This window comes from Drosophila innubila (genome assembly GCF_004354385.1).
Source record: "Drosophila innubila isolate TH190305 chromosome 2R unlocalized genomic scaffold, UK_Dinn_1.0 1_C_2R, whole genome shotgun sequence".
In the NCBI taxonomy this organism is placed as follows: Eukaryota; Metazoa; Arthropoda; class Insecta; order Diptera; family Drosophilidae; genus Drosophila; species Drosophila innubila.
Window position 1 is genome coordinate 16,034,218 of NW_022995374.1, and position 243,793 is coordinate 16,278,010.

Consider the following 243,793-nt stretch of genomic DNA (forward strand, 5'->3'; position numbering starts at 1 on the left):
TTAGCGCAGCGAAAAATATGAATATATTTGTATGAATGTAGATATAAAGTAAATAATATGTAAATGGCAAAAATAGAGAGAAAAAAAAAACAGTTACCGAAATAACCGCAACACACGTTTGGTGTGCCGAAAGAGAATCAGAAATAATTGCCAGACAAACAATTTATGGTCACCTCCATTGGATAATACACACACATACACAATTAGACACATCTATATAAATGCATATATACCCTCGTATTGTCCAAGTCCATGATTTCTGAGCTGAGCTGAGCTGTTGCCTAATTATGCAGACGGACAGGGGACGTTGACTGGGCGGTAATACATAAACTTTTGTACAAATGAAAAGTTATGACTTGACCAAAGCGACGACAGAGGAAAAACTTTTTCAAGACTTTGCAATTTCAATTAGCATTTCAGTGTACCGAAGTGTTGATGCCCTCTCTTCGTGAATCAAGCCTTAAAATTAAAAATATAAAATAAAAGGATCGAGTTGCCGATAGTAAAAATTCTGAATAAGTTTATCGAGACATAGTTATGACAGTTTAAACTTTAAAGTATTTGTTGAAGGATCAAAAAAGTCTCTCTCTCTTCTGGTTACTTCTGACTTAATTATAACACCCTATCTGGTAATACCCTACATAACTGGCGACAAAAGTTCATTTCCTTATAATTCGGCAATTAATATGAGCTAAAATCATACAGTGCAATCATAAATCATGCCTCATCTAGCAGAGCATCTCATTGTATCTGTTACACACGCGCCAAATGTAACTTTTTCTTTTGCGATTATCATTAAAGTTGTTAATCAAGAGTCGAGGAAAAAAAGAAGAAAAACTGAAGCAAACACGCCCACAGATGGCGTTGTTGTGCAGTGTGTGATATGAAATGTTGCCATTTGTTTATTGGTTGGTTCATTTATTTGATTTTTTCCCCTCTGGTATATTTCATAAAGAAATCTCGTATAATTGTATGCTGAAAAATGGAAAAGACTTGTCAACTCTTTAAAATTTAATATTTTTCCAGCAACAGAGATTTATTAAAATCTAGTGTTTAATTAATATTTGCAATTTATTGCATGCTAAAATGTATGCTATACATATTTTTGTGGTTATTGAATGAATGCAATCGATATCTTACATTTTGCACCAAATCAATTCTCTGGAATCCAAACCTAACAAGCTGCACAGTCATAGACATGTTTTCCACTTTAAATTAATAACAAATATACATGTCCTTAAACCACTAAACTTGCTGTTATTTCTAAGGACAAGTGAAAATATTTTATGGTTTATCTTAGTTTGCGTCAACCACATATCGAGCCCAGAGTTAAATGAAGAAAGCAATTCAAATAAAACGGCAAACTCAAGGAAAATTTGTCGTCGTCATCATGTTGACAAAATGTTACACATGTGGCCAAAAAAAAAAAAAGAGGGAAACTCATATCTCTGAACTTTTGTTCCGTGTCATGGTTGACTCGGTATCAATTCTTATTTGGCTGGAATTAGTCTCATAAATAGGTTTAACAATCTCTCTCTCGGTTTATTTCTTATAATCTACGAGTAGTACGTATTAACTATTAATTTAGTTCATTAAACTAACGGCATATTAAATGCACACATTGTACTGTAAGTTTGAGGCGTGGCGATTACGGAAAGGGAGAGTTTACTTTAATTTTTTGGTTGGGTGGCAACGCCCCATTAACGACACGCCATTTGCTTTTTGTTGTATTTCATCGAAAGTAAGTCCCACCTCCCTCCGTTCTCATACTACTCAACTTAACAAAGTCCCCTCTCATATGTTGCTGTAGTTCATATTTATGCCCCGAATTTATTGCCCCTTGTGCGTGAGTATGTGTGTTGACTCTATATTTCCCGAGGGCCGTTAAAGCCGTGTAATGGGACTTTGGGTGCAGATTTGTTGCCGCTTAGTGCATAAAGTGTGACACAAGTGCTGTCAATTTATTTGGCCAGTCAAGGACAACATGCCAGGACACTGGCTACTAAATAGCCAAAGCTTCCATAAAAAAAAAGGTTCTTTAAAGCAAGTTTCTGTGGTAAATCGGTTTGAGAAGTGAAATACCAGTGAAGTTTATTATCTGTATCTCAAAAGATACTTTAAGATTTCAAGGAGAAAGTACAATGTTTTAATCGGGAAAAACAACTCTTATTTTTTAAACTAAATCAAGAATAACTCTAATTTTCAATTCGTATTATTCAAGTTTAGACTAAATATAAGAGTTTAAGTCTTAATACAGTTTTCTGGTTAAAATAGAATATTCAAGTTTATTCTATTTCCCGTGTACCCCACCAAAATAACGCAATTCTATAATTTACGATTCCATGCCGTGTTAGTTTCCACATATCATCTAGTAAGTAAATCCCATACATTTTATGGTCCCTCATTCAATCAATTCTCTGGTCACACATAACTATTTCATAAGGCTGAAAAACTTAGTCACAACTTCAGATACTTGCAGTGAAATCCGCTTAAAGTGACACAATTGTGAGGACCTGTTTCTTTGCTTTGAGCTTAATACAGTGTTTGGCCGTAAGGAATCAAAATCCTTAGAAAAAGCAAAAGTCAAGCTACTTCATTTTCGCACAGCAGCCACAGCTATAACAGTAAACAAAGTTCTACCCCTCTTGCAGCTTTCCTCTAGTCCTTAAAAAAAAAGCTCCCGCTCATTGACTTGACGTTACAACAAAACTTTTGCCAGGCAAGTTTTGAAACTAGTTGAACACGAGCATCGGATTGGAATGGGATGGGAATGGAATAAAGTGGGCGGGGGTGTCGGGATGATAGAATGGGACGCGGAGGTGGGGAAAGGGGCAAGTTGAGCAAAAGTTGCTAAGAAAATATGTCTACACTTGCCAACATCCGTTTCCGTTTTTAGGCGCATTGCGTTACGCTCTGCATGTGGAGTGTAGAAGGCGCCCAGGGACCGTTACAAAGGCTAATAAACACACACACACACACACATGTGTATACTCTCACACACACTGATACACACAGGACACATTCATTGTGTCTCATTTGAGGCGCACATTGAATGCAAATGGCGCAAATTCAAATTACAAACCAACAATTTCCGCAAAATGTGCGACGTCAATTTTATTTCGCACTTTTTTCTTTTCCCCCCTGTTCGCCTCACACTCTTCACCGTGCTCTCCTTTTTGCTTGTACAATTAATTGCGTGTTTTACGTTTCTCTATGTGCTTGTGTGTTGTTGCGTGTCCTTTTTATCCTTGGTGGACTTTCAACATGGCCTTTGGCACTGTTTTCTGCTTATTTAAATTGATATATATTTTCAAGTGGGAAATCGACTAATTTAAAACCAATTAATGCGCTTTGGGGCCAAAAAGCCAACAGAGCATAATTTATAACATTTATTTTGATATTGTATTGTGTAATTCAATATTGTTAACCAATGCATTTTATGGCATGCGATAAAGTTGAACATAACCTTGCCTAACATAACCTCCAATTAAAGGCTTTTTATTAATTATGTATTTAAGTACTTTTCAATGCTTGGAATATATTTAACATAGGTTGTATAGCAAAAAAAAAAAAGAATTCATTGCTTTCTAAATAGTTTAAAAACCATCCTAGACTAAAGAAAAGCCTAACTAAACAAAATATTATATATTTTTTAAAAAATTGTAAATTAGAAATGTATATGCTTAGGTCCTTAGCCAAAAATAAGTTCAATATATATGCAAATACTTAACAATTTATAATTAATTTAGTTGAGATAAAACAAACTTCTATTAATTTCAATCTAGATACAGCTGCTATCTAAGAAATTATTTAATATAAGGGCAAAGCAATATAATCTTCGTCATGTTGAATTCACATTTTTTTTTCATTCTTCCATTATTGTTTATCTAGCTCTAAGAAATCGAAATTGTTCACCTGAGCCAATTTTGTCTCATGCGGAGAATGACGATGGTATTTCATTATCAAATAAACTCTCAACGTTGCCCCATCATCGTAATCAATAACAACACGTTTAGGCTCTCAACCATTCCAGATCCAAGCTCCCCATACTCAAGTGTATGAAAAAATTTACATTAATTTCAATATGCCACCTAAAAAAAAAACCAAAAGGAAATATGAGCAAGAGAGAGAGAGAGAGAGAGAAAACGGAAAAATAAAACGAGAAAAGGAAAACTTCTCATCTCTCATTTCCATACTGCTGAAAAAGTCGACCTCAAATTTTGCATGGGTCGACATTTTCAGATTGTGTCTGGTCTGGTACGGTCCAGCCAGGGTCTGAAGACCTCAAGTACACCTTGTTGTGGCTGTTGTTGGCGTTGTTGGTGTTGTTGTTGTTGTGTCTGTTATACAATATTACGGAGTAGGCCTTTGAACAATGGATGTGCTACATGAATGTAATGCACATCGAAATCGGGCCAATCGAGTGAGTAGTAAATTGTTAGGCGGGGGGATGAATGACTGGGAAGAGGAGCAACTGAGGCAGAGAGACGTCTGTGCCAATTTGGCAGGGTTGTCTTTGTTTTTGTTGTTATTTTATGTTGTCGTATGTAGTTGAAGGGCAGCAGCAGCAGCAGCAGCAGCCGCATAACAAATTTGTATATTTCCTTTTATTTTTCTCAGTTGTTTTTTATTTGGTTGTCTGTTTTGTTTTCGTTGTTATGGAAAATAAATTGGCTTGGCTTATTTGATGCACAGGTTTGTCTGATGTGGTCGAAAGTAACAAGGAAGTAGTCGAGATATGAATGTACGGTATTTATATTAAAGCCGAAAGGGAAAACGCTACTCAGAGTGAAATTTAAGTAACTTCTTATTAGTTTAATATCAATCATAGAAATTTAAATAAAAATTAATATTAAATACCCATAATTTAAAGTATTCGTAACAATAAAATTGAGCTTAAACTAACGTTAAATTCTCTTAGATTAAATTCCTGTTAACTTTATAATTAAGCCTAGACGGGCGACACAAATTCTATTATCTTGACCATCTACAAAGCTTTTATTTTTTTTTTCACTCAGATTGTATGAATACTATATATTTTTCATTTTACTTATTTTTAAGCTTTATTTTTCTTTTGGGCAAAATAATTGTGCGCAACTTTTACATTTGCAAGACTTCGGATAACAATGCCCGACACATTCTCATTTCCATTTGTTTGCCAAGCTCTTGTTGTTTTTGTTGTTGCATCCTCCTATTGTTTGTTATTTCTCTTATATTGTGGAAATTGTCAAATAGTTTGAATTGTGACTTTACATTTCCATTAGCTACACAAAATGTATTGACAGTCGAGTATTTTGAGGCATTCAATTAAACAACTACTATTTGAATATTCGATTTACAGATATATTCATACAGAAAGTTAATTTGAGTTGACTGTACGATAAGTTGTTGGCAATTTAAGGTTTTTGAAACCAAATAAGTGGATAACTTTAAGAATTTGTTAAAGAATACTTTTATACAATCATGTAACAATCGGAAATTTTGACATAAGGAGCTTATTCAAGTTACTGATTAAATTTTATTCAGCATTAATTTTCGTTTAAATATTTATCTAGTGAAAATCAGTTGTGCAATTGATATTTCAATACGCATTGAGTCAACCTCGCATCGTTATACGTTTTTATGTACACATTTATGTTCCACTTATTTTTAAAGGTCTCACATACAGATAAACTGAAGGACAACCCTTTCGATATATTAAAATTTTTCATTGTTTGCATTTTAAGTATTTGCCAAGGGCCTTTCATGTTTTTCCTTTATTGCATTTGACATTTGCTTGGAAATTGCACATATTTGTTGATGTTATTTCAATTTTCTCTTGAATTTCATTATTCATACATTTTTCATACAAATTTCTGATACGAGTATTAAATTTCTTGTTACTTGTGTGTGAGCTTTATTTTGGCTTTCAGTGTAACAATTTTAAATTCCAGTTAAATCGTAGACTTACTGTTGATTTTTGGCTACAGATTGCATGCAACTTTATGCATTTTATTAAATTAAAAAAGCATTTATGAAATAAAGTGATTATAAGAAACGGAAAGGGAAACTGAGAATATTTGTAATTATTAATGGAGATCTCCAAGCCGAAACTCAACTTAAGCTTATCACCATGCTATCTGTTGAAAGGGCTTTAAATAAACGATAAAATATTGAGCTATTATTCAGTTTACATTGTTTTGAGTTAGATTTCATAATAAGATCCATATGGATGTTATGTTAATGTGTTCCACATAATATAAAGTACGCACAGCTGTTTTGCATCGAAAAGTTGCTCCATTGTTGCACTTACTTTATCTGTATATTTTTTTTCTTTCTCTGTTCCCTTTGGCTTTTTCTGCTGCGATGAAGCAGAAAGCAAACTGACAATATTTTCTTCTTCTTCTGCTTCGCCGTGTGCTCCGTTTTGTTGTTATTTTATTTTTTGGTTTGTTTAATTGACTTGAAAACCAGTTTTATTTGTTTGCAAGCAAAAAGCAGCAACAAGCATTAAAAGCAAATATAAATTGTATGCGGCGCTGCAGCAGCGCTGCTTACAGCGCAGCCTTTAACTCTGTTTCTGTTTCGCCGTGTCGTGTTTGTTGTAGTTGTTCTTGTTGCTTTTTTACCTTTTCTACCTCACGTACTGATAGGGAGAGAGACAGAGAGAGAGCTTGTGAGACTGAGAGAGGCAGAGCTAACGAAGGAACGCCGTTTGTGCTTTTTTTCTCTTATCATAATGCGATTATTTTTGGGTTGGCAAAATAAAAGCATAAAAAAAAGTATAGAACTTTTACGCCATGGCATGTGAGAGAGTCTGTCGCTCTGTCGCGTTTGTCTGTCTGCCTGTTTGTCTGTCGCTTCGACTGTTCTATCTGTATGTGTATATGTGTATGTGTAAGTGTGTGTGTGTGTGTAAGTGCGTTGTGTTGAAGCTAGCGGAGCTTTAAACTCGTTATTGTTCGCTGCCGCTAAGCAGCTTCTCAGTCTCTCTCGCTCTCTTACACTCTATCTCGGTCCATTGCGTTGGCTCTCAACTGATGTGTATAAATGTGTGTGTGTGTGTGTTTTGGGGTCTATCTCTCAGTCAGAATTTAGTTGGTTTTAATGTTGCTTTTAATTAGAAATTAGTTCTACTTCATTAAAATTGCTTTTGCTCGGCGATGTGCAAATTGCCGTTGCTCGCCCATTTGTTGTGATTAATTAAAGGCAACCAACTTTACTTAATTTCCCACTTTTTGAATGCCTTTAATTGTTTCTTCTTTTTTTTTAATTTTTCAACATTTTCCTTTTATTTGCTGCACACGCGTGCGTTGAATGCGCTTGACATGTCTAATTTATGCAAATTTAATTGCCAACAGACATTTTACTGAGGCGTAATGACCGAATCAGTGACAGTGACAGTGGCGTCGTTTGCAACATTATCCCAAATTTGCAATTGTATTTAAATTTATATTACAACTGATTTAATTATGCAATAATTAATTATGGAAATGGTTTTGTTGCTTTAGAATTATTACTTAAATAATTGAGCCACGTGACAAAAATAATAAAAGGCATGGATGCACTTCAAAAATTATTTATAGTTTTGTCTAGTTTGTAATTTTCAATTTACAGTTTGCTCCAGTGCAATTTGGCAACGCTGCAACGATAACATCGCATCTCGTATGCATGAGAATTAGCGCCTGGCAATTAGAAAGTGCACAGTGATGCATGGAAATGCTGCACGATACTGCACCCAACACTTGAATAAGTCATGAATTTGTGCACTCGATTTTTAAATGCATCAATTTTAACTGTTACTAAGCAGGCTTTAATTTTAACTATCCACTTAGAAATCACAACTTAGACTAGAAAGTATTTTGAATTAATTAAAACTTTACACATTTCCATTGAACATTCTTAAATAATTTAAAATTCTTGTCTTAAAATATTAAAATAATTTTCAAAGAATTTAAATTACTAGCTAAAAACAAAAATTTGACCTAGCGTGGCAATATTAAAGTAGCAATACTGTAGCGTTAGGAATTTATGAAATAAATTATTAAAACAAATAAAATAGAAACAAATATGCAAATTGTTATTTTGTCAAAATACTTTCATGACCAACTGTATATAAGCACACACACATAAACTATTGGGGCGTTGGGCTGTCAGTTTAATTATAAACATATAAGGATTTAATCAATCAGAATTATGCATTTCATTGAAATTTTCTTTAATCCTCCACCTTAATTATAATTTTTTGTTTCAGACTTTGGGTGTGTGTTGTTGATAAATATACTTCATGCTCTTATTTATAGTATTTTTGTTGTTACAATTTGTTGGTGTTGTTGCTGCTCGTTAACCCGTTCGTTTCATTTCCATACGTTGTATTTTCTCGCACAGTGTCACAAAGGCGCACAATATGACTCGCGTATGGCGCAATACAGAATTGAGCGCATATTTAATAGCAATGGTCACACAGTGCGCTCAGTTCGTCGAATATGCGTGCAAATGTCGTCGTCGTCGTTGTCGTTGCAAAACGAAGAGGAGGAAGACGAAGACGAAGCAACGGCGCATACACTAAATATCGTTAATTGTTGTTGTTGTAAGCTATTTAAGCCCAGACTCGTTGTTGCCATGCTTTTTGACACTTGCACTAAAAAATTCACGTACAAATATACTTACAATCATATATGTATGTATGTATGCCTATTATTTGATGTAAATAACAATGCCAATCTCACTGTTTCTGGCCAGTGGCCAATTGTTGTTTGTTTATTGACTTTTATTAGCCTTTTAGCCTCTGTTTGATATACGCACAGCTAATACATATTTCTAATTTTGTTTTTCTTGTTTGCTCGTTTTTGCCGTCGGTATTTTTACAGCTGCTCACGTTTGCCGCTTACAGATTTCTACAACGCGCACTCTGTCAACTTCAACGTTCCGCACACGTTCACGTTTTGACACCAACTGAAACGTTTCATTGCCAAGGCGTTGCGTTGTAGCGGCTATGGAACGCATGAAAACACAACGAAACGTCGGCGCGCATCGTCTGCCCGACTGACTCACTGACTCGCTAACTCGCCGACAGTGAGACAGTGAGACATTTCGTCGAGACCGAGACCAACGCTCTGAGTCTAAGTGTGGTGAACAAACAGCAGCATGTGAGCGAGCGAGAGAGCGAGCGAATGAGTAAATGAGACGCTATGCGTGTGTGTGCGTGTATTGCGCCATCGCACTTGACTATGTGCATGTAGTTGTGCATATTTCATTTGTTTACAGTTTTGCGTTGTTGTTTTCTGTTATTGTTGTTGCTTTTGCTTTGCTTTTGTTATTGCTGTTGTATTTTTTCTACTCTTTTTCATTGCATTTGATTGTTTTAAATTGAGATTTGTGTGCCAAAAGTATCGCTGTTGTGGTTTTGTTTATATTTGTGTTGTTGTTGTTTTTGCTCCCAGGACACCAGGGACATGATTTGTTGTTGTTTTTGCATTTTTTGCATATGAAAATTTATTATAAATTGTGTGGACACACACATACCTACATGCAATCAAAAACTACAACTCTATGCATAATTTCGATGTTTTTTACGTGTTGCTTTTAATTTTCGGCTATTTGTCTTAGCCGTGTGACAGCTAATTGGATTACTTGCTTGGGGAGAAGCAAACTTTTTTTTGATTAGTTTTCGAGTTCCACAACTCCCTAAAACACATACACACACGCATACACACGCATACAGAAACACGCAGGTCGATTTGCTTGTGCATGCTTAACCCATGGTTGCCGCACACTTTACATGGTCTCGACTAAGCAACGTATTAACTTAATTAGGCTACATTTAATTTCGTTACACGTCGTCCTCACAAAGCGAAAAGTTCTTTGACGAAGTGTGGCAACGTTGCAACACAAGCAAAATTCTATTAAACTTGGACAAAATTTCTTGGAATTAATTCCCTGAGATTACATTATACATTTCCTAAACATTTTACATTGTAGATAATAAAACTGGCTTTTAAAAATACTGTGGTAACACCTACTGAAATTTGACAACGTTGCCTGCAAAGTTTTTATTTTTGGATGATTCCGTTTCTAAATTTAAACAGGTGTTGGATCTCCTCAATTGATGAGATAATTAAACTTTTTTTTAATTATAACAAATATGCAATTTGTTAAAGTTGTTATATCAATAAAAAAAATTAAATAACGGCAAAAACTAAACTTACCGCTATCAATCACTGTTACAACATTGCTTAATATTATATGCTCATCAGGGGTTGGTATTTATTGTAAAAGCTAGAAAAGGGAGAAAACAAAATAGAAAGTTGTAAAGCAGCGTATAATCATTTCCACACAAATTTATGCAGTCACAAAGGAAAATGCCAGTTATTTCAGTTACGACGTCCTTGGCAATGATACATATACATGAACATAGTGTATACACCCAACACCCCCCAGTCGCAATTTTGTGGCTTCCACAGCAATTGTGGCACAAACTGCAACATCAATAAACGATAAATGTAATAGAAACACACACACACACACAGATGTATCCCCATAATGCATGACGAAAATAATAATATTATTATTTCTTTAATCAAACTACACAATTGATTGCATTATTGGCAAGCCAAACTAACGATAAGCGAAAAGTAGCAATAAATGTACAGCACTGTGATCTGATAAACAAAATAATCGATCAAAAATATTACGATAATATTATGCTACCAAATATCTTATATGAAATTAAACTACGAATTTTATATATTTTATTATGAACTTAAGATTTACTTTAACTATTTGCAATGGAATTTGACAATATTATTATTATCAAAAATAATGATCTCAAGTATATAAGATGACAATTTATCGAGTTAATTAAATCGATTTTCAATAAAAAATGGACATTTATGATGAACGAACGTGATAAATGACTTACAAAAATGCAAAAGCTTGAATCAGACATAAAAACGATACAAGAAAAATAAGATTTGTAATAAAAGGACGCCTGTATTTTGAAATTACAATTGCGTTTTCAACAAATATTTCTTTTAGAAAACTCGATACTTTTATGCGACTTTCGCTTTTAAAATAAAATTCGATATAATGTTTTATCTTTTTAAGTATAAGTTTGATTATGAATTCTAAAAAACTTATTTTTTGTGACTAATTTTGTAGAAATATGTAAAACTATGGAAAATACGGAAACTATATAAAGCTCCGTTGCACATGAAACTTGAATCAGTGTGCAAAACTATTGAACAAATCAGAATCACGAAAGAGTTGTCGCAACAATAAAAACAACAACAACAAAGACAACAAAAATAACAACAATGACCGCTGTGCATAGCAAGTGAATGTGTGTGTGTGTGTGTCTGCGTGTGTAAGTGAATGTGTATTATGTTATCATAAAGCGAAAAGTGAAAAAAAAGGAAATATTGCAAGCAAAACCATAAATAGCAAAATAATGTGATAAGCGAACATTGAACGACGCTCAGTCAGTTTAGTTAAGTCAGTCCAGCTATTGCCACATGTAGAGTTTGGTCTAGGTACAACAACAACAATAATAATAATAACCACAAGAACAACAGGGGCAGCAACCGCAGTCGTACTCTCTCTACCGCAGTCGCTACAGTAGGAGCAACAGCAATGTACGACAAGTGCAGTTGAAAAAGGACGAACGACGAACAACGCACATTGCAATGCTAACGAATTTGATGGAAGCAGCGACGAAGAAACGCTTTGACTCTTTCACCTCCCATATCTCTCCTACCTCTCTCTCTCTCTCTTTCCTCCTCTCAATTTGTGGCGCTCAGCCGAACGAACAAACGAACGACGACGACTACGGCAGCCAGCATAACACAATTTATCGTTGTCAAAGTTATCGCACACACACTCGACAACGACGACGACGATGTCGTTTTGTTCACTTTGCAGGCAGTCAAAATTGCGGGGCAGCGACGAGTTTTGGGGGCTCAGTATCGCACAGTGGGCCAACATGCTGAAAATGTTTAAACATGTGCGACTCTTTTTAGGTATAAGTGTTTATTACAGTTAATAATACCGGCAACTAACCGTTTCATTTTCAGTACCAGAACCGGACCCATAACCGAATAAAAATCTTTTTCAAGAACCAAAACCTTTGTACCAGTACAGTTTAGGTATATTTTTCTATGCAAGTAAATAACTTTGCTTTGTAATACAAAATAATGCAAATTTTGAATTGTAAAATTGCTAGGTCAAAAGTCTGACCAACTTTAAGCATCCATAACTTTCTCAAAACTCAATTGATATTCAAGTGAAATTTAATTTTGAACATAGTGCGGCCTCTAAACTCATTCTGCATTCAAGTTAATGCAAAAAGGTCTCCCTTGTAATTTTAGAATTTTCAAGACTTTAAATCTTAAGTTTCAACTCTTATGTTTTAGGTTAATAATTAATATAAAACAAAACCTAAACATTTAAGAAAATTTCTTAATTGATTTCTTGAAGTGCTATAAAAATAACAATAGTAACAACATGACATAGAATACAAATGTAATACAAATTTCAGTTTGTCTCATGTGTTGTGCCCACTGTGCGTAGTTGGACTCCAACTTCACAATCGTCGTCGTCGTCTTCTGTTTTGCGGTTGCTTTTGCCAGCGTATTTCTAGCTCATGTGTGAGTGTGAGTGTCGGTAAGTCTGTGTGTGTGTTTGCTTTTGGTTTTACTTTTATTTTGTTGAAATTGAAAATGCGTGTAACGTGTGTTAATCGACTTGCCTGAATTGCGGCCTGCCCCAACTAGCCCCCCTTCCATTGCCATTAAACCAAAAGTAGGCGTTGTTTTACTTGCGATAATTTCTGCTCATATTTCCCGAACTATTGTCGCTCCCCTCGCTCGCCACTCAATGCAGTTGGCGTCGGTAGTTGAAAATTATCATGACTATTCGCTTGCTTGTTCATAGTTGTCTTAGTTGTTGCATTTGTTGTTGTTTCTGCTTGTTGTTGTCAATTTGTAGAGATAATAAAAACTAACAAGTTGTAGTTTTATTTGCTAACAAAGCAGGTTCGTTGACCAGCCAACAGCTGTGTTGCCAACATGCCGTGTCACGTTCGCTTATTATCATGGTATTATTTATGTAACACGTATAAACTTAACCCATTTCAACTTTATTTATTTTTTCACTTTTACAATATTTGAATATTCTTTTGTATGCCAATTAATTGCGATATTTATTAGCTTTATACACATCTCTAATATGTCTACAATTATTTATTGCAGTTGCTTTATGCTAGTCAAGGTCGTCAATCTGTCTGTCTCTTTTTGGCAATATTTGTTGTGTGAGCAAATTGAAAACAACGAACGCAAAGCAAAAGCTCTTCGCTAATGGGCGCAGCGACGCCGGCAGCGAACAACGAACAGCGGACAGTGGCAGTGACAGATGCACTAACATGGATTAAAAATGTGCAAAAGAAAACGGCACAAAAACAAAAGCAACGAAAGACCAAACTAGACAGACAGCAACAAAAACAATAGCAATAGCACTAAGCTGAACTACCTCTGCTTGCTGCTCTGCTGCTGGTGCTGCCACTCCAACTCTCTTACAATTCACAACATACCTAAGTATGTACATATGTATGTTTGTATGCAGCTCTCTTTCAATTGCGTTGTCTGTGTCTCACAATCAAAATGAAGAGGAAATGGAACAGCGGTAAATTAAGTGCAGTAAGCAATAATGTTGTAAGTAAAATTATGTGCGTACATAGATAGAACGAAATTGTCAAACTTCACTACGAAAGTGCACTCAAACATAGTGTCTGTATGTGTAATGTGCACAACGTAGGTATGCAAAGATATGTATCTTAAAAATGATCATTAAGGTGTTATTCTTTTTCTTATATTTGTACTCCCTGTCATTGAGTTTTGGATTTAAAAAAAAATAAATATAATGAATCTTTACGATCCCTTATTTATATTAGTCTACAATAACTTTAAGAGTTAAAGAAATAAATACTTCATATTAAAGTTCACTACTAAGCAAGTTCTACTGTTATTGACTCTTCTCTTTTTTGATATATGAAATGCATTAAAGTTTTGCTTCGATTTTCAATTAGTCGCTGTCTTGTGCCGATTCCAAAGCATTCCACACATTTTGTTTACTCATAGAACATTTCCATTCCCTTTCCCATTTGGATTTCAATTTCATGTGTAACGTTATTGTTTTTGCCTACCTTTTAAGTTTTAAGCTATTTCAAATTAATTTACCTACAAATAATTATAAAAAAAAATTGTATGCCAGGGTCATTTTGTGCATCTAAGATACTTAATCAAATACACGGGTGTACAACATTAATTGAGTTGCAACAAATGATTTCATAAAAGTACAACAAAAATAATACCACAGTCAAATTCACAAAAAAAAATATGCAAAGTGAATAAAATTCCAACAGCGACGTCAACGCATAAAAATGCAAATGAGTAGAGCACAAAAAAAAAAAAAACAAACAAATAAATGTAAGAAGAAAAAAAAAACTCGCGGCTGTGTGGGAGAGAGAGCGCTAAGTGGGGCGACGACTGCGGTCTGAATGGAACAAAAATAGAAGATGGGAGGCACTGAGAGTGGAGCACACAAACACACACGCATACGCATACATCTGCCGCCGACGCAGTCAAATGTCATTTGTCGTCGTTGCAGGCTCGCTCAGTTGGAGCTTTGAGCTACATATACATACATACATACAAACTTGGTTGACAAACACTCACACGCAGGCACACACACACACATATTAATAGGCATGACACAGGAATGAAGCTGGCGAAAAATGTTTGAAATTCAAGCAAGTTGAAATGTTTTGCATATAAATTCGTATTTTTAGTTTTTGCTCCTCTGCTTTTCATTCATGTTTTTGTTTTCTTTTTATTCTAGTAGATGTAGTTGTTGCTTTGTTTCTTTTTTGTTTTTCTTTTCTATTGGCGCTTTGGTCATTTGACTCACATCTATTGTTGTTCTTGTTCTTCTTATAAAATACATATGTACAAAATGTTGTTGTCATTTGAAAATGAAATGGAAAACTTTGAGCTGCGAAGCAAGGGGAAGGGGGAGATGAGTCAAAATAATTTTGATTTATAAATAAATGTAAAAATATGTATTTATGTGTTTAATTTGTAAATTGCCATCTCTCATTTTAGCCAAAGTTTCAATTTAAAGAGCTTTAAAGTTCAAAGCTTCTCAATTTGTAAACAAAACAAATGCAACCTTAAACTCAACAATATAAACAGTGCAAAAGAGAAAACCAAAAGTTAAATTTGAAAGGGCAAGGATAAAAGGGCCAACGAATAAGCTAACAAGAAAAGGGATGTCATTACTTTTTTTATTGGCATCAAAGCACTATGAAATATTAAGCAATAAAACAAAAAAAAAGTTTTCAGCTTGAAATGTAATACACACACACTCATACACAGAGAGAGAGAGGGAGACAGACAAACATATCAGAAAGAACTCAAGTATGCTCACAGTGGCTCACAGCTTATTTGACCCACTACATTTTTAAGTAAGGTCGGTTTTTATAGCTATTTTTATAAATATGTATAACATATATAACAAATAAAAAAAAACATTTTACTTAAATTAAAACATTTATATACAAAATCAGCGTTTAAATTTTAAGTACATCTTCATCCCGTCAAAAGATAAATTTATTTAACACGTGTAATGTGTTAAAGTAGGAGACACTGTATGTTAAGCATGTGGTAGCTGTTAAAAAAAAGTAGTAGAAAAGGTAGCTAGCAGCGAAATCGACGTTATCGTCCACATTTGTTGTTTGTGCTGTGCCAGCGAATTTTTTTCTCTTTTGCTGCTGTAATGGATGAGATTGAAGAAGAAGAAGCATACGGTACGAGAGGGGTTGGTGATCATAGCAGAGGAAGGTGAAATAGAAGGAGAATGAGAAGAAGAAGATGTAGGTGGTGCTGGCAGAAATATTGGCATAAAGCGTAGTAAGAAGCGTGGCCAAACATAAATTTATATGTTTGCTTTGCTGCTTCTTGATATTATTCGTTCTTCTTCTTTATTTTTCTCTTTTTTTGTTTAGTTTAACTTGATTTATGGGCCTTGAACACACATACACACACACACACACACACACGCAAATCGAACTTTATTGATAGTCGCGTTGTGGCAATAAAAAGCGTAGGAGCAAAAGGCAGTGCTAAGGAGATGGGGAGGGAAAGATGCTGACTTAAATGTGTATGCGTATGTGTGCATGTATTTGTTTATCTATGTATGTTACCCAAATGTATGCCAGCCATGTTTATGTTTGTCACTTGTTTATGGCCAAGAAAACTGACAAAAGCAGACCGACAACAACAACAAGTAGAGGGGGAAAAGTGCTAGAAAATTGCAAGACAAAGTCAGCAGAGAGCATGTGTTATCTCTTGGCATCAAAGTTTTAGTCTTAGCCCTAAAAAGGAGGTCAACTAAGCTAGGACTTACAAAACAAAAAAGTTACTTAAAGAGCAAAAAAAAAAAATGTAACGTAACTAAAGCAGTTTCATTTGCAAAGAGCAAACTTAAAAGAGAGAGAGAGAGAGAGAGAGAGAGGGAGATTGTCAAAGAGATAGATGAGCCTATCAAAATGCCTAAAGAACATGCGACACTCTTATGAATGGGGAGGTGGGGCAGAGAGAGCGTAAATAAAACGGCGCAAAAAATATATAAAAAGAGTTACGTGCCAAAGTCAGAGAGTAGCGAGCGCGTGACTTGAAGGCAAATGCAGGTGAAGAAGGAACACCACAAAAAAAACCGCACTCGATGGTAGGATACCCTGTGCACTGGCACTTAAATGTCATTCGTGCGCTATGTTAAATTTGCGACAAAAAACTAATATACCCTTCTTGAAAATGTTTAATGTGCACAGGGTATAATAAAAGCTCAGTCAAAAGAAGAGGCAGGTCGCACACACACACACACAAAGCTATAATGACGATATGGAGCGGCTTAATGAGTGGCCTTCCAAGGGGAGTGGATAAGTCAGTTTTGTACGTGTGTGCATACATATGTATTTGTGAGGCTGGGCACCTGCCAAAAAAGCAACAAGCAAATAAAGACAAGTAGGCAAAGCAATAGCGTCACATGTAAATAAAAAGCAACAACAAAAGTAAACAAAGAAAAAAATAAACAAAAGTCAGAATGTGCGCACAATAAAAATTCACACAAAAAAAAAAAAACAATAAAATTGTAATAGGAAGAGCTACAACAACAGTCAGTGAGCAGCTTAAGACTGCGAATGTTCGTTTCATATGCCAAAATGTTTCACTGCGAGAGCGACGCAGAGGGAGAGAGAGAGGGAGAGTGGGCGGGCGGCCATGTTTCAATACGCAAACGATTTAGCGCTCTCTGAATGATTGCCTGCCTGCGAAGCACTCCTGCCCCACACCCTGCTCTGCTCCACATATCAGTTAAGTTGAGTTCTTCCACTTTGTCTCGTGTCCCACATCTTCGACATCGGCTGGCTGCGCTTGCAGGCAACGTTTGCTGTTATGTACCGTTGAGCGCAGCATGCATGTTTCGCTGTAATGGCGGCAACACCGACGACGACGACGTCGGCGCCCCTAAGCACCAAACAATTGTATTCTCAATCCCCTCCACCCATCCACACACACACACACACCACAGCCACCTGCTGGTACTGTACACAGCAAGCAACGTCCAAGCTGCATGTTGCACAGTGCAACTAAAATAAATGTTTTTGATTATCTTTATGACTATAGCATGTGTTTACAGTGTCAGTGACTTGTTAATTACATATATTAGTACTATATGCTGTGCACTTGCAATATATATCTTTAAAAACGAAAAAATATATTACTTAGAATACGAAACTTTGAAAATAAGAAATTAGGAAAACACAACTATTAAGCATTAAATTTTAAATTAAAAATTCGGAAACCAAAATTAGGAATTCTGTAATTAAAATTAAAAAAAAATAAGGAAAAAATATTCTAAAGATAAAAACTAGGAAAGGGCAAAATTGTGAATATTGTTATATGGAAATAAAAATTAGGGAAAAAAATGAGAAGACAAAAAATTGAAAAAGTCAAAATAAAAAAAAATGTATTAAAAATCGTTCTATTTTGTGTTCCAAATTATTTTTTCTAAATATTTTATTTAGTTGAATTTCCTTATTTTATTTTTTGTAAGCATTCGGAATTCGTACGATTTACAATTTTAAATATTAGTTAAAATATACAATTTATTAATAGAGATAGATCGATAGGCGTTCGCTTTAGAAATTCTCTGTTGTATATGCAAATTAGTCAGCACTTGGATTTCCTATTTTATTTTTAATGAGTAATATTCACGCTTCATAAATTTTTATGTGTATATTTTTCATCATTTACATACCACTGTACATGCAATCATACTCCCACATACTCTTTCTCTCTCTCTCTCTCTCTCTCTCTCACTCTCTCTCTCTCTCTCTCTCTCTCTCTCTTTCTGACTGACTGCTTGACTTGATAATATTGTCATTACGTCATAAGCATGCAAAACCGCTGCCGACGTTGACGTACCCAAAAAGCTGCGCGCTCTCCCATCTTTCTTTCTTTCTTTCAAGCACATACACACAGACACGCAGCTTTGCGAACCGCTAATGTTTTTTTTTCTTTTTGTTTTGATTTGGCGCGCAGTGCTAAAAATCTTTGACTTTGATGTTGTTGTAGTTGTATTTTATATACGTTTATTTTAATGTGCATTTAAATGTTTGTTTTACGTAATAATTTGTTATTTTTATTGTTAGAACGTGTTATGAATTGCTAATGGGAGGGGGAGGTATGGTGCCCATTTGGCCAATTGACAAGGCACGCGATAAAAACTGACTAGAGTCAAGTAATTTTAGGTACCGCTCAAATGGAGCGTAAAATTGATAGAAACTAAAAAAACATACGAAATAAATGCAATTGAACTTAAATAATTTGTCAGCGAGCGCAAATGCAAATCAAAAGCTTAACTGTGTGTGTGTGTCAATTTCCCAATTAGAACGAGCTTTCGATGAATGTGCACGGGTGTGAGTGAGTGTGGGTGGAATGCAGTGATGCATTTAATGAAATTGATAAACGGCAATAAACACACGCAATTGATTGCATGTCATTTACTCTCACTTTCTCACGAGTGGGACAACTGCATGCATATGTGTGTGTGTGTGTAAGTGTGTGCTCGCTCTAGCGGCGTCCACACCAACAACAACAACAACTAAACAGCTGAGCGTTAGCCAAAACGGCGCTACACACACACTCACATACACGCATATATGGTCACACTACGCTCTGGGGGGCATTTGCGCATGTATTTGTGCTTTTAGCTAAATTACAAAATATAAACAGACACAACAGCTTACCGTTAGTTTAATGACTGCTCCATAATATGTATATATTTACAAGTTTAATTAAATTCAAAAGTATTTTCCATTGCATTTTCTAATAGTTGCAGCTCTTCTTATCACTATTCTTCTATTCGCCTTCATTTTATTAATTTGCAGACAGCAAGTTTTAAAAATGTATTTTTCTTTCACCAAAATGCCGCATTTATATTTATAATATTTTTTGGGAAAAATTTGCGCACAACGCGTGCGTATCGCACAACAACAAAATAAGAACTGAAATCAGTGTGGCTTGCACTGTTGCAAACTTAGCTATTTTATAGCTAATTCTGGCTACAATCAGAGTTTGTTTGATAGAAAAATGTTAAATTTCTATTAGCTGGAAATCTGGCAATTCTAAATATATTTTCAGCATGAATTTGCTATAAATATTTTCAGTAAAACAGTACAGAAGTGCCCACAAAAACCAATTTAGATGCTTTTCCGCCAGAAACAGCTATTGTTCCCCCTAAAAGCTTGGCAGCACTGGTGTGGAAACACTGTTTTGAACCAAAGGCTGCTACCCATTCTAAAGGCTGCCACCCTGCAAAATCTTCCGATCTGGCAGCATGTATCATTTTGATCAAATTGCATTTGCAACTAACAATATTGAATTTTTTTTATTTTAATTTTTTTTGCAGAATTTTTTTTACAATATTGTCGATTTTTGGATATATAGTTTTTTTTCATTAAATTTGTAAATTCTCTTCACTTGAGGTGACGAAATACCAGTTTTGTGTGAAAATTGACTAAAAATGGCTGGTGTTTGCTGATCAGCTGATTGTGCAGTGGCAGCCTTCAGCATGGTCTATTTCGCAAGGTTACACATTGCGCAAGTCATTTTTAGATGAGGGGCTTAGACAGAGCAGCAGTAATTGAAAATAAATGATTAATATAGCAATAAGGCAAAATTAACAAATATACACAATGAAGCAGCTGTATTCAACGAAATGTACGATAGACTATTGTGAACGCGTGACGTCAGAGCTATTGAGACAACCTTGAATTCTGATACGGTGGCAACGCTGCACACTTGGAACACAACTGTTGTTGTGTGTTTGTGTACGTGTGTTGCGAAAATTATAATCGAATTACAAATTAAATTCTAAATAAAACGAAAGGAGCGGCAACAAACGTGCAGTGCAGGTCGTGCCACGTGCCACATTAACATGGCCAATCGTACGCGTAACAATACGACCAAAATCGAGGCTCAGATTGAGAGTTGCCGCAGCGAAGGCAAATGGCAGCGCGTCATCGAATTGACGGACGAGCTGAAAACGGGATCGCCACATAACGGTAAAGGTCACAGCCATATGTTAACAACAAACAAGATGCATGACAACGTTCTCTTTCCTTCCCTCTTCCCTCTCACCCACTCACTCTCTTACTCTCTTTGTAGAATGCCTGGCCAACTTTCTGATGGGCGAGGCGCGCTTGGAAAGTTATCTGGAGGAGCATGCAGTGGCGCCCGAAACGAACTTTGGACGGGCCAAAAGCGGCCTGGTCGATGCGAGACGTTACCTGAATCTGGCCCTGGGCGAAAGCGGCCAAAAGGCGGGCATTGCACTTGACGCCTATCTGCTGTTGGCCAAATTGTGTTACGCCTGTGGAGAGTTCGAGCAGAGTCTGGAGAACTTTGTCAAGGCAGAGCTGAATACACTCGCCGAAAAGGAACTGACATTGTATGTTGAGTATTATCAAAAACTGACAATAATATATTCACTTATACTATAATTGTAAAACAGACGCAGTCTCAAGATTCTGGCCGAGTCGTATGCCATAAAAGGACTCTGTCTGGAGCAGCAGTCAACCAAGCCCACATCCAAGTTCAAAAAGGCCGAAAAGGATACGGAAATGGTAAGTGTGTCTGTAATTAAGTCAGTGAAGAAAAGAAATTGAATTTTAATTTAATAACTTTTTGATGCAAAATCAAAACAGAAACAAAATAATTACAAAATTTATATTTCGCAAGAAAGACGCTTCATATTTGACCAACTTATGACAGTTTAAAGTTTTTGTAAAAGCGTCAAGGGGAAAGTAAAGGCAAATTGGACAGTAATATAAAAAAAATAGAATTATGATAAAATTGATATTTCGGAATGAAATCGATTATGATTTTTAAAAGTTATGTCTGCTTAAAGTTTTCGAATAAGCGACAAGGGGACGCCTTCAGTAAAAAAAACCAAGGCTGCAAATCGGTTCTGAACCGAACCTCGTAGAACCGGTTGAGTGCGGGCTTTTAAGCCACCTGAACCGGATCATGAACCGAACCTTTGAAACAATTTACCTAAACAAAACCGCTTTCTAAAATAAAATGTTTGGTACGAAAAAAAAAATAATTACATAAAATTTATGGTTTTCTAATATAACGCAATTATTTGAGACTTCGGATTAAAGTAAGTCTTATTTAAATCTTCATATAAATTTAAATTATTGTCAAAATTTGATTTCTTAAAAAAAATAAAAATTTATTTAGTTTAAATGAAGAGAAAAATGTATAACAATACAAATATTTTTTGTGTATGAAATTGAACCAAGGTTCGAACCCAAACGAAATTGAATTGAAATTTGAATACAGAGTACACCCTAAACCTCTTTCCTGTTTATTTGCAGATCTGTTGCTTTGAGCGCGCCTCCGATTTGGGTCTGTTGTATCTGCAGGAGTACGACATTGGCTGTGGCAGCAACAACTCGTCAAACAATTCCACCGCCGGCTCCACGTTGAATGTCAATGCAGGCGGCGGTGTTCAGCAATCGTCGAGCAGCTTTGCGATCAGCAGCACAATACCGAGCAGCAGTGTAACGTTGGAGGTGAATCGACGCATGGGCGCCATACTGGAGACGGCGTTGCAACGTGCGCCCATTGTGCTGATCAAGGCAGGCAAGTTGCAGGTGGCTGTGGAGCGTTATCGGATCATGTTGAATGCCATCGAGACGCGGGCAACGCAATCGTTGCGTTTAACTTTGGCTCGCCAGCTGGCAGAGGTTTTGTTGCGCGGTGTGTCGGGAACGATTTATACACCGCCATTTACCACCAAAACCGGTGGCAGCACATTGCGCGGCGGTGGCGCCACCAAGCGTCTGTGGAAGCCACGCAAATATGCGGGACGTCAACAGTTTACGCCACGCAATCAACAGGAGGAAATCATACTCCTGCTCCTCATTGCCGAGGCACACGCCGTGCGCGACACTGTGCTCTCCCAGAGTCCGGACTTTCGGCTGGCCCGTCAACATGCCATGGGCAATGTGACGGCTGTCTATGATCTCCTCACACTCACTACCGTCCGCTGGGGTCTCGTCCAGCTGCTCAACGAGTCCTTTGAGAAGGCCCTCAAGTTCAGTTTCGGTGAGCAGCACATCTGGCGACAGTACGGACTCAGTTTGATGGCCGCCGAGAAGCATTCGCATGCTCTGCGAGTGCTCCAAGAGTCCATGAAGCTAACACCTGGCGATCCGTTGCCCTGTCTGCTGGCGTCACGTCTCTGCTATGAGAGTCTGGAGACGGTTAAGCAGGGTTTAGATTATGCCCAGCAGGCGCTTAAGCGAGAGGTCAAAGGTAAGTTTAAATAACGATTAATTACTGTGATTTGTTGTCAACTGATAATGATTTACGCTTTGATTTGCTCAAATAACACTAGGCAAAAAGACATCCTATTTTTTTTTTAAATATTATTTACTTGAACACGCTCTTAAATAAAAAATTGATTTTTTTTACACTACAAAGCTTATATTCCTTATTTCTTTAAACTTTCAATGTTACAGACCGTTTAATTGTTATAAGATATTTTGGAGGTTAAAAATTTGTACAAATTGAATATCGAAATATTATGATAATAAAGTAACAAATTTTAAATTGTATCTTTCAGGTTTGCGTCCATCTCGCAGTCAACTCTTTGTAGGAATTGGCCATCAACAGTTGGCCATACAGGCGACATTGAAGAGCGAACGTGATGCATATAACAAATTGGCACTGGAGTCTCTGGAGAGGGCGGTGCAACAGGATGGGAATGATCATCTAGCAGAGTATTATTTATCACTACAATATGCACTACTTAATCAACTGGGCGAGGCTTTGAGTCACATACGCTTTGCATTGGCATTACGTATGGAGCATGCACCTTGTTTGCATTTGTTTGCGCTGCTTTTGACAGCATCGCGACGTCCAAGGGAGGCGCTGGGCGTGGTTGAGGATGCACTGCATGAGTTTCCCGATAATCTGCAGTTGTTGCATGTCAAGGCGCATCTGCAACTCAATCTGGAGGATGCAGAGACGGCTCTGGCAACGGTTCAACATATGCTCGCCGTCTGGCGGGAAGTATATGAAGCTCAGCTCGCCGGTGAGGAGGAGAAACATTCCGATACTAAAAGTGGCGTCCACTTGATGCATTCATCGCAAATGTCCGACAAGGACTCGAGTAAGTTGATTTCATATGAGCATCGTTTGCATCTCGACACACTAATGATTCTAATAACGCCTATATATGTTTTGTATAAACAAACACACACACACACCCAAATACACTTATATACATATCTTAACATATATAATACATCTATGTAACTACCAAATCTTCTGCGGAATGTGTCTGTCTATAAACCAATATCATAAAAACCATATAACAAATGATTGTGAGTCTCAACTGCGAATATAAATAAAAAGCTAACTGCAATTTCGGCACACCGAATTTTCTTATGCACTTGCAAAGCATATTAGTAGTCCAGTTAAAGTTACTATATAATGAAAATGACAAGATTGAAGAAAAGTTTGTACGTCAGCTAAAGGTTATTTCGTTAAAACCGAAAAACCAAAGCGTTTATACCGGTATGTTTCGGTAAATTTGCTTTATACTATTAAAAAAAATTTGTATGCTACGGATTTTGAAATTTGAAAACTTTAAGTCTCAAGAACTAAATGGTGGAAAAATTAATGTAGCAGTGGAATTTGCTTAAAGAAGATACGTTTGTGATATCCATTGCCAAATCGACAATGCTATCATCAATATTCAGTTGAATAATGGTTTAAAATTTATTAACGCAAAATTGTATTTTATCGATACTCGAATAAGGTTTTTTGCAAGTGTATAAAATGCCTTCTTTTCAACGCTTTCTACGCTTTTATAACGCTTTTACTCTCTGTTTCACTCTGTTTTTCAATCTTTATTAAACTCTCTTTTTGCCTGCTCTTTAATTTTGCATCTTGTTGCCTGCTCTTAGTTATACTCTAAATTCTCTCACTATCTTTAAATGCATGTCTTCGTATGGTTATTTTCTACACTCTTGAACTATCTCTCATTTGTTTTCATACTTTTTTTAACATTGCATTATTTGTTTGGCATATAATTCTTAGCTTGTTATTACTTCTTCAAGATTCCGTTTATGCTGCTTCCTTGGCTGCAGTTTCCCGCGTGGAGCAGGCATTAAGTGAGGCAGCCAGTTCACTGAGCTCCTTTACCCAACGTCCAGGACCGCGACGTCCCTGGATGCTACAAATTGAGGTAAGTTAAATATAAAAATTTGGATAATTGATTTATTTATTGTTGGCAAAAATCATTCGAGGACAGTTTTGAATCTAAAATAAAATTAACAATTGAATTATATTATATACAATTTAAAAACCATTGAAATTTGTAATTCTTTGAATAGATCTGGCTGCTGCTGGCTGACCTCTATATGCGCATCGATCAGCCCAACGAGTCACTTAATTGCATTCACGAAGCTACACAAATCTATCCGCTATCACATCAGATAATGTTTATGGTAAATATAACAATTGAATTCTATCCAAATATGGTATTTTTAATGACATTTTCTTTGACTTTGACAGCGTGGTCAGGTGCATGTCTATCTGGAGCAATGGCTGGATGCTAAACAATGCTTCCTTAATGCTGTTGCCGCCAATCCGAACCACACGGAAGCATTGCGTGCTTTGGGAGAAACACATTTAATGCTCGGCGAGCCGAGATTGGCTGAGAAAATGCTCAAGGATGCTGCCAAATTGGATCCCAACTGTCCCAAAATATGGCAAGTATCAATGACAACACCTTCTAAACAATATCTAAAGTTATATTTTATTACCAACAGGTTTGCTTTGGGACAAGTTATGCAGACCTTGGGCGATTTTAATTCCTCGGCAGATTGTTTTGCCACATCGTTGCAATTGGAGCCCTCGTGTCCTGTGCTGCCGTTTACCTCGATACCTCTAGTTTTCGAATAGGCATTTTTATTATAATTGTGCATTTGATTTGTTATTTTCTTTATTCCGTTATTACTGTAGTATACCTCAACTAACCTCAACAACAAACAGAGCAATATTACTTACTAGACATTAAATATTATATAACAATTTATTATTTTTACTTATTTTTTTGTTGTTTGTTATTGTCAGTATTAAGACAAGCGTTTAATGGTGTAAATTGAGTGTGTAAATTATTAGCTAGCCCCATAAAAAAATGTTCATTATATATTCAAACTAATCTAAGCTCTCGACTTATTATAAACAATTACTTATATAAACCTATAAAGAAACTTAAACCATCTGAATTAACCCAAGTTAATTATTTTTTAATTTTATTCCTTCAGTCTATGCAATGTATCTAAAGTTTAGGTATTTTGTTATTGGAATTTATGAAAAACTATTGAATTTAATTGTTTATGTACGTTATCTATTGCATAATATTATATACGTAAACTTATACAACTGTATACCAAACTAATTATATGATTATTAAAAAATACAAGTCTTTTATTTAAAAAATATACGCAATTTAATTCATCCTGTGAAAAAAATGTATATACTATTAATAATATTAATAAAAGCGTTTTGTTAATTTATGGGGAATAACAATAAAATGCCAATAATAATTGGGAATTAATTATTTGTTCAAATTATTTTAATCTTAAAATTATGATTTGTATGCAAGTGGGTAAGGAAATGTCTTTTCAATGATTTTTATTCACTGTAAGGTTAAGTAAAGTTTGACTGGCTGATTAAAGTTTTCTGACGTCCTTCGATGAGTTAAGCTTTCATTTTGCCAGTTCTAATTGGCACAGCTAATTTCCGGAATTAATGGATGGCAGAAAAGCCCGACAGAAAACCTCGAATAGTTGTTCTTAAAAAAACCCCAAAGTCAAAACAAAAATAACTCAAACAATTCGCCCAATGTTTTGTTGTCCAGGGCAACAGGGTGAATGCGCAATCAATAAAAAAGTAAACAAAAACTGGGGAATAGAAATAGAAATAGAAAGAATAGGAAATCGTAAGGAAATGTGCTCGCAGGTGCACAGGAATTTGGGTTTACGACTTGTGGAAGCGCCAAAAATATAAATCCTTTTGGAATTGTGCTATGATTGAAGTAAATTTGTGCCAGTTTAAAGTTTGACCCGCATCTTGAGCTGCAATGCAAAGTTGCTAAGACGTCGTCCGCATTATGACGCCAAAGAAGAAGCGACGCGCTTTGGGGCGCCACAAGAGTCGCGCCCAAACGGAGGCAGAGCACCAACAGCTGCTGGAGGCATTGGAGCTGGCGGATAGCTGCTGTGACATTTGCCACTGCGATTGCTACAGTTCGCACAGCAGTAGCAATGTGAGTGGACGCGGTCAAACGCAAGCGGAAACGGAAACGAAAACGGAGCAACTGCAGCAACTAGAGCAGGAGATACACATTCTGGAGCAGCTGCAGCGCAGTGAAAGTGCTCAGAAGAGGTGTCACAGCAGTCAACGGCTACAACAACGACAACGCAGTGCTTCCAAATCGCCCACAGAGGCCAAAACAACGCACAGTCGACGCGGCTCCGCCGAGTGTCAAACGAGAATCTCTACAGCGGGCAGAAGCAAACGCTCCAAGAGCGCCGGCAGCTCTCGCAGTCAGTCCAGGCAAGAGCAGGATCAGAATCAGGAGCAGGAGGAGCCGCCACAGTCAAAGAAACGCTCACGACGTGGAGCGGGCGGACAGCGGGATTGTCAAATGTTGCAGGTGAGCAATGGACGTGGAAAATGCAGGAAGTCGGAAATAAGAATTTCTCTTAAATATGTGCTGAAACACAATTGTGCATGCACAATTGAAATATATTTAAAAACTTCAAAATGCCATAAGTTTGTCAAATCTTGACCGATTTGATAAGGAATTTCTTTTTGGTCATTTTTTGACCCCATAATATATTCTGCATTTATAATACAAAAGGTTAAATTTTTCAATCATATGCTATTTTTGCCATGCATAGTTTTCAAAACTTTAAAGTCACATAACTTTGTCAAATCTTAGCCGATTTTAACAAGTTATGTCTTTTTCATCTTGATTTGACCTCAATATTGATTCTGCATTTAAATTTAAAAATGGTAATTTTTTCTATCACATGCCATTTTTACCATACCTTTGCCTTAATATATTATTCACATCATTGAAATGTCATAACTTTGCTTAAACTTGACCGATTTGATAAGCAATGCCAATTTTATCATGGTTTGAACTCTCAATTGATCTGCATTTACATTTTATTTGTTTAGAAAATTTCAATTGTTCACAGAATTTATTTTCATAAAAATATATTTTGAAAAATTTTAACATTTACTTCTTTAGTACTTCCTTAAGTCAACCTATGCTGAATATTGTATCAATACTGTTATAATTGACATTTGTTTTTCAACATGCATTTTCTACTTTTGCAGGCTGTATTTGGTGCCTTGGGAACAAGCGATGCTTCCAGTTTGGCCATTCAAGGACGGGGCAAGTCGAAGTCACAGGAGAACATGTCGTTGATGCCGCTTAATCAATCCCAGGCCCAGTTGACACGTTCCGGCAACTCGCTGTGCGCCTCGATGGCCAATCTGTGTCTGGCGCCAACGGTGCGTGCTGCCTACGCCCAGGTGCCAAGTCACGATCAGAAGATCCTCAACCGGATGGCAGTGAAGCGTAGTGAACAGGCGGTAGATAAGGAGCATGCTTGGCTGGCGAGAAAGTATTGGGAGAATGAGAGATTGGAGCGTCAGCTGTTGAAGTGCGAACAGCTGGAGGAATATAAGCGGGCTGTGCATGATAAACAGTTCCAGGACTATCTATTGACCAAGGCGCGTCTGCAGGCGTTGGCCGAGCGGGATCTTGCCGAGCTACGGCGACTGCGCGGTGCCCTCGATGCCAAGGATGAGGCAGCCAAGCAACGTTTGAAGGCCATGCGATTGGAACGTGATCTGACTCTGTGTCAACGTCGCTATGAGGAGTCCCGACGCAGTGAGGCCGTCAATTTGCAACAAGAGGAGCAACAATTGGATGCAAGGCTCAGGAAACGTGACATTTGCATGCGACTCACGCAACGTCTGCGTCGAGCCGACGAACTACGTGGCCAAGTACTGGAGGGTTACCTCAAGCGACTGCAACACGATAACCAAGTGGAGCAACTGCAGCACGAGGAGCATTGGCAAGAACGTCAACAATTAGAGCGTCTGAAGCGCGAACAATTGCAGCAGGATATTCAAAGGAAACGTCATAAATCACAGCGATTTCTAGATTGCCGACAACGGCGACATGAAGCCCGGTATCGTACAGCCAAGATCTCAGCCAGCCTAAGGGAACTGGTTCGACAGTCCGTCACACCCGAGGCGGGGTTGGATCAACAAGGAAACAGCTTCTTCGTCCAGCAGCAGTCGCAACTAGGACGACTTCTCTTCAAGAACAAGACAAACTAAACTAATAAATATTGCAAACCTTCAACTGTTGTTGTTATGTAAATAAATGGAGAATTACCCAAAGCTATTTACAAGTAAAGTAAGAAATGGTGAAAAAAAAAATTTTGATCGATGCCAACAACACGCGGTGTTCCCAAGCGGTCCCCCATCTAAGTACTAACCGCGCCCGACGCTGCTTAATTTCGGTGATCGGACGAGAACCGATGTATTCAGCGTGGTATGGTCGTTGGCGAAAGACGCATGCTTAGAGTTTGATTTTGTATCTGAAGTTGATTGCATTTTAAAGGATTTTGTACCAAGAGATATAAAAAACTAGTTATCAGTGGAACAATTTATGAAACAATTTTAAAAGTTAAACTCAGAGCAATCTTAGCAGTATTTTGATTAAATGAAAATTATTATAGGCTCCACAGTGGGTGGGTAATATCAGGAGCTCGTATAGACATAGAAATAAATTTATTAATAGAAGTTCTAGTTGGAAAATTTTACGCAAAGGCAAAGAGACAAAAAAACTTAATAATTTTGTAAAAAAAAGTTATTGAACGATGCCAACAACACGCGGTGTTCCCAAGCGGTCCCCCATCTAAGTACTAACCGCGCCCGACGCTGCTTAATTTCGGTGATCGGACGAGAACCGATGTATTCAGCGTGGTATGGTCGTTGGCGAAAGACGCATGCTTAGAGTTTGATTTTGTATCTGAAGTTGATTGCATTTTAAAGGATTTTGTACCAAGAGATATAAAAAACTAGTTATCAGTGGAACAATTTATGAAACAATTTTAAAAGTTAAACTCAGAGCAATCTAAGCAGTATTTTGATTAAATGAAAATTATTATAGGCTCCACAGTGGGTGGGTAATATCAGGGAGCTCGTATAGACATAGAAATAAATTTATTAATAGAAGTTCTAGTTGGAAAATTTTACGCAAAGGCAAAGAGACAGAAAAACTTAATAATTTTGTAAAAAAAAAGTTATTGAACGATGCCAACAACACGCGGTGTTCCCAAGCGGTCCCCCATCTAAGTACTAACCGCGCCCGACGCTGCTTAATTTCGGTGATCGGACGAGAACCGATGTATTCAGCGTGGTATGGTCGTTGGCGAAAGACGCATGCTTAGAGTTTGATTTTGTATCTGAAGTTGATTGCATTTTAAAGGATTTTGTACCAAGAGATATAAAAAACTAGTTATCAGTGGAACAATTTATGAAACAATTTTAAAAGTTAAACTCAGAGCAATCTTAGCAGTATTTTGATTAAATGAAAATTATTATAGGCTCCACAGTGGTGGGTAATATCAGGGAGCTCGTATAGACATAGAAATAAATTTATTAATAGAAGTTCTAGTTGGAAAATTTTACGCAAAGGCAAAGAGACAGAAAAACTTAATAATTTTGTAAAAAAAAAGTTATTGAACGATGCCAACAACACGCGGTGTTCCCAAGCGGTCCCCCATCTAAGTACTAACCGCGCCCGACGCTGCTTAATTTCGGTGATCGGACGAGAACCGATGTATTCAGCGTGGTATGGTCGTTGGCGAAAGACGCATGCTTAGAGTTTGATTTTGTATCTGAAGTTGATTGCATTTTAAAGGATTTTGTACCAAGAGATATAAAAAACTAGTTATCAGTGGAACAATTTATGAAACAATTTTAAAAGTTAAACTCAGAGCAATCTTAGCAGTATTTTGATTAAATGAAAATTATTATAGGCTCCACAGTGGGTGGGTAATATCAGGAGCTCGTATAGACATAGAAATAAATTTATTAATAGAAGTTCTAGTTGGAAAATTTTACGCAAAGGCAAAGAGACAGAAAAACTTAATAATTTTGTAAAAAAAAGTTATTGAACGATGCCAACAACACGCGGTGTTCCCAAGCGGTCCCCCATCTAAGTACTAACCGCGCCCGACGCTGCTTAATTTCGGTGATCGGACGAGAACCGATGTATTCAGCGTGGTATGGTCGTTGGCGAAAGACGCATGCTTAGAGTTTGATTTTGTATCTGAAGTTGATTGCATTTTAAAGGATTTTGTACCAAGAGAGATAAAAAACTAGTTATCAGTGGAACAATTTATGAAACAATTTTAAAAGTTAAACTCAGAGCAATCTAAGCAGTATTTTGATTAAATGAAAATTATTATAGGCTCCACAGTGGGTGGGTAATATCAGGAGCTCGTATAGACATAGAAATAAATTTATTAATAGAAGTTCTAGTTGGAAAATTTTACGCAAAGGCAAAGAGACAGAAAACTTAATAATTTTGTAAAAAAAGTTATTGAACGATGCCAACAACACGCGGTGTTCCCAAGCGGTCCCCATCTAAGTACTAACCGCGCCCGACGCTGCTTAATTTCGGTGATCGGACGAGAACCGATGTATTCAGCGTGGTATGGTCGTTGGCGAAAGACGCATGCTTAGAGTTTGATTTTGTATCTGAAGTTGATTGCATTTTAAAGGATTTTGTACCAAGAGATATAAAAACTAGTTATCAGTGGAACAATTTATGAAACAATTTTAAAAGTTAAACTCAGAGCAATCTTAGCAGTATTTTGATTAAATGAAAATTATTATAGGCTCCACAGTGGGTGGGTAATATCAGGGAGCTCGTATAGACATAGAAATAAATTTATTAATAGAAGTTCTAGTTGGAAAATTTTACGCAAAGGCAAAGAGACAGAAAACTTAATAATTTTGTAAAAAAAAAGTTATTGAACGATGCCAACAACACGCGGTGTTCCCAAGCGGTCCCCCATCTAAGTACTAACCGCGCCCGACGCTGCTTAATTTCGGTGATCGGACGAGAACCGATGTATTCAGCGTGGTATGGTCGTTGGCGAAAGACGCATGCTTAGAGTTTGATTTTGTATCTGAAGTTGATTGCATTTTAAAGGATTTTGTACCAAGAGATATAAAAAACTAGTTATCAGTGGAACAATTTATGAAACAATTTTAAAAGTTAAACTCAGAGCAATCTTAGCAGTATTTTGATTAAATGAAAATTATTATAGGCTCCACAGTGGGTGGGTAATATCAGGAGCTCGTATAGACATAGAAATAAATTTATTAATAGAAGTTCTAGTTGGAAAATTTTACGCAAAGGCAAAGAGACAAAAACTTAATAATTTTGTAAAAAAAAGTTATTGAACGATGCCAACAACACGCGGTGTTCCCAAGCGGTCCCCCATCTAAGTACTAACCGCGCCCGACGCTGCTTAATTTCGGTGATCGGACGAGAACCGATGTATTCAGCGTGGTATGGTCGTTGGCGAAAGACGCATGCTTAGAGTTTGATTTTGTATCTGAAGTTGATTGCATTTTAAAGGATTTTGTACCAAGAGATATAAAAAACTAGTTATCAGTGGAACAATTTATGAAACAATTTTAAAAGTTAAACTCAGAGCAATCTAAGCAGTATTTTGATTAAATGAAAATTATTATAGGCTCCACAGTGGGTGGGTAATATCAGGGAGCTCGTATAGACATAGAAATAAATTTATTAATAGAAGTTCTAGTTGGAAAATTTTACGCAAAGGCAAAGAGACAGAAAAACTTAATAATTTTGTAAAAAAAAGTTATTGAACGATGCCAACAACACGCGGTGTTCCCAAGCGGTCCCCCATCTAAGTACTAACCGCGCCCGACGCTGCTTAATTTCGGTGATCGGACGAGAACCGATGTATTCAGCGTGGTATGGTCGTTGGCGAAAGACGCATGCTTAGAGTTTGATTTTGTATCTGAAGTTGATTGCATTTTAAAGGATTTTGTACCAAGAGATATAAAAAACTAGTTATCAGTGGAACAATTTATGAAACAATTTTAAAAGTTAAACTCAGAGCAATCTTAGCAGTATTTTGATTAAATGAAAATTATTATAGGCTCCACAGTGGGTGGGTAATATCAGGGAGCTCGTATAGACATAGAAATAAATTTATTAATAGAAGTTCTAGTTGGAAAATTTTACGCAAAGGCAAAGAGACAGAAAAACTTAATAATTTTGTAAAAAAAAAGTTATTGAACGATGCCAACAACACGCGGTGTTCCCAAGCGGTCCCCCATCTAAGTACTAACCGCGCCCGACGCTGCTTAATTTCGGTGATCGGACGAGAACCGATGTATTCAGCGTGGTATGGTCGTTGGCGAAAGACGCATGCTTAGAGTTTGATTTTGTATCTGAAGTTGATTGCATTTTAAAGGATTTTGTACCAAGAGATATAAAAACTAGTTATCAGTGGAACAATTTATGAAACAATTTTAAAAGTTAAACTCAGAGCAATCTTAGCAGTATTTTGATTAAATGAAAATTATTATAGGCTCCACAGTGGGTGGGTAATATCAAAGAGCTCGTATAGACATAGAAATAAATTTATTAATAGAAGTTCTAGTTGGAAAATTTTACGCAAAGGCAAAGAGACAGAAAAACTTAATAATTTTGTAAAAAAAAGTTATTGAACGATGCCAACAACACGCGGTGTTCCCAAGCGGTCCCCATCTAAGTACTAACCGCGCCCGACGCTGCTTAATTTCGGTGATCGGACGAGAACCGATGTATTCAACGTGGTATGGTCGTTGGCGAAAGACGCATGCTTAGAGTTTGATTTTGTATCTGAAGTTGATTGCATTTTAAAGGATTTTGTACCAAGAGATATAAAAACTAGTTATCAGTGGAACAATTTATGAAACAATTTTAAAAGTTAAACTCAGAGCAATCTAGCAGTATTTTGATTAAATGAAAATTATTATAGGCTCCACAGTGGGTGGGTAATATCAGGAGCTCGTATAGACATAGAAATAAATTTATTAATAGAAGTTCTAGTTGGAAAATTTTACGCAAAGGCAAAGAGACAGAAAAACTTAATAATTTTGTAAAAAAAGTTATTGAACGATGCCAACAACACGCGGTGTTCCCAAGCGGTCCCCCATCTAAGTACTAACCGCGCCCGACGCTGCTTAATTTCGGTGATCGGACGAGAACCGATGTATTCAGCGTGGTATGGTCGTTGGCGAAAGACGCATGCTTAGAGTTTGATTTTGTATCTGAAGTTGATTGCATTTTAAAGGATTTTGTACCAAGAGATATAAAAAACTAGTTATCAGTGGAACAATTTATGAAACAATTTTAAAAGTTAAACTCAGAGCAATCTTAGCAGTATTTTGATTAAATGAAAATTATTATAGGCTCCACAGTGGGTGGGTAATATCAAAGAGCTCGTATAGACATAGAAATAAATTTATTAATAGAAGTTCTAGTTGGAAAATTTTACGCAAAGGCAAAGAGACAGAAAAACTTAATAATTTTGTAAAAAAAAAGTTATTGAACGATGCCAACAACACGCGGTGTTCCCAAGCGGTCCCCCATCTAAGTACTAACCGCGCCCGACGCTGCTTAATTTCGGTGATCGGACGAGAACCGATGTATTCAGCGTGGTATGGTCGTTGGCGAAAGACGCATGCTTAGAGTTTGATTTTGTATCTGAAGTTGATTGCATTTTAAAGGATTTTGTACCAAGAGATATAAAAAACTAGTTATCAGTGGAACAATTTATGAAACAATTTTAAAAGTTAAACTCAGAGCAATCTAGCAGTATTTTGATTAAATGAAAATTATTATAGGCTCCACAGTGGGTGGGTAATATCAGGAGCTCGTATAGACATAGAAATAAATTTATTAATAGAAGTTCTAGTTGGAAAATTTTACGCAAAGGCAAAGAGACAGAAAAACTTAATAATTTTGTAAAAAAAAAGTTATTGAACGATGCCAACAACACGCGGTGTTCCCAAGCGGTCCCCCATCTAAGTACTAACCGCGCCCGACGCTGCTTAATTTCGGTGATCGGACGAGAACCGATGTATTCAACGTGGTATGGTCGTTGGCGAAAGACGCATGCTTAGAGTTTGATTTTGTATCTGAAGTTGATTGCATTTTAAAGGATTTTGTACCAAGAGATATAAAAACTAGTTATCAGTGGAACAATTTATGAAACAATTTTAAAAGTTAAACTCAGAGCAATCTTAGCAGTATTTTGATTAAATGAAAATTATTATAGGCTCCACAGTGGGTGGGTAATATCAGAGCTCGTATAGACATAGAAATAAATTTATTAATAGAAGTTCTAGTTGGAAAATTTTACGCAAAGGCAAAGAGACAGAAAAACTTAATAATTTTGTAAAAAAAAAGTTATTGAACGATGCCAACAACACGCGGTGTTCCCAAGCGGTCCCCCATCTAAGTACTAACCGCGCCCGACGCTGCTTAATTTCGGTGATCGGACGAGAACCGATGTATTCAGCGTGGTATGGTCGTTGGCGAAAGACGCATGCTTAGAGTTTGATTTTGTATCTGAAGTTGATTGCATTTTAAAGGATTTTGTACCAAGAGATATAAAAACTAGTTATCAGTGGAACAATTTATGAAACAATTTTAAAAGTTAAACTCAGAGCAATCTAAGCAGTATTTTGATTAAATGAAAATTATTATAGGCTCCACAGTGGGTGGGTAATATCAGGGAGCTCGTATAGACATAGAAATAAATTTATTAATAGAAGTTCTAGTTGGAAAATTTTACGCAAAGGCAAAGAGACAGAAAAACTTAATAATTTTGTAAAAAAAAAGTTATTGAACGATGCCAACAACACGCGGTGTTCCCAAGCGGTCCCCCATCTAAGTACTAACCGCGCCCGACGCTGCTTAATTTCGGTGATCGGACGAGAACCGATGTATTCAGCGTGGTATGGTCGTTGGCGAAAGACGCATGCTTAGAGTTTGATTTTGTATCTGAAGTTGATTGCATTTTAAAGGATTTTGTACCAAGAGATATAAAAACTAGTTATCAGTGGAACAATTTATGAAACAATTTTAAAAGTTAAACTCAGAGCAATCTTAGCAGTATTTTGATTAAATGAAAATTATTATAGGCTCCACAGTGGGTGGGTAATATCAGGAGCTCGTATAGACATAGAAATAAATTTATTAATAGAAGTTCTAGTTGGAAAATTTTACGCAAAGGCAAAGAGACAGAAAAACTTAATAATTTTGTAAAAAAAAGTTATTGAACGATGCCAACAACACGCGGTGTTCCCAAGCGGTCCCCCATCTAAGTACTAACCGCGCCCGACGCTGCTTAATTTCGGTGATCGGACGAGAACCGATGTATTCAGCGTGGTATGGTCGTTGGCGAAAGACGCATGCTTAGAGTTTGATTTTGTATCTGAAGTTGATTGCATTTTAAAGGATTTTGTACCAAGAGATATAAAAACTAGTTATCAGTGGAACAATTTATGAAACAATTTTAAAAGTTAAACTCAGAGCAATCTTAGCAGTATTTTGATTAAATGAAAATTATTATAGGCTCCACAGTGGGTGGGTAATATCAGGAGCTCGTATAGACATAGAAATAAATTTATTAATAGAAGTTCTAGTTGGAAAATTTTACGCAAAGGCAAAGAGACAGAAAAACTTAATAATTTTGTAAAAAAAAAGTTATTGAACGATGCCAACAACACGCGGTGTTCCCAAGCGGTCCCCCATCTAAGTACTAACCGCGCCCGACGCTGCTTAATTTCGGTGATCGGACGAGAACCGATGTATTCAAGCGTGGTATGGTCGTTGGCGAAAGACGCATGCTTAGAGTTTGATTTTGTATCTGAAGTTGATTGCATTTTAAAGGATTTTGTACCAAGAGATATAAAAACTAGTTATCAGTGGAACAATTTATGAAACAATTTTAAAAGTTAAACTCAGAGCAATCTTAGCAGTATTTTGATTAAATGAAAATTATTATAGGCTCCACAGTGGGTGGGTAATATCAAAGAGCTCGTATAGACATAGAAATAAATTTATTAATAGAAGTTCTAGTTGGAAAATTTTACGCAAAGGCAAAGAGACAGAAAAACTTAATAATTTTGTAAAAAAAAGTTATTGAACGATGCCAACAACACGCGGTGTTCCCAAGCGGTCCCCCATCTAAGTACTAACCGCGCCCGACGCTGCTTAATTTCGGTGATCGGACGAGAACCGATGTATTCAGCGTGGTATGGTCGTTGGCGAAAGACGCATGCTTAGAGTTTGATTTTGTATCTGAAGTTGATTGCATTTTAAAGGATTTTGTACCAAGAGATATAAAAAACTAGTTATCAGTGGAACAATTTATGAAACAATTTTAAAAGTTAAACTCAGAGCAATCTTAGCAGTATTTTGATTAAATGAAAATTATTATAGGCTCCACAGTGGGTGGGTAATATCAAAGAGCTCGTATAGACATAGAAATAAATTTATTAATAGAAGTTCTAGTTGGAAAATTTTACGCAAAGGCAAAGAGACAGAAAAACTTAATAATTTTGTAAAAAAAAGTTATTGAACGATGCCAACAACACGCGGTGTTCCCAAGCGGTCCCCCATCTAAGTACTAACCGCGCCCGACGCTGCTTAATTTCGGTGATCGGACGAGAACCGATGTATTCAGCGTGGTATGGTCGTTGGCGAAAGACGCATGCTTAGAGTTTGATTTTGTATCTGAAGTTGATTGCATTTTAAAGGATTTTGTACCAAGAGATATAAAAAACTAGTTATCAGTGGAACAATTTATGAAACAATTTTAAAAGTTAAACTCAGAGCAATCTTAGCAGTATTTTGATTAAATGAAAATTATTATAGGCTCCACAGTGGGTGGGTAATATCAGAGCTCGTATAGACATAGAAATAAATTTATTAATAGAAGTTCTAGTTGGAAAATTTTACGCAAAGGCAAAGAGACAGAAAAACTTAATAATTTTGTAAAAAAAAGTTATTGAACGATGCCAACAACACGCGGTGTTCCCAAGCGGTCCCCCATCTAAGTACTAACCGCGCCCGACGCTGCTTAATTTCGGTGATCGGACGAGAACCGATGTATTCAGCGTGGTATGGTCGTTGGCGAAAGACGCATGCTTAGAGTTTGATTTTGTATCTGAAGTTGATTGCATTTTAAAGGATTTTGTACCAAGAGATATAAAAAACTAGTTATCAGTGGAACAATTTATGAAACAATTTTAAAAGTTAAACTCAGAGCAATCTTAGCAGTATTTTGATTAAATGAAAATTATTATAGGCTCCACAGTGGGTGGGTAATATCAGGAGCTCGTATAGACATAGAAATAAATTTATTAATAGAAGTTCTAGTTGGAAAATTTTACGCAAAGGCAAAGAGACAGAAAAACTTAATAATTTTGTAAAAAAAAGTTATTGAACGATGCCAACAACACGCGGTGTTCCCAAGCGGTCCCCCATCTAAGTACTAACCGCGCCCGACGCTGCTTAATTTCGGTGATCGGACGAGAACCGATGTATTCAGCGTGGTATGGTCGTTGGCGAAAGACGCATGCTTAGAGTTTGATTTTGTATCTGAAGTTGATTGCATTTTAAAGGATTTTGTACCAAGAGATATAAAAAACTAGTTATCAGTGGAACAATTTATGAAACAATTTTAAAAGTTAAACTCAGAGCAATCTTAGCAGTATTTTGATTAAATGAAAATTATTATAGGCTCCACAGTGGGTGGGTAATATCAAAGAGCTCGTATAGACATAGAAATAAATTTATTAATAGAAGTTCTAGTTGGAAAATTTTACGCAAAGGCAAAGAGACAGAAAAACTTAATAATTTTGTAAAAAAAAAGTTATTGAACGATGCCAACAACACGCGGTGTTCCCAAGCGGTCCCCCATCTAAGTACTAACCGCGCCCGACGCTGCTTAATTTCGGTGATCGGACGAGAACCGATGTATTCAGCGTGGTATGGTCGTTGGCGAAAGACGCATGCTTAGAGTTTGATTTTGTATCTGAAGTTGATTGCATTTTAAAGGATTTTGTACCAAGAGATATAAAAAACTAGTTATCAGTGGAACAATTTATGAAACAATTTTAAAAGTTAAACTCAGAGCAATCTAGCAGTATTTTGATTAAATGAAAATTATTATAGGCTCCACAGTGGGTGGGTAATATCAGGAGCTCGTATAGACATAGAAATAAATTTATTAATAGAAGTTCTAGTTGGAAAATTTTACGCAAAGGCAAAGAGACAGAAAAACTTAATAATTTTGTAAAAAAAAGTTATTGAACGATGCCAACAACACGCGGTGTTCCCAAGCGGTCCCCCATCTAAGTACTAACCGCGCCCGACGCTGCTTAATTTCGGTGATCGGACGAGAACCGATGTATTCAGCGTGGTATGGTCGTTGGCGAAAGACGCATGCTTAGAGTTTGATTTTGTATCTGAAGTTGATTGCATTTTAAAGGATTTTGTACCAAGAGATATAAAAACTAGTTATCAGTGGAACAATTTATGAAACAATTTTAAAAGTTAAACTCAGAGCAATCTTAGCAGTATTTTGATTAAATGAAAATTATTATAGGCTCCACAGTGGGTGGGTAATATCAGGAGCTCGTATAGACATAGAAATAAATTTATTAATAGAAGTTCTAGTTGGAAAATTTTACGCAAAGGCAAAGAGACAGAAAAACTTAATAATTTTGTAAAAAAAAGTTATTGAACGATGCCAACAACACGCGGTGTTCCCAAGCGGTCCCCCATCTAAGTACTAACCGCGCCCGACGCTGCTTAATTTCGGTGATCGGACGAGAACCGATGTATTCAGCGTGGTATGGTCGTTGGCGAAAGACGCATGCTTAGAGTTTGATTTTGTATCTGAAGTTGATTGCATTTTAAAGGATTTTGTACCAAGAGATATAAAAAACTAGTTATCAGTGGAACAATTTATGAAACAATTTTAAAAGTTAAACTCAGAGCAATCTTAGCAGTATTTTGATTAAATGAAAATTATTATAGGCTCCACAGTGGGTGGGTAATATCAGGAGCTCGTATAGACATAGAAATAAATTTATTAATAGAAGTTCTAGTTGGAAAATTTTACGCAAAGGCAAAGAGACAGAAAACTTAATAATTTTGTAAAAAAAAGTTATTGAACGATGCCAACAACACGCGGTGTTCCCAAGCGGTCCCCCATCTAAGTACTAACCGCGCCCGACGCTGCTTAATTTCGGTGATCGGACGAGAACCGATGTATTCAGCGTGGTATGGTCGTTGGCGAAAGACGCATGCTTAGAGTTTGATTTTGTATCTGAAGTTGATTGCATTTTAAAGGATTTTGTACCAAGAGATAAATGAAAATTAAAACAGTGGGTGGGTAATATCAGCTTATAGACATAGAAATAAATTTATTAATAGAAGTTCTAGTTGGAAAATTTTCAAAGAGACAGAAAACTTAATAATTTTGTAAAAAAAAGTTATTGAACGATGCCAACAACACGCGGTGTTCCCAAGCGGTCCCCCATCTAAGTACTAACCGCGCCCGACGCTGCTTAATTTCGGTGATCGGACGAGAACCGATGTATTCAGCGTGGTATGGTCGTTGGCGAAAGACGCATGCTTAGAGTTTGATTTTGTATCTGAAGTTGATTGCATTTTAAAGGATTTTGTACCAAGAGATATAAAAACTAGTTATCAGTGGAACAATTTATGAAACAATTTTAAAAGTTAAACTCAGAGCAATCTTAGCAGTATTTTGATTAAATGAAAATTATTATAGGCTCCACAGTGGGTGGGTAATATCAGAGCTCGTATAGACATAGAAATAAATTTATTAATAGAAGTTCTAGTTGGAAAATTTTACGCAAAGGCAAAGAGACAGAAAAACTTAATAATTTTGTAAAAAAAAGTTATTGAACGATGCCAACAACACGCGGTGTTCCCAAGCGGTCCCCCATCTAAGTACTAACCGCGCCCGACGCTGCTTAATTTCGGTGATCGGACGAGAACCGATGTATTCAGCGTGGTATGGTCGTTGGCGAAAGACGCATGCTTAGAGTTTGATTTTGTATCTGAAGTTGATTGCATTTTAAAGGATTTTGTACCAAGAGATATAAAAAACTAGTTATCAGTGGAACAATTTATGAAACAATTTTAAAAGTTAAACTCAGAGCAATCTTAGCAGTATTTTGATTAAATGAAAATTATTATAGGCTCCACAGTGGGTGGGTAATATCAGGAGCTCGTATAGACATAGAAATAAATTTATTAATAGAAGTTCTAGTTGGAAAATTTTACGCAAAGGCAAAGAGACAGAAAAACTTAATAATTTTGTAAAAAAAAAGTTATTGAACGATGCCAACAACACGCGGTGTTCCCAAGCGGTCCCCCATCTAAGTACTAACCGCGCCCGACGCTGCTTAATTTCGGTGATCGGACGAGAACCGATGTATTCAGCGTGGTATGGTCGTTGGCGAAAGACGCATGCTTAGAGTTTGATTTTGTATCTGAAGTTGATTGCATTTTAAAGGATTTTGTACCAAGAGATATAAAAACTAGTTATCAGTGGAACAATTTATGAAACAATTTTAAAAGTTAAACTCAGAGCAATCTTAGCAGTATTTTGATTAAATGAAAATTATTATAGGCTCCACAGTGGGTGGGTAATATCAGGGAGCTCGTATAGACATAGAAATAAATTTATTAATAGAAGTTCTAGTTGGAAAATTTTACGCAAAGGCAAAGAGACAGAAAAACTTAATAATTTTGTAAAAAAAAAGTTATTGAACGATGCCAACAACACGCGGTGTTCCCAAGCGGTCCCCCATCTAAGTACTAACCGCGCCCGACGCTGCTTAATTTCGGTGATCGGACGAGAACCGATGTATTCAGCGTGGTATGGTCGTTGGCGAAAGACGCATGCTTAGAGTTTGATTTTGTATCTGAAGTTGATTGCATTTTAAAGGATTTTGTACCAAGAGATATAAAAAACTAGTTATCAGTGGAACAATTTATGAAACAATTTTAAAAGTTAAACTCAGAGCAATCTTAGCAGTATTTTGATTAAATGAAAATTATTATAGGCTCCACAGTGGGTGGGTAATATCAGGGAGCTCGTATAGACATAGAAATAAATTTATTAATAGAAGTTCTAGTTGGAAAATTTTACGCAAAGGCAAAGAGACAGAAAAACTTAATAATTTTGTAAAAAAAAGTTATTGAACGATGCCAACAACACGCGGTGTTCCCAAGCGGTCCCCCATCTAAGTACTAACCGCGCCCGACGCTGCTTAATTTCGGTGATCGGACGAGAACCGATGTATTCAGCGTGGTATGGTCGTTGGCGAAAGACGCATGCTTAGAGTTTGATTTTGTATCTGAAGTTGATTGCATTTTAAAGGATTTTGTACCAAGAGATATAAAAAACTAGTTATCAGTGGAACAATTTATGAAACAATTTTAAAAGTTAAACTCAGAGCAATCTTAGCAGTATTTTGATTAAATGAAAATTATTATAGGCTCCACAGTGGGTGGGTAATATCAGGAGCTCGTATAGACATAGAAATAAATTTATTAATAGAAGTTCTAGTTGGAAAATTTTACGCAAAGGCAAAGAGACAGAAAAACTTAATAATTTTGTAAAAAAAAAGTTATTGAACGATGCCAACAACACGCGGTGTTCCCAAGCGGTCCCCCATCTAAGTACTAACCGCGCCCGACGCTGCTTAATTTCGGTGATCGGACGAGAACCGATGTATTCAGCGTGGTATGGTCGTTGGCGAAAGACGCATGCTTAGAGTTTGATTTTGTATCTGAAGTTGATTGCATTTTAAAGGATTTTGTACCAAGAGATATAAAAACTAGTTATCAGTGGAACAATTTATGAAACAATTTTAAAAGTTAAACTCAGAGCAATCTTAGCAGTATTTTGATTAAATGAAAATTATTATAGGCTCCACAGTGGGTGGGTAATATCAGGAGCTCGTATAGACATAGAAATAAATTTATTAATAGAAGTTCTAGTTGGAAAATTTTACGCAAAGGCAAAGAGACAGAAAAACTTAATAATTTTGTAAAAAAAAGTTATTGAACGATGCCAACAACACGCGGTGTTCCCAAGCGGTCCCCCATCTAAGTACTAACCGCGCCCGACGCTGCTTAATTTCGGTGATCGGACGAGAACCGATGTATTCAGCGTGGTATGGTCGTTGGCGAAAGACGCATGCTTAGAGTTTGATTTTGTATCTGAAGTTGATTGCATTTTAAAGGATTTTGTACCAAGAGATATAAAAAACTAGTTATCAGTGGAACAATTTATGAAACAATTTTAAAAGTTAAACTCAGAGCAATCTTAGCAGTATTTTGATTAAATGAAAATTATTATAGGCTCCACAGTGGGTGGGTAATATCAGAGCTCGTATAGACATAGAAATAAATTTATTAATAGAAGTTCTAGTTGGAAAATTTTACGCAAAGGCAAAGAGACAGAAAAACTTAATAATTTTGTAAAAAAAAGTTATTGAACGATGCCAACAACACGCGGTGTTCCCAAGCGGTCCCCCATCTAAGTACTAACCGCGCCCGACGCTGCTTAATTTCGGTGATCGGACGAGAACCGATGTATTCAGCGTGGTATGGTCGTTGGCGAAAGACGCATGCTTAGAGTTTGATTTTGTATCTGAAGTTGATTGCATTTTAAAGGATTTTGTACCAAGAGATATAAAAACTAGTTATCAGTGGAACAATTTATGAAACAATTTTAAAAGTTAAACTCAGAGCAATCTTAGCAGTATTTTGATTAAATGAAAATTATTATAGGCTCCACAGTGGGTGGGTAATATCAAAGAGCTCGTATAGACATAGAAATAAATTTATTAATAGAAGTTCTAGTTGGAAAATTTTACGCAAAGGCAAAGAGACAGAAAAACTTAATAATTTTGTAAAAAAAAAGTTATTGAACGATGCCAACAACACGCGGTGTTCCCAAGCGGTCCCCCATCTAAGTACTAACCGCGCCCGACGCTGCTTAATTTCGGTGATCGGACGAGAACCGATGTATTCAGCGTGGTATGGTCGTTGGCGAAAGACGCATGCTTAGAGTTTGATTTTGTATCTGAAGTTGATTGCATTTTAAAGATTTTGTACCAAGAGATATAAAAACTAGTTATCAGTGGAACAATTTATGAAACAATTTAAAAGTTAAACTCAGAGCAATCTTAGCAGTATTTTGATTAAATGAAAATTATTATAGGCTCCACAGTGGGTGGGTAATATCAGGGAGCCTGTATAGACATAGAAATAAATTTATTAATAGAAGTTCTAGTTGGAAAAATTTTACGCAAAGGCAAAGAGACAGAAAAACTTAATAATTTTGTAAAAAAAGTTATTGAACGATGCCAACAACACGCGGTGTTCCCAAGCGGTCCCCCATCTAAGTACTAACCGCGCCCGACGCTGCTTAATTTCGGTGATCGGACGAGAACCGATGTATTCAGCGTGGTATGGTCGTTGGCGAAAGACGCATGCTTAGAGTTTGATTTTGTATCTGAAGTTGATTGCATTTTAAAGGATTTTGTACCAAGAGATATAAAAAACTAGTTATCAGTGGAACAATTTATGAAACAATTTTAAAAGTTAAACTCAGAGCAATCTTAGCAGTATTTTGATTAAATGAAAATTATTATAGGCTCCACAGTGGGTGGGTAATATCAGGAGCTCGTATAGACATAGAAATAAATTTATTAATAGAAGTTCTAGTTGGAAAATTTTACGCAAAGGCAAAGAGACAGAAAACTTAATAATTTTGTAAAAAAAAGTTATTGAACGATGCCAACAACACGCGGTGTTCCCAAGCGGTCCCCATCTAAGTACTAACCGCGCCCGACGCTGCTTAATTTCGGTGATCGGACGAGAACCGATGTATTCAAGCGTGGTATGGTCGTTGGCGAAAGACGCATGCTTAGAGTTTGATTTTGTATCTGAAGTTGATTGCATTTTAAAGATTTTGTACCAAGAGATATAAAACTAGTTATCAGTGGAACAATTTATGAAACAATTTTAAAAGTTAAACTCAGAGCAATCTTAGCAGTATTTTGATTAAATGAAAATTATTATAGGCTCCACAGTGGGTGGGTAATATCAGGAGCTCGTATAGACATAGAAATAAATTTATTAATAGAAGTTCTAGTTGGAAAATTTTACGCAAAGGCAAAGAGACAGAAAAACTTAATAATTTTGTAAAAAAAAAGTTATTGAACGATGCCAACAACACGCGGTGTTCCCAAGCGGTCCCCCATCTAAGTACTAACCGCGCCCGACGCTGCTTAATTTCGGTGATCGGACGAGAACCGATGTATTCAGCGTGGTATGGTCGTTGGCGAAAGACGCATGCTTAGAGTTTGATTTTGTATCTGAAGTTGATTGCATTTTAAAGGATTTTGTACCAAGAGATATAAAAAACTAGTTATCAGTGGAACAATTAATGAAACAATTTTAAAAGTTAAACTCAGAGCAATCTTAGCAGTATTTTGATTAAATGAAAATTATTATAGGCTCCACAGTGGGTGGGTAATATCAAAGAGCCCGTATAGACATAGAAATAAATTTATTAATAGAAGTTCTAGTTGGAAAATTTTACGCAAAGGCAAAGAGACAGAAAACTTAATAATTTTGTAAAAAAAAAGTTATTGAACGATGCCAACAACACGCGGTGTTCCCAAGCGGTCCCCCATCTAAGTACTAACCGCGCCCGACGCTGCTTAATTTCGGTGATCGGACGAGAACCGATGTATTCAGCGTGGTATGGTCGTTGGCGAAAGACGCATGCTTAGAGTTTGATTTTGTATCTGAAGTTGATTGCATTTTAAAGGATTTTGTACCAAGAGATATAAAAAACTAGTTATCAGTGGAACAATTTATGAAACAATTTTAAAAGTTAAACTCAGAGCAATCTTAGCAGTATTTTGATTAAATGAAAATTATTATAGGCTCCACAGTGGGTGGGTAATATCAGGGAGCTCGTATAGACATAGAAATAAATTTATTAATAGAAGTTCTAGTTGGAAAATTTTACGCAAAGGCAAAGAGACAGAAAAACTTAATAATTTTGTAAAAAAAAAGTTATTGAACGATGCCAACAACACGCGGTGTTCCCAAGCGGTCCCCCATCTAAGTACTAACCGCGCCCGACGCTGCTTAATTTCGGTGATCGGACGAGAACCGATGTATTCAGCGTGGTATGGTCGTTGGCGAAAGACGCATGCTTAGAGTTTGATTTTGTATCTGAAGTTGATTGCATTTTAAAGGATTTTGTACCAAGAGATATAAAAACTAGTTATCAGTGGAACAATTTATGAAACAATTTTAAAAGTTAAACTCAGAGCAATCTTAGCAGTATTTTGATTAAATGAAAATTATTATAGGCTCCACAGTGGGTGGGTAATATCAGGAGCTCGTATAGACATAGAAATAAATTTATTAATAGAAGTTCTAGTTGGAAAATTTTACGCAAAGGCAAAGAGACAGAAAAACTTAATAATTTTGTAAAAAAAAAGATTGAACGATGCCAACAACACGCGGTGTTCCCAAGCGGTCCCCCATCTAAGTACTAACCGCGCCCGACGCTGCTTAATTTCGGTGATCGGACGAGAACCGATGTATTCAGCGTGGTATGGTCGTTGGCGAAAGACGCATGCTTAGAGTTTGATTTTGTATCTGAAGTTGATTGCATTTTAAAGGATTTTGTACCAAGAGATATAAAAACTAGTTATCAGTGGAACAATTTATGAAACAATTTTAAAAGTTAAACTCAGAGCAATCTTAGCAGTATTTTGATTAAATGAAAATTATTATAGGCTCCACAGTGGGTGGGTAATATCAGGAGCTCGTATAGACATAGAAATAAATTTATTAATAGAAGTTCTAGTTGGAAAATTTTACGCAAAGGCAAAGAGACAGAAAAACTTAATAATTTTGTAAAAAAAAAGTTATTGAACGATGCCAACAACACGCGGTGTTCCCAAGCGGTCCCCCATCTAAGTACTAACCGCGCCCGACGCTGCTTAATTTCGGTGATCGGACGAGAACCGATGTATTCAGCGTGGTATGGTCGTTGGCGAAAGACGCATGCTTAGAGTTTGATTTTGTATCTGAAGTTGATTGCATTTTAAAGGATTTTGTACCAAGAGATATAAAAACTAGTTATCAGTGGAACAATTTATGAAACAATTTTAAAAGTTAAACTCAGAGCAATCTTAGCAGTATTTTGATTAAATGAAAATTATTATAGGCTCCACAGTGGGTGGGTAATATCAAAGAGCTCGTATAGACATAGAAATAAATTTATTAATAGAAGTTCTAGTTGGAAAATTTTACGCAAAGGCAAAGAGACAGAAAAACTTAATAATTTTGTAAAAAAAAAGTTATTGAACGATGCCAACAACACGCGGTGTTCCCAAGCGGTCCCCCATCTAAGTACTAACCGCGCCCGACGCTGCTTAATTTCGGTGATCGGACGAGAACCGATGTATTCAGCGTGGTATGGTCGTTGGCGAAAGACGCATGCTTAGAGTTTGATTTTGTATCTGAAGTTGATTGCATTTTAAAGGATTTTGTACCAAGAGATATAAAAACTAGTTATCAGTGGAACAATTTATGAAACAATTTTAAAAGTTAAACTCAGAGCAATCTTAGCAGTATTTTGATTAAATGAAAATTATTATAGGCTCCACAGTGGGTGGGTAATATCAAAGAGCTCGTATAGACATAGAAATAAATTTATTAATAGAAGTTCTAGTTGGAAAATTTTACGCAAAGGCAAAGAGACAGAAAAACTTAATAATTTTGTAAAAAAAAGTTATTGAACGATGCCAACACGCGGTGTTCCCAAGCGGTCCCCATCTAAGTACTAACCGCGCCCGACGCTGCTTAATTTCGGTGATCGGACGAGAACCGATGTATTCAGCGTGGTATGGTCGTTGGCGAAAGACGCATGCTTAGAGTTTGATTTTGTATCTGAAGTTGATTGCATTTTAAAGGATTTTGTACCAAGAGATATATAAAAACTAGTTATCAGTGGAACAATTTATGAAACAATTTTAAAAGTTAAACTCAGAGCAATCTTAGCAGTATTTTGATTAAATGAAAATTATTATAGGCTCCACAGTGGGTGGGTAATATCAGGAGCTCGTATAGACATAGAAATAAATTTATTAATAGAAGTTCTAGTTGGAAAATTTTACGCAAAGGCAAAGAGACAGAAAAACTTAATAATTTTGTAAAAAAAAAGTTATTGAACGATGCCAACAACACGCGGTGTTCCCAAGCGGTCCCCCATCTAAGTACTAACCGCGCCCGACGCTGCTTAATTTCGGTGATCGGACGAGAACCGATGTATTCAGCGTGGTATGGTCGTTGGCGAAAGACGCATGCTTAGAGTTTGATTTTGTATCTGAAGTTGATTGCATTTTAAAGGATTTTGTACCAAGAGATATAAAAACTAGTTATCAGTGGAACAATTTATGAAACAATTTTAAAAGTTAAACTCAGAGCAATCTAAGCAGTATTTTGATTAAATGAAAATTATTATAGGCTCCACAGTGGGTGGGTAATATCAGGAGCTCGTATAGACATAGAAATAAATTTATTAATAGAAGTTCTAGTTGGAAAATTTTACGCAAAGGCAAAGAGACAGAAAAACTTAATAATTTTGTAAAAAAAAAGTTATTGAACGATGCCAACAACACGCGGTGTTCCCAAGCGGTCCCCCATCTAAGTACTAACCGCGCCCGACGCTGCTTAATTTCGGTGATCGGACGAGAACCGATGTATTCAGCGTGGTATGGTCGTTGGCGAAAGACGCATGCTTAGAGTTTGATTTTGTATCTGAAGTTGATTGCATTTTAAAGGATTTTGTACCAAGAGATATAAAAACTAGTTATCAGTGGAACAATTTATGAAACAATTTTAAAAGTTAAACTCAGAGCAATCTAAGCAGTATTTTGATTAAATGAAAATTATTATAGGCTCCACAGTGGGTGGGTAATATCAGGAGCTCGTATAGACATAGAAATAAATTTATTAATAGAAGTTCTAGTTGGAAAATTTTACGCAAAGGCAAAGAGACAGAAAAACTTAATAATTTTGTAAAAAAAAAGTTATTGAACGATGCCAACAACACGCGGTGTTCCCAAGCGGTCCCCATCTAAGTACTAACCGCCCGACGCTGCTTAATTTCGGTGATCGGACGAGAACCGATGTATTCAGCGTGGTATGGTCGTTGGCGAAAGACGCATGCTTAGAGTTTGATTTTGTATCTGAAGTTGATTGCATTTTAAAGGATTTTGTACCAAGAGATATAAAAACTAGTTATCAGTGGAACAATTTATGAAACAATTTTAAAAGTTAAACTCAGAGCAATCTTAGCAGTATTTTGATTAAATGAAAATTATTATAGGCTCCACAGTGGGTGGGTAATATCAGGAGCTCGTATAGACATAGAAATAAATTTATTAATAGAAGTTCTAGTTGGAAAATTTTACGCAAAGGCAAAGAGACAGAAAAACTTAATAATTTTGTAAAAAAAAAGTTATTGAACGATGCCAACAACACGCGGTGTTCCCAAGCGGTCCCCCATCTAAGTACTAACCGCGCCCGACGCTGCTTAATTTCGGTGATCGGACGAGAACCGATGTATTCAGCGTGGTATGGTCGTTGGCGAAAGACGCATGCTTAGAGTTTGATTTTGTATCTGAAGTTGATTGCATTTTAAAGGATTTTGTACCAAGAGATATAAAAAACTAGTTATCAGTGGAACAATTTATGAAACAATTTTAAAAGTTAAACTCAGAGCAATCTAAGCAGTATTTTGATTAAATGAAAATTATTATAGGCTCCACAGTGGGTGGGTAATATCAGGGAGCTCGTATAGACATAGAAATAAATTTATTAATAGAAGTTCTAGTTGGAAAATTTTACGCAAAGGCAAAGAGACAGAAAAACTTAATAATTTTGTAAAAAAAAGTTATTGAACGATGCCAACAACACGCGGTGTTCCCAAGCGGTCCCCCATCTAAGTACTAACCGCGCCCGACGCTGCTTAATTTCGGTGATCGGACGAGAACCGATGTATTCAGCGTGGTATGGTCGTTGGCGAAAGACGCATGCTTAGAGTTTGATTTTGTATCTGAAGTTGATTGCATTTTAAAGGATTTTGTACCAAGAGATATAAAAAACTAGTTATCAGTGGAACAATTTATGAAACAATTTTAAAAGTTAAACTCAGAGCAATCTTAGCAGTATTTTGATTAAATGAAAATTATTATAGGCTCCACAGTGGGTGGGTAATATCAGGAGCTCGTATAGACATAGAAATAAATTTATTAATAGAAGTTCTAGTTGGAAAATTTTACGCAAAGGCAAAGAGACAGAAAAACTTAATAATTTTGTAAAAAAAAGTTATTGAACGATGCCAACAACACGCGGTGTTCCCAAGCGGTCCCCATCTAAGTACTAACCGCGCCCGACGCTGCTTAATTTCGGTGATCGGACGAGAACCGATGTATTCAGCGTGGTATGGTCGTTGGCGAAAGACGCATGCTTAGAGTTTGATTTTGTATCTGAAGTTGATTGCATTTTAAAGGATTTTGTACCAAGAGATATAAAAACTAGTTATCAGTGGAACAATTTATGAAACAATTTTAAAAGTTAAACTCAGAGCAATCTAAGCAGTATTTTGATTAAATGAAAATTATTATAGGCTCCACAGTGGGTGGGTAATATCAGGAGCTCGTATAGACATAGAAATAAATTTATTAATAGAAGTTCTAGTTGGAAAATTTTACGCAAAGGCAAAGAGACAGAAAAACTTAATAATTTTGTAAAAAAAAAGTTATTGAACGATGCCAACAACACGCGGTGTTCCCAAGCGGTCCCCCATCTAAGTACTAACCGCGCCCGACGCTGCTTAATTTCGGTGATCGGACGAGAACCGATGTATTCAGCGTGGTATGGTCGTTGGCGAAAGACGCATGCTTAGAGTTTGATTTTGTATCTGAAGTTGATTGCATTTTAAAGGATTTTGTACCAAGAGATATAAAAAACTAGTTATCAGTGGAACAATTTATGAAACAATTTTAAAAGTTAAACTCAGAGCAATCTTAGCAGTATTTTGATTAAATGAAAATTATTATAGGCTCCACAGTGGGTGGGTAATATCAGGAGCTCGTATAGACATAGAAATAAATTTATTAATAGAAGTTCTAGTTGGAAAATTTTACGCAAAGGCAAAGAGACAGAAAAACTTAATAATTTTGTAAAAAAAAAGTTATTGAACGATGCCAACAACACGCGGTGTTCCCAAGCGGTCCCCCATCTAAGTACTAACCGCGCCCGACGCTGCTTAATTTCGGTGATCGGACGAGAACCGATGTATTCAGCGTGGTATGGTCGTTGGCGAAAGACGCATGCTTAGAGTTTGATTTTGTATCTGAAGTTGATTGCATTTTAAAGGATTTTGTACCAAGAGATATAAAAACTAGTTATCAGTGGAACAATTTATGAAACAATTTTAAAAGTTAAACTCAGAGCAATCTTAGCAGTATTTTGATTAAATGAAAATTATTATAGGCTCCACAGTGGGTGGGTAATATCAGGAGCTCGTATAGACATAGAAATAAATTTATTAATAGAAGTTCTAGTTGGAAAATTTTACGCAAAGGCAAAGAGACAGAAAAACTTAATAATTTTGTAAAAAAAAGTTATTGAACGATGCCAACAACACGCGGTGTTCCCAAGCGGTCCCCATCTAAGTACTAACCGCGCCCGACGCTGCTTAATTTCGGTGATCGGACGAGAACCGATGTATTCAGCGTGGTATGGTCGTTGGCGAAAGACGCATGCTTAGAGTTTGATTTTGTATCTGAAGTTGATTGCATTTTAAAGGATTTTGTACCAAGAGATATAAAAACTAGTTATCAGTGGAACAATTTATGAAACAATTTTAAAAGTTAAACTCAGAGCAATCTTAGCAGTATTTTGATTAAATGAAAATTATTATAGGCTCCACAGTGGGTGGGTAATATCAGAGCTCGTATAGACATAGAAATAAATTTATTAATAGAAGTTCTAGTTGGAAAATTTTACGCAAAGGCAAAGAGACAGAAAAACTTAATAATTTTGTAAAAAAAAAGTTATTGAACGATGCCAACAACACGCGGTGTTCCCAAGCGGTCCCCCATCTAAGTACTAACCGCGCCCGACGCTGCTTAATTTCGGTGATCGGACGAGAACCGATGTATTCAAGCGTGGTATGGTCGTTGGCGAAAGACGCATGCTTAGAGTTTGATTTTGTATCTGAAGTTGATTGCATTTTAAAGGATTTTGTACCAAGAGATATAAAAAACTAGTTATCAGTGGAACAATTTATGAAACAATTTTAAAAGTTAAACTCAGAGCAATCTAAGCAGTATTTTGATTAAATGAAAATTATTATAGGCTCCACAGTGGGTGGGTAATATCAGGGAGCTCGTATAGACATAGAAATAAATTTATTAATAGAAGTTCTAGTTGGAAAATTTTACGCAAAGGCAAAGAGACAGAAAAACTTAATAATTTTGTAAAAAAAAAGTTATTGAACGATGCCAACAACACGCGGTGTTCCCAAGCGGTCCCCCATCTAAGTACTAACCGCGCCCGACGCTGCTTAATTTCGGTGATCGGACGAGAACCGATGTATTCAGCGTGGTATGGTCGTTGGCGAAAGACGCATGCTTAGAGTTTGATTTTGTATCTGAAGTTGATTGCATTTTAAAGGATTTTGTACCAAGAGATATAAAAACTAGTTATCAGTGGAACAATTTATGAAACAATTTTAAAAGTTAAACTCAGAGCAATCTTAGCAGTATTTTGATTAAATGAAAATTATTATAGGCTCCACAGTGGGTGGGTAATATCAGGGAGCTCGTATAGACATAGAAATAAATTTATTAATAGAAGTTCTAATTGGAAAATTTTACGCAAAGGCAAAGAGACAGAAAAACTTAATAATTTTGTAAAAAAAAAAGTTATTGAACGATGCCAACAACACGCGGTGTTCCCAAGCGGTCCCCCATCTAAGTACTAACCGCGCCCGACGCTGCTTAATTTCGGTGATCGGACGAGAACCGATGTATTCAGCGTGGTATGGTCGTTGGCGAAAGACGCATGCTTAGAGTTTGATTTTGTATCTGAAATTGATTGCATCTCTTTAGATCGATTACCAAGTTAACTTGAGAGCAATGTTACCTTTTAAAAATCATTTTAGTTTGGAAAATTTATTTGATGTCATGTTAAGAACAATATTGCAAGTCCAAGTACAACGCCCAACAGCATAACGAGACGCATGCGTGACTTGATGATGGTCCAGACACAAAGGCAGATTAATGGGAGTTGGGGTTGGCACAATACCTGGGGTGATGACTTACCCACGTCTTGATGTGACTAATTGGCCAGTGGTATGGACAAAATAAGTAAGGTTTTATGAATATAAAGGTATTTATAAATGGGTACTATAAAGAAATGCTCATCGAGTAATATTTTATATGCTCTGGGACTTTGAGGTGGCAAGGTTATCACGTCTCACTTACAGCGATTGTGACTCAGTTTGAAGAGCACTCTCTACCTTACCCTTACCCTTCTTTCAATATTTATTTTTGTCTGGGTTGCCATCCAATCGGTGACCTAGGCCAGGCGTCAGTCATTTCCCGGTGTTAAATCAAAGTTAATTGGATTAACACTTTTTTGTTGCTCAAGTCAAGTCCATAATTATGACATATCTTTATGTTGTGGTCGTTTTGTAATTGAAGTAAATACTTTCCACAATTTAAATTGTCTTTACTGGCCCTAGTTGGGATTGTGCCGCCTCTTGATTTCATCTGATTTGTTGTTTACGGTCAGACAGACGGGCATTTGCTTGATTAAAGACGCTGATAGTATGTTCCGTTTATACACAAAACAAAAACAGAGAACTATGTCGGGATCAGATGTTATTAGGAATACCCTATAAAAAAATAATTTCCTGAGAATTTTGTATGGTAATAAGTTCTTGGTATTATTTAAGGGCTCTTAATGTTAATGTAATTTTTTTTGAATTATGATATCTTACAGTAAATAAATAAAAAAATACTTGAACATGACAAAGATTTGTAAACTAAATTTTATAATAAAATTAAAATTTAACCAAAATGTTTTATAATTTGCCAATTATTTTTTACAGTGGAATGTTACATACATTTGCTAAAAAATATTATACCCTTATTCGACCATTTGTATTGGACATGCAAAAAAAATATAATGGAATGTGCTAGAAAGAACAATATACTTGCGCTTTTTTCTCAACGCTCTCTCTCGCCTTTTTGTGTTGATATTATTGTTGTCTTGGCTATAGAGAATATAAACTTTTATTTTTTAATAATTAATATATTCATCTGATTTCTGTATACATATGTATATTAGCTGTATATAAGAATATATATAGACGAATGCTTTATAATGTGATAAGCGGTGTTTTATTAAAGCGTAAGCGTGTGCTTTTATAGAAAGTACTTACATATGTTTTTTGTACATATATGTTTATTCAAGGTCTAACTTAAAAACAAAAGTTTAAGGAAGATGTCGACAGCCAAGTCCATTTGATAAAGTTCAAACATTTATTTAGAATATCTTATTTATTTTAAATATTATTAAAATATACAATTTCATATTATAATTTTAGCAAATTATATAAGTTTTTTCCGAAACAAATTTTTGTTATGAGTCGCTTAAGTCGTCTAGCAATATTGTAGTATTTATATATATTTACAGTAATATTATTAATATTTTAAGTCGGCTAAAAATTATGAAATATCTGTTAATAATTCTATTCACACTTTAAGGCATAAACATTTAAAAACATAATTTGTCACATTTTTGATTTTATAGTGACAATTTAGCTTTGATATGATGTCATACCTAATACTTCTAGCTGAAAAATTTTATATACACTTAAATTATATTTCTCGGTTTTCAATTATTCTGAAAATCAAAAGATTTCGAGTGTACCTAATACCTATAGCGGGAATATCCTATATTCTAGCTCTCAATTTTAAAGTTCCAGCTGCTCTTCCAGGATACTTGCATGCTGTCGTGCCATATGATTGTTAAGATTACCAACACTTTGATAAGACTTCACACAGTAATTGCAGGCATAGGGTTTCTCTCCGGTATGAACCAAATGATGTGAGCTTAGATGACCACGGGTGAAGAATGCCTTATCGCATTTATCGCACTTATGTGGTCTCTTAGACATGTCTTTGTCATGGGAGCGCATATGTGTGCGTAGATCCGATTTTGTTGGCCACGTTTTTGAGCATACATTGCAGGCATAAATTCGCGGCTTTGTCTCACCCGTATGCATCCGGGCGTGCGAACACAACTGTGTGCGAAGCACAAAGCGTCGGTCGCAAAGCTCGCAGGCAAATGGACGGACCGTGGAATGCGACGATGTCTCATGATACCGCAGACTGTGACGCGATGCAAAAACTTTGCAGCACACTTCGCATCGATATAGCGGACCATCGCCCAAGCCATGCACCGAATTCATATGCAACTTCAACTGAAAATTACGCGTAAACTTCTTCTCACACTCCGAGCATTGGTTCAACGATTTTGATCGTCTTGGACGAGATGTGGCACCTGTAACGCGCTTACGCTTCGGCTTTTCAACGACGGCAGCATTCAAGCTTGGACTCTTCAGCTTCTCCTCAAGCTGCTCAAGAGTTGCGGGTAAATGTATGGGTGTATTCAAGGTGCCACAATCATAACGGGCAGGCTTTCGCAACGATGTCTCATTACCCTCCAACGTATCCGAGAGATCCAATGGTCCTAGAAATTAAAAAGGTTGTAGTTTGTATTGAGTCTGGATTTAATATTGAGGGACAATCCACGAAATTTTAATATGATACAAAAATCAAAACTTTTTCAGACTACCTTTGATCGTTCTTCAATTTCTACATATCCCAATACTCATTTTTCATTTCAAAGCTAATTTCATTGTCCTTATTATATCCAATACATGTATATTATTTAAAAAAGCAAAAAATATAAGAAATACTGACACTTTCGATCAACTTATTTTCAATATTTTCATAAAAACATTTAACAACGTGATAAAAATAAATGTGCATTTAAAAGTAAAGTATTAAAATGTGACATACAAAAACGTCGTGAAAAGTATCGACACCATGGTTTGAATAACTTACCAAAATCCACAGGCTCTATTAGCGTCAACATTGGTATTGTTTCGACCTTCTCCAGGGAACCGACTTCACGTTCAAGGCATTCGAGAGCATCGTCCAGGGCCTGTTCGTGCCTGGCACGAAGAATGCGTTCCGAATGCTCACAGCGTTGTCGAAATTCGAGAGCATTGTGTAGACGTTGCAGACACTCATCACATATGATATCGTCGGGTAGGATTTGAAGATTGGGTGCCAAAGTAAGCAACTCGTCAATGAGTTGATTATTCTCGCAGATGTTATGGCAAAGTGGCGGCTGTTCCAAGAGGCAGCAGCGGCAGACAATATATACGGAATTTTGCAAAAGCGGGAACATAATACTTGAAGGAGCGTCCGATCAAATGGACCGTTGTTGGACGTCTGAGATGTGATCGAATAATAAAATCAGAAATAGCAGAGACTCAATACGAAATCAACAGCCGGTGACAGAGAACAATCGCGATGCCGATTAATTAATGCCGGCTCAGGGTATATAGAGAGATAGCCCTTGACATAAGTCGGGTAATAGGACTGGAACTGGGGCTGGGCCTGAGCGATAAGATAACCCGTGTCAGTCTATCAACGCTTTGCTAATTTACAGTCTTTACTTACTAATTGTTTACCATTGAGATCTGAATTCGGAATGCATCCAAAAATCTATCTACTTGTATAATACTATTACCGCACTTCTTATCGCATAGCTCTCAGAGCGAGTAAACTCTCATCTGATTATCTCATCTATATATTTGGCACGTTTGATGGTCCCGCCCTCCCAACTCTGGTTCATTCCAAAAATACTCGTATTGAGATTAGGGACCTTATCTCATACCGTTGTTAATGTTCATCTTTGTACTTTACGGAATTCCCCCCTAATATAAAATAGTCTATAAGTTTGTATGACACAATGTAGCTGTTGTAATCCACTTTTAGTTTCTAATGCGAAAAAAGCATAAAAGGACATTACAAGTCGTTTCTTTCATCTTGAACTATTTTGGAATTTTAATAAGCTATACATTGAACTTCGATTTCGGGTTAAATGATAATCGTTAGCTGACTAACGAGGCAAAAATTATAAAATAAAAAATATGTACGTACGTCAGCAGATTTCGAGTTGGAGATATAGTTAAGAGGAACTCATGTAGATGTTTCACTCTAAGTTTAAACACTTGTATAATTCAAATGTATAATTCAATGGAGCTTATTATAAAAACAAAGTATGCAACATTATTTAAAAAAAAAATGAAAGTACCTTTCAGCAAACTCAAAAACTTTCAAGTATACGAGTAATTAATTTCAAAAAATGAAAAATGTAGCAACACCTTTAAATATGTACAGTTTGGTATTATGGTACTTTATACGCAGTAAGCTGATTTATATTATTTATATTATTATTTGTTATAATTGCAATCATTTAATATTGCAACTTGCAGACGTATTTGGACAAACGAATGAATGCGTAAATTGCACGATATATAATGGAGGCTGTCAAATGAAAGTCACGGGTTGGAGTGCCTTTAAAATGTCCTCTCGGGATAAATCATTGGTTGTTAAAATACCGCCGATTAATGATGAAAACGAAGACGAAATCGTATTTGATGACACCTTAGTTAATTGCACTATTAATGGGTTTACCATAACCGGTCAATACAAAATTATCACATTGATTACAACATTAATTGATTGATTGTTCTACAGATACCTTAGAAACATTCGTTTGTTTTTGGTCACCCTTGTTGGGCTGTAGTGCTGTAACAAAAAAGGAAGTTGTTAACAAACATCATATGGATTATGAAGCCTGCAAGATTTGTGCCAGATATTGTAATTGTAAAACGCCAAGTGGATCTTGGACTACTAAAGATGCGAGTTTAGGACGGCTCTTGACATTGTTCATCGCCATTAAGATATTTTATTGAATAAAATTTACTTTAATGAAAACAGAAGATTACATGTTTTTATAGATTTCTTAATTTAAGTTTGGCTTGTAATTCGTATTAAGTTTATTTTACTGTGCAACTCGGGAATATCTATTTCAAATGTCTCTGAAATTTTACTAGTCTTCACTTTCAATTTTCTTGACTTTCAACGTCACATTTGAAATAAATGTCAGTTATTCAAAAATGAATCTCACTTGAAAATTCCGTTTTTTAATTATTTTAACCAAAATTATGAGAATTTTTAGTGCTGTATGTATTTTATTTATTAATATTCTATTCAGTTCAATTAGTTGTAAGTCAATAAATATAAACATTTATTTATCTATATTAATTTTACTTGTTTTTACAGATACAAATGGACTATCGACGAATTTTTGTCCTGACTGCACAAAATGGATTGAACCAAAGTGTCTAACAGATAGAAATGGCATGTCTGTACCCTCAAATGCAGATCTTCCTAAGCTTCAAAAACTTGCGGTGGGCGAAGTTATTGATCCAAGCATAGAGAAATGCGTTGATGATACCTACAAATTAACTGGTAATTAGAGAAATTCTTTGAAATATTACAGATTTTGCAATTATATAAAATATTTATACATTTACTTATTGCAGGTAATTTAGAGAGATACATTTGTTTCATTTCGGTGAAGCGTGGCTGTTTAGTAGTCGCTAATAAGGATTCATTTGATATTCCCAATGCACAGAGTTATGTCTGTAGGACATGTGGCTTGTATTGCGGATGCGAGACAATTACCAGTGGATCAGTGAATTCGAAATATATATTAAACAAATATTCTCAATTGGTGCTATCGTGCTTATTATTTTATTGTATTTATTTTATACATCGAAATCATTTAAATAGATAATTGATTTTTATGAAACATGTTGGATGTACTTTTTCTATTTGGGCAATGGAGATGTGAAAACTCTTCGTGTATTTAGACAACATATCACTTCTTAGGGTTAGGATACCCCAGATATTGCTTTAAATATAAAGAGTTATAAACATGTTTCATCAGGGTAGCTGCGTCAGTTTATTATGAATTTTATTTTAGAATTTTTATTAAAATTTTTACATGCATAGATTGTCAAGTCAAAATTTAAAAATTAATACATATTTTTGGATACCAATCAAGATAATGAAGACTCGTGTATCAATGCTATTATTTTATATTCTATTGTTTTTTATTAGCTGTAAGTGAATTCTGACAAAACTACAATTATCTTATACAAATAACACAAACTATCTTATTATCTAAATATCTTAGGGGGAAAAGCTGAAAATAAGTGCGTCGACTGCAGCTCAATCATTGATGCGAACTGTAAAGTTGACAAAACGGGAATGGGGTATTTAAGGAAATCTGAAAGGGACAGCTTATTAGTTGAGGAACTTGAAGACGATGAGAAACCCGATCTTAAATTAGAGAAATGCATAAATCCAGGATACAAACTTATAGGTAAAATTTGAGCATTTTGTAAAAAATATAATTGTAATCTTAAACTAATTGTGTTTCAGGTACTCTTTCAACTTTTTGTTGTTTTTGGTCTCCAAAATTAAAATGCCAGGCAGTAGCAGCGAAATCATATTTAGATGATCCACGTAGTCAACAAACTATATGTGCAACATGTGCCAGTTATTGTGGATGTGATTATTCAAAGGGATTTTCGTCATTCATATTTAGAGTGCATATATTATCAATTTATTTGTCATTGCTCATAATATGCTATTAAGAAATCATGTGGATTAATCTTTAGTTATGTCTGGATTACTTATATAAAATCTACAGACCTTATTCTATTTAATTACTTATATATATATAAATTTTTGACACGTGAAATTTGAACTTGAACTAAAATTTTGGACGATTAAAGAAATTCCAAAAATGTCTATGGTTAATGATACCCAATGTCTTGTCTCGTTGTCCAAACGACATTAAATGAACATTTATTAAATTAAATTCTGGACTTCAACACTGTTCAAAATTCGTCATTAAACTAAATTTATAAAATCGTCAAACTTGCAAATAATATAAAATCATCAAAAGAAATATCATAATGGAATTAAACCACAAATATTTCTATGGTATATCCGTTCGTAAGGCTTATCTTTTTTTTTTTTTTTTTTAATTATATTTGGTTCAGTGTACTACGGCGTTTATGCTGCTGATGTGATTGCACAGAATTGAATTCAACTATACGATTCGCATCGCAATACTCGCAGATACAGATACACCTACATATGTACCCACACCTCCTCAATTGGATGGGCCGTCAATCCTCGGCCGAGTTGAACGTGCTCATCTGACATTCTGAATACGCTATCACCATCACGCCAAGCGGATCGCTGTCTATATAGTCCACATTCTCATGTGTGTATTGTGTGTATTTTCTCTGTTTGAAATAAATTGTATATAATTTTTATTAAAATTTCCGCTTAAGCATTTCTCTCGGTGTGCGTATGTATGTATGTATGTATATTTATATCGTTTGCTCTTTCTCTATGCAAATAAAAATTTTTAAATTTTTAAATTTCTTAAGTACTTTTCTCACACATATTTGTGTTAAATTTTTTGTTTCTAGAACATTTTCAGTTCCTGACATTTGAAATTTGTGCTATTTTTGGTTATGATCAATGAGGAATATGACTGCTAAGCTTAGATTTTGGTTATTTCACACTAATTTTTAGTAGACTTGTTAATTAATTAACTTATTGTATATCTGAAAATGTGTGCCATTTTTTAGATAATAGTGCACTTGAAGTGATATGTTTCATAAAAGTACTCTGAGGATTTTAAGTTAATTATTTTTAAGTTGATATTGGAAAAGATTAAGAGTTATACACATATTTTTGACCGCTTACACTCCTTGATAAATTTACGTATTATGTTATCCTGAGCTAATAACAACATTTTTTTTCTGGTTAAAGAACCTTGTTAAGAAATTTAAAATTTTGAGTTACTGTCAGCAATATAACCATTAATTTATTTCAATGTAATTTTTACACATTTTTTATGTGAAGAATTTACACACGTATTTTCTTCGCAACTTATTACTGGTTCGCTGAGCGCCCAAAAACACGTTGTAGGTTGAACCGCTCCAGTGCTAGCAGGCGCTCAAAGGTATAGTGTCCTAGTTAAAGTTCCTTGGCTGTCTTAAGAAACCTTTTTGATTCAAGATATTGCCAAGCAAAGGATTATATGTGCGCATACAGGTAAGCAATTAAGGTATTTCCTATATAGAAGTGCTATATGGTTTCAGCGAACTGAGTTCTATAATCATTTATGGTCACACAGACCCAAATTCGCTCGAAACTCGTCGAAAGGTAAACGCACAAACATACACAGAAATATTTACACGCTTACAGACATATACTATACATACAGCATTTCCCACATGACACCGATAATTTGTAAGAGAGCGCAGGCGCAGCATTTGCCGCTAAAGAAAGTGGCGAAGTGGCGATTAATGAGCGAAAATGCGACCTTCAGGCTTGGGAGTATGGCACAAAAGCAACAACAATAAGCACACCTGTAGAGGAAAAACAGGTATAGGAAAATGATATTTCCCAAAAATTGTAAACCGGCGCAAACCGGTGCGCAAATGCAACAGCTGTAAAGACAAAGAGAGCGAACGAGTAAGAGAGAGAGAGAGAAAGCAATGGTGCAACAGGTGAGCTAAAATCAACAAGAGCGCACTGAGCGGCAAAGAGAGCGAACGCGCTTTAGAAATATTGAGAGAGTAAAACTGAGCGCAAACTGAGGCTGTAAGTCTGAGACCCCGAAACAATTTCGACGGTTCAGTTGTTAGTTTGTCAGTCCGCGAGACGGTCTCAAAGCCAACGGTCGCAACACTCGCTCCGTCATCGTCAACGCCAAACGTTCGAATTCGAGTTCGAATTTATAACGGTCATTCAAAGTGCGAATATATATATTTTTATTAAAATGACGAACCAGACAGCGCGTGTGCTTGGTGTTCTTCTATAAGGAATAGCCTCCATAATATTTTGAATCAATAATAATTATAACATATTATTTTTGTCATATGCGAATAAACGAAATAAGTGCAATTTAAATCATTCACAAGAGATTAAAAGGCTTACTGCAAATATTGCAAAACGAATAACTTTTTATAATCATAATCTCAAACCTTTTATTGGATATTAAACGAACGAACTTCGCAACAATTTCAAGGTATGTTTGTAAAATAAGTAAAGTTCCTAACACATTTATTATTTGTGCAAATGCGTAATTTACTTTCTAAGAGGATGTCTATTTAGGGGTTGAATAGCATTCAACTACGTATCGGAATTCGTTGGTTCAGCACATTGAGCAAGGCATAAAGTGCTTAAATTGTATCATCCCCAAAAAATGAAAAAAAAACAAAACATTCTTAAAATTTAACATAAATATTCTTTTATTTGCAAAGGTTTAGGGTGAAAATTTATAATTTAAATTATTTGTTAAATATGTATGTAAATTTTCACAAATAATTCCATTACATAGTTTATTTTACTACAACACTTTCAGAGACACTTTCCTCATAATGAAAGCCTCGCTTCCTACTTCAAAATTATTTTATAAGAAATCGAACAGAATTTATAAGTTTAGACATTTTTACGCTTAGGTCCCAATAACTTTAATACGTTCCCATTGAGGTCTTAAAACTTATATACCGATTTAAAGCCATTCATATACATTTCAAAAATTTCGATAGTAAATTTCATTTTTCGAAATATTTCCTTATTATCACTTATATCAGCAAATTACAACAATTTAATGGCCAATTTAGGGAGTAATTTTTGGTAAATTATTACTAATTTGTTGATTGCGTTTTTTGGCGCATTTCAGCTCAAGATTTTAGAGTGGAATAAACATAAATAAACAAAGATTTATGACAATTTGCACCTTGGCGAATAATTAAATGTGTCTTAAGCAAAATATCTAGCAAATGAAACGAGTTTAATAAAAAAATTACTAAAAGACTTTAAATTACCATCTAAGTGGAGCAAGAGCAACTCTTCCAACGTTTCTCTGGCAACTCAAAACTTTGACAGTTAAATGAATGCTATCAATTTGGAGCAGAGTTACAATTACCGGAGAGGCAGCTGTGTGGACATTGCCAAAGCAACACCTGAGACTCTTGGCAACTTAAATTCAAAACAAATTGGCATTAAAAATGAAGCGGAAAAAGTTTTGACACAACAGCAACAAGTCCAAATATCAATAGCAAATATTGGCCAATAGTCGAACATACATTTTCATAAGTTTGCATTTTGAACATACGACCCGAAGTGATTACATAAAGTTGGCTCCACACCCCGCCAGCGACCCCAAGCCCAATCAGTTATCGGTCCACCAATGAACGTCATTAACTGCACACACACGCGAAACTTTGCTCCACAAAATAACAAAAAAAAAAAAGAAAAAAACAATAATCATTGTGATCCGGTTCGGCTCTTGGACTATGTAATGTGAAAATATTTGTGGCTCCCCTCGGACCGCTCCTATTAAACACATAACACAAAAAGGAGTATGTGGCTCCAGTCAAAGTTAATGAAAGTTCAAGTGAAATTGCCGAAACCGGTTCGTTTGGGTCAAGTTGTATATTAATTTATTTTTTTTTTTGGGAATTCAATTATGTTCAAGGCCGAAAGCAATTTCGAAATCGAAATGGGGAAAGGCCATGTGTACATTTAGTTAGCGTTTAAATCAATTATTTAAGTACAGTTGTGCTTCAAGGAAATCTTAAATAATTTATAGGGAAGATAAAGAAAATTAATTTTAACATTTTGGGACATTATTTAATGTCTTATTAATTTTAAAGTATCTTTAGTACAATTGAGATAAAATTCGGTTTATTAACTTTATTATGTTTCATCTAAATAAAGTTATATTTTCAAAGAAAATATTAAGAAATGTTTCTGAAGTTTAATTACAAATTATAAATTAAATCAAACTTTCCCAGGATTATAATTGATAAATGGAAAATGGAAGTATACATGCAATAACAACATAAATCTTAATGAATCAAAAAAAAATTTAAGAGAATTTCCAAAACTTTACTTACATATTCTTCAAGAGTCTTTCTGTGACTAACGGTAATTATTTAGCTTATGACTGTATTTAGTGGTATGTCAAGCATATTAATCTCCATCTGGGTGGCACCACAAACCATCACCAACTATCACTATCACCGCACAGAGCAACAGCAACAGCAACAACAACAACTTGCACTTTCTTTGGACATGTGGAGCTAATGCTAATTAGGCTTATCACATGACTTTTACTCTTAAGTTCACTTTCCGTTGAAAATGAGCAATTATGACGGCGTTTTCCAGGCATTCCAAGCATCGACTTAATAAATCTTCGAATTGACAGACCAATAGAAAAAGAAAGAAAGAAACATACACGTACCAGCAAATGCTAAAAAGAAAGAAACAAAACATAAAAAAAAGAAGAAAAACGCCAAGCCGAAAGCCAAGTTGAAGCCAAGGCAGAAACCGTCGAGAAATGTTGTAGAAAAAAAGAAAGTGCATGCACACATATGTAACTGAGGAGCATGTATGTATGTGTAGTGTTTTTTTTTTTTTTATATGTACATGTGGTATAATAACTGAGAGTTAACGGCACTTCAGAGCACTCTGCTTTATGGTTATAAAGATTTTCTGGAACGTCTCGCTGGCCACTTTTCCTTTTAAATTGCGTATCACACGATCGTCTCCCTCCCAGACCCCCCCTCTTCCCCAATTGAATCCTCAATTGACAGTACTTGTAACCACTTGGTAGGTACCTTTGTCATTGCAAAAAGTGTCATTTGTTTTAGGCCCACTTGACACTGGAATTGGAACTGGAACTGGACTCGGCTAATTTGTTAACAGCTTTCGTGTTAAACGCTTAAGCAAACAACATTTTTTTTTTTAAACTTATTTGTTCAACAGTTTTCTGCTAATCTCTATGTCAATTTGTTAAGTTTAGCAAATTATTAAAACGTTCAAAGTCGCGTGCTGAAAGTTGTTAATTGATAGCTGTGAATGATGATGGATTCTAGTAAAAGTGAATCTTCAGCAATCACATTCCGTATCCAGTTTCCAGTTGAAACCAGTTCTGAATTTTTACCTGCTGGAAAACATTTTGAGAAAATTCTTCTGCATGAGGAGGGTGGAAATTAAATATCAAAGCAATTAAATAGGAATTTGGACTACCTGCTGTGAGCTAAGACTCTGATTGATGGGAAATTCTTATATTTGAACACAACTGTACTGGGTAGAAACGAAACATGTAGTTATTCATTTTCTTTTGTCTTTAATTATATATATTACTGTAAAATATTTAGAAAAGTTTAAGTCTTAAGAATGCGAGAGTAAATTATTATTTATCAGTGTAATAACTTTTTTTTTGGTTTTTTTGCAGTTTACCAAATTTTTCTAGTGTTTAGTCACTGATTTCCACGCTTATCTATTAATCCTATTATTATACAGCTTTTCAGTGCACTCAACCATCAAATTTTAGATTTATAACTAATGTCAGTATTTATCAATCCATAGTAGTAACATTTTGAAGAACACTACAGTTTAGTTTTAACAAATCTGAAAACAACACAGAAAAATATCTTAAAAGGTGTCAAATCACTCAGTTGAAGCAATTACTTTGATATATATCGGCAATGCAATCACCGGAAATGTTCGGCTTTGTCTCTTATTAAATGAGTTGCTTTAGTGGCTTTTTAACAGCATTTAATGATCTAATCAGTTGTGAGCTTTATTTAGGTTTTCAACACCAATTGACTGTTCCACTGACCCAAAGCGCACAAAGACCAGAAATCGAATGCAAATACAAGAAGAAGAGAAATAAATTCGTCTTATAAAACCGTTTTAAAACTAGTCCGTAAATTGCTAATTAATGCAAAGCCAAAAAATAAAACATCAAAAATCAAACAGATAAAAACTGAATTCAAATTGAAAGCAGTTACAGTGAGCGAGCTACCATATGATGTATGTGTGTATGTGTGTGTGCTGTGTGTGTGTGTGGACAGTGTGAGTGTGCGTAAGCTGGTGTGTGTGACCCAGATACAGGCGGTGGTCGCGCATGCGTCAGACAACAACTTAAACTTGAGGTTCAACTCGCAGAAAAAGTAGAAAGTGATTTCGATTATAGGATTTGTTTTCGATCTTTTTTTAGAGACAGAACCCAAACAAGTGCCGGCTACCAATAACAGTGTTTAGCTATTTATTTAAAGTGCTGCTCAATGTTAATTTTATCAGCCTCGAAACAAACTAATTAAAATTCATTGCAAACAATTGTGTGGCAACAATTGTAAGAAATACGCAAAGGTTATTTGCCCGTTGCCAAAAAGAAAAAACAAACCAAAAATACAAGTAAATCAGCTTTGGGGTTGACAATCACAATTAACAATAAATAAAATTATAAAATTGTTTGTCTTTAAAATGACAAGCCACGCCCACAACTAAGGTCAACAATAAATATCATGTGTTCTACTTCAATGACTTGACCCAAATTTATAGCCACCCACAAGGCAAATGACTTGAGATACACATAAGTGGCTATTTTTTTGCTTTGATGATTATGTTTGGGGAATTTGACATTAGCAAAAAAAATATATTTAAATATTAATTAATATTAATTTTCGTAATTTTTGGCAAATCTGCTTTGTGCGTCGGTATATCTTTGGGCCACAATAAAGTCCGAAAAAAGTGAAAGTTGTTGATTTTGTGATTTGGCAAATGGAAAACTTGTTGATTTAAGTATTTGTGGTTTCGGCGTTGCAATCGATTTGCGCCGCATTTTGTTGCTGCATTTGTGTATATTAATAAATTACTTATATAAAATAAATTGTTTAAGAAGCGAAGAAAAAGAAAACGAGGCTGCGCATACAAAGTAAAGGCGTTCAATTTGCGGTGGGTAAACCAGGATTATGTAATTCATGTAATACGACGATTGATGACGAAAATGTTTTGCAGAAAACATAAACAACAAAAACAGCAAAAGCAGCTGCAACAACCTGTATGCAGTCAGCTGCAAGTGCTGGTAAATTCCAGATTTTACTGGATATGCGAAATGTGTGTTAGCCGAAACTGTTGAAAGTTTAAACACAAATTTACGCGTGCTGCAATTATGCTGTCCACATGTTGCACAACCTTTACTGAAATCACTTTATAAATAAATTTAAATCAATCAAATTATGATAAGCTTTTAAGATTAAAGAGCGTGACATTTTAAATTATATCCTTTTTATTTAAAGTTTTTATTTAAATTGCACAGCTTATGAAATATTTGATGTTTAAGAGGCGAAAGTAAAGTAGTTTTATATTTGTAGCGTAATTGCATTCCATTCTCATTGCCTATAATCATATTTTGTTGCCAGTAATGAAATCTGAACCTATTATACACTTGAAAAATTAACAAGAAACTGAAATTAGCAAAACAATTAAGTTGAGCTAAGGCTGATGTTGAATCTGATCATCAATGACCCAAAAACCAAGAAAAATATATAATGAAATTGTTAGAATGCAGTGGAAGAAATGCATAAGCTAATACTACCATAGTTTCTTTAGAAGATCATGATGATTATATACAGATCAAGGCTAATAACAAACTCTTCTGGTTATTACAGGGTACACAAAATTAATCAGCAAAATGGTCAACAAATAAAGGGTTGCCTCAGCAAAAAGTCAAAACATTCTTTCAAAGAAATCAATATACATATAAAAGACAATAGCAACAATAATAATAACAAGACACTCACATACACTCACATGCATAGCCATAAACAATAAAATGCTGAATTGCTTTTACGCTGACCAAAAACCACAACAACATGGACAAGCGCAAACAAAAGACTTAAGCGACAAACTCTTTTTGGGCAGGCGGCAACTTTCTCATCGTTGTTATTGTTTTTCTTATATTTTTTTGGTTGAGAATTTCTAATGTCTTTTTGAAAAATGTGCGTAAATTCTATTTTATTTGCATTTGGAATCGGTTTAGAAATGCTTTTATATGCCAAAAAGAATTTGCCATCAATCCAGGCAGTGTCAGCTGGCTTTTGACCCAGTTAGACAAATGAGAAGCCCCACAAATTATACAGCAATCACTTTTGATGGTCTCGAAATTTAAATAAGTATATATATACAGTATAAATATATACATCTTTTTTATATATTTTGCTAGCTGTTTTGTTAATTTTCTTGGCACGCATTTATGCTAAGGAGAAATACGGGAAATTCTCAAGGTGTTGTTGGCCTGAACGTGTGTTCGCTGCAAATGGAAAATCTAAATTGTAGTCGTGTTATTGGGGGAGGTGGGGGGAAGCTACAATATTTCGGCTTTAATTGCATAAGCTTAAAAATCGCATTAGTCACAGCAACTACAACAAATGCAACAAATAAACCCGCATTTATTTTGACATCTAATGTCATTTACCAGCTGATTATGAAAACTTTAAAATGAAGCTGGAGTTGAAGTTGACGCTTGCGCCACAATTGTAAGGTTCATTAATGAACTTTGAAGCTCCTCTGTTATAACACTGAAGTTGTAAAATATTTATTTTTAAATAATCTTTGCATAATAATAGCTTGAAATATCTATTTTTAGCTTCAGTTAAGCGCAGAGCATGTGAAATATTAAAGTTAAATTAACATAAGCATTCATTTAGATAGATATTTATCAGCTAATTGAAATGGACAGTTCTGCACATTGCAATAGAAATTGCAAAAGTATACAGTGAAAGTTAGACTATCAAAATTCGATTGCATTCAGTTGCAGATATGATAAGCATAATTAAAGCTAGCAGAGAGAAACTTTATGATAAATCGTTGAAAAGAGAAAAAATGTGCAGTGACAGGTTAAAAAGTGTAATGTGTCTTGGCTTAAGCATCAACAATGTTGATTAGATTAATGCATTCAAACATTTTCAATCACATTAAATGAATTAAAAACATTTTTTGTGAAACTTTTAAAAATATGTAAGTACTCTTTATAAAGCTTGTTTTTAAATTAAAAGATCGTCAGATTGGTTGTCATATTAATGTATCGATTTGTATAAACAATTATTATTAATTCATTTACAATGTGGCTGGATATTTTCTCAACTGATTATCAAGTTTACTTTGTGGGATTGAAATCACCATCAATTGTACTCGAAATAGTAACTGATCGAATTCTATTAAATTCAAACTAGATATAGCCCCCACATGTTGGTAAAGTAACTGTGCCTCTTATTTGCATAACTCTTTACCGCTCGATTCTCCAAATGTTTGCATTATGCCACATAAATGACAACTTGGACTTGAGGTGTTTGGCCCTGCTCTGAACTGAACGAGTTTATGCAGCAACAAAAAAAAAAAAAACACCTCATTTGCTTTGGCCTTTTTAACACAAACATATGCATAAATATTGTTGGGCACACACTCAACACCTCAGACACAACAACAACACGTGCAACATGCGTTGGCAACAGTTGCCACAATACTCCTTTTTGGTTTTTCGACGAGCGGCTTGTTCATTAAATCAGCTTGACATAATGAACCGTTATGCCAACAAAAGCGCTACCAAAAGTCATCACAACAACATAGGTCCAGACTTGAGCCGTAACCTTGACTGAAGCGACTCGAAAAGGCTTTTCTGTGGACATGTTGTAATTTCGGGTTTGTTACAATTTGGTAAAAGTGCAGCGTCAGTTGTCGTTGAACCCATGAAAAAATGGAAAGTTGTTCGTGTTTGTAAATATATACATATATAAAATTCATAAGCCTATGTTCAATATAGTGTGAACTCCGTAAATTGACGCTTAGTTGGCGTTTAGCATGCAAATGCCAAGTCCAAAAGCAAACAACAAATGAACGTCATTTAATGTTACAGCTTAATTAAGACCAGGTGTTAGTTACGGTATGCAGATTGTTAATTAACAGCAGCTTTTTAACAGTATAAGGACTTAACAGTCAGACTTGCTAAGCTTCCCAGTCAGCTGTTTATATAATTTAACAGCATTTGCTTTACAGTCGGGGGCTTTTCGAATTTACAGTCCATTTGAACAGCAGCTGCTAAGCAGTCATCTGCAGCTTAACAGCAACTGCTTGCAGCTCTCTGTACTTTAACAGCAACTGCTTAGCATTCACAGGACTAAATAGCCAGAAGCCCTTCTACTTAACAGTCTGAGCTCTGGCAAGTTGCAGAATAGATTTGAACAGCAGCTTCTTAGCAGTTCTCTGTACTTTAACCGCAAGACACACACACTTTACATTCAATGTCTGTACATTAAATGACACTCAGTCAATTCATATTCGTCATTAATGTATTTTTGAGGTCTATGTCTTCTTCCTTATTCTTATTGTTATTGTTTTTTTTTTTTTTCATTATTTGTCATTAGGCTTAGTCTTGTGCAATTATAATGCTAATGTTCTATTCATGTAGAGTACATAAAGGCATTTTGTTGAACAAATTCATAATGCCGTTGCGAGATTCTGTGTTTGGCATGAATAATTGCTTCAACAAATTGCGCAGCAACCAAAAATATTAGTAAAAATCGTATATAAGTTTTACTTAGTATATCAATCTGAATAATGTTTAAGATAGCATATAAATTGGTTGCCTTGCCAATATTTATTAATATAACAATAGATTTTTTACAAAATGTACACGATTTAAAATTATGAAAGCATTAAATTTGGACAGTTGAATTGCGAAATATAAACTAAATTATCATTTTCGACGATCATATAACTCATTTTCTTTCAGAGGAAACACAAAATGTCTACTAAATTAGTCAAAGCACAAGATTAATTTGCTTCAAGTATTATTGTGATTCAGCTATCTTATAATTACTATAAACGAGAAACGTAATTTGTTATAAGCTCAATGTGTCAATGAAATAATCCAATTTTGTCCGACAAACTTTTATATCTTCATAAAATTAATATTATATGTAATAAATAAATTTGATAATTACAAAAAATAAAAGGTTATGGCCGCCCCCGGGTGGACTCGAACCACCAACCTTTCGGTTAACAGCCGAACGCGCTAACCAATTGCGCCACGGAGGCCATGAGGTTTTTGAGAATTATAGCTCACTTGAACCTGACAACTAACTTTCATAAATGGACAAAGTAAAATTCTAATTGAAACTAAGCACGTGTTGTACCAGAATGGGATTTGACGCCCGGCATACAACAGCCTCCGTGGCGCAATTGGTTAGCGCGTTCGGCTGTTAACCGAAAGGTTGGTGGTTCGAGTCCACCCGGGGGCGCAGCAAAACTTTTTGTCTTTTTTGTATTAAATCCATTTTATTTTAACAACAATTGTTTTTCTAATGTACAACTTTTTGTGAGTTTAGTTAATAGCAGCAAATCATAAATGCCTTTTATATTACCGCCGTACTTGACTTCTATAATCATACTAATAGCCACATTAGCTTATATTTTCAACGTTATTTATTTTATTGCTGTATTTTGTTAGTTGAACAAGGGCATTTTTGTTTCTCGAATTCATTGAGACAAAACATTATTCAGAAAACATCAGAGAAGTTGAGGCAGATCAAAAGCAATGCGTGTGTTAAGTTGAAGTTGAAGGTGTCGATGAACAAAGGCAAATAGACACGAAGCCCCATAGATGTAGGCATTCGTAGACGAGTACTTATTGCCTATAATAATAGCACCAATCTAACTTTGCCTTTTGTCTTTCACCTTCACTAAAAATCATATGTGAATTCGACATGCACGCAATTTGAAGTTGAGCTTTAACGCACGTATATTAAGATCTTAATTTTTGTGTTTTTGTTTAATTTAGTTAACTTTATAAGTGTACCTTATAATAATATATTTTTTTATTATTTGTCTCTTTGCAGATGACTTGCGGCATATCATGTGTCGATAAGACACTAAATAAATCATTTTATCATCTTGGCATTTGTATAGCCAAACATCCGGGCTACTTTGTCATTATACCTGTGATGTTAACTCTGCTATGCATGACAGGGTGAGTTGCAAACATAAAATAACAGTTATAAAACTATAAATAAAATTAACATTTGACCTCTTTTTGAATTATCTTTTGCAGTTATCAACAATTAAAATATCAAATCGATCCTGAATATCTATTTTCGCCTATTAATGGCGAGGGGAAGGCCGAGCGTGCGGTTGTTGAGCAATTTTTTAAAGTGAATTATACGCATCGCTTCAATGTGGGACGCATTACGAGGCCCGGTAAGTCGACAACAGCAACGGCAAAAAAACAATACCGAATACAAAAGCAAATGTTTGTTGGCCATAATGACAAACATTGGGCAAGTGAAATTGCTCGACGACACCCATTTAGTCATCCAATTAAAGATTGCAACATTTTTTGCAACCCGACGCAGCTGCGACGCCTCATCGTCGTTTCCCCGAAATATGTTTTTGAATTTCTAGGGAAAAATGCCGCCATTGCAAAATTACCCGAGATTATTTTTACATTTTTCCGCTCTGACTTTGAGTTCAAGACTACCTTAAAATATGCAACGGGTCTGGGGAAATGTGGGCTTTATTTGTTATTGAGGTCTTGAACCGAGTAGCGTCTGTTTCTTTACACGCAATTAACTACGCTAAATGCTATATTAGCCAGAGTCAACAACAAATGCCGCAAAATTACTGTCATATAAAACAAAACTTGAGACACTTGCAGCTTAGAAGTATTTGAAACAGCTGTCGGTGAATAAAATACTTTTAAAAAATCTTAATAGCGCTTAAAATTATTTTCAAAAAAGTATTTCTAATTTAAAAGTTAAAAAAGATATCTTCCCATACCGGGAATCGAACCCGGGCCTTCTGGGTGAAAGCCAGATATCCTAGCCACTAGACCATATGGGAGGCGTTGAATCTTTGTGCAAAATTCTCAAATTTTAATCATTGTTAACATTTGAATAAGCATTGTATTAAATTCTTGAATAAAATAAGTAGCATTTTTAAACTATTTTTAGTTGGTTTGTAAACAGTTTGAAATATACCCAAGAGCTAAATCTGTGGTAGAGCGTTTTTTACTGGAAATTATGAATTATTTTCCCATAAAATCGCAATATAAGAGCTTTACGATAATATGCGCCCACATAAATCTCTTAGCACACAAATGGAGAAATAATATGTAGTAAGAGTTTTTGGAATTACTAAAAGTTTATATTTTTTGCAAAATAATTAAAAAAAATCACGTAGGAAAATAATATTGCACAAATTAAAAAACGTGTGCACTATGCGAAGTCAAGTGTTCGAAACGATTAAAAGTAACCGCAGTAAGTCGTAAAAAATCATCAAAAATAATGAGCATGGACATTGTTGAACAACTTACTGTATTTACCACAGAAATGTTTAAGCTAGTCCAAAAATGAAAAAAAAAAAAAACCAAAACTATTAAAAGATACGCGCAAATTAACAAATGATTCTTGCGAAATGAAATTTGTTGGCCTCATTCTGAATGAAGCTGCTGCACTCGATGTGCGAATGCGCAACGAGGCTTTAACCATAAAGTAATCTAAAAGCTAGTTTTTTCTAGAGCTTAACTCATTCAACTACTCATCCAACCACTCATTTATTTGAGCTTGATTTATAACATGAATGTAGTGAGTGTATGTGTGTGTGTGTGTGTGTTGTGGCAGCATCATTGAACTTTGTTTTGACAATCACTGATATTGAAGATGAACAAGTCGGACGAGTGGTTGTGGCTGTGACTATGGCTGTGATTGTGGCGTTGTCTTAAGGCTGAACACAAAGAGCAATTTGTGGTGCATTTTAGCTAACTGTTTATGGACATTATCTAGACCGCATTTAGTCGGTTACGACCAGTTGACTGCGCTTCGCTTCGCTTGCACTTTACTTCCAGACACGGAGGCGATTTCAAATGCTTTTTTAAATAAAAACCGCAACGCGCCCGCTTTGTTGCATGTGTGGCAAACTAATCTGTAATGCAACTTTCGCCCCGTCCACTCGGAATCTTATATTTTTTTTTATTTTTATGTAGCGCAACAAATCGTTGCTTCCATTTTTCCATCGATTCGAATGTTATATAAATTGATTGTGACTATCAACTTAACCTTTTTTTTGCAACTTTTTTCCTGCCAAACATAATAATAAATTAATACACTCTTTGTCAAGGAGCCTAGTCGCCATTCAATTGGTATTTCGTCGCTGGTTGCAAGCACCTCCCATATTGTCTAGTGGTTAGGATATCCGGCTCTCACCCGGAAGGCCCGGGTTCAATTCCCGGTATGGGAAATACAATTCGATTGTCAGTTGGTTTCTTTTTTATTATTTAAATTAATTGAAGATTGTCAGGATACGTTTTTGTTAAATACCATTAGGAAAGTATTAAAATTAAGTGTAAGTGATAAATATTTTGGTATCAATAACGATTACGTATTATTATATTAGCATTCGAAGTTTCTATCAGAGCACTTTTTAAAATTAAATTAAAATTTTTAATAGAGCGCTGTTTTTTTTTTAAGTATATATATAAAAGTTCCCTCAGCTATGACTCCATTTAAATTCAGATCATACATTGATAATTTTAAATTTATCAACAGCAAACTGAAACCAATTAAATTGATAAGCAGCTGCCAATCTCTTTATCAACAGCTCTGGCTGTAATTAGAAATCACTTGAAATGTATCTCAAAACTCTTCAATTGTATCTATAATCGCTACAACGTGCACAGTTTTCTTATGTCAAAGTATTATTGGCCTTTACAAGTTCATTCACAAAAAGGCAAGGCAACGTGTGGAGTGGCACGTTCTGCCCCGATGCAAAGCCAAACTTTTCATATATATCTATTGATATACAATATGATAGATACAGATATATTTACAAATGTATAAATATATATTTATGGGTCTGGTATGTGGCTAAGACTGACGCAAGTGGACGGTGCTGCATTTGTTATGGCGCATTAAACACACAAACGATTCGTACAAATATCAAAGTGGAAGTGAATTATACGTACAAAACGGCGCACACACGAAATAAGTAATAAAAAAATAAAAACTTAAATGAAACTCATTCAAATTATTGTCACGTCGCTACACATACATACAATGAAGGCGCTGGCACTGAAGGAGGCCTAGGCATATGCACACTGGTACCAAATAGGGTCAACTTTTGATTAAATCTGACAGATACGAGTAGAAGATTATGCTTCACCACTTAACCATCAAATGATGTTTACAAAAATCAGCAAACAAAATTTATTTATTATTGTATTCCCAGAGTAATCATTTAGTACAGTTTTATTTCTCTAAGACGAACAAATTCGGTCGTTTAACGAATTTATTTTAAAATTTTCAAAGTCTGAAAGATTTTAAAAGGGAGTTGAAAATCTGAAATATAATAAAGTTAAGTTTGCCTTTTATAAAACGAAATTCAAAATGTATGTCTTGATTTGTTAACACCAAAATATTTGGAGTTCAACAAAACGCGACAGCACTGTAGTAAACAAAGAAAGTTGGTAAAGTATTAGACAAGTGGAATCAATGTACCTTGATTCGTAGTGACAACCTTCACGCCAGGCGGCAATAGGAAGTTGACCGTATCTAAGCCTCATTTAATCAATTGTCTTTTGTAAATTGCAGGTCGCTTTGGTCGAGTCATTGTCATACCCAAAGATGGCGATGAGAATATGTTACGTCGCGAGATCTTTATGGAACTGAGACAATTGGATAATCTCATACAGAATGCGACAACAACCTATGATGGTGATACATTCACCTACAAGGATAACTGTGCACGCTGGGAGAATGAATGCTTTGAGAATGATATATTAAACTTGGATGCATTAATGGATGATGTAAGTACAACATTCAACTTTTTATTTATAACTTAACTCACTCATTTTCTCGCTTTTTTACTCTAGATCGAATCGGGTCAACTGAATCTCACATTTCCCATAATGTTTAATCCTGTAACTTGGGATGCCCATGCATTTCCCGTATTCTTTGGAGGCACAAAACTAACCGAGGATAATTATATTATAAGTGTGCCAGCCATACAATTAGTTTACTTTGTCACTGCCGATACAAAACGTCAGGATGCCAAGTAAGTAGAGTATAAAAAAAACACAATATCTAGAACTAGCTCTTATTTTGATGAGATTCCTTATATTTTTTTTTTGGTTTGACTCCCTGATTTAATACTTATTTACTCGTTTAGGGGTGCTGAATGGGAGGAAACCTTTTTGCGTGTGGTGGGCAAGGCGGAAACCACAGGGATGTTTAAGCACATTTCAGTATCGTACTTTGCCTCTCGCACCTTAGACCATGAGCTGGAGAAAAATACAAAGACGGTGGTACCTTATTTCAGTTCCACATTTCTTCTAATGGGTTTATTCAGGTAAGCAATTAACTTAATCTTAATTTAAAGTGCAACTAATAAAGTTCTTTATCAATATTCTTTAGTATCATAACCTGCATGATGGGCGATGCAGTACGCTCGAAACCTTGGCTTGGACTAATGGGTAATGTTTCGGCCATAATGGCCACATTGGCTGCCTTCGGTTTGGCCATGTATTGTGGTATTGAGTTTATTGGCATTAATTTGGCAGCGCCTTTTCTCATGATTGGTAAGCTTAAGTCTTCCCTATTCATATACAAATATTTATTAATTGATTTTCTTTTTAGGTATTGGCATCGATGATACGTTTGTTATGTTAGCTGGTTGGCGTCGCACTCCGGCCAAGATGCCCGTACAGGAGAGAATGGCTCACATGATGTCTGAGGCAGCTGTTTCAATTACCATCACATCGGTCACAGATTTCATATCCTTTCTGATTGGCATCATTAGTCCCTTCCGTTCGGTTAAGATCTTTTGCACCTATTCAGTATTTGCTGTCTGCTTCACCTTCATCTGGCACATCACATTCTTTGCCGCATGCATGGCCATTTCGGGCTACAGGGAACGCAAGAACCTTCATGCCATTTTCGGTTGCAAGGTGAAGCCCATGTCGGTGGCTATTAAAGGTAATTGCTTAACACTGTTAACATCCCAAAAAAAATTAGGTTGTGTCGCTTAGTAGCATTAGAATTGATTTTAAAAAATAAATAACCAAGGTCCTATTAAGACTTAGTGGGTGACCAGAAGTTTAGCTCATTTGTTATATCTGCTTTGATTAAAAAAAAATTTCAATTATTTAAAACATTTTACAAGTTTCCTGTCTTTAAAGTCCTTAAAAAAAGAGACAAACTTCTATATTTACTTTTTATTCTACTACTTATGTCTTACTTTTTACAAGTTTCCTGTCTTTAAAGTCCTTATAAAAAGAGATAAACTCCTATATTTACTATTTATTCTACTACTTATGTCTTACTAAAAAACTTAAGATCTTCTGTGTCAGATTATCTGGCACATCACTTACTTGAATAACTTCTATGGTTTTTACCACGTCAATCAATCATAACTAGATGAAGCTAGAACCCATCAACTCTTCAATTCACTGAGTCTTTTGTCAAGCATAAAATTAAGCAATTTAAACGATCGAGTGAGCGTTATTGATGACAAAACTTCGTTTGAACGTTGGTCGGGTTGGTTTGGTTTGCTGTAGATATGACAAGGTCCACTTGCAACAGTTGCCTGGCCAGAACAACCGGCTTATAGACAAGCTTATTAGTTAGTACGTGTATTTAATTTACTTGGCAGCTGCAACATGAACTTGATCATGATGCAAAAAAAATCAAAACTAGACTAAAGTCAAGAAATGCTGAAACTCTGAGATAAACGTTGATAGCTATCCAAAGAATTGGGGTCAATGGCAACTGTACTTACAATCATTTTCTATTTTTTTCCATTTTGTTTTGCAGAGAAACGCAACTTCCTCTACAAAGCGATCATGGCCGGTGGTATTGATCATAACGATCCGGATAATCCCATTGATAACAAGGATCACATGTTAATGGCATTCTTTAAGGACAAACTGGCTGCGGTGATTAATAACAAATGGTGCAAGATCTTGATCATCTTGGCCTTTGCCAGCTATCTGGCAGGTGCTTGTTATGGCGTCACACAGATCAAAGAGGGTCTGGAACGTCGCAAATTGTCACGGGAGGACTCCTATTCGGTTGAGTTCTTCGATCGTGAAGATGATTATTATCGCGAATTTCCCTACAGAATGCAGGTGAGTTTTCAAACACAATTATCAACGGATCAACTTTTTTAATGTGATAAATTCTTACAGGTTATCATATCGAGTCCTTTGAATTACTCTGACCCATGGGTGCAGGACCAAATGGAGAATCTGACGAGAACGTTGGAACATACCTCGTATGTTACATCTTCATTGTATACGGAATCCTGGTTACGTTCATTCCTCTCGTTCATGGATCGCAATGATGACTATCTAAATATGACAATCGATGACGAACCATCATTTATCGAGGCTGTCAAGGAACACTGGCTCTTCCCCGGCAATCCCTTCTCCCTGGACGTGCGTCTAAATGAGGAAGAAACACAGATTATCGCCTCGAGATTTCTTATACAGGCTGTCAATATTACGGATACAAATCATGAAAAGGAAATGGTTCGAGATCTGCGAAAAATATGCAAGGACTCACCACTGAATGCCTCCATCTTCCATCCCTACTTTGTGTTCTTTGATCAGTTCGAATTGGTTCGTCCTGTTTCACTCCAGGCTATGGTTATTGGTGCCATTATCATGATGATCATCTCGTTTATATTTATACCCAACATACTCTGCTCACTTTGGGTTGCCTTTTCGGTTATATCCATTGAATTGGGCGTGGCAGGCTATATGGCACTGTGGGATGTCAATCTCGACTCTATATCGATGATAAATCTGATTATGTGCATTGGATTCTCAGTGGACTTTACCGCACACATTTGCTACACATATATGTCCTCAAAGAAGCGTAGTCCCAAGGCACGAGTTCGAGAGGCACTACACTCGTTGGGTCTGCCCATTGTACAGGGTTCCAGCTCGACAATATTGGGCATCATTGCCTTGTTGCTGGCACAGAGCTACATATTCTTGGTGTTCTTCAAAATGGTCTTTCTGGTCATCTTCTTTGGCGCCATGCATGGACTCTTCCTATTGCCCGTGTTGCTGTCGCTTTTTGGACCTGGTTCATGGCAAACTTGGACGGGTCGTGATGATGGTAGCGATGCAGAATTTGATGACAGTGTGGACAATATGAAACTGGGCCATGTGATGGAGAAACCCTTTGCTCAGTCGTATTATATGCAGTATCCTAGCATGGGATTAAATGGACCTTATGCCTATGGCTCCAAGGGTTTCCTAGGTGCGCCCTATAAGGCCTATGGTGTCGATGAGAAGGATCAGGGCCTGGGTACCTCGGGTGAGGACTCTTCGGAAAGCAGCTCCAGTCGCTCCCAGCGACGTCAACAGCTCGCAGCCAATGCTCCTGTGCCGGAGGAAGATGCCGCCCAATTGCGACGTCGCTATGAGGATGGCTGGCGTCGTTCTAGCTATCAGAATATCTACGGAAATGGAAATGGCAGTGGCGGTGCACAGTTCCAGGCACAGCCCGATCTCTATGGCCAGCAAGTGTCTGCCGCCGAGTGGCGACAACGTTTGGATGCCCACGAGCAACAGCATCGCAGTGGGAAGCAGCGACGCAGTGAGGTCCACGATAACTATGACAGAGATATGCAGAGAGCACGTCGTAACTCCCATGGCGATATCATTGATATACACACGCCCACGCCCAACTCTTCGCTGGATGAGAGAATGAGAAGGCAATATCAGCAGGCAATAAGTGCGGGCAGTGGCGATGATAGCAGCTATCATCGAGTGCAGCCCGAATCGAGTCCAGCTCCATTGGCCAACAGCTCTGCCAAGCGGTATCATCGTCGCAGATCCTCTGAGGACTCGACGCGTTATCACCAACGTTGGCCGGCGAACATCGAGGAGCGTCGTGCTCGACGAGCTCATTCGCCCAGCCAGCAGCGACACTCGCAATCGCATTCCTATTCAGAGACTGCCGCCGTTGCCGACAACTTCGCCCGTCGCTCCTCCTCGCATCATAATCTCTACCAGCCGAGCGGTAAAGTGACGCATCAGCCGCCCACTTATCAGTATGGAGATTATTAACACCCGGTAACAAGTAAAGAAATGCAATGAGGAAGTCATCAACTAACAGGGACAATCAGGCGACTACTTCCTATTAAATGCAAAAAAAAGCTAATTAAGTCTAGTTTTAATAATTTTGCCTAGGCGATCTATAAATAATTACATATTTATCTAAAGCTCAAGCTTTTTCGACTATATTTAATTTGTAATGCCGTGAAATCTCTTCCACTCTCATTTATTTAAAGTTCCATTCAAGTTTACTACTTTCAGGTCCGTCCAACAGCTTCTTATTTACTATGGTTTCTGTTCAAATTAAGCGATCTGGCAACTCCGCATATATCTTATGTGTGCGTTAAGTTGGCTGCGCCTGACTGTCCGTGTATTAGCTCGTTTCATAAATGATTTCATGGCATAAACTCAAAAATTAACTCTATTTTCGGCTTGCCCCTTTATAAAATGTTTCAGACTTCTGTAGTTTTTATCAGTTATTGCAAATATTTACTTCGATAATAAAGATTCGAATTTTCAATTTTTTAGTGATGCTAATTTAGAAGTTTTTGAAATATTTTTGCATTTTAGTTTGAAGAAAAACCGTTTTCGAGAAGCCTTACACTCGTACACAATGTATGCATTTCATGAAAGGCAAACTCAAGTCACATATCTTAAGTTTTCACATTTAGTTTATATAAATTTCAGTCACACTTTTATCAGTGTTTATTTAAATTAAATTTTAGCTATGTTTAACTAAATGTGTGGGCCTTGTGGTCCATTTAAAAATATTTTGTATAGTGCTAGTAACAAAAATATAAATACTAATAGCTATAAATAAACTGAATAAATATTTAACTACTCATGTTAAGAGCTGCACTCATCCCACATTCTAGACTAAAATTAAGACTAGACTAATGTGCAGTTTTAGCAATGTACACGTAAGTTTAAGGGACACAAGTTTGTAGCGTGTTAACGATTTTTGCTATTGAATAAATATTTTATATTTTCCTAGAAACAACATACTATTTTATTTATCTATGCACTTGCCACTAATTGCTTTTTGAACGACTTTTGATGTGATTTTTATCGCAAGTTTATAAATAGCGACTAAATGCAAAACAATATTTAATTTTAAACTGACTTTCTAACAAAATGTTGTTTCGACATTTGCTGCTTTCATGCAGTTTGCTACTGTGGAATTGCCAAGAATCAGTCTCATCAGCTTCCAATGAGAAATATTACGCAGCTACATTTGCAAAGGTAAGCTTAAATTGGAGAATTCACAGTTATGACGGTGTAAAATTCATTAACTTCAGGTCAATTGGTTTCAAGCTCAATCGGCTTGTCAGCGCTCAAATATGATGCTAGCTTCCGTCACAAGTCTCCAGCGTCATCTTCAAGTGATTCGCAGCATAAGTCTTAATGGTATGAAAACACACTTGATAAAAATCAAAACTATTTTATTATCTTTTGCAAATTTTTTTCTAGGTCATTTGTTGGGCCATGAGAAATTTTGGCTCGGTGGCAACAACTTGGGGGATCTCAGCACTTGGAATTGGATGAGCCGTGGTCTACCCTTTGGTTATAAGAAATGGGCTAAAGACGAGCCACGATCGGCATTGACAGGACAGGAAGGCTGCTTGGCAATGGGATTGGATGAAGACTGGCACAGCGAGGATTGCAACAATGAATATTACTTCGTTTGCGAAAGACAATGCAACTCAAGTGCTACATTCGAGCCACTTTACATTTAAATAAGTCAGGAGAACAGAAATTGAAACAATTTTGAAATTCTTAATAAATCTTATATGCGAGTTCATCTAAAAGTCTAAATTTGCCAATTTATTTTTTATTTGTTCTTAATTTATCTCTGCACAATAAGAATATAATCCATTTTATACAAAATCGAACTTTTAGCATGCGTCTTTTGCCAACGACCACACCACGCTGAATACATCGGTTCTCATCCGATCACCGAAATTAAGCAGCGTCGGGCGCGGTTAGTACTTAGATGGGGGACCGCTTGGGAACACCGCGTGTTGTTGGCATCGTTCAATAACTTTTTTTTTTACAAAATTATTAAGTTTTTCTGTCTCTTTGCTTTTGCGTTAAATTTTCCAACTGGAACTTCTATTAATAAATTTATTTCTATGTCTATACGAGCTCCCTGATATTACCCACCCACTATGGAGCCTATAATAATTTTCATTTAATCAATATACTGCTAAGATTGCTCTGAGTTTTACTTATAAAATTGTTTCAAACATTGTTCCACAAGTAGTTTTTTATATCTCTTGGTACAAAATCCTTTAAAATTCAATCAATTTCAGATACAAAATCAAACTCTAAGCATGCGTCTTTCGCCAACGACCATACCACGCTGAATACATCGGTTCTCGTCCGATCACCGAAATTAAGCAGCGTCGGGCGCGGTTAGTACTTAGATGGGGGACCGCTTGGGAACACCGCGTGTTGTTGGCATCGTTCAATAACTTTTTTATACAAACTAACTTTTAAATATTCTCGTACATTAAATACTTTTTCCTTTCTGTTGCCTTGTGTCATATATTTAAACTGTACCTTCTATTTAAGCTATATTTCTATGCTCATTGGAACTCCCTGCAAATTTTCATTAACCATTTCATGCATTTACTATGTACTTTACAAATTAAATTTTTGGAGAATATGTATTTCACTACTCTCTTTTTAAAACTTTTATCAGAAAAGCTTAAGTTAAATTTTAATTCCATATCTGTTCTTTGCTACCTTAAGAGTCATAATCATCTTGAAATATAATAAAATTAATACAAATTCTTGAGTTCTGATTGCAAATATGAACTTTAATATGATATTTTATACATCGACACCAGAATTATAAGAAGCCATTCCAAATATTTATTCGCATTTTCCAAGAGTAAATTTCTGGCACAAGAAGTAGCGTTGCTCTTTACAATCGTGATTGGACCAGAAATCGGTGGCAATATTATATCCGATGCAACGTGTGGATGTTGGAGGAGTAACTAGGTATCTGTTATAAAGTATGCGTTCTCCACTGCTGTGCCATACGTATTTGGTGTTAACTCCCTGATTTGATCCAGAGGTCCAAATTGGAGAGTCGCCATACTTTTGATAATCGTCCCCGACTGTGGTTTCAAGAAACGATTGAACTCTATTTTGCATCGTTTCCGATGGTATATTGACTAGAGTGAAGCCTACGCCTCTACAAATAAGTTCAGCCTGCAACCAGGTGGCCTAAAAATTCATTTTTAGTAAGTGTATTATTATTGACTGTTTATTAATGCTTTTTACCTTGTGTCGACTCAAACCATAGGTGGTGGTAGCTTCGATTTCATTGATAAAAGGGGTAACAGCGATAGTCAGTGGAGCTGCATCAAGTCCAAGTTGACCTTCATCATCCTGAGCCCATGCCACAGTGCAGAGCAAACAGAAAAGTGCGAAACCAATTGACTTCATTTTGTGAAGAATTGAAGAAACTGCTTTTCTTTTATATAGTTGTCGAAAACTGAAGCTAATGACACAGTTCATATATCAATGTCGGTCAACAAGTCATAAATGTTCATATGTCAAAAGCTTATCAAGACTATAGTCACTAAGTTAGTTAAAGTTAATTATTGTAATGTAATGTAGTAGAGACTTCTAACTAATGAATAGCTATTTATCATTTATTCAAAAGTAACTTAAGAGTATCTGAGCTCTAAGGATGGAAGAGAAAATATAGAACATTGTCACCTCTTCCTCGGACATCTTATCTCTGTATCACCAAAATCACTGAAATATATCAAATTACAGGAATTTAGATAGTTGGGGTGGGATGCTGGATGATTGGCAAGGATTCGTTTGAATATTAAGCGGACAAATCATTTTATAAACTGGAGAGGATGCAGATAGTGCCGGAATTCGTGGTCCATAAGCATAATACTGAATCATGCCAAAAAGATCAATAACATGAGAAAATTTGTTAATTGCGAAAAATTTAAAATGTAACAAAATGTAATAAATTTGGCTTTAAAATGTAAAAATATTGTTATAACTCAGCTTAAACTGTACTAAACGCCGCGTAATTTATATATTTAATTATGTAAGCATAGTTACAAACCATATGTCAGACATTTTCTTAATTTTTCGAAGCATTTAAAAACTAATAGAAATCGTTTCATTCAGAATTCAAAAATTAATAGCGTGCAACAATCAGACTATTTTTAAGGCTTTGTATGAATGAATCACACATATTATAATCAGCTTTTAGAAAACCTTAAGCTTTTGAAAATAGTGTATCTGGAGGCCAAATACTCTCAAGTAGACCATACTTTTAAGATAATTAGTATTTTGTGGCCTAGCAGATGAAAACAAGAATTTGGTTGAACATTCGAATTCTATTTTTGTCGAACAATAACACCAAAAACTTTATTTATTGTCCCAGCAGATGAAAATTAGAATTTGGTTGAACATTCGAATTCTATTTTTGTCGAACAACAACGCCAAAAGCTTTATTAAAGCTTTGTTGGGAATGAACGAAAGCTGTCTGTTATAAGCTATTTATTGCTAAAAAAAAAAAAAGGTTTTAATTTAAAATATAAGCTTTAATTTTGTTGCAATCAGAAAGTTTTTATTATGTTTTTATACACCATCACCAAAGATATATGTTATAAGTATATTTGTGGTTACTATTATTAAGTACATTGACACACAAAATGACGTTTAGTGTTGCAAAGTTCAGCGGTCCAGTAAGCATTGTTTGCATTAAAAGCCAAGCAACGAGATCCACTTGCGGGCTGTGAATTAGCCCAATTGCGATGAACGAGAGTATCCCCAGTTGAAAACCAACTCCATACATTGTTGTTTGCCATATTCGTGCCTGAAGTCCAAACTGGTTCAGTCAATTGACTTTGTAGGCCCGATTTCCTGATTGCATTGTACATAGCATTTGCCGAAGCTTGTGAAGGAAGAGCAGCCAGCGTGAAGCCGTACTGAGCACAAGCTTCATTAGCTTCAAACCAATTCGCCTAGAATAATACAAGTGGATGACGAAATACATTTAACTATAAGAATTATGTGTTGTTTTACCTTTCCAATGGCGGACACCAAATGACCGTCCACAACAGCAAAGGAAGCTATTGGCCAAGGTTGTGAAAAATCGTTTTCATTTGCTTCAGGACTCTCCCCCAATTCGGGAACACTCTCAGATGGCTCATCAGCCCATGCCAATGAGCAGAGCAGACAGAGTAGACCAAGACCTATGAACTTCATTTTGTGAGGTTTCGAACAAGTTAGCTCCCCTTTTATACAATAAACCAAAGCTAAAGCTAATTACCCGGTGCATCCATCAATGTTGATAAGCTCGAAATCAATGTAAATTACAGCTTTCAAATTGCCATACATTTAGATTATTGAGTAAATCCCTTTGCAATTTTAATGCTAATAAGCAACTCGTCATACTGTTATCACTGAAATGAGAAAACTTTCTGAGTAGAAAAATAAATTATACTTACTAAGTGTAATATCCTATTCTCTAAAGTGTATGTATGTAATTTTTTTTGCGTTAACCCTCCTCAAATCTTTTACCTTGTCCTTATCTTTTAATGTGTTCAATAGCTCACTTAAATCTCCTCCTCAATTCTATTTATGTTCGCATCTCGAAGTTTGAGATTTTCATGCTCTTAGTTAACTTAGAAAAATTATGTCTAAGGTCTAATCTTCTAAAAGTATTTAAAAAAAAAAAATGCAATCAATTTTAAATACAAAATCGATCTCTAAGCTTGCATTTTTCGCCAACGACCATACCACGCTGAATACATCGGTTCTCGTCCGATCACCGAAATTAAGCAGCGTCGGGCGCGGTTAGTACTTAGATGGGGGACCGCTTGGGAACACCGCGTGTTGTTGGCATCGTTCAATAACTTTTTTTTACAAACTAACTATTTTCTATTTTTATACATGAACACTTTGAGTAAGATCTTTCTATCTCAGCATCAAATGTTTTAGGTTGATTTTCTCATTCAACTTTATATTTCGTGAGAAATTTCCTTAGTCATCTGCCTTACATTATTACCCTGTCTTATTTTTAGAATTATCTTTTTAAGTAAATTTTTTACTGTTTTATAAAATTGAGTAAATAAACAAACATTGTATTCTGATAGACATTCGGATTTTTAATAAAATATTGTATATACAGAAGTTATACTGCCATGACAACAGTTAAAATAATTAATTTTGTGGAATGGTTTTTATTTCATTAACATGAAGTTTCTTTTGTCACCTTCTCGCACAAAAAGTAACGCTGCTCTCTACAGTCGTGGTCAGACCAGGTTCCGGTTGATCCATTAACTGCGATGCAACGAGGGGTTGTTGTAGGTGTATTTGTCTCAAAGTTTCTATAGGTGAAAGATCTTCCACTACTTTGCCATATATATTGAGTCGTGACTCCCTGGTTTGTGCCTGAGGTCCACAATGGATCATCACCAAGCGAGGGCAAATATTCATTGACGCTGGCATCTATCCAATTCATTATACGGTTTTGTATAACTTCAGAGGGTATGGCAACTAGAGTATAGTCCTGGGAGGCACAAATGAGCTCGGCCTGATACCAGTTAACCTTAAAGATTATAATTAGCAAATTGTGGCTGTTAAGTGGTTTTCTCTCTCTCTATTACCTTGTTGTAGAGGCCCACTGCATACGAAGTGTCATTATAAGTGAAAACTTTAAAAGCAATAGGCTGTGGTGCTGCTTCTTCTTCAGCTTGTGGATTTCCATCCACAACCCATGCCACAGCGCCGAGCAGACAGAAAAGTGCGAAACCTATAGACTTCATATTGTGTAGAATACAATGAAGTGCAGCCCTTTTATATAGATATTGAAAATATTAGTTAATTGCCTAGTTCATCTATCAATGTCAATCAACTAAGTACAAAATTCATTTACGCCAATAACTATCAACAAATTTGCAATACAACGGAATTTTAGTTTGGACAGTTCATTTTAATGAAAAATATTTATTTGTTAGTCATGGAAAGATAAGTTAAACAAAAGTAGATCATATTAAATTAAATATCTTATTTTGTGCCTTTGTTTCGAAAAGTTTAAAGATACACACTTTTAAACATGATTTAAAGTAAAAGGAAATTGCATTTATAGAAATTGAAATATTATTTTGTATAACTTATTATCATTTTTCCACCATATATTAAAAACATTTTTTTTTAAAGAACTCTAGTAACAAAATACAGAATAGTATCTTTTTCTACTCGACTTGAATTTCTTGATGAATTACAATCAATCTGTTAAGAAGGAACGTTAAAAATACTCTTCAATATGCTATAGTAAAGAATTAGGTGAGTAAATTGAATGAATCGCAAAGTAAACTTTAAATGTAACCCATGCAATTTAAAAGAGATTTTTCTGTAGAACAATTTCTGCGTATTTCATTCTTGTTCTACGCCAAACAAATTTACGTATATTTTATATTGGCAACATGCAAACATATTTAATATCATAGTATATCTACGTATATATTTCTATTTGGATCACTAGACAACCACAAAAGCTTTGTGGAACCTGTACAAAAGCTGCCTGCTATAAGTAATTGAAAAACAGACGAATAAATATCGTAATTACAGTGCAATTAGAAAGTCTTTATTACTTTGTAAATACAGCAATGTAAGAAATAAGTAATATGATTGAGGATTGATTAAGGACAACGTTTTTCACACAGGAAATAACGTTTCGCATTGCAATCTTCAGCGCTCCAGTAACCGGTTTTGGCATTAACGCCCATGCAACGATATGTGGAAATTGCAGCAGGATCAAGGAAATTGCGATAGCTGAAAGGTTTACCAGTTGCAAACCAACTCCATTGAAAATTATTTGCTTGATTCGTGCCAGAAGTCCAAACAGGTTCGGTTAGAACGCTTCTGAAACCCGATTTGCCGAATCCGTTATAAATACGATTCTGCACACTTTGGGTAGGAATGGCGGCTAAAGTGTAACCAGCTAAGGCACAAGCTGCCGAAGCTTCAAACCAATTTACCTAAAATGACACAAAATAAAAGATGGATTAAGGAATGATTAAGAATTCCGAAAATTTAGTCACTCTTTTACCTTAAAAGCGACCGACAGTATGTATCTGTTATTAAATTCGTATGAGAGGGATATTGGCAGCGGTTGTAAATCGTTGCTCCCATTCAAATCAGGAATATTCTGTAATACATCGACTTCCTCGATGACCTCATCAGCCCACGTCGCAGCGCAGAGCAGAAATAGAATAACAAGACCTATCAACTTCATTTTTTTAAAGAGTCAAATAAGTTGGAATCCCTTTTATACAATTATTCGAAGCTTAAGCTAATTGCCTGGTGCATTCATCAATGTCATTCGATAAGCTCGAAATCTTTCTAATTCTTTTGCTTTAAATTTGTTGCACTTACAGTGTTTTTTCTTTTTTTTTTTTTTGGTTTTCTAGCGTTTGCCATAAATTTAGCTTACAGTAAATCTCAATTTTAAGCGTTGCGTAAATCCGTTTGCCATTTTTATGGCAAAGTTTTGCGCTAATAATGTTATCCAGTGCAGGGGTGCCACAGAAAATTTATCGAAAAAATGTAAAAGCATATCTCATTTAACTGTGCTGTTAGGATACTCGTACATTCAGTAGCAGCATTGAAGGAGACGTTATGACGGGTCAAGGATTGGCAATTGCCACTGCTGTGCTAGCTAGAATATTATTATTTGGGGTTGTTCCTTGGCACCCTCATCGACTTGGCTGCAACTTTTACACTGCTTCGCAATTTCTTTCTTCATTCCACTTTTTTTCTGGATTTTTTTTGCGTTTTGGCCAAAGTGTTTACGAGTCCCATTGGGATTGGACAACAAGAATGAAATGTGCAAGCACAGATCGTTGCGTTTTTGTTCCGGAGGGTTGTGTGAGATATAAAATCAAAAATTGCTGCCACTGTGTATGGCAAACGGGGCGTATGGATAATATGATTTCTGTTTCGTTGAATGACATGCCATTTGCATTTACCAGTGCAGCAAAAAACTATTTAACTTGTTCTTTTGCTAAGGCAAGGTCATGCTAGTGTCGAGATGGTAGAACATAAACCAAAACACTTAGTAAAAATTGTATAACGGAATTAAATTTTCATTGTTTTATATACATTTAATTTCTGACTTTTAAATGGTTCCTATTTTCAATATTTAATTACAAATGTTTGTGTTATTTCCTTATCAACTTTAAATAATAAGATTCCATGTGGGTCCTGTGGCGCAATGGATAACGCGTCTGACTACGGATCAGAAGATTCCAGGTTCGACTCCTGGCAGGATCGTTTATTTTTTTAGAATAATTTTCTTAATTTTAAAGAATTAAAGCTATATATTAATGAAATTTAAGTGTTAAACATAATTTTATTAACTTTAAAAGTTGTAATCTATTTAACATATATAATTTAATTATTATTAAGTTTTTTATAATTGTTGAACAACAAAAAATTTTGGTTGCGCCCAACGTGGGGCTCGAACCCACGACCCTGAGATTAAGAGTCTCATGCTCTACCGACTGAGCTAGCCGGGCTGTTGAAAATACGATCTCTAATAAATTTTATAGATTGGTTCTTATCATTTTTAAATGATAAAGCTATTTTTAAAAATTTGAAAATTTTCAAAGAAAAATTTTTTGTTTTAGTTTAAGAATTAAATTTGTCAATCAAAATAGTCCCAAATTAAATCTGTCAAATTTATTTTTATTACGTCTTTAAAATTCGAAATGAATGAAGAATATTTCTTATAAAACCAACACAGCTCAAATCCTAAAGTAAATAACGTTCTTTCGTTTGAAGCGCAAATTAAGATGTTGTTGGCTCTTGTTAGATGTGCGCAATTAGATTGTAAAACTTGTTGACAAGATGACATGATCTATTAGCTTTGGTTATTTGTCTTTGGCGCTGGCTGCAGGAAAAATTGCAATTAAATTGGTTACTGCTGCAGGAAGTTGAGTGCAAAGGACGAGGACGAAAACGACAGCAAGGACAATAACACCAGATGAGAGAAGAGGGAAAACTGACAACAAAAGTCACGCAGGATAAATGCACCATGCGACAGGGCTAAGGCTAAGGGCCAATGGCTGCTTCTTTTCCTGCTCCTGTTTCCACTTAATTTATGCGACATGGAAAGGGGCGGCAAGTGTGTGGCTTGAAGGGCTGTGGACAGGGGGTCGGGGGTAGGAAGCTGCCTGTTGGCCATTTTCACAGCACGTTTAACGAAGGTCGTCAATGGCTAAGCCAACGCTTAGCTCTCGTTTTATAGTGTGGAAATTCATCTTATGCTTACAATTCGCAGTCTCCCTTAACAATACAATTTTCCAGCTTTTCAATTTCCCCATTGCCTCTAGTTAGCCTTGATTAACAAGGCTGATAACAAAGATTGCAAAAGGTTATCCCACAAGGTGATAACATTAAATCACATTGAAAATTATGTTACTACTTTTGTTTACAGAATATGGATGTTAATGGGATGTTGAATATTGTACTGAATGTCTTTGATGGATATTTATAATTTAATCTACTATATTAAGTATTTAAAATTTATTACAGGCAATATTTTGACAAAAATATATAATAAGTACGAAAATATTAAAGAGTTAGGGTAAAAAATATATGTAGCTTTCTACAGTAGCAGTATTTTGATTAAATGAAAATTATTATAGGCTCCACAGTGGGTGGGTAATATCAGGGAGCTCGTATAGACATAGAAATAAATTTATTAATAGAAGTTCTAGCTGGAAAATTTTACGCAAAGGCAAAGAGACAGAAAAACTTAATAATTTTGTAAAAAAAAAGTTATTGAACGATGCCAACAACACGCGGTGTTCCCAAGCGGTCCCCCATCTAAGTACTATCCGCGCCCGACGCTGCTTAATTTCGGTGATCGGACGAGAACCGATGTATTCAGCGTGGTATGGTCGTTGGCGAAAGACGCATGCTAAGAGTTTGATTTTGTATCTATGAAATAGAAATTTAGTTTATAAAAAAAAATTATTATTATGGCTGAAATTGAACTACATTTTGACTGAGAAATTCCCTATTCATATATTCTGTGCATTTTCATTGCATAATCATTGACCCTGCGAACTCTAATTTCCCTCTTATTTAACTACTGAGATTTTAGCCAAATCACTGCAACAAAATCCAATGTTTCATTAAGATTTTATCGCTCTTTTGTGTTTTTATTATTAGTTCTCTCTTTTTTGTTCCTTACTCAATGTCCCGTCAAAGCAGAAGACATTAGCGAGGGTCGCTCCGTTTAATTAACAAATTCTTTGATGTAGCACAAGGTTCTCTGGGGTAAAGTTTCCAGCTAATTAGAAGTATAGCTTGTCCCCTGTCCCTTTCACCATCTACTTTACCCCCGCTTATCCCCTAAATGATGCAATTTGCGTGTTTATTAATTTTATGTCAATTTGCATGCAATTTTGGCTCAAGGCGAAGCTTTATCTGAGTCGAAGTCCAAGTCGCCATTGCAGAGTCAGTTTTAGCATTTATGATGGCTAATCTAGTGGAATGAAATGCGTTGCACAGTGGGTTAATTAAAACTAATGACCAACCCAGTTATGTTGCTTGCAGCAGGTGGAGCTGTAACTGCATATCCCCAACGTTTCACCAAAAAGTTCAAATTGTCTCTAGCTGAGTGGATTTTGTTGTTCGATGGCTTTGAAACTGCAATTCAATAAAATACGTCGAATGAAGCTCGAAGGTGGAAAAAGTTTGACACTAACAAGTTTTCTTCTGAATAGCACCCGGACATAGAGATATCCTATACAAAAATCGACTTAGATTTGATAAATTTATATTAGTTGACTGTATAAGTAGAATCGAGAATGAATTTTGTATTTGGTATTTCGCATTTGCTATTTGGGATTTCCTGCTGTTGTGGCCTTTTCTCCCGCAAGGTCATTGCAAAGTCATTGCAAGTTGTTGCGTGCACTGCTGTTGCATCCCCCTAAAACAAGTCAACTGTAAATTGGCTTAAATGCAGTATATCATTTAATTTTATGTCATTTCACATTTTTGCACGTTGATTTTGATGTCGTAATGAAATCTGCGAGAGAATAGAAAAGCATAAGATAACATTTCCCAAGGGAAATTAGAAAGTAAATGTAACTGTTATCTCGTGTTAAAATGTAGAGATAAGTGTTAAAATAAAGAAGTATGATATTTAATATTTACGAAATAAAGCACTTTGTTAAGCTTGGTATGGTCGTTGGCGAATGCTTAGAGTATGATTTTGTATCTAAAATTGATTGTATCTTATACGATTTTTAACTAAGAAATATAAAAATATTGTTTTCAGTAGAAAAATTTCTGAAATACTTTTGTAAGTGCAATCTCAGCAGTATATTGAATAAAAAAATTAAATTACACATCATGTCTGAAATTGAATTGTATTTTACAGATGATTACTTATTTGAATGACAACTTGCTTATTTAAATATTATTTACAGCCCTCATTGTTATTGTCATTATGAATGAGCTAAGCTAAAAATACACAGCAGGAAATACTAGTGTAGCCAGTTGCAGTCAATGCATCTATAATTAACCACGTTATGTGCGCATTACGTGGTTAAGTTAACTAAGAGCTAAGTACCTCCATGTTCCCCCTCTATTCTTATGGCGTTGCATTTAGGACTTTAGCTCATGCGACATTGCACTGAGTAAATTGACAATTGTATTAAGTGCGTTAAGTGCTACAGCATCAACAGTGTGTGTGTGTGTGTGTGTGTGCAACAGCAATAACAACAAGTTAGTACATGGGATATAACAAGGACTCACAGTCGCTGCCGGAAAGCGAAGCTTTTTATCCGTCAAAACTTTTTGCTGTTACAACAATTGTTGCAAGTGTTGTTTGCTGCAGCTGTTGCTGCAGTTGCGGCTTCCCCATTATGACACATTTGTTTCGAGGTTGCCGGCTCTGAAGGATATTTGTCCACGGGGCATCCTTCGCATCTCACGCACGAGTCGCCTCACTTGTGGCAAGGTTAAACGACACAACACGTTTACTTAAACAACATTTGCCCCGTCATTGAATGTATTTGATTGATTAAGTAATCTGCCATTGAGATTGTATTACAAAATCGGAGCTTACAACTTGCTCTACGTATACTTAATAAGCCTTAGAACAACATTTCACATTTAATTGTGATACGCCTAATCAAGCTATAAAACTAGACTGAAAATGTAACTTTAACGGAAATATAATTATAGCTTTTGAATGTTGTTATTGTGTAAATATTCTAGTTTAATAAATTTAATTATTTAATTGCGTATTTTTTATAATCAATTAAAATCATAAACAGTTGTGTGACTTTTCATTTTTGAAACCTTGATAAATCTTGAGTCGTTTTATTGCTTTAGAAATAAAAAACAGTTTAACCTCAAAAAATTCATAAGAAACCAATTTAAATTTCTTTTCAACTTAGTTTAATTACTTTTAAATTATACATTAGTTTCAATAAAATTTATTTCTCTAACACCTAAGTAAAGAGACAGAACATTTTTAAAACTTGACATGCTCAATTTTTAACAGCTTTTTGATACAAAATATTAGTTAATAATAGACTTAATGAGGAGCATAAATCTCACAAAGATTGGAACTGTTTAGACCCTTTCTAGTTTCAGAAAGATTTCATCTTTCGATATGAGTACTATAGACATGGGAGCAAATTGGATAGACTTTACAGTCTTTTCGCAACGATGCACTCGATGATTGCGTAACAAATGAACCAGACCCAATTTACTTTGCAATAAGCCCAGACGCATGCCAATACAGTTACGAGGACCAATGCCAAAAGGCATATAGGCGTCCATGTTCAGATTGTTACGATTCTCTGGTGCAAAACGTTCCGGATCATATTTCTCAGGATCCGGCCAGTACTGCAAATCATAAGTGAATTAATATATAGAGTATTATAAAAGAGATATAATAGACTTACTCGCTCATCACGATGTATAGCGAGGGTGGAAACATAGACGGGAGTGCCAGAGGGTAGCTCCACATTGTAGTAGGGTGCCAATGTGAACCGCTCACCACTTGAGGGTTGTATGCACTCCCGTTCCACATAGCCGGCAATGGGATACTTGCGTAGAGTCTCATTTACCACCTGGGTGAGATATGGCATCTCCTGAATGCGTTCATAATCAATGTGATCCTCGTCTCCAAAGTAATCCTTGATTTCCTGCCGCAAACGATCTTGAATCTCCGTGTTGTGCGACAATTCAAAGAGTGTCAATGTCATGGTGGATGAGCTCGTCTCAAAACCAGCTGACTGGAAAATGGCTGCTTGTGCAACAAGATAGTCCAATTGATTGGCCTTATTATCAGGCTCAGCGACTGCCTCACGCTTCATGGCCAGCAATACATCGACCAGATCCTTGCGTACCAATCCCGACTTTTCTCGCTCCGCTAGAACATAACTAATGCTGCGTCGCACGAAGTTTGAGGTGTTTTTCGAGAAGGCCTTGACACGCGTCAACGTTGCCAGTGCAGGTAACATAAAGATAATCATAAAGTCAAAGCCGCGACTCAAACTAACCTCGAATATACCCATATTATTCTTAAAGAATTCGCTGTTTACATCACTCAGAGAATTCGCGTTTATTCCAAATGCAAGTGTTGCTATAAGATCTGTTGTAAATCGAGCGCAAGTATTTTTGATGGCAATCATGGAATCAACAGGTAATCTTTCCAAATGATTCTCGAGATTTTTGCCTATCTGTAAATAATAAAATATAAAACTTATCAATTGATCCTCTTATTGATTCTTCTTAAACTTACCTCAATCATCAGTGGATACATTTGCTTAATCTTTCCACTGGTGAAGACCGGCGAGATCTTACTACGCAAATCCTTCCAATCGGGATTACGCACAAAGAATAGATTGTTATACCCAAGAGGATCATGATGCGGATCGGTTTGTAGAGCACGATTGGTAAAATAATTGAACTTTTTGATCATAACCGTCTTGATGAGCTCCAGATCCCTTAGAACTACACCAGGACGATGTAATAGATAAACTCCGATAAGCGGCTCCTTTTCAAATCCGGGCGTGTTGTGTAACAATTTGATCTGCTCATAGAACGACACTTTGGCAGTCAGAAATCTGCGCATATTACCGAAAATTGGCGAGGGTTTAATTTGTTTAATTCCTAAACGCTCCCAGAAATTGTATGTACGCCTTTGCCATATATAGAAAATGATCGCCAAAGTGGCGATCAATAGAAGTATCTCCGTAGACATGTTCGTCACTTCAACTGCTGTGATCAACTGTGGGACTCGTTGCTTTAGCGCGCACTTATAATACCCGCAAAGTGGCGTCGCGACGATTCGGTCGACAGAGCCCACTTGATAAGTGATAAGCCCGATAAGGCGCAGGAAAATAACCACATTTCTGTCTATACTCACTGACTTGTTGAATTTCAAGCAGATGTTTGCTATACTACTAAAATGCAAGTAATCATGACTCTTAAGAAATGCCTCGTATATTTTGGTTATGTTTTACTTTAAAAGTAAACAAATGATATGAAGAAGTGGCGATTTTTTTGTATTTTTAGCCACTGTACTAGGTCAACTGGATTTAATCGCCGGATAATGTTTCAATAAGTCACTTGCTAGAGATAAAGCCTAAGACAATTATAAATAAAATGACGCAGAATTTATTATTTATTTACTTAAAAAAATCAGATCCATTTTAAAAATTTCGGAATATTTTTAAATTTATGTTAATTGATTAATTATTAAATATTACATTTCTCGCTAGTCATTGCCGCAACATTATTTTCTTGAGTTAATTGCGACTGGGATCATGATGAGCACAATGGCGGAGACAAACACACGAGACGAAAATCGGCTAATTTTTGATGAAGTTATGAGAGATGGAAGTTTTTGAAAAAATGTCAAGGGGTAGGTATGGAAAATTGGATGACAGATGGCTTAAATTTGAAAAAATATCAAATTTTCTAGATAATAAAAACTTAAATGCAGAATCAGTGAGGAGGCCAAATCATGATCAAAATGACATTCCGCTTGAAAATCGGCTAATTTTTGATGAAGTTATGAGAGATGGAAGTTTTTGAAAAAATGTCAAGGGGTAGGTATGGAAAATTGGATGATAGATGGCTTAAATTTGAAAAAATATCAAATTTTCGAGATAATAAAAACTTAAATGCAGAATCAGTTAAGAGGCCATATCATGATCAAAATGATATTCCGCTTGAAAATCGGTTAATTTTCAATGAAGTTATGAGAGCTCAAAGTTTATGATAAAATGTCAAGAGGTAAGTATGGAAAATTGGATAGCAGATGGCTTAAATTCAAAAAAATATCAAATTTTCTAGATGGTAGAAATTTAAATGCAGAATCAATTTAGAGGCCAAATCATGATCAAAATGACATTCCGCTTGAAAATCAGTTAATTTTTGATGAAGTTATGAGAGATGGAAGTTTTTGAAAAAATGTCAAGGGGTAAGTATGGAAAATTGGATGATAGATGGCTTAGAATCGAAAAAAATTTCAAATTTTCTAGATGATAAAAATTTAAATGCAGAATCAATTTAGAGGCCAAGTCATGATCAAAATGACATTCCGCTTGAAAATCAGTTAATTTTTGATGAAGTTATGAGAGATGGAAGTTTTTGAAAAAATGTCAAGGGGTAAGTATGGAAAAATGGATGATAGATGGCTTAGAATCGAAAAAATTTCAAATTTTCTAGATGATAAAAATTTTAATGCAGAATCAATTTAGAGGCTAAATCATGAAGAAATTGACATTCCGCTTGAAAATCGGTTAATTTTCAATGAAGTTATGAGAGATGGAAGTTTTTGAAAAAATGTCAAGGGGTAAGTATGGAAAATTGGATAGCAGATGGCTTAAATTCGAAAAAATATCAAATTTTCTAGATGGTAGAAATTTAAATGCAGAGTCAATTAAGAGGCTAAATCATGATCAAAATGACATTCCGCTTGAAAATCAGTTAATTTTTGATGAAGTTATCAGAGATGGAAGTTTTTGAAAAAATGTCAAGGGGTAGGTATGGAAAATTGGATGATAGATGGCTTAAATTCGAAAAAATATAAAATTTTCTAGATAATAAAAACTTAAATGCACAATCAATTTAGAGGCCAAGTCATGATCAAAATGACATTCCGCTTGAAAATCAGTTAATTTTTGATGAAGTTATGAGAGATGGAAGTTTTTGAAAAAATGTCAAGGGGTAAGTATGGAAAATTGGATGATAGATGGCTTAGAATCGAAAAAATTTCAAATTTTCTAGATGATAAAAATTTAAATGCAGAATCAATTTAGAGGCCAAGTCATGATCAAAATGACATTCCGCTTGAAAATCAGTTAATTTTTGATGAAGTTATGAGAGATGGAAGTTTTTGAAAAAATGTCAAGAGGTAAGTATGGAAAATTGGATGATAGGTGGCTTAGAATCGAAAAAATTTCAAATTTTCTAGATGATAAAAATTTTAATGCAGAATCAATTTAGAGGCCAAGTCATGATCAAAATGACATTCCGCTTGAAAATCAGTTAATTTTTGATGAAGTTATGAGAGATGGAAGTTTTTGAAAAAATGTCAAGGGGTAAGTATGGAAAATTGGATGATAGATGGCTTAGAATCGAAAAAATTTCAAATTTTCTAGATGATAAAAATTTTAATGCAGAATCAATTTAGAGGCCAAGTCATGATCAAAATGACATTTCGCTTGAAAATCAGTTAATTTTTGATGAAGTTATGAGAGATCAAAGTTTATGATAAAATGTCAAGGGGTAAGTATGGAAAATTGGATAGCAGATGGCTTAAATTCGAAAAAATATCAAATTTTCTAGATGGTAGAAATTTAAATGCAGAGTCAATTAAGAGGCTAAATCATGATCAAAATGGCATTCCGATTGAAAATCGGGTCAGTTTTCTTCAAGTTATGACAGTTGGAAGCTTGTCAGCTCTTTGACCTAGCAACTTTACCAAAACCGTACCGTTACAGTTACGGTACTAAAATTAATAAATTAAGGCTTTCACTACTATGTTTAAAACAAAAATTAAAAAAAAAAAAGAAGATGCAATCGACAAATTGCAACGTGTTTCCCATACCGGGAATTGAACCCGGGCCTTCCGGGTGAGAGCCGGATATCCTAACCACTAGACAATATGGGAGATATGAAATATCGCGGAAAATGTTTCTCCTTAAATAACCGAATATTTGGAAAGCAGTTTAAGCATTTGCGTGAAATTATGCTACCCTGCTTGCACAAGTCGATAATACAGTTCTCAGATAAATGAACCACACTTGTTGTAATTAAAGTGTTTCAGACACGCTCTTAGTATACGGTCCTGTGGCGCAATGGATAACGCGTCTGACTACGGATCAGAAGATTCCAGGTTCGACTCCTGGCAGGATCGACTTTTTTTAATTTTGACTTTGACCTTTTTTGCTTAAATACAACTTAAATTTAAAAGATGTATTAGAAATAATTAATCAATATTACAACAAATTTTGAAAAGGTGTTGACCACAAGCTTATTTCCTAATAGTAAGTAACGATAATCCTAAGTAAAAAGTTAATTCTAAAGATAGTAGTTAGTTTGTAAAAAAAAGTTATTGAACGATGCCAACAACACGCGGTGTTCCCAAGCGGTCCCCCATCTAAGTACTAACCGCGCCCGACGCTGCTTAATTTCGGTGATCGGACGAGAACCGATGTATTCAGCGTGGTATGGTCGTTGGCGAAAGACGCACGCTTAGAGTTTGATTTTGTATCTGAAATTCATCGGATTTAACAGGTGGACCCAATTTATCAAACAGTGGTGGGCATAACTTCATGTTGATTTTGGTATTAATAGAAATGACATTTGAATTCCGTTTGAATGACACAACTATTTTCTTAACCCATTAAGTAGCCATTGAAAACTTTGAATTTATGTAAAAATCTGTTTTTTTTTTCTTATTTCCGAAGGCTTAAACAAAAAAATGTTTTGATGCAAAAAGTTTCTCCAAACAATTCTAATAGTTACCGCTAAAAAAGTTTTACAAAAATCTCTTTGCTTATATATTTTATAATTTTTTTGTATGGGATGATCTCAGAAAAATTTTGTATGAAAAGGAGGAAAATGTAAAAAATAAGGTAAAAAATATAAGCAAAGAGATATTTGAAAAGAATTTTAAGATAAAATTTTAACTTCACTTGCTGTTGAGCAATGCTGGATGTTGCTGTTTAGCAATTTGACATTAATCAACAAATTAAATAAACAAATTTTAATTTACGAAAAAATTAACTATTTCGAAAATTATTTTTGAGTATTTCATTTACAATTTTAAAATGTGATTCCTTCTGAATGGTATAACTGCTTGTGACATAAAATAAGCTTTGGCGGCCGTGAGTCACATGGTCCTGTGGCGCAATGGATAACGCGTCTGACTACGGATCAGAAGATTCCAGGTTCGACTCCTGGCAGGATCGTAGTTTTTTTTTAAAATTTTTTTCATTAGAAAATCAAATTTAGATAATAATATTTTGCCAGAACACACAGGTAGCAATTTTCAAGCTTATAGAACCTTGTTACAACGAGTAATATGAGTGTAAGACGTGCAGAATTTTTTATTAAGTTTACCGTTTCACACGTAATGCACTTGCACAAGTAATAGCTAGTAGGAGGACGATTTCGCCTGGGGCTCAATGACAAAGTTGAGCTGCGGTGGCTAAAAGTAAATAAAGTGGCGTCGTGTGTAGTTGTGTGGATTATGTGTCCTTTTATGCTAAACAGTAGAAACGTTAACAGTTTGCAGCGAGGGGCGAGTATCAAATCGGGAAGCGGCAGCTGCGTAAGCAATTGCACGCCAAGGACATTTAAGGTGACAACGAAATGCGAGTTCCCTTTGAAGGACTGACTGACTGCATGTCGTTTTGTGCGTGTGTGTTTCAAATGACTTTTTATCTACTGTGATTTGCATAATAGCAGAAACTTGTAATCGAAGAATATGCAACGAGCTTGTGCCATTTACAATTGTAAAATTATAGAGATAAGTTTGGAAATTGCACTAATATACAAAAATATATTGAACTTTAATAAACAGTAATAATTATTATACTAGTACTCCCTTAGTTGACAACAAAAAAAAAACAAAAAAGATATCTTCCCATACCGGGAATCGAACCCGGGCCTTCTGGGTGAAAGCCAGATATCCTAGCCACTAGACCATATGGGAGGCATGTGTTACGAAAGCATAAGGTGCATCATATCACCTATGCTGGCCTTCTAATAATAAAGTTCTAATAATTAACTTTGCTTTTTGATTAAAAATAAATGATAACACAAAAAGCAATGAATTAAAAATTAAAAAAAGAACGGATTTATTTATTATATCAAATAACAAAAAGTGGATTTTTCGATCCTGCCAGGAGTCGAACCTGGAATCTTCTGATCCGTAGTCAGACGCGTTATCCATTGCGCCACAGGACCGGTTGATTTGGCTGCATCTAAGATACGCTATCATAATTGTGGTAATTAAATTGACAACAATATACTTAAGAAAATATATGATTGCTTTTCTAATAACCGCAAATTTAGAAAAATATATAATTTAGCTCCAACCAATGGCTGTTATTTATGGGCTCAAAACTAAAAATAATAGTTAAAAAATCGATCCTGCCAGGAGTCGAACCTGGAATCTTCTGATCCGTAGTCAGACGCGTTATCCATTGCGCCACAGGACCACTTGCACGTATTGTCACTGATATGAAATATACAATCAAAGCAGAGCTGAAGCAACTTTTTTCGAAGTATTGAATCAGCGCTACAAGCAGTCCAACAAGCAGTGGTACACAGCTGTGTTTATTAACTGCCAATTAAATTAAGCAAACATGAATAAACAAAATATTTTTGAGTAATGTCAGCTAAGCATCATAAACATTTATGCAAAAATATTAATTAATTAATATATTTTTGCTGTTGAGTTAAAGTCGAAGCTTAGGTAACACTTATGCTCTCTCGCTCTTTGTTGCGTCGAGGTCTGCAGCAGCGATGCTTGGCAGTTGGCGTCACAAACAAAATTCGGTTTAGTCTCTCTTTGGCACTCAAAGTGTGCAGTTCAGTGACAACGCAAACAAGACCGTCGACTCATTGGACGCTAAAAAGTTTAACGTGAGCGCGACGTAAGCAAAAGCGAAGTATACAAAACGAAGAATCTCTGAGCAACAAAAAAATATATCTGTAATTAATACATACATACACCAAATTGTTTATAACAAATAAAAATAATAATAGAAAAGAGTGTGTATAACTGTGTGTGTGTGTCGGTGTAACTGTGAGTGCAATAATAAAAATAGAAAAAAAATATTAATATTAATAAAAAATTAAAGCCAATACAAATAATAAAAGTTTATTTTGGTTGCCGTTTGTTTCGGTAAGTGCAGTCGCAACTCCCCTTTCCGTCTTCCTCTTGTTATTAGCCTACCTCCCGCCAACCTGCCGCTCTCTTTCTTCTGCTTCTTCTACATACTTCTATGCGTTTTGAGTTGAGTTTGCCTATTCTGTTTTTTCACATACTTTTTTGTTTTCATCGTCTGCTTCTGCCTGCCTCAAAACGAAACGGAATGAAATGAAACGAATTTGTACAAGAGCAAGAACAATACAAAGAATGAGAAACAGTACAAGGCAAAGCGTAGAAGCGAAAAGCAAAAAGCTCAAAGATTGGGGCTAGGGCTAAGCAGACGCCGTTCGTTGTTGTTGTTGTTTTTGCTGTTTGTTTAGCTGCCGTTTCTCCATTTACATAAGTGCATAAGTATGTGTAGGATATGATATGTTGATTTCTTCATGTGTGTGTGTGGTTGGAGCTCTCGCTCTCTCTCTCTCTCTCTTTTTACGACTATGAGACGGTGTCCCACTGTTGTTGTTGCATTGGCGCTAGCCATGTGTGTGTGTTTATGTTTGCTTGTATGCGTGTATGCGTGTTTGTAGGCCTCCACACTGGCAGCGAAAAGCGCCAAGCGAGCGACCTGCTGCCCGCCAGCCCGTACTTCTCAGTATCTCCTCATCACATCTCCCGCATTGACTCTCTATCTCTCTTTTAGTCGGCATCTCCATCTTTAACTCGTTTGGCGACTTGTTTTGCCTGCTTTGCCATACAATAAAACGCCGTACCACATAAAAAATAGTCTGGTAGAATTGTTGACTTCCCTTTTGACAAACATACCGGCCCACAAATGTCGGCGTCAGTGTGTACATATCAGAATAATGTAGCCAAGTGCTGTATTACATATAATGTATTCCCTACATAGCCAAGACTTCCAAATTGGCATAGTTTGTGAACCAATTACATTGTCAGTATCTCAAATGTAGTGTACATAGAAAGGGAAAACCTCTTGAATCAAATTAACACTTTTATTTTGGTACCTAGATCTTTCCTACAAAGTAAAGTGCTTATATAGAAACTTATAAGAAACACTTAATTTCCTATAAAGTTTTTTTTTAAGCCGGAAGACTTTCAAATGATTATTTCTAGTATAATATTTATTTTTACTATTGCTTATAATCAAATAAAAGTCTTTGTTACTCCTAAAATTATAAATTACCTGAGAAAGGAATGGAAAATTGTATTTAAAAAAAAACACCTTTTTTTAATGCGATATTAAACATAAATTTTTTTCTATTATGACGCAATCAATTGATTTCAAATTGAACTAAAATTTCTTTGAAATGTATAGAATAAAAGATAAACAACTAAAGTTTAATTATATTGTGGAACAAACTTGAGTATAAATTTGTAGTTACAACTTCTTTAATTGCATTAGCTACACACAAATTATATTATATTCAATTCAGATTTCTACAAAGCAACAGTCTTTTAAAGTTTTCTGTTAATTTTAATGTCTGAAACAATTAACAACAGAACTAAAATAGTTTCGAAAGTTCTTAAATAGTTAAGTTTTACGACAAGTAATAGATGTTTTTGACAACTTTTTGATAAGAATTGTTGCTTACGATATTTTATTTTTGAATGTCTAAAAGTTTACTGAGATTAACGACATTGAAAAAAGGCGCTCAAGTCTTTTAGTTGTTTTGGCGATAGATTCGATAGATAAATATTGAAGTGGAATTCGTTTTTATTCATAGCCTATAGCCCCATTAACCTGCTCAATCGAGAACTAGTCTGGAGCATTAATAGAGTCGACCATTTTGGGTTGCAGCTTCGGTTGAAAGCGAAAATAGCGCAGAAAATAAAGAAAAGAAGAAACAAAAAAAAAAATGGTGTTGGGTGCTTTGCGAATGTAAGAATGGCATCTTGCAGGTGCTTGCTACATAGCATGTAAGAAGTAAGCACACATATACAACACACACAGCATCTGCAAGAATCACTACAACTACTAAACACACTCAATGTGCACACACACACACACACTCACAGACTGCAGATACATACTAGCTCTATGTCTGCCTCTAGGTAGTACCTCACCTCCTTCCCCACCCCACACTCAATGTGCAACGTTGCGCCGCTTGTAATTTCATTTTCATTGCAACTTCATGCCCCTGACATCGGACCATGCCAGCTTGCTTGCCTGTCAGCCTGTTGTCAGTCGTCCGTCCGTCCCTACCTCAACCCTGACGGCCTCCCTTCTGTCCCCCCTTTACTTAACATGCACACGCCTCCAACGACCCTTTTTACACTGCTTTTCACTCTGTCTCTGCACGTTTCTACGCTCATTCTTGTAAAATTGCAAGTTGCTGCGGCCTATTGAAGTTCTCTGCCTCTGCTTCTGCCTGCGCCACACTGCTTGCTAGTGCAGTCGGCCATGCAGCTGTCTGTCTGCCTCTCTTCCGCTTCACCTCTCTCTGACGCTGCTTGCTAGTGTGTGTTTGTGTGAGAGTACGAGTGCGAGCGAGTGAGAACGCTGCCTTGCCCTAACCTACACCACAGAAAATTTATTGCGTCGGTTCTACTTCCACACACACACTTCACTTGATTTTTGGCATTATCTACGTATCTACGATGCATACATTTTTCAGTCTACACGATGATTTTCTTAGCCATTTTTTTTTAAGTAGTTCTTGTTCTTTGTATTGCTTTATTATTTTTTATTTATATTTGGTTTCATTGATGCAATTGCAATCCAAATTTTTATTCATTTTTTTATTGCAGCCTTGCTTTGTGCGAATTATAATCAATCGATTCGGTCAATAAATTATACGTATTAAACATTATTTATAACACATTCTGTCGGAAAATCGTGCAATATTGCATTTCGAAATACTTCTAATAGACCCCTCTCATAACCAGGAAAAGTATTAATAGTAAACCATAATGGTAAGTTTTATTTTTTGTTAAAATCCATTTTGACCGGAAAAGCTAGAATGGCGTCTATTCAGCCGCTGATCGTGAGGCCCATTAGCTCAGCTGGTTAGAGCGTCGTGCTAATAACGCGAAGGCCGCGGGTTCGATCCCCCCATGGGCCATCATTGTAAACTTTTTTAAATAATTTTTGTTGATAAAATAGGCAAAATTCTCTTAATCAAGGTCCTTAAAACAAGATGGCGTCAACAGGGCCCATTAGCTCAGCTGGTTAGAGCGTCGTGCTAATAACGCGAAGGCCGCGGGTTCGATCCCCCCATGGGCCATCATTGTAAACTTTTTTAAATAATTTTTGTTGATAAAATAGGCAAAATTCTCTTAATCAAGGTCCTTAAAACAAGATGGCGTCAACAGGGCCCATTAGCTCAGCTGGTTAGAGCGTCGTGCTAATAACGCGAAGGCCGCGGGTTCGATCCCCCCATGGGCCATGATTCAATTTTTTTAAAATAATTTATTTTATAATATAAAATTTTTTTTTAATTGAAGTCCTTTAAACAAGATGGCGTCACAAGGGCCCATTAGCTCAGCTGGTTAGAGCGTCGTGCTAATAACGCGAAGGCCGCGGGTTCGATCCCCCCATGGGCCATGATTCAATTTTTTTGTAATAATTTATTTTATATTAGAAAATTTTTTTTTTATTGAAGTCCTTTAAACAAGATGGCGTCACATGGGCCCATTAGCTCAGCTGGTTAGAGCGTCGTGCTAATAACGCGGAGGCCGCGGGTTCGATCCCCCCATGGGCCAAAATAATTTTTTAAAGATTCTAGTCGAATTCACTTTGTACTACGTTTTGGGACTAATTTTTATTATGATTCAAAATATTTTTGGAAAGTATATGTCAAAGCCAATTTATACATTTAAAAATTTTATTTTGTTTCCTGTAGATATAAATTTTACGCATAGTTATTTTATTTTCCAAACTAAACCGGCGTTTATTAACTTGGCCCATTAGCTCAGCTGGTTAGAGCGTCGTGCTAATAACGCGAAGGCCGCGGGTTCGATCCCCCCATGGGCCATGACTAGTGTCTTTTTTTATGTTTTAATTAATTTTTCCTATTGAGGTCCTGGTTAATTAATATTTTTGTCTCCCCTTTATAAAGTACGCGCAGAATTTTTAGAAAATTGTAAAAAGGACTTTTTACTTATCGTTTTGAGAAGTAAAAAGTATTTTAACCTGGCCCATGGGGGGATCGAACCCGCGGCCTTCGCGTTATTAGCACGACGCTCTAACCAGCTGAGCTAATGGGCCTGTTACCAACGAGCTTGCTAATAGCGAAACATAAAGATATACAAAACTTATATACTGTGAATAAGATAATACAAAATTCCAATAGTTTACTCAAATTTATAAAAATCAAAGCTATATTTAAAATAGAAAATTAAAAGATTAAAAAATTTAATTTCCGCCCAACGTGGGGCTCGAACCCACGACCCTGAGATTAAGAGTCTCATGCTCTACCGACTGAGCTAGCCGGGCTTGATGTACGACGTCGGCCAACACGGCATGTCCCTATTCAATGGTAGGTTCTATACACGTGGCAGCTTTTGGTTGATGTCATAAATGTTTATTTATAATCTTCGCCGTTTGGAGTCGACATTACTCTCCTCCTACACTCTTTCTCGCTTTCCACCCTCTCATTTTCTTGCTTTTCCCACTTGGATTGCCTTTGTAATGGTTTTCATGATGATAGTCCCCTATTGTGTAGCACATTTTTCTGCTTCCTAATGGAAATGAGGTATAAAATTACGCGCCTACCTCAATGCAGAAAGGGGTTATAGTACAGACGCTTCTGACAGTCCGACAGCCGCCCCCGTCGGCCAAGTAATTTGCTATAAAATATTAAAACGAAACAATGTGCAAAAGGAAACAAAACAAAATACATGCATGCAGAAACAGAGACTCAGACATTGAAAAAGTCAGAGAAGGAGAGAGACAGAGCGGGTCATGAGACGGCAACATATGGAGAGAGGGACGGAGATGCAGACAGCAGCAGATAATCAGCCTGGCAGACGGCTTTTGGTTGCGCTACAATCGAGACAGTCAAGCTTATTTGTTTTAAAATAAATTTAAAATTGAGAAAGAAAATGCTATAAAGAAAGTTTTTCAAATGAATAATAATAAACTTGTCCAATACGTGTTCAAATTTTTACAATACTTGCTTAAGAAGAAAAATGACTAAGGTACATTTTATTATTGTTTTTTTTGCATATGTTGCAGAAAATTAGAGTAAAATTTGTTCGCCTTCATCAAGTTTAACTTAGTTGTAAATTGTATAAAGTTCACTTTACTTCTATATTTTTCCCTTATCTTATATGTTTTTCATAAAATGAAATCGGGTAAAATGTGAAGCAGTTCTAATTTGTGCAGACAAATTGTTTTTTGTTTATTGTCTATGTTGGACACTCAACGACCTCCGTCTAGACCACCTCTCCCTTTACGCTTAATGTTAAGCTTATACATACATTCACACACAAATAAAGCCACGTGCACAACTCAGTCGCATTTCCATTGCCAAAGGCAACGGCAACGTCTGCGGCAGACAAGGCCAAATAAGTTAGGGTAGGCTCGCCACATAATATAAACAAAAACGCTATTTGATAAGCAAGCAACAAAAAAACTAACAAATTTTTAAGAATAAAAAAAAATAATAAAAAGTGTTGTGCGCCCAACGTGGGGCTCGAACCCACGACCCTGAGATTAAGAGTCTCATGCTCTACCGACTGAGCTAGCCGGGCTGATATCTGATGCCCTAAATGATCGATACAAGGATTCTTTTTAGACTTTATTAAGAATACTACAAATTTATTAGTTAAAAAATAAAATGATTTTTTTCATTATTTACCAGATTGAAATAAAAATATTTAGAAAAACTTATTAAAGGCGGTTTTATGCGTAATTAAGCCACCGTATTATTAGTAGAACAAATAATAAAAGACAAATAATAGTTGAATTGTTATAATTATCAATAAGATTTTGATTGCCCAATAACTTTCTAAGTCTATTTTTTCAAACAGATTGTAGTTTTTGCAAATTAGAACGATCTCTTATCAGATCCTTGGCATTGAATTTAGGTGGACATATTTTTCGTTGCTCAGCACAGTGCCCGGCTAGCTCAGTCGGTAGAGCATGAGACTCTTAATCTCAGGGTCGTGGGTTCGAGCCCCACGTTGGGCGAAGGAATTTTTTTTTTTAATTTTTGTTTTACTACTTTAGCACATGTTTTGATTTTTATTGGCATGAAAAAGATGCTGGACCTTGAGTACACTAACAGTTGCGTTGCATTGTTTGTTATAACAACAACTTTGACTATATAGCAATGTTTTTTAATATTATAGCAAAATACGAGTCGAACTCAATAATAAACTATTGATGAACAAAGCAACGTTGCGACGCTGCAGCGCGCTGCCAATAATCACCACAGAAAGCAAATGGAAATAAAAGCACGTTTAGAAAATGCATAAATTTGAATGCAAAACACTGCTCTACACACATACGTATACTATATACCAAGTTGCGGAGCGACGTAAAAATATTAAAAACGTTTCTGTTTGTCATGCAAATAAAACGAAACGAGGCGAATGACTGAACTTAACCTTAAAACAAAATATAAACACATATCACTCTATATAGTACACATATACGTAAATGTCTACGTAATTCTTATATGGACTTTAACTATTTTGTTTAGACAACGCAAATTGCGGTTAATGCACCGCAAAATCCAAAAACAAAAACTAAACGATTTCAACATACAAATTGCAAATATTGCAAAATAGAAATGAATGCTGTCGCATTTTGTCAAATACAGTGGAACTTAGTAATAACACACCAAAACGATTTTTTTTCATTCAAATGGTATTAATTTTATACTCAAACGAAACATGTATGTTGTAATATTCATTTATTCAGAAGATGGACTGTAGATTCTTTGTATATAATAGAAAAGCTATTTCTAAATTATATTTTCATATATTATCACATGGTATGTTATTATTATATTTAATCAGCTATGTTGAAGAACACTGATTCGGAATTTATCTTTAGGAATGGATAGATGTATATCCCATATTGTCTAGTGGTTAGGATATCCGGCTCTCACCCGGAAGGCCCGGGTTCAATTCCCGGTATGGGAAAATAGAATTTATTCAGAGTCCTCGCTTTGAAATTCTTATTTTTGGAATCCCACAGAAGTTGTCATTTATTTTCCTTAAATGCACTGCAATTATTTATGCCGATGTATGTTTTCACACACTTCCCTTAGTTGCATTTTTAATTTCAGTTCCCCATGTTTTTCACGCATGTCGAAACGTTTTATACAAATAGCAAGAAGTAGTTTTTTTAATACTGATGTTCGCGCGATAAGTCTGCATAATGTCTGGAGCCAGTTTCAAGTGCATAAACTGTCCAACACTGGACTGAGTAAAAACTTGCTCTACCACTCGGTAAGATTCAATTGAGACAAAGAGCCGCCCAACGAGTTTTATAAAAATGACCTTGATGAACTCGCTGCAGCTCCAACAAAACCCTTTTGCCGTTACGGAACACAGCTAGATATGAGTCGAATTTTAAAAAATTCAAAATTTAATTCGCCCCCGGGTGGACTCGAACCACCAACCTTTCGGTTAACAGCCGAACGCGCTAACCAATTGCGCCACGGAGGCTGTTGAAAGTTACGTGAAGAAATACTAAATAAGTACAGTAAATTTATCCAATAAATAAAACTTTTCATTATTCAATTAAATATTTTAAATTAAATTTAATTTGAATTTCTTAGATTTTAAAATTATTTTTCTTTGTGAAAGAAAAAAATAAGCCTACGATCCTGCCAGGAGTCGAACCTGGAATCTTCTGATCCGTAGTCAGACGCGTTATCCATTGCGCCACAGGACCTACTGATTAATCAGAAAACTAGTGCGATTGTTAAAGCTTATTAACCAGAATTTGCTTAAGGTTTAGTAAAATTCTTAGTAGTCGTATTCAAACATTTTTCACAAATGAGATATTGTTTATTCAAGTCTTATTTCTACAAATCTACGCTTAAACTCTATGTTAATTTATGCAATTTGATTGAATTAAGCAGGTTGTTGACATCATTATCGTATGAGCTTAAAAAGTAAAAGCAAAACGAGTTTATAATCTAAGTAACTTGACATATAAAAGAATACATAATATTTCACCTATTTCATATACAATTTCTTTTTCGTTGTAGTGAAGAGCTACAAAATTAACTTAGCTTTTCTTATTAGGTGAGTAAATTAAACAATACGTTGGAAATATTTCAAATAGTGTTCATATGTTAACTGTATATAATAATGATGAGAATAGTTATAGAATCTAAAAACAAAGAATTTTCTTTCATTGTTTCTCTACTAAGAATGATAATGCTCGAATTCTTCAGTTCTTAAATATATATGTCGAATGTTAAAAATACAATTAAAAAATTTAAAAACAAAATTTCTTATTGATAAATGTTCTCTATGTGGAATATTGCGTGCTGCAACTTTGCCATTAAATTGGCCACGATTTAACTGTGGTTTTTCCGTTTTATAGTTTTATGTGCTTTGACGATAAAAACTAAAAGAGTTGAAAACGAAATTCTTTCAAACAAACTCTTCATGTCATTTTCATTTAATAACCCTTGCCAACTGACCCAAATAAAAGATTTCTCTGATTACAAGTAAGTTAGATATCGGAAACTTGATCGGATAACAATATTTTGCCATAAAATATTAACTATAAAAAACCATGAGGTAGAAATAAAGTCTTTTATTTATTTTTAGCGATATCATAAACTTATCTATCCTATAATAATTTCTCTATTGTTTTCTAGAGTCTGACCATATTATATGTATTTCTTAAGTGTACCATTCGAAAATTAAAAACAAAAATAAGTGCGTTCTTTTACTAATATCCCAAAGCAAACGTTCGTGATAAAAAGTTGTACTCAAAAGTTATTTGAAATCATATATCAAAAGCATATGATATGTTATCATTGATAGTACATATAAGAAATAAGTAAATAATTCAAAATTAAATTGATATATCAAAAATATTCCTTTGAAGAGTGTTCCGTAAGAGTATGCAATTTTCGAAGATATCCGATTATTCTAGCTCTTTCTTGATTTTTCTTTTCCTTTCCTTTACATTTTCACTTAACTTTTCGCGTCGTTAGGCTCTCCCCTTCATCCTGTGCGCCCGCCCATTGGCCCACAAATTGGCGTATTGTTTGGGTCAAGGATGCAGCAATGGAACGTCATGCAGAGCTACAAGGGTATAAGGAATAAAGGGGAGGAAAGGGAAAGACTCAACGTTTGCCTTGTACATTTTGGCGGCACTTGACTTGAAAGCTTTGAACTTTTAACAGGCGTTAACTTAGTGTTGTCCCTCTTCACCCTCTTTTAAAGGGGTCAGTTTGAGTTCACACTCTGAATGCTCATCAAAAATGTACGCCAAGTGGAGGAATTTCAATGTTGGGTGCAAATTGAGTGCAGCATGCATAAGACATGAAGAAATGTCTGGCACAAAAAACCTAAAGAATGTCAATAAATGAAGAATTTTCGAGGTATGATAAGCAATCAGTTGAATTTTATAGTTTTTTGTTTGCTGGGGGATTACCTGCTAAAAATAAAAGAAATAAGTAAATGGTTGTAAAAAGGACTCCGAAAATAAATATTTTTTAAGATATGTATGTTTTTGGTAACCATATTATATTATTATAATGAAATTAATTTGAAGGGTTTTTATTTTGCATTTATGTAAGCTGTTCTTTTCAAATTTCTGAAAATTAGTTTAATTTTTTAAAATCGTAGAAATGTGAGATTTCTTCTTTCAGCAATTACAATCGATAATTACTAGTTTTAATACCTGCAAAAGTTCCCGTTCGTATTGCAACTAAATTCTTGCCCCACTTAGATGCGGGGCCCTATCGATTTAATTACAAGCATATGTATTATTTGGCAAACTTCTTTGGCCTTTTGTGGTTTAAGCCCCATCGCATAGTAAACAGCTGTTGAGGCATTTAACCAAAACCATTGCCAGGTAAATTTGACCTACCTGTGTCATTTACACAGGTGTAAATGGCATGCACGACACATTCCACATGCCACACAGTATATGTACACACACGTATATTCCCATACTCTACCACTGAATTGCTTTACAACTGCCACTCGTCGTCACATGATGCATCCGCTGACATCGCAAAAATGCTGCCATTTTCACCGGTCAACCCGCTGTTCCCCGCCCACCACTTCCGCCATTGCAACGTTTGTACAACGCCCTAAAACAAAAACTAAAACGAGAGTGAATGCAGTTTTGCCGCTGCTGCTGGTGCTGCTGCCGCTGCCGCTGCCTCTGCCGCTGCCTGAGCCGAAAATAAACATGCAACGTTAAATAGGCCGTCCCGAACTACACGCTCGTTGTTATTGTAGTTGTAGTTGACAGCGCTCTCAGCCTCTGCCAAGGCAGGCGCACACATACGCACACACATGCATACAATCATTCATACATACATACGTATGCTCTCTGGCCAAGTGCAAGAGCAAAGTCTCAGCTTTTGCTTTGCTGTAATTTACGTCATGCACTGCAAAGCTTTTAGTTTGCTTACACGGTTACTCTCTCACTCTCGTTCACTCACGCTGCTCTCCTGCAGTAGCTTTTGGGCATGCACATTGTGTGTGTGTGTGTGTGTGTGTGTGTGTCTGATAGTGTTTGGCGCTTGCAACACTATTATTTTTTTTGCCATGCTTGACTGCTTTGGCGTTTTCGTTTTCGCCTCTGCCTCTCTCACTCGCTCTCGCTCTCCCTTGCGCTGGGAGCTGCGATGAGTCCATTGTAAAATGCTGTAAGTTGCATGCGCTGCTCGCCGCTCACATTTGCATGCATGCAAGTGTGTGTGTGTGTGTGTGTTTTGTTTCGAGTGTAAAATTATTCATTTTTTCTAAGGTTCAGTCGCAGAGTTGAAGGTCAGTTGATGTTTTATGTCATTCAACTTGCCGTTGTCGTTGTCGTCGCTGTTTTCGTTGCTGTTGTTGTTGCTGCTTTTACATTTTCGTCATTGCTGCGCTTTGTGCTTTTTTTATTGCCGTTGTTGTTATTGTTGTTGCCGCTGCTTATAAATGTTTGGCGCGATTCGTTTGCGTGTTGAGACATTCAATTGGGGCGTGGAGCCCGGCATCTAATCTCATTCCCTTTACCAGCTACATTCTCTCTCCATTCCCTTATATACAAAGGCCCGAGTGCATTTCACTGTTTTGCATTTAAAAATGTCTTAATATATTACTCATGTTATGTATAGTGAATATCAAATATGTATATAAAATTATAACATAATATCAAATCCGTATTTATTTAGCTTAGTAATTGTTTTGACAAAGAAAAACCACTCACACATTTTACTTTGAATAAAATAGCATTTCATGTTTTCCTAAATTTATTTTTACTATGTTGAAAAAAAAATAACCCAATGTAAATGCCTATTTTTCCATTATTCCAAATAATTACTTGACATTTTAAAACTATATTTAACATTTATAATAGCAAAAGTAAAGGTTCCAAAATCCTCTGATAAATAAAAGCAAAGAATTCCACCGGGCTGTACTATTTTTAAGAATACAAATTAAATTTGAGATACTAGAATCCATCGAATTACACTATTTAAAATTAAAAACAAATATAATTGATTCGTTTGTACAAGCGACTTAATTTTAGCTTTATTTAAAAAATAAATTATTGTAAATACTTTGAAATTTTCTGAAAAAAAAACGAAATAAAGATCCATTAATAGTATCATCTAAAAAAAAACTCAATTTTGGAAAGCAAATTTTAATCGGATTTGCTTTTTTCTCATTCAAAACGCATTTTGCACGTTTTTTCTTAGCACAGGGTCGTTTTGTTGAACGGGCGCGCTTTATTGGATTCCCCTTGACTAATAGGTTCATTGTTCGATTATTGGCATTTAGTTTAGGGTGCAGGTAAGAGAGGTTAGGTGCAACGTTTAGAAACACCATTTAAGGGTAAATTATATGGTTTTTTTGTTTTTTAACTTGACTGTGACTTAATCGTTTTGTATGCCATGTAATGCAACACCTGACATTTTCACTTGGCTAAGGTGTTGAAAATAAACAGTATAAATTGTCCAATTCCCACGAAATGTAGGAAACAACAACGATAACAACAACAACAACGATAAGAGCAACAACAACACGTGTGCGTCTCATTGTTAATCGCAAATGCATTCAGAGAGCTAATGAGGCAGAGAGTAAGAGAGAGAGTATAAACAGCTAAAACGGGTAGAAAACATAAATTCCATTAAAGAAAAAAAGCATTAAAATCAAAAGTCACATAGCAGCGACGTCGCGACGCGTTGGCAGCGAAATCAACACAAAAAGTGTGTTACAAAGTCAAAAGCACAACGTCAATAACAACAACAACAACAACAAAGATCAAAAGAAGAAGAAGAAGCGGTCGGCAGTTAGCAGCAGGCAACAACAAGTAGAGCTTAAAAACCACATCGAAAAAGAAACCAAGAATACCAACAACAACCACAACAACAACTAGTACAACCAAAAGCAGCAACAGCAACAGCAGCAATAAGCAGCAAGTCAGGCACACACAATGAGCCCATGTCGAAAACCAGTTTTTTGAAAAGTTCCGCACACTGGCCTCAAAGTTAAATAAGTGTGTGTGCATAGTGGGTCGGAATTGCAAGTATCAAAATCAAGGAATCAAACCGAAACAAATATAGATACGTTCCGAAACAACTATTTCGGTAAAAGGTTCTATTTCAGTTTTATCTTTCGGTTTCGCTTTCACTATCGGTACGCAACGGTACAACAAATACATTTTTTCTAATTTTGACATGATTTTTAAATAAAATAAAATAATTAAATTTTCAAAATGAGTTAAACTTGAATACAGATTGAATTTAGAGTCCAAACCATGATTAAAATGACATTCCGCTTGAAAATCGGGTCAGTTTTGATCAAGTTATGACAGTTGGAAGTTGGTCAACTCTTTGACCTAGCCACTTTACCACAACCGTACCGGTACGAGCGTTTCGGTTTTCGGTTTTTGTTAGAGCATTAATTTCGGTTACGGTTTTAGTTTCGTTACTAAAATAGAAACGGTTAGTTTCGGTTAACGGTTCCGATACCGGTTACGTTGTTATTCCCTGATTAAAATTGTATTTATAAGTGAAGAAAACTATCTTAATTACAACTATTTAATAAAAGATCAAATTTTCTTTTTTATAATCCAGTGGCTGTAATAATAATAATAATAGTTATTTTGTTTTCTATTTGTTTTAAATAGAAAATATTATTTAATTATAGTAAATTTACCTGAAATGTACCAATATTATTTTTTTTAAAGTGTAATCTATGCATCATAATATGATTTACAAAAGTAACGATTAGTTTATACTCAAAAATGTAAACTAAATTAAAAGTTTGACTTTTCATAATCGAAATGTATATTATTATTCTTTTATTAATTAATTCATAAAATTTAAGTAAATCAATTAACAATAATTATTATATTGCAATTTTTATAATACATCTTAAAATGATGACAGTCTGTGAAATAATCATGTTTTGCTTTATGTGCAGTCTATGCACCACGGTGCAGTCAAGTGCCGCTGCCGCTTTGGCTACTGCACGTCTCTTCTTGTTGTTTTTGTTGTCGTTGCTGGTGCCGTTCGCGCGAAAGTTGAGCGCAGCTTAGTAAAGCAGAATCCAAGCATTGCCAAAGTAGAAAAATTGAGTAGCGCGCATGCGCTCACAGCGCAATAACAATTGCAAGCGCTTCACACCCGCACCCGCCCCCGCCGCAATAGCAAACATAAGACCAGAAACAGAGAAAGAGCGCCAGCGAGAGCGAAGCGCCAAAAGAGAGCGCGAGAGCAGCTCGTCCGAATGTAGCTTTGACAGCAGCAGCAGTAGCGACGGGCTAACGGCAACGGCGGCCTTTTAGTTTTAGTTTTTATGTGCGGCTCTCGTGTAATAAAAATTACATTGCGCGTCGTTTATGTCGCTGAAAAGTGCAGAAAAAAAGAAATAGAAACAAATTTGTGCTAGAAATACTTGCAAAACGTAAAGTGAAACAAATTTTTTTGTTTAATTCGAAATTCGAATATTCTTATGCCCCTCGATATGTGCGCTAGCGTGCATGTGAATTTGTTATTGTTGTGTGCGTAAATTTCGCTTAAGAAAAGAAGAAGCAGATGAAGAAGAACAACAACAACAAGAACGATAACGTTTTAAACAAATGTTAGTTACAATAGTCTTGCATACATACATATGCATATGTATTTACATATACACAGACTTATATATATTACATTTCTAAACAACTACAAAAACTGTGCCGTGCCAAGTGCTGTTGTTGTTGTTTCTGCTGCTGGTGCTGTTGGCGAGTGACGTTTCCCTCCCTTTCCCACCCACATGATAATTCCATGCATTTGCTTGTTTACTCTGAGAGAGAAACAGAGAGCACAATGAGAGTGCAGCAGCAGAATGTGTCTGTTTGTTGTTCTTGTTGCTGATGCTGTTTTGACTGCCGTTAGTGAGAGAGACATCACCTTACTCCCTTTGCCACCCACACACAAAACACATTTATGCAGTTGCTGGCGCTTGTTTACTCACGCGTCATTCTCTCGCGATAGCTCTCGTTTTCTCTTTCTTTGACGCTCTCTGAGAGCGTGTGCTATTGGAAATGTGAAAAAAAAACTGAAAGAGTGCAGTGTGTGCGTTTTGTTGTTGCTGCTTTGTTCGTATTTAAAACGCGTGCAATGTTTATCAAATCACAAAAATAGCATTTTTATGCAAAAATTGATCGAGCACATTGAACAAATTTCATTCAAAGTTTCTGCTGCGTTGTGTTTTCTTCTTCATTTTTGCATGCCAATAAAATTTTCTGAAATGCACGTGTCTATGTGTGAAGGAGGGTGTGAGCGGTCAGGGGGTGTAGGCGGAAAGTCGGCGTTGCCATCTGACTGAGACCCAATTGCATAGCAAGCCCAAATCTGTTTTCTCTCGCTCTCCACAAATGGAACTTGTGCTCTCTCGCTCTCGCTCTTTGGCGCTTTTAAACAAATTGCAGTGGCGCACAGTGTGCTAAACGTCATTTGTATGATGATGGTTATTTGAAATTGACTAGACATTAATGTGTCAAAAATAAATGATTAAGTGATAGATTGATTGATTAAACGAATGTTGTCTGTTTTTATTTACAGATTTTGGTGATTTTTAATACAAACTGACAATTAAGAAAAACTTAAACAAAGTGAACAACAAACACAAAACACTGCTATAAATTTTGGATTTTATCACAAAGGAAACTATATGCAAAATTGGTAAGTAAAATCTAAAAATGTTGATGACCTCATTACAACCGCTTCACTAAGCAATTGCTAATTAATACTTTCAATTCACTTTTCAACAATTTTAGCTAGTTGCATTTAACACTCCAAAAAATATATAGAATAAAGTGAGGAAGAATAAGAAAAAGAAGAGAAAAAAGTGCAACTCTTTCGGTAATTGTAATGCACATAAATTGCAGCTGTTTTGTGGCGCGCCAATTGGCAATGCAGATGAGTTTTGAGTTGCTTGACAGCCGTCGCTTTTCCTGCCCGCTCTCTTTTTTTTTTCTTCTTTTCCCCCCACCCCTTTTTTCAAAAATAAAACTGAAACAATTTTTCGCAGCGGAAATGCATCATTTACAACGGCGGTCCATCGGTCAATCAGACAGTCAGTCAGTTTCAGACTATTTTTTTAGTCATACGATAGACAGACAGACCGACTGACAGTCTGACAACAACAATAATAACAGATAGTTTACCATTTACCGCTTAAAAATGAGTGCAAGTGCAACGAAAGGCGAATAAACTTTGCCAATTGCTAAATAAAAATAGAAACAAAACCAAAAGAAATAAGAAATATATTCTATTTTCAACTGTGTGTTGAATAAATATTCAATTTAAATCGACAGTTTTTGGAAATGTGTAAATTGGGTATATTACACTCCTTTAAACTGCAAAAACACTTCAATTAACAACTGTTAAATTAATGTTTTTTAAATATATTTTACTAATATATCGAGCTGCAAAATAATAGTCGAAAAAATAATTATAAACTCTGTCAAAACTTAGCCGATTATCATGCGGAATGTCATTTTGATCATCAACTTTTAATCATTTATCAATTTACAATAAATTAAAAACCTATATTCATTTTACTGAAACAGTTATTTTTAAATTATAAATTAAATACAGAGTATAACATGGCCGATAATTTTTATTTTATTTGATCTATTTTTGTCATATGTAGGTATTCTGAAGTAGATAGAAATTCATTGTTCATTTTAATAAATTGATTGAGTTTCATGCAGCTACAAGTGTAATAATCATATTGTGGCTGCCCCTCAAATGGGATATCCATATATGTATATTACATAAGCAGGGCTATATAGAAATTAGGTCAACGTCGGCGCAAGCGACCTTATCAAGGATTCTGGGTCAATATGCTTACACCACACATATCGTAAAGTGTGTGTGTGTACGTATGTGTGTGTGCGTGTGGGCGTGTAAATTGGTGGTGGAGGGAGGCAATGCATTCTCTTGAGAATTCAATTTACACTGCTGGTCACTGTTGAAAAAGAATGAAGCGAGCCTTTCTGGAGAGGCGAAATGCTGGCTAATGGGGGTAAGCGGATATTATGAGCGCTTAAGGTGCATTAAACTACTGCACTGACCTCGTTAAACTTCAGTCAATTGACATTTAGGCATGCGAACTATATATATAAAAAAAGGAAAAAAATGCAAACCCAATAAAAGGATAACTGGCTTAAAAAAAATTTAATTGTAAAATAAAAAAGGTAGCTCTTTTAGTTTAACTATAATAAAAATATTTACAATTTACGTTTGGATTTTTAAAATTTTAAAATAGTAAATACAAAAAAATTTTGCTGCGCCCCCGGGTGGACTCGAACCACCAACCTTTCGGTTAACAGCCGAACGCGCTAACCAATTGCGCCACGGAGGCTGTTGATTTTCGAGCGGCCAATGCTGCATTTGACAAGCAGTGCACACACACAGCTCATTCGAAGCAGTTGAATTTCTAAAAGCTCTTATTAGACCAGTGAGAATTCTGTTCATCACGTGCATAAGTGTGTTAAAATTTTCTGCTGCTAACACAGCCTCCGTGGCGCAATTGGTTAGCGCGTTCGGCTGTTAACCGAAAGGTTGGTGGTTCGAGTCCACCCGGGGGCGCACAAATACTTTTTTTTTTAAATATAATTTTTATAAATTCTGTTACCTTTTTAAATAGATTTATTTTTTTCTATTTATTGCAGCTTTAAGGCACTTGACAAAATATGTAAAATAAGATGCTTATAGGCAACATGAAGGCGTGGCCATGTTGTCAAACGCCATTGCAACAACAGCAACAATTAACAGCAAGTAATAATTTTGTGCATTTAAAATGTACCGTTTGAATGCTTCACAACAACAACAACCGCAGCAACCGCAACAAACAGGACAACAAAATAAGCAACAAAAACAATCAACAATTCCCAGTCACATTTTGTTGCAGCAACAATTAAGCGCAGCGGCAGCAGCAGCCGCAACTGGAGCTGGCAACAGCAACAACAATGCCGCCGTCGCCTTGACCTTTCAAGTGGCCAATGCAAATGGCGGCACAACAACAGCAACAACAAACACAACAAGTGCAACTAGTGTTGAGGATAAATTAAAGCTATTGACAACTGCCACGGCGACGCCGTCGCCGACACCCGCTACAATAAAAACCGAACCCATGCCTGACGTCATCGCCTTGACCACCAACTCCAACACAAACAGCAACAGCAATACAAACAGCAACAACAACAACAACAACAGCTCTGTTGCATCAACATCTGCCGCTGCTGCGGCCGCTGCTGCCGCGGCTGCAGCTTCCAATGGGCATGTGATATTTGTGCCCTCAAAACGGGCGCGTCTAGATGCGTAAGTTAGAAAAGCTTTTTATTTTTACTCTCCAATGCAAAGCTTTTGTTTATTTGAATTGTTTTTTACAGGCCCGAGGATTGGATGTCCACGCCAAGTCCAGGCAGCGTGCCGAGCTCAGCGCCGCCGCTGTCACCATCGCCAGGTTCGCAGAATCACAGCTACAACATGTCCAATGGTTATGCATCGCCCATGTCAGCTGGCAGCTACGATCCATACAGTCCCAATGGCAAAACAGGTGAGTGCGAAACAGACGTACAAACAAAGAAAGAGGGGCAACAAGCAAGTGCGCTTCAAAAGAGCTTTTGCACAAACTGCAAACAGCGCCATCTAGAGTTCGTTTGTGCATGTTGTGCTGTCAAGAGTTGGCTTTGATTGCTCACAGATGGCGCTGCAAGAATTTTAGTTGAGAAAAGTGCTTTTCAATTCATGAGATTTCTTTTTAAAAATAATATATATAAACTAAATGAAAGAGTAGTTATTTTATAATAAATAAATACAAAATAAAGCATAAATATTAAACAATTGAGAAAGTTCTGAAGTCTTAATAGTCTTATTGGCATATGGACAAATGGCTTTCTAATAATTTAAATTTTTAAAAGCATTTTATAAATACTGCCACGCTTTCTATTAACGAGTTTATCCAAAGTCTATATTTTTAAATAATAATTTTAATTATTTTGTAGTTAAATAGCGCTCAATAAAATGTCTTGTATACATTTTAAACATGACACAAGATATACAGTCAAAGTTGTGTGATTTTCCACAAGCTATATTATTTGGGGGTAAACAGAACAAATCAAATTAACTTAAAATTCACTTAATTGTTTACTTAAACTACAAATTAATGTCAAGATTAGTCAAATCAAGATGCTTTTTGCCAAATACTGGTTTATAAACTTAATATTCTCACTCATCATTCTTCCTTTACTCCTTTTTTTTCTTACACACCCTTTAAACCTTATTATTTAATCAATATACTGCTGAGATTGCTCTAAGTTTAACTTTTAAAATTATTTATTTTTATTCATAGTGTAAAAAGACTCATGGTTTCTTAATTAATCTTATTCGGTGTTCAAAGTCTTTAATTGAAAGCTGTCAGTTGTTGTTTATTATTAAAGGAAGATTAAATACTATATTCATGGCAATCACAGAGTATTCATGCTATTAAAAGGCAGTTTGTTAACCTGTCTCAGAATATGCCGCTGAATGTGGCTTAAAATCCAGGACAAGGAAAAGCTGAACTGGGAAAAGTTAAACATAGACCTGAAAGTGTATAATGCACGAACTCAAGCATATACACACACGCGCGCACATACAAACAGAATACATGCTCAGAACGTGCCTTTCACCTTTCACGTAAAAACGTGGCCATTTCAAGGTCGCGCATGGCAGACAGCAAAATGAAAACCCCTCCCCTCTCATGTAAGCAGGAGACAAGCCAAAAGTAAGCCTCGAAATTACTAAAACGCGCAGAGATACAGAGATGTGTGGGGAGGGTGGGAATATGGGGTGTTGTCTGACTGACAATGCCAATAAAGTTGAAAGTTGAAGGTCACCAGACAGACGTCGACGTCGGTGTCGGCGTCGGTTTTTGGCATCGCCCACAAGTTGAAGGCTGAACGCAGACAATAAACTTTGAGGTAGGCAGACACCCCCATCAGACGCACAATTCCACCCCCTTGCCTAAGCTCCCTCCCCACAACGAGAAAAAGGAACGCCAACGCCCTTGCGCAGCTTCTATTCCAGTTCCCAATTTCCCTTAGTCGCAAATTTTTCATTTGGATTTCCCATTTCCAGCACAGACTTTGGCCCTGGCCGTGAAAGTGGTCGAGGGTCTGGCTTCTCTTTTATTTGGCCAACTCAACTGAAAATGGCCAAAAACGTAGGCCCGAAAATAATCGATTGTTTCCCTGGCTCCTACAGTCCCCTCCCCCAACCTCTAGAAGGTGGTCCTGCTGCAAATTGTGCGTGTGCTTTTGAACTCAAATTCTTGTCTCGCTTTCACTTTGTGGATGTGTCTGGCGGTGCGCGGTGAGCGTCACGAAGCCAAGCAAACGACCCACAAAACCCAAAAAAAAAAAGGCCAAGAGAGTGGCAGGAGCCGAAGGGAAGGAGTGGGAGGATTGAGGCAGCTGTGTGAGAAAAGCGCGTAATGTAATGAAATCATGCCAAGGCTGTTAAGGCAGACGGAAAATGACAAGGACGAGAAAGAGCTGAGAAAGTAAAAGGGAAGCCGAGAAGAAGCAGAGAAAAGAGAAGAACACTTAAGAATAAACAAGCAAGAATGTGATAGTCAAGTGTGCTTAACTAAAGAATACCCTCCGATTGATTTACCCTATGTACATTTTTTTCTTTTTACACTTAAGAATATATGTACTTTCTTTTGTTTTATAAATTTTGCTTTTCACTATAAAAAAACGCACATTTGAAAACGTACAAATTATATTTATGCTGGGGAAAATTTGGTCAAAACGGTGAATAATATAGATAGTTTAAAATAATATAAAAATACTTGATGTAAACACTCGCAAATTCTTTAATCAAATCACATTTAACTTGAAATTAAATATGGAATTTGTTTGTTACAAACATTGCAAAAAACCTTTTATACTTCTGTATATTTTGGGTATTCGGTATGAAAATGGTGGCAAGAGGATATTGAAAATGTACCTTAGGGACAATGACGTTGTGGGCCAACACACACACACACATACACACACAAAGACGCAACCCACATATTGTATGGTTGTTGTTGTTATTGTGGTTGTTGTTATTTTCGCAATTTCACTGGCAATTGGGCATCGCATTTGTGCTGCGTGTTCAATGTGGCGTATGCGCAATGTCTGCAAAACCATGAAAAAGCTCCCTTGGAACACCAGCTGCTGTAGTTGTTGTTATTCTTGTTTTTACTTCTGCTTGATTTTACGCATATTTTTCGTACATTTTCTTGACATTTTCATTCGATTGCGTTTTCACATTGAGTTATGGTCTGGCAACTGTAATTGGTAATTTATATGTATGGTCCAGGCCTCGAGTGCACCAAACACATATATTGGTGTGCCTCATTAATCTTATGCTAATGACAGCCACAAGGTCGACACAGTTCACAACAGATGGTGAGCCTCCCTTTTTCTTCTTTTCACCCTTTCAAGGGGGTCGAGTTAGATGCTATTGCGAAAGTTGCGAAAGTCTGCGAAATATGATTAAAAGTAGCTTGTGTTTATTGTTTAGCACCAAAGTAAATATGGAGGAGACAAAAAAGCTAAGACAAATTGTAAGATGATAGAACAGAGAGATAAGCACAGCTAATGAAAGCTAAACTTTGTAGACAAATGCATCGAAAAAGCAAATAAAATAACAAATACAAATCAAATAAAAAACTTTCTATTCCTATTTCTTGGGTGCTAAAATGATATTAGTAAAATTTTCAACGAGCAGAATATTCTGCAATGCTTACAGTTCTTTCAAAAGTATCTAATTTGTATATTATATATATCTTTTTATTTATATATATTTAAATGAGTTAGCTATTGTCTATTGAAAACAAAATTCTTTAATATTTTTTTCTTTTTGCTTACAGGTAAGTTGACTTTCTTGGAGTTCTCTTATACCTAGTTTATATTTAAAAGGTAAGCATGAACAAACGAGTATACTCGTATTCTCGTATTCAGGAGACAGTTACCGTATAGGTAACGTTGTTTAACTGTTAATTGCATAAGAGTAAACCGAATACCGAGAGTTGCCTCAGATTTCAAGAAGCAACTCAAATTAGCATAAGGTTGCTGCAGGCGCTTTCCAGAGAAACCCAATCGAAATGTGCTTCCTCTTGCTCCTGAATTGATGGCATCGATTGAGCAATGGACTGCAATTAGGTGCGTACCAAAAATGTCTAGACGGACCAAACCCAAGGCAGAAGAATCAGAACCCAGAACCCAGAAACAGACCCTAAGTAGAAGGCGCAGCCTGAGCTTAATCTGTGCAGGACACGCAAATGTTTTTTTTATTCCTTTTTTTTTTTTTTGTTTGGCAAAAGTTACTTAAAGTTTTCAAGGTTTCCAGCTATGAATTTTAATTTCAATCATGTGCCTGAAACATGATAACCGTTTGCTTATATTTCTTTCTCACTCACACACTCTCTATTTGCAACTCTTTCTGTCTGTCTGGCTATAAAAAAAAAAAGAAAACGTCAGAAGAAGGATTGAATGTAGGTAGAACTGGTTTTATGGCTTGCATTTCCTGATCTTTGCCTTAGAATTTGTTGTTTGACCAAAAAACCAATCTCCCGTCTCGAAATTTGTCGCTGCGGTTGTTCTTCTTCTTCTTGTTGTTGTTATTGTCTGGCTTTGCTTTTCAAGGTCTACCCGACAGTCTTCGACAGCAGCTGCCTTTCTTTATTTTTTTCTTTCAATATTCTTCTTAGCAGGTACACTTGTCTGCCCATTGTCCAGGCTCACAAAACTTGATCATCATCATAATGATCATTGCGGCTGACTTAGTGTGTCAAATGGTTGGCATTGGGGTTGTTGTTCACAGAAAAAAACAAACTTGAGCCTCAGAGAGAGACCATTGTTTATGCCATCGGCACATGTTTGCGATTCTCTCCTCAACTTTTTTTCGCTCTTGTAAATAAGAGTTTCGGTATATGGCTTGACCTTGATCTTGAAAACATATATAAAATTCAGTTATACATAGATATATATACATATGTATGGTTGTGTGGGGAGAAATTCGTGCAGAATGCGTGCAAAACAAGTCCGAGGGTATTGCAATACAGGGTGTCCATAGTTCTTATAGCAATGAAACGGAGAAAGTTGACCGAGAGAGAGAGAAAAAGATAAGGTTTTAAGACTTTGAAGTCTCACAATATTAACTGTCGAATATCAAGTAATGTCTTTTTAATCAATTTTTGACCTCATAATTAATTCTGCAATTAAATTCAAGAAGGTAAAATTTTTGCATCACATGCTATTTTATTTTCCGTACCGTTGCCTTTACATATTTTTCAAAATTTCGAAACGTCAAAACTTTGTCAAATCTTGACCGATTTTGATAAGGAATGTCTTTTTTATAATTGTTTGATCTCTAAATTTATTCTGCATCAAAATATATTATTTTCAAAAATTAAATATTTTTTCAAATAACCCTAAGTAAATCACCCTGTTAACCCAGTGCGCTTGTAACCCAATTAACTTGCAACTGCATAAAAACAACGACAACAAGAACAACATTGACGACTCGAAAAGCTGGAAAAAATTGAAAAGTTACCCCGCGCAAGTTGAAGGGTTAAATAAAAAAAAAAAACAGCAAAAATTTAAAACCCCCGGAGCGAAAACGAAGGCACAAAGTGTTACCTAATATGCCAATCTCTCGATGTGTGCGAGTGTGTAAGTGTGTGTCGAATACGTGGAAGCATAAATAGGCCAAATGCCATTAGCACACACAACACAACACAACACAACACAACAGAAGCTTACGTTGTGGCGGGTTTCGCTTTCCTGTTTGCCATTCATTTAAGAATCGAGTATATAAGAGAAGTATGTATGCTATGTATATAGTATATAGAATAAGTGCAACGCTTGTTTGTGTTGCCTCGTGACGTGCAGAGAACCCGCACAATTAATTCCCTGCAAAAGCAAAAGCTAAAAAAAAAATAAGGAACGAAAACAAAAAAAACCAAAACCTTCCCAAATGTTGTGCAGAGTTTGAGTTTCAAGTTTGTCCTTGAAATTCATGTGAATTTTTGAATAACAGCAACATTTCAACATGATTATGATGTTCCATATTGATGTTGTTGTTGTTCTGGTTTGTTATTCAGCTCCAAAAATATGCGATAGGTAACGCCTACTCCCTATTTTGGGGTAAATACATAGATAGCAACGAGTAGAACGAGGCTTTAGCCCAAAAACGTGAGCTACGTGCTACAAATGTAATCTCGTTGTATAGACTCGCCTTACCACAATATTTTTGTTGTTCTTGTTGTTTTTCCTAGTTGTTGTAGGGATTTATGCGACAGTTCAATTTGCATTTGGGTTACATTTGTCCTAAGCCTGATTGTGTCCCCCCCGAGATGACATTTTGTAAACGCAACGGGCTCAAAATTGTGTCCATTTGATTGGCACTTTTGCAGGCATTTGATAGGCATTAATAGAAGGCAAAAACTTTCTATTTAAATTTGTTTCAAGGATCTAATTTTGCAGTTATTTAGACGAAGGTTGATGAAAATGGAAACGATTTGCAGCTTTTAGCTGATTAAATTCAAATAAGAGACAATAAATTGTCAAAATACGCTTAATAAAAGTTTATTGTCTGTGAGCTTAAAGATATTATGACAATAAAAGCTGATGGAATTGAACTGACATTCATCTTATTTAAAAGTTGTTATTATTAAAGACTTAATCATATTAAGACTATAGTTTTTAAGCATCTCAAGTTATTTGCATTACTTACATTATACAAGTTCTTTTCCATGATCCAAAAGCCCGAAAAGTTTGTATCTGATAGGTTTCGATACACTTAGCCAAAAATACATACAATAATGTACAAAATCATGGTAAATTGGAATAAAATTTTGACTATAAATAAATAGTCTGAACTTTTTCAAAACTCTACCGATTTTTAAGCGCAATGTAATTTTGATCATGATTAATTAATTTATTTTGTAATCAAATTTAATAATTTTGGTTAAAAATGTATTTCTTTAGATCTTGATTTTATAATGTGGTTGAGCTCGTGAAAGGGTATCTCGCAGTCAACTGTAGCATTAAAACTTCTTTCTCTCTCTCTCTCTCTCTCTCTCTCTCTCTCTGTCTCTCTGTCTCTCTCTCCCTACTGAATCCTTTCACGTCTCTGCTTCTCTCACTGATTGCAAATTTGTCGCTATTAGATTTAAATGTATGTGTTTTTTTTTATCGCACATATGCTTGTTTATTTATTTATTTGTTATCGTTCATCTTGTTGTTGTTGTACTTATTTCAGTTGCGCTTTCTCTGTTTGCTTTGTATTTTTGTTCTGTGCAATTGTTGTTGCTGTTGCTGTTGGTATATATGAATGTACATGCATACATATATCTTTTTGCACTTGGCCTTGAATTAATACAGCGAACTTTGGCTTTTTATATGGCGCACAAGTTTATCGTACATCTCTGTAAAAAGATAATTAATTTCATGGCAGCGATGCGATAATTACCGAGCGCATTTCAATTTCAGCTTCTTGCATTTTGTCAACTTTCATTTCATCAATAACAGACAGAGATAGACGGTCCGAAGGCAAGAAAGAGAGCGAGGGAATGCGGGAGAGAGAGACATATACAATCGCACACAGTAAAACACGCGCGATAATTTCCAAAATGTGCCAACAACAAAGCAACCGTTTTCAAGGTCACGCACACAGCTTCACAGCAGTTGCACTGACACATACACACATACACACACACACGCACACACCCTCACACTCGCAGAGAAGCTCACTCGGAACGTTAAAATAAAAACAGACGCTGATGATAATATTTTGCTTTCTTTTCTTTTTTTGTACATGAAATTCGCGTGGGGTATATGGAACTATAAGGGGGAGTTGGGCGGTTTCATAGGTCACTTATTAGTAACAACAAATGCGAAAAAAGTATCGAAATATTAGTTCAAAATTTTTGTACTGATGTGAAAATGAATTCTTATAAATAGTACATCAAAATATAACGTATGATAGTAAAATATTATCTGGAAACTATCGTTATCTTTTTCAAAATAATTAAAATTTACTGAAATACTTAATACAATAATTTTTATATTAATAAAATATTTTATTTATTTTATATTTTTTATCACATGTTTATGTCAACTGCAGTGCATTTGTTAGTCGTCTTGTAACGTTTTATTTGCTGTGTTCAATGCTGTTGCCAATTTTTTTTCTTATTTTATATGTATGTTATTTTGATAAGAATTTTTGCACAGTTTTTGTTGACGTTTTTATGACTTTTGTTTTTTAACATTAAAAGTTTCTAGAATATTCTAACATTTTATTTTGGACGTTGAAATGTTCAAAAAGTGCATAAAAAGAGAAAATTAAATAAATATATTAAATTAACCGCAACTTGCGTTGATTGCAATTTCAAGTGCTTTTTTTTCTCTTTTTTAAAAATGTATATAAACATATACATTCTGTTATTTATGTGCTTCGTATTTATTGCTCATTCTGTATCGCACACACAAACACACACAGTCATGACATGATATTTATTATTATTAAATTAGGTCAGAGACCCATTAACACATATATATATGTATATATAATATAAATTTCGGAGGGCTCCGATACAAACATTGTCTCGGGGCATTTCATTTCATCAGCAATCGCTACACGTGCTCATGTATTTGTGTATCTGTATCTTGTAGCTGTTAGTGTATCTGTATCTGTATCTGCAGCTTGTATCTGTCTGTGTATCGCACAATTGTCTGACTGTATGTCATTCAGTCTCGCTGCGCGTCATCAAAAATGGCCGCCCAGTCGAACAACGAAATCAAAAAGAAAAAATTCACGAGTTGAAATGCGAAACACTAAAAATAAAATAAGCATTTTTGTTGTTTCGCTCTTTGATTTACTTTTAGCAGCTCAACTAATTGCTGTCTATTTAGTTGCGGATATTTATCAATGAATGTTGTAGCTTCACCATTAATAACTCAAATGTTTCAACCTATCAATGAGCTCATCTTACAGCAACAAATGACATACCTATTGACTGGGTCATTCAAGGAAAAGATAGAGAGGAAGAAATGTATATGTGTCTTGCTATTAATAGTTGTAGTTTTGTAAGTTTGTTGTAGTTAAATATATTGCCTACTTTTAGCTGTTTTCTATTGTGAATGATTAACAATAAATATACTTTCAAGTTACTTTTGGTTTCACATTATTAGAAAGAAGTTAAAAAACAATGTGTTTGGTTTAGTTTTAGATCCGTATAAAGTAGCTTTTATTCAAAAAAAAATATTAAAAAGCTGTTTAGTTATTATTGAATAATTTAGTATTAATTAATTTTATTATAATTGATAAATAACTTACAAACTATTCTTAATGTGTATTTAGTACTGTAATTTATTTTTAATTTATATTTAAATATTTTTAACGTCCTTGGCTTCGATAACATTATGAAAGAGCTAGGTATAAACTTTTGTTTGTTCGACATTCTTTTCATAGTTTAACCTTCAGCTTCTTATCAGATTTTTTGATGTATTGTTTTACCACGAAATAATCTTATTCTGCATTTAGTTATTCTTTCTCTGTTCTAGCCTTACTCTCTTAATTTTTCCATTGTTCCCTTTGCTCATTTGACTTGATTATAACAAATATCTAAAATCTAGTACATATTACAATGTGTTTAGGGGTAATGTCTGATAACTGTGAGTCAACAATTAAAATGATTTACTATACAAGTCAATGCAATTAGAAAGCGTGCAAATCGCTTCGTAATGCAATATGACTAATAATTGTAAAAATATATATTTCAACTAGAACCCCAGTAAACACGAGGTCTATAGATATTGCAGAACAAATACGTATACAGATAGATAGATGCACATACGTATATATACATTCGTACATACACATACTTAAACTTGGTAAACAATCATTATGTACACTCTCGCTTTCAAATTGAAATGCTATGAATTGAACAGCTCGAAACGTCGACGCTTATCTCAACAAATGCCGCAGTCGAGTGCAACGAATATATACGCGAATGTATTCATGAATACATACTAGTTTGTGGGGAAAAAAATAAAAAATATATATAGAGTAGATATAGTAAAAGTTTTAGCAGCTGAACACAAACAGAAAATTGGCAAAACAAAGGCCATTAATTAAAAGTAATCTAAGAAATGATAGGCCAAAGAGGAGGTGGGTGCTTTGCAGGGTACTGCAAATATATGTGTGTTTTTCTACTACTCAATATTTGATTGATGTTTTACGTCAATTTCTTTATGTTTAGGCAGGTATGCTGATGATTAATGTCTAATTAATGCGAGGCAATGTACTCGAAAAGTGTTTCGAGCTCAAATAAAACGTATAAACATGACACATAATAGAGGAATAGAAAAACCTGGATTATCATTAGCTATTCTCATAATACAATTTTACTTTCTTGTGAGCGAAAGAATTCCATAGCGTTCAGCTTGGGCTCATTAAAAAAACAGAATTAAAATATTCCTTAAAATTATAAATACATACAATATTTTAGTATATTATATTCAAATCAATCAAATATAAATCCTTTAAGATCCCCACAAAATCTTAAATCTTTTAAGTTAAATAATTCTGGAATAAATACAAATTTGAGTGCATTGCAAACACAATTTCGGGGAAACAATGAACCTAACGACGCAGTAAATTCTGTTAATATGTACCTGAAATTTGCACACAAAAAAAAAACAAACAATTAAAAAAGAAAGTAAAAAGAGAAATACAAACAACAAGCAACCGAAAAATAAAACAAAATGTATAAAAAGCAAACTGCATGTGTACCTAACATATGTGCTTACACAGACACAGATGCAGATACTTTTACACACATCCATGTACAGATACAGATACGTTTGTTCGAAAAATGAACAAAGCATTTCAAATCACGGCAAATATACAAATAAGTGTCAGAACAAAGGCAGAGCAAAAAAAATAATGATAATATATGAAAATAACAACCGAAATGAATAATAGAGAGCTTCAGAAAACCGAAAAATATATGTACACATATAACAAATCAACGTGCATATAAACATAGATATATTAATGAAGCAATTCACAGCTAATGGAATCAAGTGGGTTAAAAATATCGAAAATATTCTTAATTACTTTGTCAAACGATATATATAAGTTTAAATATGTTGTATGCTATATTATTCCTTAAATATTTTCGTATTAATTATTTGAACAATTTAATAATTCAAGTAATTCTTACAAAGTTTATGCTCTTTCTAAAGTAATTAAATTAAATTTATGTTTTGTACTTGCATTCGTTATCAAAACTCTATTAATAAATCAAGTATTAAATACTTTTTCTTATTTTCTTTACTGTTTGCTAACTTGAGATTTGACTTATCAAATTTGTTATAAATTTGATGTAATTTCTTTTAAATTGTTCTAAGTCTAATGACTCTTTTATCGTCATGTCATAATGCCAATTCAAGCAAAAGTTTTCACAAAAGTAATCCCCAATATTTGTGAGCATTTTAGCTTAGCCTAAAGCGTGTTACGCTTCACGCAACTCACATTAATTGCCTCGATTAGGAATGTGCGTCGCAGACAACGCGGCGTATGCGTCATATACGCGTCATACGCACCGTGTACATATACACGCAGAATACACACATAGCTGTCTGCATAAAATTTCGCACTTGCCAAACTTTTGTCACCACAATAACTTGTTGTTTTTGTATTTATTGATGTTGCTTTTGTTGTTCGTTGTGTATTGTGTGCGTAAAAAGTGCGTGGCGCCGGCTTCGCTTTATCGCAACTGAAACTCAATGAACCGTCGCAGACAGAAATAAAAAATACACAAAAAAAACATAACAAAACTATAATTATAGTATATAGACGCACCGAAGCTTATACACTCTTAAGAATGTTGGACTAAAAAGTTTACTTGCAAATAGTGATAAGATAATGAGAAAAATATTACTAGAACACTTGATAAAAATGTAAAAATATATTATTAAACATAAATAAAATTAGTTAAGTGAATTCACTGCTCCATTTAAAAATATTCAATAACATGAAATGATTAAAATTATTTAGACATTAATGAATTTTATATTTTAGAGAAATTTCATCTATCGTAAAAATTAAATTTTATATGAATGAGTAAAAGAGATGGGGGTACCAAAAAAAAAAAAAACATTCGCATTAAACACAACTCGACAATGTTTATATAAATACCCTATGGAAAAGAGCATTAAAATAATAAACTAAATCAAGAGCAGCAACAAACACACACATAGCACAAAGAGCGAAAGAAAGCGGCGAATAAAATTCGCCATAAATAGTTGGCATTATTGTTGTTGTTGTTGTAGCTGCAGTCGACGTTGCCGCTAGCAGAGCTGAGAAAAAAGGGGTACACATGAAAACTATTGCGGTGGGTCAGGGTGAAATGAAATAGAAATCTATGAATAGTGTGGTTATAGTTGTTTGTGTGTGAATGTGTAAGCGAACAAACAACTGAGCGAATGAATGAATGAAATGCACAAGTAAATTATAAACCAGACTGAAACTGATTAAAGCACATAGTGTAATTAAAATGCAACTACAATGTAATAACGTCTGTCTAAGTGGGGTAAGTGGGGTGTGTGTTTGCTGGAACGTAATCACATGCACTTGCTGATAAGTTCACAATGGGGTCATTTCGCTAATCAAGCACACGACAATAACGCACATCGACTCAGGTAATCAGTAAACATCAAATCAATTGTTCAACTACTAATTAGTTTGACCTAAATTTCAATAGGAAAGCTAAAGAAAAATCATAGAAAATATCAACAATATAAATAAGCCGAAACTAAATTACGTATACGCAACGTTGGCCTCAATGAGGCATAGGGCATTTCCATGATTGTGTGGCGTAGGCGTTATTATTTATGTTTATTTATATTTGTTTATCTATTTGTCTTTTGATGTTACTAAAATTTTATAACGTTGTTTGTGTGATTTGTAAATAATTCTTGGCATGCCTACAAATTGTGTGTTGGACAGAACGCCTCCAAGTGCCCGGCTAGCTCAGTCGGTAGAGCATGAGACTCTTAATCTCAGGGTCGTGGGTTCGAGCCCCACGTTGGGCGGAAATTAAATTTTTTGTCTTATTTTTTTTTTTTTTTTTAAGTATTATTTTGACGGTGTTTATAGTTCCTCGGTTAATATAATCTTGATATTCCTATAAAATTGAGTATTATTGAAAGGTTTTCTAATCAGGTCTATGAATGTACATTTTCTTTTTTAGGGTTATTTAATTACTTTCTTTTAGTTTATTTTTAAAAATGCTTTTATTTTAATTTTATACAAATCAATTTATTTATAAATAAAAAATAAGTATTATATTGATTATTTAATGAATTTAATAGTTTTGAAATCTCTAAGCATTATGGAAATTAACGATATTGAATACTTAAGAAGCGTATATATTTGGAATGAATATATTAAAATATGTAGTGTAAATAAATAATAGAGATTTGTGTCATCTACATCTATGTCTAAAAAATTCTTCAAAAATTTAAAAATAAAACTTACGATCCTGCCAGGAGTCGAACCTGGAATCTTCTGATCCGTAGTCAGACGCGTTATCCATTGCGCCACAGGACCGATTAATTACTTAGCAGAAACTAGATAACAATTAACAAAGACCTTACATTTTCATCTAAGCTACAAAAATCAAACAAGAATTTTGTAAAATTTTGCACGTAACAAAAGCAAAATTAAATAAAAAGTATGAATAAATAAAATGTGGTAGACTGGCAAAGCAAGAGAATTGCAAAAATGTGCGCAAACAGAACAAGAAAACAGAAAAAAAATGAAATATTAATAAACACAGCAACAAAGCAACAAAATTGACAACGACACGTTTTTGCGCTTCAGCGAACAACAACAACAAGAAAAGAGCGACGGAGACTTTGGGCCGACTGCAAGGCGTTGGCGGGGTGTGTGCGAGCGGGGGGCGTGACGGCTTGCAATGTGGGCGTCAAAGCGAAGGCGCGCGGCAGCAGACAGCCCGTCAACAGTAACAACAGGAGAACAATGGCAAAAATAGCAACAACAAAAATGAAATTTGCCGAAAAGAAAAATAAAACAAAACAAAACAAAATGAAATAAAAAGAAACAGTAAAACCAAAATGGCCGGCGGGCTGCAATATTTTGAGAGTTTCGGGTGTTTTACGAGCATACAGTACATACATATAGCAAATGTTCGTCTGGCACAGAAATAGACAGAGAAAACGAGTGAGTGGAAGAAAGATAGATAGAGAGTGAGCTTTGGGCAACATTTAAATGAAATTAGAATGAGAGTCATGAACATTTTTTTTTTGACGGGCTGCATTCACTTGATATCTGTCGACAGTTGAATATCTCAATCTGTATACAGTATATTTTCGCTTTCGCATGACACAGATACAACAAATCACACACAGATATACAAACAGACAGACAGATACCAAAGCCCAGACTGAGAGGGGGCTAAGAAAGCAAGAAAAGTCGTCTGTCTGCTGTCGTCATATTGCCTCTAGCCCTGACCCTAATTTTTGGGTAAACAAACATTTCGTTCTGTTCAATTTTTTTTTTTTTTTTTTTGTACCTATCTCACTTTTGTTCTGCCATTGCGACACCGACACCAAAAACGACACAGATTTTCAACTTTGCGAAGCATATCTTTTAAGCCCTTATCTACCTAATCGCTCGGAATTCTATGGTTGTCCATTTGATCAGCCCGATCTGTTTTCACTGTGAATGAACTGGGTTGCGGTTGTGTCTGCGGTTTGTGTGCTTGTATTGTTTAGAATCTGAATCGGAATCTCTGGTGAAATAAGGTGTCAACGCTCGACAGTCAACCAGATTTTTTTCTTCTCTTTTTCGCTTTTTTTGTGGCTAAATACTCAAACTAGCACATTGACCCATTAATACAAATTTTGCTTCATTTATACTCTATGCCCAACTAGAGTTGATGGGTTGTGTGAAAAATAATGTAAGAAAAAATTTATAAATTTAGGATGATTATCTATTTGAAATAAATTCAAAAATTTTGAATAAAAAAAAATAAACTTGGGATTAACAGCTTTGGTCTTGTCTTATGTCTATATAATTTTATATTCTCTGCGTCTAGCATTTAGAAAGTAGCTAAAAATTCAGATTTAAATATCTCAACATTAATATATATTATTTTTTAGGGAATTTACTAGTCACTTTAATTAATGCAAATGCAATTGTGTGTCTATTTTATACTCTGTATTGTTTCTAAGCAACTTTCGGTTTCTTTTTGTTGTCGATGGCATAATTTAATTATTCTTGTATTATGACTTTTTCCATTTCTATGCCAAAATTTGGGTTCAATGTGCAGCGCATTTTATGTATTTCATTTTAATTTAATTTTACTTTTATTTGTCATGTGACGCATGTGAAACTGACAGCTGTTTAGATATTCCATGGAATTTAGCAATGCGATGTTATTGAACTGCAATTCAGTTGAGCTTCTGAATCCGTATCTGCGTATCTATATATTGGTATCTCTGAAATTCGCATTTGAACCTCTCAAATTGTTGATTGAATTTTTATGATGCCGTTTGTCAATGCTGATTTATTATCTCAATTCGTATGGAGAGCGTCACAAATTGTAAATTTTTGATTGAAAATTGAAAACTGGTTGGCAACAGAACTTGATTATTTTTCTGCTCTCTCTGGTTGCTCTGCATTTGCACAAGTGTGAAGTGGACTCTCCCTAACACACCTAATCATTAAATAAATATTTTATTGTCTCTTCTGTGTGCGATGAGCTACACAACAATAAACGTTCTCAAAGGTTTTTGGTTGTTAGCTTAAGTTGCAGAATCGTATACAAAGCACTGCTTTATACAAAATTTTAATAAATGTAAAAATAATAATATTAAAACTAGATTAAATATACTGTATTAAAGCGAGATGAATATATATTACATTTTTATTTTAAGCAAACATTAAATTTTAATAAAAATACTTCTTAAAATGTTATTAAATAATCGATTTTATTAATTAATTAGTAGTCATATAGCTTTCAAATGAGGCATTCAGTAGTCTAAAATTTGTATACTGATTTTGTTTTGTATTATCTCAAATTATAACTTAATTTGAATAATATAACAGCATCAATGAACCTTATATTTAAAAATCCGATAGTATTTACGATATTGAAATAGTAATTTTCCAGTTTCCGTTTTTTTTTCAAAGGAAAGCATCTCACTTTTATGCTTCTTTCATTGCCATCTACAGTCTAGACTCTAGACTATCGTTTTCAAGCATTGCTATGCTTTCTTCTATGAATAATATGATTATAAACAATTTCTATTGTATTCAGAGAAAGAGACTGGAATAGTTCCCTCTTTCTTTCATTGTTATTATTCAATTTGGCGCTTTGTAAACATTTTAATAGCTAATTCCATTTGTTGTGCTTATTATTTGGCCTGGTTCCTGGTTTATTTTGCAGCTAAGCAAACGGATAGCAAAAGAATTTCAACAAATACAAACAAAACAAATATCTGCATAAATGAGGCCATTATCTCAAGGTCGTTTTCAATTACTTTCGGTTAGGTTTCGCTTCGCCTTTGTATACATTATAACTGTTGTCATTGTATTTGTTGTTACTCGCACTTTATTGAGGCGCCCACATGCTTTCGATTTTGCTTTCGTTTTTTGTTGCTATTGCGAATTTTTTTGTTTTTCTATTATTTTTTGCAAATAACCTTGATAAACTATTTTTATCAGTCAGACAAAAATGGGGCCAATGGCAACGCCGGCCTGTTGCCCATTTGTTTGGGGTTAGTGTGCCAATTAACGATTAGATTTCTCTGTTCTCTGCTCTGTTTTTGCTCTACGTACTGTTCTCAGCTGGAGTGCGAAGTGTGCTGTTTATGTAGGTTATTGGAATGGAACCAAACAAATTTTGAGATGATTCTGTTGGAAGCGGTAAACAAATTATCTATGCAAATCATATGCAAATGTTGGACAAAATGTGCAAAATGCGCAATAAAATTGTGTAAAAAATGTTTTAACCAAATGTGGGTAGTGTTAGGGTGGTTCTTTATGTAGTCCAGAGTTTGTTTATCTATAAATAATATAAATTTTGCATGCAATTGATATTTGCATAGTGTCTGAAAAATAAACAATGCAAGAGACTGCGTCATGTCTGCCATAGTTTTATGTAAGTGCATTTCTCTACAGAAAGAGTGATGCAGAGGTAAGAGTAGGGTTGTCAACAGTGTCAATAATGTCGCATAACAATTAAAACACTTGGTAATTGTGGAGGATGCGGGCAATCGAATGACGTTGTACAAGTTGTTAGCCCTGACCCAGTAATTGTATGTTGAATTAACTGTAGGATAGCTTAAGAGAACAAAGAAATACGTGCTATAATTGGCAAATATATAAATATTAGCTAAGGTTGAGGTAAGGCAGAAACGGTACGGATGAGGTAACTACAAGTATTTAAGAGCAAAATTATATGGAACTCTGTCTCTCTCGGAAGGAAATGATTTAATAAATTTACAAAGTAGATGAGTAAATAGACAATACGAAAGGATTAACAACATGAGCTCAAATATGAAATATATTTAATTTTAAAAAGAGAACAATACTAAAAATAACAAGTATACGTTAGTGTTGTGAATTGAGTAATCAGAGTCCACAAAGAATCCGCATAAAATCTACATAGAATCTTTATTAAGGGGAGACAGGCTGTATTTGACATTACAAAGGTTTCTCTTACATTTATACGCATTTCAATAAGAATCCAAGAATATAATAAGAGAAATAAACTTTTTTAAATAAACGAAGAAATTCAACAAGTTCGCATTGAAATATTGATAAATATAATTTTTTTATTTTTATTTATTTGTATTTACTTATGAAGATAGGAACTCAAGAATTGTTCTGGCTCGAAATAAGCTTGTTATAGAGTTTATTACTTAATGTCTACAGACCTCATTAGACTGACTTGCCACAAAATCAGCGCTAGTCGTGAGGCCCAAAAAAAATGCCAACTGTCGTACAGTAAATACAATGGAAGTGCATTTAAATGGCAATAAATCTAAATTAACAGTGACAATAAAAAAGTTTCAAAAATATAAAATAAAACCGCTTTCCAGACGGGCAAATGACCCAAAAAAATAACGACAATAACACAACAATAAAAATAAAAAATAATACAAAATAAATTGAAAATAAAATGAAAATAAAATAAAATCAAAATAAATAAAAAAGTGAAATACAGTTGAAAGCGCAGTTTGCGCTCACAAATACCAATACAAATACAAAACAAAACATGGCGACTGTCAATATGTGCAAATTAAATGCAAAAAGAGCGTAACAGGAGATGAAACAGAATGGGAAAGAGAGAGAAAGTTGCAGAGTGAGAGAGTAAGAGGGGGACGCAGCTAGCTGTTAACCTTGAGCCGGCGACTGATTACAAAATTGCACCGATAACTGCCAGTGACCCCAACACCCAATGAATGGGCGAACGCAGAAAGCAAGAGCAGAATTGAAGTGGCAGAGAAAGAGAGAAAGCAAGAGGGAAAGAGACAGACAGAGAGAACGACAAAAAACTGCGACTCCGACTCTGCCTGTTGATAAGACAGCGTCATTAACATTGTCATCGTTTCCTCGCCGACAGATGTTGACACTTTTTCTTGCATAGAATATTTTTTGATTAAATTTGAGATTTTTAAATATTTTCAGATATACTTTTACCTATGAAATTTCCGCCAATTTTAGAATTTGAAGTTTTTCAAAATACAACAAAATATATTTCTTAGTTAATTCTTTATTATTTCACAAATATGAAGTTAAAGAACAACACAAGGTAATTCAATATTTATGTAAAAATTGTACAAATTTATAATTCCCAACCAGTTACAGCGCCATCAGTGTGAAGAGTTCCAAAGAAGTTCGTTACATTAAAAAAAAAATTTTCAGTTTGTTTTAAAACATGTTTATATTTGATTGCAATTTAAAGGAGAACATTGCAGCAATTTAAAGTACATAAATACATATATATTTGATCCTTAATCTACCTATTGTTTATTTCATAGCTTCAAAGTAAATCCTGACTTTCTATAGCAAATCTGCCAATTCACATGATAAAGAATGTGAAATACTGTCCAATATATATTTGTGGATTAATTTTTATGGAAACATCGCAAAAGAACGATTTGTTTGACAACAGATATATCGCTACCCGCCATTAGATCATACCTAAAAGTTTTATACAAATAAACTGAAAATTGTTTATAAATAAATGCTTAGTAAATACCCTGTAATTTGGCCAATTGCTCCGTAGTCATAACAATCGGCTGAATATGCTCCGAATCGCCGTTGAGTACCAATTTTGGATCAGCTATAGGGCCCATATAGCATTTACGCATCTTCAGATATTGTACCCAGACATTGAAGGATTTATCCGTTTTCATAATATCCTGCCCACCAGCTGAACGTAGATTAACATCGATATCGATAAGTCCCTCGTTGAGAAATACCTGACGTGTCAAATGGATGTGACGATTGGTAATATATATATTCGATGGCTGTTGATCCTGGACACGTTGGGCCAGTCCCTGGATCTGTTGATCCTGCAGCACTGTGCGCATAAAATTCTCACTAATGAGATGAAGATTACAATCCCGTAAATCTCGCATCGATTGCTCCAAACCACAATTCTTTTCACGCAATGCATGAAGCTGTGTATCCAATTTCATTTTATCCTGTTCATAGAGTTTCAATGTCTTTTCCCATTCATCGTTGAGGACACGCATATCCGAGCTACGCTCCTTAAATGCAATTTTTGCACTCAGGTAACGTTCCGATAACTCGGTAAACTTAGATAATGCATAGATGCATGCAAAGATCCAAAAGAAGTGCAAGTAAACATCAATTGAACTTGTTTTACAGCTCACCGAGAAAGGTTCCTGCAGTTCCTTATCTAACGTATTATTATCCATATCCATATCCATATCCATCATTGTTGTTGTTTATTTGTATAATATGTAGATAGAGTTGTATTAATGTTGACAGTATTGTTTATAATAATATAATGTATGTGGTTATCAATTAAAAGCCTGCTGCGATTTTATTTGGCTTTTCGTTTTCCTACTTACCAAATTTAGTTTCGTTTTGTACCCCAATTATATGGTAATAATGGAAAACCAGCCAAATAACAAGAGCCAAAACAAAACATACTAACCAATTTGCAATGCCCCGCATCTCAGCGAGAAACTGTAAAGATATAAACAAAACAATATAAAAGACAAGCGAAAATTTTGTGCTTTGTTGAAAGTTTATATAAGTAAATATTTTTTGGAATTTTGTACAGTATTGGGAGAGCAAAGCTTACTCAATAATGATGATGAAAAAACAACAATTGAATGGGGTAATAAGATCTAATATGAAAAATATTGCGGTATTAAAGAATATAATCAATTTAATTGAGATTTGTTAATCTGTTTGAAGAGAAAAGAACTATAATATTCTGTTTCGTGAAACAAGATCATACTTTGTGTTGTAAATATTCCAAATAAGAAAGAAGGTTTGTTTGCAAAAAACTAATCGATTTATTCTTTAAAGAAAAGAAACTGTCAAAGTCTAAAATCTGTGACTCAAGTATAGATAAGTTCCATGAAAGAGTTTAATAAATAAAATACTTAGCCACTGATATTATATCTTAATTACGACCCAATATAATTTTTTATTTTTTTCTCTGATATTGTCAGACAAATACTAATTAATAACTTGTCTTTGTTATTTTGACTTTTTTTTTTGTAAATTTTGACATTATATTCAATATTGCAGACAGGGCTCAAAGTTCTTCCCTCCTTAGCTTTGACCTTCTGGCAGCGTTCTAAAAAAACAAGTCATGCTTGACTTGTGAATACCCTGTAGGCCTTTAAAGAAATATTTATAAAGTTATAAGAAAAAAGAAATAACGCACTTATAAAGAATAATTTACAGATCGATAACATATTTATCAATTTTTAAATAAATTGCAATTTTTGTAAACCCTTTTAGCGATGTAAAATTTGTTTCCATTAATTTTAAATAGTTAACTCAATTGAATATACATTTTTGGTTTTACATACCCTTGCTGTATAGTCTACAGGGTATTTAATTCATAAAATTACAACGTTGGCGACATGTCCCGACCCAATTAGAGTTCCACTGTTATGCAAAATCCAGACTATTATAAACATTTATTAGGATAAATTTGTTGTGTCGCGCGTGTTAATCAGAAATTGTGATAACTCATAAGCCAGACATCCCCTCCCCCACCCCTAAAGTAGGTGGTTGGATTTTTGGTTAGAGGAGGTGAAATTTGTTTAATTATTGGTTTTTTCTGTTTGTTGTGGCTTAATAATTGCATTTTATTTTTATTATGTGTTTTAGACAGATTTGCGAGTTTTTTTCTTGACTGCGAATAAAGTGGGTGTTCCTTTGAGTGGGTGTGTATATGTGTGTGTGTGGTTTTTCCATCACTTTGTTGATTTAATTAGGTAAAACTTTGCGGCGTACAAAACGCCAAAATGAGTAACAACCGCAGCGACAAGTCGTTCATTGAACTGGCGGCAACTAAATAAGTATGAATCTGGGTGTGAGCATGAATATGAATATATGTGAGTGTTGGGATGAGTGTGAGGGCAAAGGCGACATTTGCGACCTCTGTTGAAATGGTTCACAGACGGTAGACAAGTCAAGTCGTAAGTAAAATACGAATAAGTATTTACATATTCACATATTAACTCAAATGATTCATTTGTTTTATTGCGCAAATATTCGTCGTGTGCATATAAAAAATGCTTAATGTTTTTTGGAAAGATTGAAGCAGGTGCAAATGACGCGATTATTTAAATAAGAAGGTTATATTTACACTTAACTTCTTATGTGTGTTTTTAAAACAACACTGTCGATAATTGCAAAATCTTTACTAAAGATTCTTGACAAAATTGTGGATATGGGAACAAAATGTTTATTTATTGCTCGATCCTATAATATAATCGATATTTCCAAATATTGTATCATAATTCCAGTATTCCGCTGATTAAAAAACTCAAATAATCAAATAATTTCCAAAATTTAATGCACAACTTAAATGTACAACTTTTAATCAAGTTAATTAATTAATTTTAAACTTGAAGGCTTGTAAATAAATTATTTGAATGCATAAATAAATGCAGTATTTAAACAAATTTATAGTCGGCTCTTCGACAGCTGATTAAATATGTGCAATTTAAAAATAAATTGCACCACTTGGTGGTGCAATAAGGGTCAGAGGTGGATTGAGTTGGGTTGAATTGTTGGTTAAACGACGTAGATTGTGTGTGACAAGTGCAGTCAAGTGCGTGGCTATTTCAGTTGTCCTTGCCCCCAAGGGGGCATCCAGGCATGTTGCATGCAACGAGAAATGTGGACAAGCCACGCCCACTTAAGGCCACAGACAGTCCAGTGCGACATTATTTTGATCCATGCTGCAAAGAACCTTGAGCCTTAAGCTCTATGTGGAGGCGCTGGCGCGTGTTAGGGACTTGGTTTTGGTCCTCGTCCTGATTCTGATCCTGTAATCTGATGCCACAATGCAATAATGGCAAAGTGAGAACTTCATTGAAAGAATGTGTAAACAAAACTGTTCACTATTTTGCAATGTAAACTAAAAAAGGAATCTGCTTGTGGCCGTGTAGCACTGCAACAGGTGGCTGCAACGTGTGGCACGTGTGCTCTGCTATCGATAACAGCTTAGCGGGTAGCGTGTACGACGTCCCAAACAAAGCTCTGTTTAATATGCAATCATTGATTCTCAGTATAAAGTTGTCAGTTTCCATTACAATCTGACAGCATTGAGGCGTCGACACTTAGTTATTCTCGTAGTTGTTAATTTTATACCCTGTACATGAGCTAGAGTGTTGGGGTATTTCAAACAGAATGACTTCTATATTTTTAAGAAAATGTTTTGGTATACTAGTATATCATGATTAATACTGAACAAGTTTCCGCGAGTTTATTATATTTGATGACTTGCAATTACTTGCAATTACTTGTATCTACTTAAAGTATTTACTAAAGTTACATACGCATAGTAATGGTAATGACTTTTGTTTGTTATTTATCATTTAATAATTAGGAAATCTTTTAATTACTTAAGTTTTTTAAAACGTACTTCTTTAAGTATGTTAAGTTATTTACACAACCAACAAAAAAGTTAGATTTGTTACACATATTTACAGCATATCTAACAGTCCATCAACGTAGGCCAAACATTTGCACATTGTTGATATCAATCTGTCAATATTCTTTCACTCTTTTTCTAACTGAAATTGTCACATTGAATGAAAGAATGTCACGCAAGGTGGCATTAACATTAAATAACAATAACAATAACAATAGTAATAATAATAATAATATGTATGCAGCATGTACAATACTATTGCATATGAATATAAATCTATATCATGATGGGGACTGCGCTGACAAGGGGGGTTGGGGGATGGGCTTAAGAAATCGCACGGCATCATATAAATTATATTAATAAAATTCCAGACAGACTAAATATCAGTCAGACAGTATTTGTAAAGCATTCAAGCCGCACGTCTGGCCAAACAGCGAGTACAAATACAGATACAAATACAAAAAGTATCTTTGTATATGTACATATACTAAAACTAATGCAATTCGTATGAAAGCGGTGTCTACCAGGCGTGCTGTGTGTATTTTGCTATTTTTTAGGGGGGCTTTTAATTTTCAATATAATTTTATGACTTTAAAGTTCTCACGAATACCCTTAATATGTATAATTAAACTATGCCTTCTGCGCTAGGAATATCTATTTTATATAGATTGATAAAAAGCTTTAAAAAAACGAATAAGAATTATTAAAAAATTATTACATATTATTTAATTATTATATTCTATTTAAGTGATCCCCATTGTACTGCGGCACTGCTCAGAGCATAGCGAAGAGTTCTCTATATAATACTAAACTATGTAGTAGATTTTTTTATATTTTATTTATTTATTTTTCTTTTTTTTTGTGGACAGCTCGTCATGTGTCGCCTCGTTGAGTGTCGCAATTTTCAATTTGAATTTGCATTTTGCATTTAACTTTATGTGTCGCCGTTGACATGAGAAACGTGCACAAATAATAAAGTTATCAGACGGGTCTGAATTATAATGCATAAAAAACTACTAGCAGACGTCAAGTACTCTACATAAAGGGAAGTATTTTTTTGCTACAGACTCCAAAGAGAAAAGTCTTCCTACTAGAGTCAAACGATTACGAATGTCGCATAAGTCACATAAAAAAGAAAAATAGAGTGGAAAAATTGGGGAGAGTGTACAGTTGGCTGGAAAATCATTTAATCAAATTTGTCAAACTTTAATAACCTCTGGAATTTTTTATTCGAAATTTCCACACATTTTCCAGCTGTTATTATCATTTTATATGCAAATAGGGAGGGTTAGCAGGGAGAAATGTATGGAAATATATGCGTTAAATATGGTCAAGGTTTTTCTTTACAACTGGAAAACAAAAAAAAAAAACGAAAAAATATGTACGAGAACGGAAAAAGTGTTAAACTGTTTAACAAGTTGAGAATTGTTGTTAATTTTTTGCTTGAACTAACAATCATTTCGTATATATCAAATCCGGTATCTGGCACGGTCAACTTGACTTATATTTAAGGTTGGCTTATTAAAGTAAATGAAACTAATTATTTGAATTTTGTTTTTGTATCTTTACAGGTGAGTTGCGATATGCAGTTGATGTTACTGTAGGTAAATATAATAGATATAAGAAATATATCGATAGGTAAGTCTATAGCTTGATCGAAACTCAACCAACCAGTCTAAAGCGACCCTGCACTTGAAGATGCAACAAGGCAGCAATAAATATATACATATGAAAATAAATTGCTCTGATAAAAAGCAATTGAAATGTCAATATGCAATAAAGAAAATAACAAAAAATAAATAATACGATAAAAAAATACAAAAGGAGCATAGACTGAAGCAAACGAGAAGTGAAAAATGCACGCACATAAAAATTGAAATTGAAATTGAAAAAAAAAAATGTTGAAATGACAAACAGAGTTTCTAAGCTGACGGTCAATTGTTAGTGACCCTACTTCCTGTGCCCCCTGCTTACAATTTCTCCCTCACTTTCTTATTTTCTAGACTTGGGACAGTTTTCAAATATTTCACTGATAAGCGAAAATGCATTTCAAGTTGTCAGTGGCAATGACAAAGTCGAAATTATCGTTAATGGTGTGGTAATATTTCAGATATGAAATGAAATCTATGCTAATGGTTTAGAATGGGGGATTGTTTCAAGTGCTTTTGCTCAAAGTCAAAGAAGCACTTTAAAATTTAAAATCGAATTCTTGGAGTCTATTTAACACAATCTATCTGTGAACGAATATTGATAAAAATAACAATTACATAATAAATATGATTTGAAAAATGATTTGAAATCTTTTCAAATAAATTAATTACATAAAATGGTATAATTAGATGATTATATTATAATAAAGATTAAGAAAAATAATAGTTTTTAGAAATATTAGTTTTTATTTTTTTAAGGGAAATTAGCGGTTAAATAATGATAAAAATAAATTAAAAATAATTAATTAAAAAGTTTTTAAATCTATGTCAACTGATCAAATTTCATTAATCTCAATATTTGATAACTTGACAGTAATTTGATCGATAAAACGTAATGTTATCGATTTATCTACCCACTGAGCTAATCTCAAGTGACAACCCTTGCCTTATAAGTATAATAAATAGTTCCGCAGACATTGTCAACTCTGTTTGGACAATTGCATGTGACTAGTTCTCCCATTCATATTATAGTAAGCACAAAATTGTTGTTGTGGTTGCTTGTGTTGCCCACAATCAGCCGCAGTCCACTCTTCCCCACATGCTCTCCACCCTCTTCTGCACACTCTGCTCCCCGCCCCCTGCCTCCCTCTTTGACCGCTGCCTGCCTCAACTGCAAATGCCGCGCGCCACTGAACGACATTAAACCTGACTTTGTCATCATGTCTCTCCCTCACTCACTCTCCCTCCGATTGTCTGTCTCGCTTGCGCTTCTGCTCGCTCTCTCACTGTTGCTGCTCCCTCACTGTTGCTGCTCCCCTTTCTGTGTGTGTGTGTCAAAACTGAAACCGAACAAGGCAAACCGGGCAAAGAAAATACAACAACAAATGATTATGATTATTATGTGCATGGGTTATGCATTTATGAGAGTGTTAGAGCGACAGCGACAGCAGCAGAGTGAAGAGAGAGAGAGAGAGAGAGAGCTTTCAAACGGGCGCCTATGTTCAAGTTCTATGGATAAATCAGCAACAAGAACAACGTCGACGACAACAACGACAAAATGACGCCAACAGCTGCAGCGACGCATGCAGCGCCGTTGACTGCACAGTCGGTCTCTCGTTCAGTAGATTTGTGTGTCTTCGCATAAATTTTGCATCGTTGTATGACACGGCATGTAGACAAGTTTTTTTTCTTGTTGCTGTTGTTGTAGTTGTTGTTATACACTAGGCATAGATACAGGCTACCAGATACACGATGTTGTTTGAGTGTATGTGTACTCATATGTACAGTGGCTCACAGCTTATATGACTCACTATATATTAAGCTATGTTTAATTTAGATAAAATTTGTATTAAAAATAAAATAAAAATATTTTGCTTATGCTTAAATAGTAATTTTAAAATTATATTTATATTTGCTTTCTTCTAAATTTTAGAATCTAATAGATAAATTCATTTATAATTTGTAGTATTTTAGAGTAGTGGGTCAAATAAGCTGGGAGCCACTGTATATGTCAGTATCTATGAGCCGACGGCGACTGTGGCTGCTGCTTTATTGTATGTAATTTGCTGTGTTATTTTCTTTTTCTTTTTTTGCTATTTGCCGGCAGCGAACTACCCCAACAAATGGCAGCCATGACATGCACATGATGGACCCCCTCACACGTTCTGCTAAGCATGCATATACACAGCCACACACACACAAACACACAAAGCAGTCACCCACTCACACACATCCACAGACTGTTGCACTCACACCCAAACTGCTCCAGTGTACTACTGAACGTTTGGCAGTCGGCCAAAGCAGTGGAGTCACACTCACACACATACACACAGACACAGACGTAGCAGAGAGCGAAAGAGAGTGGGTGACTATGAGAGAGAGAGAGCCCCCCCCTCTCCCTCACCATGGGCAGCAAACTACTTTACTCAGCTGTCATTGTTGATATTTTGTATTTTCATCTTGAACTTTTGTGGTTCAATGTGTCTAGCCAACCCCAAAAGCTGCCAAATGCCAAATTCACCACACACACTCAAATGCTAGAGCTGCAAAGCTGCAACGCTGTCTCTCTCTCTCTCTCGCTCTATTGCTCTCTTACTATCTAGCATTGCCTATTGCCCTTGCCTATTGCCGGCTTTTTTCTATGCGTATGCGTAGACGACGCTTTCGCTCTCGCTCTCTGCAGTGCTGCCGCTGCCGCTGTCGCAGTCGCTGCTTGCAGCGCTCTATTGCATTCTACACTTGAACTTGCCCAGCGTTAACTCAACACACACTCACACACACATACAGCAAGCAAACACAGATAAGCTCATATATATACAGACTGTCTACAATTATCTGCAGGGCTTCACACCACACCCCTCTCTACACTATCTACATATATGTATGTATGTCAGCATATATTTGTGTTTGTCTGTTTGTATGCGCTCTGCGCTTGCTTTTTAACCACATTGTATTTGAAATGTGCAATTTCATACGTCGCCGTCTGTTGCGTTACGTAGAATACTTTAGTTGAATTTGTTATTGTTGTTTGGGTTTTGTTGTTGTTGTTGTTGTTGCTGTTGTTACTGTTGTAGATCTTTGCCTTTCATCAATTACGTCTTAGCACGTCTTGTCAGTGTGATTGTAGTTGTAAATACATTTGTATCTATGTCTCATACTTTGCTTACTTCAAGGCAAACATTTCAGTTATCGATACGTTACTATTTTTGTTGTATTTGAAATTAGTTCAATTTGTATTTAATATACACTATGAAGGATATAGCGCTTAAGTGGGAAAGTTATACAATCTGCACTTAAGTGTATTTGTAGTAATTACTTTGTAGTTGTGCTCGATCAAATAGTCTCAGCTACGTTGTATGAAAATATCAGCTTCCTGGGTCTTACGGTTTGGTATAGTAGAACAGTTTATTGACAAGAAAGCAGATCCAAGAGGCTTAAATTCAAATATAACTCAATAAGAGTAGATAATGACAAAAACATTTTCTAAAAGATTTCTTGAATATTTTTGGGCAAATGATTATCAAAAGAAGGAAGACCATATAATTGTATTATCTAATATAATATTTGTTTTACTAAATATTAAAAAAATATCTTAATCTAGTCTATTTGTAAAAAATAGACTAGAGTTGATTAAGATGCCAAAGCACAAATAATACTCCTTGAAATAGAGAAAATTTGCCGATAAAAGATCCTCAAGATCTTAAAAGTGATATTGAAGACTATATATTGCCTAATTAATTATAATTTCTAACTGCATAAATAAATATGTAAATATGCACTTATGCAAAGAGACTCAAATCCAACTCCACTATTCAAAAGTAAGCGTTATGTTCCCTTGGCTCTCACTTGCTCTGTGTTTACAAATTTCCATTTCCATTCATTTTCATGCATGGTATGCAAATAAGTATGTATGTAAATACATATGTACATACATATATGCATCAATATGTATGTACAATACAGATGTACATACTAGAAAATTCCATCGTCTCGGTTCCCATCACAGAGTCGACAACTTCCCAACTTTGTATTTGCCCTTGTCTCTTCAGCAAGCTGTCGTCCCGTCTGGCAATGTTTATAATCGTTTTTGTGCCACTGTGCGAACACATTTCGAATGTACGTGTGAATTTGCACTTGTGCACTCGACGGCGGCGACAGCAGAAGCCGCAGCAGCGGCAGCGACGACAGCAGAGCGAACAAAACACACACACACATATGAAAAAAAATCAACGAAAATAAAAAGAAAACAGATATTAAAAGGAGGCAAATATAAAGGAAAGCGATGATGGCACAGGCACGCACACAAATGCAGACACGCCTCATTATTTGTGAATGTGGGTGTAAGCACATACATACATACAGCTGTGGGGGGAAGAATCACTGCGTGTGTGTGTGTGTAAGGTGCTGGAGAGGCAATACAAAGAGCAGCGGACGATTGCATCGGCATTTTCATTCAAGCCACTCGCTCTTGCTATGTGAGCGTATGTGTGTGTGAGTGTATCTGTGAGAGCATGCCTGTGGGTTGCGCTTCACATTTAACTTTAGCGGTGATTCCGTTTTCGACTTTTGTGAGAGCTAATTGCACTGGTATGGGTTGCTCTCTCTCTCACTGTCACTGGCTCTCTCTCTCTGACTTATTCTCTTATTGGCGGTGGTGGATTTCGTGGTGAATTTCGATGAAGTTCATCATTTTGAATTTAACAGAGCAATAACATTTAGTATTTGTTTGGACTTTGTCGTTAACGGTTCGTTCTCCCGTTCGCTCGTTCGTTCGTTGTGTTATTTGCGGTTTGCTTTTGAACAAATTAAAAAAAAAAATTATTAATATTAATAAAAATAATATCTAATAGCAAAACGGTTTCTCTGAAACTTTTGTTTATAACACGCGTTGAAACAAAAATAAATATACAAAAAATATATTCTCTATACAATAAAAATTGTTAAACACACAACAAGTGCAATTTAATAATAATACAACAAAAGAAAAACCAAAACAAGAAAGTGCAAATGCATTGTAGCTGAACAAGTTGATAAATATATATAGATATTATAGCAAATAAAGTTGCTCGATTTCAAATATTTTGTGGGGAAAAAATAGTTTTGTGAGTGCAACTCAAGTCGCGGCATGCGGCATGCTTTTAAAATAGCCGCAATCCAACACAAAAAACTATAAGAATCAAAATAAAAATAAAAAAAATTCAAAACGAAGACGAAATGTGTAAATAAAAACGCACATGAATCTAAACATTTTACAGTGAAAGCAAACACACCACCAACAACACACCTACACACACAACCACATAAACACGGGAGAACTATCAAACATCAACAACAGCCAAAACAGCAACAACAACAGAGGCAACGTTTATCATTGACTGCGCTACGTAATCAACGGGGGCAGCGCAGCCAAGAAGAAGAGCAGGAAGAGCAAGAGAAAGAGCAACAACAACAAACAACGACGTCAGACAAACGTCTACAGTTTGTCTGTCTCTTCTGTCTAGTCCATTATAACGCATGTCCTGCGGTCTTCAAAGCAAGGAGTACGAGAGCAGGAAGAGTGAGAAGAGTGAGAAAAGGAGAAGAAGAAGATACAGATATATCGACTACTGCCTGTCTGCCGACTACTGCCTCATTGACTAACTGACAAACTGACTGATTGACTGATTTCGCGTTTCGTTTCGTTTCGTTTCGTCTCATCTCGTTTCGTTCTCTGCCCGCATCAAAGTGATTCCAGTTTTTAACAGTTGTTTCCCCAAGTGCTTTTTTAACAAATGGTGCAAATTGAAAAGCAGCACAAAAGTTACAGTGTCTCAAAAATCATATAAAAAGCAAAAGAAATTCAAGAATTATTAGTGTCACAAAAAGAAAAGAATATTTGGATTATTATATAAATATCTTTTGTAAATGGATAACAACCTTTATGGATTAGTAGCTGAACTGGCGCATTATATAGATGCTAACGGTGAGTTGAGTTTTTAAATAATAAATAAAGCTGGCAAACTCGTCGAAAATGAATGAAAGAAAGTAAAGAAACGCTATATTTTGTGGTCATACCATTTTTTTTTATTAAAATAAAATAAATACTTAAAGAAAAAAATTAATAATGAGAAAGTAAAATAAAAGAATAAAATTAATGGATTAAATTGGATGGTTAATATTGAAGATACGGAATTAATTATGATATTTTTTTAAAGAATAAAAAAGTAAAAACAAACTTATCAGAGTAAAAATATGAATTTTCAGTTTCTATAATTGCGTAACTATGGATTTGTCACTTTCTAAATTCATTCTACAACCAATTCTTAAGTGAATTGAGCTGTCGTCTCGTTGAGATTTGTGTATTTTGATTCCATTTGAGCTGTCAACCATTCCATCAATTGAACATGCGTCCAACTAGAAAAACACGCTACGCATTTCCATTTTGTCCAGTTCAAACAAGAAGCAACGAAAGAAAATATTTAAAAAAAATGTTGGCCAAGCGAAAAGTTATTTTGTGAGAAAAACAAGATGAAGCCATTTCTATGCCAAGATACATACAACTCACACACAGCATCAAGCGATATACAGATACAATAGATACAGATACAATGATGTAGGCCCCAAAATACACATGTTTATGTACATAAATTGGTAATACATTAATTATTGTCATGACAACTGACAGACGGCCAATTAAAGCGCATTCGCTGAAATGTAAATTTATTTTTATGTACAATAACGCACACACATTCGCACTGTACAAATGTATCCCTCAGATACAAATTGCGTAGCTATAAGTGGAATATTGAGCTTCAACTTGGACATGTAATTGGCAACCAACATATAAATAAATTGCGATGCTTATTGACTTTTAAGTGGGATTTGATTTATAAAATTCTTGGCAATAGATACACTATAAAAGATATTTGTATACTTTAATCTGCCAGAGGGGTAATTTTTTTGGAGAAGTTTAACAGTGTTGTTTTTTGAATTAGAGAAGCGAATTAAAGCAGAACAAATATTTAGAGAAGTTAAACTGTGTATTAATCTTATAACAGTATATAATAATTTACCTATAATAGAATTGTCTTTTTACTCAATTTGAATGCATTATTAATGAGAATTTACGAATTCACATTAACTATTAAAGTATTCAATTAAGGTCTTTACCTTACCGTTACCTATAATCCATGGATTAAATGAAGCAAACAAAAGAATTGTAATATAAGTAATTTGATGGTAGAAGGGAGGAAAGGAACATATCAAACGTCGTGTCCCTGTGACTGGACAGGCGAACAAAATAAAAAGAAAAATTGATAGCCACAATTGTGGTGTAAGGACACAAAGCAAGAATGACGTTAATGATAATCATGTTGTTTTTGTATGCTAATCATGATAATGAACACGATTCCCTTCTAATTGTTTTGAATAGAAAATAGAAAAAATGCGGCGCGTGTCTTTAGTTTTTCCTACGTATTTTAGTTATCTCCTTATTCATTTTACTTTATTACAGTCTTCTTCGTCTTTTCTTTATTTTTTTCAATTAGTATTAAAAATGTGCTTGGTGCTCTGCTTTCATTTCTATTGCCTAATTCTAGGCGCCTAATGATCCCAAAAGCCACATTAACCAGGCCCACATTAGTTTGGCTCTCTAGCAATTAATTTGCCTGTCGCATTGAGGAGTCCCTCCACCTATCCCTCGTTCCTCCAACTCCTCCCTCGCTGTAGTTAGTCATAATGCTTAAGCTCCGCTTACAGGGTAGGGTCTGTGGTTCTTCTGACAAAGCAACCTGTCTGCAAGTTTTTCTGTTTTTTTTTTTGCACATTAAATTATTTGCTATTTCTCTTTTGCTACAATTTCTTGGTACTAAAAAAATAGAGATGGAAAGAGAAAAAAGTTACTTGTTTCCTATGGCGTTGTTGCTTGTTTGTTTTATGGTACATTAAAGTTGGCAAAATGGCAAATTTTAATGCCATTTTATGCAAATAGATATGTGTTGATGTGAGTGTGTGTGCACATGTGTGTGTATGTGTTAATGTATTGCTTTAGGCGGACATTCCAAAGTGTTCTTCTCGCATTGCATTGATAAACTCTGATTTTAATGGGCTCGTCTCTGTCTAAAAATCATTCAGTGTGCTATTTTGGCAGTTACTTTACTGATCTTCGCATTTCTGTGACTTAGAATGAATTTCTATAAAATTATGGCAACTTTTATAGCCTTGCCAAGTCATAAATTTACGTTTTGCACTACTTTATTATTTGTCATACATTTTATAGCAGCTTTGATAAGCTATACAAGCCATTCATTAATGTTTAACAAAATAAATAGATACAGTTTTGCACATTTCTAACTTGCTATAAAATTATAGCAACTCTAATCTAAGTTTAACACGTATTAAACTTAATGATAGAAACATCATAATTAATAAAGTACACTTTTAAGGTTGCTATAAAAATTTATAGCAACACTAATCAAAGCTTAAAATGTCTTTAAAATAGTAATGGAAACGTTCAAATTAATATATAGGGTACTTTATAAAGCTGGCAATTGCTATAAACTAAAAATTTTGCCTAATAGTGTGATGTAACATTTAAAACAGTTAGCTATAACTATTTCCTAGTTACCCTGACAATCAATTGACCCCCAATGACTCAAATCAATCAAACACCTGTCTCTGGGTCAATGCTGGTTCAATGTAACTAGCACTACAGTCCAATCAATAAGTCAATTTTATAGTTTTTTAGATCACAACAGCATCCCATGACTGACAGCGTCATGAGTCATACGGCAGAGTAGAGTACTTATTCCAGATACAGGTATTCTCTTAACCATAAACTACCCTTAAAAGAAGAAGAAGCAGAGGAAGCAGAAGAAAAGGCAGACAATTGCATATCACATCAAACAGGTTCCCTTTTTCATTGTGTCCAATGTGTCTTATCTTGTCAGTTGGTTCAGTTGTTTTTGGCTCTGTGCGTTTCCTCTGACTACCTGTGTGAATGTGAGTCTGTGAGTATGATGTGTGTGTGAGTGTTTGAGTGTGAATGAGTGCGAGTGTTTGCAGTTCTTTCTCTGTCTGCACATTCATTGTGCAGCATGCGAGTCTGCAGCTCTTATTTTTTCAATTTTAATTTTATCTGTCGCTGGAAAAACCAGAGCGATTGCAACTACAATGTATATATTTTTTTGTGTCTGTGTGTGTGGCATTAATTAGCAAAGTCTTTTGCCATAAAAGCGGCGCGGCGCTCGAAACGAGTTTCAATGGAACGCTTTCACATTGCTCAGTCCACAATCCACAATCCACTTGCAACTTGGGTTGTCAACACTTTCGCAGTCGATACCAATGGACTTTCCACATGTATCTACAACTTATCCCTCATTTAATATATTAAAATAATACGAAATTAAAGGTATTAGTGTCCTGTCTTCAGTACCCCCTTTAGAAGCTAATGACCTCAACTTAACTCAAATATTTTAAACCAGATTTATATGAATCATACTTAAAACGTTGATAAATGAATTAATTATAATTTTTGGTTAGCATTTGACCAATACAAAACAGCACTCAAGGTCGTAAACTGTTATAATCTGTTATACGAATACATATGGTAAAGTTCACATACTCGTATAGCATTTTATTATTTTCTGGTTGCCAATATTTATATAATTAATGAGACACGCGTAAAAGGTGCAAAAATAACAGAGTAAATTAATGATAGCTCATTTTGTAAATGAAATAATATAGATATAAAAAAGGAAGAAACTAAAAATATGTGGAATATCGATAAACTACTGTGATCTACCTTAAAAGAGTAGACATTCAATATTAGTTTCTGATAGTTTTAATTCGGATTCTGATTGAAAAGCAACACATCGAAATGTGTCCAACATGAGTTGAATTCATTATCATTTTTTCAAGCAGTTTGTGTTATCATTTCTACTTAATATGGAACCAGTTTTGATTTGCAATTCAATTTGCATTTGCAAATTTCAAGATACATTTATGTAAATAGACAAAAGGCATTGATTAAGACATGTCGAGTTCTTCAGATTAGATTTGCTTTACTTTCCGTCGAAAACTAATTTTCAAATTTTCGACTATTTTTATAGAACTTTCCAAAAGGTCAGACCTGATGTCGTATGCAAATTAAATTGATAATAAATGCAAATCGATAACATACAAAAAAAGCAACAAAAAGAAGTAAAATGAGCCGCCAAAAAGAAACGCCGCGAAACCGGAAAAGGAAATGATTCAAGCGCAGTCTTTTGGCTGGTTTTTTGGCATTCGATTCAACTAATACGAGTATTATTGATATTTATATTTATTATTGAATAGTTTTTGAAAAGCCTCAAGGTTGCTGCCAATTTGCTTATGACAATGTCTATAACTGTAGCTGTGGTTGTATCTGTATCTATAAGATATACCGCTATTTGATTCTTATATTGTTGTTTTTATTTCTATTGCTTTCGCATAATTTGTGTCAGTGCGCCAGACGTTGTGCAAAGAACTTGAATAAATAAATCTATTCGCTTGTCTTTCAGTAGCAACATAAATGATTTTTTATTTTCTTTGCATTTTGAGATATTTGAATTTGCTGCTAGTAATGTGAATACCCTGTAAATATTTTCATAACTTCTTAAAAAGGACTGTCTGATTTGTGATTGCTCTTCAATTTTGACAAATATTTTAAAAACTATTTCCTAGTTTTTGTAAAATCATCGATATATTTAAAAAATAAATAGACAGTTTATCTGATTACAGCGCATCTGCCAGTGCTTACATCAATTTCATTTTATTTTCATGAATTGTTAATTCTTCCAGCGTTAATCCAAACGCGTGTCTTGTCACAAAATTTCTAGCAATTAAGTGCTTTTTTTCTCATTTCATAAAAAGCTGAAAATTGCGCAAAACAATGCCATAAATCTCTTTTTAAAAGTGATTTTTTTTAAATTTTTTTTTGTGGGAGAAAAAGAGAAGGAGACTCAGAAAAAAGGAGGGCCTGAAAACATTAGTTGACCATTATAAAATTTATTTATGCCTATGCATAGGGTATATCTATAATATTATGAAGCTGGAAGGAAACAAATAATTATAAATAAGGACTAGAAGCAAGAAAAAATATAAAGGAAATGAACTGAACTAGATGCAAAAACTGAAAATTTGAACTGAAAGTTAAATTATTTAATTTTTTTTCAAGTCTAAAAGCTAGTAGGAATATTGAGACTATATTTATAGACATTAAATATAAAAAAGTATAAATAAAATAAAGATATATATCTGTTTTTTTCTATCTACTGAAATGAAAATAGTGTTAATTCAAAATCTCTGAACAACTTCTACAAAGTTCAACGAAATATCTCTGTGTTTATGGTTAGAGTATTTAAGTTTCGTTGTATACCAGAAACTTTATTTTTCTGCTTGTTTTTACAATTAATTGGTTTGAGGCGGACATTTATTAATGCAGAAATTAAGGCAAAAGGACTTACATGCAAATGATTTTATAGCATTCTCTGAGTTCCCAATGGTATTATCATAAGCATAAGCCTACTGAGAACCCACAGCTGTGTTCAATCAATAAAAAGTTTATTGAATATATAAGAAGATATGTGAAATATTAAAAAGCAATAGCCATAACTATTGGCTGAGTTTGATGAGGGTTTGAGTAGTTTTATATGTAGGTTCACCTGTTGCCGAGTTTTTTAGCTACCTGTTAAGCTGTTTACGAGTGTTCAATATGTGTCAATTGAATGGCACAATTTTTTACGTTTAACCAAATCAGCAAAGCTCATAAGAAACCAAAACACCAAAAATTAAAAACAATACCAACAAAAAAATTCGCGGAAAAGTAAAGCGCAACCAGTTTGTCTTGGGTTATTTTTTTATACCTTTTTTTTATGTGTTTATAACGAGAGACGCACACAGAAAATATAACCGTTAAGTTGTCAGTCGGACAATATACTATATATATGTGTTTATACTATATATATATATGTGTTTATATGGTATATACTTGTGTGCGGTTTTTTGGGGTTTCGGTCTTTAAAGTTTTGGGCACGTGTGTTTGCACTCAGTCATCGAGAGGGGCCAAAAAATAAGAAGAAGAAGCAGAGAAACTGCAAACAAAAACAAAAGTTCCCTTACCACAAACCATAAAAGAAAGACAGACAGAAAGAAAGAAAGAAAATAAAACGAGGTCAACTGTGTTTTTGGTCTGCTTCTGATGAATTTCGAGTGTCAGTTGAAGAACTTTCCTGTATCTGAACTCATATTCGATCAAAACTTCATAACACTCCATCATAATGATTGAGACCCAAGAGTTGATGCAACAGTTGACATGTTTCATTTGTTTACCTGCCAGATGGTAAAAGCAAATCAAGCAAATACGGCATTCTTTATATTATACAGCTGATAGACTAGTAAATACCTAGCGAAAAAAAATGATAAGGCTTCGTAGGTCCAGAAAATGTCTAAGACTTGGATTTACTAAGATTTCGATGATATACTCATATTAATCTAGATATATAATTTTTTCAATATTATTTGTATTCCTTTATTTTTTTAACAATGCTTAGAAAAAGAATTTTTGAGTAAAGAATTAATTTACTCTTTGCTTTTATCATCTCAAAGTTGATATAGCATAATATACCCACTATGTCTAGTCATATAGCATCTATATAATATGTAACACATGTTTTTATATGGTTTTGGTCCACAAAAACCCAACAGGAAGTCAATTTCAATGACAGTCATTAGTGTATGGGCATAAAAGCCTTTTTTTCTACGTTTCTTGTTGTGTATTTTCATTGAGAAACATTAGCTCAAAGTAGTGAACACTTTTTCTCACTCACTTTTCCCCATGTCTCGCTCTCTTTCTCCCTGTGCATTATTATTAGATTACTTTGCTTGAGGCAAGGCAAAGCGTTCTTTCTGTATGTGTGTGTATATGTCCATGTGACACATGTCACAGTTGTGTTTTGTTTATGGGAATATGCCACATGTGTGCATCACACACATATATATATATATGTATACATCTAGCTAGAGTCAGAGTTAGACAGAGAGTAGCTCCCTCTCATACCCCGTCAAGATGTTGGCAAATGGAAAAATCACGCGGCGTTTCCACAACGTGCATAAAAATAACAGCAGGAAATTAAAAGGATCCATGTGTGTACACATGTCACAGTGTGTGTGTGCTGTGAGTGTATGTCTATGCATATCGTAGGCCTATTAATGGGAGCCTTTGCTTAGCTGGACAAGCCCAGCAAGCGGAAATTTAATTGTTTTTCTTTCCCTTTTCTTTTTTTTTTTGCGCTCCAACAATTGGGCTACGTATGTCCTGCAAAGAGTGACAACCCCTTTTTTCCTTCCTTCCGTTGTTAATAAACTTTATTGCCTTTCGTATTGAATGGAATGGGAAACTTGAATACCTTCAATTCTTTTGCTTTTCCTTCCTCAATCCAAATGACAATCGCGTGCCAGACTTTGACATACTTGTGAATACTTCCGAATAGTTCAATTATTCAAAAGGAGTTCAATATGCAGTAAACTCTATAAATGTTGAATGGAGAAATTCTAAATAGAAAGGACTTTGAATTTCAGGAATTTAGGAGAAAAATGTCGAAGAGAGAATATTATATTAAACCATAATTCCAATGTTTGTTCTAGCAAATATGTAAAAATGAAAAACTTGAATTAAAAGCTTAAGCTCTACAGAATATTAAAGTAATTTTTTTTATATGAGCTTGACTCTTTCATTTAAAATCTGTTATTTGCAATTATTAAGTTCTTCAATCAAAATTTGGAGTTTTTATAATTCCTTCTTTGCGATTCTCATGACGTAACGATCCCTGATCCATTCCTGGCACTGTTATACAACCGCCATTCTTGAAACTTGACGCTTGAAGCTTTAAGCTTCACGCTGCCCAAACGCATTACACGCGTAACAAATTGCTGACTAACAACAGCAACAACAATACGAATTTCACAACAGAAGCGCTGACAAATTACACACAAAATAAAGTAAGAACTTTTACATGCTGAGGTAATTACACGAGTACTGAGTGAGAGCGAAAGAGGAAGAGAGAGAGAGAAAAAGAGCGTGAGAGAGATGGCGAGATAGAAAGGCAAAGACGTTTGCGTCTGCGTCTTGTGCTTTTGCCTTTTTACACTTGCTTTTTGGCTTTGTTGTTTTTGCTTTAAAAGCGACAACAACAACAACAAAAAGATGGTAAAAACGCGCAGAAAGCAACAAAAAAAAAAACAAAAGCAAAAACAAGACACGCAAAGCTATAAAAATGCCTTAAATGTCGTTTATATATCACATTTAAGTATATATGTATATCCAAATATGTGTGTGCGTGTAGTGTGTGTGTATGTGTGTGTGTAAACTGGCTGCGTCTTCTGCTGCGGCGCGGCTTCTGGGCAAGATTTTTGTAGACAACAAAGCAAAAGCAACAACAACAACAACAACTGCAAAGAACAACCTGTTTTTTTGTATTGAACGAAATACGTCGAGAGCGACAGGTTTTTACGTGTTTCTTATTTTTTTTTTTTCTTAATGCGGGCCAAAATCTCAGCAATGTGTTTGCCTCCCGTCGCGTCGTTGCCACCACCTTCCCCCTCTTCCATTCCTTCTCCCACTCTCCCTTTGCTCTCTGCCACACACCCACCAGTTGTCTGCCTGACTTGCACACAAAAGCCCTTACTCTCACCACACACTGCCGCTCTCCCGCTCTCTTTTGACGCTCTCTTGTTCTGTGTCGGCTCAGTCCATATTTTGAAAGCTTAGAGACAGGTCGTGTATGTTGTTGTTGTTGCTGAATTTTTGTTCTAAGCTGCCTGCGCAAGCAAGATGGCAATAGCAAGCCCTGCTTTAACTCTACGTCTCTCTCGCTCGCTCGTATGCAATATGTCTGAAAAACCAGTTTTGGCGCTTTGAACAAAATAAATCGTTCGAAAACTTTTGCTTATTAACTTAACTTACTGTTGTTGTTGTTGCCGGTATTTACTTGGACTCAACTTTAAGTTCAACTGTCAGATGAATCACCTGTTTGAGTATCTCACAAATGACTCAACTGCAATCCTCATGATAGGGTCAACTTAGACGGTGACCATGACCAAAAATAAATAATAAGAAAAACCTGTTGCATTAATTTATTTTCTACTACAACTTTCACTAATTAAATGCCTCTCAATTAGTCGCATTACAATTGTGTGACACTGTAATGAAACATTGCAATCCCATTAGGATAAATTGTGACAACACTTAATTAAATTGACAATTGGATCTATATATAATGAGTGTAGTAGCAATGTTAATGATTTCTATTAATAGCAAGCTTTAATAATTAAGTAACTGCATTTTTGAAAAATTGCGAAACAGAGAAAATGATTGAAAAATAAAGAAATCTAATGTTATTTATTCAGTTTAATCAATGAAACTTAAGATTTATAAAAATAATCATAGTATATTTTAGTTGATATTAGATTCATTATCTTTTCATCATAACAATATTATAAAAGTCAACGAATTTTGAAATTTTTTTTAAGTCAAAATTTGTAACAAACTTATAGTACTTCTCTCTGGAACTTCAACAAAACTATAGAATGTCAAGTTATCTATGAAACTGCATAGACTGCACGTCTTTTTTTTTAAGAATGTCTCACCTTTCCGCCTGTCGTAACTTCCTATTCAACAATCCATAATATTTTTCATGGCGACGTTTGTTTGTTTGAGTTAGTAAAAAAAAACACTGAACATACAAATGTGTAAACAAATGATTGTAAAAATATTTAGATAAGTGCGACAAGTGTACAAATTCAAGGGATAGACACATACATAAAATTCCAAACTATTCGGGGTCCAACCCCATCCAATAACGTAGTTTTTTTTTTTTTTTATTTCTATCGGTAAATAGGGAAATAAAATTGATTAGTTGTAGTAATACTTGTTGATAAAATGCTGAAAATTTGATTGATTGACAATCATTAATAGGATAGACTACGAGTAGGATATAAGGAATGGGATAAAGATCTATTACCCCTGCTCGTTTCTTTTTGTCTGAGAACTAGACAACTTTTAGTTGGTTAGTTGACATTTCCAGGAATGGCTTTGACTTTGATTAATTTAAGGCTGCGTACAAAATTATGGTCTATGCATATGATAATAAATTTTTGAGAATTTTTTTATCAATAGTTGCAATCTATTGTTTCAAGAAAGAAGAGAACTGGTTCAGTTCTTGAAAATAAAAAGATGTCAGCAAGATAATAAACTGAAACTCGTGTTTAATTTAAACACAACTGGAAATTAGATTTATATATAAATTTCTTTTGACTGTGTTTCGAAATTAATTAAGTTTCTGTTGTGGTTACTTAATTTTTTATTTTCTTTTTTTTTGTTCTTTTTTTATATTTCTGTTGCTTTTTCGGGTTCAAGGCAAGGCGAAAATTTGCAATTAAATGAAAATGAAAATTTCATGAGCTTCCGAGGCGAAGTGCGTTGAACTTGTTTAAGTTTAGGAAGTGTTTTTATTTTTTTTTTCTCTTTTTGAAAACTGACCACAAAATGTGAACGAGTTTGCCTAGCTTGACGAAATCAAAAGTGTGGGACTAACAAATCTTCATTTTGCAGCATTTGATTGTTAAAGACGCTCGAAGAACGCCATAAAAATGTATTTTGAACGCAAGCAAGTGCGTAAAAAATACTAAAAACAAAATATATACAGAAAAATCAATTGAATCTATATCAAAGAAGAGAATCCTCAAAGAGGTCGCTTCAAAAGCAACTCTACAGAAAGAGGAACGTATCTTTGAAGTGAGAAATTCAGGACAAGGGACACAATTTGTCCGCAGGTTATTTAAGAGGAAGTTGAATTAAAAACAGCAGCACAACGGCGACCATCGGCTACCAAATGATGAAACGACGCTGGTCGAACAATGGCGGCTTCCTGCGCATACAGGAGGAATCCTCCTCGGAGGTGACCTCTTCGAGCAATGGATTAGTCCTGCCATCGGGCATTAATATGTCGCCCTCATCGCTGGACTCCCATGACTATGGTGAACAGGAGCTCTGGCTATGTGGCAACGATGCCAGCAGCGTCTATGGCAATGTTAATGGCAACACATTGGGGCATGGAAATGGCCAGCAACAGGGTGTCATCACAGTCGCCATGCACGGTTGTTCCAGCACGCTGCCACCCCAAACAACCATAATACCCATCAACAGCAACAACAACAACAATAACACAAATAATATTAATAATAATAATAATAACAATAACAATAGTAATGGTTCTATGAATGGCAATGGACATTATGTTCCCGGTGCCACAAATCTGGGCTCATTGACCAATGGACATAATATGGGGAGTCTGGTTAATGGCATGCAACAGTTGCAACAAAATGGTCACAGTCTCATCAATTCAACAACGCCCAACATGCAACAACAGCAACAGCAACAACAACAGCAACAGAATGGGGCAGGTGTCATGGGCGGCATCATGAGTGGCATGAGCCTCAATTCGCTACATCACACGAATGGCAATTCAAATGGACTCGGCGGACCAACAACAGGAATTGTTGGCAACAACAACAACAACAACATTATGGGCGGACCCATGGGCATGGGCATGCAACACACGCCGCGAAGTGATTCAGCAAATTCCATTTCATCAGGTTAGTGGGTTATCAACATAATACGAGTGTTATAAACACAAAGTGCACTTTACTTTTAGTTTAAGTATTTCGAAAAAATACCAAGAAAAGATTTTTAAAGAGAAATAATAGGGAAAGTCAAGATGTTGGTTGGTTGAGCGTCCGATAAGCTTTAAATTTTCCAAATATTATATGTCTTTATACAACACATTATTATCTTTTATAATCAATATCTTAAAAAAAAAGTTACATATCCATTTTATCTGTAAGTCTATTTAGTTGTAAATATTTCGAAAAAATAATAACAGAGTTCTTAGTGATAGGATTAAGGAAATTTAAGATATAACAATTCCGAAAATATATATATCATTATTATTATTTTTTTTAACGTCGACTAAGAACCATCAAGAAATAATAATTAATTAGAATTTAAATTCAATTATAAACAAAGTGGTGTAAACATAACAACTAAATTTTATTATAACTAATTTTAATTCATAACTAAACATATAACAAATTTAGGTTTAATTAAAATTAAAGTTTAAAGTCTTAAAATTAACTTAATGTTAGGTAATGTCAATTTGAGTATTATTTAAATATTTAAAAAATAATAATACTCAAGTTTTAGACATTTTTGCTATAGCTATCCACATACTTTCAATACTAAGATCGTAACTTTAAATTTATAGTACAACATATTTAATTATTTATTTTTTGCTTGCCATCTCAACGCACTTGTGCCACGCCCCCTACAGTTGATGTACGTTGCACTAATTAAATTTTATTATGCCCATTTTATGATGCGCTTTTTATGAGTTGCATGCCACAACAGGGGGAATTGAGCACTTAAAGAGGTCCATGCAACAATCAACAAAACACACAGATACAAGCACACAGATACTAACACACAGATGCACACACATGCTTGCAATTATTGTTGTTCGTTGTTTCGGACTTTATCAGGCTGCGTCATGGAAGGCTGCATTCCACACACACACACACATACATATATACTCAGTGGCAATGTGCAACCATAAGGGCGGGTGTTGTAACTTGAACCTACCTCAAGCTGTTCTATATTTAGTTGCCCCCTTCCCGTTGTACACAATCGAGAATTGGGAAAAATGAAAAACTGCTGTTGAACTTGCAACGCAACTCGGAAGATTTTTACCTCTTGTGCTGCAACATTTTGTTGCACGTCGATGCAACTCAATGACGTCAGGAGAGTTTAGTGCTGTTGCCTAACTGACCTTCGGCTGGGACAAATGACCTCGTCCTCGTCCTCGTTCTGGCAAGTGGAAACCGGGTCAGAGCGTTTTCAGGCCAATTTGCATATACTGTGACCCAATTGTCTGATGTCAGGGGCATGCAGTTTCAGGAACAGGGCTGCTGTTGCCGGAAATCGATAGATTGTCGCGTCCCTTACACGGTGACACGGTTATTTTCGATATCCCTGTTCTGTTCGACATTGTCAGAGTCGTGTCATGGTCAGGTCATGTAATGGTTTAGAAAAAAAAAAAGTTACATCTATTTACAAGCTTATTTCCATACATTTTGGTAAAAACTTGTCAGATTTTCTTAAAAATTTAAATATATACAGCTTCTTAAAAGCATGTTCTAAGAGATATTTCAAAAATAAAAACGAATATTTTTGTAAAATCTTGTCAGATTTTCTTTAAAACTCAATAAGATTTAAAAGTCTTTTGAAATGCAGTTTTAAAAGATTTTTAATTTCAAGTTTTAAATACTTCCCTACTAAATGCAAGCCAGTTACTTTTTTAATTAAGAACAAGATCGGGAATTGATGACAAGATTATATTATATTTTTTATGTTTATTCATAAAGTATGTTAATTTATTAAAATGAAGTATACTGAAAAACCAGTCATAAACTAATAAACGATTATCAATTCACTTTAAATGATCATGAGGAAATACTAAATGAATGCCAATAATACATGCGTTTTAGTATTTTTTAAAATATATATATCACAAGCTAACTTTCTTTACTAAACAATCTCAATCGTTTTCGAATTGAGAGCACCTCAATAACAGCTGTAGCTTTTAGTACGGTTATTTTGAGTGGCTTTGAACTCAACTCGTAATTTTGAGCAATTTGGGTCACTGGTGCAGGCCCAAAAAAAAAAAAAAGTAAACCGCAAGGACAAAGCTGTCAATGTGCATATGACTGCACCACTTTACATCTTACACTCCCGCTCTCTCTCTCTCTCTCTCACTCTCAGTCTCTCTGCACAGTTTTACGTGCCATTGCAAGCATTGCAAGCTCAAGTACATGACCTTACCCCTGCAGACAGCAATACGATGCCGACAACGACAACGACGACGCTGACGCTGACGTTGACGTCGGACTCTGTCTGAAGCTGTTACCGGTGTAAACACAGGGCCAGCCCAAAGTCAGCTTCTGCTGCTGTCGCTGCTGCTGTTGCCTCTGCTACGACGTGTGTGCGTGCTTTTTGCACAATTGTTTTGCCCGGTCAGAGCTTATTATTTGCATTTCTTTTGTTCGCATTCGCAATGAGTTTTTGGTAAATTCCGAATGAGATTTGAGATATTTTAAGGGGTGGTGAGTGTCGTTTTATTAGGGTTGCTGTTATTCGATGCTTTTTATTATATGACATAATTTAGTTCTATCCTAAGCTCAAGGACAACAACAAAAATAAAAATAACATAAACACATACATACGCAATATTTACCTACAGCAAATGAGTGCATTAAAAAGCGAACGATAACAGTTGCTAACTTTGTCAGTTCAGTTGACGATTTTTAAGTCTTGCATTCGCATACAAGTGCAACAGCTATTTGTCATATAAATATACTTAAGTATCTTTCGTATGTGTGTGTGCGTGTATTCGCATGACGAAAAAAAATGAGGTCAATGATTTTGTGCTGCCATCGTCGTTGTCAGTTATCGACGTTCGCGATCAAGCGAACACGCCGAAGCGCACTTCGTGTGCAAGCGCCAAGAATCGCGTACCGCCAGCAGCAACAGCAGCAACATGAGCGCCTACTAATGAGCGTAAAAACTATTGCGCTCTCATTGCTAACGCTCTCTTGCTCTCTCTGGCTAGTCGCAGTCGCAGTCGGTGCCTCAGCCACGGCCGCGACGCGCTAATTGAAATGGACTCGCGCGCTCATTTGATTAACAGAGACACAGCCATCTTGTTGTTGTAGTTGCTTATGTAGTTGTACACTTGGAGAAAATTGCATATAAAAAATAAATATTTCAATACTGGATTTAACCAGAAACAATGTTAAAATAAATATTAACTTAATTTAACTAAGAATAAACTCAATGGTAATAAAACACTTTATATTAAAAATGACATATTTATTTTCTAGTTGAATTCTATTTATTTTAAAAATGACTCAAAGTTAATTAAAACGTAATCAAATCGAATGTGTATCATATAATTTTTAAAATTTTATTCAAGTTAAAATCGAAAATATATGAAGTTTATTTTGATATTAAAAAATAATAGTAAAATTAAAGTGTGAGCATTAAAATTTGTGCAGCATTTTTCTCTAGGTGTAGTAATAGTACACATAAGTAGTTGTTGTTGTTATTGTTACATGGCGTGCACAAAAATTGTATTCATGCTCTCAGCTACATTGTGTCTACTTTGTATAAACGAGATATTTGCTGTTGCTGTTGTTGTTGTTGCTACGTATTTTGTTTGCTTGTAATTACGCCGTCTCTCACGCTTTGACATTGATAAGCTTTGGGCTTTGGGCTTTGCTGCTGACTGCGCTGACTGCGGACTACGAACTGCGCTGCCGGGCAGTGCATGACAGTCAGGCGACTTTGACTTTTAGTTTGTAATTTTCTTCTTTTTTTTTGCAATGTGTGTTTTGCTAGCGATTTGTCATAGCAAAGCAAAGCAATGCAAACTTTTGTGATTTGCATATAAAATGTATTTGAAATGTTTATAGCGACTGTTAAGCGGTTGTTATAAATTATTTAAAATCAGCTGGCATTTCAACTGACAGCAAGTACACCGAAAAAAACTTTATTGAAGAGTTTATATTTAAACACCATTGTAGAATTGTTTCTTATTTTATTTTGTTTTGCTTAAATATGTTTTATTTAATAAATAATTTTGTAAGGCAAATATTTTTGATTTTAGAAACCGTTTTTTTTTTAACAGTGTAAAATATATATATTATATTATATGTTTATTTTTGTAAATTCGAAAAACAATGTAAAATTCATTAGGCAGGCAACTGCATGTGGCGGCCATTTTGAAAGTTACTCACATGAGTGTGTGACGTCAACATGAGAAAGCTTTGCCCACACTCAAATTTATACACTCTACATTGTACAGTGTACATATGTATGGGTGCATACATATTAATAAACATGCATTTGTATATGTGCATTCTTAGTATGTTTTTGCTATTTTCGTACACTTGGCACTAATTTGCAATCAAATGAGAAACGTAAAGAAAGCAAAGCGTCCGCGTCACCGTTAGCAGCGCTGCTGCTGCTCTTCAAAGCTTTAGTTTTTGCTTAGTGCGTCAAGTGCATATGCCGCTGTCAACGTCAGCGCCGACTAGTATTTGCTTTAGATTGCTTATACATGTGTGTGTGCATTAAACGAACACGTTTTTATAGGTTAATGACACAACCGGCTGCGGCAGCTAATTTATATACTAGACTATTTAATTAAATTTTAAATCAGCTACAAAGTGCAGCTGCGCTTTGAACAACAGCGATACAACAAAATATGAAAAAAAAAAGTGAAATTAGTTACAGTCAGATTTGTTGATAAGTTACACAATATTCTATAGAACGAACAAAAAAATGCAGTTTAAAATACTTTATTCGAAATTAAGACAACAATAAATATTGTCAAATACAAACCAAAAATATTTATTCTAACAAAAAAAAATCCAAAAATCAAAATATTGATGAGAAAATCGTGCTTATATCAAGTATTTCGTACTCGATTTAAGGAATTCCGAGATTGAATCAGAATCTCAAAGTTTTTCTTTCTGTGTACGCTCCATTTTGCACTCTGTCAAATTTATTTGGCGCCACTGTGCTAAGCAGCAGTGTCTGCTATAAATAAATTATATGTTAATAAAAAATAAAATAAAACATTAACTATGTCAGTAGTGTGTATGCACAAATGTTGTATACACTTTCATAAATATAAATACCTCACATACATACATACATATGTATTTTTTTTATTAGCTACAAACTGAAATAAAAGTGCCAGGAATTTGTTTTCGAAAGCAACAAAACGAATATTTATAAGCAACAACAAAAAAAAAAATGCTAAGAATACACTTTTTCTTATTAGGCAACAACACAAGAGAGAGAGACAGAGAGAGAGGGAGAAAGAGAGAAAGAGAGAGAGAAAGAGAGAGAGAGAGAGAGAAATAGAGAGAGTGAGTGAGTGAGAGTGTCTATTGAGGTGAGCGCTCTCAAGGCACACGCGAGAGCTTTTAAATTGCAGACGACAGACAAACCAACTAACACACAATTTAAGCTCCCGATCTGTCTCAACTAACTGTTTGCCCCATTAGTGACAGCTCTGTAACTGCCTCGGTCGCTGCCTCTGCCTCTGCCTCAGTCGCTGTCGCTGCTGCATTCTAAAGAGTCTAAACAACTTTCTAACACGATGTTCATAAGCGCAGCTTAGCAAACAAGTTTCGCTCACACTCACACTCACACAAACTTGAATTCGACTTTAAACTCAACGCTGCTCTCACTCACTTATTCTTTACTTTCTTCAGAGTTTAGAGTCTTTTTTGTGTCTGGTCTTTCTTGTCTTGTGCTGCTCACTTTCTTTCTGGCCTTCTAGAAATGCGTCTGCAACAACAACAGTCACTTGGGTGAAAGTTGTTGTTGCTGCAGCAAAGCGTGATTTTCCACTTTTTCTTTAGCTTTTATTTTCTGTTGAAATTGAGCGAGCTTATAAAATGCAGCATCAGATGATATTGTTGTTATTGTTGTTGTTGTTGTTGTAGTCTTTTTACCATTTTGATTTATGCTTCTGCTGATTGCTGGCAATTTTGATTTTTGCATAAATTTCCCATGCATTCAAATCAAAAAATGATTGCAACTCGACAATTTGAACTTGAAATTGGCCCAGGCGAAAGGCGCCAACAGCACAAAACAATGCAATCGTGTATGTGGAAAGTGTGAGAGCGAGAGAGAGAATGCCTGACAGGCTGTTTAAACGATCGAAAGATCACGTTTCATATCGATAAAACCAACCAGAAAAATCTAGCTTTAGTTGGAAAAACTTGTAAATATTCTTTATATTCATTAAAACTGGTTTTAAATTTTTAAAGCATATTCATGCAGAATCGCAACTCTTCTTGTTATAATTTATATCTATAGTTTAAAGTGCAAAAGTTTTTTATTTATATCAACAAACACTTTATAGTACCATTTACATATTAAAACACTCTTAAATTATATATTATTAATTAATGAATAACCACTGCGACACCTTCAAATAGAATTTTCTATTTTTTTCGTAGCCATTTTGATAATTGGATAAAAAATAAATGCTTTAATCGCTGGTTTCACTTTTGTTACCTTGACATTAATCGGCGCCCACAATTAGCATTAAAAAATATGTATTTAAATTGGCCACAATAATACGAGTACAAAAATATCAATAATATTTCTATAATTTTTGCACATCATCAATGGCATTGAGAACTTTGTGGCAATTAAATTGAGCCGAAAAAAATTTGATAAATCATTGCCGAAAAAAAAGTATAAAAACAGAGAGAAATACTAAAAGATTAAAAATATGTATATGAAAGTTACAAAGTTAAAGTTTCCGCTTTTTCGTGACAGAATCGGAATATTCTCTGCAAGCGCATAAAAAGTGTAGTCCTACATTGTTTTTTTTATGTGATTATTTACAACAAATTATTTTTTTTGTTGCTTTTTTGGCAAGCTGATGAGCTCATTAAAATGATTTTCGCGCATTATTTGTGGGATTTTGCGCGTGTCTAATTTATAAATAACATTTTTGGCTCAACCTCTGTGAGGAATAAATAAATGTGAGCGCAAGGTTTGTTCATTTATATTTTTTAATTAATTACAGCTGGAGCGTATCGCGTGTAACCCCCCCTGATAGTTTACCCTAAACTTAGCTCCACAAAGTTCTCACTTCTTAACCCTTGACATTGCCATTGCTGACACGCAATTTGATTTTCTGTCTAGGTGAAAGTTAGTTGACGCATCATTTGCACTGTCATAAATTTTTTATTATTAATAGGTACAAATATATTAATTCGTACATTCAGTTAAAGTCGATTTTACGTTAAAAATCGTTCCGTGATCATCATAAAAAACGTTAAAAAGGAAACAATAGTGAGGTTGATGAAAAACTTGATTGCAGTCTTATGGGATGCTATTAAAAAATTTCTTGGTGTTTTTTTTTTTATTTATGGGAACGCTATGAAATATTTATGGGAAACCTATTAAATGTTTTATGAGATTCACTACAATTGAACTTGAGTTAACTAAACATAAGCTTGGATATCTCTTTTAATTATGCTGCTTTTAATATATTTAGCTGTATTGTAGGTAAATTTATTTTTTAAGTTTATAGAACAAAAATGTAGCTAAGTAATCTTAATTCCCTTATTTAGTTTAAATATTTATAAAGAAACAGCTATCAAATATATTTAATTCATTTATAAACAAACTAATTGATTTATTTCCCATTTCTTATCTTGCAGGTATGTTCCAAATATGCAAATCAAAATCTTATCTAAGTGTCAACGGGTAAGCCCAATAACAAGTATTACAAAGACAGGCAGAAAGAGAGAGAGGAAATTGAATAACAGTATAAATTGTATCAAAAAGTAGGTCAACAAATTATAAACTCCCTATCGATACAATTTATCGATAACAATCGTAATTCAACCTCAAGACTCTTGCAGCTTTCCACAGTTCATTTTCCGGTGTAAACAATTGAGTATTTTTTTTTCGTCTAACTGGTGAATTTGTTTCAATTACGCGCACAAATCAAACGCAATCGTCATGATGGTCGTCATGGGGTGTAATGAAATTCCATTGTACAGCTACTTGAAGATATTTTATCCCTCCCAATTCCCTCCAACAAACAAAGTCATTCCATCAATTAAAGCAGCCAGTCCCCCCCCAAATAGTGAGTTTTGTATTGTATTTCTAATTCCTATATGCATAACAGGGGGAACAAAATGTGAAGTAAAGGAAAATTCTGTTTAGCCCAGCAGAAAGCGAAACACATGACCCCAAAAAAAATGAAGCAAACGTAGAACTCAAAACCCCAAACTCAACCAAATTGAACAGAACAAAGAGCAAAAAAAAAATCTACAAAAAAAAAAAGAAAAAGACAATCATTGTGCGCTTCGTTTGCTAAGATATTGAATTCAATTGTACGAGTGTTGTCTTACATTGGCCCGCTTTTTCGAGTGGTTTCCATTTAGTTGGATTGCTCTTGCTTTAAGGTAGTTATAATCTGACTATTTATGTGACTTTAAGCTAGCAATAGTTGATAATTATAATTAAAATCGTAGAAGCGAATTAAATCAAGTTGTAAATACGACCAGTTGAAAAATTTAATTAAATTTTGAAACCAAAGCAAGTTCTTTATTGGAATGTTTTTAATTTTAAGCTAGACGTTTTTAGCATGAAGTTGATATTTTAACAGTTGTCAATTTCAGAATAGAACAACTTGAGAATTGTAAACTTAATTGTTTTTATAGTTTTTTAGAACTATATGGAATGTCTTTACGTCAAAACTTACCTATCAAATATTATTAATCGTATAACCAAATTAATTTTTGCATGTATGTACTTGAATATAGAAAGTACCCATGCCTAAATTCGCTTTACTGCCTCAACTAAGCATTATTTATTTATCGGTACAAAAAATGCAAACTAAACATTGACCCAAATATGTCAATTAACCCAAATGGAGCAACAAAAGTGAAAAAAATACAAATGGAAAAAGTGAAAGAGAGAGAGAGAGAGAGAGAGACAGAAAACAATACTAAAATAGATCAACGACCAAAATTGTGCACTCGTCACATGAATTTGACCAAAAAGACAGTCAATTGCCGGCATTTCCTAGGGCAAATGTGTTGTAAGGCGACTTATCAGTGATACCGGCATTTATTATGTCTGTTCAAAATGTGGGGTCCAAGGGGGTAGGGTGCTAAGGGTGTGAGAAAGGGAAGGGGAAAACTTATCAAGGCGGTCGCATCTTGTGGCAGCTCATAAAGGAGCTGGAGGCAAACGCACAGCAAACAACAAAAAAATAGAAAATATTTGAACACCAACAACAAATTCTAATCAGCACAATTGTGTATATGCGTCTGTGTGGGTGTATATATATTTGTGTGTGTGCGTGTGTGTATGCGTAGAATATCTCAGAAAGTAGGGCAACACACACAAATAATAACCCAAATTTTGGAACGCACGCATTTCCGACTCACTCACTAAAAAACCGAACGAATGTGTGTGCGTCAGACAGAGAGAGAGCACGATTGAAAGAGAGACAAAACAATAGCAATAGTGCGTTAGACAGAGAGACAGCAAAAGATAGAGAGCACGCACCTACGCGATGTAGACAGTCGGTATCTTTCACTATTTTCTTTCCTATTGCTTAATGGGCTCGCTTCAAAAAGTCTTTCAAAATTTTCTATTATTTATTTTTTGTTTTTTTTAAACGGCATGGTGGTGTTTGGGGGGCATTCTCCAAGCTATGCAAATGGTTTTTCGTAATCGCATAAAGTAACTTGGCGTTGTATTACTTCCTGGTTCTTTCTATTCAGGTGAATGGTGCGTGAGTTGTGCTTAGCCCTAGTTAAGGGCTCCCTCTCTCTCTCTCCCTCTCTCGCTTTTCCTTTTTCAGTCGGTCACTTTCACAATCCCTTGTTTTTTCGGCGTCTTCTTATGCGGTCATCTGACCCTTTCCCCCCCACCTGGTTATCGTGATTAATAAATATAAAGAAACAAAGCCAAATAAAAAAACGTGTTTCACTTGCTTGATTCTTCACTTGACGCTTGATTGGATTGCATTGTTTGTTACCAGTTTTCTTTTTTATGCTAATGCCATTTAAATGTGCTGAAATTAGTACTAAAGCTGTGCTAACTAAACTAATTTTAAGAAAACTTTTCAAGAAAACAGTAACCAGTTTATTTAACCATTTATTTTAGAGAAAAAATGATTGGACTATAAAAGATACAATTTAACAAATGTATGTTCTATTTCAAGTTTGTTTTAAATCTTAATATAGAATTAATAATTAATATTAAATTTGGAAATGTTCTAAATGTAATATTTAGGTAACATATTTTTATCATGTGAATTTAAATAACTTAACTTTATTCTCTTTGGTAGTATTAAATATATTCTAAAATAAACTTTAATTATTTTTCACCTAAAGAAGTTCTTAAAAATAACTAGTAACTTTTCATCACATGAACGACTATACATAAGGTTAATCTGATATCTTAACAAAAAAGACAATAATTAATAAGTTGTGGCTTAGTACAAAGTACTAAACTTGTTTAAGGCACGCACAACGCATCATTGAGGCTGCTAATGACCAGAAAAAAGCAAATATATCATCAAGTATAACTCAATACCTTAGGCATTTCGATATGTAAATGAGCTAAAAAACAAAAAAACCAAAACAATACAAGCGACTAACTACGGTCACATATTTCCTAAAACTAGTTTTCATTATATATATATATATTTTTTTTTTCATTTTGTCTTTTTCTTTTGTTGAAAAACCATTTAGCCTTCACACTTGACCAAAGAGTTCATGAACCGACTGGAAAATACAGCAACGACTTGTCTTAGTTCACTTCACTTTTTGTTTAATTTTTATAGCTTTTGTTTTTATTTTGATTTTTTAATGATTTCAACTAATTTTGCGGGTTCAAGTTCAGGGTCGGTGTGTACTAAAAAAAAACTTATGTCTACTAAAATGTTGTTAAGTGCGGAAGTGTTTAAAGATACAAGTTCATTCAACTTGAATACATTCATTTCATTCAATTTGCATTCATTGCGAATGCAGCTATTGCAAATTTATTCTAGTTTGTCACAGGTACAATTTCATCTAATTGGACTTGATGCGTGTTTTGGGAATCAATATGGGGAGAAGTATTTGAACTTTTTTTTCCATTATTTTGGACTGCTTATCAATGTGGCCAAAAATGCCAGTCAACGTATGTAGCTTATTTTTTTTTTGTGTACACCACGCGAGAGATAACACAGTGCCCCACAATCGGACGGTTCAAATTGAGGTTAATACACGAGTGTGCGTTAAATAAACACACACAGATACACACACACACAACAACTATGCATGTGTCGCTGATAATGCACATTTGTGCTATTTATTTTGCTATAACAATTTTTATTTTTGTTTCTTTTTTTATTATTATTATTTTCTATATAAGTATAGCATACTTGAGCAACAACAATATAAACAATTTATATTTTTTTTTAGCTTTTGCACTTTTGTTTTTGTTGTATTCCGTGTATTCCGTCGCATTGCTGATAAGATAAGACCGTCTCAAGCTGTCGTTGTAGTAGTAATACTAAATATACATATATAGTCTTTTTATTTTGTTGTTAACTAGAACGTAGTCTCCATTCTTGACAATCGAAAGTGAAATTTTGCACAGAAATTGCAAACAAACTGTGCAAAATTGGAATTTGTTTGCATTGGAAATGCTTTTGGACTTGCAAACACAATAATAAATGGATGTAAACAAGACTTTACTATAGTATTATAAAATACTATAAATGTAAAAGTAAACTTGAATGAAGTTTGTTTAAACAGTAAATAATTTCGTTTAGTTTTTTGCTGCAATTCATTAAATTTGATAAGATTTAATCTTACTCTACAAACAATCTCGTATAATTCAATCACTTAATTTTAATGGCGGACCAGAGTTTCCACACTCGACAGCCTTGAGCATTATTATTAAACCCACACTCGCAACCCCCACCCTGAAGAGACCCCAAAGAGATACTTCAGGAGCTATAAGTATTATCTTTTATGTATATGAGTATAAGTTTTTTTTGCAATTAAAAAAGAAAGTGGCAGGCAGCTGTGCCGTGTGGGCGGGGCATGTGTGGTATGTAGTATGTGGTATGGAGTGTGTGGTGCAATTATAAAGATTTCTTAATTGTGCGCCACACTTCACTTCAGACTTAACTGAACTCAACTGGAGCTCAATTGAAGCCAAGTTAATCATCATAATTATATAAAAAAGAAAACAGCAACAACAAATATGCGAAAATTAAGCCTATGCCAGACACAAAGTAAAAGTAAAAGAGTGCAAAAAATAAAATCAAATGAAACTATGCCATGTTTAACCGCAAGGCATTTTTTATATGGACAGACCGAAGGCTAAACTCGTGCAGCATTTCTATATGGCTTTTAAAAACGCGCCAAAAACGCTGCAAAAAAACGACATCAAGTTGAAGTTGTTTTTTTTTTTTTTTTTTTTTGTAGTGGGTGTTGCTGTTGTCTTTTTACTTTTGTTGTTTTTGAGTATTTCACGAAACCTTCGCAAAAGCAAAAATAGTATTAAGCTAAACAAATAATAATAATAAAAATGTTTTTAAAGATGTATATATATAAATTGTTAAAAAGCACGCACTTGCCTCGTTGCTTGTTTAGAAAACAGCGTGAAAAAATGTTACAAGGTTAAGCGCAGCCTGCGCATTTATTGTTTAAATTGAACAAATAAAAATTAATACTCAAAAGTAGTGAACGAAGCCACAAAACGCAGATTATGCCCAATAATTGGCACAATTGTACAGATATTATTTTAATTTTCATTAATCTGATACAATAATTAGCAAATTGCTCAAAATATCGGATATATGTACACTCGAGTTAAACAATAAATTATCTTTGTTTATTTATAATTAACTTTTTCAATAAAATCTATTTATATTTTTTAAATTAATAAACAATTGGAAAGTAATAAGATGCATTCAAAATTTCTACTACTGTTAATATTATTCCTTAAAAATTCTTTCTTTGTCCATGTTGAGTTGCATTTTCAAATTTGCTAAGGACTACTATTTTTTTAATTCTTGAATTCTCTGGCAATATCGCCCTAATTTGGCAGTTTCCGCATTTAACACTGACCTTGCTGGCCCAGTACTTTAGATTGATGTCTTTTTTTAACGGTAATTAAATAAATTAAATCAAATAGTGTACAATCAAGTGCAGAGTTTAATTAAAATTTTAACGGTAAATTTGCAATGCTAAAAAAAATACTTTGGCAAAACAAATTAAGCACTGTGGGGAACAGCCAAAAAAAAAACCGCCAGAAAACGCAAAAAGGAAGTGTTGACCTTTACCTTTAGCTTAAGTTGAAGCCCGCATTGTGCGAGTTTATTGTCTATTGTGTAATATGATATATGGGCTACAACAGTCTACAGGTTACAATCCCAAGTTGACGGTCTTCAACACGTGTTGATTGAAGCGCGTTAACTTCTCCTTCTCACTCTATCACTTCCAAACTCTTTCACCCTCCCTCTCTTTCTGACTAAGAAAACAAAAGAAAAAATTGCAAATAATGAAGGCAAAGCCACAATAACAATACTACAATGCGAATATATTCAGATATTGGAGTCTATACACTCGTTTCAGCTATACAAATTGTACGAATCATTCGAATCTGTAGTCACACACTCACTTCTATATATATATATATATATACGAATAATTCAAGTACGAGTCGCGTATTTTTTCGTCAATGCGAATCGAAAATAATTGTAGGACCGTGCCGTATTGTAGTCATACCTGAAAGGGGGTGGCGAGAGGCGGCGGCAGGGGAAATCCCACAATTGACAATACAATTGAAATTCATAGTAAATAATACAAAAATAGGAAAAAAGCAGCAATATATTTTGCAGTGGTTGTTTGATGTTGTTGTTGATATTTCTGTAGCTTGTGTTTCAAGTACAAATAGCAAAAATGGCATTGCCCAAAATTGAAACAAAAACAGCTAAATATAAGATAATAATAATAAATAATATTAAAAGCGTTATTAAAGTCAAAACACTAAATGATTGAACCACGAAAACGTGCCAAATCCAAAGACTGAGGCATAGGATACGTAAAGAGGCTGAGAATTGTAATAAAAGAAAATTATATGAAAAAAAGTGAAAAATTTAGAATAGAAATTAAAAAAGCAAATAAAGCAGATAAAAGACAGACTTACAGACAATGAAATTAAATTTTTCTTAAGAAATATAATTAAATAAATAAATATATTAATAAATAAAAGGAAAATATGAACTAAATTTGTATTTATAAAAGTTTACTATTTTATTAAACAGAGTGACCATGAAGAAGGCTCAAGAATGAAAATTATTAAATGAACAGCCAGAGTTAACCAACAATCCGAGTTAAACCGCAAAAGTGTGCTCCAAATGCGGCCAACAGCTATGTAAATAAATAAAACTATATAAATATTACGCATACGCAACGTTTGACCAAGCAACAGTTACGATTACTATATAAATATTATAATTTCGGTGGCATTCACAACTTTATTATTGTTAGAATTTCGATGTGATTGTTCTTGTTATTGTTATTGTTGTTGGCAGCAACTAAAAATCGTTAGAATATTTTGGCCAAAACGTTCATTGACCCACACGTTCAAGGTTAAATGCTGATGCGTAATAAACTAACAACAACAATAATGGTAACTACACCAACAACAACATGCTGGTTCACACTTTTTGGCTTGGAAATAACACGTTGATATAATAGAAACAAAAACAACAAGAAAGTATAATATAATAGAAGCCCATGGCATGTGCGTGCTTCAGACTCGAATTGGAATCAGACTCGGACTCGGACTCGAATTAGAATTGGACGTTGAGAATTTTTACTATTTGAGTTTTTACTATGCGAACGGCGGGATTTGTTTCTTGTCTTGTATACCCGGCTTCTGTTTCGGTTTCAGTTCTGATCTGTATTTTTTTGTGGTTTTTTTTTTTTTAATTTTGAGGGGGAGTTTCTGCTGCGTCAGCGCACACGCGATTTCTATTTTCGCATCTCTAGATTTCTTGAGCTCTATTATTTTTTTTTGTCAGTTTCGGTTTTGATTTTCGCTTTTTTCTGTGTTTTTTCTATTTTGTAATTTCGTGCGGCGTGATTATTATGTTGATTATGATGATGATGATCGTTGCCAAGCAAATTAAATTTTATGTTTACTTTAACTTCCCAACCCGCGTTAACCCCCAACTCTCAGCCTTCCTTTTAGAACAACACTCGAGTTGAACCTTTCTAGTTTCGTTCCGAGTCTCTTTTATATTTATTTAAGCCATGTGCTTCAATTTCAGCTCTCGCGCTTACAATTTGGTGCTTTTGTTGTCTAAAACATCGTTATTATTATTTTTGTTATGATTATCTGTGTATGCGTGCGTGTTTTTGTTATTTTTTTAATTAAAATAACAATGCGTCGCAATCAGAAGTGATTTATTAAATTTTTCTAAAATTTACCTGACGCCATTCTCTTGAAGCTTTCATAAGTTTTTTTGGTTGTTGATATTTTAGTGGTTGCCAAATTTGTTTTTCCTGTTCCTGAGGCTTTGAACTTGGTCACAGTCTGTTTTGACAACAGTTCGTTGCCTAAGTCTTTTGTTTTTGTTTTTGCAGCGTGAAACGAGAATGAAACGATTATGAAATTATTGTCAATTAATAAGATAAGAAGATGATAGAAATTAATACAATAATGGTTAACAAAAATACTATATTATAAAATTTGTATTTAAAAATTTTTTATATTAATATTTTAAATTAAAAAGGAATGACTTTTGATTAAATATATTTGTATATAAATTGTTATTAAAAAATGGGAAATTTAATAGTGATTGTAATTGTAACATTAAAATATAAACAAAATTTAAATACATATGTATTAGTCTTTAGTGTAATTTATTTTAAAAATTGTATTTAATATTTTCAGTTATTAAAAAATAATAAAAAACATATCTTGTCAGAAGTGGGATTCGAACCCACGCCTACAGAGTAGACTGCGACCTGAACGCAGCGCCTTAGACCACTCGGCCATCCTGACACGTTGAAAACCATACGATAGAATCTAACCGATCGATACAAGCTGTTAGCAACAAGCTGTGAATATTATTTATAGACAACTCAGTGAGCACTCGATCAATTTCGGAAGGAATTAACAGCAAATCGAATGGTTATTTATTAATGTTTTTGTATACCTTATTTTGCCTACGCTTAAGCTGTCCAACTGTGAAACTGGGTTAACAATTATCTTATTAAATATGTATGTATACCAATCTTTTTGACTGCTTTCTGTTTGGCTAAAAGCGTTAATTGCTGAAATTTCTATTTGAAATATTTGCACAAAGTAACAAAAAAAAAAAGAAGAGAAAAGATGTATTTGTCATACGACAAGCTGACAGCTGGGCGAGCATTTCAATTAGCAACTCGCTTAATCTGCAATCGGGCATCAGCTGAGCTTGAAGTTGTTGTCTGTGTGTGTGTGGGCTTTCAGCTAACGGTAAATAAGCTTGTGTCCACCTTTTATGGGCATGTTGAACTATTGAAACTTGATTTGTTTTTTTTTTTCCTGCGCAGGTGGGCAATAAAAAGATCAGACTTGGCCTACTGAAGTCGACTTTTTACGATTGTCTTATGTATTTTAATTTTTTTTTTAATGAAAGCAATAACGATTTGTTTTGTTTTTTAGCTTAACAATTAAAAAAAAATAAATAAAATTGTGATATAATTCTTTTAGAAATAATTTTTTTTTACATGATTGAAATATCATAAAATAACTTAATATTATTAAATTTGTCTTCCGTCAAAAGAAAACGAGCTTTAAGAAATTAAAAAAATGTATTTCAAAGAAATAACAAAATTGGCATAATTATAAATATAATAACAATAATGATAATGATGATAGTGACACTATAGAAAAGATGACCAAGATACAAATTTGCCTCTCACTCAGATCATTTCTCTCTTTCTTGTTCTTACTCTTTGATCTTTTGCTTTTGTAACTTTTTGTCTGTGTATATTTCTTTTTAATTTCTGTAGCATAATTTAGATCCAGTATCTATTGTTGTGTTGTTATTTTTGTGTCTGTAACATTCTGAAATTGTTGTCGCTGCAAAAAGTAATTATCTGTAATTTTAAAATTCTGTCATTGCTTTGTTGTTTCTCTCTCTCTCTCTCTCTCTCTCTCTCTCTCTCTCTCTCTTTATTTTTACTAAAGTCTTTTAATTGCTTTGATAACGTTAGAACTTTGAGCCTGAATTACGTATGCCAGCTGCCATCTGTTTCTAGCCACGGTCTTAACTTTGGATATTATCTTGGTCTTTTTGTCAAAATATGTATATACAACAAAACACAAAAACAAGACCAACAAGAACAGCTTGGCCAATTGGTTGGGTCTGATGTCTAAAGGTCTGAGGTCGCCCTAACGCTATCGGGGCCAAAGCATCAAGCCACCTGCTGAATGGATGAATGGATGGATGCGATACTAACCGGAACAAGAACTCGACGCATTTTCAATGAGGTTCTTTTCTTATTGCCAAAGGGCAGCAGCCAAGTCAGCAAGCCAGCTTGCTTTTCTGTCAGTCTTAAAATTGCCTAAATTTATTTCAATCCTTTAAGCACTAATTTTAAATTAGATTCCAATTGCTCTCTCTCTCTCTCTCTCTCTCTCTGTCTCTTTTGTATTCAGTTTAGTTCAGTTTCATTCGGTTTTGGCCATAATGGTTTGGGCCATTTTGGCGGCGCTTTTTGTTGACTTCTTGTTGGCTGTTAGCAGCTGTTGCTCGTTCTTGGCCCTCGTTTGTTGGCCCGGCATCTGCTCAAATTGTATCTTTTGGCTTTTGTCTTTAGTCTTTTTGATATTTTTAAGTAGCTGGCAAATGTTTTGTGCGATTTTTATCACATCTCAAAACCTTAATTGGCAAACAATGCAGAAAATGCAAAGCGCTTCTACGCTTCATTTTTTTTTTTGTGTTGTTGTTGTTGATGTTGTTGTTATTGTTGTTGTTCTCTCCTTTATTGCTTCATTTAATCAGCTCATCAATCAAGTGTAACACGCTATGCCGTAAAGTTATTTCGTTCAATTACTCACGCCATAAATAATAATATGAAGAATAATTATAAGCGCATATATTTGAAACGTTACGCATACGCCATGTGTTCAAGCAGGAAAAATTAATGAAACGAAAGTTGTCAGCGAAACGCGAGAAATTGAAAATGAAATGTGACAAACACTCAAAAACACACGCACACACACACAACAAGTTTGTCAGACTTTTATACATAAATGTATATATATTTATTTGCTAATGCCCAAGAAGACCTAGACCTAAATACACTCCTCAATATGCTTTTACTCAACCATTCATATTCACATTCACAGTCACTCACTCATTATTCACCACAGACAGACAGCGAGGCGCGCCTAAAAGTGACATTTGTGATGTATGTATGTTTAGAGAGTAACATTTTAATTCTGCAGGGTATTACGTGTCGCTTACTGCAGTTGTGTTTTACAACACTGGTGAACGAAGAAATTTTTTATGTAATGAAAATAAACCTACCTTCAATTGTAATTATTAGAGGAAGCAGGGAAAACTTGTGTATGGTATAAAAACTATCTATTTATATCCGTAATGATTTATTGTAGCACTCAAATGGATGCTTACAAGATAAGAATCAGTTACACAACACTGCAGTTTGTCATTTTGTTGTTGTCTTTGCACTTAACAACACTGTATAATTTGTTTAACTACTTTAAAAGTAAATCAAAATATTTTTTTGAGAAATAATTTTATTATTTTTCGATCATTACTTCACTATATTTTTTATTGTTTATCTACAGTCAAAATTCTAAAGCTGTTTATTCTCTTCCAATTCCTACCACTATTTTTACATTGTTTATTCCAAATTTATTTTCATGCAAATATCTTAATGACTTACTCTGTTGCACCCAAAAAAAAAAAGTCAGCTTAAAAATTTGTTACACGCATTAAAAGAAAAAAGCGCAGCTCAAAACAAGCGACAAATTTTTGGACGATGCAGTCAGCCCTTTTGGACTTGAAAGGAATAATACGAGTATAATGAATATATTTGTCTGCTCACATATATAAATCTACAGTGCGTGTAAAAGAGAGAGAGAGAGAGAGAGAGTGAGAAAAGGGAGGGAGTAAGGTTGACCGACGACAACATGAACAACAACACACAAATAAATGTCAAATGAGCCACGGTTTTTTGATTTATAGGCTCTGCATATTTTTGCATACATGGAACTCAGTCTCGAGAAGTTTCTTCTTCTTCTTCTTTTTTGAGGTTGTCCATCTCAAATGGAGTCGGATTTGTGCAAAAACAAGCGCGACAACTTCTTCACTTTTGTTTGTGAGTCGCTGATGATTCTACAGATTTGTTTACCCCCTCTTTCCCTTTCTCCGTCTCTCTCTCTCTCACTGTTGGGTCAAAGATTCTCTCTACCTAAACGCATAATTTGCATTTCGGGTGAATGTTGTGTGCCGCGAAATTGATAAAGCTCGTTGCCCCGTTGCCTTTTGTCAAATGATTCAATTTCATCGTTGACTTAAAATGCATTTCGAATAACAGAAAATAAACCAAAAAAATTGTGCTTTCTTGTTAAATTTTTTTGGGTGTGTTTGAAATGCAAGCGGGATTCGTTGCGGCTCTTTCTATCTCCCTCTCTGTGTCGCTTTCGGTGCCATATCAAAAGTCAAATATATATACATGCAAAGTCCACTTCCTCGTCTACCCCACTGACCATGCCCCATTCCCCTTTTGATTGCCCCTATCCCCTTTGGCCTGTCGGGGCTCACACATGTCGGCTTTTAGCTGTCTTTCAGTTTTATTTATTTTATGATTTTAGGAAGGCGCAGTTTGCCTCTGTCTGTCTTCTTTTTTGAGTTTTTGGTATCTCTTTATTTTTTTTTTTTTTGTTTATTAGTCATGAGTCGTTGCATGGCTGATGACAATTCCTTTGCCTTCGGCTTGTCACGCCCCAAAAATGTGCGTGTAATTAATCAAATCAAACCCAGCTCCGCACCAAAAAATCTTCAATAAATACAACACTTGCTAACTGTCGTTTATAATTAAAATTTTAAGTTTTGCTCAAAAATTTTATTTTTATGGTTAATTTATAGATCTTAAGATCCTAAAATTTACCTGCTTTACTGGCATTATCAATATCAATATCAAAATTCAAATTTTTTTTTTGTTGTACTTACATTTTTTTATCTTTAATACACAAATTTTAACAATTTTAGAATAATAATTTTGATAGGAGTTATACAGACATTGATCAATTTTTTTAATAATTCAAAAAATGTAGAATAACCTATCCGAGCTTGTAGTTTAAAAATATAATAATTGTTGTCTTTATTTGTTAATTTTTCAATTCATTTCGAAATACACCCAATAGAAAATTTCATAAACACTTATTGAATTTTTTTACCAACGTTCTTTAATTTTTGTTTTCTATTTGGGAAGCAAGCTTTGCTTTAAGTTTAGATTTTGTCATTCTTTAATTTTCGTTCTTTTTAATTTCACGATTTTCTAAAGTTGTTTAGTAACTCTCACTGGCTACATTTATGCAGGTTCATTTTAAACACATTTTGTACATAATATTTTTACATTTCTGTTCTTTTCTTCATTTTTGCTTTATTTTTGTTGTCATCTTTTTGGGTGTTTCTGCACAGCAGGCAGTTTTTTGGTTGGGTAAAATAATATTTTTTAATATAAGTATCAGTTTTTATAAGTTAAGTATTTGTGTGTGTGTGTGTGTTGTTGTTGTGCGGCAACTGTGGCGAAAATTGCGCGCGTTTATTCCATTAATCATTTGGCACAAAAAGCAACAGACGAGGCAAAGGTTTAGTATATTTATTTTTTTATTTTTTGTCGTTGCTTTATGTTATTTTGTGAGCCACCAAGTTCAATAGAACTTGTTTGGAAGTTAACGAGTAATATTCGCATTTTGCGTTTGTTGCCTAAAACATGACTGAGCAATTTTTTTTTTGTTCGTGGAGTTGCCACAAGTCGATACTCGACTCAACTCGACTCTATGTCCATTCGAGACGTTATTTAGTATTTTGAGGCCGTGATCAAAGCCTGGGGCTTGTCTGCGAAACTTGATTAAAAATTCAAGGCCATATTGTGGCAACAACAAGCCATTTCAAAACGAAAGATGCAAGAGTCTGAGTATTTGAGTGTCTGTGAGTGTGTGTGTGGCATGCAACTTGCTTTGTGGCATGTTTAGAAAGCGGTTACAAATACACGAGTAATACTCAAAAAGCTCTAAAAACTCCAAACTGGCTGTGCTCCGTTTGCCCAGTGCACTTGTTGCACTTGCCCCTTACCCACATTTGGCCAAAACAAGTTGGTAAGTCGGCGGTGCTGCCGGTGGTGCGAGTGTATGAGTGAGTCTGGGTCTGGGAGCCATTGAAAGTGATTTGGTGTGGCCACCTCTTATTTTTTATAATTTTTATTTTTCTTTCAAGTCTCTTTTTTCTATGATAAATTATTTGCAATTGTTTTTGTGCATTGTTTTTGTGCACTCAACAGTTGATTTTAGTTTAATATCCCACAAATAATCTACTCATATTCGCATTTATTTTCATTTTCGTACATAATTTATTTTTATTTGTATTTTTATTTCGCTTTTACATTTGATTTAATTGCATTTAATTTCAATTGGTAGCAAAGTAATTGAAATAAGCTATTACTCATGAAACAACTCTCAATTTGAGACTTTTCGCAGCTGGTCATCGACTAGAGAACAACACTATTTATTTGTGGCTCTCATTAAGTCTACCTGAATCAAAATGTTGCCAATTCACAGCTCAATTATAAGTTTAGTTGATTAAAGCTTTGTTTATAGTTTAATTATAGGCAATTCAAAGTGGTAAATAATTCTCCAATTGGGAGCGCAGCTTGATAAATCGAAAACCTGAAAAAAAAACTTATAAGAAACTCTAATTTTGTAAAAAAATTTCCACTACAAAAATTGTATTAATTTTTCTCCGTTGTAAGACAGTTTTTTACGTATCCATTAAATACTCATTTCTTTTCCGAACAATTACAATTAAAGAAAGAAAGCGAAGAAAAGAATTTCGAGTCTAAATTATTTTTCAGAAATTAATTCGTTGCAAGTTCTATGAATTGAATACATTTAAATATAATTATAAGCAATTTTAATCTTTCTAAAATATTTATTTAAATCAAAATAATAAATCATAAAAATACTTTCCTTTCTTTACCGACATTTTGAATGCTTCCCTAAAGCTGCCTTAATCAGGCCCTATATCATGGTTTAACTATAATATTTGTAGAGTATTCATTTCAGATGGCCACGCCTCCAGGTGTTTAACAAGCAAATGACAGCCCTCTTGTGTGTGTGTGTGTAGCCTGGCAGCTTTAATAGCCTCAATCTCTCTTTCGTTTTTTAGATTCTTAACGCTTCTTGCTACCAACTGCTGCTGCCTCTTTTGATGGGAGCCAACATTTCTTGGGGTTCTTCTTCTGTTTTTCGCATGATGATCGCATGTCTATAAATAGTTGGGACGTTAAAGTAATATGTATATGAAATGTCGATTTCAAAGTGTCTACAATTTCCACACACACACACACATATCAGTTTAGTTGTGCTGTTCTGAGTCGGTTATTGTCGGTGCTTTTGAGCTTTACCTTGAGTTTTGGTTTCATTTACCCAGAGACAAAGCCGACGAGAAGAAAATTGTCGGTCGTTTGGTCGTTTGGCTTTTGCTTTGTTACTTGTAATTAAAGTTGCCAGCGGAAGTTAGACGAGCTGTGAAGTTACCTTAACATATGTACATATACCAACATCTATATAATATATCTGATTCTCGTTGAGGCGGCTTTGCTGTTTGCGGAAATGTAATGGGAGCCAGATGCGCTGGGTTGAAATGCAAAAAACAGAAAAGAAAACAAACTTATATATCTCAACATCTCGATAGAAAAGCAACCAAGAGTTTTATAGTCGAGTGAACTCGACGTACAGATACGTTGTAAGACATATACACTCGGCTATCTCAAACTAATGATATAAGGTTGCCTTCTACATAATAAGATCTGAAGTAACTGCCTTTACAATTTCCAAACATTTCTGCTACCCTTTTACTCGTTTTATATGATTACAGGGTATACAAACACGTACGCTATGTCAAGTTTTCAACATATTACTAATGTCCATTTTTTTCTATTCTTTCAGGTAATGATACACTACCATACGAAATGTCACCGCAGATTTGCCTTTCCACAGGTAAAACCTTCCTAATGTGCTCTCTTTTCTTATAAACAAACATTAAGTATACATTTGAGCATTTGTTTTGCGAAACTTACGCCTACACCAATGCTGCCTTTGCGCAATTTCTTTTGCTCTTACCGAAAAAAAAATAAAACAAAAAAAAATAGGCAAAAACACAAAAAAAAAATATTTTGACAGGCGCACAGAAATCATATGACTGACAAGTTGCCCCTTGACACACTTTTTGTCATAGTAACAAAAATAATAAATTGTTTTTATTTTTTTCTCTTAAAAAAAACTTAAATCTTAAATAAAATAAAAAGACATTGTTAACATTTTGGCCAACAATTGGGGAGTGTTTATTGTTGTTGTTACTGATTGGATTTTTATTGGACAGACGTTAAGTAATAACCAAAAATATTGGTTGCATTAAATGGTCATAAGTGATAAATAATAATACCAGTATTTAATTTGAAATAATTCAAATAAAATTAAAAAATTCATCAAACTAATATCATTATAATTAATAATAATTAAAACAGATTAAAATTCAAACAAAGTACTTCCAAAAAAATTGTAACCGTTAAATAATGAAGTTGGACTAATAATTCTTATAAAAATACTTTCATTTAAAATAAACCCAAAATACTATCAAATACAATATTTTGTGAAATTCAACTAGAAATTAAAATAAATACATTAAATAATTATCAAGAATTGCTTTAAACAAGTGCTAAAATACTGGCAATAAATCAACAGATAAAACAGAAAGCATGCTCAAGATTTATAAGCATTTCAGTAGCTTCTCATCATCATTATGATAAATTCGATGTACTTGAAAGCTTTAACAAAATTGCTTTGAATTTAACAAAAAAAATTTGTTAAATCCCTAAATTTTTGTTGTTGTTGCGGTTGTCAGGCAATCGTCAGCTTTTTTACGAGTGATTTATCTGCCGAAGCAACAACAATAAAATATAGAAATAAAAAGCAACGAAATAATAATAAAAATGTGTAGTTAATGTGAGAGAGTGAAAGACGCGACAAATGCGAATTGGACAGGTGTGCCAAACGAAAGTTTTGCCAATTTGTCACGGTTAAGATAAATGCGAGATAATACAATAGATACAATAGATGCCTAGGGCTAAGGCTCATGATTTAAGCGTACTAAATTTGTATATTATTTACAATATTTTCATAATTTTAAATACGTATTTGGGTGCTTAGCTCTCTCTCTTGTTTACAATATTTTCATAATTTTAAATACGTATTTGGGTGCTTAGCTCTCTTCAGTCTTTTTTCGCTTTGTTCACAAATTTCGCCTGGCGCTGCAAAATAAAAAAAGAGAAAAAACAGAAAACACAAGCCAACAAATTGATAATCGCATTAAGTTCATATTTTTTTTTCGGGTTGCTTTTAAGAAATTCCAGGAATTGTATTTTGTAATAGCTCGTATAGCTGCTCTGTTCATTTTCTGCTCTCGTTTTACAAGTGCCTGGCGGCGGTGGTAATGTAATACCCACGTTGCAAATACACTTTCTGCTGCACTCGACAAAAGAATTTCCCACAATGTCAACAGTCAGCGAACCAAAAATATATTGCGCATACGCATCGTAGAACAGCGAACTCCCAATGCTGCCCAAAGGCTAAAAAAAAAACATGTTCAACAATGTGTATGCATATATATGTACAAATAAATATATAAATGCATATATAAATATTGTTGCATGCCACTGATGCATCAACTGTGCCACGTTTTGTACTTGAAAAAATAAAAACAATAACAAACTTGTTGTAAACCAAAACTGCAAGGGAGGCAAAAATGCGAAACACATGAGAATCTGTCATTTTTGGCAAAGGTTCAATGCCTTTGCCGGGAGACATAAACAATAATTAAATGGTAAAAACAGAAAGATGGTGTAAATTGTAAAATTATAAAAATATCCTAAATTTAATCCAGAGCGCAAACTTTTCAAAGTTTACTTGGAATATAACACAAATTGCCATGAATTATGTGCAGATAAATGCTAGAACTACTTGCGAGTTAAAGCATAAAATGCATTCCCTTAATATGACATGTTTACGAGTATCTGTCAACTATTAATAGTGCTAAAAGCAATTGAAATTGTATCTGAAAGTCAACTGTCTAGGCTCTTAATCCTTTGTTTACCAGTTGTAGCTGCAGCTCCATACGAAATGAACATTCTCCATTCGACAATTCAGCCAGATGCATTGTCAAGTGACGTAAATTACTTCAAGGACGCACAGTAACCCGCGACAGTCAAACAGACAGTTATAATCATAAAAGACGACAAACGAGGAGAACAAGAATAAGAACAAGTATAAGAAGAAGACGTAGAGAGAGTCAAGACAAGTCGAGACAACAAACGAGTCCAACATTCAGAATGTTGCTGTAGTCCAATAAAAATCACTGACCATCAACAATGTGGCTGATATTTAATAAGTCTGCAGACTGAATAAGAGAAAGGGGGAGACATAGAATATAGAGACGAATAACAAAGAGATACACACAGGGTGGGCATGGAAACGGTGTAGGATGTCTGTCTGTCATTCAGTTGGATTCACTTCGGGCTCGGATTGTGGTGGGGATGCTGCACAACAGCTTGTACAACATGTTGCTGATAATGTAATAACAATAACAATAAAATGTAAATAAGTCTGACAGACTGAGAGACAGTCTGGCATGGCATCGAGTACGAGTATGAGTACGAGTACTGTAAATGCATTTGACTTTTCCCTATAGCCACAAGGTCGTTATCGAACTTAAAGCCAACTCTGTATTTCAAATAACAAACATTTTTTTTCATATTTCATTCACATTTAATTAAAAACTTCCGTTTTCAACTTTTCAAACTCCGAAACAACTACAAAAACTGCACTTGAATAGCAGAGAAAACAATTGTAAAAAAAAAAAGTTTTTTTGCATACGAGAAACGCTTCAGTGAATGCATTAAAACACGTTTCTCGGCTTGAGTAGAACTGGCAGCTGAAATGCGGCAACAGCGCATCGTAATAGCACAATAAGAGAGGCTGTAATCGATGCCAAACTTTATTAAAAACAATACGCTTTCATCTTAGAGTCCATTGTTGAGGTACTCTATTGAAAGTTTATGCCTTGTTGCCAAACTTCATTTGTCCAAATTTCAATAATCGCGCTATTGCCAAACTTCGCTAACTAAATGAGGCAACATGTTGAGTGTTGCTGTATTTATTCTTAATATAAATTGACAAGCACTGTTGCCAAATTTCTCTATACTATTGCTATGCATTGTTGCCAAATTTCATGTGATTTAATAGCTGGCAGTACACTTCTATTAGCGCTTTTTATGCTGATGACAACCTTTGCACATAACTTTACAATTCCCATCGCTTTGTTATGGTCACACTGTCATAGACATTCGCTTAGAAGAAGCTTGCATAAGAAACAATCGGCGCTGCGACTTTTGTTTAGTTACTCCACTGCAACTTCTCTACATTTATGTTCATCTATTTTAACTTTCTTTGTGGGTATTTATGTGCATGTGTGTGTGTGTTTGTTAATGGCTTCACTCCATTGCCATTTGTTTAACACTCCATTGTTTTTGCTCGGCTTCTGGAATTCTCTTCTTCACTATTTGTTTTTTTTTTGTGCTACAACAACATTTAAATGAATGCATCCCCCTCGACAACCCTCTTAGACAACTACCCCCTGGCACTATGCTAGGCACTTTAATATTTGTTAAGTGTCGCCGTGTCAGTGTTGGTAAACGACTTGCGCATAAAAACAACGATGCAATGCAAAGTGCAATAAAAGAGTCCACTGAATATGTCGAACACATGTGTGGACTATAAAAAGCTAACTGTAAACAAAGCCAAGCATCGTCGCTGAGACTATATTTGTGTGTGTGCGTGTATTTATGAGTGTGTGTGTGTCTGTGTGAATGTATTTATGCAAACATGTGCATGATTAAAGGCGCATAAAAAAAGAAAATGACGGCCCACTGGGCCAGAGATATTGCATGACTGAGCAAGAGAGCTACAGAGAGAGAGAGAGAGGTGGACAGCGACTTCATTGTGGGTGGTGAGAGGTAGAGTGGAACGTAATATTGTAAAGCCTGCAATTTTATGTTGCATAGTTCAAGGCGCTTGTTTCCAAACGAATCAAAGTCACGCAGAAAACATACAAGGATGCAACAGAGTGACCATATTCTGTTTAGTGTAACCAGTCCAGTCATTTTATGACAAAGAATTATGGAAAATAATTGAAATAAATAAATTAAATTATGTATTCCAATAAAATTTGGCATTACAATACGATTTTTCTTTTATAATATCATTAACAAAGCAACAGTGTGACCATATTTATTTCTATTATGACTAATAGTGTCATTAAAGAAGCAGTAGAGTGTACATTTTATTTCTTTAAGGTAATCAATCAATTAACTCTAATAGAAACAGCAAGAGCAATTGATAATGCTATAGATATATTCATAATATCATACAGTTGTGGTCATACTATTTTTTAAAGCAATACATTCGATAACTATATTTTATTAAAAGAAATTATAAAAATAAATGCCAAATAAATGTCTTTTATCAAACAATTCTATAAAGTTTTACTTTGCTCCTTTATTTACCATATCAAAACTCAAACAAAATGGCGTCCATTCAAGGGCCTGACAGTGTTGTCCACTCGATGTCGTTGTCGATGTCATGTCAAATGCACATTTTTCCTTGAACTCGGCAAAACGGAAACGGAAACCATTGCCAATACTTTCGTTTACCTTTGCGCTGTGTCTTCTTCATTTACCAGCCCACATTTAGCGGTTTGGCAGCCATTTTTAAAATTGCCGACGACATAAAATGGCGTCATTTGAATTTTTTTCTGCTCTATGTAAATTAGTACCGCATTTTTCTTTACTTTTTTGTTGCATTTAGTTTAGGCAGTTGCAGCACAATAAGCATTAAATGCTAAATCAAGTAACTTGGCTTTACTCTTTCGCCTACTACTAAATACAACTCTTGTCCCTTTTTTGCCCTCTTCGTTTGACGGCATAAGCACAAAGGTCATGCGACGACCCTCGCCAAATGTCGACCTGTGCTTTAAGTAGGTTAAAAACCATTTCCAGTTGCTGTGACGTACTGCAAATGCAATGCAACCCTGCTTTTGGCGTGGTCAACACATTGTGGGTGGCATGGGGATGGGATAGGGGTATGAGGGTTGCCCTGGCCTAGGCAACATGCCAACGAACTGAAAAATCAATTTTTGTGCCACCATATACTAAAAACGTGCCTAACCACCGAGAAACTCGTGCAAAATATATTGCAGCCTTGCACTAGAACCCATCTAGAAACCCCCCTTAAAACAGGAAGCCCCCTTATTTGATTGTGCGAGAGAGCGAGATCTCGGAGAGTGAAGGAGAGCGAGTGTTGGCAATGCATTTGACATGCGCTGCTTCTGGTACAGTTTTTCAACTCCAGCTAACAAAACTGGCGCCTGCCACTGCAGGCAACCCCCCTTTACACCCCGCAACCCCCTTAAACACCCCTGGGCACCCTTCTCTTATATTACAATCTACACCATGTTGATGTTTGGGCTTAAAGCGCTCAGCCAAGTCAAAGCCAAAGCCAAGGTAGTAGATGGTAGTAGTCCGTTAGTTTGTGTACCTTGGGGAGGTAATGTTTGCAATTTTAGGGTTGCTATGGTTAAGGCTGTTAATGTTTTGGCCTTACTACGTTTCGAGTTAGGGTCGTCAGCCCTATTTATTTATGTAATCGGTAGGGCCATTGGTCAACAAGCGATATGGAAAAATGTGTCAATGGAATGATTTTTGATTTGCTCTTTGACACTTGTGACTGGTAACAATTATAATTTCTTAAGGGTTGTTTACTGGGATCCAATATAACAGTAATGGAATTAAAGTTTACTTGTAATTTTTTTTTATCTTTATATTATCAGCATTTGTTAAATCTATTTAAAACATTTTTAATACAAAGCATTTTTTTTTTCTTGTTTGAAAATTGTAAAATATTATGATCAAATAAATAAATAACGTTTTTTCCGTAACCTTAATTACAAATTTTAAAAATTAATTGCTAATTAATTACATTTTAATTGTTTTTTTTTTAACAATATAATTAAAGTTGTTAAGCAATTGTTTTGTTTTAAAACTGAAAACATATTCGACGACTGTTTTTTTCCAAAATTGAAAGTTCATTATAAATATTAGTAACAATCCACTTTTGTTAAGGCTTAAGCTATTTAGAATCCACATGTGTTTCGCTTCATACAAATACATTCCCACATAGCAAATGCAATTAGCATATAATATACATGTGTTCCACTTATGTTCCACAAATTAATATTCACAGGAATTGTAATAAACGGCATCCCTTGACAGATTGCATCTTGTGTGAGAGAGTTTATAAATAACTTTAGCAGAAGATGATGTAGTAGGAATACAAGTACGAGTACGAGTATATTCATGATTCATGCCGTGACATTCACAATGAATATGGCGCCATAAAACTGCAATGCATTCCATTTCCAAAAACAAAACTCATCCACAAGCACACACACACATAGACACATTAAAGCAATTCGTACGAAATTTCCACAATCCACAGAAAAATACAAAAAAAAAAAAGAAAACATTTAAAGCAAAAATCTGTGATGAGATGAACGTTTTATTTGATTTTTTATATGTGAAACGAAATGAGATCTATAGATGAATATAAGCAACTGTAAGAGTGTGTGTGTGTGTGTGTGTATTTGTGTTTATATTTGTAGCTACAACTCAACTGCAAATCGTACAAGCAAACAAGCCAACAACAACAACATCTTTCTGCTGCAGCTGTTGTTGCTTTTGTTGTTGTTGTTGTCGCTGTCTGACTTTCAGGCGACTAGATTTCAACTTGCTAATATAACAGTATGGCGGGAAACGAGAGTAAGCGAGTAAGAGAGTGAGAGGGAGAGAGGGGCTGCTAAAGAGAGATGGCAACTGGATTGGACGGTAAAGCAACAACAAAGAGCGCCTTGCATACATATTTATTTTGTTGCTTCTTCTTTTTTTTTTCTTATTTTGCGCTATTTGCGAGTCTCTAACCGCCCTCCTACCCACCAAAGCCCTTTACACACATGGATTTATCCATCTCTTGCACACACAAACACACACACACAACACACACATGGAAAGCCGCTTAAAAATATGCATTGAAGCAAGTAAAAAAAGTTTGCCATAGAATACAGCGACTAGAGTAGAACACAAAGCGCACAAAAAAGCAAACAAAACAAAAAAAATGGAAAAATACGATAAAAAAAAGTTTCATTTCTTAGCATAGAACAAAAAAGCACGCAAAACGGACGAGCAGAAATCCAGAAAACAGAAGGGAGAACTTACCTATACCACGTTCAAACAGTGTGCGACATGCAATTCACACACACACACACACACACACATAGGTAAGGAGTGCAGTGAGCGGCGGCGGCTTCTACGCTGGCAGCGCTGCTTGCAGTGACAGTGGCAATGCCAAAGGCAAAGGCAAACTGCATATTCGAGGCCTACATCAACATTTTTCTGCTCTGCACAGCAAGGGCGCCCAAGAGAGCGCAAGTAAAAGAGCGTGTGACAGTGAGTGAGAGCAAACAGATAGCAAGAGAGCAAACTGCATGTTTGAGTGACTATTTGTGTGCGTGTGTGTGTATGTTTGCATGGCTGCTGTGTAAGTTGTTTGGCTGTCGGCAGCAACGAAGGCGCGGCGACTGCAGTTTGTGTTGTACTCTCGTGGCCATAGCTATGGCTTCAGCTGCTGCCGCTGTCGCTGCTTCTTCCGCTGTCTCTGCCTCTGCCTCTGTCGCCGCATAGCTTTTGAACGTTTACATGGATTATGTGGGTATGTAGTGCGGCGTAACGTTGTACCGAGAGACCGAGACCGAGAGACGACCAAGCACAATAACACAATGAACTCCAAATGTGGGCAGAGGCCGGACTCGGCTCGGCTCAGTTGACTGGGGAGAGTGAATGAGCGATGACGACAAGGGGGGTTTGAGCGGGGGGATGCGCCGCTGGCTGCCTTTTGTGCTTTTTTGTTTTTGTACTCTGTTGGCGTCTATATATGTATCTATATGTATATTCATGCATTTTTTTCTATTTTTTCCCATTGCCCGCCTTTGTTTTGTTACTTCATGGCGTTCTTTGGCGTTGTGCGAGTTGGAAAAATGGCTTTTCACAGTGAAAAATGAAATGTGGCTCGTTTGTGTTTGCATTTGTATTTGTAGTTGCTTTTCAATGCAGTCGTGTGTGTGTGTGTGTGTGTGTGTGTGAGTATATGAAATATAATAACTCATCAGGTTGATGCGTTGCACTAGAGCAGCTCCAATCTAAGCTAATTGCAATGCCAAAATGGCGGCCAATGAGCTGATGCGGCAACTTTTAGCGCCACCTGGCGCCAAACCAAAACGTGCTCTATTATAAAATGTACGAGAATTTGTTGTTGTTGTTGTAACGTGGCCTTCAGATTGCTTTGAATAAGAAAAGAAAATAGAGTTCTGATTGGAGATAGAAATTGAGTTTGTGTGGATCGTGTATGTGGGCAGTAAGATAAGGTGTTGCTGTGGATTTTATTTAAAATTAATGGTGTATGAAATAAATAAGTTCGAGTCGTACATAGAATCCACAAATAGAAATGAGACTTTCAGCTGATCAAATTTGTATAAATTTAGTATAACAGTTGTAAACAGATTGAGTATAACAGTTAAAGCAGCATTTAAGCTTGACTCGGTTTTATATAATAACGAAAAGGAATATTTACCAGTAGAAAATCTCTTAAAAATCTATATTTCACCTAACATTTATACGCAGGGGATATATTGTATAAATTAACTGCAATATAACAGTTGAAAAAATAGTTGAAACAGAAGTGTATTTTCGGGATCTTATGGTTTAATCGAATTTGTATAAATACAGTATAAAACATATTGAGTATAACAGTTTAATAAGCGTGTTTTTGTGTACATCTAATAACAAATTGCTGATCTTTGGCTATTTAATATCTATTACAAATCTAAATTAAGCATTAAATTGAGCTCTACATAAATAAATAAATACACTTGCAGCATAAAATGGCCATATCAGCTGCAAGTTTAACTTGTCATGGCTCAAACATAGCGATTAAAATAAAGTTGCTTTGTTGTTAAGCTCAAACAACCCATGAAAATGCCAAACATTGCATGACGTTGTCAGCGATAAAAACAACTTCGTTGAGGGGTACAGTGGGGTGCAAGAGGGAGTGCCACACACAGGCACAGGCGGGAGGGGTGATGGGCATGATTCGATGGTTGTGTGTGGTTGGTCAGGTTTTTACTTTTTTATATATATATATATATCTACATATATGTGTTTTCTTACTCGTATTATGTTGTTGCTACACACTTTTTCTTTGCCGCAACAGCAATTTACTGCATTTTTCATTTGCCATGCGAGCGGCACACAAACACAAACACAAGCACACACACACACTTGCCACACGTTGCACGTTGCACGTTGCACGTTGCAGTGAAAATTTGCAGTCAAGTTGGCGTCGCTGCTGAAGCAGACGAAGTTTGCATGACGGCGCAGTTTATTTCATTTTATTTAGCGTGAGTTTTTTTCCATTTCTTCTCTTCTCTTCTCTCCTTTGCTTTCCTTTCCATTATTTTCCTCGATTTTTTCTTCGTTTTGCTCGGTGGCAGTGAAATTGAAACGACGACGATGTAGGAGGGAAAGTGGGAAAGCGGGAAAGCGGGCGGCAGGCGTTGGTTGAGGCAGCCAACAAGACGACTGGGCGTATGCGCAATATTTCATTGCTGTGGAGCAAAAGTGCCGCCTGTTGGCGTTAAAAAATGAAAGAGAAAAAAAATGGAAAAAACTGTGTTATGCCGACAATGCACCACGTTGCACTCACACACACACACACACACACACACACATATAACGGGGCATAATGGGTGGCAGGAAGAAACGTGGAAAGAGGGAAGAAGGCACACGACAAGTAGTTTGCACTTGTGGCCAAGTGTTTGGGACATGGCTCTGTCTTTGGCTTTGGTTGCGGCTTCTTAGTCAAGTGTCTTCTTGGTCCTAAGCCTGCCACATCGTTGTAGTTGCAGCAACGCCTCTTTGTCGTATCTTTTTATCTACTTAACCGTGCCCCATTCCATCCTTTCATCCATCTAACCATCCATCCATCCATTGAGTTGGCCGATTATTACAGTCTTTCTTTTGCACATTACAACAACAACAATCACAACAACAACAACAACTTGCACTTGATACGCTTTTTGTCGCTTTCAGTGCATTGTTTCTCCCTCTCTCTCCCCATTTCTTCTGCTCCCACTCTTTCGTTCGGAACGTGACTATTTGTGTTATGTGTGTCTGAGCCGAGCCCTTCAGAGTCCACAGTCCACACAGTTTCCTGTTCAGCGCCAAGTCATCACTATAACTATAATCGATAATGCATGAATTGGTTGTAAAAAATACCTAATTATTTGAAAGGTTTTTTTTTAATAGCATACACATGCGCTCCACACTTCTGAAAAACATAGGTTCCACATCAAATAAACACGCAAAATTGAAGCACTTTATTTGATCCAACCAACTGATGTCAAAAAGTATCACAACTCATAACAGCCACATAGCATCCACTTGCGTTCCACATAGAAAACACATGCAAAGTTGAAACGCTTCGTTTGCTGCTATTATGAAACAATTAATGTTAAGAATTATTATAACGCATTCCATCCACATACGTTCCACTTTTCATATGCCTTGTTTAACTGAAACATATATTTTTGCAAATTGTTATTTATAGATTAAACATAGAATACACAATTGAAAGCGAACTTGGAATTAGTTGACTGTTAAACACTTCTATTCAAATAGCATCCACTTGGATTAAATGCATTATATGCTAAAAATATAAGCTAAAAATAGACACAAAATAAAAAAATATATATATATACTATTTGCCAAGTACTTTAGTTAAAAGTGACAAATCCTTGATTCATTTTCTGCTTCAGTTTTTTCCCTCAAACGTTTTGGGACTCGATTTGTTCAGATTCTTAAGCGACTTTGAGCCGTACGTTAATTGAATTTTAAATTTTATTGGGCACACCGTTACAGCTACATACAGATACACATATATAAATATATCTCTATGTAGAGTATAGTTAAATATACAGCTAGAACGAGATGAACATGTTTTTAGTCTTTGAATATTTCTTTTTTGCAATAACAAAAAAAAAAAGCGCAAATGCAAATTTGCACACAGAACGTTAAATCCCTTACCCCACCCTCTGTTTTTACACCCTGTTTCTGCTTTGACAACTGTTAAAAATTTATTTATTTGGGTCTAATGTTTTATGTAAGAAAGACAACAAAAACATGGAATGTTGTTAAATATTCACGGAAATCGGAAAAAAAAAGAATATAAAATAAAGCAAGGAAAAATTAAATTTAAATGTTAATTTGATGTTGTATATCGTTTATTTTCAGGTCGCGATGATCTCTCGCCCTCGAGCAGCCTCAATGGCTACTCCGCCAACGAGGGCTGCGATGCGAAGAAGAGCAAGAAGGGTCCGGCTCCTCGTCTACAGGAGGAGCTGTGCCTGGTGTGCGGAGACAGGGCGTCGGGCTATCATTACAATGCGCTCACCTGCGAGGGCTGCAAAGGTTTCTTCCGCCGCAGCGTGACAAAGAATGCCGTCTACTGTTGCAAATTCGGACGGGCCTGTGAGATGGACATGTATATGAGACGCAAGTGTCAGGAGTGTAGACTGAAGAAATGTCTGGCCGTTGGCATGCGGCCGGAATGCGTTGTCCCGGAGAATCAGTGCGCCATGAAGCGGCGCGAGAAGAAGGCCCAAAAGGAGAAGGACAAGGTGTCCAGTTCGCCCAGCTCACAGCATGGCATCAACTCCAACTCGGGTCCTGGCTCTGGCAACGGTCCACACGGCACCCATGATTACGTCAAGAAGGAGATACTCGACCTCATGACGTGTGAGGCGCCCCAGCATGCCACAATTCCGGTATGTCAATTATTCATAAAATACATAATAATTCCATAATTACTGATATTTCTTCACATCTCAAATCTACAGCTACTACCTGATGATATTTTGGCCGAGTGTCAAGCGCGCAATATACCTCCATTAACGTTCAATCAGTTGGCCGTTATATATAAATTAATTTGGTATCAGGATGGCTATGAGCAGCCATCCGAAGAGGATCTCAAGCGTATTATGGTGAGTGTGCACGTATCTGAATTTTATGCGAAATACTTGAAAAAAAAAAAAACTTGTTATAGATTTTCACAAATTTCTAACTGTCATAACTTTGTCAAATCTTAACTAATTTCCTCTCGGAATATCAATTTTAGCATTATTTGTCCTCTATTTTTATTTTGCATTGCAATTTTTTTCATACTGTCCAATTTTCTCTTAACGTTTTTCTATAATCTTAAAACAGTCATAACTTTGTCAAATCTTAACCGATTTCCTTGCGAAATATAAATTTTATTATTATTTGGCCTCTATTTTGATTCTGCATCAAAATTTGAAAATTAATTTTTTCTTATCACTGTCAGTCATTAAAATTATATTTATTTTAAATATTATTGTATCACGCAGTCAACATATTTAATTATATATATTCTTATACACCGCAGAGTCAACCGGATGAGAATGAGAGTCAAACGGATGTCAGTTTTCGGCACATCACCGAGATAACCATACTCACAGTGCAGTTGATAGTGGAGTTTGCGAAAGGATTACCAGCGTTTACAAAGATACCCCAAGAGGATCAGATCACGTTACTCAAGGTAAATAAATCAATTAACTTAATTGTGTAATTGAAATGGTATCTTATTAATCGATCGTTAATCGATAGGCCTGCTCATCGGAAGTAATGATGTTGAGAATGGCCCGACGCTACGATCACAATTCGGATTCGATATTCTTTGCGAATAATCGATCGTATACACGCGACTCGTACAAAATGGCCGGAATGGCGGATAATATTGAGGATCTGTTGCACTTTTGCCGCCAGATGTTCTCAATGAAGGTGGACAACGTGGAGTATGCGCTACTCACTGCCATTGTGATCTTCTCGGATCGGCCGGGCCTGGAGAAGGCCCAGCTGGTTGAAGCGATACAAAGCTATTACATCGACACGCTACGCATTTATATACTCAATCGCCATTGTGGCGACTCCATGAGTCTCGTCTTCTACGCCAAACTGCTCTCCATACTCACCGAGCTGCGCACGCTCGGCAATCAGAATGCCGAAATGTGTTTCTCCCTCAAGCTCAAGAATCGCAAGCTACCCAAATTTCTGGAAGAGATCTGGGATGTCCATGCCATACCGCCATCGGTGCAATCCCATCTGCAGGCCCAACAGGAAGAGCAGGAACGCTTGGCGCGAGCGGAGCGTATGCGTGGTGCAGTTGGTGGTGCCATCACCGCTGGACTGGATGCCGATTCGGCATCTACATCCTCACAGGCGGCACTTGCGGCAGCGGCACAACAACAACAACAGCATCAACAACAACAACATCAACAGCTGCACACGATGCCCGTTCACACACTGCCTCTGCCGCTGCCGCCCTCTGCCAGCGGTGGTTCCGTCTCAGCAGTCAGCACTAGCAGCGATTATATTGGTGGTGGTGGTGGTGGAGGAGGAGGAGGAGGCGGCGGCGGTGGAGCAGGCGGCGGCGGAGGCGCTGGAGTCGCTGGTGTTGGCGGTGGTGCTCTTGGGCCAACCACAGCGGCAGCCAGCTCCTCGACCAGCATCACAGCCGCTGTGCCGGCGAGCTCGACAACCGCAGCGGTGGCCAACGGCGGTGGTGCGAATGTCAGCATGTATGCCAACGCCCATGCGGCAATGGCGCTTATGGGCGTGCCCCTCAAATCGGAGCATTCAACGACAACGGCATAGCCCCTGCTTGGAGGCGTTAATCTTGGGGGAGTCCTGCTAGGCAGCATTATTGAGTGAAAAGGGAGAAGGCGGGTCAGGGCGGTGCGGGGCTGGGCGTGGCAGCTTGTATACAATACATATACACACACATATGTAGTTGAAATAGATTTAAAATCTAAATACCGCATGCAAATTAATGCGCATCTGAGAAAAATGCTACCATTTTGTGAAAAATAGCAAAGAGAAAAAGCAAAAAAAAACTACAAAAAGTAAGCGTAAAATGCAGTTATTTAGTGTTAAGTCTGCAAATATTAGAACTAAGTACATTATGAATATACAAATATATATACATCTATATATACACATATATATAAAGAAAAAATCTTAACTTGCAAGAAATGCTTAAAGAAATTGAACAGAAATAGGAAAAACATCTTAAAAAAAAGGGCGTAGAATTAAAGCAGCAAATACCTTAAATACAAAGCATGGTAAGAGAAAACAAAGGAAATATAATTAATAAATTGTATTTATTTTTGTTTGAGTAACAACAACAACAACAACAGCAACTGTTTGTGCAACTGCAACGCCTGCAAAACAGAAGAGAATAAAGATTGTTTATATTTTAAAAATATAAAAAAAACACACACATAATAAACAATGATAATAATAATGATATAATTATAATAACAGAAGCAAGTGTATAATATGTAAACTAATTCAAAAGCAGCGACTAAATCTGATTTAAAAACTCCCCTTACTATAAACTAATAACTATAACTAATAAACAACAACAAGAAATCTAATTTAAGTTACATAATTCGCAAAAAAAAAAAAACAACTCTTACTAAATCTTAAAAAAAAAAAACAAACAAAAAACACGCAAAACTTGGACTGATTTTATAAATATTTTTTTAATCATATTAACTGAAAACAAAACAAAAATAACTGTATAAAAAATGTAAGCGACAACAACAACAAAAACAAATGAAAACGACATATTTTTTTATTATGCCCTCCTTATATTTTTAACACAAGAATTTACATTTTTTAAGCGCCGTCGTTTTTTATACAATTCATTTTTCACAGTTTCATTTGTAATTCAAAAACAAATTGGCGTCGTTTTTTTATATATTACGATATTGTACAAAAAATTTAAATAACAACAAAAAGTGATTGGAGTTTTACTCAAAAAAGGCATAAACGGTATTAATTAAATAATTTTTTAAATAAATGCAACATGAAAAACAAAGTAAATTTAATGCACTCTTTTGCTAAAAAAAAAATTAAAAATTAAAATTGAAAAAAGTTGTAATCACTTGGCATGCACACACACTTACGAACCCAATCCACACCCATACACCAAAAGACTTCAATATTAATTTATAAATTAAAATTGTTTAATTCAAAATTAAAAAATATTTGTACATTTTAGAAATTATATTAAAAAAAAGAAGCATTTGGCAAAATCAAAATTTTGTTTTTCAAATAAAAAACAAAAACGTACGTGCAAATTATAGTTATATTTTTCGGAAATTTGCTTTATTTGAAATTATGTTATGCAATTTAATTTATAAATGATTTAATTGAATTTTTTATTTTTGCTGCTTTTGCTATTGATTTTGAAATGTAAAAACAAAATACAAACACGAATTGTTGGCCTTATTTTAACTTAAATCAAATTTATATTAATTTTAGTAGCGATTTGTAAAATACGACGAGTAACGAAACAAAAATAAACAAACAATATAAATGTAAATTCTTATTAATTTTTTTAATTGTGTAAAAAGTGGCAAAGAAATCTTTTTGAAATGTGCAATTCTTTAATTTTACTACTATTATTATATTATTACTGTATAATTATGTTACGCTAATTAAATGTATGATTTTCACACACACATATATATACACACCCACATTGACATTTAAGTAAATTTAATTTATAACCATTGAATTTTTTATACATCTAAAAAGAAAACAATTGAAATCATTGAAAATAATTAATTTAAATTTTAAATAAATTAATTGTAAACGGCACATCAAAATGGAAAACAAAAATACAGTGAATAATTTAATTATAGTAAATAATAAATCCATAGAAAACAAACCTATTAGTGGAAGAATCCCCATTAAAAACTCAATCTTAAGTTTCTTTATACAATTGACTTAAATTTTAAGTTTTTTTAGTATGCATAAAGCACGTTTAATTATTTTAAATAATTTGTTTTGTAGTTTTACTACTATAATGTAAAAAACATAAATCTATCATAATATATAAATAATTTTTACTATTTTACGCAAATGCAAGAATGGAACATGCAAAAACAAAAATATACACAATATATATGAAAATATGTTGAATGAAAAAAAAAACAGAAATTCAAACATAAACATAAATACAACAAATGTGTTTTTATTTATTATTTTTCAATTTTATTTGATTTGATTTGTTGAAAAGAATGCAAAATGTGGGCAAAGACTCGTTAGACTTAGGCGCAAAAAAAACTGATGACGGATATTTATCAATAATTCGATAAATAAAATGCGAAGCAAACGGCTGTGAAGTTGGCTTTTCAAAGATTCTGTGTGGGGCTATAAAATTAGAATGAAAATGATATTGAAAAAGCAGGATAAGAAAAAATGAAACATTTTTTTGGAATACTGGGAATACTAAAGGATTATGTACGAACGTGTGTATTGTGGAACAATTTCAAGGAATAAAATCAACTTTAGTTTTTTGTAGTAGTCCAAGTTTTAGTTTTGCCAATTGGAAAACTAAAAAAAAATCAGTTAAAGAAACGTAAGAAATGATTTTAAAATGGGTGAAACTTGAGAGTAGAACCTAAAAATAATTTAAGCATAAGACGCGCTATAAAATAGCTTTAGATGATACTAAAATAATTTGCTAAAACCTTTTAAAAAAACAACAATTAAAATTCTGATTTAAAAAACCAAAAACAATAAAATCCAAAAATATTAAAATAATACCAGGCTGATGTCATGTCAAGTGTGAATTAAATATAAGTCAAGTAATTTAACCTTAAAAAAAAACAGTTTAAACTCCTCGCGCCCTCGCTAAACGATTTCTTTCAACTTTGATAATACATAAGCATATAAAATACCCTATACCTAAGCTTGTAACTGTAAATATGTATGTACTTATATAACTCTCGCTCCATATAAAGAAGCATTATGACAAGCAACAAATACGAAAAATACAAAAAATCAACCTGACAAAATTATAAAGATGAACATAAGGTATAAAGTAACAACTTGTTGAGATATCCATTCATATAATATTACAAAAAAAAAACAAAACGTAAATAAAACGAAAAGAAACAAAAGAAATAAAAACAAATCGTTATGTAGATTTTTGAAAACTTAAACAAAAAGATATGATAAAAATGGAGGAAAAAAACTTTATTTAATTTTTATGCACTGTTTTCTGTTATGTGTAACTTGTAACTTGTTTTGCCCATAACTAACTACATACTTATCCTTATCCTTAGAATATACGATCCATAAATGAAACCCAATTGAGCACACAGCTAAAAAGATCCTTATTACAAAAGAGTAAAATCGAAAAAAAAAAATACTGAAAGTAAATTGAAATTAAAATTAAAGTTTTGTGTTCAACTTGTAGATATTGATCCTGAATTGAAAACTACCTCAAACGAAACATTCAAATGAAACGCGATTGAAAGGTTTTTGAGCATTAATAATAAACGTAACTACAAGCGAGACCTTAGCATACAACGCTAACCACAAATATACTTACATACACATTAAACACTTACAAATCAATAATTATGATTAATTTAATTCGCAAAATTCCATACCCAAATGGTTCTGTTCGAACTCCTAACGCCTTTTTAGAGGTACCTGTTTTGCAGCACTTGATTGTTAGCATGGTAAATCATCTATATAATCGAAAATGAAATGCATATTTTTCCATAAATACCATAATATATCAAGGACCTGTTCAATTGTTGAGAAAATTGAAAAAAACAACTTTTCTTTTTAAATCGATCGATTTATACAAACAAAATATAAATAAAAATTGCTTCTTCAATCACAAATCTCAAATCGTACGCTAAACGAGTTAAGTTTTAAGTTGTGTAGTTTTTCTCACTGCCAAATTGAAAATTTAAAGTAAACAAAAATCATTATTATTATAAAGAATGAAATATAATCATACAAGTTTACGTTATTATTAGATACTATTTGTCAAATTTCATTTGCAATGTGTAGCAATCAATAGTAATATACGAGTAAACAATTAATTAATTATCTATGATATAGTATATAGAGATACGAAAAAACAGTTCAAGTCAATATAGATACGATAAATAATACATTTAAAATACGAGTATGCAAAAACAACGCACATTTTTCAACAAATGCAGTTAGCAAGAAAAAAAAAGCCCGGAAAATACTTACAACTTAAAACTGAATTGATGGCATTTTAGTGTTATGAAAAAAAATACAAAAACAAATCAATAACAAATTCATAAGTATATTCAATTAAATATTCTAAATGAAAAGCAGACAACAAGAAAAATACGTAATAGAAATGATAACTCGACAATTTCATAAACTTTGAAAAAAAATCGAATGAACCACAATTTGCTTAATAAATTGTTTTCTTTATGACTATTTCTTTTTTGATGTCAAGATTCGGATTTCTCTGTTTTTAATTTAAGAGCTACACTGCCACAAAAATTAAACTTTAAATTTGTTCGTAGCCAAATTTAATGCGGCCACTTTTATTTAGATCAAGTTGACTTACAGAACCTAGAACATGCATGCTCTAAATATCAACTAGAATATAATTTGGCAAATTGCAATTATTGGCTTCTTTTTACAATTATTATTATATACCGAATTAAATTAAAATGAGAGAGATGTAGAGATTGTTAGCATTTAAACCGAACAAACATTTAAATATTATGCGTACTTGATTATTATGAACTATCTATTATTATTACTATTATTATGAAGCGTATAATACTAACACAAGAGGTTAGCTTGTTGTTTTTCTGAAAACATAAGGTGCATTGATCTATCTACATAGACATACTTAAACTTAACTTAATTAAGTGTATTTATCAAACTGATATTTAATTTTGAAATTCTATCATTAAAAAAAAACAGTATGTATTTGCTAAACAAGAAAAAATAAATACAAAACAATATTATAAACTTTTATACTTGAAAGGCGTAGAACTACGAGTATAACTTGACTTAAGTTTGAGAAAAATAATATATATATATATCTATATATGCATTAACGTATCTGTAAACGTTAATGTAATTTGCTATTTATGTGTAACTTTGGGCGATCGAGTGGCAGTGCATTAACTAAAACTGAGTTATATGCAAGTTTAGGAAGCATATAATTACATTTTTGAAATTAATTACAAACATAACAAATCTACATAGGTTTAGATTACACTTACACTTTAAATAGTTTTAAAACTAAGATGTACATATACACATAAATATAATAACAACAAAAATCTATATATATACGATATATATGAAACGTGTAATAAAATAAAAAATATATATATTTAAAATATGTTCAACCGATTTACATTTGAACTTATTTTATTTTTCGATTTTTAATTTCGATAAGTATCCCAACCGACTTATCGATATGCTCATCGACGCAGTTGACATAATCTATCGGCTCAGCTATGTGGCAGCGCTGCAGCGTGTCTTCGTTCAAACTATCGGTCATCTAAAATACTAGCCAACTCCTTAGCACAAGCATCTCGGCAGTTATTGCAAAAAAACTAAAAGAATATTAAAAAGCGCGCGTAAAGTGTAAATTTCAATATGCAGATTTGCACAGTTTTACCAAAAATCTTAATTGCAAAGTTTAGCTGAATATATATTTAAAATAGCTAGATTTCCAGCTATAAGCAATTTTGAAATTTTTCTAGCAAACGAATATAGCCAGATCTGGCTATAAAATAGATAAGTTGGCAACTGTGGATTCGTATAAGAAAGTTGGCAGCACTGACTCAGACGCCGCACTGTGAGAAAAGTAGAATAAAATTAGTAAATTATTAAATAGAAAAAAGGTTCGTTTACAATAAACAGCGTCATTGCAATTTGAAATGCAAATCAGACATTTACAATCGAAGTTGCAGTATTGTAGTTAATAACATAGCCAATAACACGTAAGCGTTTTTGCACGACCGCAAGAGGCGGCAAGATGGCGGCATCGGGTGTTCTCTATGAAAATCAAGCAAATATTGCAATCTTTTGCAATTAATTAACTTATTTTGTTGTGCTGCATAAACAGCAAACATTTTAAACGGACTGTATGTAAACAAGTGTCAAATTCTTATAAATGCAATTGCAACATTTGAGGTTATGTGCGTCAAAAGTGAACCGCAAGTCGAAGTGCAACTTTCACCTGATAAATTGTGATGTGTTAATTAATTAATTATTTAATGTGCAATGGCGTTTCTCTGTTTTGCAGACAACTAGCAATGGCTGATTCGGATGATGAATACGACCGCAAAAGGCGCGACAAATTTCGCGGTGAACGCGACAGTTACAGACCCGAAAGGCGGGACGAGCGTCGACCGATGGGTGGTGGGGGTGGTAACTCTCGGGATGAGTGGTCAGAGCGGTAAGTAACGGGCAGTTTGTCTGCGTGCAACGGCTTTTGGCATTACAAAGCAATTAACTGCTTCACAGCAATCCGTTTCGAGGTAGTTCGGCAGCTGGCGGCGGAGGAGGAGGCGGCGCCAGGCACCGACCCGATTACAGTGACTACCGCGGCTCTGGGCCACGTCCGCGCTACGGCTCGCCGGGACGTGAGATGCCACCGGCGAAACGCATGCGTCCCGATTGGGGCGATAGCGAAATGCGTTCCAATCCGCGATTTGGTATGAAATATAATTGTTATCCCAACCAAATATCGTTAGTATTTACAAATTTTGTGTCACCTTGCAGGCTATGATCCGTATCTGGTGCAGGCCTGGAATGATCACTATCAATCCCTGCATTCGGCTTACTCCCATGCAAGTCATGCGCCCTCTGCCCGCGAATCAGCGCCCAGTGGGGGCGTGGCCAGCGACACACAAACGCAGCCGGCAATGCTGACACTGAAACAGTTTCTGGACACGCAAGATGAGAATATATCCGACTCGGAGGTGATGCGTAAATACACTGAGTACAAGACGGACTTTAAGCGACAGCAGCTAAATGAGTTCTTTGTGGCCCACAAGGATGAGGAATGGTGAGTAGCAATTAATGAAGGAGAATGTAAGCAACACCATAGACAACAACAACAACAAGGAAAAAATCGACTTTTGATTTATTTGTAATTACATTTATTACTTTTGTTTTCTGTTTATATAATTTTGAATGTCGGTTGCGACTGACTGAATCAAGTCACAAATCATAACCCACTTTGTATACTTATTATTAAGTTTTTCTCTGCAGCTTTATTGGGTTTAATGGCGTTTTGCGAACTGAGAGTCAGAGACGAGAGAGAAAGTATTTCAGCGTCAGCCTCTTCCTCTGCCTCTGCCTGCGCCTTCGCCTCCGCCTCTCTCTCTGTCTCAATAGAAGCACATATAATATATATACTACATACAATAACTTTAAAATTTAAATTACCCGGCGAGCAATGCCGTGGGTGTGTTTTATATATTTTTGAAACCGCGATTTCTTTCAATTCGTTGACAAAACAATTATCTCGTATATAAAAAAAAACATATGCATTGAATCTATGTGCATATAAATATGCAAAGGTAAGACTTTGGGTAATATGTACATGCAACAGATAATCTAAATCCAATTACATATTCAAAAAAAAAACAATCAAATCATATCGAAATGTTATCTATTTGAAAACTTGTGGATGTGATGCCCATTAGCCGGAGGATGCGCGTGAAAGCTCCAAATGAATCTTAATCAATATCTATAACAATAAATAGACAGCTCTCGAGACGTACTTAAGCTTTATCCACAGCATATCATAATTCATTTTCCCAGGTCAAAGAAATATTCTTATTAAGTTTGTTTTTATCTTTCGCAGGTTCAAAAACAAATATCATCCCGAGGACAGTGTGCGTCGCAACGATGAACAACGCGGATTTCTTAAGGTAACTAACCAACTAATTGTTATCTGGTAGATTCCCATAGAACAATGTTTTAAATGGTTTTATTTTCATCTGAGCCGCAGACATTTCTTAAACTAAATATTAATATTTAAATAAACATTTTACAGAGACGCACAGATGTGTTTTTGGAGCTGCTCGAGAACGGCACCATTGGCAACGTGAAGATCGACTCCTCTCAAGCTGATGCCTTGGTACGTGTGCTTGACACTTGTGTGATTAAGCTAGAGGGTGGCTCCGACGAGGATCTCAAGGTTCTGGACGAGAAACCCAAAGAGATCGCACCTGTGTTTGAGCGCAAATCGGAAACAGCTGATTCCACGGTGGTGGCCAAGCGAGAACCACCCGATAGTCCCAAGCAGCAGACAAAAACGGAGAAGGATGATGAGGATTTGCCAATTATTGTGTCGCCGTCGCGTAAGAATCTGCGACCAGTTCACTCGGATGAGGAGAATTGGGATGATGATGATGCAGAGATGGCATCAGAACCGGCAGCTGCCAAGAAAGAGCAGGAGGATGTTGAGCAGGCGTCTGAGAAGTCAGCCAAAGAGCTGCCTGATGAGGATTCACCCAAAAGTGGCAGTGACAACAAGCAAAAGAAGAAGAAAACCAAGAAACGTAAACGCAACAGCAGCGATAATGACAGCTCATCATCTTCTAGCTCCGATTTGGACTCAGACTTTGACGAGGATAAGCTGAAAGAGAAATACGATGTGGAAGAGGGATTACGTGCCGATCAAAAGGCCGAAGCACAAAAGGACAAAGAGCAGGAGGAGGCGGCCAAAGCAAGTCAGCTACCACCCGATAGTCCCAAGCCTGAGAATCCTGCTGAAGATCAGGACACTGATGTGACAGTTATCAAAACTGAAGTCACCGAAGTGGAGACTGAGAAGACGGAATCCACAGCTGAAGAATCAGAAAAAAAGGCAGAGGATAAGACCGAAAACAATGGTGAACAGGAAAAATCCGATAAAGATGAGGCGGAAATTGTGACGCCGGCCGTCGAGGAAGTTACCGAGACAATTGATTTAGACAAGGTTAAAGATGGACCACATCCACGTGCATTGCATCGCACATCGTCCATATTTCTGCGCAATCTGGCGCCTTCAATAACCAAGGCAGAGATTGAAGCGATCTGCACTCGTTTTAGCGGATACCTTCGCGTGGCCATTGCCGATCCGCTGGTGGAGCGTCGTTGGTACCGCCGTGGTTGGATCACCTTCACCCGCGATGTCAACATCAAGGAAATCTGCTGGAGTCTAAACAATCAGCGGTTGCGGGACTGCGAAATGGGCGCCATTGTCAATCGGGATTTGAGTCGACGTGTGCGTCCTGCTAATGGAATCACGGCACACAAGCAGATTGTGCGCTCTGACATCAAGTTGTGTGCAAAGATTGCCATGAATCTGGACGAGCGCTTCAAACTGTGGAGCGAAACAGCTGCCATGGAGGAGACACAGACGGAGGCGGATGGCAAGTCCGGAGTGGAGTCAACAAATGGCAGTGGAAACAATGCAACTACTTATGGATTCAATTCCAAGAATCCAGTGCTACAAAACATAACCGATTACCTCATCGAAGAAGCTTCCGCAGAGGAAGAAGAGCTGTTAGGATTGGCTGGCGATAGCAAGGACGCCGAGGGTGAGCCCATCGAAAGGGATGAGGCGCTGTTGTCTGTGTTGGATCGTTTGGTGCTGTATCTGCGCATTGTGCACTCTGTGGACTACTACAATCACTGCGAGTATCCGTACGAGGATGAGATGCCCAATCGCTGTGGCATCATACATGCACGTGGTCCTGCTCCCATGCGCGTCACCACCAACGATGTCCAGGAGTATATCAAAGCGTACGAAGGCAAGCTACAGCAATTCTTAACCAAGACTGTACAATTGAGTGATGAAAATATCAAGGAACTGGGCGCCAAGAATGCCGAAACAGAAGTCGAGAAATTCGTGCAAGCCAACACCCAAGAGCTGGCCAAGGATAAGTGGCTGTGTCCGTTGTCGGGAAAGAAGTTCAAGGGTCCCGAATTCATACGCAAACACATCTTCAACAAGCACGAAGAGAAGGTCGATGAGGTTCGCAAGGAAGTGCAATATTTCAATAATTATTTGCGCGATCCAAAACGTCCACAGCTACCTGAGCATCCAGGCAGCTCCAAACGCACTGAATCCGAATCGGGTCGAGGCGCCAGCGGGTAAGCTTCTCTATTCTATATACTCAACTTGAATTGCGTTACCAACAACTATCATTCTCTTGACAGCTATCGGCCACCGATGTATCCACCCTTCTCTGCCATGCCCTATGGATTTGCACCGCCCATGATGGGAGGAGGTGGACGCGGCGGACGCAATTTTCCGCCAGTGCGCAGGTCAGTTTATCAAATTACTGTCAAATAGCTATAAGAAGGAAAAACTGAAATAGCATAGAAAGAACAGTTGTCCTTTGATTATTGTTATGGCTAGGAGATTATGTCCGTTTTAAACTTGTTGAATTACACAAAAGCATAGATCGTATTTGAATTCAAAAAAATACAAAAAATGCATTCAATTTGTATTCGATTGTATAAGAAACTTGTATATTCGGATATAAATATTAACTGACGTAGTCGAAGCTCTTTAAATAATCCGATAGATATTCCATAAACATTTTTTTGTTTTAAAATATATCCTCCTTTTTTATTTTAATAAAAAAATATATTTATTTATTGACAGTAAATGAGCTTCCCAGCATTATTTTTATTAATATATGCGATGTCTGCCTACAGCTATAACAATGTTTTTATCATTAAAACTAGAGTCTGATTGAATTTGTTGTTTTTTATGCTGAGAGGCAAAAAAATCTCGTAATTCCCAAAACCCACAATCATTCTACATAAGAAACTTAGCATATTTGTCCCCATATTTTCTTAATTTCTATATTTTGCTATCATTTTTGTTGTTGGTCTTAAATCGAAATTTGTCACAATTTTCTTGTGTCGCAAATTTTTTGCAGAGAATTGCCTTTGGATCACCAACGACGGCTTATCGGTTACCATGATTTGGATGCGCCCGTTAATTCCGATATGTTTGACTAATTAATTAGCACAAATAAAAAACAAGAGCAGAAACTACACAGACTATGAGAAATAGAGTTTTCGAGCTCAGTTATAAAATGCAATTCAAGCAATGCTAGCAGCAATTACAAAGGGAATCTACAAACATTATGATTATACAAACATTAATTTCAATTCTGACTAAAAATAATAGATATTTTGGGTTTTTTTTTATTGTACAATATGTGAATTGTATTGATTGAAAAAAACGCATGACCGAAAGAATTTAATTAATAAATTTAAAATGCAGTTATGTCAGCGAATTTCAATAAATGTTTGTTTTATTTTAAGTTCCTGTGCAAAATAATTCCCCAATCTAAACACATTTTCGTTGCTTACAGACCCGGTGGTTTTGATTATCGCGCCAGATCACACTACCGGGACTTGGACGCGCCGCAAGAGCCGTATTAAAATAATCCCAATATACAATACGAATATAAACACAATTGGTTTATAATAAACAAACAATTATACACATTGAACAATTAGTCTGCACATTATCAAGCAGTGATTTCTAAATCAATTTCATAAGTAAATTATTAAAACAATTTCTAAAACGTAAGAAAAGCAACTACAATTATAAAACTGACAAATGTTTATCAAAAATGTAATGTATGCTTATTGTTTTGTATTGCTTGGATCAAAAATGAAAATGACATAAATAAAAGTTGTATATCAACACGAAATTTTTATTGAAATAATGGTCAATCTATTGAGATTATAATAACAAACATAGAAGGATGTGCGAGGAAGGCAAACGCAGGATAGCTGGAGAACTTGCAGTTTATTTTATATATCTTTTTTACAGCATTCACCAAACAAATTGTTTTGTAATTATAAAATGGGATGTGTATTCAAATTGTAATACATGAATACTGTCTATAGAAATAGGGAATGCAACCACTTTGCAGTGGCGACGACACCACAGCAAATGCTAAACTGCAGCACCCGATGAAGTACATGGAGTCTGCAGGAATAAAGGAAGATTAGTTAATATGTAGTATTCAATATTATTTTAAGTAACTTCATTTGAACGCACCTTTGCATGTGCTTTTTACCAAGCTCTAGGCTCTCTTCACTTGGATCCTCCTTGCCCAGGTAGATGCGCATGCCGGCCAATGCTCGTATGAAATAAGCATCCCAACTGAGAGACTTCATATCAAAATCAAAGAGCTTCTTATCTACTGGAGAAAGGGATTGCCACAGGCGATCCGTGTTGGCAGTTTCAAAGCTCCAATTTTTGGTAGAAAAAGGAGACAGTGCATCCATAGTTTTATGTATTTTGGAGTACATTTTAATCATACGCGTCTTTTTGCCCTGCGCCCAAAGCCCAAAATCGATAAGATAGCCAGGTATCAAATGATAGAAGATAGCCGCCAGTTTGAACACCCATTGGATGGAGAAGGAAATGAGGTAAGGATACCAGATGGCTTTTCTCAATGGGAAAATGTATCGGTGCCTGTCAACATAGTCCGTGAAATCATCATTTGTTATTAGATTCTTTTCATTTGGCACATAATTATAGATGGTCGGAGGCAATGAAGTTCGAGTTTGGGGACTACGTCCTGCCGTCTCCTTGGCCGTTTTCCAGGCAGAAGCCAAAATTATGTTGGCGCAAAAATCAACTGGCACGATGTTAGCAATGGCCTTACCAGAGATAGGTGCAACACGAAGCACACCAAATGCTGCACCATAGACCATAGCAATGGGTCCGTAGATGTTATCTATCCAGCCAGGCATTGGCTCCATGCTGGTCGCAACAACTGCATAATTTAATCATTATTAATTCAAATGAAATTACATAATTGGAATGCAAGTGACATACTTGACCCTGGACGAAAGATGCACACTGGTAAATTGGCCGCCTCCGTTTGAACCAACTGCTCCGCCAATGCCTTTGTGTAGGTGTATGTATTGGGAAACTTGTCCAACAGAGCTGGTGCCATGCTATCAATCAGATTATTGTCACACATTTCTCTTACTTTCAAAACCTTGTCAACGCTGCAGCTCAGATGACCGGGGTAATAACGTTCCGTTATGTGATGGATTACGCAATTGCTAAAGGCCGTGGAGACGTGAACAAAGGCCACAAGACGTCCCATTTCCTTGGACAGCTGCAGCATGAGATGAGTTGCACGAGTATTCGTATCCAGCGCCACGTGCAACGGCTCAGCAAAGTTCACCGTAGCCGCCGAGTGGATCACCACCTGTGTCTCCTTTTTCAGCAGCTTAAGATCCTCTAAGCTGATGCCCAGATCGGGTGCATTGCAATCCCCCGATATGCACACAACACGATCCAGCACATTTGGTTTTGTTTTAAGCAACAAACCAAACAGCTAAACAGATGAAAAGAGTCTAAAGTTCAAAGGTGACGCTCACTAGCTAACGTCGAGGATTACTCACGGGATCGGTTTTCCATACTTCAAGGCGCTCCTGAGTATTCTTTTCACGTTTCGGTCGAAGTAACACATAGATTCGAGACACCTCCGTTGCCCGCAGCAACTTCTCAACAATAACTAAAAAAAAAAAAAACACGTTCATAGTTCGTCAATTTTTATTGTTTCAATGAACTTCGATTCCAATTAACTTTTCGACATCATAAAAATTCACATTAATTCCACTTTTAGAGTTGGGTTTAACGCATGTACACAAATACACATTTTTTTAAAGAAATATTAAATTTATTTTGGATTCCTACCTCTTCCCAAAAATCCACTTGCCCCAGTTAGAAAAATCGTTTTATTTTTATAAAATTCTTGTATTTCCGAATGCATTTTATTTAAAACTTTTATTAGCACAAGCGAAGTAGTTTAGCACGAGAAATTCAGTTCCTTGAACCGAAACGGTTTTAATGAAGTGCTGTTATTTAATGGCAAGTTCAGACATTCTATCGTAGCTTTTATACCAACACTCGTACTAGCACAGCAATTACAATATTGATACATAATGCATGTCTGAAGAGTTGAACCCATACGTGCGTACCTTTTTTACGATTGGTTTTTTTTTTAAATTGACATAAGGGCATTAAGTAATCAAAAATAAGATTTATTTTACATGCTGCCATTTTACGTGTATGTTATTTAAGAACTATAGTAAAAAAAGAGGGTTTTAACTTATCGAACTGCTTTATTCTTAAAGAGGATCTTAATAGGATTTCGGTAGATAGAGACAGTATAAAACTATGCATTAAAAGACAGAATTTTTTTGACTTATAATAGTTCTGTTTGTGACAGTTAGTTAATTTATTTGTTTCCCAGTGCTACAAGCATAGAGATTACGTATATATAAGTAAAATACTTATGAAAAGTGATAGTTTATTAAAACTGTAAAATAACACGACTTTTAAATACTTAAAAGCTTATTAAAACTAATTATTTGAATATAATTGCTGTGTCTTATCTATTTAATATAGAAAATGATATCTTATTAACATATTTCATTTATCAGTTTACCTGATTCCAAACAGTTTTCCTGCAGTTTGTTTATGTCGAAATATGTTATGAATAATTAAAGGGGAGTCTTTAAAAAAAATTATATACATACAACTTCCTTGTCCTCAGGTTCGATATTTTAAATATATGAGTACACGAGCAACGCCGGTTTACACCAGCTACTATAAAAAAATATATGTAAGTACATATCTCTCTCCGACACGAACGCTTTCAAAACAGAGAGTTTTCACATCTCTTGCATGTGAGCAAATGAGCGAGCGTTCAGTATTCCGAGTGAACTGAGGCAAATGTTTGGAGAAACGAGCTAAAAATAAAATTAGACAAGGAATAACTCAAACGCGATCAAAAAAGAACTATAGTCGGGCGACGTAACATCAGTTCTGATTGAAAAGTCATCAAATTATCATATCGATGATGGAGCTAAGTCGAGAGTGTCCCATTTGTGGTGTGGCAGCCACCCTCACCTGTACGCGCTGTAAAATGGTTCGTTATTGCAACGGGGAGCACCAAAAACAGCATTGGCCCGAGCATAAACTTTGCTGCAAGCCCTTCCAGGAGAAGAAGGATCCGGAACTGGGACGTTACTTGGTGGCCACCCAGAACATCAGAGCCAAACAGATGATATTCGTGGAGGAGCCTCTTGTTGTGGGACCTAAATGGTTTCTCACCGATCACGAAAAGTCGGCCAGCATTGTGGCATGTGTTGGCTGCTACACGCCCTGTCGCGTGGACAGGCATCAGTGCCGCAAGTGAGTAAGCAACGTGTGCAACACTGTGCAACAAAGTTTCGAAATATAGCAAAACCTTCTGATCAATTCCAACAGAAGGCAACGACCTGGAATGCCAGTGCAATAATGAAATAAATTATTTACTATGTAGCCCAGTGTGATGAATATTTTATTGGCTCCTACTATTTGCGTTGCCGGTAAAAAAGTAAAGACAGTTCCAATTACATATTTTCCTCTACTTTCTTTCAATAACTTCAAATTATCATAACTTTGTCAAATATTAACCGATTTTCTTGAGGAATGTACATTTTATTATTATTTTGCCTTTTTTTTAATTCTGCATCAAAATTGAAAAATTAAATATTTCAATTCACTGTTCAACTTTACCATCCAGTTTCGAAAACTTTAAACGGTCATAGCTTTGCCAGATTTTTATCATTATTTAGCCTATAGAGTTCTTCTGCGTCAAAATTTGAAAACAACATTTTTGTCCATTACTGTCCATTTTTTCCTACTTGCTTTTTAAGGCGTTTTCGAAAACTTCAAACTACATCACTAATATAGACCGAGCTCTGTAAGTCAAACTGGTTTTCCAAGTAAAGAATAAATTGCAATTAATTATTTAGTTTGCAGCATAGTGTTGTAAATATTTTATTTTTATACTATTTGCAGTTGCCGTTGGCCTGTGTGCAGTTCTGTCTGTCAGCACGAAGATTTGGAGTGCAGCATTCTCAGGCTGGGCAATGCGTCGGCTACCAAGTCCGGACAACATGATGATTATCGTCACGATGCAATCCTGGTGCTGAAGTGTCTTTTGTTGCAGCGCTCGCAGCCAGAGCGCTGGAAGGCATTGCTGGAGATGCAATCGCATGAAGAGGAGCGTCGCGGCACGGAGTTGCTACAGGAGGCGGAGAAGCGAATTGTTGGCTACTTGAACCAGCGCTATCTGCAACACCTCAAGGCAAACAAGAAACAACAGAGTCTTCTAAATGAGTATGAGCCAGAGCTGCTGCATCGCCTGTGCGGCATCATTGAGACGAACTACATGGCCATCGAGCTGCCTACGGGAGTGGAGCTGAGTGGACTCTTTAGACAGGCCTGCATGATGGAGCACGCTTGCCAGCCCAATTGTTACTTTCAGTTTGATCCTGCCACGCATCGCATTGTGGTTCGAGCTGGCTGCGATATCAAGAAGGGCGAACACTTGAAGATCACCTATACAAACATATTGTGGGGCACGCAGCTAAGGCAACATCATCTGCGCATGACCAAGCACTTCAGCTGTCGCTGTTCACGCTGCGAGGATCCCACCGAATACGGCAGCTATGTGAGCGCCATGCGTTGCCTGGGTGATGTGTCCAAGACGTGTGTGGGCGTCCAGTTGCCACTGGAGCCTCTAAACGAGCAGACGCAATGGAAGTGCGACACTTGTCCCATGCTGGTAGATGCTACCTATGTAACGGAAGTGCAGACACACATGACCGAGGAGGTGGAAAGGTTGCTGGCTACCAATCCTACAGCTAGCCAAGTGGAATTGCTGCTGGCACGTCTCTCACAGCTCCTGCATCCCAATCACTTTCACATGTTCAATCTGAAGCATACGCTCATCCAGCTCTATGGCCATGAGTCAGGCCTGGAACTGGCCACGCTCAGCGATCTTCAACTGGGCCGCAAGCAACGACTCTGTGAGGAGCTGCAGAATGTATGCCGTCGTCTCGATCCGCACAGCATCAAGTTGGCCATCTATGTCAGTGTTATCCTTATGGAGATTGCACATACACTGAAGGAACAGGCTCGCAGGTTGCCTGCAGAGGCTGCAACTAAACTGGAACTGGCTCAGTCGCGCCTTCTGGAGGCGCAGGAAGTGCTGGAGAAGGTGCAAGACTCTGTGGCCGGCAAGAAACTGAACGATAAGCTGCAGCAAGATCTTTTTAAGCTTGACAAAATGATGCTGGCCAATAGCCACAGCCAGACTGTTGTTTAAACAATGAAACAGATAATTAAATTATTTACAAAGCATTCAATTTATTCAAATTTACCTTATCTGAACTAATCACGAAGCTGCTGCATGCAGTTCCACGCGCTCCTGTTCTAACAATTGCGGATGCGCTTCCAGAATCTCTCGCTGCTGCCTTAGATTCTTGATGATGCCCGGTAGATGCCAGCCATGTCGAAGCAAGCTGCCGGTCACATCGAAGTGGGCATGCCGTACGCAACGTACTTGTGAGCAATGTGCCACCGTTCGCAGCTCTAGGGCCATGTCATGGACCAGGGCAGCTATGTACTGTTCGCTCTCGTTGATTGCGTGCAGTTCGAGTGTAAAGTGTGGCCTCTCAAAGTGTATCAGTTTTATGCCATATATCACTGGTTGAGTGTTGTCCGCAGGCCTTATGAGTCCCTTACAAGCCAATTCGTAGGCTGCCTGCGTCTGCAGATCGACACCGCAAAGCTCATACATTTTGCGCTGGTGTGATGCTTGCATGGAAGCGGCTAGGCCGCTTATCCGATCCGCCGAAACGTGACGATGGTTGGAGCGCACGGTGATGCGTGAGTCAGGCAAGTGATCCTCTGTGGCGGTGCCCATGCAAGCGGTGACATGGTAGACACGCACTGGTCGATTACGCTGTATGCGGCTTGACTGTTTCAGTCCCTTATTTATCCCAAACACTAAAATATCAATAAATTAGTTATGTTATAGATGACTACGTCGTTACTTACATAAAACACCACTTGTGTGATCACCCAGCGCTGCGACGGTTGCACAGCGAATGTCTCCCGGCATGTAACGTGGTCCGGCAGCGAGAATGTGATCCGATAAATCCGTATTGGAGGCAATATTGTGCAGTACGCTGTCCGCGGCAGTCCCAGTGCCCAGCAGAGGTCTGTCGCTTGCTAGCTTTCTCGGCTCCCTCAATTCCATTTCATTTAGACCTTTACAATTATAAACTCACTGTCAGAACATAATTTTCATTACATTTTCCTTACACACCTTTGCAAATGTTGCCTAAAATTGCATTGCGTACGTGCTTCACCTTCATGCCAGCTGGTTTGTACACGTTTATGATTCCGTTTAAGTGTTTAAATACGGTTGCCGCATCATAGACTTTTGTAAGTGCCATATTATCCCACAGCAATTAATTAATATAAAATTGTAATTACATAAAACAAAATAAACACTTGTTGTTGGCACCACTGTTGCCAACTTAGCTATTTTAGCTAGATCTAGCTATTGTCAGAGTTCGTTTGCTGAAAAATTTCTAAATTTCTATTAGCTGGAAACCTGGCTATTTTAAAAATATGTATAATCAGTTTAGTTTTCCTATTTGCATTCCAGACAGAAACAGCAGTTCCCTCTAAAAACTTGACAGCACTGTTGTGGAAGACTGCATACCTGTGCAAAGGCTGCCACCCTGCAAAATTCCCCGATCTGGTTTGATTTTTTTACTTAAAAAAATAAGTACATTTTCGAAAATGGGTATTCTTAATTTTTGTACCTTTTTTCAGACTTTTAATTAATTTTGCTGAGGGCTGGCGATCTTCAAACCTTTATTAAAATGTTAACCTTAATTTTGTCCAAAATCTAAATTTTAATTTTCATCAAATTATTAATTTATTTCATTGCATTAACATAAATTTAAATTTCCCTTTGAATTCAATTCACGTTCAATTGAACTAGTCATTAAAGAGAAAGAACTAAATTTCTGGCTCTTTCGTTTCTAAATGCTTTACAGCACTGTGCGGTAGGCAACTCTGAGACTGCATTGTAGAGTCATCTCGCTCACACACATTTGGCGCTGCACGTGTTGCATTTGTTTTGCATGCTCGCTGCGTGTTTCAAGCTGTTAAATTGTCTTAAAAAGTAATTTAAAGGGCGATTCAACAACATGAAGTGGACCACAGCTAATCTAAAGCATGCTAACTATACAGCCAAGCATGAATTATTTGTTGGCACACATACAGGCTCCTTTAAACGTAAGTAAATAACGCACACTCTGCTGCTTATCTCATACAATATTTTTCCTATAGATTTGCTGCCAGCTGCGAATCAGAATCCTCATGCACAGTCAAATCTCAGCGATCTGAGCGCCTTGGATAAAGAATCGTGCGTCACAACATTAGCTTTTGGCAATGAAGCTCAAACGGAGATACTGCTCGGTCGGGCCAAGAATGTTGCCGAGCTGCACTCGCTTGGAATTGGCGGTGGCGTCACAACACGTTCCATTAACTTCACCGTCGCTCCGATTGTGGGTCTGGCACGCTATAACAACAATCTAATAGCTGGCATTGGTAATGGGCAAATACAGAGCATCTCGCTTGAGGCTGAGGAAGATTCGGAGGAGGAGCCAGCTGCTGCGTCTGTTATTATCAACACTGGCGATCAAATGGATCATCTGCGTCAATGCCCGACAGCCACACATATTGTCGCCACTGGAGGCAAGGCGCGACAGAATAATCTGAAGGTCTACGATCTGAGCGCCGATGGCAAGCAAATCTTTAACTCCAAGAACTTGCCCAACGATTATTTGCAACTGGAGGTGCCCGTGTGGGACAGCGATATTGGCTTTGTGGATGGCCCAAATGTATTGGCCACCTGCTCGCGACATGGCTACGTGCGACTCTACGACACTCGCAAACAACGGCGTCCAGTTACGCACTTTGCCAGCGAGGAGCACGGCATGAGTTTTGCGGCGCTGGTGGCGCATGGCAACTATATATACACGGGTACCACTATGGGAGCCCTAAAGGTAAGCCCACAGCAAAAGAATATGGCCTAGATTACTTGAATGATGTTGTACTTTTCAGGCTTTCGACACTCGGAGAATGAAAACCCATGTGCACACTTATAAAGGATTTACGGGTGGCATCAGCGACTTGCACCTGGATGAGACCGGCAAATACCTGAGCTCTGCTTCCCTTGATCGCTATGTGCGTGTGCATGAGGCGGAGTCAACAGTGCTGCTGTATCAATGCTATGTAAAGTCCAAGGCAACCAAAGTGCTCATCCGGCAGCTGTCAGAGCAACAGCAACAGCCACGGCAGTCCAGCGATGATGAAGATGAAGTAGATCATGAAGTGAAATCCCATAAGAACAACAAAAACAAGAGGCAGTTAAAAGCAACGCCTCTGGATGCGGAATATGAAGATATGTTTGATCAGATGCCCACTGTGGGGTAAGTAAACATTCAATGCTATATTCATACGTCAATCTTGAGTGATTAATAAATATATTCATGCAATACAGTGACAGCGATGAAGAAGAGGCTCCAGAGAAGCAAACATCGACGGCAACCAAGCGTAAGGCGCCCAAACAAGCGCTGAAAACAAAAAAGAAAAAACAATAAAACATGTTTACATATAGTTAAGTTATATATTAAAAAAGGATATATTATATTACGCTATCATCTGATTATTTCCATGCCTGCTTCAACTGCAGTGTTCTTTGCTGAATATAGTTCTTGTACAAGCGAAATGTGCAATAGTAGAAGAACTCTACAACGGATATCATGCTCAGACCCAGACACAGATTGAAAATACCACCCAAATCAGCTGTAAACGATACAGAAAATCATGAACTACAGAATTGTTGGTTTTCAGGTGAACCTACTTACAGAGCAGTCCAATCCAGGACATGACTGTCACCTTACGAATCACTGGCACCACCTGCTTGGCCAAATAAACGCGCAACACGAAGCTATCGTTGTTGAGCAGTTCCGGAGTGCTAGCCAGATTAGAGATTAGATTTCAGCTGTGATGAATGGCATTGAGAGACTTACTAGAAGTTGCTCAACGAAAACTGATGCAGATTGAGATCCGTTTTGTAGGACAGTGTGGAATATGTAACGTCATAGCAATTAGGCAGGCATTGATCACAGCGAACGCTCTTGAAATTATCTAAAAGGAAGTTTGGTTTGTATATAGATTTAGTAAATACTTTAGTTTTTAAAGATTTAAATGTAGAACAACTTCTGCTTGTTTGAGTTAATAAGGGACTGACTTTAAGTGTACATTTAAGGTAACAAGCGGCACTTAGGTGTCCTCTCCTAGTATTTCAGCAAGGGCACCCTTTTGTGCGTACGGGATACTCATTTTGAATATCTAATATGAATTATAAATGATGTAGGACGAGCGAACCAAACAATGCACCGCAATAGCTGTACGCAGGTGTATATAATAGACAAGCCGAAGGACATGGAGTGACAATGACACTGAGGAGCGACATAAGAAAGGATTTAAGTGCCAAAAAGGATGATTTTGAATTCAGGGACAAACATGACTGAAGAGTTAACATTTTTATATCCTTTCGACCTTATAAGCTCCATTCATTTCCATTAAACTTTCTAAAATCTGTGAAATATTTGATTTTTCATCAATTAAATTATTTAGGATTTAAAATGTAGTTATTTTAAAAATAAGTTTTATAAGATTTTCTGTGATTTTAAAATTAGGAATTGAAATGGAATTTGAGTTTCAAGTTTGATTATTTTTAACTAATAATTACCTGTAAAAAAAAACAAACTATTGTATAATCTTCAACTTGCCATAGTTATCCGAGAAGCAGAAGGTGTCGTTGAGATTGCACTCCTTGAACTTCTCGCTGACAATGGGCAGCAGATAGGGATGACAGCCGCATCTCTTGCCAATGGCCTCCGTTTGGCAGGCCAACATGCAGGCGGCCTGGCGATAATTGCGCAGCTGAAGATCATCGGAGATGAGGCAATCTCGCTTGCTCTCTGACAGCTCCAGGACCTCCCTTGACGATGACTGCACCGTGGGAGAGACCTCGACAAAGCTCTCGGATTTGGCGGTGATTGTGACAGAGGCAGCTGTCTCCGTAACATAGTCCATGGGATGATGAACGAGGACGATGAGACCAGTACTTAGATTGCGTTCCGAGCCCTCGGCACCGATGAAGATGAGGCCACCATCCATGCCAAAGATGTTGGCCGAGAACGGCACGTAGCTGGTGTTGCGTGGATTGTAGTTGAAGGAGCAGCAGGGTCCGAGGAATGCCGTTGTCGGTATAAAGGATAGATATTCATGGGTTTGATTACACGGAAACTCCTCGTAGCCCCAAAAACAGCGCTTGACAAAGTCCGCACAACCAGGACTAACAGCCATGGCAGCCTCCCAAATGGACACGTTGTTCAGACGGAGCACAGCATCCGTGACCTTGTAGCTGTCATGTGAAGGTGGCACAAAAGACTGATCCGTGAAAGCATTCAGAAACTCAAATCCGGCGGCCACCTCGGTCATGTCGTACTCCGGCGGTATCTTCCTGCAATGGGGAATTCACCAATAGAAATAGGGAATTCAATTTCAAGAAAACTCACAGTGTTTTGACGTAACGTTCCACGCGCTCCGTATTGACGGCTTTGGGACTGCAAATGGTAACGCCGGGAAATGCCACATCCGTGATTGACAGATCGTTGGAAATGGTGTTCAGTATGGGATAGGAGTAGAACTTTAGCCAGAGCAACAGTGTCAGGTAAATGCTCAACTGCAGCAATCCTATCAGCACCGTAGACCAGATGAATCTTAAAACAGCAAATGTGCTAGTTTTCAGTAGGAACTCTATTTTCTCCTCTTTCTCCCCTCTCACCTGGACAGACCGTGCGTCCGATTGCGTCGGAGCAGCCACATTCCGCTCACCCTGGTGCGCTCCGTGTACTCCCAAAAGGTGTTGGCGATGGCCAATTTCAGTGGGTGGTTTCTCCACTGATGAAGCAGCTTTTGCCTGACACTTGCCGAGGCAATTCTCCTTGGCGGCCACTTGACATTCAGAGCCATTTTGAACACTTGACGCCACATGACATTCACTTTTATAGGCCAGTTCAGGACAGGACGGAACAGAAGGAACTGCTGTCATGTTTTAGTGCTAATTATGTGTTAATTGACTTCTTAATTTGTTCAGTTGAAACAAGTTTGTCACTTGTTCTACATTAGTTATAATGATAATGGTGCAACTAGGAGCAACATTTGCTAACAATGAGGGAAGAAGTTTGATAGAGTGAGCAACTTAACTGATTTATTTGCAGACAGAGAGAGAGAGAGAGAGAGAGATTAGAGAGAAAGTAAAAGTGAAGTGAAATAATGGTAATAATAGGGTTAAACAAAGCAGAAAAAGACAAAGAAAAATATAGTGATAGAAATACTATTTAAATTTAGTACTAATCCTAAAATTTAAATGTAAGTAGAAAAATACTTTAATTTAAACTAAAGATAAACAAACATAATAATAATTTATTTTAACTTAAAGTAAAGTACAGTCATTTAAACACCATTTAAGTTAAAATTTTAACAACTAAAGGCAGATTTGAGGTCATTTCAATTGGCCGATGTAACTTTAAAGCAATAATTCTACTTGAGCAACTATTTACTTTAAAGAGAACTTTCCCAACTAAACTATTTATATGAATGTGTGTCTGGGACTTAAGTTAAGTATTTTCAGATTGTGGACAACATTAGAACTGCTTTAGTTGGGCCACACACTGAGAGCAAAAAGTTTGCGCGCACAGATCTACAGCTCTTAAGGGATTGCAATAAAAATCAAAACTTGTGTGGACAACGAAATCGTGCAGGCAGGAGACAAAACTAACAAACAAACAGAAGAGAAAAGAAAAGAAAAAACAATTTACTCAAAGCGAACAAGAACTTGCAGTTTCTGAAGTTCATGAGTAAGTTCGAAAGAGGGGAGAAAGAGTGTGGAGCTTAAGAGAGGGAGGCAGACTGAGGTTATTTATAAGAAATTAGTTGCTGATTTTATTGAATGCTGTTTCTGTCACATCTTAAGCAGCTAAGATTGAATTTTAATTAAGCACGCATAGTGAAATGAATTATTTTATGCTAATCAACACAATTAAATGAGGAAAAACAAGAAAGTGGCAAAACAAAATGAGCAAGGGGTCAAAACATGCCGAGAGGGGAAATCCACCGCTAACTTTAACAGGAGCAACTTTTAATTCCTTTGCCAACTATAAGCAAAAATGAAAATGTCGTGGAAAATGTTCAAGCCAAGAAAATGCCTTAAACTTTTTATGCTGCCTTCCATTTTATCTCAAAAAACGCGCGCGTGTCGCGTCAGACATAAAAGTGTGATACGACAAGACTCACACACACGCACGCACACCCACACACCAGCACACACACACATTCTCACACCCATACTATTATGTTGTCCCTGTACTATAATCGCCGTCAAACTGTCGAGCAATTTGTAAAATTTGTGGGTCTGATAAACCTACAGAATCATGTTGGGGTCGACTTTGCCACTCTGGATGTAATGAGCGGAGGACGGGGGAGAGCAGTGAAATTTTCCACTAAAAAACTCAATATTTTCTTTAAAAGGATTAAAACTCTCTAAGACTCATGGCTTATGACCAACTTCTACAGGCTACAGGTAAGTCTGCTCTAACAGAGGTACCGCCAAAAGTTTACGAGAATTAAAATTTAGTTGGCTTAACTTTTAATACCCTGTGTGGCGGTCAAATGGGAAAAAGAGTATCTCAAAACGGACTCAAAAGAAATTTTTAATTATTGGCTTATAAACATGTGTTAAATTTTATTTGGCATTATTGGCATATTTTTCCTCTTTCTATTTTTTGTTTGGAATATGAATTTGTATGGATTTTCTCTCAGTTTAAAAATTAAATTTTTAACAACATAATAATAATGAGTATCGACTTGACCATTGTTAACTATCAAACTCTATTATGCATTTTTTCCTCAGTATTTGTCACTTGTTACTTGGTCTTTGTGTCAAAATTTTTTTTTTTTTTTGTTTTACCAACGCGCCAGAAAACTTTTATTTCTATGCAGAAATATTTCGTGTTGCCTAAAGTTGAACGAACATCGGTTTGAAGCTGCAGAATTCGTTGCATGATGCATTAGAGTCGCAGCGTGTTGCCACAAAATGTTTGCAGCAAAAAGCTTTGACAGTTACAAAGTTTTTAGTTGCCTTTTGATGGAATTCAGCGTGGAATTCGTAAATTTTAGCAAATTAGTTTTTTAGTTTTGACTGTGATTTGATTTGATTGAAGTGCGAGAATTTTGGGAAATTAACGGACAAAATTTTCGATTACATAATCCTGAGATTCGAACCTTTGAATTGAAAAATTTAAGCGGCTTTTACAAATGTTCTTAACTAAATCTAAATCTAAATCAAAGTGTTTCCTAAAGAAGTATGTAAATATAACTCAAAATGACACCGCAAACACCAATTAAATTATTTGAGGAAACAGTCTTGCGTTGCACAATGAAAATTTCGCATAATTCTTAATAAAAACTTGTAGAAAAGCAGTGACAAGCGGAATTTACAATATATTCAGAGTAGAGTTCAAGTGTCTGGCTAGTAAAACAAATGGAACAAGCAGATTGATGTCCCGCTGGCACTTGAGTTGAATCCTCATCGCTCGTAATGATAAGCTAACAATAATGCCGGCTGACAATCAGGCGAATCAATCAAATGGGCCAAGTTGAAGAGATTTGGCCAGCAAAGCAAAGAACATGGCCATCGGCGGTTAAATCGACTTGGTTATTGTGTTTGAGTAGCACTTGGACATGTCCTACAACGCCATCGACGCCACATCAACATCAGCTGTCGGCACATAAAAAGACGGATGTTCCTCGTCCCTCGTCCTGTTGGCAATGCAAATCGAATATCGCATAACGAATGTAAGTAGTCGTATATTTGCATACACATTGAAATCTGAAAGCCACAACGAGCCGTACTTCTCGGCCTTATTATGAAGCCAAATTACTGTGACATAATCGTAAAGTAAAACAAATAATTCACTGTATATCGTTCTCGATTTCGTACTCCTCCCGGGCACTTACAATCCCATCGCAGACGGCACTTTACGGTTAAATATCTGCTGGCATCTGGGCAGCGGCCCAAAGGGGTAGAAAAACATCCCAAGGCACCTCGGAAATTGTCTGTACTGCAAATGGAGCATTAAGAATGTATGGAAACGGAAGCCAGAACATTGACAGCCGCGCCAGAGATTGGCCAAGAAGCTGTGGCAATGCCAATGGCAACGAGGACTGCAAACGGGATTCATGGCCTGCGTTGAGTCAGCAAAAATAGTTGCCAAGAGACAAAAGAGTCACTACATATACACCGTACACACTGCGAAGTAAAGTGACTTATAGAACCTTAATACCCCCTACCTTAAACAGATTACTCATTTATTTTCTATGACAGTATTTACTCAGTAATTAGAATTTTTTCTATTTGTTGATACCATTTAATTTGATTTAGCTCCACTCCATTTAAATGCTTTATATTAGGTCTTAAAATATTTTTTTTAATTCTCATATATCTAACAACATTTTAAAATAATATATATTCAGAAATATTTAAATATATTTCTGCTATAACTTTTTAGATTTATTCGACTTTAAGAATAAAATATTACATTAAGATAATAAATGTTATACCTTTTTTTTAATATAGTAAGCCCATGTTTATTTTAGTTTATTTCAATCTATTTAATTCGCCTTAGTTTGTCACCTTAAATCGACATAGAAATTTTTGGAGCATTTTTTAAAGTGTACAAAGCAGACTAAAAATGAAAGCTTGATGTACCCCTTGAAAGGGTATAGAAAATCGGAAGATTGGAGATGGGATGGGTTGGGTGTAGTTTTAGGATCATTCGCGTAAACTTGAGAGTAAATTTAGCGTTATGCAAAGCCGAAGACCAAATACATTTGTTTATTTGTTGTAGGCGGGCCTTGAACTTCTTCTTTTACTTTTTTTTTTTGAGCAAAGTTGCACATACGTGCTCACATACATATGTGTTTTCGGGGCACTTTGCATTTTCTTTTTTAGGCCAATTGATTTTTAATGGCTTTATGCTCTATTGAAATAACAAATGGGACTTTGAGTGGCCCCTTGAAACTTGAAAGTCGAAAGGGTCTCAAAATATTGAAATGACTTTTGGGCAAATATTCAAATATAAAAATAAAAGTAACTTGATGCTGCTGTAAGAAAAGTACTTTTGTCTTGGCATGAAAATGGTGGGCCGACAATGCCTTTAATTTGTTTTCAATTTGTCAGTCTATGCTCGTTTCATACCGTTTAGACAGATTGAGTACCGCCCGCGGCCTTTCCACAGAAATCTTATTAAAGCACAATAATTGCAGAAGGTGGCAAATGCCGTTAACTAATTGCGTTACTTTTTTGCTTTTGCTTCTGGCCTTCTTTGACACAGGTTAAGCTCTTAGAAAACAGCTTGAGCATCTACAGTGGGTTATGGAAAATAACATACGCTTTCAATGTCAATGTATAATATTAAATATAAATGCCGAATTTTTCTTGTCAGCTGAAAGTCAATAGAAGAAGTATATATTGGCTTATACAATTTAACAAACGACTTAAATAATAATAATTTTTGATTAAATTTAAGTTTTTTTAGTCTCTTTAAAATTTACATTTTTCCCTCTTTCATTTGAGTTCAAAGAAACACTTTGAATATATGTTGCAACAAATTAATTTAAAATTTTAGTAGCATGGCTTTCCACATGTTGCATTTAAATGAGTCCGTTAAAGAGGTTGACAAACTTATGAGCGTCACTGTGGGATATAAAGTGCGACAAGCTGCTTGCAATGGTCGTGTGGCATTTGCCGCTTGCCTGCCTCATTCTGTTACCAGAGTTTTTTATTTATTGTAACTGTCATTAAATTAACGCACTTTGCATTTAAGCCGGCTTACGGATGCTTCTAAGCCTATTAAGTGTGCTCCTTCTGAGGTGAGAAACACCTTTGAAAAGAAAACAACTAAAGCAATATGGAAATGGCACGGGAAAAGTATAAAGGGAAAGGGCAGATTTCAAGTTTATTTTACCTGAAAATGACGAAGGCCTTTCAACAGTTGACGGCGTTTTGACTGTGGCCCTTACAAATGGCCGATAGAAGTGATAAAGCTGATTTCATATAGGATTAATTCTTGTTCTCTGCTGTAATTTATAATCTCAGTATCTTAGGTTAAACTTTTGTAAATGAATTCGAAGTTCGTCTGCTTTAAGTTTTAGATGAATCCATTTATGTCTGGTGTGTTTAAATTACTCTTTTTCACTTCTTAACTTCTGGGTCTCAATAAACGCAATTTATTGTTGACCCTTTTTCATTGAAATTTTGTCTTGTACAAAATTTCAATTGGTAGTCCATAAAAATTAAGTAAAACGGTTAATAATATATTGCAGAAAATGAACAAAGGAATTGGAATTTTATTAAATAAAAACCTAATATTGATATCATAAGTTATTTGGAAAATTCAAGTGAGTCAAGTGAACTTTGAATTAATTTACACATATTTAATTTTAATGAACGTAAATACTTTATGTATATAAAATAAAATTAGTGTATATCTTAAAATTAATTTATTCTATTAGCTGCCATGCCACAAATCAACCTACCAATATCCATAAATATCAAACAACAAGCGTTGTGCTCATAAATATCAATGCCACGAAAATCCCCCACAAAAACAAAGAAAAACTGCGAAAAAGATAAAGAGATGGAGGAAAGGAAAACAATTTAAAGCATCAACATCAAGAAGCAAATCCTGACTAAAGCCGGAAACAATTCGATGCCCCTAAGACATAAACGTAAATAGGCTAAAATGATATTTTTTTGCTGCTTGACTGTATTACGACACGTGCGTGCAGTGGGCTAAAACAAGAAGGGGACACGCCCCTTCCTTCCAGAGTCCTGTCAATGTGTCTCAGCTTACAAGTTGCGCCAATTAACAAAACAGAGCAGAAGCAAAGCGAAAACATAATCAAAATGGCCCAAAAACAGGACGCAGCACTTGGCCAAAAGGATGGCCATATTAAAGTGGCCATAACGAGGGGGAGTTGACGTCCAACCAAGACTTGCCCCCAAAAGCCTTTAGTTGCGTGTTAGACAAGCATATAATAGGAAACTCGGACAGGATAATAATCTGTACGCTTCTCTATCCTATTCAAGAATTGCTGGCTGATTTTAATGCAAGCTCAAGAAATTCAACATGGACACATAATGAGGAATTATGAATACCAGGAACCATAAAGGACAAGAGAGAGCTCGAAAGATGCCAGCAGAGTATATCGAGATAGGCGTGTTTGGTACACTAATTGTTAGTTATGCTCCTCCTGCCAATGCCGTTAAGCATAAGCTGATAAACTGAGAGATTGCCAAACTGAAGTACTATGAAATTGAGAGACTGAGAGAGATTCCTGACATCTTTCACAGCTATGCAGCGTGATAAATCACTTTGGGGCCACTTGAGATGGCGAGAAGTGAAGCGTTGAAAGTTTTCCCTTGGCTGCTACCAATTTGCTGCCATTACCAGCCACGTTCAGCACTTGATAATCTGATTACCACAGAAGCTTCTACGGCTCTTCAGCTATGCGATACTCCAGGGGCCATCACATACGACTCGACGCTCGGCTTTCCTCACTTATCTTACATTGTTGTGTCTCTCTCTTTACTCTCCTATACTTCCATCACTTTCTCTTTCTTTGCTCTGCTGCCAGAGTCTCATTTGCATATGTCAAGTTTCCATTACAGGTTGTTGTAGTTGTGGCACTATGTACATAAGAGAATTAACACTTGATTTGAGTTTGGTCAACAAATTTGTGGCCACATTATGTATCAACTATCGCAGGCTTTGTGCTTTTGTTTACCACAGCTTTACAATAGTCTTTTCAATAGAAAGTATATCGAATTTGTTATTTCCCAGAATAAACCTTTTGTCTGAATAATAAAATGTTTTTAAATAAGCTTTTTAATCCTTGTAGAATTTTTCAATTACTAATGTGATAACATAGTTAGACAATACTATTGTTAAGTACGTTTTATTTAATTTTATTTCTGTATTTAATGGGCAAATAAATTGTATACAAAATAATCCCTGTTAAAATCAATATACTATTTATAAAAAGCACACATATATTTTATACATCTAATTCTAAGAATAGTAAATAATATAATTTATTTATTTTAATAAAAATTGTTTAAAATTATTGCAATTTTATTCAATAGCATACTTTTAAGAGCAGAATAAAGTCTATTTAAGAAATTTAGTATTTCAAAAGTTTTGAAAGAAAATTTAATTATAGAGCAGTAATAAAATTTGAAATGTCTGCCAAATTAATTATCAAAGTTGTTTTTTACCTTCACACTTTAGGCCAACACAAATCTGTGCCATGAAATCTTGAACAAACTCATAGGAAATTTATATTTATGATAATTACGTGTCCACGCCTTAATCTCTTGTCTATAAACTGCGTAGGTAATTGACCCAGTCACCTGCCACAAAAGACCAGCAACAAATTTGGCTAATTGTGGGGCAATCGGCATTTGTCTGAACTTCTGACAACGTACAAATGAGCGAGGGGGATAGGAGAGCTGCCAATCAGCACTTACACAATTTGTGGCCATAGTGGCTTTGGTGGGTTTTGCATTTGGCACAAACAAAATGGTGGGTTGACCACAAGACCTCATATACGAGTGTGCAAATGGACGCATATTTACATTTTGAGTGTGTACATAAATCTGGTACGCTTTTACCAAATTTGTGGCACGTTGCAGGCAACACAAATTACCATTAGCTTTACCTGTGTTCAAAGTGATCCAAAATGGGAAAATGCTATATGTATGTTCCTCCCACACACGCACAAAATTTGAGTAAAAACATAGCAAAATTGGTTCATTGTTCAAGCCGGGTCCTAATCTAGGGTCCAAGGGGCTCTGCCAGCTGCCAGTTGCGTCTGATTTAGTGCAGATCCAATAGGTTAGCCAACCTGCCAGGCCATTCAATGGAAATGCCAGCCTGGGGCTTTGGGTTGGAGTCAAGGGTCGACATTGGCCACTTTGACTGCAACATTTATTGCATGCCAATAACTTTTGTCTAGCTACACAAAAGGTGTGTTGACATATTTGCCTTATGCGTGTGTGGGAGGAAGAGTGTGTCTAAGGGGTTTTCCGGGAAATGAAATTAGCATCAACAATCTGGCCTTTGTATGGAATGTTAGGCTCTTGAAAATTTGCCTGCAAATTTTGCCAAACGAGTTTTCCTTTTATTTGTTGTTTAATTTGAAAATAGTTGACAAGCAGTTGGCAAGTATTTGAAAACTCTATTATAGGCAATTTTCTTCGGTATTTTTATTGGAAATTTGCATGGTAAAAACCTATATATAATAAATAATAATTTTTGTATTTCTTTTGACAACAAATTGTTTAACATACTTGTTTATTCACGAAATAAATTGGTTTTATATTCCTTTCTAAAATTTTATTTGCATTACAATATTTGCACATTTGACACTTTAACATTTAAATATTTATTGTGTTTACTTTACATTTATTTTGGGAACGTTTGATAATCTTAAATGGTAAATATTTCTAGTTTATATGTATTTTAGATTTTAACAACTATTTTAATTTTTTCTATTGTTTTCCATGTTGAAATAATTTGTCCAATTTAGTAGCGAGTGCGCTCGTCGTATCGTTTTATTAAACTGAAACCGCAAAAATAAATAGTTAAAATTATTATAAAAGAAATTCGAATTTACAATAGAAAACAAAGTTTTGCGTATTTTTTTTGGGTGCTGCAGAGATATTATTATTATTATTATTTGCAAATGTGATTTAAGTGCCTTACCTGCTAATTAGCACAAAATATAGAAATTATTCAAATTTAAATTACGTTTATTTAAATGTTAAGCTGTAATTATGTACATATACTTATATATTTTATATTTTCTACATAGTACAGTGTATTAATATATACGTTTTTTTTTGTATATTCATTGCAGCTTGTTGGAAAAATATTTAATGCTGTAACACCTTTAAATGAATTCATATTTATTAAATGTAATACTTTAAAGCAACAACAACTTAATGCTACATTATTTATTTATTTACACTTTAAGCTCTCTAATTGTATTTAAAACTATTGATATTTGCAACTACATACAATAACAATTTGCAGGAATTATGAGACTAGACATAAGTTAAATGTCAAATTCAATTGTCAAATTGTGCACAAGCGATGGACGCGTGACCCGAGATCAAAAATATAACAAAATGCATAGATATTATAATTAAATAATATGTATAAATGTAAAGTCATTAAAAGTCGTGTTTTAAGTCACGACAATCGCCCATTTCTAATACAATTAGTTGACTACAAGAATATATTTCAATAGGCGATTACAATTAATTACGATTAATATTGAATGCCTCTTAATTGCTATGGAACTTAATTAACCACATCACATAGAGTACCATTTGTTAGTTATAAATAGAGTGTAGATTACATTTATGTATTTACAAGAAAATTAACTCTAAACACTGTTGCTTATTTTAAAACGAGTAATAATTAATTGTCAACTACGTAGTACTGAAAATGGAAGTTTATATTTATTTATTGGGTAAAATCAGCTCAAATTTAGCTAACTCCATGTGCGTGTAACGTGGAAGCTGAGTAAGCTTAAAGCTTTCAGCTTAGAAACTTCTCAAATACATGTACATAACACAAATACATAAACACACAATGCTTAAGCCTGTCTGTGCAGCTGAGAAACATTAAGGAGCCTGTTTAAATACCAGATTACTATACACTTGAGTAAGTGCAACACTAGTAGTTTAGAGGGAAAGTCAAGGCTTAAAGCCAATGGGAATTTACATAGACCAATTGCGGATTGCCAATTGCATTTACCCAAATTGAGAAAATGGGGGACATGGAGAAGGCACAACAATTGCTGCCAATTAGCAAAAGGGGCATTGTGTGCAAATTTGGGTGCAAAAGTGCGATACACAGACAATCAGAGAGACAGACAGACAGACAGACAGTGAGATCAATTGCCAATTGTTTAGAGCTGCTCATCGGCCTGGGGGGGATTCGTTCCCTCTTCGAGCAGCTCCACAATCAACGTGCCTCACCTTTTCTCATTGATGATGGAGCCACGTCCGATGTTGCCACCGCCAACTCCATTGCCACTGCCAGCATGTTGCAATGCCATCGAATCCTGACGATGGAAACTACCGCCACGTCCCCCTGTCCCAGCGCCATGATTGTTGTTCATGTGCAGCGAGGCGCGATGGGCGGCCAAGCTGCCACCACCACCAGCAGAGCCACCTGCACCACTGCCAGCACCACCAACATAAGTGGAGCGACGCATCGAGGTGACGCTGGTGTCCATGACGCCCGTTGCGGTTGAGTGCTGCCTCAGGTGCGGCTGACGCTTGATGCAAATGCAGCAGAGATAACGGTTGAAATGCTGCCGAAACACACCAGACACACAATACAATGCCACAGGATTAACGCACGAATTGAGGAAACTGCAAATTGAAAGACCAATGAGAAAAGTTAGACCATAGATGGGATAATAGCATCACAATCACAATCATGATGATGATGACGATGATGGAAAGTTGATGATGATGCTGAGTCAATCACTTATATCAAACTATAGTTACTAAAAGTAGATTTTAAATTTAGAAACTATCGCTTATCTAATTTGATTTTTACTGACAGTACTATCCAAATTCTATCGCAACAAATTAAATAACTAAAAATAAATTTTGTAAAGTTTCAATAAATTAATTATTTAATTTAGTATTCTTTTTATTATTGTTAAATAATAATACCAAATCGATATAACAGAATAGAGGATATTTTTAATGTAGCCACACATAGTATAACAATAACCATCATTTTACGACTTTTACACTGCACACTTAACAGAGCTTCTAGCAATTATTCAGCACTTACTTTTATTAAGAGCTTAAGTCTTAAAAAGTTAAAAAGTTATAAAATCCGCTAAAGTTTCATTCCCAAAACAAGCTAAAAGCTCTTATTAGGATTTTAAGCATAAATCTGTTTGCTTTCTCAGGCTACTTACAGTATTACATGCTGAAAACTGGCTAAGCCTATTATTAAGCCTCTTAATATCACTCCCACACAGTTGCTTGAACTTTCAAATTTATTTTAAAAACACAAGCTGATAGAATGAACGCATTTACCTCGTTTTGTTTGCATGTTTTATTTAATACTTTATTTAAGAAATTTTGTTCAACCCTTTTGACATTAATATGCAAATTTCGCTTGATTCTCTGACGTCACAAATGTAGTTTTGAAAATGCTGACACACTATTTTCTGCACTTTAGTGCGCTAAGTGACGCCCCAAAGTGCGCCCAGGATGGGGAAAAAGAGGGACTCTGTCAACGAAAATAAATTTACTACCGCATGGAGCATAAGTTATTCGGTTTGGCAGAGGGGCACTACTCACTTGGGGCAAAGGAAAGTTTACAAGGATTATCTCTTTCAATTAAAAATCAGGAAAGAAACTTGTGGGAAGTTCAGAAACAAACTTAAGGAGACAACTCTGCATATTTTTACAGTTTTTCCCATTTCCATTTGAGTCAGCAACGCGTGCAATGAATGCAATTGCCGGCAGGTGTACATTCAAAGAAAATGTAAAATGGAAAAACTGCTGAAAACGCAGTAGTTCCTGAGCCGCTTACCTTGTACAGAATCCCACAATGCGAACCATGTGCCAGAAGTCATCGAAATCATCCTGGGCGGTGGGATTCAAATGGTACCACAGTTCGAAGACATAATATGGAAAGAAGCAAATGAAGAACACTATCAGGGCAATTAAACTGCCATTGTCTCAACCACCCTCCCAGTTATACTCACCCACCACAAAGGCCACCACCATTCGAGCCACATGACGACGAGCCCGCGCCTGACTCCGGCTTTGAATGCTCAGCTGCTCTCCGGGCATGTCGCGGGCGCTTATATGCAACCGCTTGGCCATCATGATGTAGAGCACGCCAATGATGGACAGTGGCAGCAAATAGTATATGGATGCCTTGGCAACTATCATGTATCTGCCAAAGAGAATCACACCATAACAATTAAATAAGTATTATTAAAGATTAAGTGCGGCTTTTTAAGGACAGTGTCTGCCAATAATATACCGATGACTTGGCAAATAACTAACATATGTGGTATAAGGAATTAATAAAATATAACAGATATAAATAATAATTGTTAGTTAAAGTAAATAAGCACTTGTTAAAACACAGTGTCTGCAATAAGTATATAAAAATATATTTGTAATTTATATATTGTCTTAAAATTTTTTTATTCACTCAAATAGCTGTGATATTAACTGCAATTAGTATATTGACGGATTATACATTCAGCAATTAAATTCACTTAAAGTGCTAAGGGATTAACTGTTGAAAAAAGCATTGAAAAAGCAGCTTAATTAATCAATGTCCATCGCAAACTTATCAACAGACTGTCAATTTGTCAATCAAATTGCAATCGTTTTTATTGAAGTCAACTACAATATAAATTAATTTAAAGCAACAGCAGGACTGTACAATTAAAATAATTCTTTGACTTTTGCTTATATAATTTTTAAGAAACTGGGAACTGCAAAATGTAAAAATTTTATTTTTTGGGGGCTAATAAAAAATCAAAGAATATTTTCTCTGAATTTATTATGAATTATGAACTAAATAAAGTCATTAAATCGACTTCTCCCAGAATTTTATGGTACTTGTGCCTTTAAAAATGATTGGAATTCAATTAAATGTACGAGGCACAGCATAGCAAAATCTTATAATTAATTACTGATTCTCACGATGTTGAAGCTTTTCGCGTTAAATTAATCGACAGGAAATTTGAAGAATTCGCAAAGTCAACTCCCGTCTCATTTCTGATTCATGAAAATTGCGAAATTCAATTAGATTTAGTGCCTGGAAGCTGATTGACACAAACAGTTAATAGTAAATTTTAAATAAATTCCTGTAAGCGGATTTAGGCCAAACAATTTGTTAGACTATTAAAATGCCAGCAGGTATACGACATTAAATAAATAATGAAGTGTGGCCCATGCTGATGGGCAGTTATCATAAAAATATATATAAAAAATATTAACTGAGTCAACGAAAATTAATTTTTATATTTTGTAAACAGTTATAAAAGAGATTTTTATGCTTTAAACAAAAAAGTTGCAACCAGTTGTGAATTACAGCTGAAAAGCGGAAAGTCGGTGGTAGATTATGTGGCAACAGCTGGCGTTGTCCAGCACCAGAGGATTTCCAACTAATGGCAACAGGCGAACTGACAAAACCGCAGACCAGGAGAGCCAGGAAGGTGGGTTGCAACCAAAGCCGCACCAAGTGCATTAAAAAGAAAAAGCGGAATTAAATTTAAGTTGCTTATCAACAAGCTGAATGTGAGGAGCTGCCATAGGGGAAGAGAAGGAAAGGAAGGTCGGCATATGGCCAGAGTACTAATATAACTACCCAAACAGACGTCATTGAGTCGAGGGGATGAGTTACACAGCAGGCAAAAGGAGACTCAACAGAGCAGCTGAGAGATCCTGCTTAATGAAAGGAGTTCATCTGGTGAATGTAGATTAAATCGGAATAGCGACAAATTTCCACACAGCTTAACACGGTATTCAACCAATACAAATTGTAAACTAAATTAACAAACAATTTAAATGTGTAATATATTGAACATAATTTTTAAGCTAGAGAATGAAAAAAAACAATTTATATTATTTTTATATAGCTATCCTGTACCTACTTTTTTCTACAAAGCCCATTGTGCTATTTTCTTGCTAAAAAATTTGTTGTTTAAAATACCAGGAAATCTAAATTACGAATGCATTCCCGGAAATCAAAAGGTTTTTTACAACAATAAAAACACCCACATACTTACATGTGTACAGTGTACACGTGCTGCTGTCACAATCGGTTGAATAATATTTATACTAACTAGTATTTATCAAGCGATTCTTTATGAATTTTTCAGAATAAAAACAAACAAAAATTAAGCAAAATATAAAAAATTTTTTTTATTTTTAGGAATTTTAAATACCCATTGTTAAGTCACAAATATAACCAAAAACCTCTATAAAAATTAAAAATGTCAAAATTCATGTTACTTGATGTAGTTAATATAATTGTAAGAAAGAGAAAAAGTGGAAACTTCTGCTTGATTGGACTGTGGTAGGTATTTCGAGGAGTCGGAGACCCACTTAAAACTAAATAAAAGCGAATGAGGCGAAAGTATCTAGCTGATTGGACACTTGACTGAGATGGCCAGGTTGGCCAGGATGGCCAGTCGGCTGGATACTCACTTTCCATGTTTCCCAAATGGATAGCACGCTTGAATGGTTGTGTTGCCTTTGGGCGTGGTAACGTTATGGATCTCAATGTCGGATATAATGAAGGCTGGCATGCCTAATATTATAGCAAAGATCCAGATAACCACGGCTGTGAAAACAGTCAGCGGCTTTGTCTAAATGTATATACGTATATATATATATGTGTGGGAAAAGAATAACAAATTACTTAAGTGACTCCAGATGAAAGCGAGTAGATTCAGCAGTTGCTTACCTGCAATTTACGCAACGGATTCACAATGGCGCAGTATCGCTCGGCGGAAAGCGCGGTTAATGTAAAGACGGAGACGCCAATGGAAATGTCCTTGAAGAATTCGACAATGCGGCACATATTACGCTCAAAGGGCCAGCTTTCCAGCGTGTACACAATTGTGGCAACTGGCACACAAACCAAAATCACCAGCAAATCGGCCAGAGCGAGCGACAGTATATACCTAAAATAAAAAGGAAGAAGCTGAAATTATCTTTTTGAAATAAATACAAAGAGTACTCATTAAACTTAGGATATAATTAATGTAAAAAGGCCTGAACTAAAATGAGGTGGTTTTCAAATGGAGTGAAAATATTAGGAATAAAAATTGCAAGTAAATATTATGCAATTTACGAATTTTTCGATATTAATTAAATCAACATTTTGTAAGAAAAATACTTCAAATATGAAGACTGTTTGATAAGGCTCAAATTTTGAAATTAATACTGAAGTTCTTTTTTTTAAATATTTAATTCCCAATTGGTGCGGAAGATATACAAATAATTAATACCTTTAATTTAAGTAAGATATATCAAACAGATGTAAAATATTCAGAGTATTTGAAAGAAATTTAGGGATACAGTAGAACATATTACATAATATCCATTTTGTAACAATGGAGTGCCAACCCTTTAAGTTGAGTATTGTTTAATTTGGTTATTTATAGTTGACACACACGTAGTTAAACGTGTCAAATTTGCTGCATGGTTGCACTAGGATTGAAAATGGAATTGCTATCTGTACATAAGGGTCGTGGGTCCTGTTTCTGTTCCAATTCCTTAGTCAGTTTTACTTTGAGATTGTGTGGCACGTTGCTCATTCATTTGGAAAGCACTTGATTCGAAGAGCACTTTACTGTAAAAAATTCTATTGTGTGTTGTGGACATTTTAAAGTGGGATTTCTTGAGTTAGGTCTGCTGGAGACAGTTAGAGTATCTACCAAAATGGAACCTAGTTAAATATGAGAGAAATCTCAATGTGAATGCAAAAAGGCAAATGTTGCCTTTTTTCACAAATTGCTTTGGCATTGACATGCTTGAACTTCGATTTTGGTGGCAAAAGGCATGAACCAGACTGAAGACATTTGGCCTTAACGAGTATTATTAGAGCCACCTAATTTGCTAGTGCTGACTCTTGCCAATTGACGTTCGTCTAGACAGACACACACGAAACATACACACATAAATTTTTGACATCAATAGAGAGAAAAAATTATGATTCTTGGGTGCCCAAATTGCAGCTGTCCAAGCTCGATTGGAGCTCCTTGGACACCTTCAACACCTTCAACACATTTTCCTTTATCTGACAATTTGCGCTTAGCTTTCAATGGCATTTTTCAAGGAATATTGCACTAAACAAATTCGTTTTCATTGACAGTCGAGGCGTGAAGACAATTTATAATAAATTTGCTTGTTATGTAAGTGTTGCCCTTCTTCTGTACTCTTCCCCTTTGTCGACTTCTGTCACCGGATGCAAGTTGTCGCCTTGGGGTGCAAAACTTTTGATTGAATTTACATTTCAATTTATTTACATTTTTCACTATACAAAAGCCGCAAGCCACGTTTCATAGTTGTTAGTTTTTGTACAACTTGCCAACTTAATAAACATTTGCATATGCCCCACAATACACATAATGCCAACAGCTGTTGGCCATAAAATGTTTTCAAACTCGCTTGCCAATACTTATAAACTTACAGCTTTCAATAGCTTTGCAGCTTATCACAAGTTAAGCCACCTAAAAAATACTGTCAGTGCTTGTATCCAAATGTCAGCCACGGGCTATGCAATCGTATTTATTTGAAAAGCATCACGCATACGCAGCGTGGACAAAATTTTTTAATGAATTTTTAATTTTAAATCGGCATTGTTTAAATTAAATTTGTTTTTAAAATAATAAAGTCAGATATTGGCAAGAAATAAGTATACTAGATAAAAATAAGCATTAAAGCTGTTTCTCCTGAATATACATAATTGAAAAAATAAATTAAGTATCTTATATTTTGAAATTTCTTAATGGATTTTGGAGCAAGGGATTATTTAAATTGAAAAGGAATGTAGATGGCGGCTTTAATGTTTTCTTTTGATCCCTTTGAACCTAAGTGACGACGCCTGCGACCCTTTAGGGGATTTCTTTCTTTAAATTCTCCCAAGTTGTATTTAGTATTCTCAAGCACTGACAACACATACCGAACATTTCTTTTCTGTCGGCTAACTTTTAATTTGGCCAAAATGTTGACAGCTGTTTTGGCCGCAACGTGATGTATCTGACTTGGATAGATAACAAGGAACAATAAAATCAAAGAAGTCGGCTCATAAGTCAGCCCATGAATGTTGAGTGGCAATTTTGGTTGTGTTTGTTGCATCAGAGCATACAAAAATACACACGTCTATTTATATTAAGTGGTTGCTATGATTATGATTATGCGGAAGCAAGAAAAGCACCACGGGTGGTTGGATGGTGGAGTGGTTGGGTGGTTGAGTGGTTGGGGTGGTTGTCACTTACGTGTTTGGTATGTTGCGCATGGAGCGATGTCGAAAGAATATGATGACGAGAGTGCCATTCCCCAGAACGCCCACGATAAAGATGAGCGTAAAGAGTACGGTGACAATATAGGTCTCCGGGCGATCCCAGACATCCACGTACCCGGAATTCTCCTCGAAACTGCCATTGCGTCCTCCCCCCAAGGCTGTTTTCGATCCCTCCAACAGACTAAAGTTGCTGACTTGGCTGACATTTAGACCGGCTGTTGCTGCCGCAGCGGTAGCTGCACCACTCGCCTCCAGTGGGGCATATGCGAGACTTGCCGCCAGCGTCTGGCTCATGTCCATTAGTGCCGCGTACATGTTCAGTGACTTGCTTTAAGGATATAAGATGTCACACTGTCTCACTGACAGACTCTTCCCCTCTCTCTTGCTTTCCCTGTCTGTCTTTTTCTTGTTGTTGTTGTTGCTGTGCGCGTGGTCGACGTTGTGGCCACTTCCGTTTCCTTTTTGCGGCTAAAGTTCTGCACTTTTTGCTAAGGGGTATTCAGTTTATGGCATTTACGTTTTCAACGGAGTGGTTGTTGTTACTGTTGTTGTTGTTGTTGCTAGTTGTTGTGTTGCTGCCGCAGTTGCGTGTTTTATTTTGCACATTTTGTTTTAGCTCTGACCACAATTGTTGTTATTATTATTGTTTTTGTTGCTGTTGTTCATGTGCTCTTTGACTGGCGCCAGTTGTTGCCAAGCTGCAAATAACACACAAAAAGACAGAGAAAGACATATATATTTATACACAGCGATGAAAGAGAGCCAAATACTTGTCAAAGTCAAATGATTTAAGCTGCTTTAAATTAAATTACTTACACTGCGTATACGTAATGTACTGAATTACATAGAAATTCAGTTGCATGTTGCTGCTTATTTAGCACACACTGCCAACCCTCTTTTAGGGTAGTCGATTATTTATTTAATATGTAAAAATGTATCTCCCAAGTGTAAAACAACAGACACATGCATAAGCAATGGCTTGCGGCATTTCTCAGACAATGTAACCCTTTTTCTATTACCCAAAATGATGTTAAGTAATGAAAAATATTAGATAGAAAATCGAAAAATTGCTTGTAAATTATTACCAATAATAATGTAAAGGAACCTTGGGTATCCACCAGAGAACTGCAACGGGTATGTTCGAGTATGATTGAGCACCAGAGCGACAAGTTCGATCAAATCAACTCAGAGACTCGGTAGCAACGGTCTCGATCGAGTCACGGGTCTCTTTGTTTACGATCAAGTCGCGGGTATGATTTTTTTTGCTTTCGAACAATTCGGGTCGAGTAGCGTTCGAGTCATACGATCTGATTTGATTGTGATTGTTTGTGAGCGTTCGTTTCGATCCAATCACGTTCGAGTAGCAATGATCGAAATGATTTTTGAGCGTTTGTGAGCGTTCGTTTCGATCGAGTCACGAGTCATGATCGAACTTGCTGACTGATTTGATTTGATTGTGATTGTTCGAGTACGATCGAAAACGACACTGTTGATTTTGTATTTTTTTTCCTGCTTCTTCTTCTAAGTAAATGTGCGCATATATGTACATACATTTATATTTATGTAATTATATTATATTTATGTAAATGCATATTTATATGAACGCAATTATGTACACACATTTTATTAAAACTATTATTTATAATTAATTTATTTATTATTAATTATTTATTTAGTTTTAAATATTTTTTTATTTATTTAATGTCAACTTAGAATAGTGTTTAAAATATAAAATAAAATGATGAAAAATGTCTGTTAAAAATTTAAATTTTAAATTAAAAGTAAAATGAAAAAATTAAATTAATTAATATTATAAAAGTATAATTTATATAAAATAATTTAAAGTTTAATAGTTTTTCCAGTCTTTAAAAAAATTAAAATAGTATTACTTTATTATGGGCATGTGTAATTGCATGTATGTATGTATATGCATATGTATGTACGTATGTATACGCAGCCCGTAATAAATTTTACAATAAACGTCTTAAGCATAAATACTATTGCATTTACATATATACATATTTACGCGCATAAATACATATCATTGCAAGCGCAAACGCTGCCACGTGCGCGCTCTGCCTTGTACATTTTCTGAACGAGTCAACTCGAGTATGACTCGATGATTGATCCGATCGTTTGAACAAAACGGGTATGAATCAAATCGAATCAACCAGTAAGTTCGATCATGACTCGTGACTCGATCGAAACGAGCGCTCACAAGCGCTCAAAAATCATTTCGATCATTGCTACTCGAACGTGATTGGATCGAAACGAACGCTCACAAGCGATCAGCATGATTGCGGACGATTTGATTCGAACCGACCGTTCGAATCAAACGCTCAGTTCGAACGATCCGCTCCGATCGCTTGAACAAAGTGAAAAAATCACAACGAGTACGAGTCAATGTTCGAGTCTGATCGAACATATCTTACCCGTTGCAGTTCTCTGGTATGACTCGATGATTGATCCGATCGTTTGAACAAAACGGGTATGAATCAAATCAAATCAACCAGCAAGTTCGATCATGACTCGTGACTCGATCGAAACGAGCGCTCACAAGCTCTCAAAAATCATTTCGATCATTGCTACTCGAACGTGATTGGATCGAAACGAACGCTCACAAGCGATCAGCATGATTGCGGACGATTTGATTCGAACCGACCGTTCGAATCAAACGCTCAGTTCGAACTCCGCTCCGATCGCTTGAACAAAGTGAAAAAATCACAACGAGTACGAGTCAATGTTCGAGTCTGATCGAACATATCTTACCCGTTGCAGTTCTCTGGTATGACTCGATGATTGATCCGATCGTTTGAACAAAACGGGTATGAATCAAATCAAATCAACCAGCAAGTTCGATCATGACTCGTGACTCGATCGAAACGAGCGCTCACAAGCGCTCAAAAATCATTTCGATCATTGCTACTCGAACGTGATTGGATCGAAACGAACGCTCACAAGCGATCAGCATGATTGCGGACGATTTGATTCGAACTGACCGTTCGAATCAAACGCTCAGTTCGAACGATCCGCTCCGATCGCTTGAACAAAGTGAAAAATCACAACGAGTACGAGTCAATGTTCGAGTCTGATTGAACATCTCTTACCCGTTGCAGTTCTCTGGTATGACTCGTTGATTGATCCGATCGTTTGAACCAAACGGGTATGTATCAAATCAAATCAACCAGCAAGTTCGATCATGACTCGTGACTCGATCGAAACGAGCGCTCACAAACGCTCAAAAAGCATTTCGATCATTGCTACTCGAACGTGATTGGATCGAAACGAACGCTCACAAACGATCAGCATGATTGCGGACGATTTGATTCGAACTGACCGTCGAATCAAACGCTCAGTTCGAACGATCCGCTCCGATCGCTTGAACAAAGTGAAAAAATCACAACGAGTACGAGTCAATGTTCGAGTCTGATCGAACATCTCTTACCCGTTGCAGTTCTCTGGTATGACTCGATGATTGATCCGATCGTTTGAACCAAACGGGTATGAATCAAATCAAATCAACCAGCAAGTTCGATCATGACTCGTGACTCGATCGAAACGAGCGCTCTCAAGCGCTCAAAAATCATTTCGATCATTGCTACTCGAACGTGATTGGATCGAAACGAACGCTCACAAGCGATCAGCATGATTGCGGACGATTTGATTCGAACTGACCGTTCGAACGCTCAGTGAAAAATCACAACGAGTACGAGTCAATGTTCGAGTCTGATCGAACATCTCTTACACGTTGCAGTTCTCTGGTATCCACACCAGAGAACTGCAACGGGTATGTTCGAGTATGATTGAGCACCAGACCGACAAGTTCGATCAAATCAACTCAGAGACTCGGTCGCAACGGGCTCGATCGAGTCACGGGTCTCTTCGTTTACGATCGAGTCGCGGGTATGATTTTTTTGTTTTCGAACAATTCGTGTCGAGTAGCGTTCGAGTCATACGATCTGATTTGATTTTTGAGCGTTTGTGAGCGTTCGTTTCGATCGAGTCACGAGTCATGATCGAACTTGCTGGTTGATTTGATTTGATTCATACTGCAACTGACTTTGATTTTTTGAGCGTTTGTGAAACGTTCGTTTCGATCGCGTCACGAGTCGATGATTCGAGTCACGAGTCATGATCGAACTTGCTGGTTGATTTGATTTGATTCATACCAGAGAACTGCAACGGGTAAGAGACTCGATCGAAACGAACGCTCACAAACGCTCAAAAATCATTTCGATCATTGCTACTCGAACGTGATTGGATCGAAACGAACGCTCACAAACGATCAGCATGATTGCGGACGATTTGATTCGAACTGACCGTTCGAACGATCCGCTCCGATCGCTTGAACAAAGTAAAAAAATCACAACGAGTACGAGTCAATGTTCGAGTCTGATCGAACATCTCTTAC

At 35.6% G+C, this 243,793-nt stretch overlaps 19 protein-coding genes, 4 long non-coding RNA genes, 87 other non-coding genes and 4 pseudogenes across 120 annotated transcripts; 30 read left to right on the plus strand and 84 right to left on the minus strand.

Moving 5' to 3' along the window:
* The first annotated feature begins 20,529 nt into the window (after positions 1-20,529).
* Positions 20,530-26,085, plus strand: LOC117784976 (tetratricopeptide repeat protein 7B). 2 transcript variants are annotated; one of them, XM_034622842.1, is made up of 9 exons: positions 20,530-20,656; positions 20,760-21,042; positions 21,106-21,217; positions 21,974-22,916; positions 23,227-23,775; positions 24,728-24,855; positions 25,004-25,117; positions 25,185-25,381; positions 25,442-26,085. In XM_034622842.1, exons 1-9 carry the CDS (start codon positions 20,530-20,532, stop codon positions 25,572-25,574), a joined length of 2,586 nt encoding a protein of 861 aa, XP_034478733.1. In that variant the 3' UTR covers positions 25,575-26,085. The 2 variants fall into 2 exon arrangements, with proteins under 2 accessions (XP_034478733.1, XP_034478734.1); XM_034622843.1 differs by having other exon boundaries at positions 24,758-24,855; positions 25,442-25,574.
* A 626-nt stretch (positions 26,086-26,711) lies between these two features.
* Positions 26,712-29,113, plus strand: LOC117784087 (trichohyalin). Its single transcript, XM_034621698.1, has 2 exons — positions 26,712-27,333; positions 28,026-29,113. The coding sequence occupies exons 1-2, from the start codon at positions 26,788-26,790 to the stop codon at positions 29,037-29,039; spliced, it is 1,560 nt and encodes a 519-aa protein (XP_034477589.1). The 5' UTR covers positions 26,712-26,787; the 3' UTR covers positions 29,040-29,113.
* Positions 29,114-29,151: 38 nt separating this feature from the next.
* On the minus strand, positions 29,152-29,270 carry LOC117785995. The gene has a single exon (XR_004617534.1). It is a non-coding gene; the product is annotated as a 5S ribosomal RNA (ribosomal RNA).
* Positions 29,271-29,585: 315 nt separating this feature from the next.
* Positions 29,586-29,704, minus strand: LOC117786045. Its single transcript, XR_004617577.1, has one exon. It is a non-coding gene; the product is annotated as a 5S ribosomal RNA (ribosomal RNA).
* A 317-nt stretch (positions 29,705-30,021) lies between these two features.
* LOC117786056 lies at positions 30,022-30,140 on the minus strand. The gene has a single exon (XR_004617588.1). It is a non-coding gene; the product is annotated as a 5S ribosomal RNA (ribosomal RNA).
* Positions 30,141-30,456: 316 nt separating this feature from the next.
* Positions 30,457-30,575, minus strand: LOC117786068. Its single transcript, XR_004617599.1, has one exon. It is a non-coding gene; the product is annotated as a 5S ribosomal RNA (ribosomal RNA).
* Positions 30,576-30,890: 315 nt separating this feature from the next.
* Positions 30,891-31,009, minus strand: LOC117786080. Its single transcript, XR_004617610.1, has one exon. It is a non-coding gene; the product is annotated as a 5S ribosomal RNA (ribosomal RNA).
* Positions 31,010-31,322: 313 nt separating this feature from the next.
* On the minus strand, positions 31,323-31,440 carry LOC117786003. Its single transcript, XR_004617541.1, has one exon. It is a non-coding gene; the product is annotated as a 5S ribosomal RNA (ribosomal RNA).
* Positions 31,441-31,755: 315 nt separating this feature from the next.
* LOC117786002 lies at positions 31,756-31,874 on the minus strand. The gene has a single exon (XR_004617540.1). It is a non-coding gene; the product is annotated as a 5S ribosomal RNA (ribosomal RNA).
* Positions 31,875-32,187: 313 nt separating this feature from the next.
* LOC117786013 lies at positions 32,188-32,306 on the minus strand. The gene has a single exon (XR_004617547.1). It is a non-coding gene; the product is annotated as a 5S ribosomal RNA (ribosomal RNA).
* A 316-nt stretch (positions 32,307-32,622) lies between these two features.
* Positions 32,623-32,741, minus strand: LOC117786025. Its single transcript, XR_004617558.1, has one exon. It is a non-coding gene; the product is annotated as a 5S ribosomal RNA (ribosomal RNA).
* A 317-nt stretch (positions 32,742-33,058) lies between these two features.
* Positions 33,059-33,177, minus strand: LOC117786037. The gene has a single exon (XR_004617569.1). It is a non-coding gene; the product is annotated as a 5S ribosomal RNA (ribosomal RNA).
* A 315-nt stretch (positions 33,178-33,492) lies between these two features.
* On the minus strand, positions 33,493-33,610 carry LOC117786006 (annotated as a pseudogene).
* A 312-nt stretch (positions 33,611-33,922) lies between these two features.
* On the minus strand, positions 33,923-34,041 carry LOC117786039. Its single transcript, XR_004617571.1, has one exon. It is a non-coding gene; the product is annotated as a 5S ribosomal RNA (ribosomal RNA).
* Positions 34,042-34,358: 317 nt separating this feature from the next.
* Positions 34,359-34,477, minus strand: LOC117786040. Its single transcript, XR_004617572.1, has one exon. It is a non-coding gene; the product is annotated as a 5S ribosomal RNA (ribosomal RNA).
* Positions 34,478-34,792: 315 nt separating this feature from the next.
* LOC117785998 lies at positions 34,793-34,911 on the minus strand. The gene has a single exon (XR_004617537.1). It is a non-coding gene; the product is annotated as a 5S ribosomal RNA (ribosomal RNA).
* A 314-nt stretch (positions 34,912-35,225) lies between these two features.
* Positions 35,226-35,344, minus strand: LOC117786041. Its single transcript, XR_004617573.1, has one exon. It is a non-coding gene; the product is annotated as a 5S ribosomal RNA (ribosomal RNA).
* Positions 35,345-35,660: 316 nt separating this feature from the next.
* Positions 35,661-35,779, minus strand: LOC117786042. The gene has a single exon (XR_004617574.1). It is a non-coding gene; the product is annotated as a 5S ribosomal RNA (ribosomal RNA).
* Positions 35,780-36,093: 314 nt separating this feature from the next.
* Positions 36,094-36,212, minus strand: LOC117786043. Its single transcript, XR_004617575.1, has one exon. It is a non-coding gene; the product is annotated as a 5S ribosomal RNA (ribosomal RNA).
* A 315-nt stretch (positions 36,213-36,527) lies between these two features.
* On the minus strand, positions 36,528-36,647 carry LOC117785999. The gene has a single exon (XR_004617538.1). It is a non-coding gene; the product is annotated as a 5S ribosomal RNA (ribosomal RNA).
* Positions 36,648-36,962: 315 nt separating this feature from the next.
* LOC117786044 lies at positions 36,963-37,081 on the minus strand. Its single transcript, XR_004617576.1, has one exon. It is a non-coding gene; the product is annotated as a 5S ribosomal RNA (ribosomal RNA).
* Positions 37,082-37,397: 316 nt separating this feature from the next.
* Positions 37,398-37,516, minus strand: LOC117786046. Its single transcript, XR_004617578.1, has one exon. It is a non-coding gene; the product is annotated as a 5S ribosomal RNA (ribosomal RNA).
* Positions 37,517-37,830: 314 nt separating this feature from the next.
* LOC117786047 lies at positions 37,831-37,949 on the minus strand. Its single transcript, XR_004617579.1, has one exon. It is a non-coding gene; the product is annotated as a 5S ribosomal RNA (ribosomal RNA).
* A 315-nt stretch (positions 37,950-38,264) lies between these two features.
* LOC117786048 lies at positions 38,265-38,383 on the minus strand. The gene has a single exon (XR_004617580.1). It is a non-coding gene; the product is annotated as a 5S ribosomal RNA (ribosomal RNA).
* A 317-nt stretch (positions 38,384-38,700) lies between these two features.
* Positions 38,701-38,819, minus strand: LOC117786049. Its single transcript, XR_004617581.1, has one exon. It is a non-coding gene; the product is annotated as a 5S ribosomal RNA (ribosomal RNA).
* Positions 38,820-39,133: 314 nt separating this feature from the next.
* Positions 39,134-39,252, minus strand: LOC117786050. Its single transcript, XR_004617582.1, has one exon. It is a non-coding gene; the product is annotated as a 5S ribosomal RNA (ribosomal RNA).
* Positions 39,253-39,566: 314 nt separating this feature from the next.
* LOC117786051 lies at positions 39,567-39,685 on the minus strand. The gene has a single exon (XR_004617583.1). It is a non-coding gene; the product is annotated as a 5S ribosomal RNA (ribosomal RNA).
* Positions 39,686-39,999: 314 nt separating this feature from the next.
* LOC117786052 lies at positions 40,000-40,118 on the minus strand. The gene has a single exon (XR_004617584.1). It is a non-coding gene; the product is annotated as a 5S ribosomal RNA (ribosomal RNA).
* Positions 40,119-40,327: 209 nt separating this feature from the next.
* LOC117786053 lies at positions 40,328-40,446 on the minus strand. Its single transcript, XR_004617585.1, has one exon. It is a non-coding gene; the product is annotated as a 5S ribosomal RNA (ribosomal RNA).
* Positions 40,447-40,759: 313 nt separating this feature from the next.
* Positions 40,760-40,878, minus strand: LOC117786054. Its single transcript, XR_004617586.1, has one exon. It is a non-coding gene; the product is annotated as a 5S ribosomal RNA (ribosomal RNA).
* Positions 40,879-41,194: 316 nt separating this feature from the next.
* Positions 41,195-41,313, minus strand: LOC117786055. Its single transcript, XR_004617587.1, has one exon. It is a non-coding gene; the product is annotated as a 5S ribosomal RNA (ribosomal RNA).
* Positions 41,314-41,629: 316 nt separating this feature from the next.
* On the minus strand, positions 41,630-41,748 carry LOC117786057. The gene has a single exon (XR_004617589.1). It is a non-coding gene; the product is annotated as a 5S ribosomal RNA (ribosomal RNA).
* A 316-nt stretch (positions 41,749-42,064) lies between these two features.
* Positions 42,065-42,183, minus strand: LOC117786058. Its single transcript, XR_004617590.1, has one exon. It is a non-coding gene; the product is annotated as a 5S ribosomal RNA (ribosomal RNA).
* Positions 42,184-42,499: 316 nt separating this feature from the next.
* LOC117786059 lies at positions 42,500-42,618 on the minus strand. The gene has a single exon (XR_004617591.1). It is a non-coding gene; the product is annotated as a 5S ribosomal RNA (ribosomal RNA).
* A 314-nt stretch (positions 42,619-42,932) lies between these two features.
* LOC117786060 lies at positions 42,933-43,051 on the minus strand. The gene has a single exon (XR_004617592.1). It is a non-coding gene; the product is annotated as a 5S ribosomal RNA (ribosomal RNA).
* A 314-nt stretch (positions 43,052-43,365) lies between these two features.
* Positions 43,366-43,484, minus strand: LOC117786061. Its single transcript, XR_004617593.1, has one exon. It is a non-coding gene; the product is annotated as a 5S ribosomal RNA (ribosomal RNA).
* A 316-nt stretch (positions 43,485-43,800) lies between these two features.
* On the minus strand, positions 43,801-43,919 carry LOC117786062. The gene has a single exon (XR_004617594.1). It is a non-coding gene; the product is annotated as a 5S ribosomal RNA (ribosomal RNA).
* A 313-nt stretch (positions 43,920-44,232) lies between these two features.
* LOC117786064 lies at positions 44,233-44,351 on the minus strand. Its single transcript, XR_004617595.1, has one exon. It is a non-coding gene; the product is annotated as a 5S ribosomal RNA (ribosomal RNA).
* A 314-nt stretch (positions 44,352-44,665) lies between these two features.
* Positions 44,666-44,784, minus strand: LOC117786007 (annotated as a pseudogene).
* A 313-nt stretch (positions 44,785-45,097) lies between these two features.
* LOC117786065 lies at positions 45,098-45,216 on the minus strand. Its single transcript, XR_004617596.1, has one exon. It is a non-coding gene; the product is annotated as a 5S ribosomal RNA (ribosomal RNA).
* Positions 45,217-45,532: 316 nt separating this feature from the next.
* LOC117786066 lies at positions 45,533-45,651 on the minus strand. The gene has a single exon (XR_004617597.1). It is a non-coding gene; the product is annotated as a 5S ribosomal RNA (ribosomal RNA).
* A 317-nt stretch (positions 45,652-45,968) lies between these two features.
* On the minus strand, positions 45,969-46,087 carry LOC117786067. The gene has a single exon (XR_004617598.1). It is a non-coding gene; the product is annotated as a 5S ribosomal RNA (ribosomal RNA).
* Positions 46,088-46,400: 313 nt separating this feature from the next.
* Positions 46,401-46,519, minus strand: LOC117786069. The gene has a single exon (XR_004617600.1). It is a non-coding gene; the product is annotated as a 5S ribosomal RNA (ribosomal RNA).
* A 315-nt stretch (positions 46,520-46,834) lies between these two features.
* Positions 46,835-46,953, minus strand: LOC117786070. The gene has a single exon (XR_004617601.1). It is a non-coding gene; the product is annotated as a 5S ribosomal RNA (ribosomal RNA).
* A 316-nt stretch (positions 46,954-47,269) lies between these two features.
* LOC117786071 lies at positions 47,270-47,388 on the minus strand. Its single transcript, XR_004617602.1, has one exon. It is a non-coding gene; the product is annotated as a 5S ribosomal RNA (ribosomal RNA).
* Positions 47,389-47,703: 315 nt separating this feature from the next.
* Positions 47,704-47,818, minus strand: LOC117786009 (annotated as a pseudogene).
* Positions 47,819-48,135: 317 nt separating this feature from the next.
* LOC117786072 lies at positions 48,136-48,254 on the minus strand. The gene has a single exon (XR_004617603.1). It is a non-coding gene; the product is annotated as a 5S ribosomal RNA (ribosomal RNA).
* Positions 48,255-48,569: 315 nt separating this feature from the next.
* LOC117786073 lies at positions 48,570-48,688 on the minus strand. Its single transcript, XR_004617604.1, has one exon. It is a non-coding gene; the product is annotated as a 5S ribosomal RNA (ribosomal RNA).
* A 315-nt stretch (positions 48,689-49,003) lies between these two features.
* Positions 49,004-49,119, minus strand: LOC117786008 (annotated as a pseudogene).
* Positions 49,120-49,434: 315 nt separating this feature from the next.
* LOC117786074 lies at positions 49,435-49,553 on the minus strand. Its single transcript, XR_004617605.1, has one exon. It is a non-coding gene; the product is annotated as a 5S ribosomal RNA (ribosomal RNA).
* A 316-nt stretch (positions 49,554-49,869) lies between these two features.
* Positions 49,870-49,988, minus strand: LOC117786075. The gene has a single exon (XR_004617606.1). It is a non-coding gene; the product is annotated as a 5S ribosomal RNA (ribosomal RNA).
* A 315-nt stretch (positions 49,989-50,303) lies between these two features.
* On the minus strand, positions 50,304-50,421 carry LOC117786004. The gene has a single exon (XR_004617542.1). It is a non-coding gene; the product is annotated as a 5S ribosomal RNA (ribosomal RNA).
* A 315-nt stretch (positions 50,422-50,736) lies between these two features.
* Positions 50,737-50,855, minus strand: LOC117786076. Its single transcript, XR_004617607.1, has one exon. It is a non-coding gene; the product is annotated as a 5S ribosomal RNA (ribosomal RNA).
* Positions 50,856-51,171: 316 nt separating this feature from the next.
* On the minus strand, positions 51,172-51,290 carry LOC117786077. Its single transcript, XR_004617608.1, has one exon. It is a non-coding gene; the product is annotated as a 5S ribosomal RNA (ribosomal RNA).
* Positions 51,291-51,604: 314 nt separating this feature from the next.
* LOC117786005 lies at positions 51,605-51,722 on the minus strand. The gene has a single exon (XR_004617543.1). It is a non-coding gene; the product is annotated as a 5S ribosomal RNA (ribosomal RNA).
* A 314-nt stretch (positions 51,723-52,036) lies between these two features.
* On the minus strand, positions 52,037-52,156 carry LOC117786001. The gene has a single exon (XR_004617539.1). It is a non-coding gene; the product is annotated as a 5S ribosomal RNA (ribosomal RNA).
* A 317-nt stretch (positions 52,157-52,473) lies between these two features.
* LOC117786078 lies at positions 52,474-52,592 on the minus strand. The gene has a single exon (XR_004617609.1). It is a non-coding gene; the product is annotated as a 5S ribosomal RNA (ribosomal RNA).
* A 317-nt stretch (positions 52,593-52,909) lies between these two features.
* Positions 52,910-53,028, minus strand: LOC117786081. The gene has a single exon (XR_004617611.1). It is a non-coding gene; the product is annotated as a 5S ribosomal RNA (ribosomal RNA).
* Positions 53,029-54,862: 1,834 nt separating this feature from the next.
* Positions 54,863-56,490, minus strand: LOC117784052 (zinc finger protein 454). The gene is made up of 2 exons (XM_034621649.1): positions 56,112-56,490; positions 54,863-55,734 (listed from the first exon to the last, which is right to left on the minus strand). Exons 1-2 carry the CDS (start codon positions 56,458-56,460, stop codon positions 54,956-54,958), a joined length of 1,128 nt encoding a protein of 375 aa, XP_034477540.1. The 5' UTR covers positions 56,461-56,490; the 3' UTR covers positions 54,863-54,955.
* A 903-nt stretch (positions 56,491-57,393) lies between these two features.
* On the plus strand, positions 57,394-58,060 carry LOC117784743. Its single transcript, XM_034622551.1, has 3 exons — positions 57,394-57,484; positions 57,554-57,763; positions 57,819-58,060. The coding sequence occupies exons 1-3, from the start codon at positions 57,424-57,426 to the stop codon at positions 58,034-58,036; spliced, it is 489 nt and encodes a 162-aa protein (XP_034478442.1). The 5' UTR covers positions 57,394-57,423; the 3' UTR covers positions 58,037-58,060.
* A 260-nt stretch (positions 58,061-58,320) lies between these two features.
* LOC117785044 lies at positions 58,321-58,857 on the plus strand. Its single transcript, XR_004617476.1, has 3 exons — positions 58,321-58,349; positions 58,407-58,595; positions 58,670-58,857. It is a non-coding gene; the product is annotated as an uncharacterized LOC117785044 (long non-coding RNA).
* Positions 58,858-59,153: 296 nt separating this feature from the next.
* Positions 59,154-60,028, plus strand: LOC117784571. Its single transcript, XR_004617432.1, has 3 exons — positions 59,154-59,251; positions 59,326-59,514; positions 59,574-60,028. It is a non-coding gene; the product is annotated as an uncharacterized LOC117784571 (long non-coding RNA).
* Positions 60,029-61,979: 1,951 nt separating this feature from the next.
* LOC117785147 (patched domain-containing protein 3) lies at positions 61,980-81,130 on the plus strand. Its single transcript, XM_034623051.1, has 10 exons — positions 61,980-62,247; positions 71,912-72,042; positions 72,124-72,269; positions 75,656-75,870; positions 75,937-76,118; positions 76,233-76,412; positions 76,478-76,641; positions 76,700-77,038; positions 77,876-78,189; positions 78,250-81,130. The coding sequence occupies exons 2-10, from the start codon at positions 71,912-71,914 to the stop codon at positions 80,140-80,142; spliced, it is 3,564 nt and encodes a 1,187-aa protein (XP_034478942.1). The 5' UTR covers positions 61,980-62,247; the 3' UTR covers positions 80,143-81,130.
* Trnan-guu lies at positions 71,038-71,111 on the minus strand. Its single transcript has one exon. It is a non-coding gene; the product is annotated as a tRNA-Asn (tRNA).
* On the plus strand, positions 71,241-71,314 carry Trnan-guu. Its single transcript has one exon. It is a non-coding gene; the product is annotated as a tRNA-Asn (tRNA).
* Positions 72,840-72,911, minus strand: Trnae-uuc. Its single transcript has one exon. It is a non-coding gene; the product is annotated as a tRNA-Glu (tRNA).
* On the plus strand, positions 74,235-74,306 carry Trnae-cuc. The gene has a single exon. It is a non-coding gene; the product is annotated as a tRNA-Glu (tRNA).
* Positions 81,131-81,245: 115 nt separating the features above from the next.
* Positions 81,246-81,945, plus strand: LOC117784222 (macrophage mannose receptor 1). Its single transcript, XM_034621895.1, has 3 exons — positions 81,246-81,372; positions 81,429-81,537; positions 81,601-81,945. Exons 1-3 carry the CDS (start codon positions 81,265-81,267, stop codon positions 81,864-81,866), a joined length of 483 nt encoding a protein of 160 aa, XP_034477786.1. The 5' UTR covers positions 81,246-81,264; the 3' UTR covers positions 81,867-81,945.
* A 96-nt stretch (positions 81,946-82,041) lies between these two features.
* Positions 82,042-82,160, plus strand: LOC117785997. Its single transcript, XR_004617536.1, has one exon. It is a non-coding gene; the product is annotated as a 5S ribosomal RNA (ribosomal RNA).
* Positions 82,161-82,474: 314 nt separating this feature from the next.
* Positions 82,475-82,593, plus strand: LOC117786082. The gene has a single exon (XR_004617612.1). It is a non-coding gene; the product is annotated as a 5S ribosomal RNA (ribosomal RNA).
* A 333-nt stretch (positions 82,594-82,926) lies between these two features.
* Positions 82,927-83,586, minus strand: LOC117783560. The gene is made up of 2 exons (XM_034621006.1): positions 83,422-83,586; positions 82,927-83,364 (listed from the first exon to the last, which is right to left on the minus strand). The coding sequence occupies exons 1-2, from the start codon at positions 83,584-83,586 to the stop codon at positions 83,008-83,010; spliced, it is 522 nt and encodes a 173-aa protein (XP_034476897.1). The 3' UTR covers positions 82,927-83,007.
* Positions 83,587-84,712: 1,126 nt separating this feature from the next.
* LOC117783391 (galactose-specific lectin nattectin-like) lies at positions 84,713-85,380 on the minus strand. Its single transcript, XM_034620780.1, has 2 exons — positions 85,198-85,380; positions 84,713-85,136 (listed from the first exon to the last, which is right to left on the minus strand). The coding sequence occupies exons 1-2, from the start codon at positions 85,378-85,380 to the stop codon at positions 84,804-84,806; spliced, it is 516 nt and encodes a 171-aa protein (XP_034476671.1). The 3' UTR covers positions 84,713-84,803.
* Positions 85,381-85,900: 520 nt separating this feature from the next.
* LOC117786083 lies at positions 85,901-86,019 on the plus strand. The gene has a single exon (XR_004617613.1). It is a non-coding gene; the product is annotated as a 5S ribosomal RNA (ribosomal RNA).
* Positions 86,020-86,334: 315 nt separating this feature from the next.
* LOC117784035 lies at positions 86,335-86,929 on the minus strand. The gene is made up of 2 exons (XR_004617398.1): positions 86,784-86,929; positions 86,335-86,725 (listed from the first exon to the last, which is right to left on the minus strand). It is a non-coding gene; the product is annotated as an uncharacterized LOC117784035 (long non-coding RNA).
* An 812-nt stretch (positions 86,930-87,741) lies between these two features.
* LOC117783022 lies at positions 87,742-88,414 on the minus strand. Its single transcript, XM_034620173.1, has 2 exons — positions 88,229-88,414; positions 87,742-88,157 (listed from the first exon to the last, which is right to left on the minus strand). Exons 1-2 carry the CDS (start codon positions 88,412-88,414, stop codon positions 87,819-87,821), a joined length of 525 nt encoding a protein of 174 aa, XP_034476064.1. The 3' UTR covers positions 87,742-87,818.
* A 964-nt stretch (positions 88,415-89,378) lies between these two features.
* Positions 89,379-89,451, plus strand: Trnar-acg. The gene has a single exon. It is a non-coding gene; the product is annotated as a tRNA-Arg (tRNA).
* Positions 89,452-89,623: 172 nt separating this feature from the next.
* On the minus strand, positions 89,624-89,696 carry Trnak-cuu. Its single transcript has one exon. It is a non-coding gene; the product is annotated as a tRNA-Lys (tRNA).
* A 1,275-nt stretch (positions 89,697-90,971) lies between these two features.
* On the minus strand, positions 90,972-91,090 carry LOC117785996. Its single transcript, XR_004617535.1, has one exon. It is a non-coding gene; the product is annotated as a 5S ribosomal RNA (ribosomal RNA).
* A 2,529-nt stretch (positions 91,091-93,619) lies between these two features.
* Positions 93,620-95,449, minus strand: LOC117784516 (probable cytochrome P450 6w1). The gene is made up of 3 exons (XM_034622268.1): positions 94,952-95,449; positions 94,110-94,889; positions 93,620-94,050 (listed from the first exon to the last, which is right to left on the minus strand). The coding sequence occupies exons 1-3, from the start codon at positions 95,411-95,413 to the stop codon at positions 93,775-93,777; spliced, it is 1,518 nt and encodes a 505-aa protein (XP_034478159.1). The 5' UTR covers positions 95,414-95,449; the 3' UTR covers positions 93,620-93,774.
* Positions 95,450-98,260: 2,811 nt separating this feature from the next.
* Trnae-cuc lies at positions 98,261-98,332 on the minus strand. The gene has a single exon. It is a non-coding gene; the product is annotated as a tRNA-Glu (tRNA).
* A 173-nt stretch (positions 98,333-98,505) lies between these two features.
* Trnar-acg lies at positions 98,506-98,578 on the plus strand. Its single transcript has one exon. It is a non-coding gene; the product is annotated as a tRNA-Arg (tRNA).
* Positions 98,579-98,784: 206 nt separating this feature from the next.
* On the minus strand, positions 98,785-98,903 carry LOC117786084. Its single transcript, XR_004617614.1, has one exon. It is a non-coding gene; the product is annotated as a 5S ribosomal RNA (ribosomal RNA).
* A 659-nt stretch (positions 98,904-99,562) lies between these two features.
* Trnar-acg lies at positions 99,563-99,635 on the plus strand. Its single transcript has one exon. It is a non-coding gene; the product is annotated as a tRNA-Arg (tRNA).
* A 674-nt stretch (positions 99,636-100,309) lies between these two features.
* Trnae-uuc lies at positions 100,310-100,381 on the minus strand. Its single transcript has one exon. It is a non-coding gene; the product is annotated as a tRNA-Glu (tRNA).
* A 181-nt stretch (positions 100,382-100,562) lies between these two features.
* Trnar-acg lies at positions 100,563-100,635 on the minus strand. Its single transcript has one exon. It is a non-coding gene; the product is annotated as a tRNA-Arg (tRNA).
* A 181-nt stretch (positions 100,636-100,816) lies between these two features.
* Trnar-acg lies at positions 100,817-100,889 on the minus strand. The gene has a single exon. It is a non-coding gene; the product is annotated as a tRNA-Arg (tRNA).
* A 3,662-nt stretch (positions 100,890-104,551) lies between these two features.
* Trnai-aau lies at positions 104,552-104,625 on the plus strand. The gene has a single exon. It is a non-coding gene; the product is annotated as a tRNA-Ile (tRNA).
* Positions 104,626-104,713: 88 nt separating this feature from the next.
* Positions 104,714-104,787, plus strand: Trnai-aau. The gene has a single exon. It is a non-coding gene; the product is annotated as a tRNA-Ile (tRNA).
* An 88-nt stretch (positions 104,788-104,875) lies between these two features.
* On the plus strand, positions 104,876-104,949 carry Trnai-aau. Its single transcript has one exon. It is a non-coding gene; the product is annotated as a tRNA-Ile (tRNA).
* An 84-nt stretch (positions 104,950-105,033) lies between these two features.
* On the plus strand, positions 105,034-105,107 carry Trnai-aau. The gene has a single exon. It is a non-coding gene; the product is annotated as a tRNA-Ile (tRNA).
* Positions 105,108-105,191: 84 nt separating this feature from the next.
* Positions 105,192-105,265, plus strand: Trnai-aau. Its single transcript has one exon. It is a non-coding gene; the product is annotated as a tRNA-Ile (tRNA).
* Positions 105,266-105,463: 198 nt separating this feature from the next.
* Trnai-aau lies at positions 105,464-105,537 on the plus strand. Its single transcript has one exon. It is a non-coding gene; the product is annotated as a tRNA-Ile (tRNA).
* Positions 105,538-105,696: 159 nt separating this feature from the next.
* Positions 105,697-105,770, minus strand: Trnai-aau. The gene has a single exon. It is a non-coding gene; the product is annotated as a tRNA-Ile (tRNA).
* Positions 105,771-105,925: 155 nt separating this feature from the next.
* Positions 105,926-105,998, minus strand: Trnak-cuu. Its single transcript has one exon. It is a non-coding gene; the product is annotated as a tRNA-Lys (tRNA).
* Positions 105,999-107,184: 1,186 nt separating this feature from the next.
* Trnak-cuu lies at positions 107,185-107,257 on the minus strand. The gene has a single exon. It is a non-coding gene; the product is annotated as a tRNA-Lys (tRNA).
* Positions 107,258-107,623: 366 nt separating this feature from the next.
* Trnak-cuu lies at positions 107,624-107,696 on the plus strand. The gene has a single exon. It is a non-coding gene; the product is annotated as a tRNA-Lys (tRNA).
* An 887-nt stretch (positions 107,697-108,583) lies between these two features.
* Positions 108,584-108,655, plus strand: Trnae-cuc. The gene has a single exon. It is a non-coding gene; the product is annotated as a tRNA-Glu (tRNA).
* A 454-nt stretch (positions 108,656-109,109) lies between these two features.
* Positions 109,110-109,183, minus strand: Trnan-guu. Its single transcript has one exon. It is a non-coding gene; the product is annotated as a tRNA-Asn (tRNA).
* Positions 109,184-109,339: 156 nt separating this feature from the next.
* Trnar-acg lies at positions 109,340-109,412 on the minus strand. The gene has a single exon. It is a non-coding gene; the product is annotated as a tRNA-Arg (tRNA).
* A 6,017-nt stretch (positions 109,413-115,429) lies between these two features.
* Positions 115,430-199,279, plus strand: LOC117783296 (ecdysone receptor). 2 transcript variants are annotated; one of them, XM_034620645.1, is made up of 8 exons: positions 115,430-115,612; positions 116,755-116,874; positions 118,872-119,520; positions 119,592-119,758; positions 196,573-197,105; positions 197,178-197,321; positions 197,744-197,896; positions 197,965-199,279. In XM_034620645.1, exons 3-8 carry the CDS (start codon positions 119,000-119,002, stop codon positions 199,009-199,011), a joined length of 2,565 nt encoding a protein of 854 aa, XP_034476536.1. In that variant the 5' UTR covers positions 115,430-115,612; positions 116,755-116,874; positions 118,872-118,999; the 3' UTR covers positions 199,012-199,279. The 2 variants fall into 2 exon arrangements, with proteins under 2 accessions (XP_034476536.1, XP_034476535.1); XM_034620644.1 differs by lacking the exons at positions 115,430-115,612; positions 116,755-116,874; positions 118,872-119,520; positions 119,592-119,758 and adding exons at positions 148,734-150,046; positions 160,694-161,736.
* Trnan-guu lies at positions 118,488-118,561 on the minus strand. The gene has a single exon. It is a non-coding gene; the product is annotated as a tRNA-Asn (tRNA).
* Trnan-guu lies at positions 118,715-118,788 on the plus strand. The gene has a single exon. It is a non-coding gene; the product is annotated as a tRNA-Asn (tRNA).
* Positions 132,266-132,338, plus strand: Trnak-cuu. Its single transcript has one exon. It is a non-coding gene; the product is annotated as a tRNA-Lys (tRNA).
* Trnar-acg lies at positions 132,783-132,855 on the minus strand. Its single transcript has one exon. It is a non-coding gene; the product is annotated as a tRNA-Arg (tRNA).
* LOC117783299 lies at positions 137,991-138,294 on the plus strand. Of its 2 annotated transcripts, none has more exons than XR_004617362.1 (2): positions 137,991-138,088; positions 138,145-138,294. It is a non-coding gene; the product is annotated as an uncharacterized LOC117783299 (long non-coding RNA). The 2 variants fall into 2 exon arrangements; XR_004617361.1 differs by having other exon boundaries at positions 138,024-138,088; positions 138,139-138,291.
* Positions 138,283-139,500, minus strand: LOC117783298. Of its 2 annotated transcripts, XM_034620647.1 has the most exons (3): positions 139,380-139,500; positions 138,539-139,204; positions 138,283-138,480 (listed from the first exon to the last, which is right to left on the minus strand). In XM_034620647.1, exons 1-3 carry the CDS (start codon positions 139,483-139,485, stop codon positions 138,470-138,472), a joined length of 783 nt encoding a protein of 260 aa, XP_034476538.1. In that variant the 5' UTR covers positions 139,486-139,500; the 3' UTR covers positions 138,283-138,469. The 2 variants fall into 2 exon arrangements, with proteins under 2 accessions (XP_034476538.1, XP_034476539.1); XM_034620648.1 differs by lacking the exon at positions 139,380-139,500 and having other exon boundaries at positions 138,539-139,254.
* Trnal-cag lies at positions 177,744-177,826 on the minus strand. Its single transcript has one exon. It is a non-coding gene; the product is annotated as a tRNA-Leu (tRNA).
* A 5,697-nt stretch (positions 199,280-204,976) lies between the features above and the next one.
* LOC117783294 (serrate RNA effector molecule homolog) lies at positions 204,977-210,923 on the plus strand. 6 transcript variants are annotated; one of them, XM_034620638.1, is made up of 8 exons: positions 204,977-205,075; positions 205,479-205,633; positions 205,702-205,892; positions 205,960-206,245; positions 207,050-207,116; positions 207,242-209,328; positions 209,395-209,502; positions 210,567-210,923. In XM_034620638.1, the coding sequence occupies exons 2-8, from the start codon at positions 205,491-205,493 to the stop codon at positions 210,634-210,636; spliced, it is 2,952 nt and encodes a 983-aa protein (XP_034476529.1). In that variant the 5' UTR covers positions 204,977-205,075; positions 205,479-205,490; the 3' UTR covers positions 210,637-210,923. The 6 variants fall into 6 exon arrangements, with proteins under 6 accessions (XP_034476529.1, XP_034476533.1, XP_034476528.1 ...); XM_034620642.1 differs by having other exon boundaries at positions 205,720-205,892; XM_034620637.1 differs by lacking the exon at positions 210,567-210,923 and adding an exon at positions 210,126-210,252 and having other exon boundaries at positions 204,977-205,076; positions 205,481-205,633.
* On the minus strand, positions 210,894-213,116 carry LOC117783297 (fatty acyl-CoA reductase wat-like). Its single transcript, XM_034620646.1, has 5 exons — positions 212,924-213,116; positions 212,629-212,741; positions 212,051-212,561; positions 211,265-211,988; positions 210,894-211,192 (listed from the first exon to the last, which is right to left on the minus strand). Exons 1-5 carry the CDS (start codon positions 212,997-212,999, stop codon positions 211,105-211,107), a joined length of 1,512 nt encoding a protein of 503 aa, XP_034476537.1. The 5' UTR covers positions 213,000-213,116; the 3' UTR covers positions 210,894-211,104.
* Positions 213,117-214,043: 927 nt separating this feature from the next.
* On the plus strand, positions 214,044-216,429 carry LOC117784777 (SET domain-containing protein SmydA-8). Its single transcript, XM_034622591.1, has 2 exons — positions 214,044-214,426; positions 215,078-216,429. Exons 1-2 carry the CDS (start codon positions 214,089-214,091, stop codon positions 216,387-216,389), a joined length of 1,650 nt encoding a protein of 549 aa, XP_034478482.1. The 5' UTR covers positions 214,044-214,088; the 3' UTR covers positions 216,390-216,429.
* On the minus strand, positions 214,554-217,613 carry LOC117784778 (mitochondrial mRNA pseudouridine synthase Trub2). 2 transcript variants are annotated; one of them, XM_034622593.1, is made up of 4 exons: positions 217,395-217,613; positions 217,124-217,336; positions 216,445-217,072; positions 214,554-216,378 (listed from the first exon to the last, which is right to left on the minus strand). In XM_034622593.1, the coding sequence occupies exons 1-3, from the start codon at positions 217,522-217,524 to the stop codon at positions 216,459-216,461; spliced, it is 957 nt and encodes a 318-aa protein (XP_034478484.1). In that variant the 5' UTR covers positions 217,525-217,613; the 3' UTR covers positions 214,554-216,378; positions 216,445-216,458. The 2 variants fall into 2 exon arrangements, with proteins under 2 accessions (XP_034478484.1, XP_034478483.1); XM_034622592.1 differs by lacking the exon at positions 214,554-216,378 and having other exon boundaries at positions 216,406-217,072; positions 217,395-217,612.
* Positions 217,614-218,201: 588 nt separating this feature from the next.
* On the plus strand, positions 218,202-219,799 carry LOC117785269 (WD repeat-containing protein 74). Its single transcript, XM_034623198.1, has 4 exons — positions 218,202-218,377; positions 218,432-219,150; positions 219,209-219,576; positions 219,648-219,799. Exons 1-4 carry the CDS (start codon positions 218,290-218,292, stop codon positions 219,745-219,747), a joined length of 1,275 nt encoding a protein of 424 aa, XP_034479089.1. The 5' UTR covers positions 218,202-218,289; the 3' UTR covers positions 219,748-219,799.
* Positions 219,800-219,812: 13 nt separating this feature from the next.
* On the minus strand, positions 219,813-222,193 carry LOC117783023 (sodium channel protein Nach). The gene is made up of 6 exons (XM_034620174.1): positions 222,006-222,193; positions 221,737-221,940; positions 220,945-221,681; positions 220,180-220,297; positions 220,015-220,124; positions 219,813-219,952 (listed from the first exon to the last, which is right to left on the minus strand). The coding sequence occupies exons 1-6, from the start codon at positions 222,191-222,193 to the stop codon at positions 219,813-219,815; spliced, it is 1,497 nt and encodes a 498-aa protein (XP_034476065.1).
* An 8,548-nt stretch (positions 222,194-230,741) lies between these two features.
* LOC117783930 (neuropeptide CCHamide-2 receptor) lies at positions 230,742-239,743 on the minus strand. The gene is made up of 7 exons (XM_034621501.1): positions 239,357-239,743; positions 236,818-237,037; positions 236,559-236,719; positions 234,092-234,285; positions 233,917-234,037; positions 232,332-232,730; positions 230,742-230,905 (listed from the first exon to the last, which is right to left on the minus strand). The coding sequence occupies exons 1-7, from the start codon at positions 239,695-239,697 to the stop codon at positions 230,869-230,871; spliced, it is 1,473 nt and encodes a 490-aa protein (XP_034477392.1). The 5' UTR covers positions 239,698-239,743; the 3' UTR covers positions 230,742-230,868.
* Between the last annotated feature and the right edge of the window lie 4,050 nt (positions 239,744-243,793).

What these genes read in the sequence shown, in the direction of transcription:
- LOC117784976 (XM_034622842.1), top strand. Translation starts at nt 20,530, where the DNA reads ATGGCCAATCGTACGCGTAACAATACGACCAAAATCGAGGCTCAGATT. An exon ending in CCGAAAAGGATACGGAAATG is followed by an intron (nt 21,218 to 21,973) that starts GTAAGTGTGTCT and finishes GTTTATTTGCAG; the next exon opens with ATCTGTTGCTTTGAGCGCGC. An exon ending in CCTGGATGCTACAAATTGAG is followed by an intron (nt 24,856 to 25,003) that starts GTAAGTTAAATA and finishes TTCTTTGAATAG; the next exon opens with ATCTGGCTGCTGCTGGCTGA.
- LOC117784087 (XM_034621698.1), top strand. Translation starts at nt 26,788, where the DNA reads ATGACGCCAAAGAAGAAGCGACGCGCTTTGGGGCGCCACAAGAGTCGC. An exon ending in GGGATTGTCAAATGTTGCAG is followed by an intron (nt 27,334 to 28,025) that starts GTGAGCAATGGA and finishes CTACTTTTGCAG; the next exon opens with GCTGTATTTGGTGCCTTGGG.
- LOC117784052 (XM_034621649.1), bottom strand. Translation starts at nt 56,460, where the DNA reads ATGTTCCCGCTTTTGCAAAATTCCGTATATATTGTCTGCCGCTGCTGC. An exon ending in AATAGAGCCTGTGGATTTTG is followed by an intron (nt 55,735 to 56,111) that starts GTAAGTTATTCA and finishes TTTAATTTCTAG; the next exon opens with GACCATTGGATCTCTCGGAT.
- LOC117784743 (XM_034622551.1), top strand. Translation starts at nt 57,424, where the DNA reads ATGAAAAATGTAGCAACACCTTTAAATATGTACAGTTTGGTATTATGG. An exon ending in ATTATGGTACTTTATACGCA is followed by an intron (nt 57,485 to 57,553) that starts GTAAGCTGATTT and finishes TGCAACTTGCAG; the next exon opens with ACGTATTTGGACAAACGAAT. An exon ending in TAATGGGTTTACCATAACCG is followed by an intron (nt 57,764 to 57,818) that starts GTCAATACAAAA and finishes ATTGTTCTACAG; the next exon opens with ATACCTTAGAAACATTCGTT.
- LOC117785147 (XM_034623051.1), top strand. Translation starts at nt 71,912, where the DNA reads ATGACTTGCGGCATATCATGTGTCGATAAGACACTAAATAAATCATTT. An exon ending in GGGACGCATTACGAGGCCCG is followed by an intron (nt 72,270 to 75,655) that starts GTAAGTCGACAA and finishes TGTAAATTGCAG; the next exon opens with GTCGCTTTGGTCGAGTCATT. An exon ending in CTTCTAATGGGTTTATTCAG is followed by an intron (nt 76,413 to 76,477) that starts GTAAGCAATTAA and finishes AATATTCTTTAG; the next exon opens with TATCATAACCTGCATGATGG.
- LOC117784222 (XM_034621895.1), top strand. Translation starts at nt 81,265, where the DNA reads ATGTTGTTTCGACATTTGCTGCTTTCATGCAGTTTGCTACTGTGGAAT. An exon ending in ACGCAGCTACATTTGCAAAG is followed by an intron (nt 81,373 to 81,428) that starts GTAAGCTTAAAT and finishes CATTAACTTCAG; the next exon opens with GTCAATTGGTTTCAAGCTCA. An exon ending in TCGCAGCATAAGTCTTAATG is followed by an intron (nt 81,538 to 81,600) that starts GTATGAAAACAC and finishes ATTTTTTTCTAG; the next exon opens with GTCATTTGTTGGGCCATGAG.
- LOC117783560 (XM_034621006.1), bottom strand. Translation starts at nt 83,586, where the DNA reads ATGAAGTCAATTGGTTTCGCACTTTTCTGTTTGCTCTGCACTGTGGCA. An exon ending in ATGGTTTGAGTCGACACAAG is followed by an intron (nt 83,365 to 83,421) that starts GTAAAAAGCATT and finishes ATGAATTTTTAG; the next exon opens with GCCACCTGGTTGCAGGCTGA.
- LOC117783391 (XM_034620780.1), bottom strand. Translation starts at nt 85,380, where the DNA reads ATGAAGTTCATAGGTCTTGGTCTACTCTGTCTGCTCTGCTCATTGGCA. An exon ending in TGGTGTCCGCCATTGGAAAG is followed by an intron (nt 85,137 to 85,197) that starts GTAAAACAACAC and finishes GTATTATTCTAG; the next exon opens with GCGAATTGGTTTGAAGCTAA.
- LOC117783022 (XM_034620173.1), bottom strand. Translation starts at nt 88,414, where the DNA reads ATGAAGTTGATAGGTCTTGTTATTCTATTTCTGCTCTGCGCTGCGACG. An exon ending in TACTGTCGGTCGCTTTTAAG is followed by an intron (nt 88,158 to 88,228) that starts GTAAAAGAGTGA and finishes GTGTCATTTTAG; the next exon opens with GTAAATTGGTTTGAAGCTTC.
- LOC117784516 (XM_034622268.1), bottom strand. Translation starts at nt 95,413, where the DNA reads ATGTCTACGGAGATACTTCTATTGATCGCCACTTTGGCGATCATTTTC. An exon ending in TGTATCCACTGATGATTGAG is followed by an intron (nt 94,890 to 94,951) that starts GTAAGTTTAAGA and finishes TATTATTTACAG; the next exon opens with ATAGGCAAAAATCTCGAGAA. An exon ending in CTATACATCGTGATGAGCGA is followed by an intron (nt 94,051 to 94,109) that starts GTAAGTCTATTA and finishes TATGATTTGCAG; the next exon opens with TACTGGCCGGATCCTGAGAA.
- LOC117783298 (XM_034620647.1), bottom strand. Translation starts at nt 139,485, where the DNA reads ATGCGGGGCATTGCAAATTGGTTAGTATGTTTTGTTTTGGCTCTTGTT. An exon ending in ACAAAACGAAACTAAATTTG is followed by an intron (nt 139,205 to 139,379) that starts GTAAGTAGGAAA and finishes ATAATACGTTAG; the next exon opens with ATAAGGAACTGCAGGAACCT.
- LOC117783296 (XM_034620644.1), top strand. Translation starts at nt 160,974, where the DNA reads ATGATGAAACGACGCTGGTCGAACAATGGCGGCTTCCTGCGCATACAG. An exon ending in AGGATCTCAAGCGTATTATG is followed by an intron (nt 197,322 to 197,743) that starts GTGAGTGTGCAC and finishes TATACACCGCAG; the next exon opens with AGTCAACCGGATGAGAATGA. An exon ending in ATCAGATCACGTTACTCAAG is followed by an intron (nt 197,897 to 197,964) that starts GTAAATAAATCA and finishes GTTAATCGATAG; the next exon opens with GCCTGCTCATCGGAAGTAAT.
- LOC117783294 (XM_034620637.1), top strand. Translation starts at nt 205,491, where the DNA reads ATGGCTGATTCGGATGATGAATACGACCGCAAAAGGCGCGACAAATTT. An exon ending in GCCCACAAGGATGAGGAATG is followed by an intron (nt 206,246 to 207,049) that starts GTGAGTAGCAAT and finishes TATCTTTCGCAG; the next exon opens with GTTCAAAAACAAATATCATC. An exon ending in TCGGGTCGAGGCGCCAGCGG is followed by an intron (nt 209,329 to 209,394) that starts GTAAGCTTCTCT and finishes TTCTCTTGACAG; the next exon opens with CTATCGGCCACCGATGTATC.
- LOC117783297 (XM_034620646.1), bottom strand. Translation starts at nt 212,999, where the DNA reads ATGCATTCGGAAATACAAGAATTTTATAAAAATAAAACGATTTTTCTA. An exon ending in AAGTATGGAAAACCGATCCC is followed by an intron (nt 212,562 to 212,628) that starts GTGAGTAATCCT and finishes TCATCTGTTTAG; the next exon opens with CTGTTTGGTTTGTTGCTTAA. An exon ending in CATCTTTCGTCCAGGGTCAA is followed by an intron (nt 211,989 to 212,050) that starts GTATGTCACTTG and finishes TAAATTATGCAG; the next exon opens with TTGTTGCGACCAGCATGGAG.
- LOC117784777 (XM_034622591.1), top strand. Translation starts at nt 214,089, where the DNA reads ATGATGGAGCTAAGTCGAGAGTGTCCCATTTGTGGTGTGGCAGCCACC. An exon ending in GACAGGCATCAGTGCCGCAA is followed by an intron (nt 214,427 to 215,077) that starts GTGAGTAAGCAA and finishes TACTATTTGCAG; the next exon opens with TTGCCGTTGGCCTGTGTGCA.
- LOC117784778 (XM_034622593.1), bottom strand. Translation starts at nt 217,524, where the DNA reads ATGGCACTTACAAAAGTCTATGATGCGGCAACCGTATTTAAACACTTA. An exon ending in TTTAGGCAACATTTGCAAAG is followed by an intron (nt 217,337 to 217,394) that starts GTGTGTAAGGAA and finishes ATAATTGTAAAG; the next exon opens with GTCTAAATGAAATGGAATTG. An exon ending in TCACACAAGTGGTGTTTTAT is followed by an intron (nt 217,073 to 217,123) that starts GTAAGTAACGAC and finishes TTGATATTTTAG; the next exon opens with TGTTTGGGATAAATAAGGGA.
- LOC117785269 (XM_034623198.1), top strand. Translation starts at nt 218,290, where the DNA reads ATGAAGTGGACCACAGCTAATCTAAAGCATGCTAACTATACAGCCAAG. An exon ending in ACATACAGGCTCCTTTAAAC is followed by an intron (nt 218,378 to 218,431) that starts GTAAGTAAATAA and finishes TTTTTCCTATAG; the next exon opens with ATTTGCTGCCAGCTGCGAAT. An exon ending in GATCAGATGCCCACTGTGGG is followed by an intron (nt 219,577 to 219,647) that starts GTAAGTAAACAT and finishes CATGCAATACAG; the next exon opens with TGACAGCGATGAAGAAGAGG.
- LOC117783023 (XM_034620174.1), bottom strand. Translation starts at nt 222,193, where the DNA reads ATGGCTCTGAATGTCAAGTGGCCGCCAAGGAGAATTGCCTCGGCAAGT. An exon ending in GAACGTTACGTCAAAACACT is followed by an intron (nt 221,682 to 221,736) that starts GTGAGTTTTCTT and finishes TCCCCATTGCAG; the next exon opens with GAAGATACCGCCGGAGTACG. An exon ending in CTGCTTCTCGGATAACTATG is followed by an intron (nt 220,298 to 220,944) that starts GCAAGTTGAAGA and finishes ACTTCCTTTTAG; the next exon opens with ATAATTTCAAGAGCGTTCGC.
- LOC117783930 (XM_034621501.1), bottom strand. Translation starts at nt 239,697, where the DNA reads ATGTACGCGGCACTAATGGACATGAGCCAGACGCTGGCGGCAAGTCTC. An exon ending in ATCCGTTGCGTAAATTGCAG is followed by an intron (nt 236,720 to 236,817) that starts GTAAGCAACTGC and finishes ATATACATTTAG; the next exon opens with ACAAAGCCGCTGACTGTTTT. An exon ending in GGTGGTGGCCTTTGTGGTGG is followed by an intron (nt 234,038 to 234,091) that starts GTGAGTATAACT and finishes TTGCCCTGATAG; the next exon opens with TGTTCTTCATTTGCTTCTTT.